General features: G+C 41.5%; 4 protein-coding genes across 7 annotated transcripts; 2 read left to right on the top strand and 2 right to left on the bottom strand.

Moving 5' to 3' along the window:
* Positions 1-11,173: 11,173 nt before the first annotated feature.
* Positions 11,174-48,792, bottom strand: PPA2 (inorganic pyrophosphatase 2). The gene is made up of 12 exons (XM_054161246.1): positions 48,327-48,792; positions 45,740-45,804; positions 44,005-44,049; positions 34,331-34,384; positions 32,159-32,278; positions 29,825-29,911; positions 28,487-28,613; positions 21,371-21,498; positions 18,814-18,899; positions 17,106-17,175; positions 12,324-12,363; positions 11,174-11,370 (listed from the first exon to the last, which is right to left on the bottom strand). The coding sequence occupies exons 1-12, from the start codon at positions 48,790-48,792 to the stop codon at positions 11,342-11,344; spliced, it is 1,317 nt and encodes a 438-aa protein (XP_054017221.1). The 3' UTR covers positions 11,174-11,341.
* An 11,517-nt stretch (positions 48,793-60,309) lies between these two features.
* Positions 60,310-101,174, top strand: ARHGEF38 (Rho guanine nucleotide exchange factor 38). The gene is made up of 14 exons (XM_009902253.2): positions 60,310-60,658; positions 71,717-71,907; positions 74,353-74,476; positions 79,447-79,594; positions 82,502-82,519; positions 86,942-87,141; positions 88,178-88,311; positions 90,007-90,111; positions 91,090-91,212; positions 94,783-95,103; positions 96,694-96,834; positions 98,802-99,000; positions 99,166-99,425; positions 100,571-101,174. Exons 1-14 carry the CDS (start codon positions 60,463-60,465, stop codon positions 100,754-100,756), a joined length of 2,346 nt encoding a protein of 781 aa, XP_009900555.2. The 5' UTR covers positions 60,310-60,462; the 3' UTR covers positions 100,757-101,174.
* Positions 96,680-123,197, bottom strand: INTS12 (integrator complex subunit 12). 3 transcript variants are annotated; one of them, XM_054161579.1, is made up of 8 exons: positions 123,098-123,197; positions 118,523-118,687; positions 116,392-116,541; positions 115,647-115,834; positions 111,636-111,795; positions 110,073-110,225; positions 107,319-107,711; positions 96,680-96,750 (listed from the first exon to the last, which is right to left on the bottom strand). In XM_054161579.1, exons 2-8 carry the CDS (start codon positions 118,676-118,678, stop codon positions 96,703-96,705), a joined length of 1,248 nt encoding a protein of 415 aa, XP_054017554.1. In that variant the 5' UTR covers positions 118,679-118,687; positions 123,098-123,197; the 3' UTR covers positions 96,680-96,702. The 3 variants fall into 3 exon arrangements, with proteins under 3 accessions (XP_054017554.1, XP_054017558.1, XP_009900544.2); XM_054161583.1 differs by lacking the exon at positions 96,680-96,750 and adding an exon at positions 104,611-104,670; XM_009902242.2 differs by lacking the exon at positions 96,680-96,750 and having other exon boundaries at positions 107,092-107,711.
* Positions 123,198-132,113: 8,916 nt separating this feature from the next.
* GSTCD (glutathione S-transferase C-terminal domain containing) lies at positions 132,114-194,352 on the top strand. 2 transcript variants are annotated; one of them, XM_054180663.1, is made up of 11 exons: positions 132,114-132,535; positions 134,053-134,514; positions 139,080-139,334; positions 141,666-141,759; positions 172,352-172,467; positions 172,678-172,722; positions 173,128-173,256; positions 180,152-180,285; positions 183,491-183,521; positions 187,886-187,955; positions 193,652-194,352. In XM_054180663.1, exons 1-11 carry the CDS (start codon positions 132,128-132,130, stop codon positions 193,786-193,788), a joined length of 1,881 nt encoding a protein of 626 aa, XP_054036638.1. In that variant the 5' UTR covers positions 132,114-132,127; the 3' UTR covers positions 193,789-194,352. The 2 variants fall into 2 exon arrangements, with proteins under 2 accessions (XP_054036638.1, XP_054016867.1); XM_054160892.1 differs by lacking the exon at positions 187,886-187,955.
* The last annotated feature ends 18,296 nt before the right edge of the window (positions 194,353-212,648 follow it).

A 212,648-nucleotide genomic window follows, 5' to 3' on the forward strand; every position in this document is an offset into this window, starting at 1 on the left:
TGGTGAAGAACTTCCTCCTCACATCCAGCCTGAATCTCCCTACCTCCAGCTTCATTCCATTCCCCCTAGTCCTATCGCTACCTGATATCCTGAGAAGTCCCTCCCCAGCCTTCTTGTAGGCCCCCTTCAGATACTGGAAGGCCACAATTAGGTCACCTCGGAGCCTTCTCTTCTCCAGACTGAACAGCCCCAACTCCTTCAGTCTCTCCCATCCCCTCTCTCATGCCTCTCCCATCCTTTCCTGATGCATTTTCTGAAGCCAAAGGATAACATCAACAGAAACAAATTAGCCACCTCTACCCTTTTTTCCCTCTTCTACCTTATCTTTACACATAGTGTTGGACCAAGCTTTGGAAATGCACATAGTGGTTCTGATTCAGCAGTTGTGCTAACAATCAGGTACGTAACACCACTCCTGGCTTGCTGCACCTTACTGGTAACAACCTTTTGGAAGCAGCATTCCCTTATGGCATTATAGTTTCAAAACAGGCTGAGAGCAATTCACTGGCTTCCCTTTATCTACATCAGCCTTCCCCAAGCCATGGTAAGCACATCAGGCACCATCAGCAAAGCTCGTTCAAAGAGATATGTGCTAAAACCAAACCTGCCCACAGCTGTTTCTCTGGAGGAAATGGGGACAGTAAATACTGCCCATGCAGCTCAGACCTGCCACTACATCTCTTTGTATGAAAAAGGTCAACGCTGAAAGTGGAAATTGGCAATCTTTGAGCATTTACTCATCTGCACAAGAATCTTGTGCTACTCTGACCTCTAAGCCTAGGTTTTCACAGAATCAGGCTCTCTGACAAAGGTATTTCTCCATATTTTCACATGTCCCAGCATGAAGCAAAGCCTGAGACCTTCCTAGGCCACATAACAGGAGATTCCAGCAGTCTCTCAGTCTTCCACTTTCCTCACTTGTCCTTCTGAAGTAACCAATGAACTACTTTGTAAGGCTGTGGATAGTGTGACCATGCAGCTGTGCTCAGTCATCTGACTGCCATGTGGCACTAATTCAGAAGCTGATCTGCACATTTCTCCTCATTTTGCCTTCTCTCTTCATTCACCCCTGCATGTGCCCCAGAGATTCAAGTGACATTCTTCCTCTCAGAGTATTGAAACATTTGCTATAGACTCACTTTAACATCAAGAAAGTAAACTTCAGGACATTCAACCAATGTCTTTCATCAGAGGGAGTGAAGGAAAAAAGCCATGACAGTAACTCCCATCTCCATGTACACCTCCATAGGAAGCAGCATGCTTCCAGGAAAGCAGCCCTCAGAGCTGACACACTGCACCACTTCCCCTTTCCTGTCCCAGCGCCGGCAGTGAGGGGCAGAAGCTCTGTGGTTATCCTCTTGGCCCCTTCTGCCAGGCAAGGAAGGGTGAGGGAGGGGAAGGCATAAGGCAGAGAAAGCAGCAGCGTAGCTACCCCTGCTGATGGCTGGCAGAAGTGCTGGGCACTGGGCATTACAGGGCAGCCCGAGGGGCAGATGGCCCTGCCCCACCCCTTGTGGGTCTCGGCCAAGCTCAAGGGCAGCCTAGGGAAGCTGCAGCCATTCCTCACCGCTCAAGATCAAGCCGTGTATGAAGGAAGGTGTTTAACCAAGAGTCACCCGAAGGTCACTAAATGACTCAGTCTGCAATAAAACTTTAACACCCTGATGCTGTAAATCTGCCACTTGCCGTGACCACTAAATCACTTCGAAATCAACATCTGCAACGTGTCTTCAGTTCCACGAAGCGTGACTGCACTTCAAAATTTGGGATCTGGAATGTGACAGTTTCCCAACTAGCTCAAGAGGAAAGATTAACTCAGGTTTAAGCTCACTGCTTTTTCTTTGGATAGTATTTTCATTGTAACTTCATCTTTACGCAGCCCCCTCCCCCAAAACATTGTTTTCTTAAGGTTTGAGCTTCTTTTCATTTGCCTGCACCACTGAACTATGCTTGCCAAACAACTTCCACATGTGATAACCTTAATAAATAAAAGAAGTCTATTCTAACTCATTACAAGGAATAGGACAAAGTCAGTGAATGCAAGGAAAAGAAAACACACTTAAATTGGGAAAACCATGATAAATGTATGCCCAGGTGTTTCATCAAACATAGAAGAACTCCTTCCATTCCTCCTGACATTCCTAACTACTGTTGTTCTTCTCGGGTCAGTGCCTGCATGGTACAGGAGCTTTTCCTGAGAAGACACTGTAACTGGGAAGGTAAAAAAAGATGGCTTGGGAGCCTGATGGCTTTCACAAGTGAAACAATCAAATGCTCCCCCTAAGCTCATCCTTCACAAGTTATTTGGGCCTAAAATAACTGGGGAAGTTGAGGCTACCATTTGTATAACCCCTTTCGAAGCATTGTCACAACTCATATTTTCACAATGAGAAGCAATCTATTGTGGTCAAAGTGTGTGTCACAGGGTTTTCCTGAGTGATCCAGAAAAGGTTATGGGCACCAAGAAACAAAGAATAGAGGGGTGTCCTGCTCACAAATATAAAATCAGAACAGCAGCACACAAGATGGGGAAAAAAGACCTCTCAAAAAAATCCACTTCTCTCATCTCCACAGTCTTAAAACCCAAATCTCTCTTTTTCAATACATTTCACCTCTGCAGTGTGAGATACATATTCCTTGAGCAACCACACAACTTCAGTTCCAAACAGAGTCTCCTACAAACCTGTGCTCTCCAAAAATGAGTGCACAAGCCCTCCCTTTGCCTCAACACCCAGAACTGCCAGCCTCAGAAAGATCAGCTCAGCAAGGAGAAAAGTTTCTACAGCAACACTGCTGCCTAATCCCACACGGCAGATGAATTTCTCCTGTGTAAATTTCTCAGCTTCATTCTCCACTTTGTGCTCCTTCTGCTGCCTTCTTGTCTCAATGAAAAGGCAGAACTCCTCTGAGGGCAGCCATATTGCATACAAAATGCACATGGGATACCAAAGGTCCACCTTCTGCATAAATAACTGGTGGCTGGATCATACTATGATGCTGACTACCAGTCAGCCCTCTCCAAGATCATCTGGAATGGGCCTAACTAGAATTAAAAACTTTGGAAGGTGAAAAGTCAGGGGGAAGGGGGGGAAATAGCCTTGTATTTGCTAGCAAACAAACCATAAAAGTGCCATTGAACTTCTCCTTTCTGTGCTCCTCAGATGGTTCTCCTTTTCAGATGGAAAGGGGAACTGTAACAACAAAGACTTGTCTCATCCTCTTTCCAAACTGGGATGACAAACATCCAGGGTTTGAGGTTGTTGTCAGGGGGCTGGGTTTAGTTTTTTTGGAGGCTCTATGCTTATTCAAATTCTGAGCTTCATGGCCACACCATCCTACCACTAGCTGTGACTTCACTAGGCAACAACCTGTTTGTTAACAAAGTGCAGAGATTTTTGTTCCTGCATTGCAGTCCCAGCTCTGACACCATCTCGGAACAGACCATATTCCCTTGCTGCAGCAGAGCAGAAGAGATGTCCATTGCTAACCACGCATGCCATGCCTTGCTCAGTCACCACTTCCTCAGATCTGATGACTTGTTTAGTCTGCTTATGCTTCTGTTGGCCATTTGTACCAAAATGCCTTGGTTCAGTTACACAGTCAAAACAGTGTACTAAGTCTTTGCAAGCCTGATCCAAGAGGTGAAAATCTCATGAGACATTTACTACAGTTAGATATTAGAGTATCAACCACCTTCTCAGGACAGTCTACTCAACTGCCTCAGTCTTAACTGTAACACCTCTCTTCCAGAACTACTGCTTCACATAACATAGCATTGTCAAAAGAAAGCCTGTAACATGTTCTAGTCCTCCCTGATAAGGGAGAGCATGGGGAAAAAAACTGGATATACTTACCCTCTCATCCCTCCCTCTCAAGGGTTTCAGGTTCATCCAGAAGGCCTCTTGGAACCCCCTCTGTCCTGCTGCACTAGGACTTAAGACAGTAATTAGAGCACAGCTCCCAACAAGGGCAAATCTGCCTCAGCCTGTTTGGAAAATTAAAGAGCAGGGGGGATAAAGCAAGAGATCACTCAATTGATTATCACAGCTGGGTTTTGCTGATAATGTAGTCATCCAGTTAAAGTTGCAATTGAGTTTAACATGGCTCCGGGTCTTTTCGTGTAAATATTCTGCTGCTGGCAGTAAGCATGCTAACATCTGTGCATGTGGTCAAAACACCACACTTTTACTGAAACAAACAGCATCAGCTCAAATAAAAAGTCAAATACACAAACCTCCTACATCAGAATGTCTTATTAATAGAAAGCTACTAATGAATACAGCTAAGTATGAGACTGTATGAACAGCTCGATTTTAATGGCTACAGTTCCATCACACAAATAACTTCAGTCACTGCCAAAGGAACTGCCTCTAGCTAACACTTTCACCTATGTGGTAAGATTAGAAGTAATAAAGATGAGACCTTAGCAGGTGTCCATTCAATGCAGAAGTTTCTTCATGTAATAAAGGATTTTAACCTCCTACCCCTGGCACTAAGTATGAGCTGACAGTTCTCTGTCAACGCCGCATGTTTTACAGTGATGCAGTGTAAGTCAGTAACCTCAAATGGCAGCTCAAAGGGTTTGTGAAGACAATTCAAGTGACTCCACCTTAACTCCCAGAAGGCACTAAACTCTTCACAGTTTGGTTCCACACTACAGAAATACATGTTGATTAGTATCATTCATAGAAGCTCTGGGATTCAGCTGACAAAAGGACACAATTGACAGGTTGTAGTCCAGGGAACAGTATTTCCTCAAAAGTAAACAAAGTGTGACTCATCTTATGTCCCTTGTGAACACTAGGCTTCCTTTTCTGGGCCTCAGCAACATGTGCTATGTAGACCAGCAAGACCTTAAGATACAGCAGGGTGGATTTAAGGCCTGGATATGCCACATTTTTACTGTTTAGGATATGCTAAATTCATCACACAAGCTTTAGTCCTGCTTCCATTACTGTTTCAGGTTACAAGCAGCCTCCATGGCTCCATATAATATGTAACTGTCAAACAATCACACCATGATACCACATTAGAGGTGGAGGAGTCAGGAAAGCCTCTGCAGAGTTCACCTACTTCATGTATCAGCTACTGTCTCAAACTAACCCACTGCTCCTCAAGTTCTCTCAACAGCAGAAGAAGAGGAGCATTTAATTCTTCTCCCATCTCTTACCTGTTTTTTTCTCCTCTGAGTGCAGCTCTCTGAGGTGCTATATATACTTGGATGTACCTACTACAATGCTGCTCTCTGGTCAGGATTACAAGAAGTTCTAACAAATGCAGACAATGGTTATGGCAGCAAAATGAGTTTTCATTATTATTATGGAAAACAGCATCTTTAAAATCAGAAAAAAATAAGTTTTCTCAGCTGATACACTGCTGATACTCTGCATCATTCCATAGGTCAGAAGACTTCACTGTCACATTGTTTCAAAACAAAGAATTTTAAGCCAAGCATTTTAAACCAGGAAAATTTACAGTTTGGAGATTCAGAAAGCAAAACCTGGTTATTAAGAGACAAGACCTGGGAATTACCCAGCTCCCTCTAGTCACCATTCAACTAATCATCATGCAGAAACCATTTTTGCTACATTTATTTTAACAAATCTATCTTTAGGAAAGGATTAGGATTTTAAGTTAAAAAGATTCTGAAGTTTTAGGAGCTGGCATGCATATGTTCATTAACTGCCACTTTGCTTGGTCCCTTCCTGGCAAAGGGCACTCTTCCCCCACCCTGCCTTTTCTCTCTTCTCTGAAAACACAACTTTTGTTTTCACATGAGATCACCAGACCATGCAGCCAGCGAAAAATATCCCATGCTGTGCCACTTGCATACGTTAGACTTTCAGGCCAACCATAAGCATATGGGTATGATTCAGAGCAGCTATACAGTGCATGTGACAAAGAGCTTGCACGTCACAGAAACATCATTATCATATTTTCAAGAATTGTGTCAGTTTCTCCAAGAAGTGTGAACTGCAGAGAGACATCTAAGGCTAATTTACATTTCAGTCAGAGCTCCCATAGAACCATTCCAGCTCAAGATAGAGAGCTTAAGTGAATCAGAGAGGTACTGTTACAAAGATTATCACCACTGGGGAACACCACCTTCACATGATTTGTAGATGACACACATGTTCTGGTAACACTTAGGTCCTCAGAAACATGAATCTCAAATCTCTTCTTGTATTAGGACAGGCAATGCCGTTTTCTTTCCCCCATTTGGGATCCCCTCATTCTTCAGTTTTCCCAGTCTGCTTAACAAGCAACAAGCTACAACCTTCTTTCAATACACACTTCACAATGACCCTGGCTCAGCTGCCCTGCTCTTAGCCTGACTCCTTTTCTCTTGCAGAAAGATTTCCCTTCCACACACATAGACCTATAGAAACTTTCTTGGGCAGGATTCCAAGACTCCTCCTGCCTGAACATTCAGAAGCATTGTGCTAGCAAACTATAGGGCCAGAAGGACATCCGCTAGGAATGAGGCTTCCTTGATGTTTTAAGTTTATAAGCAACTAATACCCACAACAGCACTGTAACATAAGCAGATACTGTCCCTATTTATAGGCATAAAAAGGGAGAGAGGGAGGTCTACGTGGTTGGTCACATCAGAAAACTGTCCAAGGAGTAGGAATTCTGAAATTCTTGAATCCCAAAGCAGCACATAACAAGAATAAATAACCCAGTTAAAGCAAGGCAGTAATGAAACAAGAAGGAAATTGCAGTGAACAACTCTCAGGGGGAATTTTGCCCTCACCTGACTGTCCCTTCCCTCATCCCAGCTCTCCAGGAAGGGCAAGCTGCCAAACGCTGCTCAGCTAGACAGGATTTTTTACCACATAGCAGGTCTTCTAAATAGCAGGAACTAGCAGGGTATTTTCACTTTGAATCTAAACTAACTTTATTCCTATGATACAGTAACAATGCTGAGAACTCCCAAGCAGACAGGAGTTACACTTTGGAATTGGCTTTTCTGCACCCCAGAAACAACACACACAGGCCATTAAGGGACTTTCATGAGTTGCTCAAGAATTGAGCTTAGGTGCCTGCACAATTCACCAGGCTGAACGTGACAGTTTACACCTTGAACTTTCACCACCATTGACTTTTCATTCTTAAGATAATTAGGTTACCAGACAACCTTTGGGCAGATCAATCTGACTAGCAAAGCCTGCATCTTCAGTCAGCTCCTTCACGTCAGTATAGCTAACCTTCTGCCAGTAAGCAAAGCTGAATAGATCCTGTGTTCTCCTTGTCACTGGAAGGCGTTCCCCTCTCAGTGTTGAGGAACTGTCAGGTCTCTGACTGACAGAAATCTGCCTACTCACAGAACAAACTTTCCCGCCCCTTTTACAGGTAGCATAAAGGTTACATGGTCTGCCCAGGCTCACAAGGTACACTATGGAAAAGCAGAATTTAAAGTTATTTCTTTGTATTCCCACCCCGGGATTTTGATACATGCTTACTCTTTAGCACACTTAAAAATACACAGAGCAGACAAACCAGTTTCATAGCATTCCAACACCTGTGTCCTGTTACATGCATAATGCTGCTAACAGCTACGAAGTGACTTCTAAGCAAGAAGCTTACAGGACCACGAAGTGACTTACTGGCACTGAACACTGCACACAAAACCAGATCTTCATGCCTGGGAAAAACTTGGTGTTTTTTGGTCTACCCTCTAGACCTCATCCATAGATTCAAGGAGACAACACTGGATACATCCAGCCTCCTGTTGCACAGAGCAGTAAGCTGTGAGAAACCAAAGACCACATGTGGGTAAGTCAGTCAACGCCACTGAGCACCCAGGTCACCTGTACACAATGTAAAATGCCTCCAGAAAGCCAACTCCACAATAAACACAATGGCTGCTTTTCATTGTTTTCCCCATTTCAGGAGACCAAAGATTAAAAACTATTTCCAGGCACTGAGGGGATGAAATTCCCACTTCTGTGTGGTAGGCAGATGTTCTCCTTCCTTGGTAAATACATCTTCTTGATCTCTCCAGTCACATGAAATCAGTGGTGTTATGTATTGCTGCAGTATCTAGGCAAAACTGTTCTCAGGAATTTCTGTGACTCTTTGCCCAAACCTCCCAGATTTGTCTTCCATCCTTTCTGTTCTCTTCCAGCTAACTTTTCAACTCTTTGTTCTCAAAATCCGAGATCTCTTGTCCTCATAGGTAAACTCCAGCTTATCAAACCAGGTAAGAAATCACCTTAAGATTCACAGAAAGAAAAACACTAAAAAACATGTGTACCCTACTGACTTAATACTGGATTGGCCTTTTATCTGGACTAAAACTGAACTACAATTCAGAAAGACATTCAATCCCAGTAAAAGCCAAGAGAAGCATGAAATAATACTTTGGTTAGTTCAGGGCTGCTTCATGCCATAGCTCTCAAGCGCTAACAAAAACGCCAATCACAGACTAGTTATGGTAAAGCTCTCTTTGCATAATATCCATCAACAGTTCTCCAAAACACACTTCAGAATCATTGTCTGTTCTTCTGGGGATTTTCAGAGGATGTACATTGCTGGTGACAGCACGAAAACAGGGTTCTAACAGTGACAACAGTATACTGTTTTCACCATTACTTTATGAACATTATTTCCACACAACTAAAACCTCATTTTCGACTGGGGGAACTGAAGTGTGGATTCCACGCCAGCAAATGGTACTATTTTGAACAGCAGATGATTTACACATGTAAAAAATCTTCACTATCACAACAGTGAGAGGAGAAAAACACCAAACCAACCAACCAGCACCTCTCCTTTCTCTCCAAAATAGAAAGTTCAGATGCAAAGTCATCCTTGAAATAAATATATGTATAAGTGTATTATACATTCAACACAGAAACTACACTTTAATTTCCTAAGAAAAGGAAAAAGAGTTTTATTTCCCCTTGGAGACATCTTTCCAGGAAGTACTGCTATCAGACACAAACAGTTTTAAAAGTTCTTTTGACAAAAGCAGTTGGTGCCATAGTCTAGTCATGAGGTCTGTGGAGACAGGTTGGATTCGATGATCCTCAAGGTCTCTTCCAACCTTAGTTATACTGTGATACTGTGAAGTAAATACTGCTACACTAAGCTTCCCACTATAACTGTGATAACAAAATCAGATTTAAATACAAACAATGTGGGCATAAAAATGCAAACAAGACCCAACATGCAAATAAAGCCAGAAGAAAATTAAAGAATGCATTTACTGCACAGACTTGTTTTTTCTTAAGGGGATCTGAAAAAATAAAGTCTAGTTTCTCTGTCCTACCCCCTAATCCTCTTAGGAGCAGTCATTCTCTATGCAGTTATTTCCTTACACACCTCATTTCTGGAATCCACATTAGTGGCATTCAGCACATTTGAGCGGCAAGGCTGCACACCACAGTGCATCTTTTTATCCCACTCGGGAAAAACCTTCAGAAAATGTACATGAACACCTGTTGAAAGCAGGCTGAAACTTAAAGTGTCACCCGTTTATACACTTTGATGTAAGAACTATTCCACATTTTCGAATTTATCACTGTATTAGGCATTTCCAACCACTTCAATTTTCAGCTTTCCCAAACACTGTATGATTTTCTGACCCAGAAATTTGTTCCTCCTTCTGAACTCCTAACCACATGCCATTGACACAGTTATAAATTATTTGAAATAAAATTGAAGTAACTTCTGCCCAACTCTTGACAGTTCAGCATGGCTAGGTTTGCAATCAATACTTGATTTTCATATGCACAAGGCTCTTCATTCTATGCCTCAAAAAACCCAAACCACGTAAATCCAAAAAGGACAGCAGTGACCACTGCATAGGGAAGAGAATTTGATTTCACACAGCACCCTTTATTGTCCAGCTGTACCTAAGCACTTTACAGAACAGCAAGCCTCCTAGATGTGCCAGCACACAGGCTAATAAAGCAGCTGCTCTGCACTCTCCAAGCACTTACCTCTAATCAGAGTAATCTCATACTGAGGGGCTGGCTGCACATGAACCCAAGACACTAGGGAGACACTTAATCTACTTTTAACAACAGACCAGCATATCTTTAGGTATAGTGCTGCTTGTACTTAGAATGCTAAAGGATAAAATAAAGCATGAATGTGTGTTTCATGTAACATATCTCTTGACTAAAAACTGGAGTGACTGGTGCTTATACACCAGACAATATTCTAGGAGTAAATCTCTACATCAGGAGAATAATCTCCTAAAAATCAAACAAGCATTGCCACAGGTGACAGCTTTCTTACCTGCAACACACTCTTTATCAGAGAGTTAGTTCTCTATGGCATGCCACAGCATAACTTCTTCGTTTCTTTATCTTCCACTTCCATCATGTGTCAGAAACATTAACCTTTTGATTCAGTTGTCATTCAAAGCAGACTATGCTCACCTTTGGTCTCAGTAACAAGCTGGATACATCTGTCTGTCTATATTATCATTTCCTCCCTTTCCACTTAACAGCTGGCTTTTTTTGATTTCGTTTTTAATGAACACTCTGGGTACAGACAGACCAGATATTACCCTGCAGTAGAAAAAAGGCAGGTATTTTTACTATGAAAACACAAAGCTCAGTTCTATGCATTTTATTAACCTTGTCTCACTTCATGAGGAACTATCTAAAGCCTCCAGGCATAAACAAGTCTAAAAATGGAAGTTTTCTATAAGGAAAGTCCTTCCTGTGTGATGAAACACACAAGTTATCCAAACAGGATGGAGCACAGAGAGCACACATGCATCCTTCAGTTGTACAGCATTAGCCCTTCCTAGCTGAATTACTCTTTAGAGTGATTTAGAGCTTTTGTTTTTTCTAAGCAAACGTGCTCTGCTCATAACTTTGGGAAGCAAAGACAATTGGGCACAAAAGCGAATACAACTGTGGGAACAAGTCACATACTAAAGACGACAGTAAACTTCTAAGCTTATTACATAAAGGATTACAGTCAGGGTGTCCAGACAAGTCCTAAGACACAAATTAACAGTCCTCTAAGCATCTGATGATTGCATTATTCAAAAATCTGAAGAACAAGGTTGAAGACACCTTATCTCCCATCTCATTTGTTGCCATACTTTGTGAGTGGACAGGAGCAATTCTGAAGTTCTGAAATTCAGAAACAAACAAGCAAGCCAGTCCTCCACTTCCCTCTGCTCCACCCTTCACAAAGGAAGACACAAAAAGGAAACACTCATTTTACAATGTCAGTGTTTATTTACATGAGAGAAGGCTTACACAAGCTGAAAAGTTGTTTCAACAGGAATCCAACAATTAGTGCTTCTGCCTGTCTTCAAAAAAAGGATGAATTTAAGATTTGATGATGCAGCTTCATAACACTGTGGCCATCACTTCGGAAAAAAGTACCAGGAATCAACTACAAGAAACAAACAAAACACATCAAGAACCACATTAGTTCTACACAACTAGCCAGACACAAACACTTGAAAAAGCAACAACCTCCTCTCTCATAACCATGCTCCTGGATGAACTCTATCCCCAGCCTGTGTAAAGCACAACCTCAAAGAGTATCTTTTCAGTTTGGCTGAACCAGTCCTGCACCAAGTTACAACAGCAAAGTGACCATCCCTGGAATACATCAAAGATCAGGGAGATTATGTTCAGTTGTCTGTCAGAGGTGAGACACCATACTTCAGTAAATAAATGCTATTTATTGGCATACCAAATAAGGGCAAAAGGAATGCAACTTGACATGGGCTACACAGATGTTACTTTGCAAACTGTCTGCAACTCAACTCACAACAAAGTTTCTCTCGGTGTTTCTGTCACCTCCTCCATCTCAAAAAGCATGTATGTCTCCTCCACAGGAAAAAAACCTCTCCTTTTTTTCAAGTAGCTAAGGAAAATGTAGGATCCATGATTATTTATTGATGAAAACCAAACATTCTGTTAACAGTCTTAATGGTGAAAGAGAATTTTTTTCTTCACTGACATTTGAAACTTAAGCACAGTTATGTCACTTGTAGGGAAATGGTTGTTTACTTGATTAGTGATCTGTTGTGAAGAATGAGAAAAACTAAGGCAAAGCAACCTTTCTTCTTTAAAAAGGATACATTTGCCTTCCACAATCAGTGACAGAAAAATTTAGTCTTCTCATCTTTTTTTCTGAACTACACTTTGACTCACACTCACCAGCAATCTCCCACGAACCATTCATGAATTTCTGCCCGTGTTGTACTTACTGACAAGCATTATAAGGATTGTCATTCTCATGTGCACAAACCCACCTTTTTTCAACACTATAGTTCTTATGTCAATTTTTGACCAGAACAATTTCAAGAAATCACATGGCATTTGGCAAAAGCATACCTTCTGGGGGAAGGGAATCTCCAGTCGCAGGCACTGGTGCCTAGAAAAGCCACAACAAACAGAAACCAATACATCAGTGTTTAGCTGAAGTTTCACAGGTAGCACCCAAGCTCAAAGATATTTACTGCTGGGCTCAAGACATGTTAATAAATAGAACATTCTGTTGCCCCTACACAGCAATGTTCTACCTCACAGATTTTCTCTTCCCCGTGCCGCCACCCCCCCGCCCCAAATACTGCACACATTTCTTGCTTGCTCATAGATGACAAAAGAAACACACTAGTAATGAGTGAGATTAACACCTTACCTAAGGTGAAGTGAATTTTCCTATGTTTTGTCTTTGAGGATAACAGGATTTGCTGTAAAATCCCCTTCCCAAATCCATTACTATTCCTCTCAGCATGAAAGTATACACGTGATTATATACATAGAATAAACCAGGTTGGAAGAGACCTTCAAGATCATCGCGTCCAACCCATCAACCAATCCAACACCACCTAAACAATTAACCCACGGCACCAAGCACCCCATCAAGTCTTCTCCTGAAAACATCCAATGACGGCGACTCCACCACCTCCCCAGGCAGCCCATTCCAATGGGCAATCACTCTCTCTGTATAGAACTTTTTCCTAACATCCAACCTAAACCTCCCCTGGCGCAGCCTGAGACTGTGTCCTCTTGTTCTGGTACTGGCTGCCTGGGAGAAGAGACCAACATCCATCTGTCTACAACCTCCCTTCAGGTAGTTGTAGAGAGTAATAAGGTCACCCCTGAGTCTCCTCTTCTCCAGGCTAAGCAACCCCAGCTCCCTCAGCCTCTCCTCATAGGGCTTGTGTTCCAAAATCCTCACCAACTTTGTTGCTCTTCTCTGGACTCATTCCAGCAAGTCAACATCCTTCCTAAACTGAGGGGCCCAGAACTGGACACAGGACTCGAGGTGTGGCCTAACCAGTGCAGTGTACAGGGGCAGAATGACCTCCCTGCTCCTGCTGGCCACACTGTTCCTGATGCAGGCCAGGATGCCATTGGCCCTCTTGGCTGCCTGGGCATACTGCAGGCTCATGTTCAGCCTACCGTCAACCAACACCCCCAGGTCCCTCTCAGCCTGACTGCTCTCTAGCCACTCTGACCCCAGCCTGTAGCTCTGCATGGGGTTGTTGTGGCCAATGTGCAGGACCCAGCACTTAGATGATATCCACACACAGCCACAATTTTCAAACAAATGTGCAGTTAAGCTATTTTACAACTACATTTTGATGCAGTAGGATTCAGTTCTGTAGAAAGTGACAAATAGTTTTAAAATGTAGCTTTCTAAGTTCAGGTCCATTCCAAAGCCAGATACACCACTATGCAGTGGCATGCCTTGTCTTACTAATTCAAGGTTAAAAAATCCCCCAAACAACCAAGAGACCAAACCAAAACCCAACCATTCAAAACAAATGAGAGCAAAAACCTTACCAAACTTTTGTTTCACAACCAAACAGAAAAATCTTGCTTTGGTTAAGTTCCAAAGGGAAATACCCTCTCAGAAAACATGGAGGGAGAAGGGCAGCTAACAGACTTCCCTGCTTAAGTCTGATTTATTCAAAACACATTAGCAAAGACATAGATTACTGGAGGTTTTCTAAATTATCAAGAAAGGCCAAAATTTTTCCCCTGCAGGACACTGTTCTGCAGTTTATCAAAAAGTGACTTCATCTCTCGAAGTTCATTTTCTCATATTATTAGGGAAGAATTATGTGGCCAGTCTGCAAAACACTGCTCTACTAACTATATATAGATTGTCTTGGAGATTTTCCAACTTGCAAAGTCCTCAGCAGCTTCTTCACAGAGCAAGCGAGCAAAGGAGCAAGCAGTTCTCAGGATTAATGTCAAACAAAGGCTTGGCTGTCCTGGTCAGTTTTACAGATGGCAACACTTAAAAGCCTGAAAAAAGAAGTACATCTTAGCACTAACACACTTGGCTACATAGCTCTATTCCTCCTATGTTGAATTTTCAATATACACTAAAGAGTGGAGCTGAGAAAGAGATGAAAACATTTTCAGAGGCTAGAGAACACTAGAAATTCTCACCACCTAGTGTTAAAATTCAGCTGGGTTTGCAGTTGCAAGGGGCTGGTTCAGATGTTTAGTATGTGTTCCTATAGGAAAGAATTATCTTGTTTCTTTGGGACTGACTAGGTATGTCAACTTCACCAGATGTAGAATCATTCCTAGTTTGCCACCACAGATGACAGTACACAGGGCCAACCATCTGGAAACTAACTTGGAGTGAAAATTTCCCAATACAGACAAGCCATTCTAGTCCCTAATGAAAAGACAAATAATAAATAAATCCTACTGAAATCAACAGCAGTTACCTTGAAACCTACTCAATCAAAATCTATATGAGATTCTGATTACTGCACGATTTAGTAAGAACTTGTTTGTCTTCCATTTGGTTCTTAGAGATAGTTCCCTTGCTTATCAGAAAAGAAAAAAAGAAAAATTTAGAAGAATACTGAGTGCTGCCTCTGGGGTTTTGTGTGGTTTGGGTTTTTTTGCTGAGTTTTGGGGCTGTTTTTGTTTTGACACCTCAACATACCTGACTGATTACAATTAGTACCCACTCCAGAATTCTGTAATTGGAGCCTGACTCAGGAAACAGAATTGTAGGGAGCCAGCTCTCCTGCCCAAGTAGCTCAGAAATTTTGCAGTAGCTGAAAGATGTTTCCCACTGTACTTGCATACAAAAAACTCTACCTCAGCTTTCATTCTTCAGTTGTTATTCAAAAGTTAATAGATTAACATTCATTAGAAGAACATTTATCTGCCTTTAGTTAAAAAACAAAGCAAACAAAAAAAGCCAAACAAAAAACCCCAAACAAAACTCCCAGACAGACACAGGCAGCTTTCATTTAAAATTACTAGAGCAATTAAAATTCTGCAGCCAGCACCCACGTACTTTCACTTCAGTTTGAAAGAGATGAACGCCTGACAACCAAAGTGGGCAGTGCAATATACTAGACAAAAAGATATCTGCTTAAAATGTGCAAGTCAACCTCCTTGATTATATTGAGAGTTTGACTCTCCACCATTCGTATTTCAAGAGCATTTTACTCTGCCTAGTTTTCTTAGACTGGAAATCACGTGCAGTATGAGCAGTATTTAAAAGAGCACTGCCTTTTCTTCCCTGTCTGAAAAATACCAAGAGACAGTACCCTACAAAGGCACATTAAAATACTTAGACTGAACTGAAACAGAACAATGGAAAGTATGTGATGACAACTTCACAACACTAGTATCATTTAAAAGAAAATAATGTGAGGCACGGAAAAGCCAGGAAATGATAACAATTGATAAGGAAGGAAGCAGCTTATAGCAAAAGACATCCTAGTTTGATACAAGATACCTAATTTGTGAGCTGGTTTTACTAGCCTTCCCCCAGAAAATAAAAAACAAACATGAAAAAGAGACAAATTAACAGATACTGCTGATTTTAACAGCACATGCTGTTAAAATCCACACATGCTTCAAAGCACAAAATGCAAGACAAAAGATCTTTGCAGGTTTAGTACCGTGCAAATACCTCTGAATTTGAAATTTTAGTTGCATTTAATCACTCACTAGAAGTTACTGTAAATCACAAAGTACAGGGGAAGGAAATTTTTGCATACAGCTGTGACTGACATTCCTAAAACCACATTTGAAATCCAAAATGATTTTTCATCTAAAGCTTACAGTCTCATTAATCAACGTTCACAAATGCAACCACAAAGGTACTTTTAAAGACATGCTGAAAGCAAGAGATCTGAATAGGAAAAGCAGTGAGGTTTGGCACTTCTTAAGGACTTTTCTTTTCAACTGGCAGGCAGTCTTATTTGCTTGTCCTGGGTGGTGTTTTTGTCACAACACATTCTTACTAGAAATGCTGTTGGAATGTTAAGTGCACAGACAGTGAATGCTGCCTCCTCTGACACCTGAATTTGCACAAGTACTGTGACTACTGTGTGCAAAATACCTGCCACACTTACATGGTCATCAGCACAGGCTCAGTCAAAGCAGATGTAAAAAAATAAACAACCCAGGCAATACTCAAAGGTACTTCCATGTAATTTCTGCTAACTTTGCTTAATTTTTGGCATCCAAACTAGTGGATTTTAAATGGAAGAAATTCTCCTCCACCAGCATTTGCACATGAAAGCATCAGACCTGCAGGACATTTTTCTTGCCTGAACAGGAAATCCACATGTTTTAATTTTATGTTAATTTTCTGAATATGACAGGCACTCTTTAAGGAACACTGAAAAAAAGCATCCCCTCTACTACAGCAATGTATTTAATTATGCAAGTAGACAAACAAAGGATCCCTTTAGTGATTAGGGACTCCAGTCAGCTAGTCAATGAGTTCTAACACTGGGTGGTAACTCATGGCAACAGGGGAGACAGAGAAGACAGCAGGCTAGATACAAATAGCAGTCCATCTTGCTATTCAGGATCAGATGAAACAGCACTGCAGAGGGAGAAAAAGGAAAACAAAACAAAAAAAACCCCACCAGAACAGTAATGAACCTGCCAGAAAGCACAATTGGACCGGTGCAATGAAAGGTTTGTATTGTAAAGCTTACATTTCCCCCACAGCCTTTGTATTTTTTCCTTTTACTTTATGCCTTGAATTTTTCAGGACCATTTCAGTTACTTTTTCTTGTTTGTTTCAGTTTTCAGCTCTGAATATTTTCCTATTAATCATTCTTAAAAACACAAGGGTGGGGGCAAAAAACCCAAAGTAAGTATTATCCTTACCGACTGCACGATTGCTCGGGCATCCTCCTCACTGCAACAAAACGGGCTGCCACTCACCAGAACATTTGTGCTAAAATAGAAAAACAAACAAAAAACCATTTTAAAAGCGTTTTATTTATCAGTAGGAAAAAGAAATACCTTCACATAAAGAGCTCAGAAATGTGTATCTGCAAGAAATGAGTAAGCCAAAACCACAAAGCAGCCAGTAAAGCTAGAAGGGAGCAGGTGTGAGGATGGCTATATTTTGTTTCTTTGGGGTTTAGAGCCTTTTTAGATAATATATTCTATACTAATGCAAGCCATGCTCATACTTGGTGCTTCTGGCAGTTCACTTGGCTACAATTCAGAGGATCACACTTAAGAAACAAAATCTCCTGAAAGTCAGCAGAGATAAACTGGTACTTCTTGGGGAGTTCAAGAACACCTACGTGGCTAGCACAGATGGTGTCTCTTGTGCCTTAAAGGGCCACCTTTGATTTGTAGTAACCTGCCTGCAGCATCTAACAAGGAGGAGGAAAAACAGGTAAAAATTCTGTTCCTACACAAAGCAGCAGACCCCTGTACTGCTTCCAGAGAGCAGACAAACTCTGTGACCAAAAACTTAGCAGAAATGTTTCCACACTAATGTACATCCTTTCACACCAAAAGTGACTTTGGTTTTTAAGGTCCTGCACAGTAAACAGCAAAAGGTTCAATTCCTCAAAGCAGAACTGAAATCTTCAGTATTTTTTCCATCAACCTGAAGCTCAAAGTGCATCTAAAATTATCAAGGCCAAACATTGAATATTCTTGCCAGGCTGAAGTAGAACTACCAACCTGTCCAACTGCTAAGGTGTTCAAGACAAGACAGAATGTCCATCTTCAAGACAGAATGTCACGTATTCCAATAAATTAGAAGTTGACAGTGACTGAAAGCACAGCTTCCCCCACAGCCTTTAGCCTCAGGTTTAGCTAGCAGCAACATACAGCCTTTGGAAAGCACAAAGCAAAGGTATCTGCCTGCTCTTCAGGGCCTCTGGTGCAAGAACTGCCAATGTAAACCAGTCCAGAGAACTTAATATAAGTCCAGTTTAATTTAGACCAGGACAAAGGCTAGTAAAGAACAATAACTTGGTTCGCTCATTCCAGAGAGCAACTAAAAACTGGGGAAAGCTAAGCTCCAACAGAATTTTGCAACAGAGTAATACAGCACTGAAGGATGGAATAACAGTGACATTTACATGGAATAGAATGGACCAGACCAGGTTGGAAGAGACCTTCAAGGTCATCGTGTCCAACCTATCAACTAATCCAACACCACCTAATCAACTAAACCATGGCACCAAGCACCCCATCAAGTCTCCTCCTGAACAGCTCCAATGACGGTGACTCCACCACCTCCCCAGGCAGCCCATTCCAATGGGCAATCACTCTCTCTGTCATCACTCTCCCAAAATGATCCTGAACAGACACTCTGGGCCCATTTCTCCAAAGCTGAACGAATCTAGGTCACTTTTATATGCTCAATGTATTTTTGGAACCATTTGTCAGTAAATCATCATCATAAATCTCCAATTAGACATTCATAGTCTCTTAGCAACTAATCATCAAAGCCATGACTATTCTTGGCATCTCAAAGTAAAAAAATTTTAGGTAGTTCATGCACAGCTGCCACATGTTGCATGCCATTAGTACATCATGACACAAAGAGGAAAAGATGCATACTTACCATTTAATATCACCTCCATCAGCTTTTTTGTGAATTAAAGCTTTCCAGTATTCATGGGTGGATTTAATAATTTCAACAGCAAAATCCTAGTTCACATCAATGAAAAAAAAAGTTTTATGAATTAGTAATAAAAAAAATAAAAAAAAATAAACCAAGCCACAGAACTAGAGTACTAAAACATACTGCTTCATGTGTTATTTTAAGGGGCCTCCTTTGAGGCCTCATTAAATTTCTGGAAAATGTAACACTTGTTTTTACAAAAAAAGAAACAGACTTCACTATCTATCAAATACGCTGCCAACGTGTTCAGGACTTTCCCCTCACTTCACAGCCAGAAAATGCACATAAAAATACAGTATCAGCACTAGATGCTAAGCAGACACCTACAGCTGTAGGGACCTGCACCATGTCCTACATTGACAGCTGCCTAAACATGAGCCAGCAGTGTGCCCAGGTGGCCAAGAGGGCCAATGGCATCCTGGCCTGCATTAGGAATAGTGTGGCCAGCAGGAGCAGGGAAGTCATTGTGCCCTTGTACTCTGCACTGGTTAGGCCACACCTTGAGTGCTGTGTCCAGTTCTGGGCCCCTCAGTTAAGGAAGGACATTGAGACACTTGAACGTGTCCAGAAAAGGGCAACGAGGCTGGGGAGAGGCCTTGAGCACAAGCCCCATGAGGAGAGGCTGAGGGAGCTGGGATTGTTTAGCCTGGAGAAGAGGAGGCTCAGGGGTGACCTCATTGCCCTCTACAACTACCTGAAAGGTGTTTGTAGCCAGGAAAGGGTTGGTCTCTTCTCCCAGGCAACCAGCACTAGAACAAGGGGACACAGTCTCAAGCTGTGCCAGGGGAGGTTTAGACTCGAGGTGAGGAGAAAGTTCTTCACTGAGCGAGTCGTTCGTCATTGGAATGGGCTGCCCAGGGAGGTGGTGGAGTCACCATCCCTGGAGGTGTTCAAGAGGGGATTGGATGTGGCACTTGGTGCCATGGTCTAGTCATGAGGTCTGTGGTGACAGGTTGGACTCAATGATCCTCGAGGTCTCTTCCAACCTTAGTGATACTGTGATATACTGTGATACTGTAAATGGGACAGAATGTGTGAGCTCTGGCTCTTCTGTTCTATTACTGGGGCAGCTCAGCATCAGAGCTGAGGTTTCCCCTCCAGTGGCAAAAGTTGCACTTACTTTATTAATTGCCCAATCATATATTTAAGCATTTGCAATAACATTAAGATGTCAGCTGGTTAATTGTTTGTTTGTTGAAAAGAAAAGTAGTATTGAGGGCAGGACAGGGACAAAGAAGCTTCAAAACAGTAACATAAAACAAGCCCTCAGTGTCCAGATGATGATATCTAGACTGGCTTTCAAAAAGCTGCCAACAGAACATTCACATTTCCTAACAGGGAGTGACGTGGCCAAATGCCACTGGAACATTATGAACTTCACCAGAGCTGCTGGAGCACAGCCATGTTTGCTTCACCACATCCTGGGTCTCTAAAAATGCTTAAGAATTACTCAAATGCTCCAAACCAGCTACCTTGGGCACACTTCATGCCTCAAGTCTCAACTCCAGTGGCCTGACACTGTTAAACTGTTGCTGCAGAGCAACACTCAGCTTTACAGGGCAGGAAAATCTGAGAGCAGTTCCTGGGAGGACAGGGGAGAGATCAGGTTATCAAGCCTTGCAGCAATGCATTTGATTGGTTTAAAAGTCAGCTTCAGTGCAGAGGGGAGCAGGGCATCTCTTTAACAAGACAAAACATGTCAAGTTGCCTATGGTGCTTAGAAGGCATTTTAGAACTTTGATACCACACTGCAAGGCTGAACTAACTGACATATGGACATCGCTCATTAGGGACCTGTGATTCTTCACTAAAAAAAGCCCACAGAGTGTGCAAAGGATTTTCACTCAAATCACACCCAATTTCCTCTGGAAAAAGGCAGGTATTTTCTTCAGCAAGGTCCACTCTCCTTTCACATACTGCCCATTTTTACTGCAAGTAGTTCAAAAAGCCATTCTTCCCCCCCTCCCCCCTTAAAAAAAAAAGGAACAAGATTTTTTCAGCCTTAAAGTCAAAACCAGTTCAAATGCTTTTATATAGAATTACCAGAAAAGAGTAGGTCTTCAGCAAATACCAAGTATCAGAAAAGCTGCAACCCCTTGTCTGTTTAAAATGCAGAGTCTTAAAAAACTACATAGTCAGGAAAATTATTATTGATCAGGATTGAAAAAAGAATACCTGAAAAGACTCTCTGGGTTTCACCCTCCCTCTGCCAGGGAGAGTGAAAACGCTGTGAGAAAACCATACAAACACACAGATGAATGTCTAAGTCTTGTCAGGATTAGGACTGCAGACTTCCTTTAATAACCAAAGCATTTCCCTGAATAAAATGGAAGGCAGCAAACACTATTTATTCTTAGTCTAATAAATTGTACTTACAGGTCTCTCATGAAAATTATTTTTGTTAAAGCTCCCCCCATGTACAATTAAAAAAATGTAGGATGTATTAAAAGGGGCCACATGACAAAACAAGGCATCTTTGATTTTGGATTATCTTCACCTTGTCTTTAAATTCTCCACTGAAAGCAAAGTGATTCTCTGGTTTACCATCAGGGATTTTATATAATTGGAACCAGTCAAGCGTAGCCTCAAGGTAACCAGGTTTGTGCTTCTTGACATCAGCAATATCTGTAGGTTAAAAAGGGAAAGGAAAACAAACAAACAAAGTGGACTGGTCATTTTTACTCACAGTTTTTGTAACTTTTGGTGTTTTTAAGTGTCATAAGAGATCTGCAAGCAGTTTGATTTCACTGCGCACTTTCAATATTGGGGAAACTTCACTTTATTACATTAGCTGCTTATAGTTGGTATCTTATGATTTCACAACCACACTAAACAGGTACACCACTTGGCTCCTGCCCTTTCATTAATTAAGGCCCAAAAGGACCATATTTGTGACAGAAGAAGAAAACTCGTTATTTGTAGGCTTTCATCTCAGTAGGCAAAGCTTCCCATACTGAATAATCTCAGTATTGCAAATTTTTTTCCCCAGCAACTGCAGAGACTACAGGAATTTATTTTTTTTAATGGAAGAATAGCCAGTAAGCCCAATTTCAACACAGGGATTTTTAAACCAGCACCTCAAATCAAAATACAAACTTTACTTCTCAGAAGTTATATTAAAGGCATCCCTTTGCTCACATTACTTCTAAATGGAGCCCATTAGACACTAGACAGACACATGCCAGGAGCACTAAACACTAACTCCACTGATAACCCCGTGATATGTACACACACTCACAATGAAGAGCCAACTCTACCTTTACTTCTGTAATTCTGCCATGCAACGACTCAACAGGACATGGAGGAATGTATGCCATTTGCAGGGCACCCTTGGGAACACTGCCACAGTGGGTACAGAAAGATTTAAACAGTCACACCGTAATTCTGCCCAAGGGCTGTACTGCTACAGCAAAGACACAGACCATGAGCTTAAAAGCTTACTTCTGCTCTGCATGTCAAACTTCACTGGATTGTCCCCATGAGACTACCATCACTCCTGTCACTTGCAGTGAGGTGGTCCCTATCATCCCATCCCCTTGGCAAATTAACTCTCTGGAAATATGTTCACATGGTAAAGCCTTCAATACAATTTTAACTGATTCTGATACAATGAAAGGTTTTGTCTTTTCTGAAAGTCAAATACTTTTTGCAGCTGGTGTAATCCTCCTCTTCCCATCTATTTCCCTCCTACAGTCACTTCTGGTGGAAACAGGAACTGACTTTTTATTGTTGTGGTCTTCCATCTATTTCATAACTTCACACTGCCCAGGCTACCTCCCATAGTGTTAGTCTCCTCCTCAAGCATTTTGCAAGTCACTTGCTTATTTCTCATGTCCTGACTCTCTCTCACTCTCTCTCCACACTGCTTGGCTACTTCATTCTCTTCTCCCACAGATATGCCCCACTCATTGACATATCCTGGCTGGCAATGATCCCAGATGGATTTTCAGAGTTGCTGAGTCTGTGGAATTGACATCTAGTCATGTGCTTTCCATCCTAAAGTGTCTTCTTAAAAGTTAGTCTGAGAACGTGGACAAAGTCTTGTGCTACAAATTATTCAATTCCCTGTAGACCACCAAGTGAGCTGGCATGTGGACTGAACTGTAAAATGAAACCTATGTGAGAAGAGGTTGAGTGTTCACAAGCATCTGGTAGACACCACTCCCAAAGTCCACTGGATCACACGCTACCCAAAGAACAAAATAAAGCTCTGAAGAATCCTATGTACATTTTTTCTTCTGCATACACTTAATAGGGCTACATGTTTAGGGACTTGGAGTAAAACACAGTTTGAACTTGGCCACTGGCCATCTGACTACAGAAGATTAGGGAGTTTCACTGGCACAATCCCAGAACAAAGCGAGGGCACATAAGGCCGTGCTAGAGGCATGTCTCCTAGCTGGAGGGCATGTTTAACAGCGCAAGAACACTTACACTGGAATGGGTGAATGAGATCAAGAGAAATTATTCAGAAAAGGGCAGGGTCTTGGTTGGAGGAAGGCTTCATCATTTGGACACTAATAAAACTGCAGCTCCCATTCAAATGGGTTTCTGGCCTCCAGTCTATCATGCTGTTCTCTCCAGGCAAGGGAATGGCCTTCCTCCCATCCTGAGGCCCTAGTCATGTGCTCCCTCGTGCGAGGCTTGAGCTCACAATTTCTAGTGCCTGTTGAAAAGAGAGTGGCTTCTCAAGCATGTAAAACAATTTCCTTGGCTCCTAGCAGTGGATGAACTCCATATTTGTGTCTCCAGACACAATACTTTTTTTCTGGTTCCTGGTCCAAACCTACCTCCTAATTCCGTACGTCAAATCCTCCTCCTTGCCTATTACTCCCATGACACCTGCTTACCAAAAGTGCTTTACTCTCTACTAACTTGGCCCTTCCTCACCTGCTGCTCCTTATTTATAGGCTTTGGTTATATTTCTTTAGATGATTCAAATACTAGACTAGGCTATGGGGCGGGTTTTCATTACCTCCTTAAGATAGGCATGACCATCTCCATGGACAGAATCATCTCTCTGAATTTCACACTCTGGAAAATAATTTGCCTAGGCAAAAAGACTACACAGAATAAGGCTACACCTTTGTACAGCCCCTGAAATATCAGCAGCTGTATATTTGGGTTTTGGAGACTTAAGGGGGATACAGTGCTTGTTTTTGTTTCCCTAGTTGCTTGCAAGTTACTGTCCGTCATGCCCACCCTCCCCTCACTATTCTTTATTATGAAGGACAGCCACTGAACACCCCACAAGCATAGATGTTTTTTCTGCAGTTGACATTGTTAGATGTTTTTTTCTTTCCCTGACTGCTTACCTTCCCTTAGAGCTACACACTCACACTGATGTGAAAAGAGGCTGAGCAAGTACAGAAGTAGTAACCCAGTATCTGGCCTAACGTGGTTTTATCTCTGCAAGCACAGCCTGCTCAGAGTGACAGAGCAGAAAGGTCAGGTTCTTGCAGGTGCATTGTCAAGACGTAGGCACTGGGTTCTAGGTGGTCATTTCTTTATACTGCCTACATACAACCACAGGCCCCACTCTTCTAGACACCAAAGTTAAAAATAAATGGCTAATGACATTATGGGTTGCAGTTTAGTCTCAATAAGGAAAATCTCTATAGATGTTGGCACAGACAACTGCTGCTAGCTCTCTGTGAAGGGAGTGAGCCAATGCAAATGCAGATCCCCATTCTATCTGGCTTCACAAAAAAAGAGCAACAAAAGCACTTGCACAAAACTACCATTTTTAGTACAACAGATGCTGCTTCTTGCAAAGAAAGCTGAAACAACATGCTTGCAGCAAGCTTTTTAAACAAGGTCTGTGGGAAGAGAGGACATATGTTTTTAATAACATCTTATAAACATTTACAGGAAGCAGCAGCTCACTCCATATAAAGGCCTATTTTGTGCAGCATGGTGTGAGGGGGTAGGAGGGGAGACTCAGAACAGATAATTAATTTTTTCTCATACTGAATGCTTACAAAAATCCACAATAAAGGTTTTCAGGGCCTCTGCTGCTTCTCTGCATATAAATACACTCATATGTAAGGGTCTATAACAATACATGATGGCACAAAGTATGCAAAATACTTGGTTATTGCCATTTAGGTTTTGATCACTTAACTTGTAAAGTCAGTCCTGATCTGTATGCTGGAAAAGCAGCAGGGCAGCACAGCACAATTAACTATCCCGCTGCCAGCAAACAGTAGCACAACAAAGCCAGCAGACATCAACTCCTGTTGAGCTTTCCAAGTGAGCAATAGCAAAAAATGGCTGCTAAGATTCCAGGCCATCAAAATGCCATCCAGCAAAAATGATTTGTCCAATTTGCTCAGGGAAGGTAAGGTGACCTTTGGAGAGTCAGACTTTTCATAAGCTGCTTCAAACAGACCTCTTGCTTCAACTGCCAGCTATTTTCAAAAACCTCTGCTCCAACATGAAGATGCCATACAGACCAAATTACTGCATGAAAACACCTGAGTCCAACCTAGCAAAGCACATCAGGTAAGTATGTGAACTCCAATATATTCAATAAAATCCAAATGATGACATAAACAAGCAGTCTCCCCACTCCAAGAATTTGCTGCTTCTCCGGACTAATGTTTTACAACAAACAAACAAAAAAAAACCCCGAAGAAATCAACCAACCAACCAAAAGCAATGACAACAACAAAAAATACAAACAGCCAAGCCCTAGCACACCATCAAGATTTAGTGTTTCAGTGTGCCAGGAGCTTTCAGGCCCTTTCCCAGACTTGTTTGGTCTGCTCATGGCTATCTGCCTAGCAACTGTCTGAGCAGAAAGACGGCAGATTGGTTTTCAGGTAGCCACAAGGACAAATCATCCTAACACAGATAAAGCTCAAGAAGTCCAGTTTTAGTCTAAAAGAAACTTTCTTATACAGATACCTGCCTCTAACTTGCACCTTGTATTTGATGTGAGGCTGTCCCCATGCCCACCAGCATTAACTGCTATAATTTCCAACAAATTACCTTTCAAACTCAGTCCAAAAAGGCACTAAAATCCTGCTATTCTCACTGATGAGACAGTTCCCACTTGAATAGGTGCTAAGCATTGCTTATGGTCCCCGGGTATTGTCACTATAAACTAAGAGTTCCTCATTGCTACGTGTGAAAGAGAGAGTTCTAGGCAGGGTTTCCAATTTAAACCAGTATTTATCAATAAATGCCTGCAGGACAGAGTACAGTGGAGTGCTATGAATAAACAATGAGAACTGCTCAGAACTTGGGACTGCTCAGTTTTAAGTTCTGTGAAGTCTCAGAAAAATCAATTGCACTTATGAGAACGATCACAATCCCAGAAGGAGAATATACAGAGTACCTGGGGTGTGCTTAAAGCAGCAAGAGGAGTTAACACACTGTGAGGGCTCAGGATGGGGTTTGCAAGTAATCACCACTCTGGTGTCTCAGAATTATCTTTTCCAAATGTTCACTGGGGGCTGTGCACATACTGAGCTGAAAGCAAATGTGATGATTCTCAGTCCAATTTGAAATCATACAAAAATGACTGGACAGACTTAGAAGGCAACACTTAGCCTCATCTTTCCCTAGGAGGCCACCACGATAACACAGCAGCACGTCAATTACTAAGGGAGATACCAGTTTATCTGTAGCTGCTATCCCTTTATGCTGAAATAATTAACATCTTTGGGAAGGGGGTAAAACAGATATAAAAGGACTTATTTTACTGCCTACTTCAACAGATTTGTTTTCAGACTAAAAAGGACTGCTGTTAAAACACTGCAAGCCAGTCATGTTTTGTGAAAGCAGATGAGGGCTTCTTTTTTCCTTCCCCTCCTGCCTCCCCTCCCTCCCCCCCCCTTTCTTTTGTAAATCCTGGACAGCAGCTCCAATCTCAAAGGGAAATAGCATTGAACAGGATAAATATTTCTGCACTTCTCTGATCCTCAGAAAGACAGTTTTCTTCATGAATTTTTGCACCCATTTTATGATTAGAAAGGATGAACAACAGGAATCAGCTACGGGCACTGCTTTGTTCATCCCATCCCTTTCTCCACCCTTGGTTTTTTCCTTCGAACTAGACTAAAACTTTAGTCCCCTCACAAACAAAAGCTGTAACAACTGACACAAATCAGTCATTACCTGAAAAACAAACAAATAGAAGGCTTTCATATTGAACTACTTAACCTAGTAGTAAATTGAGTTCTAACCCCACTTGGTGGGCTCCTTTTAAATTCTCATATCCACTTTTCTCATGAAACCCTCTCAAAGATTGCCATGGAAAAAAGGTGAGAGTTAAACAGCACAGTGCTGAGAAATAAAGTGCTTCTTGTTTGTCTGTTAACCACTGACAGACCACATTTCATTGCACATTAAAAAGTGGTGTGAACCGATTCTAACATTAACATCAAACTCTTGCTATTTTCTTAAGATGTACTTCTTAACCTCTAACTGCCAAAGAGGTTAAAGTCATAAATACAATATAATAATTCACCTGCTCAATAATTTTAATCAGTGTCAACGCAAGAGTTTCCTTTTCCTCATTTTCTCTTCTTCCTCTCCTTTCCCACAAGCCAAGAATTCTCCATGTGAAAGCACCCTGCAAGAGCCAGTCCAGTGATACACTTACTTTAGATTCAAAACCCAGGAAACCTCAATGGGTGAAAACTTAATTCCTTAATAAGCTACTGGGTAGGCCTATTCTTACAGAAAGTCCACTTTGTGCCTGGGTGCTCCCTATCAGCAAAGGGCAGGCTCTGACTCTACAGATCTGATGCTATACATGGGTTTTGGCCTCATAACAATCACTATCTTTTAGGCAAACTTCCTCCTTGAATTCTCATTATTCTAAATAACCCTGCATTTGAGGAAGTGAATGCCCATTTAACCAGAAAAAAAGCTGCACTTAGCCTGTGCTGTAATAACCTAACTCCTTGCAGTTTTAACACATCTGTATCATCTTCTCATTGAACAGTCTGTAAGCAGAACTGCACCTTGTGCTGTTCCAGATAGACACATTTGCTATGTGAATTCCATTTGGATACCAGAAGCAAGGTGACAAGGAGAACAAGCCTGGACAGGGTATTTCCCCCTTCACAGTTAATCACCGTTAAAAGCCGACATTAGGCTGAGCTGCATTAGCAGTTTAGTTTGCAAATTTTCAAGCTAAAAGGCAAAATCTAGCTCATTTTAGTCCAGAAATCCTGGAAGTAACCCAGCTCCAAGTGACAAAACCACTGGAAACATATAGCCCTTTTCAGAATGGAACAAAATGCTTGCAAATATAAAAGCAATTAACAGGGAAAACAGTGGAGAGCTACATCATCTGAGCAGGTTAATGTGCACAATTACATAGGAGAGAAGCCTGTAAGTTTAAGAGGTCACTTTCTGAAGCAGTTGTGTTTCAAAAGTCAAAGCTTTCAGCATGACAGGTCCTCTTGAAAATCCAAGAGAACTGTTCAAAAGCTTAGTGTCAAAGCCCACATGCACTCCCTTGAAGGAAGCACCTGAATTAAACAATAAAACAAAGTCTTGCCTTTCTGCTGTCTGCCCTGAGTGGCCTAAACTCGGGTATCATTCTGCTGTGCAAGTAGCTGACATAGCTTGCATTATAGAAGATAAAAATACTTGCCATGGATTTTCTGAGCATCTGGATCATCCACACCAATAGCAATTATCTTCCAATCTGTCTCTCCTTCATCAACAAGAGCTAAAACACCCAAGACCTTCACCTGAACAATCTCACCAGAAGAACGAACCTGAAATAGAAGATAACTTCACAAAGATCTGGAAAACACCACAGAACATTTCCCTTTTATTTTACAGACAAAATACCTCAACATTTTTTGACCAGCAGCTAACAGAATTGCAAGGCAAACCTACAAATCCAGCAAACACCCACTTAATGTTACCAGCCTTTTTCACTGCTATTCATCAACCCTCAATTCTCCAGTCAGCATTTAAGCAGATGACCAGCTAGAGAATTTCTCCTTGTCTTCTACCCCACTTACTCCCACCACCTCCTTAATCTTCACACCAACCTGCAAGTTAAAGCTATCTCATACAAATTTTTTCACTCATTCCTGCCTTTTCACTTTCTCTCACCTCTCAAGTCTTAATTATCTCTTGCTACTCCCTCCTCTAGAGTCCAATACAAACATGTAAACACACACCTCATCCCCAGAAATACCAGCACAACTCTTTTTTGCATTTTCTTGGGAAACTTCTCCCTACCAGTTAATATTCCCTTTAAAACTTCCTGGATTCCTTAAAATTCAGCTTTAGATTCTGCTCCTCAAATGAAGCTACCTTGCCCCTTGACCACAATATCCCGAAACAGCACTCTCCCAAATTCATTCATTTCAGAACTCCATCTTTGACACCACAGATGACTGCTCCATTCTCTGCTGCCTCCAGTTATGTAGAATTTTCTTTCAATGACCTGAGGCTTTCCCTTTACCTACTAATGGCATTTCCTGCACCTTATTGCATCGTAACTCTTCAGCAGCTTCCTGTCTCCTCCAAAGAGGGATTTACTTCTGTTTGCACCCACAATAAAACTCAAACCTACCCCTTTTGTGAGTCTGGCCTTGTAATTTTATGTGCATGATGCTGCCCTATCTCCTAGCAATTCCTTGCTCCAGTATTGCTAAAAGGGGAAAAAGAAAAATCTTTTCCTTTTCCCAAAAATCTTAACTCCCTCCTCCATCACCTGAAACTCCCTGTCCAGCCATACAACTCCAGCATGACAATCTCTTATTTTCCCTTTTATCCAGCATACAGATTATACCAAATTATACTTTTTCTCTCCTTTTTAACTACCCACCATTTCCTCACCTATTCCCTCCTCCATTCCTCTATTAATACTTTGGTCAGCCCTTGTTTTCCATCTGCCCCTCTCTTCCAAAAGTCATTAACAAATTGTTAAAATTAATATTGATAAATTAAATTAATCATCATGAAGACAAACCTTTGAACCTATTTCACAAACATCAATGGGATCATTATCCCCACAACATCCTGTAAAGATATCTCTATGGTTTGGATCTTCCCAGGTCTGTCAAAGGAAAAGAGAATTATCAGTTACCAGCTGATCTGCAATTGCATTTCATCTAAACTACTATGATTAATAAAAACATCAGCTTTCTGACCACAGGCTTGATCAATGGGAAAAGAAAAAACAAACAGCCAATGAACTGACAATGAGTAACTCGTCCACAGGACAAGTTAATATGGAAATTGCTGAGGTCATACTAACAAAAACGTTAACTGCCTCTGTGACTCAACACATGCTCAACACTTCACCAAACTGCAATGATTAAGGCATCAGAGTGACCCTAAATACATGAGGCTTTGGTTACAAGTGGCTGTGAGAGCAAGCTAGGACATCCTGAAATTCTATTGTTATACTCTTTGAATACAATGGCACTAACGTAAGTTCCTTTCAAAAACATCTAGGCTTTGATCTAACCAAGCTCATAGATGTGGATATGTCAGCACCCAACAAGCTTTTTAAAGATTTAGGTATGAAATATTTCTGAGTATTTTGAGATGTGTACATTCTCAACAACAGCCAACACCTTAAGACCAACAAGCTTCTCCAGGAGGCAAGTTCAAATCCCTGCTCTGAGCTCTGTACAAGCAAGGAATCATAGGCAAGTCACACTGACTGACTTACTAGACTAGCACTTGTTTACTTACTGGCAACTGATTGTGAAATTGAGAAGTTTCCCTGGTCAGAATTTTGAGGCAAATGAAGTTGTTTTGAAAAGGTTAGAAAACTTTTTCCTCCCTGCCCAAGGAACTATACTGTTTGCTCCTGCTGTCCATGGTAAGCCTCTACCTCAAACCTGTTCTTGAGAATTCAAGTGATACTGAAAGGCAAACCAACAAAAAGCAAAAGCTCAGGTGTTTAGGTAGCAGAATCATCACCAAAAAAAATTGCTCAAGTGAAGTCAAGAGAAAATTCCAACTCAAAACTTCCAAAGTACTACTTCCCTGCCCAACTGCACCCTTCCACCTACAGGTCAGGGGGAAAGCTTGCTAAGAATGTCAAGCTGGACAGTATGGCAACTTCTACACTAATGATAGACTTACTGTCACTTTGTAGCTGCTGTTTTATGACATGGAGTAGAGAAGAACAAAGACCTATCTTTAATCCCTATACTAGGGTTGAACTTCTGGCAACTGCTGATCCTGATGGAAAGTCCTCTTGTGGTAACGAAGACACTGAACTGGATTTTGTTTGTTACCACTGCTAGTGGAAATCTGCAGTATCATCTAGACTTACATGATGAAAACTTTAACAATCCAACTGGTAATTTAAAGTTACTACAGAAAATAAAAATTACTATTATCTCCAGCCCTCTCTGACTCACAAGTTAATAAGGAGAGCTTAACGTTTCTCCTAGGTAAAGCATCATCGTCCAAAATTATATACTTTGTGTAGAAAAATAGTCAAATGTTTAATTTTGGCATTGTACTAAGGCACACGGGAATTTCAAAACATTAGAAGGAACTGCAGGCTCCCAACCATAACAACTTGGAAACTTTGTCTACTGAAACTGCTGGCTGGCTAAGAACTTCACTGCTATACTCCAGCACCTGCCTGGTATTCTCTTCTTAAGGGATTGATAACTTTCATTGTTTATGCAGTGTAAAGACAAGAAGTGATATCATGTTCTTCAGTACTAATTTAAGTCCAACATGTTATTCACAAAAATGAAAAAAAGCTTAAACCTCTTCATTATGCTCAAAATCCCAGCCATTAGTTAGGCTTTCTCAAGGCTCAAAGTTTTGAATGTGTCATGATCAGTACAAGATTCATAGTTCAGAGAAAAGCTAACTAAGGCAGTTGAGGTTTAATCTAAAAAGAACAGCGCCGCTGTTCCTTTTTGCTAAAGATATTACGAAATCTCAATTAAAATGCATGCTGCAATATGTGAAAATCCTAAAGAAGTAGTTTTCTAATGCTTTGTTTAATCAGAAAAGGGCTACTCAACAAAGCTCCTAAATAGCAGACTATGACAGTTCCTAGTTCTGTCACTGCAACGCAGAGATGCAGACTAAATATTTGCGATTTCTTGATCATTTAACTCCTTCCTGAAACACAGAACATATTCATACCCACACTCCAAATTTATGAACACAATAAAATGCAAATATGAAAAAAAATCCTAATTTTCAAATGTATCAAAGAGAAACATCCCTCTTGGAGCTGATTTACATTCAGACAGTACCCAAGATTTACAAGGCAATTCACAGAGAAGACAGAAAACTTTCAGCACTGTAACAAAAATGTTACCTGTGGGAGGGCACCATAATTCCATATATAACCCTTGTGAGGAAAGATATTTGCCACATATCGAAGCTTGCCTTTCTTTGTGTCTTGTTTAATGGGATTCAAGGGTTCCTCAGTGGCAATCTAAGCAAGTCATGAAAAAGAGAGAGGGAGGGAGAATGGTAAAATGGAAAACAACTCAGTGTCCAACCAAAGATTCATGTTGCTGTTTAAGTAGTATTAAAAGCACGATGGCCTCACTCTAAATCTCAAGGGTCATGTTTAAAAAAGAGCTTACTAAGGTTTTAAATAATGTTATGAAGCATGCAAAAATCTAGAGAAGTCATTAATTTATATGGAGACTGTCATGGCTATGCATAAATACTGAAAGGAACTTAGAAGCACTTTTGCTTTAGAGTACAAGTTCAACAGACATACAAATGCTGGCACAAGATCTTCTGACAACAGGAGCTTTGACAGAAACATGTAAAGTGTTCCATCTTCTCACCCTCTGTTCATTTCTCTCCTGTTGCATACATCCCTTCTCTCCATCACCTCTCAGCATAGAATTGCTATTTAGTGAGCAAAAGCTCTCCATAGTCACCGAAAGCCAACTTCATGCAGACTTGAAGTTAAGGTAGCATCAGAAGGCAGCATTCTTATTGTCAAAGAAGCACTTACAGAAGGACAGAACTAATTAAAACCGAACAGTTTACAAGTGTCATCACCACAACCATCCTTTTGACACTCCACACCATAATCCAATCCACATTAGCTTGGCTCTTGCTTACAAACACTCATGTGAAGGGCATCGCATTTGCTGCAGGCCCAAGTGGTTAGACTGGCTCAGATGGCACACTGCTTTCATGCATGACCACCACAGCCCTTAGCCCATACCCATTTTACAGCACCCTTGTCATTTACCTAAAGCACCACCAAAGACATTCCAAATGAATTCAACTCTTTTGAATCACATCAAACTGCCCACAGCATGAATTTATTCCACAAGTAAACCTGCCAAGTACCACATATTTTTGTTTTCATAATTGATTATACCTGCTTCTGGTCATAGCCTAACAGAGAATACCTCAAATATGCCACCTGGGACTTGGACAGAAGCAGAACTCAGCAATGCTTTTCTTGATCTACATCAGGACAAAGAAGAGTAACTGACAACATCAGACATAAGTCTCATGAAAAACACCTTCAGTAAAATCAAGGGAAGAACAACAGGAATACAACAAACTGGTATGCAGGAGGTCTGGCACCAGCAATATAATAGTGGGGAATATTAGTCCCAAAGCAAGATTTGATTTCCTACAGTCTCCATTCCATATGACAGAATCTCAACACAGAGATGCAGACAAGACCTGGTATTAGCACGTCACCACAGTCTGGGCTGAAGGACTGTCACAACACAATGGCAACTGTCACGGTAAACTGAGTTTACATGATTTTTCCCACATCAGGGAAAGGAGAAAGCCAAATTCTGAAAGAACAGGCCAGGAAGGTTTTTTGGTGGTGTTTCATAATCAAAATACTTAACAGCTCAACCACAAATTTTCTTGTAAGCATCTGGGAAGCATCCCTATAATTAATACAAATGTTTAGGAAGATAGGACATATCCTGGTGAGATCTGTTGCTTCATGAACACTACAGATGAAGTTGTATACTGTAATAGTAAATGAACAAGCCACTGGGCTCCACTTTTAAAATACCTCCCTGCAGGAATAGGTACCTTCAATCACTGAGGTGCCCAAGTATTTCGTTTGGTGACAAGGAAATGCTTTTTCATTTGCAACTCCATTGGTCTTATTTGGCCTAGCACACTATACTGGGGAAATGACAGGAATCAAATCCTTCAAGTGGAATGCTCTGTGAGCAGCAAGAATAAGACTAATTGTTGGACAGTGTTTTGCAAACCAGTTCAAGGACTCTGTTGCAGGTGTGCTACATTCTGCAGTCAAAGGCTGTCAAGAAGCAGCACTCACCTGAGAAAGGAAAAACCAAATCAGAACCTCAAAATAGTTTATAATCACAAGGGAAGTATCTGTATGCACCGCTTCTGATTACTTTTCAATAGACAAAATTTTGTATGTCAAGAGTAATCCATACTCTGGTTAAACTACTTGAAGCCACTGCATTGTTATAACCTTCATAAGTATCTATATAATCAAAGCATTTTTCTTAATTACCTCCATTTTTGCATTTGTCCAACGAGGCACCTCTACAATCATATTAAACAGGACCTAAGCCAAAGAACAAATGACAGAAGTGAAAATAAAGCCCACTTGGCAATTAGTATTTTATGGGAAGACAAATTCATTCCTCTGTATTCCTGCATTAATCACATCTCTCTGTTCCAGCTGCTTTTACATTAAGTACAGCTCATTTGGTTACACACAATGACATGGTTCTTCCTTTCCCCACCCCACCCCTTTGAGAATATGAACAACAATTAGTGCAGATACACATGGCATTTTATTCCCATACCAGTACTACCATTCACAAAATGTTCAGAAAGTCCACGGAATGGTTTGCCATAAGGCAGTGGTTTACTAGTCAAAGAGGGCTGGATGTTTCTATAGGACAAAGATGGCTTTCCCCAAGCACTGGAAAGGACAAGGATTTGGGGTTTTCCCCTGAAGATTTTTTCCAAGCCCTCCTCTTCTTCAGCAACATTCATTTTTTCAAAACCTATACAAACACAGTAACTACTAACATTTCTGATTCTCTGTCAGATCTGGCTGAAATGAGGCAAAATGAATCCAAGAGTAATGACTGGGGAAGGATATGGGCATAGACATTTCACTTTTGTGTTTGCCTTCTTCCTAAGGGAAATTAAGTGAAAGTTGTTTCAAGAAGAATAGGGAAGAATAAACCTGTAAACCCATGTTTTTAGAAGAAGAGTAAGTAGTCTATACCCTTCTTACTGAAGAGGCTAAAGTGATGTTTTCTAAAGAGAAAAACAACTCTGTGTCACTGCGGTAAGGTTTCCTCTGAAGCTGAGTTAGGTACTACCAAGAAGTAGAGTACATCACAACAGGTAACTAGAGCAAACTGTCCAACAATGTCTGTAATCTATTTTCTTGTAGGTTACTAAAATAACCCCTAAATACCACAGTCAAAGAAAATTCTCACTGATGTTAAAATCAACAGTTCAAGGAGGATAAAATGTATTATTGAAGAAGTTTATAAGAAAGGAAAAAAAAGTGTAATCAACTGAAGTCTTGCACTGATTTTTATCTACACTGCACTTAAGGCCCCAGCAGACTCTTAAGGTATTTGTATTTTTGCTCCTTGTGTCCTGCAGCTGCAACAAACAAAATTAGCAGGGTCAACACCAGAGTTTAATTCCACTAATCCTAATGGTCGTATGATCTTCTCCTGCCAAACAAACCTGAAATTTGGAAAGCAAGGAAAAGCCAAGGGAAATCCCAGCTGCCATTCAGCACTTCTCCCACAGGATCACAACCTATGCACAATTCTGACAACAAATTCTAAGTTTGAATTAAATTTGCCAGATGTTAGTATTGCACCCATACTGCATGTCAGATAGAATGAATTTTCCTAATCAGGCCTTGAACAAATAAAACAAGACAAAAAAGGGGAAAAAAGGAGAAAGGTGATTCAGGTCAGTTTCGCAAAGTACAGCTTATGTATACATGAAAAGCTGAAATAGGGAAGTTATGGGAAAGAGAGCTCAAAGATGTCAACACTAAGGAGGCAGAGAGAACAAAGCAACATACATGTAGCAGCAGGTAAAGGAAGGGCTGGAAGAGAGCCAAATATAGTCTGCACATCCACCTGGGAAACACTTGAAAAAAAAGAAATGCACAGCATGAAAGCCAGTGCTGACAAGAAACTCTTAGGAAACTGCCAAGCAGGTCAATGAATTGTTCTGACTGGTAGCTACAAGTAGAAAATGTACAGAGTACTCCTGGAATTATATATGATGTCTTTCCTCTCCACCACAGTCCTGTGGTTTTGTTCTTTAGATGCCATTGTGTGTCTTCCTGACCATGGCTTCGGCAGTCTGTAAATCCCGGTTTTCAGCCTTCACTGATCAAGAGTTACTCCGGGTCTTCACCAAAACAATTCTTGGAGCTGGACAACTGGACTGAAATGAATACAATACTCTTCTAAAAACCAAAAACCCATCACTTAGATTTAACTCAGCTTTAAGACCAGGCCTTCATAATTTGCAGTATCAATCAAATGTGAATTGTCAAGAGTCTCACATGTGAAAGCCTGACAGATTAATTTGTATGCAGAAAAATCCCCCGAAGTACTCTCTCTAATGCTAAGCTGCCACAAGCATTTATGAGCAATTAATAACTTCATGCAGTGCTTACATTTAAAAATAAAAAGTTTTATTTATAGGGCAATCACACTTTCAGAGTGATGAGACAGGAATGGAGAGGAGAGCACACGCTACTAGATTGACAGCTAGAAAGGAGTATACTCTGGTTTTTCAGGAGGTTTTCTTCCTCTTTCCTATCATGTTTCTCTCTTTGCCTGAATAACCCACAGGAATTTTTCAATCACTCTTGTCTTCCCAGACTAAGTATCTATTCTTTCCAATTACTTGAATGTTCCGTTCCCCCCACCCCGCCCCGTCTCTTGCTGCAAAACCGTCCCTGCCTCAGCTGCAAACAGAAATGCAAGTGTCAGACACCACCTGTGTTCACAGATTACCATCTGCATATGCCATTCAGTGATTAGTTTTGGATGGTGAATGCATGTGCTAATGGGTATTTTTATCTTTACTTTCAATGGGCATAACAAAAAAAAATTCTACCTCACCACAGCCCAAATTGAGCAGTTCTATGCCCTCAAGCAATGGTGAGACTGTTTCAACAGCCTATTTGACACATCTTCCAGCAACAGAAAAAGGGTAGCTCACAAAATGAAAACCATTGCTTTGAAAAGTTTACCATTTAACTGCTGCCTTAGCATAACAGCAGTCAGCTGTCTGACTAGGAGACTGCTGCCTGCCACAGTCCAGATTTAATCCAACTCTGCAAGTGTCTAATGTAGAAGGGACTCCACCTCTTGACAGCAGACTGTACAACAGGTCAGATGGACTAGTTCCTTACAGACTAGCCTCATGCCAACTGCCAGCTGATGTTTCTTCGGAAAGACAGACTCCTGGAGCATGCAAGGAAAGAGAAGGAAACCGTTTCCTAGATTCAGAATAGAAGGACAGAACCCATCTGCTAGTGGAAGTGACCTGACAGAGCCCAAAGGGACTTTCAACCCAGGGTATTACATAGCTTGCTTGGGTTAAAGAGAATAGTACAGACACTTGTACTTATGCTCCATGATACCTTGAAGAGGTGATGGAAATTAGAAAACTAAAAACAATCATCCATTTGCTCAACACAGAAGCCAAGAGTGTATTTTCTAAGTCCTAACACTGCACATGAAAACCAGCAGAAAGATGACATCAGAAGGAACCCCCAGCATGTCTACATGATATCCTTTATTTCCTAACGACTACACACTAAGTACACTACATAGGAATTCATGTAGGGTATGCTTGCTTTGTCAGGGTGTTATCTTTAACAAGGCATTCCATTTCAGCTGAACACCATTTGTAATGTATCACAATATCTTTTTTGCAGTGACAAGCAAAAATGTCACTTTCACACAGAAAAGGAACAGGTTTGGAGTTTTTGACAGAATAGAATAGAATAGACCAGACCAGACCAAACCAGGCTGGAAGAGACCTTCGAGATCATCACATCCAACCTATCATCCAACACCACCTAATCAACTAAACCATGCAACGAAGCACCTTATCAAGTCTCCTCCTAAACACCTCCAATGAAAGTGACTCCACCACCTCTCTGGGCAGCCCATTCTAATGGGCAATCACTCTCTCTGTGTAGAACTTCTTAGAAAGATAAAAAGATACAAGTATACTTAAACATATTCATAGAGCAAGTATTAAGAAAAGCAAGAAAAATACAGACTGTTGTACCCAGGTAAACTGTGAGTCAGCATTCTCTCCACTAAAACTGATGGCCAAAAATAACTGCTAGCTCTGGCTCTGAAGATTCTTACAAACAAACCATTAAGTGTATTTCTGACACTATCTTTACAGTCTGCCCCTTCTGGACTCCAATACACCGTTCCCAGAAACAGTTCTTCCTTATCTAACTTTCCCTTTCTTGTTCAATTATTTCCTCTCCCAGTTTTCCAAAGTCCCTTAGTTGGTGCATTTGAAGTGAGGGGTTTAACAGGTATGGTTTTGCCCAAGGGCTGAAATATTTAATGCTGAGCTCCAAAAGCTCAGCTCATTTGAAGAAGTAGAGCAACCTATGCAGACCAAGGAAAGTGACAAAATGAGAGGAACAGAAACCCAATAGAATTTCATAAAATGACAAACATTGCCACTTTTCAAGGCCTGACTGCCATTCACTATCACCTTTGCATGACAGAGAGAAGAGATATGCCAAAGCTTACAATTACTTTAGTCATCTTTATAGTAGAGTGCCTAAGTCAAAAAACCCCAAAACAAACAACAACAAAAGAAAACAAAAAATACCAGAAACCCACTCCTGAATGCATTAGAGGCAACATTTGGGGGCTACTGACCCATCCTTATTGAGAAGCTCTGAGCTCACAAGACAGAGGGAAGAAAAAGCAGCTATGATTTCCATTTCTTTTCTGTTCATTTGCAGTTATGCAGGGATTCTCATCAGCCATCACCTGAACATGGCAGCATGCATTTGAGAATTAAAGAGAATGAAAATTATGAGCTTCAGTCCATCAGCAGTATGAACAAATGCTGATGTTTAAAAGGTAAAAAGAGGAGGAGGGGGAAAAATAAGAAGGAAAAAAAAAAGGAGAAAGAAAATAAGGACTGTCATGAAATAAACCCAGAAATAAGTGGAGAAGCTTGCTTAGAAAATGAGCACCCATATTATGAACATTCCCAGTGTAACACTAGCTACATGGTACTTGCCAAAGAAAACAATAAACCAAATGCCAACATCTGGAGATCCAACATACTGTATCTAAATGAGAAGTCAATGGGACTTTCCCAATACAAATGAACATGCAAGAAGAAATGCAATGCCCAGCATAAATGCAAAGTACTGACTGCCTCTTCAGAGTATAATTCCCTAATGTTACAGTGAAAAGGAAATCACAAACACACTGTAAATTTTGCCCACAGTATCTTAAAAGTGGTGTCAGGCATAGCCTCTGATAAGCTAGTTACTGGACACATTCACCTGCAAAATTACTCAGTGTACAGCCATGACCTGAATAAACATGAAACACTGGCTTTGTCCAGTTTAAGGAATCATTTATTTTATGCCAGATCAAACCACTACTGCAGCTTACTCTGCAAAGCAACTGTGTGTCAGTAGATTTTAACTGGACTGATGAATGAAGATTTTTTTTACTTAGTTTTATTAAATTGTAACAACACAAAGCGAGGCTTGCAACTATTGGACACGTCTATAGAAAAAGGCTAGGCAAGCTCAAGCATCAGGATGAAACCTTCATTGATAATCTAAAATTTGGAACACACAAAACAGACATGCTGTGGCCCAGGTCATGTCTACTGCAAACACATCTAACATGAGCAAAGAGGTCACTGAAGCTGCAGTTAAGACAGAAGAGAAAGTCAGTACAAAGTCTGCACCTCTGGGAAATTATGACAACTCTTCCCTTCCTATGCAACATACCAATTTTATAGTAAGACAACTCTGACACCAGTTTTAAACACTGTCCCAAGCATGAAGCCTTATATCAAATCATCTGTGTCAGACCACTTTCACGATCCCTTATACCTCACCTAACCAGCTAAATTGATCAGAAGTTTTTGCCTGGGAGAAGCAATTAAACTGAAGTCCACAAGGGCATTCCAGCACCACACAACCTACAGAATGCAATAAACCAAAAGCTGTCTCCTTCTTTTCTTTCTACTTGTTTTGGTTTGTTTTTAAACACTCTTGTGGGTGTCTGCAAGTCAGAGGACTACACAGGCTTGGACAGATTCCTTACCAAGGCAAACATTTTAAATAGTATTTTGTATTCAGGAACACTGGAGTCTTCTGAGTGAGATGACATGTGAGTACTTCACCAAAGACACGCAATGACAAGTAGATTAGAAACCCTTCCACCACAGCAGAGAAGTAATGGGTCACATTTGCCTAGAAAAGAAAATGATGACCTCTTCAAACCTTCTTCCTGCTAGATATAGAAGACCATACTCAACAATCAGTTTTGACTGTAACCTTAGTGGGAACTATCTTTGAGACAGAGATGTGAAACTTTTGCTACCTTTCACAGAGATTTCCTTGGGCAGGAATGGATTTCAAGTGGAACGCTTAAGACAAAGCAGTGGTTCAGACTGCAAGCTCGTACTTTTGTGCCTGAAAGATAATATGATTTTCTTTCAGCCTAGTTTCATCCTCAAAATAACTTCTCTCTAGTCTTCAAACAGCTGAAAAACATCTGTGAAAGCATTGGGATCATTTATCAAGAGTGGTTGCAAGGCAAAATTTCATTGAGATTCAGGAAGGTCCAAAATGTTGTAAGAAATGACTGCACTACTAAGAACAGCTCTTACAGAAACAGCAGTGTTGTCCTTAGAACTACAAGATGAGGCTGCAAAACAGAGACCTGTACAACGTGCAATCCCCTATTCCATGAATGTCAAAAACTGGAACTCCTCTTTACCTGTATCATGAATGCCAAGAACAATTTAAAGTACATTAGACAGACTGAAGAGACTCGATAGAATTACCTTCATTTTCCATGACTAAACTGCCATCTGATGAGCACACACTCTTAAGAGGGCTTGCCCTTGTTGAAAGTAACAAGTGCATGCCACCATAAAGCACAAGTTTTAAAGATGCCACTGTGTTTCCAGGCCAAATTCAGTGCAAGAATCATCTTAACACAAGGTATCAGTAGTAGCCTTTAAGCCCCTGGACTAGAGTATAGAATCATAAAATCAGTAAGGTTGAAAAAGACCTCAAAGATCATCAAGTCCAACCTGTCACCCAACACCTCATGACTACTGGACCATGGCATGAAGTGCCACATCCAATCCCCTCTTGAACACCTCCAAGGACAATGACTCCACCACCTCCTTGGGCAGCACATTCCAATGCCTAACAATTCTCTCTGTGAAGAACCTTCTCCTCACCTCGAGTCTAAACTTCCCCTGGCACAGCTTGAGACTGTGTCCTCTAATGAGTACAGTGCTTCAAAGGTCTTCAGAAACCAGGACATGGCATTAAATTTCTCATTTTCCCTTTATCCCCTGATTTAAGATATGCTTTCCCTATATACAAGCTCACAGGGTTCCATTTCTCAGCAGGCCAAGGTGAAGAGTGCAGCTGAAGAGCCCAGTTGCTTTCCTGAAGACAAAGATCCCCTCTATTTTCTCTCTTCCCCCTAACTCCCAAAGAAGACGATAAGAAATGGTCTCCTACATTTGCATCCCCACATTTCACCCTCTAAGTAAAGACTAAGCACTTCTGGGATGCCTGCATACTTGTTTGCCTACTTGCATCAGAAGCCCACAAAGACTGGAATGTACATTTGTAGAATCATTCCAGTTGGAAAAGACCTTTAAGATTATCTGTAGTTAGGACATTTCTTTCACATCAGATGGGTAGTTACAGTTTTGCATTATGACTGGCCAAACAGATACCAGAAAATAAAGACTGTGATGCACACCCAAACTTCATGGCTTTAGAGTGTAATTTGTTTCATTTTTTATTTTCACTTTGTTCTGCTACATTTTAGGTACTTCCTTTGCCAGGGAAAGCACTGCTAAAAAAAGGGCTCTGTTTTGCAAAAGACACTTGCATAAGCAAATCTGGTTTTAAAGAAAAAGGCTGAGTAGACCTTCCATATTTTTTCCTTCTGATAGAATAGAATAGAATAGAATAGAACAGAACAGAACAGGTTGGAAAAGACCTTTGAGATCATCGAGTCCAACCGATCACCCAACAGCATCTAATCACCTAAACCATGGCACCAAGCACCCCATTCAGTCTCTTCCTAAACACCTTCAGTGATGGTGACCCCATCACCTCCCTGGGCAGCCCATTCCAATGGCCAATCACTCTTTCTGTAAAGAGCTTCTTCCTAACATCCAGCCTAAACCTCCTCTGGTGCAGCTTGAGACTGTGTCCTCTTGTCCTGGTGCTGGTTGCCTGGGAGAAGAGACCAACCCCCTCCTGACTACAATCTCCCTTCAGGTAGCTGCAGACAGCAATAAAGTCCCCTCTGAGCCTCCCCTTCTCCAGGCTAAGCAACCCCAGCTCCCTCAGCCTCTCCTCATAGGGCTTGTGTTCCAACCCCCTCTCCAGCTTTGTTGCCCTTCTCTGGACACCTTCCAGCAACTCAACATCTTTCCTAAACTGAGGGGCCCAGAACTGGACACAGGACTCAAGGTGTGGCCTAACCAGTGCTGAGTACAGGGGCACAATGACCTCCCTGCTCCTGGTGGCCACACTGTTCCTGATCCAGGCCAGGATGCCACTGACCTTCTTGGACACCTGGGCACACTGCTGCCTCATGTTCAGCCTACTATCAACCAGTACCCCCAGGTCCCTTTCTGCCTGGCCACTCTCCAGCCACTCTGACCCCAGCCTGTAGTACTGCATCGGGTTCTTGTGGCCAATGTGTAGAAACCGACACTTAGATGTGTTAAATCTCATGCCCTTGGACTCCGCCCATCTGTCCAGCCTGTCAAGGTCCCTTTGCAGAGCTCTCCTACCCTCTAACAGATCAACACCTGACCCCATCTTGGTGTCATCTGCAAACTTACTGTTGATGGACTCAATACCCTCATCTAGATCATCAATGTGATATTAAAGAGCATGAGGCCCAGCACTGATCCCTAGGGGCACCACTAGTGACCGTCTGCCAGCTGGATGTGGCACCATTCACCACCACTCTCTAAGCATGGCCCTCCAGCCAGTTCCTAACCCAGTGCAGAGTGCTGCTGTCCAAGCCATGGGCTGACAGCTTGGCCAGGAGTTTGCTATGGGGAACGGTGTCAAAGGCCTTGCTGAGGCCCAGGTAGACTACATCCACAGGCCTCCCCACATCCACCAGGCGGGTCACCTGATCATAGAAGGAGATCAGGTTGGTCAGGCAGGACCTGCCCTTCCTAAATCCATGCTGGCTGGGCCTGATCCCTTGGCCATCCTCTAAGTGCTGTGTGATTGCACTCAAGATGACCTGCTCCATAATCTTGTCTGGCACTGAGGTTAGGCTGACAGGTCTGTAATTCCCTGGCTCATCCAACCAGCCCTGCTTGTGGATGGGGACTACGTTGGCCAGCTTCCAGTCACCAAAAGCTTAACTTCAGTGCTGGTTAATGCAGAACCACTAGCAGATGTGATTTTTCTCTCTTTGGGCTTCACAGATGAGTACAGAAAAACAACACATCCTCAGTTCTATAAAGCAGATACTAAATCTAGTTTCTGCCCTAAGATATGTGGGGATTCTGAAGTTTTGTGTACACAGCAAAGATTACCCACAAACAGAGCATAATGAATATTTCATTAACAAAGGTTCTATTGCAAATGTTTCTGAATGCAATAGTAAAAAATGTAACAGATCTACTCCACAATAGTCATAATGAACCTTTCAAAAAGTGGCATAAAAGTGTTTGCCTTTGAGAACATCTCGATGAATAAAAGAATGCTGACATTTCTGGCCCATTCGAAGATGAGAATATTAAATCCCTTTAAGCCTCCTCCTCCTGCTAAGACGTGCATTTGAAGAGATGTCAACTATATTCTGTGAGAGCAAGTTCACTTTGCAGAATATCAGTGCTGGAAAGGCAAAAGGGGAAATAGTTTTTAAAAAGGCTTAGATGTACCTCAGTTCCAGTAGTCTTTGACCTCTTTGCTGGAATTTCTTTTTCCTGTCAGGAAAGAGTGAAGTAAAGAAGTGTATAAACAACATTAGAGAGCAATACTGGATTCAAATAATCACAGACAACAGTCATTTTTTTATGCAATTGAAACTTCTTTTGTCAGTGCAAAGGCCTAAACTGTAACTTTTTAGGCTACATATTCAGTTCTGTTTCATTGTGAAATTATAACCTACCAGACGTTAAGAGAGGACGATAAAAATGTACAAGGACACATCCACTTTCTCCCAACTAATAAAAAATTTAAGCAGCAATTTAAGTCTCTCAACTGATTAAAAACACTGTCATCCTCCATTCAGTTCAAAAAGATAAAAAACAAAATAAGTAAACAAAACCAGTATATTAAATAAGGCTGCCGATATCCCTCATAAAATAAAGTCCTCAAAGCTTAGACCACAGTAGGAAAAGTATATAATAGACAATTCCTTATGTCCTCCTCTAATAGAGGCTCATTTTCTTGCTCCCTGGTCAGGCCCCTATACTGTGTTCCTTCCTTGCTCACATACCAAAATGAAGGCCTCTCCACACTGATCAGACACTGCTGTACTGCAATTTAATCTATGGAAAACAATATCATAGACTATAATCTACCCTGACAAGCCTTAAACTCTAGATGCAGGAACAGCAAGGCCCCCAGGGAATGTGTACTGAAATGCCTATTGCTTTTACAGCAGTAGCACCCACTGAACAGACCATCTTAGTAAGGGCTCTCTGAATGAGATTCACCTCTTCCATTGACCAGCACGCTCAGGGTCCACTGATCAGAAAGCTCTCATGCACATTTTTAATCTCTCACTTTAAATAATTCAGGAGATTAGTTCTTTAGTTCAGAAGTCTCAATCTGAACACATTAGAACTGATGACTTTTCTCGCTATTCCTATCATCCATACAGACCCACCAATGAATCAAGCAAATGGCCAAAATCCTGCCAACTTGTTTGTGTAACAAGCATACCTAAGTCTAAACCAAAGACTGGCAGTTCCCACCAGTGGCACACAAACCAGGCATTTCATTATTGCCATAATGAAACTCCAGGGAGTGTGGCTAACAAGATGTGAAAGTGCTCAGCTGCACCTCACGCCTTGTAATTCTCCAGAGCTGTGATTACCACTTCTCTCTTGGGCATTATCATTATTGTTGGCTCCCAATTATGATGTTCCTTTGGGGAATTAAAGGAATACACCCTAAGTTATGTAAGCACGTGTTGTACATCTCCCACTGCAACGGAATGTACACTGGAATTGCTGATGTGAAAAAAAAAAAGCCAACTGAAAAAGAGTAATAGTAGAAAATTAATTGAAGTGCATAGAAATCCTCATCAAAGAGGAGAATTAACACAAGATATAGTGAGGATTCCCCTGCTCTCAATCACTAGGAGACTTAGACAACTGTGTTTGTCTACACAGTCATTGTTATGTTTCACTGCAAGTTGCTGCACTCAGCAGAGAAATTTGGTGGAGTTTTTTGTGTCCATATTAACAAGGAACCAGCCTAGGCTAAAGCTGTTGTTTCTGGCAGTACATATTTAATTGCTGTAATGTTAATGGCTAAAAAAAACAAACAACAAAAAATGCTTTTTTAAAAAAAAAAAACAAACAAAAAAACCAATACATTTTTACCCAAAGAATACCAACAAAATTGTCATCATTTTGAAATAATTTTCAAGGCATAAACATATACCTCCTTAGATGCAGCAAAGAGTGGAATGTCGTGGAATGGCGAAATGTATTTACCATCTGCATTCTCTGAAAAAGAAACCCAAAAAGTAGCATTACAAATCCAAAGCTATGCCATAAAATGCCAGTGTTGCTAACTGTTGTGCATTACAGAACTGTATGATATGCCACAGTTATGCAGCAGTTAAAACTTTTTCTGAAGGTTAATTTCAAGGACTTAAAAACGCAACATACATTCCAGACAAGGAATCTGACTGCGTGACAATGAATCGTTAGAATAAAACCTCTTGCTTTAGTATTCAATACTATTCTTCTGACTACAGAATCACAGAATCAGCCAGGTTGGAAAAGACCTTCAAGATCATCGAGTTCAACCTATTACCCAATACCTTCTAATCAACTTAACCATTGCACTGAGTGCCTCATCCAGTCTTTACACACTTCCAGGGCTGGTGACTTCATCACCTACCCATGCAGCCTATTCCAATGGCAAATCACTCCGTGAAGAATTTCTTCCTAAAATACAGACTAAACCTCCCATAGCACAGCTTAAGACTGTGCCCTCGAGTTCTGTCACTGGTTGCCTGGGAGAAGAGAAAATCCCCCACCTGGCTACAACCTTCCTTCAGGTAGCTGCAGACAGCAATAAGGTCTCCCCTGAGCCTCTTCTTCTCCAGGCTAAACAATCCCAGGTCCCTCAGCCACTCCTCATAGGGCTTGTGCTCCAAAACCCTTACCAGCCTTGCTGCCCTTCTCTGAACACATTCCAGCATCTCAACATCTTTCCTAAACTGAGTTGCCCAGAACTGGACACAGAACTCAAGGTGTGGCCTAACTAGTTCTGAGTACAGGGGAAGAATGACTTCCCTGCTCCTGCTGGCCACACTATTCGCTATTCCTGATACAGGCCAGGATGCCACTGGCTCTCTTGGCCACCTGGGCACTCTGCTGGCTCATGTTCAGCCAGCCGCTGATCAGGACCCCCAGGTCCCTTTCTGCCTGGCTGCTCTCCAGCCACCCTGTTCCCAGCCTATAGCGCTGCATGGGGTTGTTGTGGTAACGCAAGCTATGTAAAAATGACAGAATCCTTTCATCCTCTCTTCTCACTGGAAGAGCCATTAATGGAAAAGCAAAAAAACAGGGGGGGAGGGGGAAGAAAAAAAAAAACTAAGGAAACCTCATTTCCATGAGTGATCCATGAATTAAGCCCTCGTAGCTTCAATATATCTCCAATAAACTGAGTTTCATGATCACAAAGAGAAAATTCCCCAAATTCTGACCAAAAGAGTAAATGAGGGGTGGAACAATTGCTCAGGGCCTTGACACGCAATGTCAGCCTCCAAAATACCAGAGATTAACATTAACTTAATGGGGGCCCAATCTGCACCTCAGCCTTGCTCACACTGTCTAAAGGAACAAAATTCACTGGAGCAGTTGCTGAATCTTTTCAAGCTACTCAAACTTGTCAACATACTGCAAGTCCAAAACAGAAGTATCAGCAATAGACAGTGCTAACATAAATCCCAAGGAATTGCTCCTCTGCTAGCACTCTTATTCACAGAAAAAGGATAAAAGCAGACAACGGACTTCATTTAGCTTTGGACTGCACTTTGACCACATCAGCAAAGAGAAGTAAAGGTTTGTTGCTTTTGCAACTCCAGGAAGCTTCGCAGACGCTCCTCTCAAATAAAACAAAGTTTAGTAGTATGCTGCTCATTTCCATTAACTAAAATGACTTTCTCTAGATGAGCTCTTTTCACTGGCATCCCTCTGGGGACTGAGCACAAGAGAGTTCTGGCCGGGTACTGCTGGCAGGGCACTGTTGGTGCATGACGCCTCCACTTCTCGTCACACTAGAGCACGTTACAATTAACTTCTTGTAAGTTAACAGACCAAACATGCACAAAAGTAGGGCCACAGAGTCGGTACGCGGACAAGACAACGCTGTTACTAAAATGTTTAAGTCTAAAACTGCACAACAGGAGCTTTCACTGGGTTTTGACAAGCCCCCTTGAGCCCTGCCCTTACCCTCCTCGGTACCACTCACTGCTGCTGGCCCCACAGGCGCTCTGGAGCTGAAGTCCTGTTTTGGATGCCAGCCTTCCCTCCCCGTGACGTTTTCTGAGGAGCATGGCATGGTCACAGAGGCAGACCATGCTCCCACTGGGCTGTCACACCTCAGAGATGAGGGGAGGCAAAGCTCCGACAGCTAACGCTGTCCACTAGGTCCCCGTGCGCCCCATGGCCTTTGCGCCCAGAGCGCCGCCAACACCGCAGCACGGCAGCGCTTCGCCCGCGGCCTCACAGCACCTCTTCACGCCGCAAGGGCCTTCGCGGGGCCGGGCACAGGCACGGCTGGGCCGCGCACGCCAGCAGCCAGGACCGAGCCTGCACCCCCTGCAAAAGCGTATCTGTCCGGAGAGCCTCTCGCTCTCCACAGAAGCTGCAGCCCGTAGAGTTGGGGGGGGGGGGGAGGGGAGAGAAGGCTCAGCGCAAATCCAAATCGGCAGTAAGCGGGGAGCCACCGCCATTTCTCCCCACAGTGCACGCCGCGAGGAAGGGGTTTCTCGACCCCGGGGGCTGCTACTTACTAAAGTAGAGGCGGTAATCAGGAGAGTTGGGCCGCCCCCGCTGCTCCGTGCCGTAGCGGGCCATGGCGCCGAAGCAGCGGCGCAGCGGCCGCCCCCAACCTGGCGCCGCCAGCAGCCGCACCAGCCCCGGCGGCGCGCGCATGATGGCGGTCGCCGCCTTCCCTCCCCTTCCTGCGCGGCCGCCGGGCCTGCGCCGCTCAGCGCCGCTCAGCTCCGCGCCAGGTGCCAGCTCCCTGCCCCGGGCGCGCGACCTCACCGGTGGGAAGGGAGAACCGCCGCCCCGCGCCACTGGAGGGAGGGAACTATCGTTCGTCCCCAGAGGCCCAAAATGGCGGCGTAGACCCTCACGGGGTTTAACCGCCTGTGTGTGGAGGAAACTTTTCCTGTAGCGGTAGCTATTACAGGGCCCGGGCAGTGCCCTGCTTTCCTGGTGGCTGCTTCCTCCTGCTAAGGCCAGGGTCAGCATCTCAGAGCAAGAGAGACGCTGTAGAGGAGGCTGCACTGGCCCAGCCTCAAGAGGCAGCTCCACCTGAGTTCACAACAGCCCAAAAAAATCACTTTAGGTGGTGGGTGTCCTCCAGTAGGAGCCGGGGCAGGTGGTATCCCAGGTGCACGCACACCAAGATGTTTCCAGGCCACCATCACTGCCAAAAGTGTGAATGTAGTTAGGAGTGACACTAGAAGGGTTGTTCTCCTTACCAGAGGCCTGCATCGCTGTGAAGCCCTTACTCTACTGCTCCTTGGGGAGGGAAATGTTCAATTCTTCCTGACATAAGCAGTTTCATGTCACCCAAGCTAGCTTGTGCCTCACCACTTACAGCTGGGCTGTGTGCATGGATTCCCAATGGTAGATGCATTTTTATATTGAAGCCTGCTGACAGTTCAATTAGATTCTCATCTGTATTCAGGTTGGTTTTGAAGTTTATTACCCCTACATATGATCTGATTCCTTTGAATTCTCTTTTCATTGATCGTTGTGGAGGGTTTCAAATCAATTTCATCTGTCAATATGGGTAGTAGGTCTTGGAGTAGTGAACTCCTCTGAAATGTGTTAGTTGCTGCTCTGGATCTTGGAGGGAGCTGTATTCTACTGTGTGGATGTTCCATGACAGTGAAGGCTCTGGGTAAAATAAAAGCTATTGCCTCCTCTGATTTGTACCACTGCTTGCTAAATTTGCCCCCAAATTTATCTCCAGGAGGGCAAAGAGGTTATTTTGCAGGCCCACGACACACCTCCACTGAAGCTGCAAAACAGTTGTTGGTGTTTCACCAGGAGCTTTCTTCACTGAATTCATCAAACATGAGGTTTTCAGGAGTAGCCTCCTCAACTGAACATGTGGGGTGAAATTCTTCATGCAGTCTCTGTTTGAAGTTACTCCATTGTTTAAGTTTGCCAAGGGGGCATGTCACCTGACTTTCATGTGAAATAACTATTTTTTTTTTAAGTAGAGACTTTCCCACATATATAAAAAGAGTATCTTGCACTTTCTTTGAGTTGTCCTGCTGCTGAAACAGGGAAGGTTAAAACCTAACATCTACCCTTGGCCTAGCTGTCTACCTCAGTGTAGTTCTGAGGAATCTGGATTTCATTTATGGAAGGTCAGAACCTTTGAAAATCACTTGCTGAGCACTCACACAGTATTTTTACTCTTGCAAAGCTGGCAGTTGGATGTAAGGTTACTCCAGGAGGAGTTAAGTATATATTTGTTTCCTTATACAAGCTGGGAAGTGAAGTATACAGCTGTGGCCCAGAGTCTCTGTAAGATGCACAAAGTCTGAGCACAGAGTTCTCTGTTGCCTGGTGTTGTCAGCATGCTCTTATCTAAAGCTTTCTCATCCATAATGGGAAATCAGCTGTGAAACACTTGGAATTTATGAGATATAAAGGAGTTTCTGTGCAGGCACCTTTTAGGTGCATAAAGAGATGCCATTGTGTTATCTAGCAAAGGTAAATCATGCAGCAGAAAAACACACAGAAACGCTGTTACTGGTGCCAGAACAGAGAACATGATGTTTCAGTACTCTAAGGTATCCAAAATTCTCTTAGCACTGCAGAAATAATAATAAAGCTTTAAGTATATTTGGCTGCATATCTCAGCATTGTGAGTTATATTGACCTCAATTTGCCTTGGGAGGAGGACCTCAATCCATTCTACTCCTAACAGTTTGGTACCAGTATCAGATGCCAAGAGCCTGGAGAGAGATCACAGGTCAACAGGAGAGAACCTCAAGGGCAGCTCAAAGTGTGTGCACTCACTCCAGATGGTAAGTCAGCTTCACTGGGGGCCAACTTAAATGCCTCTGTGCAAATACATGTAGCATGGGGAATAAGCAAGAGGACTTAGAGCTGTGCACAAGCCTGCAGGGCTGCGATCCAATTGGCATTACAGTGATGTGGAGGGGTGGCTCCTCTGACTAGGATAGGAAGGGCAGACAGGAGAGATGAGGAAGGGATGTTGCTCTCTGTGTCAATGGCCAGCTGGAGTTGGTGGAGCTCTGCCTTGGTGTGAATGAGGAGCTGATCGAGATTTATGGGTTAGGACTAAAGGGAGGGTGACATTATAGTGGGAGTCTGCTACAGGCCATGTGACCTTTCAGACCTTCACAGACAGACAGGAGCAGCCTCATATTCACAAGCCCTAGCCCTCATGAGGTACTTCAGCCACCCCCAATATTTGTTGGATGGACAATACAGCATGGCATAAGCAGTCTAGTAGGTTCCTGGCATGCATTGATGACAACTTCCTTCTCCAAGTCAAAAGAGGAGTCAACAAGGAGAGAAGCTATGCTGGACCTTGTTCTTACCAACAAGGAGGGGCTGCTGGGAAATGTGAAGCTCAAGGGCAGCCTTGATTGCAGTGACCATGATTTTATTGATGATCTGGATGAGGGGATTGAGTCAGTCATCAGTAAATTTTCAGATGACACCAAGTTTGAAGCAGGTGTTGATCTGTTAGAGGGTAGGAGGGCTCTGCAGAGGGACCTTGACAGGCTGGACAGATGGGCAGAGTCCAGCATTCAACAAGTCCAAGTGCCAGGTGCTGCACTTTGGTCACAAGAACCCCATGCAGCACTACAGGCTGGGGTCAGAGTGGCTGAAGAGCAGCCATACAGAAAGGGACCTTGGGGGTGCTGATTGACAGCTGGCTGAACATAAGCCAGCAGTGTGCCCAGGTGGCCAAGAAAGCCAATGGCATCCTGGCCTGCATCAGGAACAGTGTGGCCAGCAGGAACAGGGAGGTCAGTCTGCCTCTATACTCAGCACTGGTTAGGCCACACCTTGAGTCCTGTGTCCAGTTCTGGGCCTCTCAGTTTAGGAAAGATGTTGAGTTGCTGGAAGGTGTCCAGAGAAGGGCAGCGAGGCTGGGGAGAGGCCTTGAGCACAAGCCCTACGAGGAGAGGCTGAGGGAGCTGGGATTTCTTAGCCTGGAGAAGAGGAGGCTCAGGGGAGCCCTTATTGCTCTCTACAACTACCTGAAGGGAGGTTATAGCCAGGAGGGGGTTGGTCTCTTCTCCCAGGCAATCAGCACCAGAACAAGAGGACACAGTCTCAAGCTGCATCAGGGGAAGTTTAGGCTCGAGGTGAGGAGAAAGTTCTTCACTGAAAGTTGTGAGCTGTTGGAATGGGCTGCCTAGGGAGGTGGTGGAGTCATCATCCCTGGAGGTGTTCAAGAGGGGACTGGATGTGGCACTTGGTATCATGGTTTAGTAGTCATGAGGTCTTGGTAGTCATGAGGTTGGACTTGATGATCTTTAAGGTCTTCTCCAACCTTATTAATTCTATGATTCTATGAAATGGTGGTGTTCAAGATGCTTAAAGCAGTGAGGAAGGTGCAGAGCAAGCTCACTACCTTGGGCTTCAGGAAAGCAGACTTTGTCCTTTTGAATGTCCTGCTTGGTAGAGGACCCAAGGATAAAGTCCTGGAGGGAAGGCGGGGCCCAAGAAAGCTGGTTATTGTTCAAGGATCACCTCCTCCAAGATCAGGAGTGATGCATTCCAACAAAGTCAGGCAAAACTGCAAGGAAGCTTGCATGGATGAATACCGACCTCCTGGACATACTCAAACACAAAAAGGAAGCCTATGGAGGGTGGAAGCAGGGACACCACCCTCCCAACCCCCCCCGGGTAGCCTGGCAGCAATACAGAGAAATTGTCTGAGCAGCCCAAGGGATCCGGTTAGGAAAGCCAAAGCCCTGATAGAAGTAAATCTGTCTGGGGACATCAAAGGCAACCAGAAAAGCTTCTGTAGGTACATCAGGAAGACTAAGGAAAATGCAGGCCCTCTCCAAAAGCAAATGGGAGGCCTGGTTACCTGGAGAAGGTTAAGATACTCAGTGACTTTTTTGCCTCGGTCTTCTATCGCTACCAGACTGAAGGAGGTGATTTTCCCCCTTTCCTTGGCTTTCAATGAAACTCAAAAACTGCATCCAGCTCTGAAGTCCTCAGCACAAGAAAGACATGGACCTACTTGAGCAGCTCCAGAGGACAGCCACAAAAACAATCAGGGGGTTGCAGCTCCTGCTGGTGAGGACAGGCCGAGAGATTTGGGAGTCCTTCACCCTGGAGGAAGGCTCCAGGGAGATGTATTAGTAACCTTCCAGTGCTTAAAAGGAGCCTATAGGAAGATGCAGAGGGACTTTTTATGAGGGACTGTAGTGACAAGATGGGGAATAACAGTTTTAAACTGAAGGAATCAGATATTAGAAAGAAATTCATTACTGTGAGGATGGTGGGACACTGGGACAGGTTGGATGAGGCTCTGGGCAACCTGATCCCTGCTGATGACAGGGGGATTTGAACTAGATGATCTTTAAGGTCCCTTCTTATCCAAACCATTTGATGATTCTATGATTTGATGATACTCCCCAGAATATGGCAGAAGTATACACAGAACTCCTCAAGTCAGATTTGGGTAAGACCAGCTTTCTGGTTACAATAAATTTATCTAATGTTCTTGAATTTTTGAAAGAAATTAATGTTTTGGTTGTGGTATCTACCTTAGGCAAAGTCCCAGAATTGCCAAGGCTTTTATTACCAAGGTGCTATTTCATCTCTTTTTACTCCCATTCATTTTACATCTATCTCCTTCAAGTATCATTCCAACTGGACCAGCAAAAGGCATGTATAGGACTGATCCCATTTATTGACCTTGAAACAGCTCCCACTGAAAGACAATGAAAATATTGATATTTATTTTAATGGAATTAGAACGAGGTCCTTAAGTCTTAAGTAGGACTTACATGGTACTTAGGTTTTATGCTTGCCCTCTGCACAGGGGTGAATCTCATTCCAGCAGAATGCCACTGGAGTAGAGCAAAAACTGAGCAGCAGTATAATCACCTAAGCCTGAAGGACACCCTTAAAGTTTATACTTGGCAGTGTACATTTAGAGTTATTTTTTATATATTTACACACACACACATATATAAAATGAATGTTTTGCCCTTGAAATTGCTGTGCAAATTAAATGCAGAAAGCACTATCTGTATTACAACTAAAAAAAGAAAACTGTTTCCTTTCCTCCTGAATGAAAATCATGTTAATCTTTTCAGCTAATAAGGCTTTGAAGAATTCCATTAATACCACTATGTGCTATTTCAGTGTGTTTACTCTTGACTGGTGATCACATCATTATCATTAAATTTTGCTGTAGTAGGACTTCTATCTCCATGGCTTATAAAACCATCAATCAAGGAATCAATTCTTGCCAGCTTTCTATGCTGCTGCTACCCAACTGCGAAAGGCCAGCAGTCATGGACGGGTGTCCTCCCCATCCTGCCACCTCGGTGGAACAGGTCCCTGCCAGTAGTTGCTTGCCATTGCTCACTCATTCATCTGTCACTATCTCACCAGTGCACTGATGGATCAGCTCATACCACAGCTCCTTAGTTCAGATCAAGCCAAGCAAGGCTCTCTGCAGCAGTTTAGGAACATGGGCTAAGTTAGCCAAGCTGCTTTTCAGCCAAAGCAGCTTAAGGAGCATGAAAACTCCTGCAGATCTTGGCACTGACAATCTGCAGCAGAAGGAGAACGAGTTGTTGGAGCCACTAACCAGGGATACAGCTGGATTTGGGAGAGTGTGTCTATGTGCATCCTGCTCACACATGTATTTGCTTTTTATGGTCTGATATAATGCATATATATCAGTTATAAATTTAGATATACAGATACAGATATATACTTGAGAGCAGCAAAAGACTACCTCATGGAACTAAAAGGAACAAATTATGTATATTAGTAACTAGTATTAGGTTTATCAGGTTATAATACTTTCCACCCCAATGTGAGTAAAGACAGAAGCTTCTATCTCAAAGAAACTAAGTACTTTGGGTCAGACTGTGAACCCTTTTTTGTAGTGGTGAACTCTCATCAGTAACTCTATTACTTTAAAAAGACTGATCTTTTGTATTTATGAAAAATTCATTGTCAGTCATAATATTCCTACTGTGTACAGGAGGATCTCAAGTTTATAACCTGTTTTTCTGTTGTTTTTTGTTTGTTGGTTGGTTGGTTTTGGGGTTTTTGTTGGTTTGTTGGGGTTTTTTTCCCCCTGAATAGAACAGTTAGTTATGTTTTTAACTATGCTTTTCATTAGGCTCCTCATAACATCTGTGAGGATTGGCTTGCCAGGTTAATTTCTCTGTACCTCTGCCTAGAAAGTGATTTGCCTGTCCAGAGGGTAGGACACTGTGGCTGAGTCAAGGTTAGTAGGATATACACATTTCTTCCCTCCTGGGCATCTGTATGGGGTTCATTTAGACCCATGAACCAAAGATTTTCAGCCTACCATAACTCCCACCAAAACTTATTTACAAGTATGAACTGAGACTGTTGTGGTGGTTGGTCTTTTAAGACTCTTACCTTTGTTACTCCAAGGCAACTTCCCCATCACAGAACAGAAACCACTAAATAATCTTTCCTGTTCATTCTTTCATTTGTTCTTTCATATGCATGCACATATGCAAAAAGAGAGGGGGAAAAACAGGTTCCAATTCAAAAGTAAAAATACAGTCTGGAAATATGAAGTTTTAAGGTGAAGCTTCAAAACTGTAATCATTCAAAATAGGAACCTAAAAGGAAAATGTTGCCATAATATTCTTTTTTGGTCTCCTTTCCCTGCTTGATTTTTGAATTGACAGACATAAAGTTCTCAAAGAATCCCACAGAAAAGAAGTTCATCTTTGATAATTTCTACACCCCCCTATTTTACTTCTAAACATAATAATGAAGATTCATCATCTTCTTGTTTTATCTGTTCGTCACTGGCTGTCTTGCCTTTCCTCATTAGCTTTGATATTACACTGCCATCTACTTGATCAACAGAGTCAGGTTATTTTCCTTGGAAAATAACTGTGGCTGTAACCCCGAAAAAATCAAAAGGCTGCTGGGTTTCTCAGCACGTTCCCCTCTCCTCCACACCCCCTAGCCCTTTCAAAGCAGCACTGCCCTTAGATGTGCAGCCTGTTTCACAGCCTGACACAAAGCTATGGCTGGACAGTGATGGATACACTGGTGTTACAAGGAGAACTCACGCACTGCTGACCCTTCTCGCAGCACCTCCTCTCCTCTCTGGTAGGTGTTTCATTTGAGAGACAGGTCCCTCTCTGTAGGAAGAAACCGGGTCAGCCTTTTGTATGTGTAAACTGGCACATAGGCTTTGTTTGGAGTAAGGAAGCGCCACAGTTGGAGGAGATGGATTGCATTGCCTGATAGGTTGAGTCATCCCTTCTTAAAAATATCTACAGCCTAGCCTGAGCCCTGGCAGGCATATGCTTTACTAATTTCTCCTACAAATATTTAGACAAGAAACACTATAAACAGGGCTAAAAGGAATTGTTGCTGTGTACTTACTTCTAAAGACCTGTTTCTCTGCAGGAATCACCAGTCTGGCAAGATCAGCAGCAGGAGCGAAGGTGACGCTGCCACACTAAATAACTTTTCACCTACAAGACAGGCTTTTTTCTCTTTTTGTACTATTGAAAGGTGTTTGAAGTTTTTCTTCCTATGCATATTTCAAAGTAATTTTGATGCATTCATTGCAAAAAATCAATGTGTAGACTCCAGTTTTACCTGTTCTTAAGCCTTCCCTTTTTATTGCTTTTATCCTCACCTGTCACTCTGTTCTTATGTTACCAGTATAGCTGCATACAGGTGGAGTGTGCTCAAAGTCCTTGGTGGGCCTTACACATGATTGCTCTTATCAAAGCCTCAACTTTTTGTCCCTCTGAAGACATCTTTGCTATGACTCATGCATACAGGCAGAGTGACAAGAGATAGAGGCTTGCTTTTATATGCACCCAGGCTTACTTGTCTGGAAACAAGGAGCTATAGAGACACCTGTGCTCTTTGCTGCCGTGCTCCACCTGAGAGGAAGGAAGGAAGGACAGCTTTCTGCAGCAGTACCATGGTATCTTTCTGCTTCTCTGAGGCATGTCAAGAGTAGTTGCCTTCCCTGGGCAAAATTTGTGCTGGCTGGTGAGGTCACTCTGCATATGGGGAATCTCTTTTTGCTTGGTGACTGTGCTGGGCATCGCAGTGAGCAGACTTGAAAATGGCAGTCTGGCGTCATTGCTGCAGGGCTCCAGCAGTGGTCTGTGCCTCCTCAAAGGGAACATGCACAGTAGGCGACCCATAGCGACATTTTTCATCTGTGCCCCGGGATACTAAGTTATAAAGAAATCTTCTGTAACAGCTGTGAGGTATTACAAGAAAACAAATAAGTATTTGCTTGCTTAATGGCCCTAAGTCTTGATGGTGCTCCGGGATCATTTATAGCTCAGGACCAAGATAAAGGTTAGCATTGACTGTACAACAATAAGCTCTTAACACGTGTCTCATACAGTTGCTTGGGAACACAATGCCAATATTTTCCATGTTCTGCTGTTCTCTTCAGAACAGCACCTGTTCTGTCTCTTAAGCAGGGTGGCTTCTGTGCAAATGACTCCTATGTGAGTGCTCACATCAATAGGATTCGGTTTGCTTTGTAGGGTGAAATGAGCATAACATTGAGCGGTTAAAAGAGATTTTCACATTAATTGTAAAAAGAGCAAATTATTACCTCTTGTCTTACAGATTAATGGCTTTGATATTGCTTGACCATCAGCTGTTACCAGGGCCAGAAGGGAACAGGAATAATCTGGGAATTAAGAGAGGGTTTCTTGTACTATTATGAGTGGCAGCTGAAGTCAAGTACTTCACATGCAGTTCTGACCATGCTTTTTGTGGCATTTTGGTCCAGTCTGGATAAAGCACAGCGAACAGTAATCAGGGTTTACAGGGGTATCTTGCTCAAAGATGCAGGATTGATTTGTCATATTTCTCCCACTGACTGCACTGGCACAGTGCACTAGTATAAAACAATCATTGGGTTTAACGTGAAGATGTGTCTCTCAGCTCCCTCCCTCCAGAGAGGACAGGGGAGCCACTGGTCCTGAATGAATGCCCCTGGAAGACGTGCAATTTTCAGCCTTTTCTATGCTGAATGGCACAGAAGGGAGACTTTGAGGTTGTGAAAGTACTACATTCCCAAACTGCAAACTAGCTCTGGGCTCCTGGCTGCCTCAGAAATAGTGTTGTCAGCTGACGCCAGATAAACCAGTGCAAGCACAAAGGCAAGCACAAACCACAGACAGCTCTCCATGCCACCATTCCCTTGCTGAACGGATACATACCTTTTCATACCTTCTGAGTGAGCTGAGGAGGAAGAGGAAGACAACTTTTGCATGTGGGTAGATTGCTGTTGTAACAAACACCTGAGCAAACTTCATGCTATCCTACCTTGGCTGTAACTCTGCATATGTGGTAGAGTCTACAAAGTCAAGAATTTTACAGAGGTTATTCTTCCACTTCTACTCAGCCAAAATATATTTCCCAATTCTCCCCTGAGCCATCTTAATTTAGATAAATATAACGAAATATCATATACATGATGTGACCTCTGTCTTCTGGAAAGCACATCTTAAAATCCTGGCTGGGGAAAATACCTTCTGTGGGCAATGCCGGCTTAAGCAATCCTCAGCCTTACCTGTACCTGCTTACATCATCCCCTGCTTCATGCTGCCACAACTGTTGGGTAGCTGACTAGTGAACTGAACAGGAGCACAAATCCAGAGGGAAAATAGGGATGGGGAAAGGGGGGATGGGGGAAGTAACTTTACAGCCCGATCAGTTTCTCCATCTCGTTTCAAATGCGGATGCTTACACCCTCCAGCAATAGTGGGAACCAAATTAGCCAGGGAAGGGGGCCAGTGAGGGTGGTGGCTGTTTAAACCAGTTTTACCACCCTCGCTGAATGCCAAGCCATTGCTTTGGGCAGAAAAAAACAAACAACCCTCAGGAAGTCCCCAGTGTAAGAAAATGGGGTGGCTGATCTCCCTCAACTCCCACCTTAATCTGTTTACTTGTCGCTGGGGCTTTGATGCTTGTCACAAGGGTGTCACTGGGCGGGACCTGCTTGCGCCTCTGCTGTTACCACTGCTCTGCCTTTCAAGGAACTTTTGTCGTCTGACTGTAAAACAAGAGGTTTCTTAGGGAGTATCAAAGAGGAGATGAGACGTAACACATGAATTGCCTACGTAATATGCGAGTTCTCTGTGTGAGCACAAAGTCTTCCCAGTATTCCCCTCCCTGCTTTATTCTTCTGCCAGGCGGTGCTAGGTCTGGACACTTTGTGCAGCACTGGCACAGCGCTCCAATTTGACGTCGTAAATTGCTTAACAGTTTCATAATCTTTTTCCTTTCACTGCTGGGAAGAAATAAAGGGCTTTGATCGGCAGGTTGCATCACAGGACCAGCTTCTTAAAGAAAAACAGAAGTTGAAAATGAAGTTATGCTACTACATTGCATGCTTGTTTGTTTTTTTACTATAGTTTTTTACTACTCCGTTCCTACAGGGATACAGTGTGGCAATGCTAAAGCAATATGCTCTGCCAGCATATGTCAGAGGAACACTAGTTGTGTGCCCCAGCAGATGCTGTGGCAATGCATGTGCGTGAGGCTGACACCGATTAGGCTGCACCACGGGGCTCCCACCAGGCGTTTCCTAGGGCAGCAAGGGCGGATATCACAGCAGCAGCAGTGATTGCTACTGATGGCTGTTGGGGCTCTTCCCAGGAGAAGTCCGGTCCAAGCTTATATGCCAGCAGCTCCTGCTGTTTTACATGAGCTTGATTAGGCCAGTGCTATGGAGGATCACTAGACAGTGCATGTGTGCCAGGGGCCGCTGCTAACAGACAGGATAATAAGATCTCTTCCAGGGGCTGATCCAGAGGTATTATGAGCAGCTGTTTTGGTGTCCACTTCCCCGGCCATTAGAGCATGGTGATTTGTTATGACAGCCTCCACAGGTTCTTGGCAGGTTTTTGTGTCATTTCTGTGTGCGGTGTAAAGCAGCACACAGCCTGGTTTGAGACAAATATCGGCTCCACATTAATTCTGCCCTCCCTGAGGAGTTTTGTCTCTTCCTCAGCCTTTTTCTTCATTGTCCTGGGGGACTGATCTCCCTTCAGACCTGCAGATCAGGAGTGTCCAGCCTGAAGGCTACACCTCTTAGTGGGGTTGGGAGCCTGGCAGATGCAATGTGATATGCGAGGAGTTGGGGTCCTGACAAAGATGCCGGGTGGGCACTAGCCCTGGGGGAGGCCTGAAGGAGTATGGGGCAAAAGGGGTGGCTGGCCTCCCCTTTCCGTCTGCCCCAGCAGTTCGAGGGAAGGTGGCTGGCGGGAGTGTGGATGTTCCCTGTGGCACTCCGGGCCAGTGCACGGCAGGGGTGGCCCGGACAAAGCTGTATGTGTGTGTGCCAGCACAGCCCCCGGCAGGGTGAGGAGTATGCCCTGCAGCAGGATAAGGGGACGTGAAGGGCTGCGGTTTAGGGTTGGCTCTGACACAGGCCCCGCCAGGCCTGCTTGCACGTAAGTCAGGTGAATGCAAACACTGCCTGGGGCGTCAGCTTCCCGGGGGTGGAGCCGCTCCGGCACAGGTGGCAGGGCTGAGCCTGGGGCCCTGCGCAGCCTGGGGAGCCCGAGGAGCCCCCTGCTCCAAAACCAAGCCCGAAGCTACCAGCCTTACCTGGGCAGCGAGTTCATCTCCCTAAGAATCGAGCTATTGCCCCCCTGCTCTCACCAAGTAAGGCTGGCCATGGCAAGCATGGACTGTCCAGGGAAGGAGGGCGTGGGGGGCAGGAAGAGGAATTTGGCCCTGCTGAGGAACAAGCTGTACATGGGGGAGCGGAGGAAGACTGAGCCTGTGGTGGAAAGCACCGCCGGGTCGGGGGACCACAGCACCTTGAGGAGGAGTCAATCCGACAGGACAGAGTACAGCCAGAAATTGCAAGGTACTGTGGAAGCTTGCTTGGTGCTCTGCTACTAGGGATGCTCTGGGCTGGGGTGGTGTCTCAATGCTCTCCAAGCTGCACGCTCGAGATAAAGAAGGGAATGGTGGTCTGTGCCCCCATGCACTGACAGATGAGTGTGCAACTGCCCTCTCTCAACATTATCTGCCACTTCCAGGGTGTGAAATGTTTCCCCTAAATTTCTAAGTAGTCATGTAGGCAGGATGCAAAATGCCATTGAAGGCTTTGGTATGTCCCTGCAAAATGTATATATGTCCAGGATTTTCCTCATCTGTCACGAGAATGCATTTGCAAGGCAAATAGTAATGTGAAAATATGATGGCTCCATCCTGTCTTTGGCTGTTGTATCAAGTGGAGTATATGCTAAGTAATTAGAAACATCAAGGGCATTTATTTTCCTTTCATTTAAAAACACCAGAATCTATAATGCATTTATCTGTTGCTCAGATTGTACAAGCCTGAACTGAAGTATGTCCAAATACATGTTTTGATGGAGATGCTGATTGAAATTATACCATTATGGAGAGGGTTTCTTTTCAAATAACCAAACTGCATCCAGACCAGAAATTGGCAACATATGTCTCTATTGGGCCTGCCAATAAAAAATTAAATGCAATTCCACAAATAGAGGAAAAGAATGAAGAATGTCTATGGCTATTTCTGGGAGTGCTCTGGAACACAAACTGATAAATTTCTGTGGGCTTCCAGGGACTTGAACAACAAGGTCACATCACAAATGCAGGGTTTGAGTATTATTATAATATAAGACTGTACTACTAATAGTGATATAACTACCTGCTGACAGCCACTCTTGTGACAATAATCCTTTATGAGGAAATAAAATAGGAAGATACTTTGGGTTGCTGTATTACAGCTTTGATGCACTTAATTAGGAAGTAGCATTCCTTAAGAAAGACAATAAAGCAGAAAATAAAACAATAAACCTGAAAATAATAGGATTTCTCTAGGGGCTGCATATGTTGAGAACCACAGAGCAGTTCATTGATTATGCTGTTCCTTCCTCGTGATAGCTAATCAATGAGAAGATGAAAAAATTTCAGTTGTCAGGCAGGTGCTGCAGGGATGTGGTGGAGTTATTTCAGAGTACAAGTATGGATCACTATGTATGGGCAGGTGAGCTCCTGGCACACATCCCACCAGAACAGCAGATTTTTACTTGTGAAGAGGGTTGCTGAGGTGAGGTCAAGGTTATCAGAACAGTATCCAGCAAAAAGTGGGAGGTCTTTCTGTCTTGTGTAAGGTGTATTCATGCAAGTAACGTCTGGAGCAAAGGAGGTGGGGAAGCCTAGGTAGTCACAGCAGAGCATGAGGTTATGTTTATGGCAGCAGTCCAAGGTGATAGTAAATCCGGCTTTACAGCTCCTGCCACCAGCTGAGACTGCTGTGACCACCTATTGCAAAGCACCAGTTTAGTATCAACTCACTCTGCTTGCTCATGGTTGTGCAGAAAAGGTGATGGGTTAGCAAGGTACCTGCAAACTTTATACTAGGAGTTTCCTGTCCTCAGAGTGAAAATACAAAGTCAGTAGAAATTCCTATTGAGTGTATTTACAGATGCAATAGAAAGAAAAGTGGTTGTGTGCCAAGGCCTGATCTGGATCAAATTTTGTTGAGCTGGATGTGCTTGAATCTGAAAATGATCATGGATCCCAGACCTAATGTGCTACCTGCCAGTGCTGATGATGTGCTATGATTGTACACCTTCGTGTTCTCCATTTTTCTCCCTAGTGTGTGGACGTGGAGCAGCTTACTCCAGCATGGGGGAAGTGGTTTTGCTGGCACAAAGGTTTTAACTTCTCTGTTTTCATTAGAGAGCCCAACAACTGTGTTGGTGACACAAATAGTCTGTTGTGTATCATCTGGTCATGACTCTCTGATCACCCTTTGCAAAAAGATCCAAATGGTAGCAATTTGCACTTGATTCCTGTATGAACTGGAGGAAAAGCTCTGTGTTTAGTTGCTTCTCCTTTCAATAGTCCCCTGTTAATATGTTTTCTACGCACAGTCTTCAGAGCTGGGGTAGGTATTAGCACAGATAAGGATGTGTAAGACGGTGAGATGCAACAGGAGCTAACCCTGAAGAGGGGAATCTCTTGTGAGTGGGACAGATCAGAGGCTGCAGGAGCCCTATCTCTATGTTTGTTGCAGGCCAACAAGGCAGAGCATGGGACCAAGGTGTCTTTACAATTCAGTGCCTATGTCAGTATTGTAACAAAGTGAAACACGGCTATGATAGCTCTCAAGGGCCCTTCCAGCCCTCTGCACACTTTAAATGGTTCCCTGAGTAGAAATGTGTTGTTGCCCATCATCATCCCTGAGTAGAAAGCTGTTCCTTGAGTAGAAAGTTGTTGTCCCCCATCAGCCATTTCTAGCAGCTTTTAAGTATAGACTCAAAGTGCAGCTTTAGTGAGCTAGAAATGTAGGACCCCAGATAAAAGCCTGTAAACAACAACAACAAAAATCCCCAAACCAAAAAATCCTCCCTCAAACGAGTGAACAAGCAATCAAACATAAAAACTCCTGATCATTCATTTTTCTCCCCTTGGATTTCTCTTAAAATTTTGCTGGTTTATACAGAACCCAAAACGAGTGAGGAAGGGAGCCTGCCGACCAGGTCTCCTGGGTAACCAAGGTGGTTTACTTGGTAAGTCTACAAACATGAGCACAATAGCATTGTCAAAGGTGCAAACTTCTGTAAATGTTTTTCACTTTAAAATTAAGGATTCATTAAAAACACAATAAAGCATTTTTTGGTGGTTAATTATTATACTAGATGCATCTATTCAATGCCTTATCTGGTGTGAATAGCCATGCAACACCTTCTGGCTTTACTCTTTTCAAAAAGGAAATAAGATGCAAAGTAACCATTATATTCTCAGAGAGCTTGGCAAGCATTGGTGCATCTATTTCAGCTCATCCTGTGAGATAACAAAGCACCTGTAGCCCCATTTTAGATAGGGGAAAATTACGGAATGGTAGGGGTTTGAAGGCACCTCTGAAGGTCATCTAGATCAATTCCCCCCCCCATAGAGCAGGTAAATACAATAAGGTGATTGCTACCAATGGCAGGTTCATGATACTGACACCAGAATTGAGTAATGAAGAATGCAAGCTCAGGGTCTTAAGGCTTGATTTTTCAGGTGACAGTATAACCATACAGTTACCAAGAGCTCAGGTTGGATGAGTCCAGAAATACTATGATCAAGCATTATTTTTCTCCCACAGTTTTACATCAACTGGACAGAAGTGTTACTTTTCTAAAGAGGAAAGAATGGAGTTAAAGAAGATATACTCACTAATGTTTGTAGTGGATGCAGAAGTGATATCAAGGGCCATTATAAGAGCTAAGACACAGCTCCTGTGGTATTTTTATACAGAGCTACGCTCTACATTCACTAGAAAATCCTGCACATAGGACCTTCCAAGAGTAATGAAGAATTTGATGCTATCCTTAAGCAATGGCACAAAATGATACTTACAGCTCTGTTTCCAAATGTAATATAGCTGTTTAGGGGGTAGGAGTTGGTCTCTTCTGTACAGTGAAAAGTCATCAGTAGCACCTGTAAAAGTAAGCATATGAAATACACATGTATTGAATTCATGTTTGGACCAGTTTTGAATTAACTTAAAGATGCCATTCCATGAGTACCTATGTATCTTGGCAAGAGGAGTTTGCTTGATGTACTTATTGGCATGTAAATGTTTGCAAGATCAGGGTAGGTTAAGATACAATATATCATGGGGATAGAGGCAATCAACTGAAAAGGGCAGACCATGAAAAAGAATTAAAAACATAGTTCAATGTCTTTTAGGTTTTTATACAGATTGTTGGCTTTTGTTAATAATACACCAAACTTGTGCTTGAGGTGAAAAATGAGTTACAGAAAAGGGTGGGTTTCCTGAAGGAATCACATTTGCAGTGTTCAGCAAGACAACACATGCTTTGAAAATACTCCTTGCTTTCCAAATCTATTACATATTATCTCACACCTTTAGCTGTGAGTGGGTCAGCTGCACTTTTAAATGATTTGCACATGCTTCAATTTAAAATACATCAGTGACATAATAGATACAGTGACTCAAATCACGCAGCTACCACAATATATTGCCTCAGAGCTCGTATCTGAACCCCAAATTGTATGTTTTCCCTGTGTCTAATGTAGTAATGAGAAATAACCAACACCAGAAACAACACAGAAACCTTCCAGATTATACAAATTCCTGGAAGATTGCTCTCTGTCCCTATACAAAAGCCCAGTCAGAAGCAACTCATCTCCCTTCACTCCATCACAAGCAGGGCACCTTCCTCCATCCCATCCTCCTGCCTGCCTGCAGAGCACACTGCTTCTTCCTGCATGGGCTCCTGCCAGGAGTAAAGATCCTCGGCGCCTCTCCCCAGTTCCTTATTTGCTTTGCACTGCACTTACTGATTAACTTTCCATGGACTACAATGCCGACAACATCCTACTCCATTGCAAAATGTATTGATCTTTGGAGCGGCCGCTTTGCTTAAGTGCGGCAAGGAGTGAGAGTCCACATTATTTCCTTAGTGCAGGAGATGACTTGGTAAAAATAGCCCCTCTCTGTCCTGTGATGAGGAATTACATTCTAGCAAATACTATTTTTTTTCTCTCGTTCAAATTTAAGCGTGGAGGATCTGATTCTGTTAACTTGCACTGCAATAATGGCTGGAGTTACTCCCTGAACTTATTGCAGTGGCAGCCAGGCTGGGAAACGAGCTCATCATTTCAGAGCAGAATCCATTTTGTGCTGCTGTGTTTGCACAGCACTTGGCACAATCAAGTCCTGCCTTGCGGACTCTTAGAATCTACTGCAGCATAACTAGTCACAGGAACTGGTGTAAAGGAGTGAAGACTAGGACCCAAGGAGGGTTACAGACCCTCCTCTGAGCTTATTAGCAAATGCTTCATTAATGGGATACTTTTCACTGTGGGCCACATAGCTCACAGTTCTTACAGCTAATCTGTGCCAAATCTTGAGGCACATGTCCCAGGAGAAGTGGTTTAAATGCAGCTCTCCCTTAGTTCTTACTTTATTAACATATTAGCTCCATGGCACGGGAGCGGTGTATTTATACCGGTATATGACACAAGAGAAAGGCTTATTTGTGAGCATTGGTGCTAACAATAAGGGCATTCTTCTGTCACCTGATGATAAGCTTTCTTCCTTTCCCCTGTGGTCACATGGGATCTCTCTGTAGTCCTGTCAGCACACGTATAATTAAAGCGGTCTGCTGTCAAGAAATTGAAGAAAGGACTTGCTCGTTGAATGTAAATATTTTCTGTACCTTATGGAACAGAGGAATGATCAAAGATCGAGTGACCTAATTGCAAGGAAATCTCTGATGCAGATTTTATGAGTGAACCTGCTGCCCAGGAAGATTGGTACAAGGTCATTCTGGTCCTGCGGTGTTCTCCTGTGCTCAGAAAAGAGGCTTTTTGCATGTGCAGCTCGCAGGCTGTGTGCAACAAACCTGCTCCTGAACTGTGCTGCTGTGATGTGTGCCTGAAAGTAAAAGAAAAAAGGCATTTTCCACAGCCCTCTCCCAATCTTTTTCTATTTCAGTGCCCAGTCTGGAGTTCAGCAGATCCAATTTGCACCACATTTGCACCATACTGTTGCACTGCAATGATTCTGGTGCAAAACTGTAATGACATCCCTATGAAGTGGTCCCTCACAAGGGGAGAGGGAGTGAAATTCCTTGTGTGTTGGTTCATGTGATGCACTTCTGTATGCAGCAGGAGACTCCATCTCTTCCTATTGCTCCCTCACCCATTTCAGGATCCCTCACTTCTAACAATCCCAGTGTCCTTGTGTCCCACAGCTTTGCTGGGCACTTGCACTGGAAGCAGACATGTAATGGGCAGAACTGGGGCTGTGGTGGAGGGAAGATATAAGGCGGGAGAGGAAAGCTGCCACAGCAGCAGTCTCTGAACTTGGCTGCCTGTGTTTCATTCCCAAATCCAGCTCATAAAAGCTGGTGTACATTCCTGTGTGTAATAGCTAGGTTATCTGAGAGCACAGACTATCTGAGGGCTTGATTTCACAGTGGAGTAATTTTATCCAGGGTGGTGTGAGACTCAGGTTTCACACATGAAAACACAGTAATGCTGCAATTTGTTTTTTTATACCTTGAAAACTTCTGCCTTCACTGCTCCCTTGTGCCAGACAAAATCCCCGTACCCGAGTTCCTTTGGCATCCTCCAAATGAAAAGGCTTTTGACTCACTTCATGCACCGACAGCACTGTACTTGTTGCTATATTCTGTGCTGGTACCTTCACTTCCAGACGGAAAGCCTTGGATAGGGAGAAACCCCTAAGACCATCCCGTCCCCTAAGGCAACCATACTATCCAACCCAAGCATCTTACCTGGAAGGATGGATAGAGCAGACCTCTCAGACTTGCTCGTTCCACTATCCAAGAAGGAAAGCCAAGGAAATTTGCATGTGCTGGATCTTGCAAACCTGCTATGGCTGCTCCTCTGCTCATTTGCTGTGGATTCCTCAGTATCTCCCATGAGCCTAGAAGAGAGCTGTTGTGTTTCCACATTTCAAGTTCTGTTCCTCCATGCTCTCACTGCATTGCTGGATGTCTCCATCTGGGGGATATTTTTAAACTTCCCACTTGCTTTCGTAAGACGTGTGGCTGCTTCCTCTGTCATCACAGAGCAACACTCTTGTTTTGTGCAATGAAAGCTGTGTAGTTCAATATGCAGCTGGAAAAACAAAGTCATCACCTTCCTCTCCAAAGCACAGTCCTCCAGAAAGGTGACTCCTGTAGATAACTGACATCACAAAGCAACAACTGCACACATTACCTCCTACTGTACATTTTTATGCCTACTGTAAACTGCTCATAAGATACAGTTGTCTAACAAACCATTTGACAGTTTTCCTTTTTTCCAGACCTGGCAGCTCTGAGGACAAGTGAGCCACATTCTTGCAGTAAGAGTTAATCCTCAGCAGTGTCTCTTCCTGCTAATCCTCTCTCTTGAATGAATAGAATAGAATAGAATAGAATAGAATAGAATAGACCAGACCAGGTTGGAAGAGACCTTCAAGATCATTGTGTCCAACCTATCATCCAACACCACCTAATCAACTAAACCATGCAAGCAAGCATCCTGTCAAGTCTCCTCCTGAACACCTCCAGTGATGGTGACTCCACCACCTCCCCAGGCAGCCCATTCCAATGGGCAATCACTCTCTCTGTGTAAAACTTCCTCCTAACCTCCAGCCTAAACCTCCCCTGGTGCAGCCTGAGACTGTGTCCTCTTGTTCTGGTGCTGGTTGCCTGGGAGAAGAGACCAACCTCTGCCTGTCTACAACCTCCCTTCAGGTAGTTGTAGAGAGCAATCAGGTCACCCCTGAGTCTCCTCTTCTCCAGGCTAAGCAATCCCAGCTCCCTCAGCCTCTCCTCGTAGGGCTTGTGTTCCAAGCCCCTCACCAACTTCGTTGCCCTTTTCTGGACACGCTCCAGCAAGTCAACATCCTTCCTAAACTGAGGGGCCCAGAACTGGACACAGGACTCAAGGTGTGGCCTAACCTGTGCAGTGTACAGGGGCAGAATGACCTCCCTGCTCCTGCTGGCCATACTGTTCCTGATGCTGGCATGCATTACCAGGGAGAAACAAGTCTGCTTATATTCCTGAGATGCACTTGCTGTTTGTGCATTCATTAAAATTTCACTTACTCCACAAGGATTTCAACAAGCTACTGATGTTCTCAAACTGGTCAAAAGCGATCAGCCAAACATGAAATCACAGAGTTTGGCTGTAATCATCACTTCAGAATCTTGCTGTTGCATTCTATAGAGACAGACAAGCCTGAAATGAAAAAAAAAAAAAAGTGAAGGTATTGAGTGAAAATGGAAAATTATATTGCTTTTAACAAAAGCATACATTTATTTAAAAGAATGATTTCTATAAGGAAACAGAATCTATCTGGTATTTCTCATGGTTATTTCTTCCTGTTGAGAACAGTTTTTCTTTCTTGGCATTATTATCTATCATGCAATAAGGATAATAGATGAGCCCTGACATAATTCAAGAATCAAATTTGATCAGGGTGATCTAATGACATAAACTGAAAGAACAGCCTCTTGAGGGACTGCAGCTTCGAGCCTGAAGTGGGATACAGTGGCTTTATTTTGCTCATATAATGCTCTCCCCTGCCACCAGTATAAAAGATTAGAAAGTTCTTTTTGCACAGCATCTTGTGTTTACCTTCAAATTCCATCTGATATCATAGCAGTGCTGTATCTGAGACAAAATGACACTTTGAGATCTTCCAGTATGCTTGGTGCTCTCTGCACTTTCTCAGGTGCTGCCCTGAACTCTCACATACAGTCACACATATATGCAAATATTTTCACACCCAGCCTCAAGAAAAATGCTGATTTTGGTGCAGAACTGGAATGGAAACGGATTGTTCACGTGTTTCTGGTGAATTTGTAAGTGGTTAAATACTGTAAATTTTTAAAGGAAAAAGTAACTTCCATGTTATCAAAATGGTCTCATTCTGCAGCCCTAGCAGAAAATTGCTCAGAGGGAGCTGTGGAGTAATAGTAAAACAGGCCAGAGTCTGTTTTGTGCAGTTGAGGAGAAAGAGTGATAGAGGCTTTGGTTGGCAGCCTTGGTGGATGAACTGTGCGGCAGTGTGAGCTCCTGTGCAGGCCATGTGCTCATGCCAGCACGGAATCACTAGTGCAAGATCTGGCTTTTAATTCTTTTGATACACCCAGCCTTATAGAAAGGAGACATCCCCACGTTTCCTTTTTGTTGTCCATATACAAACCTGTGGACAAAATGTTCATGCCTATATTATACACAGATTTCTAAGCCAAAACCCAAAGTAGACAGTACATCTAAATACAAAAAAAAAAGTCTGAAAAAACAGCCTTCCTCCCCTGGTTTGTTTGGGTTCCTTGTCATCACTGTTTAAAACTGGGAGTGCAGAGGTAGAGGTGCAATCCCCAAAGCAGCTCTGTAAAGCAGTAACTGTGGTCACACCAGTCTTTACTAGAAAACCTGATGGGAGCAGCATTGATAACAGAAGTACCCTTTATGAATGTCAGTGGCCAGCATAATTGTAGAAGGACTTGGGGATGACAATACATTGGGCTTGCAGTATTTGGCATTTCTCAGCAGAAGACAGCTCAAAGCCATCTCTCATGAAAGCTGGTTGGTGATACCACAACTCCAGCTCCAGGTTATCATCCATGGCCTTGACCGGTGTTGTAGGGGTGAGCTGCACACCCACTTGAGCGCTCATGACCTCACCCTTGACAATCAGTTCAGAGAACTGCCAGATATTCAGTATTGGCTCTCAGCAAACAAAGCATCAGAGGCTGCTTGTTATTGCCTCATTATTAGATCTGCTCTGTACAGAAGCTGACACAGAGGTGCAGCAGCCTGATCCTCAGCAGAGATTCATGTCCTTTGCCACTGAGCAATAAAAGCCTCTGCTGTCAAAGCATGACCTGAGTAATGCAGAGATGAGTATGGTAATGCTAAGTCCTCTTTGTTGGTATTCTGCACCATCTTGTGGCTAGCAAGAAAACACCAGAAAAGCCTCTGAAATCTTTCACTGTTATTTGTGTGTGTGGATTTTTTTCTAATGAAAAATACAGACTTTCAGATAAAAATTGGTGCACTTTGTACAGCTGACATGAATGTTTGCAGGTTGGCTTATCAACCAACAAAAGGGACAAGCATCATTACAAATAAATAGGTTTTGTGCAGGCCTTGTAGCATACATAAATTACCTAACTGTAGAAGACTCATATTTCACAGAATCAGAGAATTGCTTTGGTTGGAATAGGTCTCTAAGATCATTGAGTTCAACTGTCCATGCATCTGGAACAAATCAGATATCCTAGGTCCTAAGTACAGAAAAATAGTTAAGAATGTCCTGAACCCAAGTGATCTCTGTTGTTCCATGAAATGTTTGCTACTGATCAGTAAAGGCTTTCCCATTTTCTCCTGTAATTCCTTTGCCTCTTTGAAAGAAATAGTTTTACACAGAATTACAGGTTTCATTGTCATCATTAGAATAGAATAGAATAGAATAGAATTAACCAGGTTGGAAAAGATCATTGAGTCCAACCTATCATCCAACACCATCTAATCAACTAAACCATGGCACCAAGCACCCCATCCAGTCTCTTCCTAAACACCTCCAGTGATGGTGACTCCACCACCTCCCTGGGCAGCACATTCCAATGGCCACTCTTTCTGTGAAGAACTTCTTCCTAACATCCAGCCTAAACCTCCTCTGGTGCAGCTTGAGACTCTGTCTTCCTCTTCTGGTGCTGGTGGCCTGGGAGAAGAGACCAACCCCCGCCTGGCTACAACCTCCCTTCACGTAGTTGTAGAGAGCAATAAGGTCTCCCCTGACCTTCCTCTTCTCCAGGCTAAGCAACCCCAGCTCCCTCAGCCTCTTCTCATAGGGCTTGTGCTCCAAAGCCCTCACCAGCTTTGTTGGCCTTCTCTGGACATCTTCCAGCAACTCAACTAGTGACACTGTCTTCATTTGAAAGTTTGTCTTCCAGTACCTGCAGCCCCCATGAGCAGACTCAACATTACAGAGGTTATTCTAGTAAAGATTATTTATAGTGAACACAGTCTGTTTCTTCACAGGAGCATATTTTCTCCAGTCCTCCAAATCATAATAGATGTCAGACCAAGATTGTATTTTCAAATAATAGAAGGCCATCAGCTATCCTTCCTGTGCTCCATCAAAGCCAGGGAAACCACTGATGGGTTATCCTCTTACTGCCAATTGGACAGTTTCCTTCACTGAACCCATGCCCACTTTTAGAGATGGGACAACCCATCTGATCTGAGGGTTGCCATTTCTTATGCTTCTTTTCTGCTCCCCAGGGTGGTTTGGGATTTTTGAACAGGGACCAGTTAGGTTTCCCTGTGGTTGTGCAGTGCAAATTGGGTGAGCATGTGGGACTGCAATACTCCTCACATATCTCCCTCTTTTAAACAGAAAAAATGGCCCCACAGCTGGGGTCCTCAACCCCTGCCACATCACTGCAGGAGGATGAAGAACAGGTCAACAGACGCATGATGGCCAAGAGGGTGAAAATCATTGCAGAACTCATGCAGACAGAGAAAGATTATATCAGCGACCTGGATCTCTGCATCAAGGAAGTGATTCAGCCTCTGAGAAACAAGCAGGTGAGTGCTGGGGGTGGAGGATGAGGCAGTGACGTCAAGATCTCCGCTCACCCGCATTCTGCTTGCAAACAGTCTTAATGCAAGCACAAGTGTCAGCATGAGAGTGATGTGGTGCTGGGAGTGGGTCTGTAGCTAGCTTTGTGGGAAGGCATGTCCCAGGGCTGTAGCAAGGAGAGTGGGAAGTCACTTCTGGCACTTGCATGAAGCCTGAAAGGTGCACACCCAGAGAACAGCTTGGATGCTCTATCCCATCCTGTGTAGCTGCCACCTCTCCTCTGTAATTACAAACCCTGGAACATGCCCTGGCTGGCCGTTACTGGCAGCTCCACAAGCAGTAAACCCCAATACACCCAAATATTTTCCATGATAACAACTTGGAATGGCATGAACTTCCCCACTGTGGTTCAATTCAGTTGTTCCATTTCAGACAGCTCTGGTGGAGTTTCTCCACCATTCCTGACAGCCCAGTGAGCGTTTCAGAAATTAGCATTTTACACAGAAAAGGTGCATTTAAAAAGGAAGGCTCATAAACCATCTTTCAGGCAAATGATCTCATTAGGCCCATGTTACCCATCTTCTTTTTCAGCTAAGACTTCAAAGAGCACCTTTCCCTCAGCATTATTTCAATTTGTAGAAAAATTGTGCAGCCCAAGGCTGAGAATAGAACAGGTTGTCCAGAGAAAGATTGGTATTTGTGGGGCCTGCAACCTGGCATTCACAGAGGCTGCACAAATGTTATCTGCTGCTAATACAGAATAGAAACAATTTTAACCCAAGTATTCTGTATGTAGAGCTTTTTTGAAACTAATGACAAAATACAGGTTCAGAGGGCAAAGTGTCTTCAGACAGCACTGGCACTGCTTCAGGAAACGCTGTGGCCAGCTAAAGCCTGTGCAGTTTAAGCTCCTGCAGGACCTCTTTTCTTTCTCAAAACTCTGTCTGAGTTTGTTCCAACACATTTGCAGAAGAGCTGGCATCTACTGGCATAATTTAAGGAGTTCTTGACTTAGTCCTCCTCATTTGTTCATTACTTAGATGTAATCTCCACTCGACTCTCTCCACAGCCTGGCCAGCACTGAGCAAGGGTATTCCTTCTTTGAACTTGCTCAGCTTTTTGCCAAGCATGCTGTATTCCTTTGCTCCTTTCCAGACAGCTAGAAACATACCTTTTGATTCTGTCCTTTGTCACTCTATTAACACATGTCAGTGTTCATGCACAGCACAGTCCCAAATACCATGTAGGCACTGTATTGGATGGGAGGTCAGAAGTCCTGTGCTAGATGTACACAGGAAGAGTAATTTAGAGATTATAATGATGGCATTTCTGAAAGGCTGTCAGGAATCTTACATGGTTTTAAGGCTAGTTCTTGGACAAACTACCATATTGAAGGTTTGTAATGTGTTTAGATGAGGACAGCATTTGGAAAATTGACCTACCAATGAATCTTTTTTCTTACTTCCAAATGGATAGCACATTATTTTAGCTCCTACAATTCTTATAAAGAAATTAACAGCATTAGTACTGAAAGTGTATTTCTGATTCTATTACAATAGCATGCAATTTGATCCTCCTGGCATGTGGTGAGCTGCTATGTAAGTCAGCAATTCCCTTTCTAATGGAGAGATGCTGTTCTGAGGGTATCAGTATGGATGCCAAAATCAGTCTTGCCATTGTTCTCCGTGTTGGTACACTGCCACTGGCTATCTCCAGTTGTCCCCAAATATTAACTCTTAATTTGCTGTGCAAGCACATAAATAACTACTGCTTGAGAATTACGTGTTCTGGAACTTTTCTACTTGCTCTATAGTAAGCGGAGACACAGAACCAAATTTTCTGTGGTGTAAACTGTGCCCAGGCTCTGTAGGAAGCTCCTTAGGATATATTAATACCCAAAATTGTAAATGTGTTTGTTTCAGTGGAAATGATATGATCTTGATTGTGGTTTTGGATTTATAAGACAACTAACTTAAAATGGTACCACCACCTGGAATTGTTTGTACCTCATAGCTGGCACCAAAGGGCCAAGATATCCGTTTATGTAGTGGCCTCTCTTAGCAATTGTAATCAGGGAATCCAACCCACTGTCAACTATTCTTCTCCCCAGTGGGAAAGTAAACAAGTATTTTTACATCAGCTAAAGATCCTCTCTTTATTCAGATGATAATATTTATTTCCTTCCTAGGTAGAGACTTTCAACTAGAAATAGTTCAAAATAAGGTTGAAAGGACTTGATAACATGCCCTTTGTTAACTGCCTCAACCATATTATACTAATCTGGAAACTGTGTGTCTTTGAAGTCCCAAGGAGGATGTTTATATGAGATTTTGCAGAAGTGGTACTTCCTGAAGTGCTGAACACTTGGGGCATAGCAAGAGAAGGTCTGCAATACTCAGTGTCCTTCTTTATCCTTCATCAGTAGCTGCTTAATATTTGTATTCCATTAGATTGCTCGCTTTGACGTGGATGGCTTGTTTAGCAACATTGAATTGGTCCATCAAGTATCAGCCAAACTGCTGTCATTGTTGGAAGAAGCCACGACAGATGTGGAGCCACCCATGCAAATAATCGGTATGTTTACTGTCCTCTTGAGTTCTACAAAGCTATGTGAGAGAATAAACATAACACTCTCCTGTTCTCTGCCCTCATCAGACTTAACTAGTACCACTCCCAGAGGCTAATGTGCTACAAGCTGTCCATAATGACCCGGGAAAAATGACATGTGAAACCTGTCCAGTTGCTCTACTGTGCTCCTGTGATCATGGTGCTCTTTTTCCATCCATCTGGATGTGGAGGGGGAGGAAGGAAGGAGAGAGTGAGTTTAGCAAGAGAAAACTACAGTACTGTTATGCCACATATTGATAGTATCCTTTTTATCCATTTTGATATTGCCTGCCTAACTCTGCTCACACCTACACCACATTGCATACTCTTAATGGTGCCATCCAAGAAAAGCATTAACAATAACTGGAGTAAGCAGGTAACACACACACCACTCCCCCCTAAACATTGTGAACCTGTATCTACTGGTGATACCATTCGTGTAAGAGGTTGGTTAAGTTTTCTAAATGAGTCACACAAAATTACAGAATCACAGAATGTTAGGGGTTGGAATGGACCTCTAGAGATCAATCCAACCTCCTGACAAAGTAAGATCACCTAGGGCAGGCAGCACAGGAATGTATCCAGGAGGGTTTTGAAAGTCTCCAGAGAAGGAGACTCCATAACCTCTCTGGGCAGCCTGTTCCAGTGATCTGTCACCCTCACCATAAAGAAGTGTCTCCTAATGTTGAGGTGGGACCTCCTGTGTTCTAGCTTGTACCTGTTGTTCCTTGTCCTATCACTGGGCACCACTGAAAAGTGATTTGCACCTTCATCTTGACACCCACCATTCAGATATTTATAGATGTTAATAAGATGCCCCTTCTGCTTCCTCTTCTCAAGACTAAACAGCCCCAGGTCTCTCAGTCTTTCTTCATAGGAGACATGCTCAAACCCCACAATCATCCTCTTAGCTCTCCATTGGGCTCTGTCCAGCAGATCCCTGTCTATCTTGAATTGGGAAGTCCAAAACTGGACACAGTATTCCAGGTGTGGTCTCACCAGGGCAGAAAACCTGCCTAGACCTGCTGAACATGGTTGATATGCAAGAAAGCTGTGACAGATAATAAGTTTGTGGCAATGTGGGCAGGAATGTCTGCAGGGATCATGGGTATTTCCAGCTAATAGATTTGCCCTGGATGCATCACAACAGTCAGAGGTTCTGCAGGCCAGGCCATGAATGTTAAGGCTGTGATCTATTCGCTTGATGTATTTGCACAGCTGGAGAGATTTAATAAGTTACCACTCCTCAGCTCTCCTGTAACTGCTTTTTCAGTGCAGAGGCAGTAGGTGGTCTACCTGAAAGGATCAGGTGAGAATTCTTAATTTGCTACCATGCAAAGTCAGCCAGTTCAGTTTAAAAAACTTCCAGCCGTGGTACAGAGGTCAGAGGGGTTCTTTCTTCTCTAAACTGACTGTATCCCACACATTATAGAAAGGACTCCATGCAAATAATGGGGTAAAAAAAATCTTGGCTGCCCTTTGATTAGGAAACATGACATTAAAACATATGAGGCTTGGGAGAAGTATTAATCCTAGCACGTTTCAATCTGTTTTGCCAAGGCAACAGCTTAACGTAGCTGGATGCAACTGTGTCGCTTGGCCATATTTCAGTAAAAGTGCATCATGATGAGTCATATTCTTAATAAGCAATGTTCTATTCTAGCAGGAAGTGCCTTGCTCACAGCCAAGAGAATCATTCTTTTCCTTCCCTGCCGTATCCAGAAGACAGACAATTTTGTCCATCTATTCGGGTGTGTTTCTCCAGCATCAAAGAACCATGGAAATGTGGGTCACCGAGTTGGCTACCTTAGGTCAGGGATGTGAGATGTTCCTTCAAAGTCAGGGAGAATACTTGCATCACTGTAAGCAATAAGTTAGTAAGTTTGTCATCCTCTGAAAGTACATCAAGGTGATGGTTTTGTTTTCAGAATCTTTAGTACCAGAACAAGAGGACACAGTCTCAGGCTACGCCAGGGGAGGTTCAGGCTGGATGGGAGGAAGAAGTTCTATACAGAGAGAGTGATTGCCCATTGGAATGGGCTGCCTGGGGAGGTGGTGGAGTCACCATCATTGGAGGTTTTCAGGAGAAGACTTGATGGGGTGCTTGGTGCCGTGGGTTAGTTGTTTAGGTGTTGTTGGATTGGTTGATGGGTTGGACGCGATGATCTTGAAGGTCTCTTCCAACCTGGTTTATTCTATGTATTCTATGTTTAATCAGTGTAAAGCCAGCCTACACAAAAAGCAGGCTGAGAATGTTTAACACACCCATCATATTCTACCATGTTTATGATATTTAAACATCTTGAGTTGAAATATCTTACTTTGGAAAGCAACCTAATCATGGAGAGGTTGAAAAGACTTGCTCATCTAGTGGTTTGAAACCAAAACAATGTGGCTGCTCATCTTCATGTCTTATTTTAGTCCACGTTCTCCACGCTTTTTGCTGTGTCCACATTGACAAGTAGTAATGTCTGACAGGAACAGACTTCAAAAATTAAACAGTTGCTGCTAAGGACTTGCTAGCCATACTACACATTTCAAGAGGTCTTACTTCAGATTGGCTGTAGCCTGTTCCTGTGGATTGACAGATGGTTGGACTGCATAAGATGTGCCCTTGCAGTGCATCTTCTGGTAATTACCATCCTAAAAGTGATCAAGTTTGTGTGTGTGTGGCTGCTTCACCATAAAGCATAGGAGAAGGGGACTACTGAGAGATTGTCTTCAAAAGCCTTCTCCTAGCCTGAGCTATTCTGGGTGCTGTCTATGAAGGAATATGAAGATTCAGCCTTACCCTGGCTTTACCTATTAGACCTCTTCTCCCTCTTCCCCTGCTGAACATACAGAAAGCACCACTGAAAGATACAGGGAGAAACTTTCTGTTGTTCAAGCCTTCCTTCTAGGACTTTCTCTTTGAGACTGATGACCACCACAATCAAGGAGAGGCATGGGGCAGATCTGCATTTGTCAGTGCGCAAATGACTCTCTCTTTCTAAAGCTGTGCACAAATACACTGTGGGTTTGGTCCATAAAACAAGCTTCCACACTGATATACCTGAAGCTCATCTGATTTAGTCTGTATGGCTCAGAAACAAGAAGGATTTTAGACTTATGAAATCTGTCTGCTTTTAAAAGGCCCTCTGTGAAATCAGCACATAATTTTTCTCATCATTGAGCATCAGTGAAAGTATCTGTCATTGTGACACAATGCATCAGTTAACAGATCTTGCTCATCTCTTTCATTCTGGAGAATGGAATGATAATATTCAGCCTCTAGTATATTCTGAAATGAGCTGTATGTCTATTTTTGTACTGAAAACACAACCTCAGTTGAGGCCTTAGCATGGTAAGGGCCTTGCTTAAGCACCTGGAGCTCTGCTGAAAGTTAGTGAAAACTGAGAACCAGGTGTCATGGGAGGATCAAGAGAAAGCTTGTTAAGGTTTTCCCTGACATGGTTGGCTAATGAAGGCCTGTACAGAGAGTTGATGGAAAAGTCCAGATGCAGTGTGTGTTCATAGCCATTGGCATTAGCATTAAGCACAAGACAGTGAAGACAGACAACTAAAGAGCATGTAACTACAGGATGCTGGTGCTTTGCTGATTTGCCTTACAGTAACTAACATAAACTCACGTGGTCTTAGCTCCATCATTGTTGTTCCCATATTTGCACTTTAAAACATTAGACAGCCCAGTTAACCTTCACTGCTAGGGGAAAAAACCCAGAGCTTTGTTACTGTGGAAACTGAATCATTTTTCACTTAAGATGGAGCAGTTCCGTGCAATGTGTTATGAAACAGCCCACTCCGGTCAGGATGAAACATGCAGGATGCCTGACTGCTTTGGCACTTGCTCTGTGAATGAATGGAGTGCTCTCAATTAACGTAGTGTTTGGCTTCTAACTTTAATAATCATTGCTATAACTTGAGGGGAATGTTTATAAAACATTGGACTGGTTGCCACACAGATGTAATCTTCAGCAAATGCCCAACACAGGAGTTTTCACCATTGCTGTTGTTTATTATGTGCATTTCCAAGGATGCTGATTGGGGTGCTGCTATGTAAGAGTGTGAGAACAGGCTGAGTATCTCAGCAGAAGAGATGAAACAAGCCTTCTCTGCTTGGATAATATTTCTTAGGCAGAAAGGGACCACAGGAGTTTTAGGCTGAGAGAATTAGGCATCAGAATTAAAAGGGAAATGGGTGCAGGACTACTTCAACGCCTCTAAAATTCCCAACTGTTCTTTGAGGCAAAATGGTGGTTCTGAGGACTGGAAATGGAACTACTTTCCCCCCTTCAGTTGTGTATAAACCAAGATACTAGATAAAAATGGCTGTGATCCACATGCTTTTACTCAAGTAGCAGAGGAATGGAAGTTATTCCTTTGTCATGTGAAGAAAAATCTCTGTTCTAGGCCGTAACAGCTGCCATTTCAGGATTTTGCAAAACAGATAAAAGTGAAATGGCTAATGGGAAATAGAGTCATTATTCCTGTTATAACCTATTTAACTTCATATTCTGTTGGGAAAAAAAAAAGTCAAAAGAAAAATTAACAGGCTTACATTCTTCCCTCCTGCCAGCCCACGACACAAAAACAATCCTCCCTGAACAGTTCAGCTCTCCTGTGTGGTTTCTGCTGAAGGGGCATTAAGCTGGGGCAGTGAATTAGGGGGTGAAGTGGTGCGAGGTGTAGAGATTTCATGCCTTTTCCTGAGGGAATTTTTGTGCATTAACACTGATATAATGGTGCCTGGCTATGACAAAGATGAGCAGCTGAGAAATACATGTAATAAATAATGCACATAAACACGCAAGATCGTTTCTAAGGGAAGTAAAGTGGGAGCCAGCCTTTTTAGCTCACGGCTAATGTGGTGGAATAATAAAAACTCCTTCTGAGATGCTGTTGTCTGGCTTGACACGCTTTGTTTTTCTCCTTAACAGGGGAAGTGTTCCTGCAGATTAAAGGCCCACTGGAAGACACATATAAAATCTACTGCTATCGCCACGACGATGCACACACCATGCTGGAATCCTATGAAAAGGATGAAGAACTGAAGCAGCATTTAAGACACTGTGTACAGTCCTTAAAGTAAGATCTTTTCAAACGATGATTTCCGTCCATAGTCCGTTGCCTGGCAGGGAACATTTTAAATGGATGTAGATGAAAGGTCCCCTGTAAATCAGGAGTTTTATGAGGCTTGCTGGGAGCTCTGGCTTATGGTGCTTTCATGAAAAGATGACAAGCCAGGAGCCATGATTAGATTTCTTTCTCTCTCTCTAAGATGGCCAAAAATAGCTCAAGAAAGGTTGCTCTTCCCTTAGCTTCAGTGCCCCATACTGGCAAAAAATGCTGCATCATATCATGGGCTATTGCAAACACCTTGCCCAGCTCCCAAGAGACTCACTGCCCTCTCTTCAGCAACTTAGTGCTTGAATTACAATAGCCTGTAATGGAGATACTCACATGCACCGGTGTTTGGCTCCTGTCACAAGGGTCCAGAGATCTGCAGTGACTCCGTGTTGCTGGACCCCTCACTATGGGGGTATTTAAGAACCACTGGTACTGGAGCAAGCTGCCAGGTCCCACCAATGGAAGGTGTTTTGTGCCATTGGCTTCAGTGCCATTCCTCAGGGAAATGTATTGAGAACTGGGAATTATACAGAATAATGGATCCATCTTTCCGCCAGTTCAGCTTCCTCCTGCAGCCAGTCACAGAAACTAGTTCATCCATTCCATGGAGAATGTTTCTCTTCTCACCTAGAAATGTCCTTGCCCCCTCACTTTCCCCAGGGCATCACACAGAGCTGTCAAGAGACACCGTAGCCTTCAGGTCAGAGGTCTCGGTCCAGCTCCAGGAAAGGCCCATACCAGATTCTTGTTAGGGAGATGTACAGCTATCACAGATAATGGAGTGCACAGCAGCAACAGATCTTCAGATATTCCAACAACACCCCCAGTTAGTGATTAGTCTGCAGTCTGTGTTGAGACTTAAGAGATGGGAATTCTATCAAGGTGAAAGAGTGGTGAAGGAAAATATTAACAACGTTAAAAGAGAGATACTCACTTTGAAGAGAGGTTATGTTGAAAATAAGGCTTATTTTGTGCAACATGTCCAGTTACTTAATACATAACACAGTACATGTGTAGGGTACTTAGGTTTTAGCTACCCTGGAAGTTGAAAGAAAAAGACTCAGGTTTTTGGGCTAAAGGATGGCCAGCTATCTCCCCTAAGGTTTTCTTTTTTTAGTTGCTGATGCCTACAATATTCTTTTCTGGCTAATTAGGAGAAGCTGACACCGTTGTTCATTCATCCCTGCTGATGAAGCAAGGGAACACGGAAGGAAATAAAGGATAGCATCCATGTACATGCTGGGGTGGATGCTGCCACTTGAATTCCAGAGCCAGCAAGAGGAGCTCCTGTTCCAACATCACAGCTGTGATCTGTGTAGAGAAAGGATATTTTGTGCTGAGCAGTGGTAGCCTTTGCTAGCAGGAAGTGACAAAGCCTTCCACACAATGAAGCCTTGTTTTGTCTTGTTCTTTCCTGATCAGCCTTTAAACAAGAACTGGTGAGAAAAGCACTGGTGTGTGTATACTATGTTGTGTTTTCCCAGTGCCTAAAGCGTGCAGCCAATTCAAATATTAAGACTTGAAAGTTCACACTCAAATGTAGAGTTGTGGTCACCTAAACCTGTTAACTACCAAGAAGAAAATTATGCAGCATTTTTACCAAAGAAGTTATAGGCTGTTTTCCATTGTGAGACATAATAAATATGGGGGCTGGTGACATCTACTCTTCAAGAATGTTTACTTCTTAAACATTTTTTTCCCCCCTTGGAAATAATATCATTCCATTAAAACAGAAATGTAAATGGTGTAGTGTTACTCAGCTGAGTAATACTTGCCAAGTGAAATACAACTTCTGTATCAGGAGCAATTTGAGAGTGGCACTCTGCACATCTGTACAGACAAATCAAATTTCATTAGCCATGGTGAAATTCCTGTTCTGTCTGTTGAGTGAAGAGGAGAAATTCCATCCCAAAATGTAGGTGTCTGCCTTGGAGAGATGTGCAAATCCAAATTCTGTAGAGTCCTGTATTTCAGCAGTGATTATGCAAACTGAGGATGTTGTTTACTGGCTTAGCCAAAGAAATGCAGCTGGTAAAAATGAAAGGATGCTGGCAACTACCTGCTCTGCTTTCAGCCTGAAGTAGCTTGGTCAACTATTACAGGGACAGAGGGATGTCATAAGCATGCAAAGTGCTGACAGAGCAGAAGTAATGAAAGCTTCCAGATGCTCAGTTAGGCATTGGTGGGCAAGGAGATAAAGGTGCAGGCAGTCAAAAAGCACTGGCTAATGATGTGATCTCAGGAAAGCCTAATGCCCAGATGGAGTGACATTTTGGATCCCTTGCATTTCAGTGAACTGAAACCATAAGGAAAATACTCTCTGTGCTTGTTTCTGTTTCCAAACTACAATTGTGTGCCCCTGCTGCTTTCAGTATATCTTTCAACACTACCCTATTTTGAAGATGTTTCAGTTGATGAATTTAACAGCTTCATTGATCCTACATCCTAAAAGGCTAAAATGTACTCTTATTCAGAAAGAGACAGGAATGCAGGTAAAGTGTAAAAAGTTCATGTTTAATTTTACTTTCTGTATTAAGAATTTCATGTTACTGTTGTCAGCCCAGAGACCCAAACTTCCTTCTTTAATTGTGTTAGAACAAGCCTGGGTCTTGTAGCCAAATCCAGCTTTCTGACAATCCTTTCCTGTTTGAGGCTGTCCTTTCAAAAAGATATAGGGCCAGATTCACATGTACCCTCTGGCTGTTTTGTGCAGTTCTGCTGACACATAGCAGCTATAAACTTCAGTTAACTGGCCAGTTACAGCTGCTCTGTGTCACTGAAGTGTATCTGAGAATCTGGCCTCTGCTCTGTATAAATCCTTTTAGGAGGAATCTAATGTATGTTTTGTTTTCTTCTCTTTTGCAGAAAGATATATGAGGAGGAGTAAGTATTATGCCTTTCTTACATGTAAAATCATCATTAAAATATCTTTAATTTATCTTCAGGATGCTTAAAACTGGAAATGTAAAATCATCATTAAAATATCTTTAATTTATCTTCAGGATGCTTAAAACTGGAAATGTTAAGAACACAAGCCTTCTGTGTCACTATTACCCATAGATTTTTTCCAGGATATAGGTGATAAAGACTCAATCCTATTTCTCTAAGCCTGTGTAGTTTTCTAATTACCACTGTCCTAGCTTTGCAGTATCTTTCAAAACTTGTGGTTTATGAAGCTGCTTAATTTGGTTATCAATTCCTTCAGAGCCCTTTATTATCACCTCACTGTCTTATAAATGTATTTGGAGAGCTCTGATGTCTGCCAGAGTGCTTGTCAACAACATAGTGTCAGTCACTGAAATCCAGACACTCTGAAATCATTTTGCATAGGACTCTGTACACCTTTACATGTTAGGTTCACAGGCAAAGCTATTTCTAAGGTGACGACTCCTTTGGGAGCCCTGTATAAGAAATCCAGCTTAGAATCTTCCTTCTGACAGTGACTGGAAGAAAATCAGAAAAGAACAAACTTGTTTCAGCACTTGGCCACACTACTCACCAATAACTTGTGGTGAATGGACTTCTGTGCTAGATATGACATCTTTGAAAAGCTGTAAAGGAGAGTTTATCTCAGCTGCAGTTTCTGGACATCCAGCAGGTTTGGGTTATTGAAATGCAGCATCTCCTGAAACTACCTGCCGGGAGAGGTCAGAGGAAGTTGAACTGAAGAAAATGAGTACAACCCCTGACAGAAATGTTAAGAGAGAAAAGAAGACCAATTGTGCTCTATATTGGTAGGAGAGGAAGATCTGTAAAGTCAGAGAATTTGTTAATCAGCCAGTCAATTGCACAACGTAAATAAGAGCAGTGTAAAACATGCTTTGAAGGATTTGCATGTTGAAATTCTACAGTTGGGGGTTTCAGGCTTTAATCTATGAAAGGAAATAGTTTTTCTGCATAATATTCTGATAAGGGACATTCTTGTCTACTTCTGCCTCCCAGGGAGTGGGGCTCCAAGAGGAATGAAATATCCAGAGAGTCACACTAAGATCATGTGAGACAGCAGTACATATAGAAATAGCACAAGCCTGGCTGCTCTGCTTTGCATAAGCCCGATCAGCTTTCTCCTTCAGTTTCCAGTGGAGGATACAGCTCTTTTTCTGGGTTTAAACTGGCTTTTATAAAGCTGTGTGGAGTGTGGTGACGCAAGTTTAGCTGCCAGACCCTCCCCAGGCTTGGCTTCCTCTCAAGGTACTATGGTGTTTACACTCCTCACTGACCAGCAGAACACTTCAGAAATGCTATCACCTGCAACTCAGCAGTCTCAGCAGCCCCTGAGCAACACCACTCCCAAAAATCTGGTTAACCTTGAACTGGAAAATACAGAGTTAACTCACCCCAAATGGTTCCTGATGTTGCTGCTCCCAGATTGCTTTTCATTCAAGCATGATCAAGAAAACAATTACATAAATACCAGACACTGCTGCCCTTTGCTAGCAGCTTGATAGGTGAAATTCTGCTTGGCTTAACAACTGTGCAGCCTCAGTGAATTCCCTGGGTTTGCATGAGAGTCTTATGGCACAGTGAGTTATTTGCCCTACACGTCTTGTACTAAAATGAACTCACGCACAGTAAACCGTGAAGCCTGAGCCCTGAAGTCGCACTGCAGCCTACAATGCCTGCACACCATTTCTAAACTACCAAGCTGAGTAAGACACTGGCCTCAGCCCTGCTGTACTGTGCTGATAGATGTGTGCCACTGGACCTCGTTGCTGGGTAATGAGAGCAAATGGAACTAAATCCTGAATCACCTATCTTTGCATAGCTCACCACCATGTGTTCTTAAAACAGGCAGGAATCTTTCTGCATTTGTGACTGTTCTGTGGGGGGAGGGAGGCCGGGTATGCCGCGAAGCTCGCTGTAGTCAGCCAGCTGCATGCACTGCAGAGCTATGGAAATCATTTGCGATGAGATTAGTGCAGCTACATCTGACCCAGAATACTTGCTAAATTCACAATAACACTGAGGTGGGGGGCAAGGCTGAAGCAGCATCACAAATGAATTAGCAACTTAATTTTCTGCATAATGGATGTCACAAGCTGTTACTCCTCTCTTTTGGTTGCAGCAAGGCCGTGTCCTGCCCAGCGGCCGGGTGTGTCCTTACAGGGCGCGTTGCAAATGGGACTCGTCCAGGGAGAGTGGCTATCATCAGCTAATCTTGCTGGGGAGAATGGGATGAGTTGAACTTTGTGGCATTTAGTGCCCCAGGGAGTCATTATCTTATAACAAACCTACTATCTCTCAAACCATATTGCAAGACTGTGTCATGCAGATAGGCGAACAGAGGCTGTTTATCACTTGGGCAGCTGTCCAAAGTGCAACTACATAAAGAGAAGACACTTGAAGATTTTTTTCCATTCATGAGGCAGCTTTTATAGATTTGCATTCATGGGGCTTTTCAGAGAAAACAATAACAATTTAAGATTCTTTTTTTTTTTCCCCATTATTGCTGCCAGCAGCTGAAAGGAGGGAAAACAGCTCTCTATACTTAATGTTGGATACAGGGGAAATGAGAGGGATTGAAATGATGAGAAGGTTTGAGGACATCAAGAAGCCTTAAAAGGCATCTACTGTTAATTTTTTTTTTTCCACACAGAACTTTTTTACAGATAATGCCTGTGTGAGAGAGATGGTTTAAATATGCAGATGTCTCTTCTCAAAGGCATTCAAATTGTTAGTTAATTAGTCAGCAGTAGGGATTGGCTCTTGTACTTTTTATACATCTAAAAGTGGGAATGAAAGCTTTTTTTTTCTCCTTTTACTCTTGCTGCAGCACAAAACAATAGATGTCAGCCTGCAAAACCAAGTGGCTGTTCCCTGGTTTTTGTACTTTCCTTCTACATTGTGTTATTCCATCGTTCCACGCTCAGAAATCCTTTGCCTAGCATTAACTCATGCATAGTTAATGTCAAACAACCCTTTCCCCTCCAAAGCAGCCTTTTTGGGCTTGGAAATGGAAAGCTTGCACTACCTTAGTGCTCTTCATGCTCTTATCAACAGCTCACACAAAGCGGAGGTCTGTGAGTCACAGGTAGTTCATGCCAGCAGTGGTGCTAGAGCATTGCCTGGTTTGTTCAGGAGCATGGTGTAAAGAGGAGAGGCCATTGACGTGTCTGCCCTGCTGCTGGAGCCTCAGCAGTGGCTGGCCTTGTCCACCTTGCATTACCTACAATGAGAAGACCTCATGTTTCTCCCAGCCACATGGAAGGCAATGAAGGCACATATGGCTCAGTCCTGCCTTTCCCTGTTTCCTCCCAGGCTGCTATGATGGCCTGCAAACTGCACAGCCTCTTTCCCTTTTTCATTCTAAAAAGTGTGAGCAAAGGCTTTTGTCCAGCATGGGGCTGGATCATGAATTCAGTTGGATGGTTATTTCCACTGCATGGGGTGCAGAGAGCTTGGGTGGCCTTCATGCCTTGAGCCACTTGAGTGCCTGGGGAAGCTGCTCTGCTGCCTCTGCCACATCAGTGAGAATGGAGCCTGGAGCTACAGAGCATCTCTGTGCACTGCTGGAAGTTGCAGCTTTCCCACCCTCATCCTTTTCCCACTCTATGCAGCTGTCTGCATTACCTTTGTGGAAGGTGACTTCCAGCAGGTTGGATCAAGTCTGGGTGAACATTTTGTATGTTCAGCATTTTGCCAGACCAGATCTGGTACCCTCAGAGGCTCAGGCATCATTAGAAAAACTTACTGGCATCCAGCAAAGAAGAACCACAAGTAAAAGACAGTGAAACTTAAGGGTCACTGTGGTGAATTGAGAGATGTTGTGAGAAGGGATGCAGCTTGAATGGGCATGCAGCAGGGAGAAGTAGCAATTTGAAGCCTGAGGGGCCACAGCAGGATGTAATAGCCCTGCTCATGTGCATTTATCAAACTTCCTGTTATTTGTTCTGCCACCTACTCTCCCTTCTTGGGTGTTGTGGTGTGTAAGTTGTACCAGATGCACCCCCAGACTGAGCGGGATAGTTTCAGGGGAAATGTCTAAGCAATAGTCTGGTATGTTGCTGCAAATACAGAAAGCTCAGTCCTGGTGTGCATTTCTCACTGAGGGGGTGAGAGGAGGGTTTCATTTACAATGGCTTCTGTTCCCTGACAGATGTATTTTACTTCTTGACTTGAGTGGTAATTTCACTTCTATGACTCAGTGCAAAGCACAGCTCTGGTTTTGGTATTTTCTGTTGTGGAAAGCCCAAGGGAAGGACGTTAAAGGCAGCAGCTTCAATGCTTAGACCAAAATAATAAGTTTTTGTCTTCAAGGTGTTTCTCCTTATGAGATGGATTTATTTTTTTATACATAAATTATAGAGGAAAGCCAAATCTAATGGACATGGGATCCCTGATGATCAAACCAGTCCAACGGGTGATGAAATATCCCTTGTTACTCTGTGAACTCTTGAATTCAACTCCTGCTTCTCACCCTGACCACAAGGTGCTACAAGATGCCCTTTTTGCTATGAAAAACATTAATGTGAACATCAATGAACTTAAAAGAAGGAAAGATTTAGGTAAGAAAAAGGCACAGTAAGTTCTTCTATCTTTGTAGGTTTGGGCTGGCAATTACAAGAGAGGTTTCAACTCCAGTCACATCACTTAAGCAGATTTGGTTTAAGTTGTGTAGTACACTGGATTTCAAGAAGGTAACAGATGCCTTAATGTCACTTGTCCTCAGCCAGCTGTGCTATCTCCAGAAAGATGAAAATGATCACAGGATGTTAGGGGTTGGAAGGCACCTCTGGAGATCTTTGAGTCTGACCCCCTTGCCAGAACAAGACCATATAATGTAATGCAGGTTGCACAGGAATGCATCTGGATGGGTCTTGAAAGTCACCAGAGGAGAGTCGATAACCTCTCTGGGAAGCCTGTTCCAGTGCTCTGTGACCCTTACAGTAAAGAAGTTCTTCCTCATGTTGAGGTGGAACTTCCTATGCTGTAGTCTACATCCACTGCCCCTTGTCCTGTCACAGGGCACAAGTGAGAAGAGCTGTCCCCTTCCTTCCTGACACCCAGCCCTCAGATATTTATATACATTTATTAGATTCCCTCTCAGTCTTCTCCTCTCCAGACCAAAAAGCCCCAGGTCTCTCAGCCTTTCCTCATAAGGCAGTGCTCCAGTCCCTTTACCTTCCTTGTAGCCCTCCAATAGACTCTTTTAAGTAGATACCTGTCCCTCCTGAACTGGAGATCCTAGAACTGGATGCAATATTCTAGGTGGGGCCTCACTAGGACAGAGTAGAGGGGGGAGGAGAACCTCCCTCAATCTGATGAATGATGAAAGAAGTCATGTTCTATCCCTTTTCATTGTCCATAATGCAGTTGTGAACATTGATAATAATTAAGATGCAGTAATAGCAGTATTTCTTACAGACTTGCCTAACTCGACTCTTCTGGCACTGGTAACAGGGTTTTCATCATCCCAGGCGTTTTCACACAAGATTATAGCAAGTGACATCAAAGTGTCTACTCTCAAATATTTGTGTGTCCAGTCCTGTGAAAAGCCCTGCGAACACAGATTGTTAGTGTCATGATATTCTCTGTCTGCAGTGCTGAAGTATAAGAGGAATGATGATGATGAAACCCTTAAAGAAAAGTTTTCCCGGCTGAATATCCACTCCATTAGCAAGAAATCCAAGAGGGTCACCAGCCATCTGAAAATACTGACAAGGGGAGAGCCTCAGGTACTGACTCATCCAACTGCAGATTTGCATTGACAGCTTCAGTTCTACTTTTGCACTGGGCATTTTTAAAAACATGCTGGAAGTGAGGTTTGTGGTGTTGCTTTTTTTCCTGCATCATTTATTAAGTCATTTTCTGACTGTTTGAGAAGACAGGAAAGATCTTTGTGAAGGAAATAGAAAACAACTTAATGTGCTCTCCACCTTTTTCTTTTTTATCTAAGAGTTCCTCCAGTTTCTGATCTTCATCAGAGAGGAAGTGACTGATAGTTTTGTGACACTCAGCCTGAGATGCTTTGCAGATAGAGTGACAATAGTTATTGTTGGTGCTGAGAACGTCTTCAGTTCGTCTCGCTCCACAGGTTCTGAACCCACCGAGGAAGATGAGCAATACTTTTGATTAGGAAAGGCCATGGGGTTTTGCCTCTAGTTGTACAAGGACCTAAAGCCATCAAAACTATTAGAGGCAAAGACCTCTATGATAAATCCAATGGGGAGTGTTGGGGGGCCAAAAGCAAGACAGTTCTTCATAATTTTGAGGCTGCAATTCAAACCCTAGCAGGATAAACATTTCCAGGAAAGCTTAAATCTAAACTTCAAAGAAAATCAATTACAACTGACCTTGAAAATGGCACCCAGTGCACCTCACTGCATGACATGGTTGATTATACAAAGCCACTTGCCTTTCTAGATGTGACTTTACTTTTTTTCCTGGTTTGTTTTTTTTTTATCAGTGATTTCCTCCTTTCTTTGATGCACACTACCCACATTTATTTTGTCTGCTCGCTTATTTGTACCATGGAAATTTTTGTATTCAGAATGGGTGACCAGCATGGCTATAAAATCAGAGAAAACCAGGGAATTGCATTTGATTAACAGAAGATGTGCTTTTTCTTTCTTTCTTTCTTTTTTTCTTTTCTTTCTGTATAAGCTTCTGCTTTATGTTTACTTGGGTTTGTTTTTTTAAGTATGCTTAAAGCATTTGAGATGAATTTTAGAATCAGGATACATCTGTTACAGATTTAACCTTCTCCTGCTTAATTAGACTAATAAAGTTGCCAATTCACATCTCTAAAACACACCATGGTACCCTTACAGCAAGACCACTGAAAATGAGACTTGAGATTTCTCAGATTCCTCGTGTAAAAAAGTAGACAGAAATAGATCTATTTTCAGATGGGGTTGGTTGGGTTTGGGTTTGGGTTTGGGGTTTTTTTTCAGCTAGCATAAAAAAGAAGTAGAAGCCTATTTCCAGCTGCTGAGGTTTCTAGCTGAGGAGCTGGCATTGCTCTAGAGGTAACAGCTCCATCTACAGCCTGCCTAGGGAAAATCTTCCTCATCAACCGTGTAAGCACCCAGGCAAGTAAAGCCAGGAGAGGAAAACACCCTACAATTTCCACTGTTGTTTCCTCAAGTACAGCAACGCTATACAGAAAAGGAGAAGTTTTATTGGCATGCATAGGTGTGCTTGTAGTAAAGCATCTCCCTGCTTCCACGAGGATTAAAAATTAAGTTCTCTGTCATGTTGCCTTTTACCTTTGCCTTTTCTTGGATTTCAGCTGGGGTTTGAAAGAATTAGAGGCAAATCTGTTCTGTTTTCAAAGGGAGGAGTTCAGGGAAGGCATCGGATTTCTTCAGCAGCACTCTGGATGTTTCTCTTTTGGGCTGCCAAAATAACAGTGCAAACATCTGTTTTAGGTGAAAGATCAAACTTTTAATAAGGAAGAAAGGTTGTTTCGAAGTTTAGAGAAGGCTGTGAAACTGTGTGTGAAGAACATTTCACTCTCCTCACAACATCTACAGGTGGGTACAGGCTGTTCTGAAATCTGTGGCTGAAAACCATAACGAGTTTAATGTGCAGTTCTGCCACTGGTTAGCAACACTAAAGAAGGTGCTGTCTGGTGGCACAGTTACCACTTCCAGTCACTGCTGTGAAGCTGTCATGTGGGTCATGCACTTCTGCTGCAGTGGAATGCCAGTTGCTTTTCAAAAAAACCAAAAAAAGATGATTTAATTTACAGTCACATTAAATAAAGTGTCCAAAAAATACATCTTTTGGGTGTGTGGACTCCTTCCTTCATCCCGTTGCTGGGTTGTGCTGAGGGCTAGCATTAGCACAGAGTGCTCAAGTGCTGTAAATGTCTTTGCTTTAATCCCCCTCTCCAAAGATGTGGTTTGTAACTTAGCAAGTCTTCCCTCTAATGGGCCACTTGCCAACTCTGTACATGGCATGAGGCCCTTCATAGTGTAAGTTTGACCAAACTGGACACAAAGTTTGTCTGGAAGGTAGGTAAGATCAATAGCCAGATGGCCAGAGCTGCTTGTAAACATTTGGTTTAGCAACCAGTAGAAGGTCAGTGGGCTAAGCTGACAAGGGCTCTTGCCTGGAATGGTGTTGAAAGTTCCTTATCCAAATGGATTCACATTTCCTTAAGATTAAAATTCAGAGTAATTGAAAAATACCACTGTAGTCCTACTAGTACTCCAAAAGTGGCATTAGTGTACATGGGTGTTGAGTTGGCTTCTTGCTGAGGAGTAGCTAACTTCCACTGGGACATTCATGAGGTTGGGGCACAATTTTTTCAGCTGGACATTAACAGCTTGATTCCTCAATAGTTTATGTTGGGAATAGATAGTAAACCATCCCAGAATGGCTGGAAATTGCACAGAGATAGAAAAGATTTGATTCCTTCAGTTTCATTGCAGTGTCTGCACGAGCGAACGCAGTATATTAAACCAGATCATAATACAGTTTTGTCTTCCTGCTATCTTCTCATTTAGGACTCTATACATCTGGCTGCACAGAACATAGCTAGACTCCAGGAAATCTTGGAGGACAAAGATGACCAAGTCAACGACTGTTTGAAAAAATGGAACAACACTGCAAATCTCTGTGAGGACCTTGTAAGTTTATGCAGCGTCCAGTGGTACATAGCTACCTTTATGTGTGAGAAAACAGGAGTATGTGAGGAAGACTAGGACAGAAAGAGCAAAAAAATCAGGAATCCACTGGGAAAGATGAGTGTGGTTTTTTGTTGTTTGGGGGGTTTTGGGGTTTTTTTATTTGGTTTCTGTAAGAAGATGAAATGATGTGTAAGCACACTGTGATTGCCCTGCAACACCTAAAGAAAACTTCTCAAGCTAAATTCTGGGCTTTGAATTAAACTGTGCTAAACTTGCTAAACTGGGCTTCAGGCAAGAGCAGCTGATCTTTGCTTTGCTATTGTTACTACCAACACCTGTAGTTGCAGAGCGAGTTTCATGATCTGTGTTGCGCCAGTGAACTACTAGCTCCTGGAATCACAGATCTGTGAAAATCTCAGCTTTATTACCTTCCCAAGTAAGTTACTATCCTCCATATAGGGAAACCATGACAAATCTGAATATAGCCCAAGCAATTGAAAAATAATGTAATAGCTTTTCAACTCGTCTCTTGCTTTCAGGGTTCAAATGAGCTCTAATGCCCGGCTCTCTTAAGATAGACTAAAATGTCTCTTCAAAATACTGCAGGCTGCTTCTTCAGACAGCTGCACAAGCTGGAAAAGTTCAGAGGTAGAAATGTTCTTATATATATTTTCCTAGATTTGTTCTGACTAAAATAAAGCCATTCAATCCTTCCCAAAACACTGAAAACACAATCTGCCCAGAAACAGAAGGATCTTTGACACAGACCACATCCTCCCAGATAATAACAGGGAAGAAAGATGTTTGATTTCCTTTCCTTTGAAGTCCTCACATTTGAAAAGAATCTCCAAGATTAATGTCAATAATTAGCAGGATATTTTCAATGTATTTACAATGAATGAGTGCATCAAGCGCAGAAGAGTACCCCTCTATCACTGCAGTGCTGAGTGTGCCCAGTATGGAAGAAGCCTCCAGTTGCAGAAACATCAAAGAAAAGCATAAGCAATTCCACAAGAATTACAACAGAAAACTTCTTTTCAGAAGAAAATAAATCTGTAACTCCTGTTGGTTTATGACCCTACTGTGCTGAAGAACAATGTAATTAAAACCAAAAAAGATAATCTTAAACTTAGTTGTTCTATCTGTGGATATTGTTATTAACCACAGTGATCTCTACTGATTATCTATTTATTTCTGTGTCTTGGATTTACAAGGTTACAAGGATTCTCTCTCCTGTGTGTCAGGGTTTTCTAAAAACACCTGTATTCTGACGTTGCCTGATGAGTGGATGTTATATATAAGATATAAGGGAGACCTTAGAGCAGCCTTCCAGTCCCTGAAAGCGGCCTACAAGAAAGCCAGGAAGGGACTTTTTACAAGGTCTTGTTGTGATAGGACAAGAAGGAATGGATTGAAGCTTCAGGAGGGCAGATTTAGACCAGAGATTAGAAAGAAATTCTTTGCAGTGAGGGTGGTGAGACACTGGAACAGGTTGCTCAGAGAGGTCATGGATGCCTGCTCCCTGGAGGTGTTCAAGGCCAGGTTGAATGAGGCCTCGAGCAGCCTGGTCTAGTGGAAGGTGTCACTGCCCATGGCAGGGTGGTTGGAACTTCTTCAAGGTCCTTTATAATCCAAACCATTCTATAAATCTATGAATCTCTATTCTCACTGGACAACCCATAGTGTTCTTTGCATGATATCCTGAAATGGCATTTCAATGGAGATGTCAGCAATGAGCTCAGGTTTTTCTCCTATGTGCATATGTCAATAATGAATATCTTCTTCTCTCATTCTACTTTAGAGCAGAAATCCATAATAGCCTCTTCCAGAAATCTGATCCAACAGTTTGGGTATTTTTTTTTTCCCTTAATGCATCAACATGACTTGATGGGGTGCTTGGTGTCATGGGTTAGTTGTTTAGATGGGTTGGATTGGTTGATGGGTTGGACGCGATGATCTTGAAGGTCTCTTCCAACCTGGTTTATTCTGTTCTCTTCTCTTCTATTCTATTCTATTCTAACAATTGGTTGACAGGTTTTAAGGTGGAAATAAAATAGAAACTAGGTATGGAGGGTAGAGGAACAGCTGCTCCTTTAGTCTCACATTCAGCCCAACAACTTAATTCACGTAGATCATCCAGGAGCTTTAATATGATGATGAGTTTCTCTCACTACAACCTTGTGCTGTATTTGAACAAGTGATTTACAAAAAAAAAATTTTTATTTCATGCAATATTAATCCCTTGAGAAAATTAGAGACTAATGAAAAATTCTGAATAAGTCTTTGGGTTTTTTACCAGGTGTCTAATTTTGTTGATTACTAGAGATAAAACCAACAAGCATAACATAATTTAATCAAATCAAGTGATTGTATGTGTTTGCTTAAACAGGAATTGAGTTACAGCTGTTTCCAGGGAAAAAAAAAAAAGGGGGGGGAAGAAAAAAGCTTTGATGGTGTTCAAGGCTATGAGACTGCCATTTAACTAGACCTCATTGCCTCTAGACTGCATATTGGCATGGGCCTTTCATTTATCGAAATTCCAGTTCTATTGGATCAGCTCACCCTTCCTTGCCCAGTTTCCTCACAGCAGTATCACACTAAGGGCATTACTGCAGGCTGCATGCTCCAAGGGACCATTACCCTTAGCAGACACGTTAAGCTACAGGGCTGTTGCCTCTCCTTTGCCTTTGACAGCAACACCAAGTGCCGGGTGCTGCACTTTGGCCATGGCAACCCCAAGCAGAGCTACAGGCTGGGGTCGGAGTGGCTGGAGAGCTGCCAAACAGAGAGGGACCTGGGGGTACTGATTGACAGCTGCCTAAACATGAGCCAGCAGTGTGCCTAGGTGGCCAAGAAGGCCAATGGCATCCTGGCCTGCATTAGGAATAGTGTGGCCAGCAGGAGCAGGGAAGTCATTGTGCCCTTGTACTCTGCATTGGTTAGGCCGCACCTTGAGTACTGCGTCCAGTTCTGGGCCCCTCAGTTTAAGAAGGACATTGAGACACTTGAATGTGTCCAGAGAAGGGCAACAAGGCTGGGGAGAGGCCTTGAGCACAAGCCCTATGAGGAGAGGCTGAGGGAGCTGGGATTGTTTACCCTGGAGAAGAGGAGGCTCAGGGGTGACCTCATTGCCCTCTACAACTACCTGAAGATGGTTGTAGCCAGGAAGGGGTTGGTCTCTTCTCCTAGGCAACCAGCACCAGAACAAGGGGACACAGTCTCAAGCTGCGCCAGGGGATGTTTAGGCTGGAGGTGAGGAGAAAGTTCTTCACCGAGAGAGTCATTCGTCATGGGAATGGGCTGCCCAGGGAGGTGGTGGAGTCACCATCTCTGGAGGTGTTCGAGGGGAGATTGGATGTGGCACTTGGTGCCATGGTCTAGTTGTGAGGTCTGTTGTGACAGGTTGGACTCAATGATCTTTGAGGTCTCTTCCAACCTTAGTGATACTGTGATACCTTGTGAAGAGTAACTAACAGACTGCTCGATCAGCTGCCATCAGGCTTAACTGTTAGTGGGTCTGAAGGACTGTATGAATAAAGTAGTAAGCAGGTCTGTTTTATACCCTTCCAGATGGCTCAGCTGGACAAGCTTGTTTTGACTCCTCTCTCGGCACTACAAGCCTTGTTTTCAGGCCCACAGAAGCTCATCCAGAAGCGCTATGACAAGTTGTTGGACTACAACAGCTACCTTCAGAAGTCAACAGGTGAAGAGCTGGAGCTGGCAAAGAAAGACTATGAGGCTCTAAATGCACCATTAGTGGAAGAACTTCAGGTCTTCAACAGAGCAGCCAAAACAATTGTGTTGAACTGCCTGCATTGCTTCATGACCCTCCTCAGGAAGATTATATCTGCAGCACTTCAGTCAAATTCTGCTGTGGTAGTGCCTGTTCCAGTGAGTACATTAGAAACAGGCGTAGCTCTGCCTTTTGTTTCTTTGGTTTTTTTCTTTCTGTGGGATTTGGATTTAGGACACATACCTACAAGCTACACTGATTTCATTTGTCCTGCGAAATACAGTCAGGTTTGGGTTTTTCTTTTTCCTTACAAGCTCAGCAAAGGTTAAGTGTTGAGCTTAAGTTTTGTCTGGCCTCGGCTTCTCCTTGAGAATTATTCTAATGCAGTTGTTCCAGCTGCTACAGTGATAGTAGTGGGGCAAGAACAGTACAGTAAGGCAAAACCAGAGCAGCTGCTAGCATCTCTGCCTTTGTTTCTTAGCATCTACCCTGCGTAGCCCAAAAAACACAGGAAGAGAAATTCTAAGAACGTGGGTGAGCACTCCTGTGGCTGCTAGGCCTGAAGAGTCACAGGTAACAGCAGAAGAGATGCAGGTTAGGATTTCTATGAAAAGCAAGTTGATTTTAAACCCAAAAATGCTGCAGAAGCTCCTGCAGACATCTCTAGGGAGTGAGGAATACCTTTGTCTGTGTTGGCATTGACAGAAGGTTCAAATCATTTCACTTACGTAGGCAGAAGTACCGAAGTTGCCTGTCTGAACTACACAGAAAGGCATCAGCACCTCCAGCCCACTCTACTATTTCCAGGCACTGTGATCATTGCTTGAAGTTGAGAAAATATTCTTAATTTGTGTAAAAATCCTAGTGTTTCAGTTTTGTTGTACTTGTGCCTAGAGGGCTTGATCCCCTTGAGAAAGACAGCTGCAGCAGTGCTTTCCACACATCCCAATCCACTCACCTGAACTGGACCAAAACTCTAGATAGGAAACACATTGTAGTGAGGCGGTTCTGGAGTATTCCTTTCCACCAAGGCTTACACGCAGCATTTTATAGTCAGGGCCAGCTGAAAAATTAAGAAAGCAAGGTCAGGAGCTGTGCTGTTTAATGGGAAAATGAATGCTTTTCCCACAGGAAGAAATTGCATCCCTGTAATTCAACCATTTCATGTTTTAAAAGCTGTTGTACTGAGCATTGTTTTCTGGGAGGCTCTGCCTACAAAATTACCTTATTTATCTTTTTTTCTGTTTACATCAGTAAATGCATTTGTGGCTAGGCACAGACCAAAAGCACTTATCCAGTGCCACAGACAGAGCTTCAGCCTACCCAGTGATTTTTAATCTGGTGGCATCACCCAGTTGCACAAACACACAGCTGTAAATTACTCCAAACCTTACAGCACGTTGGCCACTCTTGACAGCTGCTGAGATGCACATTTGCATCTGAAAGCAGGTGGCTCAGTAGCATTAGTGCAAGGCTGCTCATTTTCATCACTGCTTAGAGTATTTTTTAACGATTTAACTGAAATTAGTGTGTCTTTTAAATCTAACAGCAGTCATTAGAAGCTTCCTTTAAACAAGGACCTTTCTTTTCTTTTCATCTCCTACCTAGCACACTCTGGGCTTTGCAGAAAATCACAGTAACTTCTCAGATTTCCTGATTCCTAGCATTCAGCCCTTTAAACCAAATCTGCTCTCTCAAATCTCCCTGCCATTTTGTTCATGAAATCTAACCCACCTTTGTGTGTGCAGCTGTCTTCCTCAAGCATCTGTGAAGTGCAGAACCAGTTGATGGAAGAGGTTCACAAGCTGAATTTTGTAAAAGAGAACAGCAGTGCAACCTTTATTGAGAGAAAATTGAGCTTGGAAAAAAAGAAACCTGTCCCTTCTCTGGTGAGTACCATACATCCCAATTGTGCATGAAGCATCCTCTTCTGATCACTTTTGGAACAAATCCATTTTTATGATATCTAGATGGTCTGTTCATCGGGACTCTGATTCAGGTTGTTGCAATGAAGTTGCTCCATTGAACAGTGACTTAAGATTTTTCACTGTTTTCATCTTTTCATCACATTTTTCACTGTTATTATCACAGTATAACTAAGGTTGGAAGAGACCTCAAGGATCATCGAGTCCAACCTGTCTCCACAGACCTCATGACTAGACCATGGCACCAAGTGCCACGTCCAATCTCCCCTCGAACACCTCCAGGGATGGTGACTCCACCACCTCCCTGGGCAGCCCATTCCAATGGCGAACGACTCGCTCAGTGAAGAACTTTCTCCTCACCTCGAGTCTAAACTTCCCCTGGCACAGCTTGAGACTGTGTCCCCTTGTTCTGGTGCTGGTTGCCTGGGAGAAGAGACCAACCCCTTCCCGGCTACAACCACCTTTCAGGTAGTTGTAGAGGGCAATGAGGTCACCCCTGAGCCTCCTCTTCTCCAGGCTAAACAATCCCAGCTCCCTCAGCCTCTCCTCACAGGGCTTGTGCTCAAGGCCTCTCCCCAGCCTTGTTGCCCTTCTCTGGACACATTCAAGTGTCTCAACGTCCTTCTTAAACTGAGGGGCCCAGAACTGGACACAGTACTCAAGGTGTGGCCTAACCAATGCAGAGTACAGGGACACAATGACTTCCCTGCTCCTGCTGGCCACACTATTCCTAATGCAGGCCAGGATGCCATTGGCCTTCTTGGCCACCTGGGCACACTGCTGGCTCATGTTTAGGCAGCTGTCAATCAGTACCCCCAGGTCCCTCTCTGTTTGGGAGCTCTCCAGCCACTATCTTGAAAATCAACTTGAAACTCTGAAGTCTTTAAGGCCATGTTCAGTCTAAGGTTGTATATGTAAACTTTGATTACTTCTTTAGTTAAATACTGTATCAGTGTGTCTTAGCCTTCTAATTCAGAATGTTTTTCTCCCTCATCCTCAGCTCTGGTTATGTGTACTGGTGTTTACACACACGTGCACACACATACAGCCCCCACAGAAGAAGATTCAGAAAATCCACCAGACACTGAGGAAGCTGTAGGATTCCTTTTAGTATCAGTAAGGCACACATGCTCCTGTTTCTGTGTTTTGTTAGGATCACACTGATGTGCAGCATCCCTGCCCTCTAACCGCACTCTGAGTGAATATGCTTGCAGCAGTTAATAGCACCTTGCCCTCATTTGGTGAAGTAAAGGCACACAAAAAGCAGACCATTTGGGTACCACCGATTCTTTCATCTAATGTCTTATCATGAAAGTTGTTATGTGACCTTAGCACACCTCAGATGAGTTTTGGATTACGCTGTTTTTGAGATATTACATAAGGACTCAAAGATCATTGCCACAGAAAAACAATAGAATAGAATAGAATAGAACAAACCAGGTTGGAAGAGACCTTCAAGATCATCATATCCAACCTATCATCCAACACCACCTAATCAACTAAACCATGCAACCAAGCATCCTGTCAAGCCTCGCCCTGAACACCCCCAGCGACTGCGACCCCACCACCTCCTCAGGCAGCCCATTCCAATGGGCAATCACAATGGGCAATTAAGCAAGTGACAGTCCACATGCAGAATGCTGGCTCCTAGAGCACAGAAGACAGACTAAGAGGTCTTTAATTAATGAAATTCCTGCATTTCTTTAAAATGTGCCCTTTATTGCTCACCTATTAATACAGCAGTTGGACCGGTCCTTGCTGCATAGGAAAAGGAGATTTGGTTACATACAGCTGTGTAAGTAACTCCTTGAACTGCATGTGAAAATGTGAGAGCAGCTGCCACGTGCAGCATACACTGGGCTTTATGAATCCATGCTGCTCTAGAAATGGCTTCAGCATTATTCCCAGTGAACAAAGTTTTTGCTTTTCAGCTTGAACCCCCACGTCAAACCGAAGATCACAGGTCCAAGCTGCTGTCTACCTACAGCACAGAGCTGCTATACCAAGCTAAGCGCAAGTGCAATGCTACGCAGGAATTTGATATTGATTTATATGAAGGCGAACTGGTGGCTGTTGTGGAGCAAAAGGACCCCTTTGGAAGTACAAGCAGATGGCTTGTTGACACAGGAAGTAAGTTCACTGCACAAACATCCCAATAACAGCCTCCCTTTGGGATGTTGATTTATTTTCATTCTGGCCCCATATGCTTGGCTCTGTCATACCGTCACCCGCATAAAACAGTTGGTTGTGAAATGGTTTTAACAGTATTTTCTCTGTTTTTATTCTGGTGTCTAGTCCTTAAAGGCTACGTGTATTCCTCCTTCCTGAGGCCTTACAATCCAGCCAAAGCACAGAAGGATGTAACAGAAAATAGCTTTGGTGATGATGATTTTGATAACATCAGCCTCTTTGTCTCTTCACGGCCCTCTGCTGACAGCAGCTCAAGAAGTCCAGGGCACAAGAGGACTGACAGCAGCTCATCTCTTGACTTCTGTGAAAATCCCACAGTTAGTGGCACAAGCACTGATGCTTTTCAGGATATGGATGATCTCCAGGTATGTACGATACACACTATGCCTCTTTTCTTGTTCCTATTTCAAATCTAGAATTACACCACTTATAATTTTAATGGTTTCCTTTTAGACTGCAAAAGACTGGCACTAATATGTCAGTATGACACAGGAATTCATTATCCTTGGTTCTTTGCCTTTCTTAAATAGCTATGAGGCAAAGATAATCAGTTGAACTGAATCTCAGCTACGAGGTACAAAAAGAGAATCAGTTAAACTGATTCTCAGCCCTGTCTCGCAGAAAGCACACCACTGCTTTACCCCACCCCACACAGAATCCATCAAGGTTCTCCTGTGGAGCAGGAACCAGCAAAATAGCTGAGTTTGGGGGATTTTCCCACTTACTGTTGACAAGAAAGCTGTGGCAATGCTGATCAGCAAGGCACAGAAGTGATCTGTGTGCCACATTTGAATACAGCTTTAATAAGGTGATTCTCCCTGAGGAAACCTTGCTGGAAAATTCTCCATCCAACCCAAAGCTGCTTCACATGACAGAAACAGGCACTTGGTGTGAGCTGGTAACTTTACCAGTAAGGCAATGAGAAGAGGATGCTCAGGGGAGACCTTATTGCTCTCTACAACTCCCTGAAAGGAAGTTGTAGACAGGTGGCCGTTGGTCTCTTCTCCCAAGCAACCAGTAGCAGAACAGGAGGACACAGTCTCAAGCTGTGCCAGGGGAAGTTTAGGCTTGAGGTAAGGAGAAAGTTCTTCACAGAAAGAGTAATTTGCCATTGGAATGGGCTGCTCAAGGAGGTGGTAGAGTCCCCATCCCTGGAGGTGTTCCAAAAAAGATTGGATGTGGCACTTGGAACCATGGTTTAGTTGTCAGGAGGTGTTAGGTATTGGGTAATAGGTTGGACTTGATGATCTCTGAGGTCTTTTCCAACCTGGTTGATTTAGTGATTCTGTATCAGAGCCTGCTTTGTTCCTCCTCATATGGAATTCCCCAGATCCTTCAGTTTTACTTTTCATTGTGGGCTCTGTTCATTGCAGTCTGTCTAGAGATTGTAGACCAAGTAGTTACTACATACTTTCTGTATAGAGAACTCAAACTAATAACACAATGACAGGGTAAGATGTGGCTGCATTTCTAAATTCAGATTTTGGGTTTTGTGGCTTTCCTTTTACAGACCTTCTATGCTGTTTATGCATTTCAAGCAAGAAATGATCAGGAACTCAGTCTCCAGGAGTACCAGAGGGTTAGGATACTTCGGTTTTCTGACCTGAGTGGCAATAAAGAATGGTGGCTAGCAGAAGCGAAAGGTCAGAAAGGATATGTACCATCTAATTATCTCGGGAAGATGACATACGCCTAGGAACAGAAAGGCCCATTGAGCCAGTTCCTCTGAAGCAGACAAAATAATCAGCTATTGTGGTTTGCAGCCAGCCAGGCAACTCACAAGTGATTGACAGAAGCCATGGTATCTGGTACAGCGCACAGATGATACCGAGAACCTCTATCCTGCAAAGGCCATCACCTTGTCAAGACCTGAGAGAGGAAACATTTAACAGGAAGACTGATTCTGATTAACAGCCTGAAGAGCTTGCTTTTCTATTACCCCATAATTTTCTCTTCTGTCAAAGTGTCCTACATCTAGTCAACCTACAAGTACAAATCACAACTAAAATGATGTTTCTCTTCCATGATATTTAGCAAATAATATTCAAGATGAAGAGAATTAGCCTTGAAAAGGGACAAATTCAGCCTTCAGGGATGCTGTAGTTCAGGCTGAAGTGTGATCTCAATGAACATAAACACGCCTTAAAACTTGAGCTTTTTGGTCATCTAATTTCACCTTCTGTCACTTTTGTGATGAACCTTCTTTCTCAGTGGAGATTACTGAGGTGGGAAAAGAAAAAGGGGTTCTTCTTGTTTTTTAGGAAACATTTCAACTTAAAACATACCAAAGGCAGTGGCACCAGTGGTTGGTCCCAGGGAAGAAGGCATGTTTAGTTAGATATGGAAACTGGGGGAAGGAAAGACAAGGCACAAGAAACAGGTTACTGTGAAATCAAAAAGGTTATGATTTTCAAAAGTATTACACAACTACTTCATAGGATAGGAATCAGCAGCAATATGAACCTGTCCCAGGTTTGAAGTCTGGGTCTCCTCACTAACTGCTTCATAGTGCAAGATCTGTGTAGTCAAACAAAACCTTTGTTACTAGAATTGTGAAATTTATTTTCTTTTTCAATCATTATTTTACTTTTTAGGACATTAAGCAGTGCCTTTCAATGAATATTTACGAGCTGATTACTTAGGTTAGACACAGGGATCATAATGTCTAGTGAATAAGCTAGGATTTAAGATGCATCAAAATTTCCAGGGGGGTGGAATAAAAAGTAATTCTGAATATGGCTGCTGTTAGACTGAGCAGTGAAGAATGTATCCATGAACTGCTTCACTGCACAATTCAAAGTCAAAAGCCCTGTGTTTTGCCAAACTCTGTTCAGAACAGTTGAGGGTTAACACAGCTCATATTGCATCTTCAATGAGCACAGAAAACTACAAATCCCAAGGAAGGATCTGAATGTCAAGTAGTACTTCTTTAGGTTCACTGACTACTAGGTCCTCCAGTGGTGAGTACCTCCTTGTGTTGAGCACTGCGAAATGAAACAAAGAAGTGACTGCGCCTGCAGCAGACAGAGTAATTGAAGGTAAACGACTCTGAGATATTGTCCGTAAAATCGCTTATTACTGACAAAATGACAGGGCTGTTAAAATTAAGGGGGGGTTGAGGGGTGTGTATGGCTGATCAAGGGTATACAGGAATTGTTCTAAAGCCTTTATGTAAGCTTCTACTTCCTGCAGTTGAAGTGTGGGGCGTGAAGATGAAGTGATTCAAAACCCTTATTGAGATGTAATAGGATGACAAAAGTTAGGAGAGTTGATGCAAACAATAGTTTGTGGTACACTAATGAACCTATTCTCATCTTCCTTTGTGTCCCAAATGTTCATATTATTTTCCTGTAAGTGTAAAGAAAGTTCTCAGTTTTGCTTTGAAGATGAATGTAGTGGATCAGAGATGAGAACCACACGATAGAGAAACTTTCCAAGTTCTCGGAGACAGACGTCCAGAAGCTGGTACATGAAGCTCTGTGAACTACTGCAGTCCAACTGAGCGGTGATAATGGAGAACATGTTCTGCCTGTGTATCACCTCATGCACTTAAATCTTGCTGTTACCATAGCAAGCCAAAAAAACCCCAAGGGGTTCTCATTCATTTTATTAATGGATGCAGAAGTTTTTATAGGACTTTTTACTTTAACTAAATGAAGAAAATAAAGCTTTGGAGAGGGAGTAGCAGCTCAGAAGACTCTCCCCTACTAAAAGCCTGCACTGCTTTGGTGCTTGTTTTAAGATTATAGGGAAGAAGATGCACTTAAGATGACTTTTCAGTATCTCTTACAATTCAGAATATTTTATCTAGAGATGACCTATATTTTGCAATAGTTGAAACAGTTTTAGAAATGGCTGAATGGTACTTAGCAGACTGAATGCAGTCATGTAAGCACAATGATGAAGTGTTGTTTATTTTAGAGAGTGAAATTAATGAAGGGCAAGAGTCAGGGAAAAAAAAAAGATTCCCAAAAACTCAGCTTGAGACATAGGGAGAGCTTCTATTTTGAGTGTTGGGTACATTCCCTATGAAAAATCAGGCTCTGTGAAGGTGTCTCAAAGTGTACTCAGATGCTACTCTCCAAACTATTCACTAGGTATCCTGAAGTAACAAGGAATGAAGGATCAAATACACTGGAGCTGGCCACCTCAGTGTCACTGAACTTCTGTAAGACTTGAAGACACCTAGGAGGTCATACAAAACCCCAGTGTATGGTTAGGACCCATAATAACTTTCATATTGTGGGATAATTTATATGACTTTATTATAGGCTCATAACTGGGGATATAGAAATGGTAATAAAGTGCTGTATACCCAGGTAGGTTGGTTGACCTTATTGCAGAAACTCAAAAGTTTTAGCTGTTAGCACCTGGTAATTCAGATGCAGTGCAAACTTTTATTTTTCTTTAAAACAGATTAATACAAACTACAACTGCAAATAATTAAGAGAGTCTTTTTGAATCCAAAGCCTTCCTACATTAAGGAGATCTACAACAACTCATGCTAGCTCAGACATGCTTTGGTTAAGGCAGCGCTTTAAATACTTGAAACTGAGCTACATTAGGGCTCCAGAAATCCCTAAGAATACTGAATGTTTTTGCAGCTCTTTAATGTAGAGAAAGTTACAGCATTCTATGAGCTTCCTTTTTGTGATTAATTACAAAATGATTTACTTTTGATTGAAGCAGGGACAAGCTGCAGTTTAATGGACTGATCTTGCATTTATTCAAGTGTGCATTTTACTTACTTGAACCCTTGTGACAGCAGGCAGGTACAAATACTTCCAAGACCAGGTTTCTCCATTCAGGGAATATTTTTAAGGGTTGCCATTGATAACCTGGAACCTAGAAAAACGTCCAAGCCTCAGAACAGTGTGGAGTCTCTGGCTGTGACCTCTGGCTTCTGCCAGATAGCGTGCTTCCCTATCTTGCCTGTGCTTGGACAGTGCTTGTGAACTTTGAAGACTCACCTTTCAAATGCCAACAGATTGAAGAATTAGCCCTTCTTATTTTGCCTCTTAGAAAGCTTCACTGAGTAATTGCATCCTTCAAACACTACCGTGTACTTTGGCTGTCATTTTAAAATAGCTTACCAAAACGCAGATACATGAAGCAGACCTAACACCTGCAATAGGAAATAACCATGACAATCACTGTGCCTGTAGATTACTGATAATTCCTCTTACAATATCGTTTGTTCAGAAATGGTGGGGAAAAAAAAAAAGTCTTTTAAATTATTGCAATAATAAAAATCTACTTTTGCAAAGATGTTTCTTCTTTTTTTCCCTTCAACTTTTTTTCAAGAAGCAAAGAGCTTTATGTGCTATCCAAGATCTGCCTTCTGTTGTGAATGACAGAAAGCATCACTGCAGAATTAGTAGAGCAAACAGTTGCTTCAGATAAAGTGCTGCATTCTTAGTATGAATCCCACTTTATCGATGTATCAGACACGCTATAAAAACACTGAGAACATTTCAAATGACACTTCCAAGTTTCCAAATGTCAGCTTACTTCTGCTCTTTTCTAGCTGCTCCTGAGGTCATGACCATTATTACTGCTGTGTCCAGTCAGAGGTCTGTCAGGAGTTGTTACAGATAAAAGCTTGTGTTACTAAAACAAAGTAGAGAACTTTGTGTTAGATCTTTCCTCTTACGACCCAGATATCACTAGTATCCCCTAGTGTGGCCACCTCTAGAACTGTAGTAACCTGTAATTTCACTTTACTAAGGGTATCAGAATCACATTTAAGTGGAAGCAAAATATTCCTATACCAGTTTAGAAAATGGATAAGGGAAGTCAAGGAGCTATTTTTATAGCAAGTTGCAGAGCAATTTGGCTTGGGGATAGGAAAAAACACCCAAACCCATAGTACTATTTTCCAGGTTGGTTTTTTTTCTAAATATGAGGTATGCTTCTCAAAATTCAAGGGCCTTCCTCCTTCCTGCCTTGTACTAGATTCCCCAACCTGACATGCAAATCCAGTCAAACAATCCTGTAGAACAGGCTCCCCTCCTGAAAACACAATTGTTATTTCCACCCTAACTTCGAAGCAGAAAGCACTGCCTTTCTTACATAGTCATGCTAAACACTTCATTTAAAAGACCAGGTCTATGCTACAAATCCTTCCTGAAATAATGCTTGCAAGAATCACAATCCTAACTGACATTTTTATACCAACAGGAGACAGCTTTAAAATTCATTTAGGAAGCTGGGAAAGTTCCAGTGGAATAGTCATGACAATACAAATTACAGCTCTATTTCAGATACTGCAAACACAGTGATGTCAGCAAATACAGCTAGACTTGGCCTTATTGGAGGGAAGAGAAAGATGTGCCTAAATGGTACTGCATCAGTTAGTCTAAATGAATAGGAGATAACCTACAGTCAGTCCATGCCAGTTACAGATGTTAAAATGTCAGGATACACTTGAATGTCTCAGGGGTAGTTTAAGTGGCACTAGTGATCACAATTTATAAACAAAGGTCAATCTTCCTGCCTTTGTTCACCCCCGATATGGTACTTGAACTCTTGAAAGCAGAACTAGATGTGTACTCAGAGGCAAGACAGGCAGCTAGCACCTGGAACCTTCCTGCAGGGATAGGTTTTACTAGAGTCAACAGTTAAACTAGAAGGTTAAGGACACCTGGCAAAGGATGTCAAACACAACAAGGGCTTCTTCAAGTACATGGGTAGCAAAAGGAAGACTAGGGAAAACATCGGCTTGCTGCTAAATGAGGTGGGTGCCCTGGTGGTGGTGAATACAGAGAAGAGGGAGTTACTGAATGCCTCCTTTGCTTCAGTCTTCATTGCTAAAAACAGCCCTCAGGAATCCCAGTCCCTGGAGTTAAGAGAAGGCCTGATGAAAGACAGGCTCCCTTGGTCAAGCAGGATTAGTTTCGAGATCATAGGCAAGTTGAACATCCAGAAATCCATGGGCCCCAACGGGATGCTCCCACGAGTGCTGAGGGAGCTGGCTGATGTTATTGCTAAGCCACTCTTCATCATCCTTGAAAGGTCATAGAGAACAGGAGAGGTGCCTGAGGACTAGAGGAAAGCCAGTGTTACTCCAGTCTTGAAGAAGGGCAAGAAGGGTCCAGGAAATTACAGGACAGCCAACCTCACCATCAGCATGAATCACCATGGATTCACAAAGATGAAATCACACTTGACTAATCCAATAGACTTCTATAATGGCATGACTGGCTGTGTAGATGAGGGCAGTGGGTGCTGCCTACCTCAACTTCAGCAAGTCTTTTGACAGTCTCCCCACACCATCCTCAAAGGTAAGCTTAAGGAATGGTGAGATGAGTGGACAATTTGGTGGATTGAGAACTGGATGAACAAAAGAGCTCAGAAGGTTGTGATCAGGGGTGCAGAGACTAATTGGAGGTCTGTACCCAGAGGTGTTCCCCAGGGGCAATTTATCTTCTGCCAATGCTCTTTTGTTCTCCCTCAGAGAATGACAACAAATTATCCATTCTCACTGCATAAAACCAAAATAGGCCACCCCAAATCCTCACTTTTAAATAGAGTGTGTTGTTTAACTGTCAACTTTCCTAACTGTTTAAAAGAACAGCTTTTTTTTTTAACCTAGGGAACTGTATAAATTGTTACCTCTGCACGATATAGACAACTCTGAAGAGCTGAAGCGTTTTAAGGATTGGAAAATTGGGTAAAAGAAAAGCATCAATGATTTCCCAGGTTCATAATATTTTTATTAATAACATTTAAGAATGACAGTTTCAGTAACTCCAATTTATTAAGTGTCCACATAAATTGGTTGGGTTTGATATACTCCAAAATACCCAACTTCTACAATTTCAAGTTTCGGTCCTTAGAGCTAAAATTCAGAAGCATGTAATAGTGAATTCCTCCAACATATTCAATTGATAGATTTCCAAAGTCTGAAAGAATGCTAAGATTATCAAAGGTTGACCTCTGTAACACAGGTTTTGGGCTGCCCTGATTTAATGGCTGCTTTAGCCCAGTGACTGGGGGACTTTCTTTTTCTTAAAGAACAATGTTGCTGTTTCACAGAACACAACCGACAAAATTAGCAAGCAGCCATGCTATTTCTTGAGCTTCTTTTGAGCAGCCTTCTTCTTGACCATTTGTAACCTTTTCATGGCATTGAGCTGAGATTCCTGAGAAGTTGGACCTTTTAGGGAAGCTGACTGATTACCAGTATCTGATGTGGTTTTGCTTGCGCTGCCCCCACTGCTACCCACAGTCCCACTGTTGCCATTCCCACTGCTCACCTGGCTGCTGGTGCTTGGGGCAGCGCTGCTGGGACTAGGAAGCCCAACTTTGCTGACATTGTCACTGCTCACTGAACGGCTGAGAGTAGTCTTCCCCAGTGTCAGAGGTGGAGGAGGCTTCAGCTGAACAGGGTTTGTGCTGTTGTTGGCAGAAGCTATTTTTGATCCTAGTCCTGTTTTGGAAGTTGCCAGCCCTGACAAACCCACAGGTTTCTGGTTATTTGAAGAAGCTGCAGGTTTCCCACCGGTATTCTGTGCTGCTGATCCCAGTTTGGCAGTTGATGGATTGGCAGAGGAGGTTTTGGCTGCAAAAGCAGCCCATCCTGTAAGGCCACTGGTTGCTGAAGAGGAAACACTTGTACTGGCTGAGTTCCCCGAAATGGCTGCTGAAGTCTACAACAAATAAAGCATTCTTATTATAGTAATCTGTTTGTGTAACATGGCAAAGCAGAAATAGACTGAACCCCTGTTTCAGGGCTTTCCCCAGCAACACCCAGTGGACAGTATTTTATCACTAGTCACTACAGCTAAAAATGTGAACAAGAAAATGTTAACAAGAAAGGACACCAGGTGCAGCTAACTTTGAGTTTCCTGGCCACAGAAAAGCAGTATTACCTTTTCTTCCATTTTTCTACACAGCTAGCAGGCTACCACATGGCATTGTAAATGTGGAAAGATGGTTAACTACAAATAGCTCAAATTTATGAAGTATAAAAAAGGGTGGCAAGCCAACACCTTTTTTTTTGTTCACTGTAGTTACCTGCTGCCACTTTTTAAACACGAGGACAGGTGCTCAGCCAAAAATCAGACACTAAGCATGTAAGTACTGCATTTCATTGCAGTCGCTTGGCCAAAGTAGCAGTGTCTAAACTTCTTCCCTTTCCTTCCCTCCCTCTTGGTTCTTAGCTTGGTTAGCTATGAACCTCTTGGTTCATAGATATGATTTTGAAAACAAAAAGAAGAGGGGGAAAAAAAAAAAAGAAGAAAAAGAAAAAAGGTCACTCTTCTGCTTTCCTGTAGTCTTCCCATTTGAGCACAAGCCTCCTGCAAACCAAGTTCTCTCTGCCTGCAAAGTGCTATATACGTTAGCAGCAGTTCCCAGACCTTAACCCTATTCTATCCTGTTTGCAGATGGGGTTAATACACACACTGAATCATTAAACCAGATCTACACCCAAAGGCAGAACAGAAATTGAGTCTCTATTCAAGTAATATCCCTTCTATAATATACCTGGGCAGTTTCTAAACAGTACAGATGATTGACGAAATTGAACCTCACTCTTACAACCTGTTTAGGCACATAAATAACTGCTGAGGTGAAAAAAGCTATTCCTAAGTGTAAAAGCTTGAGCAATAGCCATCATTATTATTCATGATGGTTTGCATCCAGGCAGAGCAATGGCAAACATAACTTTGAGCGCACAGATAATTGCTTTGCTTCTGAGTTAAGATGTGTTTTCCAAGATAAGGGTCATGTTTTGTTAGCCTACTATGTTATTTACTACACTGCTTCTGGTTTACCACCTTTGACCAACTTGTGACAATATTTATAAATACCTTTGAGAAACAGAAAGGCAAGCAAGGTGTATAAGCAGCAGCCTCATAAACTAGATCTCATGAAATCAGCTAAAGTTTCCCTACTATACAATCAGAGCTATGTAGAACTGTCTAGGCTGCAAAAGATGCTCACAATCATGGAGTGCAACTATTAACCCAGCACAGCCAAGTCCACTATTACCTCAAGGAAAAACCTTCTCTCAAAATATGCATGTTACTTAACCACAGTGCACAAGTCCTATCTTTTATACAATTCCTAGAATTACAGAATGGTTTGGGTTGGAAAAGACCTTAAAGATCATCTGCTTCCAACCCCCTTGTCACAGGCAGGGACACCTTCCACTAGATCAGGTTGCTCAAAGCCCCATCCAACTTGGCCTGATGCCTTCCAGAGTGAGGGCATCCATAACTTCTCTGAACAACCTGTTCCAGTCTGCCATCATTGTCACAGTAAAGAACTTCTTAATAATACCTAATCTGAATCTACTCTTTCAGTTTAAAACTGTTACCCCATACCCTATCATTCTATTCCCTGATAAAAGTCCCTCACTCCTCATCTTTCCTGTAGGCCCCATTTAAGTACTGAAAGGTCACTATAAGGTCTTCCTGGAGCCATCTCTTCTCCAGGCAAAATAATCCCAGCTCTCTCAGTCTGTCTCTATAGGACAGGTGCTTCAGCCCTCTGATCATCTTCATGGTTCTCCTGTGGACCTGTTCAAGAAGGTCTATGTCCTTCTTACACTGAGGGCCCCTGAGCTGAACACACTTGCAGGTGGGGGTCTCATGAGAACAGAGGAGGACTACCTCTCTTGACCTGCTGGTCATGCTTCTTTTGATGCAGCCCATGATGCAACTGGCTTTACAGGCTGCAAATAACATTTATGAGGATTTATACTTGTACAGAATGTAACTGAAAAATATCTATAAAGTAAATTCTGTTCTCTCCCTTGCAACATAAAAACAATGGCCAAGAATTGGATGGTTTAAAGACTTACATTGTAATCGATTCCCCCAGCCCCTCTGCTAACCTTTTAGTGGTTACTGCAAAATCACTAAGCTATGGCAGTCCTCAATACACATAGCAGAGCTGCCTGTTCCATTTGTGGCTCTTTTGAGAAAAGACTGCTCTACATGAAAAATGGAAATCTATGCAGAAAAAGGTAAACTCTTCCCCTGGAAAAACCTGAGCTGCATTACCTTGACTTCTGTTCTCTTGAATGCTAGAAAAGTTGGTGGGGTCTCAGGTTTTAACTTAATTTCCGGCTTCTTGACCAATGGATCCTTCACAGCTGGTACAACTGAAACCACTGCAGGAGCTGTTTTTTGAGGTGGTTTTTGTGTTTTCTGAGCCTGTAGATGTGGAAGGGGAAAAAAAAAATGCAAATTAGTTATGAGTCACATATTATTTATCATTTTGACCATTAAAAAAGAAGCATGAGCAAACAGTTTGCAAATCAAGCCTTTATCATTTCAAGCTGTATGCTGCCTAACAAAAAAGGTATTGGGGGATGTGGAGACAGTGCTGAGTATGGTACTGGGGACAAGGTCCAGCCAAAAAGCACACTGAATAGGATTTGCTATGTCAGCTTAGAAAGAGCTGAAGTGTTGCCACTTGGGGAACAGGAAAGCACCAGGCCTTCACAGAAATACAGCAAGGACAGGTGAACTTGAGGTAGAGAGGACGCAATCCAGCAGTACTGGGCTGCAGGCCGCAAGAGTTCACGATCATCTGCAAACTGCATGTAGTGTTTCTTCTCCATAATTGAAAGACATGTAACTGGTGAGTCTTGGATTTGTAAAACCTAGGAAGTGGCAGGTAAAATGGTAGAATTTGTGCTAAAACAAAACCAGGAAAGGGCACATTGAAGGCAAATGCTGAATGCCTGCAATGGCTGTCCTAGGCAGTAACTGATGTCAGCCAAACACTTCCGAGTTCCAGAGGCCCAGTGATCATCAGAATAATCACGTATTTCAATCAGTGGTGATAACTCCTAGGCCAGGACCTTACATTGCCTTCTTTTCTTGTATCTCAGTAAAGCCATTTCAACAGATAACTATGTGCTAAGTTACAGAACAGTTCAAAAACATCACGTATTTTCTCCTGTATAAAAGGCTTTGAACCAGAGTCCTGAATAGTAATGGTTAATGTTCAATGCACCCTGAGATGCTTTGTAACTCTGATGTTTGTTTCTTTTAATAAGATGAGTGGGATCAGGAATGATTAGTCTGGTTTAGTCAAGAAATTAACACGCAAATCAATCAAAATAAAGAGATTTCTGCCCCCACCCCGGGAATGTGCTACCCTCTGCTGATTGTGAAGCCTGAGAACACTCAGCACTTAAGATCTGTACTGAAATTTGCAGTCTTGTTTTATAGGAAAAAAGCCATTCATGTCCAATCTCCATTCATGAGAAGAAAACTAAAACTGTAGGGTTATTTGGTACTAAAAACGGGGTATCACCTGAAATAAGTGACTGATGCTTACCAGGAAGGAAAATAAACCTATTTCCCTCTTCTTCACTCACCTTCTGCTTTTTGAAAAGCTTTGTTTAAGCAGCACATTTTAAAATACTATTTGACATGCCACATTGGAAAAAAAACAACAAATGAATGCAGTAGCAAGGGAAGCACTGCTGAGAAAAATGGTTCTCCAACATGCTTCCAGAGATTTCTGCAACCCACAAAACACTCTCATGCATTAGCAATAGCCTGCTGTATTCAAGCAGTGCTCATACAAGACAAAAAAAATCTGACTCCTACCATTCTCTTCATCTGCCTGGTACAGCGGGCACAATACCACACAAGCCGAGGATCATTCACTTCCTTGTCTGTCACCTGAGGTTTATGGCAATCCTGGTGGTAGAGATTATGGCACTCCTGACACTCCACTAGCTGATTCCCAGAAATAACTGTCATTTGCCTGCAGAGCAAATAGTTAAGAACAGATCATGGGAGAAGGTATTTAAAGGATTACCTAATTGTTGCAAATTTTGCAAGGCTCGAGATAAAAAGTAGGAAAATTTTTTGCTTCCACATGTATTTTCTACCTATAGCACATGAAATCCATTCCTTTTCCTTCTGTACAAGCTCTCCCTGACAAATACTTCAGATTTTTTTTTTCCTCAAGGCAATTTATGTTAAAAAAAAATAAAAGATCTAAAACTTCTGTGCTATTAAACATATGTATATGTCACTTGATTTCCCTGTTTGACTTTTGTATTAGAAAAGCAAGTCTTACCTGATGTGCTTCACCTGGGCATTTTATGTTATGGGTATCTCAGCATGTAGGACTTCACCATTATGTTAGCATATGAGGACCTAGTCTACATTTGGATAATTTTGCTGTAAGCTGCAGAGCAATACAGTTCAAGAACAAATAACTTCTGAGTGACAAGAGTGAACCCTGCTACAAGATTTCAAAGCATCATCATCCAAGCTGTATACAACTTTGAAGATGCTTTACCAGCTATCGTTTGGTGCCATGGTCTGGTCATGAGGTCTGTGGTGACAGGTTGGACTCTGTGATCTTTGAGGTCTCTTCCAACCTCAGTGATACTGTGTTTTGGTCCCTACTACACAAAGACATTTGGAATCTGAGATAATACCAGAATCACTGAAAGGTGGAATCGGAAGGATTAACTGTGCAGGCCTGCCTTGAAGCAAAAATGTAAGCTGGCGATGAGGACTTAATATTGTGTGGGCCTCTGGTGAAAGTAATCATGCTGTATAAATGACAAATTAGTGATATACACATGACTGGGAGGATGTCTGTGAATTAGCCAAATACCATTTTCCTAATGATTTCTTCTTTCAGATGACAAATCAGGCTATTTAATTGCTAAGCTGCTTTTGCTCATATCCCCAAGAAGCAGGTACCTAGGTAACCATGGAAACTCTATTTGTAGATGGGTGGGGAAAGGTAATACCTTATTTCTTTATATAACAGGAAAATGAAGTCTGAAGGTATTGTCCATAAGGATATCAGAGCATTTTCTAAGAAATATTTTTCTTTTAAATTGGATATTTACAAACAGAGGGAGAAAGCTTTCTAAAATTCCAGGGCCCATTATTTTAGAGGCAGGACTTTCAAAAAGCTGCTTTGTTTGCTTGCTATTCCTAAATAAACTGGGTCAGAACAAAGCAGTGATGGCTGAACTCCATGTTTCAAGAGGGAGGATTCACCCTATTTCAAAATTACAAAAACCCCCAATCCCAGACTGATTAAAAAAACATGAACTCTTCATGCTTAGAAACAAGTTAAAGCAGTTATTTTTAAATTATATGACTGAAAAACAAAGCTGGTGATTTTTCACCTGCAGAAAACAGATTTCAAAGTACTCCAAAAAAATACAGGTTGTTCTTTCAAAGCTAGGCTTTTAATTCTGTTTTGTTTTGCAAGAGAGTTCACTATCATCTGCAAACTGCATGTAGTGTTTCTTCCCCATGACTGAAAGACATGTAACCAGTGGGTCTTGGTTTTGTAAGACCTGCAGTTATTTTAATACTCTCTCTCTTTATGTCTAATTTGCTATAAAGGAACAAGAAGAAAAACACCACAGGCATCAATGCTCAATACTCCTAATCACTACAAAATACTTTTGACACCTGGCAAATCTTAAAAGAAACATTTAATGTCTCTGGTTTGGGTTTTACATCTATAAAAGAGGAATAGTTAATACTCAGTTTGTGAATCCACAGCTGGGTTCTTGTTAGTTTGTCTTCTTAAGCAATAAAAACATAAACCCTTTGGCCATAAATCCCTTCCACTCTGCAAGTGGATATAAAGTTTTCATTCACAATTGATTTGAGGTATTAAAAGATGTCATTTTATAAACACTGTTCATATTTGAGTTACTTTACAGAGTGCTTTGACACTTTATATGTACTGGCATATCCGTGTTTTGGCTCAAGATAGCTACCCCAAAAAGGGTCCCATCTTGAAAGATGAGCAGCAGATGATGGAATTCTGTCTAACCAATGGCTTGGATTCAGAAAGTCTGAAGCATGAGTACTCTAAAAAAACATCCTATCCAGTGTGAGCTGGAGACTGAGAAGCACAGGGCCATCAGCTCCAGCAGGTTTTATGTAAAACGAAAACAAATCCGGAGCATTGGTCAACTTGCCATCCTAACTCTAACAGGCTACTTCTTTCCCTGCTGTTCTTTTTCCTCCCTCTGGCATTGGCTTAATGACAGCTATTTCAGTTAGCAGGGAGAGATGCATCTTTTGCAGGAGCACTATGACTTTAGGACCATGATTAGCTTCAGCAGCCAGGTGGAACACTGGTTGTGGAACAGCCAAGGGAGCCACATATCTGGCCTTGCTTTTCAAAGCTAAGTCTTGGCCATGTTGGACACAGGCATTTCTCCTTGTGCCTGTATGTGGTTTCTGTTATTGCTGTTTGTTTGCTTTCCTGGGAAGATGCAGAATTTCCAATTCACAGCAGCCCAAGATTGTCTAAACAAAAAAAAAAAGCCACTTTTATTTATTATCTCCTGCAAATAATGCCATACTAGTTTCAGTAGTTTTTTAACATACTGTTGAAAAAGGCTTTGCCCCTTTAGAGACAGCAAAGAATAGGATTTGCAGGAAGAAAGGTAAAACCTCAATAAATATTTTGTACTTCAAATGTTTCACCTGTTCTTCTTTCTTTCAATGTCTATAATAAGAAATTAAACATTTGAGCTAACACAGGGGAATGATGTGAGACAAAATCTCATCAGTCCACAATGGACTAACAGTATAATTAGATATAATGATAAGAATTTGTCCTCCATGGACTGAAGGCACCTCCTTATCAGCACAAGAATGATGACCATGGAAATAACTGAAGGAAGTTTCCCAACTGAGCTAAAACTCATACTGCTCCTAAAACCTTCCAAGAGAAAAAAACCTAGAGAAAAAACCCTCCTCTCTGTCCTGGCTCTATACTCCTGCACCCACACATATGCCAGCGAAAGCATTTACACTCACTAAACTGACTGAAACCTAAACCTACTGAAAAACACAAATGGGAGCTGATCAAGAAGCTGATTCAGATCACAAACTTGTGTGGGCAGTACAACCCCCAAAACAAGACAGGGAAGGATGTACAACTGGAATAGTCAAACTATGTCTTTTGGCAGCAGTGGGCACTTATAGTGATACAAATCACCTGTAAAAGCAAATCCCAGTTCAAGTGATTTGATGCCAGGGTGGGTATTTTAAAGCACAACTTTTATGTCTGTTAACACTAAATGTATTGTTAGTGGAATGTTACCAAGATCTAATTTTAGAGTTCTTACTGAAAAGTAAAAAATAACAATAAATATATCTCATGTCAAGAGTTTAACGGAACAGCAATGTCTACATGTTAAATTAATGTCAAATGGTTATGAAACTAGGAGCAACACATGCAGAAGCCATCATAATGCCACTTGAAAATGTTTTCAGAAGAGAACTGATTTTCAAAGAAATACTTATCATTAGCCATTAATATTTTAACTTGTTTTCTGATAATGAAAAGTCTGTATTTGTCATGGTACGTTTTGCAACATATCTACTTTCATTATTATCCAATTGCCCTTTCCTGAAGGAGAACAGTTGGTTTTCTCATTACACAGTCCATTTTCAAGAGACCATTCACATTCACGAAGGATGCTTAAATGTATTATTAACCTGGGGTATGTGCTTAAGTGATTTCCAGAATAAAAACTACAGGAAGCATTAACTCCATAGAAGACTCAAAAAGAAAGGTGACCACACAATTGCAGCAAAGCCACGTTGACTTACCTGCAAACAACGCAGGCTAATCCCATTTCCATAGCAAAGTCATCAGCACTGGTTTCCTCAAAGCTGGATAAATCAGGCATGGATAAATCCTTGCTTGTCTGAACCGTAATAGGAGAGGAACGAGCCTCTTGCTTCTCTACTCTGGCCTTCTTTGTTGTATCAGCTCCTTCAGCAGCATCCCCTTTCATCTATTATATACACACAGACACAGAGAATGTGAAAATGCAGAAAGCTAATGGATATTATTAAAATGAGAAAATGACTGGAGAAAATGATGGAGGTTAGCAGTGTTAGAAGGTGCACTTTGCATACACACAACATTTTTTCTTTAGATACAATTTTTCTCCAAAATACTTATGAACTAGAAGTTCAAGTCCACTTTTTGTACTTCATCTCAAAATCCTTGAAAAAGCTTTGGAAATCCCACATTTCAGCTTATCACATTTGAATAACTTCTTACTTTGAGGATATTTAACACACTCACATTATGGTTTGGGTTGAAAGTAACCTTTAAAGGTCATCTAGTCCAACTCCCCTGCAGTGAGCAGGGAAAACAGTTGCAGAATAATTACAACAAGATTTTTCTTGAATTGCTTAAATGGCAACAGGATTGGATAATGCAGCTCACAGGCTGTGCACAATCTGATGAGTTGACTTACAGAGGTGAAACCCAAGAACTTTGACCTAAAAACATCATCAAGTTTTTTAACCCAAATTATTTCATTAGAGAACAAAAAAGACTTACTTTATCAGACCTCTTTTCTGTTTCTTTTTTCACCTTTTCTGATGCAGTGGGCTTGCCATTGTTGTTGCCAGAAGGCAAACTTGAGGAAGCTTTAGGCTCTTGTTTACTGGAAATTGGTTTGGTAACAGACACTTTTGGTTGCTCTACTTCCTGAAATAAAAGAAACAAAAATTTAAGACAATCCCCACTTGATTTATTAACTTTAGTTACTTCCTAGTGTGAATTAGTTATACAACTAATAGGCAAATAACATATCCTACACCACTGATCCTCTATATATACACATGCACACACTTTTTTTGGTTGAAGAATTTATTTTCACATTGTCAAGTTAATGTGTTCAAGCTGCAGTCAATTATCAAAACCTCCCCTTATCACTCACCTACCAGAGGAAAAGGTGCTCCTTTTCCAAAGTCAGATCCTCTTTGAAACATTGATTAAAAAAGAAAACTTTTCTGCTTTTAAAATTCAAAGAGATAATGAAGACAAATTTTCAGATGGATCTGAGAACAAAATTCAGTGCAAGCTGAAAACATAAGTTGACATGTGATGTCACCAAACATCAATAAATCGTTCTCTCATGGAGAAAAATATTGACCTCCACTTAATCTCAGCCCATATTCACCTAGCAAATTAATACATTTAGATCAACAGAAATCAATAGTTCTTGTTAATGATGTATTAGTATCAGCAATAGAAAATAAGCAAGTTAGTCTGGAAATGAGTGATTAATTACCCCAATACGCATCCCAGCTTGCTAAGGGAATAATCCTCTGCTGTACAATGCAGAAAATCCTGAGCCCTGAGCTGCGCCCTCTTCCCACAAGTTTGTTGACTTTCTATTGCATCCACTCAGAAACTGATTTCCTCATCTACCTGACTCTGGTAATCCTATGCTCACTCTGTTCTTGGATTTCATGGTCAACCACAAATTAAGCCTGCAGCCTGAGAATGCAAGGAAAGGAAATCTTCTACTTTTTTCCATTTCTGAGCTTTGCAGTCCAGCTGATACCAGAGACACACTGGAAAGAGGAGAACAAAAAATTTCTTCCTCTGGGGTAAGCCTCAGTTTCACCCAAGGGCAGTTGACTACCAATCAAGCTGTTACTTGCTTGGCTTCCCAAGCCTCTTTGCACTACTCTTCAGCTTCGTGCTTCCTCTTTACACCACAAACTAACACTTCTTTGAGGTTTGACTGAGAGTGCACCTGAGACTTTTGAGATTTGTCTTATAGGGAACTGCAGTGTATGTTTCAGGGAGTTAACCATTTGAATAGAAAGAAGTTAAGAGCACACAGTACAAGCATGACATATGCTGCAGCTGTAGTAGTGCCTTGTAGTTACTCAGAAACACATACACGCAGAAATGAAATAACACTAATGTACCATCATACAGATCATCAATAGAACATACCAGACCAACTTCTAAGTATCCTGGAGGAGAACACTACCTCATTATCCATAAGGCAATATGCAGCAATATGAGGACATCCCCACTTACATATGCTAATCTCAGATTCAAATAATCCCTCCAGTAGGTGCCCAGTGATTTTCAGCAGATGAAAAACCAAGACTGTCCATTGGGTGGCAATGGTTTCAGCCTGCAAACCACTGAAACATTTGGTGCTTTTCAATCTCATATGACTTCATCAACAGAATTACAAGAAAAGAGATCCAGCTTTGTCAATAAATAGCTTCTTTTGTACAATATTTATCTGTGGCAAAAATAATCTGCATTTCAAAGATCTTTTACCTGTGACTATAACTGGAGAAATACACGATGTTGGGCTAACCTTAGACAGCATGTATGACATCTTACAAACAAAAATGCCAAAACCAGCATAAAAGTAAATACAGGAAGTACCATTACAAAGTCAAAACACTTGCAATAGTGTTGGGCAGCTCTTTTACAGGTCTTGGTATACCAAGAAGGTAAAGAGATTCCCCCCCATTAACTTCAATTGTTGTACAGATTACGTTGCATAAAAGAGCAATATTGAATATGATCATTCTATTAATTACTTTTCCCTCAATTTGATTCTCTTTTCACTTTTCAGCTATAAAAGACAAAGCAGGAATAGCAGGAGCTTCAAGAAGGCATGTAAATGACCAATGTTCTCTAATATCAATACCTTCTGAGATGGACGGTAGCTCGAGTCAGTTCCTCTGGCCAAAGACTCATCCAGAAGTGCTTTCAGCTTTTCAGCAGAGTCCTTACTCTTCGAATGCAAGAAGCCCAGGGCTTTCAGAAAAATGGGGTCAAGCTCCAAGTTCACTGTAGCAGCCATAGTGGAGTCCTTGGAGGAAGGGGACAAGAAAAAAAGGTATCAATGACAACTTTATTCGTATTGAGCATAAGTCAAACAGCATGTGGCCAATTATCACACAGAATATTTTTCTGTGTAAAATGAAATTGTATTAAATCACAGCAATGATGATACATGAATTAATTATCACCATTAGAAGACAATTGATTGTGAAACCTGGAGCTACAGAACTTAAATTTGGCTTGACATCTGAAATGGTATCCAATTTGTTCTTTCTCATAATCTGATGTGCAAAAACTACACTCACCATACTTATATGAAAGAAACAAATGTTCCATACTCTTGACATTGCATACATACAGATCATTGAAAAACTATGCAAAATAACTGTACACTTCAAGGAAAGCAATCACAACCCTTCTCCTTAACATCATCTGCACACACAGAAATTTCTGTTTAAGACCAGCAACAAAAAAAATTATCTTACTTGTAGAAAAATTAACTTTTGAAACTTCTGAAGAGAACAGCTCATCACAACATGCAATATGAGATATAAACCAAATAACATTATTTCATACATATACAAACAGAATTTATTGTCCATTTTTAAATTTAGTGGAGACAGTGAGAAAATTTATAACTCAGACTGCAGTTTATCCAAGTTCTCTTGTGACAGCCTAGGTTTTTGTGTCAAGTAATGGCTATCCAGGGTTCCAAGGTGCCACAGGTTCAATGTAAATGGAATAAAGTGAGGGGAAAAAATAGGATGAATAAAAAATAAAATAAAATTGATGTTTACTTCATAGCAATACATTCCTGCACTCTAGAGCCTTCTATTGATTTCTTTAACAAAAGCTGTAACAGTATTTACATCAAAAATTTTCCCTGCAAAGACAGATAGCTCTGTGACTTCATCAGTAATTGACAATTAACAATTTAATGAAAAATAAACCCAAAAAAACCAGGAAGCAAAGCTTCCTCCTCTTTTCCAAAAATCTATGAGAAGTGCTGTGGTTAATAATCTTGTCGAGTCTCTTGAAACACATTGAGACACTTTTTTTCATACAGTAATCTAGAAGACATTCTTGAAAAGGTTTTCATCAGCTCTGCTCAAATGCACTGCCTAGACAGCTTTTTCAGCTGGAGCTTCCAAGGTTCTGTCTGATGAATTCCCTTTTGATATTCAAGGCAGTGAACTTTTACCTCTCTGGCCAAAACACCAGCAGTGGCAGCCTGCTCCCTCAAAACTTGCCTAGAAGTCTCCAGGAACCTTTATCTCATGCTGAGCTTTCACAAGACACCAGAGAATCACTTTACTGAGATCATCAAGGAGTTTGACACACAGCAGACTTCATAGGGATTTTATCAATGGACCCAGCAGAGAGTTAACAATCCTCTTCAAGAGCTTCTCTCTCTTCCTACTTGTCAAATAGCTACTTGTCAAATAATTTTCTGGTGGTCACAGAACTTCTGCAAGTAAGTACTACACACCAGTTACTCTGCTTTGACTGATCATGCAGAGACTGCAGTGCAAGCCCCATCCAGACAATTCAATCTCTCTCTGATGTTTACAGAAAGTGAATTCAATGCATGTGGAAAGCATACACCCTCTTTTTTAATGCATCTACCTCATGCATTTTCAGGCTGCTCCTGAGGTCTGTAGGTAGACTAATTCTCCCATTTATTTTTTTAATGTGAATATGTCTTCCAAGTTTCAGTGCCATAATATAATCTTAAATTAGTGCTCTGCTGAACTCTCTGTTGAATGAAAGCACTGGAACTAAAACACCAACTTTGGAAATTTGGAATAATTCCCTGTTAAAGAAAATCTTCGAAGTTCTTTTCCGAGGCTTTCTAGGAGTACAAACTTGTGTATATAATGAACAGGTAGCCTCAACAGTCATTAGCAGCCAGTTCAGGATGCCTGTAGTATTTAGAGATCCCATGTAAGCACATCAGCTGCAGTTTTGTCTTTGTGAAGGTAACACTTCCCAGATTTATTTCTAACTCTGGCTTTTAAAAGATCTCTATTGTAAAAGAACTGTTAAAATCCAAATTTCTGCATTTATTCCTTTATTAGCACATGAAACTGCAGCAATTCTTTCTCTATTCTCATTAGTAAATCATAATGTCACTGGCAGGTACAGCTAACATATCACAGTAAACTTCTCATGAGAAAGCAGGGAACTAGGCTTATTAAACAGATGAAGTATGATCAGTTCAGGCATTTATTTTCAAATGTTTTAAATCTGTGAATTAAAAAAAGGTAACTACATTTAATGGAAAGATAAACACATCAATACCTGCCTTAAAAACAGCATCAGCTGAAAAAAGTAAATTGATAAGCATGCTCTCCTTACTGGCAACTGGCCTGATCCAAAAAGGCAAATTACTGCTTTTTGTAGTGGCCTTTTTCAGATGTTTATAGATCAGAACAGTAGTTTGATACTTATAAACCTAAGCTGCAACTACATGAATTCATAGCTTCATTCATAAACTGCTCCTCTGGTGGTGAATTCACTATGTGACAACTTGACAGCCTTAGAGCAAGAACAGCAGCATTTTAAGGATGATGTCATAGGTTTTCCTACAAAAGAGCATTCCTTGACTTCCTTGGTGAAGCCAAATCTTTGTACAGAAAATAATTCTAAAGTTGTTTAGGAAAAAGAAATAGGAAATGAGAGAGTCTGATCCTATCTTTTGTGTAGCAGTTTGCTAACACAACCGTAAGATTAGAAGGCTGTGTTACAGCCTCGAACACAGAGCAGAGCTGGTTTTGCACAAAGCAGTAACCGAAAGGAACAAGCAGACGATTTGTGGAGCAGGGACAGGAACTCAAGAGCACCTTTTTGCAACTAATCATTAACCCATTAGCCTCACTCTAAAAGCACCTTCCTCATCTTAGGTCTCTGTTTGACACCTCTTCACTACTGAGAACTGACTTGTGACAGACAGACAAAAACAAGGTAACAAAACTCTCAAAAGTATCCAAGATAGGATTAACAAATACTACAAGGTACAATCATATGATCCAGAGAATACTTTGGGTTGGAAGGGATCTTTAAAAGTCATCCAGTCCAACAATCATGGAATAACCTCCTAATATAGACTATTTGAAGTGGTTTAATTCCATGGGGAGGAAGGAAAGTCAATTAGCAAGTTGTTATTCTTAAAAATCCAAGAATTCTTTGAGCCTGCTGCCCTTAAAATACTTGTCCCACCCAGCAGCACCACCGTATTTTCCTTGTAAATCCTCTTCCTGCTAAACAGTACCACATTACACTGACATCACCTGGTAGCCTCAATTCTAGCTTAGCTTTGGCTTTCCTAACACCATCCCCACTTTCCTGGGTGTTATTTCTACACTCCTCTTTTGCAACTGGAGCTCTGTTTTAAGTTCCCACTACATCTGCCTTACCTTTCTACAGAACGTTTTTGTCCTCATGCACAGATGTGCTGCCACAAAAATCAGTTTTATGAAAACATTTATTCAAGCAAATGCAACAATCATAATTATGGAATAGAGATCTGTTAATCTCTACCATCACCAAGCTTCAATATCCTGCAAAAATGGACCCACAGATGTTCTTTAAACAGATGACACTGATCACTGGCTTAGGTCACCAGCAAATTTCATATATTGCTACTACTGTTGTCTTTCCCTAATTCAATGTGTACCAAACATTACTAGGTTTATAAATTCCCTGGATATCATCCTCTTGGCAATTTCTCGGTTGAAGAACCAAACTTTAGTTAAACGTGAACTCCTAAATTAGTCAGAGGAAAGCCACAACCTGATCCTTTGCAACATACTTACTGCCAATGTCTCCCTGCCATTTCCTTAAAGAATATGAAAAGGGCATCTCATCTGAAAGTCTTTTAAAATAAAATCCTTTAGAGAATAAACCGCCACCAGCTAGAGCCTATACCGTGGTTTAAAGTTATAAGCCCTGTCTTACGCAGACATCTTCCCTATTTACTCGGTCTGTTTATTCCCAATTGCTGTGCTCACCCGCGGGCCAGTTGCCGCCTTCCTTACGGAACCGCGCGGCTGCCAGCTCCTGTGGCCAAAAAGGAACTGAACCTCTGCGCTTCATTCCAGCGCTAACAGCCGAGTCCGCCTGCACCCAACTGGAACGCGAAATCCCAGCTTAGCCCGGCCGAGAGTGCCCCAAGGTGAGACCCGCCGGACACGCTGCCCTAAGTGCCGCAGAGCAGTGCCAAAGGCTCCACTCTGACAGAGCCCAAAACGGCGCTAGCGACCCTCTCCCACCCGTTACCGTCCTGATTTCCTCAAGGCCACAGCACTGGGCGTGCCCGTGTGCCCAGGAGGAGCCTGTCCCTCCAGAGGGTCGCCGGCACCCACAGGGCCAAGGCGGCCACCGCCCCGCCCTGCTCAGGCCCTATCCGCACCACAAGGAGATTCAACTCTCGCCTCACCCTGGGACAGGGGACAAAGACCGCCGAGCGTGTGCGTATCTGTGGGCTTTCTTCTGCTTCCTCCCAGAATGTCTCTTCCCAGGGCCCGGCTCTGCCCCAACAGAGCCACTCTCTAACCGGAGGAGAAAAAAAGGAGAACGCGCGAAGGGATGTGGGCAGCTTCCCCTCGCCCCTTAGAGCCGAGTCCGCTGCCGCGAAGGTTCCCCCACACAACCAGCACTCTGAGACAGCAGTTCCATGCTGTGGGCGGGACGAAGTGTGCGGACTTGAGCGGGGCCTGGCGCAGGAAGGGGCAGGGTCGGGAGCAGACCAGCGGAAGCGAGGCGAGGCGAGGCGGGCAGTCGCTGCGGGAGGGGTGGGTAAGCGGTAGTTGGCGCTCGTTTTGCGCGCGTGGAGACGGGTGCTGCTGGAGGGGACAGGGTCTCTGCGGCGGTTACCGCGCGGTGACGGCAGCTGCATCTCCCTAAGAGCAGCCGGCGGGTGTGCGGCGGCTCAGGGGTTAACCCAAGGGGCCCTCCGCGGGCGAGGCGCCCTCCGCGCAGCCCTGGGCAGTCCCAGCTTTCCGCTCCTTTCCCGCCCTATTTGCTAGCCGGGGTGGCTACTTCTGCCTCGCTTTGCCTACAGGTATCTGTGACGGAGGCTTGGCTGGAAGCTTCTTGCTGAGGTGCTCCTCGATGAGGACCAGTAATAGTCGAGAGCAGGAAAGATTCAGCTTTCGTGTCGTTTATCTGACACTCGGTGTTTTACGGCTAAGTTATTTTGGATAAGAAAATGTGGCAGCGGTCGCCACTGGGTCTGACTTTCCTGGGCTGAAAAACTGCTGAGAGAAGCTTGGAGTGAAGGCCTCAACAGAGTAGATCTTCAAAAGCATTTAAAATCAGTCGTAATTTGTTTCTGCAGTAACTTGAGTTTTAGTGTGCTGTCTTTCTAAAGTTTGGCTTCTCTTCTTCATAGCCTGGGTCTTACTTTTTTTTGAGCCATTGACAACTTTGACTTCGTTGATAAACCTGCCTGGTAGCCTGGCTTGAAGCACTTGATGAAAAGCCGGTATGCTTCTCTTTCCGTTCATTTGAGGCTTCAGTGGTGGCTCTAAACTCAATCAGTAAATTCATCATCCAGGTACAAATGTCATTCCAGCCTCCAAAGCTACCTGCCTTAAAGCACAAATATTAGTGTGCAACCAAGCTCAGTATTTCCTGGAGGAAACCCATGTTTGTAAATTACTTGGGTTAAACCTTTCTCCAATGTTAGTATGTTCCACAAAAGTTCTGCTTTACCATGTAGTAATCAACAAATACATGAGGTCTTTGCCAGGAACTAAAAGAAGAAGGATGCTTATATCCTTATTTTTAATCCTCTAAATTCTTCTGGGGAACGCTTGTTCTTTTACAGCAACATTTTTTGTGAAACTAATGTAACTGTTGTTTAGTGTATGTTGAAAGGGAAAAGAAAATGGTAACAAATAGTTCAGTTAGTGAAAAGTATACTTAGTGTTTATTATTATTTCTAAATAGCCAAAGTGATTTTTTTTTTTTAAATATATCCCAAAGATAAACAGTATTATTTAAGTTATATTGCAAATCGTGTGGTGTTTGTTACTTCTCCCTTTGCCTCTTTCAGCAGTGGCTACTGTAAATAAGGCCAGTACAGAATAAAACCCCCACCTCTTCCCCCAGAATTTAGTCTGATTTGAGGGGAGAAAAATGTTCTGGGGAAAATACTGTGTGTCATGTAACGTCTTGTAGGTTTTGGTGGCTCTGTGCTCGTGTTTTGTTTCATTATGCATGTCTGTGGCTACTTTTGAAGCTGCCAGGGGATTCATGACTGTATCCTGTTTAATGGAAGGGTAGTAGTTATATGAAAATACTTCAGTGAGAATGGGCAACCAGGTAGGCTGTTAAGCCTTTCAAAGGAAAGGGTGTTCATAAATCCACAAAGAAGATGTACCTTGCAGAGCCAAGATAGTGCAGGGAAACAACTACCTCAGAAACAAACAAACTATACAGGAAACAAGACTATAAATATCTGTGCTTTGAGACAAGATGGCAGGAGGAATTCTCTTACAATACTGCAGTTGCTATGTTTTGGCAAAAAAGCCCCAAACCTTTAAGCTTTTGATACTTTTAAGGGAGACAGAAAGAAAAGTCATTTGCTCACTGAGAATCTTGTATGTTGCCAGCTGTGTGACCAGCAGGTTGAGGGAGGTGATTCTGCCCCTGTACTCGGGGGAGATCTCACCTGGAGTACTGTGTCCAGATTTCTGGGGCCCCCAACCTCAGTAGGACATGGACCTGTGGGAGTGGGTCCAAAAGGTGGCCATGAAGATGATCAGAGGGCTGGAGCACTTCTCATGTGATGTCAAGATGAAAGCATTTAGTCTGTTCAGCCTTGAGAAGAGCCTTTGGAGAGACCTTAGAGCTGTATCTGAAGGGGATCCACATGAAGTCTGGGCAAAGACTGTTTAGAAGGGATTGTAGTGATAGAACAAGGGGCAATGGTTTTAAACGAGCAGGGGAGATTTAGGTTGGACATAAGGAAGAAGTTGTTTACAATGAGAATAGTAAAATACTGAAACAAATTGCATAGGGATGTGGTTGAGGCCCTGTCCCTGGAGACAGTCAAGATCAGACTTGACGTGGCCCTGGGCAGCCTGATCTAGATGGAGGTGTCCCTGTTGACAGCAGGGGGGGTTGGACAAGATGACTTTTTAGGGTCCCTTCCAACTTGATGTAATCTGTGGATCTGTAACAATTAGTTTAGAAACAATTTATAGCCAATCTAGCTGTAAAAAAGGAACTTCCAAGTATAAACCCTTGGAATTCTGAAAAATGTCTTCTACTGCTTCCCTCTTAAGGGTGTTCACTTGGTGGCTGATTTTAACATGAGCACTTAGTCACCTAACTGTTGTTCACCAACAGAAATATCACTTATAAGCTTACCTGTTCTTGTCTGAGGATCTGAATTTATATATTCAATTGGGTGAAATAAAGTGAAGAATTAAAGGTGAGTTGAAGCAGATTAACAAGTGCATCTTAACCTTCATTACATCAATAGTTAAAAGCCTTAAGTATACTTAGTTGGATATTTAAGACTGCATTAGTTTATTAGTTTAAGCATAATTTAATATTTGGGCTTCCTTGGAATTTAGATGCAAGTATTTGGGCAAGTGTAAGGGAGACATATCCCTGGACCTACACTGGACATAGCAAAGGTGGGGAGAAACAGCTAGAAGAGATGGTGGAAGCCCCATTCTTGAAGTTTTTTAAGACTAGGCTGGATGTGGCTCTGGGCAACCTGGGTATCCCTGCCCATGGGAGGGAGGTTGGAACTAGATGATTCTTGAGGTCCCTTCCAACCCTAAGAGTTCTATGATACTGGAGAGACCATCAACCCTCTTCCTACCTAACCAGGGGGCCACCAGGCCCCCCAGTCTTTGTCCCCAACCATGTCATGCAGTGTGCACCATGGGGACTCACCAGTGATAAGAAGGGGATCCCTCAGCCCAGATGGGCTCAGCCTGGGGCTTCTGCTTTTCCTGTGGGGGGATTAAAAGGGGAGTGGGCAGGGAGGGTCAAGTGGCCATACCTGGGGTGGGAGGAGACTCCAACAAAGCTCAGGTGCTCTGGAATTTGAGGGGAAAAGGAGGGGAAATGGGGCAGGTGAGGGACTTCTAGGGTGTCAGGTAATTACAGGACTAGGGGAGAATGGGGGAAGAAAAACAGAAATGGGTAGATTCAGATTGGATGTTAGGAAGAAATTCTTTAACCATGAAGTTGGTGAGACATTAGAATGGTTTGCCCAGGGAGGTGGTAGAAGCCCCATCTCTGGAGGTTTTTAAGGCCAGGCTGGATGTGTCTCTGAGCAACCTGATCTAGTGTGAGGTGTCCCTGTCCATGGCAGGGGGGTTGGAACTAGATGACCCTTGAGGTCCCTTCCAACCCTGACAATTCTGTGAAGATGGAAACAGGAACAGTGCAACATTTCTTTTGTTTTCCTAATGAGTGAAGTTCATCTTCTCACCCCTTGAGGTTAGCAGCAGAAATGAAAAACTCTTACTGTCCTGAATGGACACCAATTAAGAATGGAATTTCTTCCACTCCACACAGTAAGTTTAATAACAAATCTAAATTGACCATTTCAGTAGCAGAACAGGGAGCATGTTTCTGAGAAAACAATTTCAGTGTTGTAGCACTGCAAATTTGAGAAGAGAAAGGGATTTTGGTAGGAACAGAGTAGTACAGTATATGATAAGAGTTTAGGACTGTATTGGTAACCAAGAGGATTGTATAGTGCAAAGACCTTCAGGTCAGGTACCAGGAGTACTTGCACTTTTTTGGCTCTATATGGGGAGACTCTGACTGAAACACCTGCCTTATCTTAGCCCTTTTTCTGCCCCCCCTCCTTGATACAAGAATCTGTTTCTTTTTTTTTTTTCTCATGAGTACTTTAAAAACAAACACAAAAATGTGCAGCTAATGCATGTTTTATGAATGAGCACTATGTGCATAAAATCTAGCTAAGGGAGAATCTAGCCATTGGAATACTTACTGAAAATAACTAACTGCCTATTCAGCTAGAAGAAAATGTAGAAATTACTTTTTTTTTTTTTTTTTTAAAAGATGTCAGAAAATTCAGCAGCAGGTACTGCAGCTTCACTAAGAGCCCTGAAATTCTGGTTAATGAGTGATGAAAACTCTGGGTTTATTTGGGGGTTAACACAGCTACCTTTGAGCAGCTAAACTGCAAATTGTACTAAGCATTATGTTTAACTCTGTAGACCTGTTTGCTGGTTCTTTGTGCTTCCTGGGGCTGAAATGTACAGTTCCATGGAGGGTTACTGGAGATCTGTTTGCCACTGAGTGCAGTGACTTGTGCTGCCCTGGGTAGTAACTGAGAACCTCTCTCATAGGCTATCTAAGTGAGAGCGCCCGGCCCCTCCGCTGCCCACTGCTGGCTGCTCCCTGCCCCTGAGTGCTGCTGGCAGGGCTGTGACAGGGCAAGGTTCAAACCAGAATGGCCAAATGGATAACCTAGGCCCTGTCCCATGGTCCCTGGCTGCAGTGTCTGTGACTGTGATTGAGGAAGCTGTGGTTTGAACCTTCAGCCTGAGTCTCAAACTGCGCCAGGGGAAGTTTAGGCTCAAGGTGAGGAGAAAGCTCTTCACAGAGAGAGTTGTTAGCCATTGGAATGTGCTGCCCAAGGAGGTGGTGGAGTCACCGTCCCTGGAGGTGTTCAAGAGGGGATTGGATGTGGCACTTGGTGCCTTGGTTTAGTAGTCATGAGGTCTTGGGTGACAGGTTGGACTTGATGATCTTTTGAGGTCTTTTCCAACCTTATTGATTCTATGATTCTAAGCTTATTTTGAGTACTAACCAAGCCTATGTTAGGTGGCTTTACCTGAGGAAGGAGAATATAAGGAAGAACCAAATTGGAGTCTGAACTGACTGTGGAGAAGTCCTGGAACTACAGGATACTATACTGATCCAGTGTACCAAGACCAGTTAACAATACCTAGGTCTGAGCCACTGTCAAAACAAGTAATTTACAGAGTTCTGTGTCACCTGCAGTTGCTGCAGCTCCATGCTGAATGACATTAATTTGCTGCTCTGGCTGAGAGGGAAGAAAAGTCTTGGACCTTCCATCTTCACTTCCCCAGAATAATTTGTTCTCAATCAATTCTGCAGACTGTTCTGATTGTTTAGAATGAGCGCAGCACTGCTGTGTAGGTATATTGTGACTGTCACTGTTCTTTCTGTCTTTGTAGAGGTGCATTTAGGTTCAGAAAAATAATTCAGTCTCATTGGCATAGCTCACCATGTTGCAGATGAGTAGTGGTAAATTGCTGTGTATCTTTGCAAAAACTTGTTTTGCAGAATTGATTAATCACTCTCAAGACCAGCTGTCTCCTGGAGGTTCTCTTCGAGGCATTTAGAAGAACAGACCTTTCCTGAATGTGCCTTTGCTTCAGTGCAAAATCCAGAATCCTAAAATGCTTCAGAGAAGTGACTCAAAGTTAAAATACTGTGGATTAAATGAAGTGTTCTACATGCATACTCCCATTTTCTGGCTCTTGTTTAAGAGGATGGAGTGGGTAGCTCTGGGTAACATCTACCTCTTCTGCCTCAGCAAGATCCTCATCTTCGTTTACCTGGTTTGCTTGACTTGCATATGTGATAGCTGTAGACCTGAAGCTAAGAGGAGTTGAATTTGGCCAGACAAATTTCAAGGTCACAGGTGGACTAACTGGATAATGTCAGTTGTGGCATTTACTAGGTTGAATACAGAGCAGACCAGTAACCAACAAGTACAATTCTTTGCGATCAGTTATTGTCTCTAGGACTGACTGATAGTTGCTATCTATTACTCATTGCTGCTGGATAGAAGTAATTTTGTTCAGTGTATTGGAGGACAATTGACATTGTTAATGTCCACCCTTTCATCTACCAGTTTTCAGAGAAGGACATTTAATCAGTAGCATGACTAAGTACCTCTGTTTAGGCATCTTTTAAGTATTTAATTTTTGTTTTTAGTCTAAAGGTATTGTGCTCTGTGGGGAAACAGAGCTTCAGAGCTGCAGCTCTGGATGAAAATGGTCAAGGACCAGTGTACTTATGAAGAATTCCTGTGTGGTGAAAAGGTTAATGTTTCTCTTGTGCAGCCCTGAGTGATGGATTTGGAAAAAATTGTAAGAAAGTTGGAAACTACAGAATAATGTAGTTTGGAAATAGAAAGCTCTTTAGAATTTACCAGGATATTTAGTAGCTGCATACATCATGATGGCCAAAAATGACCAAAAAATCTACTCATCTCCAGTAAGGTGAATCAGAAGAAAAAACCTCAGTGGTGAAGTGATTTGTAAGGTGAATGTGTCTGTGTGTCTGAAGTGGCCAGGGAAAGACAGGGTTGTATGCTCTACAGGTTCCCATGCAAAATAAAAACAGCCAAATGTATGTGAGGCTACTATTTAATATTGAAGGAAGTGCTGTAGTTGAGGATATACTGTGTCCAGTTCTGGGCCCCTCAGTTTAGGAAAGATGTTGACTTGCTGGAATGTGTCCAGAGAAGGGCAACAAAGTTGGTGAGGGGTTTGGAACACAAGCCCTATGAGGAGAGGCTGAGGGAGCTGGGGTTGCTTAGCCTGGAGAAGAGGAGACTCAGGGGTGACCTTATTGCTCTCTACAACTACCTGAAGGGAGGTTGTAGACAGGCAGATATTGGTCTCTTCTCCCAGGCAGCCAGCACCAGAATAAGAGGACACAGTCTCAGGCTGCACCAGGGGAGGTTTAGGCTGGATGTTAGGAAGACGTTCTATACAGAGAGAGTGATTGCCCATTGGAATGTGCTGCCCAGGGAGGTGGTGGAGTCACCATCATTGGAGGTGTTCAGGAGGAGACTTGATGGGGTGCTTGGTGCCATGGTTTAGTTGTTTAGGTGGGTTGGATTGGTTGATGGCTTGGACATGATGATCTTGAAGGTCTCTTCCAACCTGGTCTGGGCTATTCTGGGCTATTCTATGCTATTCTAATTGTGAGTTTAGCAGGTGAGACTAACTGTTCTTGACTCAGCTTCTCAATGATATCTTTACTATAGAATTTCTTCCACAAATTTATACTTATGAATATTGATTTTTGTCTCAACTTACATGCTGTCAAGATTCATCCAAATAAAATAGCTTTTAGGGAAGTAGGTATTTCATTATTTATTGTACTGTTCTTTGTGTGGCAGGTGTATTAACTGCAGAAAAACAGCTATGGTGAGCCACTGTTGTTCTGAGACCAAGCCACATAATGGTTTAAAAATACTATAACAATCATTATTATATTGTTAATATCAAGTGGACTTGGTTTTATTCTTCCTCTGCCTCTTTTTGGACAATTGATTTGGTCCAGTGATAGTTTTATAGAAAATAGGAAATTTGATGTACAGCTCTACATGAAAAAAAGCCCAAACCCAAATCCAATGATGTAGACAAATAAACCCTTTTTTCCTTTCTTTTAAAATAGTTACATCATACTCATGTAACTGTACAGACACCTTATTAATCTAGACAGTTATTTGAAAGACTGATGCTGTTTCACTTGTGCTTCATATAGAGAGATTTTGGCCTTTCTTAAGAGCATTCTGATTTCTTTCTCTTGCTATAATAAAGCTTTCTCCTATAATGGTTGTTTTAAGAGTGCCATCTAGTGTCCTCAGCTTCTCAGTAGGAGTTGTGAATTACAAGTTAATGAACAACTTACTGAGTGATCAAGCAGAAAAAAATATTTCATCATTGTTTTATATTAGATTGTTAGGGAATAGTTTAATTGGAAAGAAATGTAATTTTCAACCAAGCATGGGGAAAATCAATTTAAGTTTTTAATATAATGAGAAGACTGATTTCAGTTGTGTTACTGTTGTATTTAACAGTTTTAAGCAGTTATGTGTTTGAGATATTAGTGTGGTATTCTTGAAAGCTTTTTTTTTTCATTCTTCTGTATCCTCCTGACCTTCAATTAGTATCTTGCCAGGCTCTAGACTAGTTTTTAATACATAAGTCTGTGGCTTATATACCCTATATATTGCTTTCTGACAGTTACAGAAAGACATATGTGTGCATTAGGAAGCTGACTGATGTAGCTATGTACTCAGGAACTTTTTTCTGTGGCATATGGTTAATGTTGTGGGAGATTATCCATGGGGGGGAAAAAGCCTTTCTATAAGATGCTTGCATACTAAAAAAAAAATTAAAATGAAAAAAAAAAGTTAATGTTTTATTTAATGTCAGAAATACATTAACATGTTTAAAAGAAGTTAACAATTGCATGAATCATTTCCCTATCAATGCTTTGGATGTGAAGAGACAGTGTATATATGGAACCGGCAGTCCATTTATTCAGGCAGGATGTCTTTAATAGTGAACTCACATTAAAAGCAGTTTTAGCAAATGGTGAAGGGACCACTGTTTCAAACCATTTTTTTGGTTCTAAATTCTGTATTTAATGGATGTTGTGTTCTGATTTGTATTTCAGGAACTTCGGCTCGGGGAAGATGAAAGATAGCTTTGCTGAAGAGCATTTGTATTTGGATTTTTCTCATCAGTACAGAGATGGCATCTTTCCTCTTCATACATCTATTTCACTGTTTTTGCTATCCTACTGTGACTGCAAATTATTCAAAGTTTTCTTAGTGCCAACTGGTGAAGATGTGGATGATCAGTCTGTGATGAATGTCCTTGGTGATCTTGAGGTCCATTTCATCTCCAGATATCAGCTTCCAGCAGTTGTGCAGAGCTGCTGTTTACCTGCTGTTGTTGTGAAAGATGGCAAGTTCTGCCGAGCTGGGCTTTCTGTTGTCTTAAGGCATATAATACAGAAAACATATGAGGCAGATCCATCTAAAACAGATGTTGTGGAACTCTTAGGCTTTAAGAAGACCTGCTTAAAAGCCTGTGCTGAAGTGAGTGAATCTCTTTGTCTTAGATACCTTTATAGGGTGGGGTTTTCTAAGTGTTAAATACTCTGAAGTAGACTCTCAATATTGATGTAAACTAAGTTCTTCTGGAAAGAAACTTTATTTACTTAGAAAATGAAATTTCATCATTGGAGAAATGTTTCTATTTTGGCATAAATATAAAAAAAACCCTAAATTTAAGGACCCTACTTTTTAACAGCACAAAAATATTAGGATTCTAAAAATAGGTAAGAAATACCCAATTAATAAGTGTTGATTTTAAGAACACCGTATACTGTTAGCCTTCATCACTTCAAAGGTGCACTGCTTGCTTAGGTTTAGTTTATGCTCAGCAGGATAAGCTGGATGTCCAGGGTCTTTCCAGCGGAGCTGCTACTGGCCAGATAGCCAGTCCCTCATCTGTACCATAACAGGGGTTTAGTCCATCCTTGGTGCAGGGTGTTTTATTGGGTTTCATGTTTATTCCTGTTGGCCCTTTCTCTAGCCTGTGCAGGCTCCTGTGAGTGGCAGCTCTTTATTGGAGTTTGACTGCCCTGCTCAAATCACCGTCATCCTTGATGTTGACTGTATTCCATCTCCATCTCCAGGTCATTGGTTAAGGTACTTAAATAGAACAGGCCTCAGCATAGCCCTCTAAAGAGCTCCCTTTGCTGCCCTCTGGGTTGATATTTAAGCCTGTTTGTTGCACAGTGGTTTATTCATCTGGCAGCTCATCCATCTCCAGACTTACTCTCCTCACTCCTCTCAGGAGTCTGAACCCCACTCTCTCATGATCACTGCATCCATGGTTGCTATTTATTGCTATGCCTCTAACCCAGTCCATCCCTCTTGGTGAATAACTGATCTGAGGAAGCATATCCTTGTGTTAGTCCATTTAGCACTAGCATAAACAAATTCTGTGACATACTACATAAACCTCTGGTTCTAATCACTTCTTGGAACTACTTGATTCAGTATTTCAGATGTCTGCAAAGTGAGCAAACTGAGTAAGAAAAGACAACCTTTTACAGAACAAGAGGACAAGAATATAAGAATCAAGTAACTTTTTCAGGTGGTGTTTGGTTAGACTTAATTTTTCTTTTTATATTGATTGCTAAGAAAAAATTACTAACATGAGGCATTTCTATATAATAAATACACTCAAAAACTGCTTGGTGTCATGTGGTTTTATTACCAGCACTTGGTAAAGATGGCACATACATATATATATGTGTGTGTGTGTATGTATAGCTAACAGCATTGCTTTTCATGAGTTATGCAGCCACCCTAATCTTATGAAAATAATAGGGAATAAAAATATGCTATACTGGATAACTGCTCATTCTGTTCCATATAGAAGATTTAGCTTCCTGAGTCTGCTGTTGCAAAAGTAACACAAAATGTGAGTTTCTGAGATTATCAGGGCATATATTCAAAACTTTGCTTAAAGTGGGCAAAAAATGGTATCCTGGATTTTGTTTTTCCTTCTGTATAAACATTAATTACACAAATTTGTCTGACAGGTTAGCCAGTGGACCAGACTTTGTGAGATCAGCATACCTCTGGCTGTTGAAGGCTTTTTGAAGGCATCTCCTGAGCAATGTCTTACTATTCCTCCTGATATTTTACAACTTGAAAAGAAGCTTGGAGAACCTGTCCGAGTACATAATGATGACAAAATTCGAAGGCAGAAACTTCAACAACAGAAGGCAGGTGCCAAGTCTACAATGTCTGCCGTTGGTAAAGAAGCAACAGAGGAAGGAAAAGCAGTGGAAATGCAGGAACATCCACTCCCAAGTTTGGAACTGAGCATAGCTTTCTCCAAGCTACTTGTGCAGGAAAGATCAGATGTAGGCAACAGGGAGGCCTCTCACATCAGGAGAACAAAAACCTCTGACCTTCCACCTTTGGACCACATTTTTGCAGAAGGGCTTTATTTTACCTTGGCAGATGTAGTGCTTTTGCCTTGCATCCATCAGTTCTTGGTAAGACAACAAACTCTGCAAATATTAAGTAGCATGTATGTATTTTTTTTCCTAAGAACTGGAAAACTGTAAAATGTGTTCATTTGAAATGTGTCATGGCATTTGCAATACGAACTGAACCTTAAACAGAGGATTTGTCTTTGGTTTTGTACAAAAAAAAAAAGGGAGATAGGCAAAATCACTGGAACAGGCTGCCCAGAGAGTTTGTGGAGCCTCCTGTCTGGCCAGCCCCAGGTGATGCTGCGTTGCCAGGGAAGTTGGACCTGATGATCTCTGGAAGTCCCCTCCAACCCCTAACATTCTGTGATTGTGTGATCACTCTTAAACGTATAGCATATCAATACTTAGTAAACAGTATTCAAACTGCTAAAATACTCTGCTGAAATAATTTGTCAGCAAGTTGCCTAGAAAATTCCACTATGAAAATACTTACAATGGACACTTAAAGTGCATTCTAGTGTGAGTAAAGCAGAAATAGGTAAGCATGAATGGATTTTCTTGCTTGAATTTAGTGTGCTAGATTCATATGTGACTCGATGGGTATTTACTAAATGAGACCAGTTTATCTGTGAGGAAGTTCTTGTGATTTGGAATTTTGATTCCATCATAAATTGCAAATTTAAAAAGGAGGGAGGGTTGAGAAGGGTATAATAATCTTAAAATACTGGAAGGGATGTCTCTCACGAGAGATTTGTATTGTAATATGGGTAGGAAAAAGTAGGTAAGCATGAACCAATTTTAACTTTGGCTTCAGTGTACTGGAGGGCAAAGCAAAATGAATTCCTACTCAGTTTGTTATGTTTGTACTATCTGGCTATTATCTGAATTGGAACTCTTCTCAGCAAAGACTTACAAATTTATGTGACTTTATCCTGACGTGGATAGATAAGCCTAAAAGAGAACAAGTACCTTCTCAAAAATGAACAATGCCTTGTAGGGAGGTGGAAAGGTTCAGGAACTATGGTGGCTTTCTAGAGATGCAAACTACGGATGTTCATCATTGGCTTGCTGTGCTCCTACTAGAGCTGAAGAGGTACTCTGGAATTGACTAGGGAAACACTCACTGGCTAGGAAAAGCTCATTTGTTCATGCTACTGGTATGTAATTTCTTGAGATTCATTTAAAAATACTATTTTCTTCTTGTTTTGTCCACCAGTATTTTTAAAATGCAGTGTGCTGTGACTTCTGCTTCAGTTTTCTCCACATAATAGGTTAATTAGTGTTAATCTCTGCTGTTTCCTTCTAGTTCCTAGGAATGATTGATTTGCCTGGGAGGAAACCCAGCTTTTTATCAAGCCCTCCAACAAAATAAACCGGTTCCATTGCACATCTCTAAAGAAAGAAGGGTGCCTAGGAGACAGCATAACAACTACTTATCAGCAACCCTTTTATTCTTCTGCAGAGTTTTGTTTTTACAAAACTTAGTTTGTGTTCTTCAAGCAAGGTCTGGTCACTGTGACCCCATTCAGAAATAGGGTTGTGTCTAGGCAGCCAACTTCCTTGGGGTGCGCTTCATCCCCTGAAACTTTAGTGATGTGTGGTTTTGTCATTTATAGGACTGCTGCTATTAAACTCTTCTCCAGTGTTAATGGGAGGTCCTTTGTAGGAGAAGGGTTGTTTTCAGATAGCTTTGGAACAGCTATGTTTTGCCCTTGATTTAGGAGTGCACACCTTATCCGTAACTGAGAGAAAGGGCAAATCTTCCCCTACATTTCCCCTTTTCTTTCTTCAGTTAGGGAAGGTTATGTTTAATCTTTGACTTAGAAAAGAATGTAAACATCTTGTAACTGAGAGAGAGACTTGGCAGAATTTGGTTGGATGTGTTGAAAAGTTTTTGTTATTTTAACCTATTGTATGCTTCAATTGCATGCGTGCCAGTAGAAAATAACCAATTCAGATGTGACACACATGCTTCCTAAAAGAGTATAGAACCTTGCTGTGTAATGTAATAAATGTCTTTGCCTGGTAACATCTTGGCCTGGAAGCTGTGCTTGTAGTGCCTTTGGGTGATCAAACACCACTGCCATATTACTACAGTCTTTTGTTCACTGCAGTGAAAGGAGCTGCTCCCTGTGAAAGGTTAGGTTGCTGGAAGCTGTTTGAGTGAAGTTTATAACTGGAAAGTTGTTGTTATCCTTTCAGTCTTGTGACACTGGGACCACTTAATTTATTTTTCCAGTAGACATGTTACCTGTAAGGTCCAATAGCATACTGAGAGAAAGTTCACACTTTCCTTTAGGGGAGCTGAACGGTTTTCTTTTGGGTTGTGCGTTTGGAAACGCCAGGAGCGTGCTCCATTCAAAGATGCCTTTGCTGCCTCTTCTCCTCTGCAGTCAACCTAGCATGTTCCCAATGCTGGGCAAACACCAATGAGTGGTTTTCAGTTGTCTTAATTCTTGTCTTTTTCTTCACATCAAGAGATTTTCACAGCACTATGAGGAAAACCACTCTGGTAGCAAAGTAGTATGGACACTCTATAGTGGGTATATACAGCATTTCCTTCTGAGGGTAGGGCTATTTTGTGTCTTGTGGTACATTTGGAGACACAGCTGAGATTGCTGTATCTATTTGCTTTTCCTATGTGACCCTTAAGGCCTGGTGGTTTGCAACTTACAGACCATATACTGTATGATCTGTTAGCTTGTACCAAGGATTTTCCTAAAAAATGGCTTTCAGTTTCCTTTTTAAACCTAAATTATAAAAGCTCTGGGATTATGTTGCCCTCTTTTTGTTCTCTGATGGATGATCATTTTCTCTATCTTGATCCCTACAGTTATCAGTAAAATGGAGTAAGTTGGGTCTGAAAGCTTCTTGCAGGCAGTGGGTTGAAACCATTCTTCATAGATGGAAGCACCAGAATTTAATTCTGTAATAAAACATTATTTACCAGTTACAACTGGACTTTCTGGGATGTGTTTGCAAAAAATCATTACAGTTCCACTTCCACTTTGCTTTAAGGGTGTGAATAATAATGAAGTCTTCAGTGGGTATGTCTGGGAAGTATACAGTACACACAAGGGGACCTGACTAACTGATTGTAATTGTAATTACCAAAAGTAAGCTAAGGAAGCTGAGTTGTATTTCATTACCTTATTCCATTTCTGTAATCTTTCTGAAGTTTGCTTTCTTAGGCTTTCTATTAGTTGAAACTGTTCAAAATTAATAGAATAAGAAGCTCTGGTCTCCATCTGGGAGAAGCCAGTAGTCATGTTTAAAATTGCAATTTAGAACACTTGCTATCAAGTGTAACACTGCCTCCTAGAATTGCTTTCCAAAATAACTTCCTTCTTTAACTAAATTAATGTATTTATGCTTGTGTTACTAGTAGGATGTTGAATTAGATACTGAAATCACACAGTTATCCTCCTTTTGCAATTACTCATGACTTGTGATTATGCTAAGGAGCATTACAACCATAGCATGCAAGAAAGCTGCTTGAAATTTTGTCATTTCAAGTGTTCTTTATCAGTTTCTGCTTCCAGGATAGGTATGTGCAGGAGCACCATTTTTGCATGGCCATTTCTGCCTTCTCCTGCAATCACGATCTTTAATTTTCTGCTTAAAGCAGGCACAGCATCACAGAATAGTTGAGGTTGGAGGGCACATCTGGAGATCAGCTTGTCTAATCCCTCTACTCAGAGCAGGGTTACCTGGAGCTGGTTACCTGGGGTTGTGTCCAGTCAGATTTTTGAGTGTCTCTAAGAATGGTGACTTCGCCACCTCCCCTGTAAGAGGCTGATCTTCACTGCTCTAAAACATTTGGTTACCTGGACAATAGTTAGTTAAGACCAAATGCATCCTTTATAAAATTAGCTGGTCTTCATCTAAAAATGTGATTTGGATATCTTTTTTTGGTAATACTTGCACTGTATTCTTACTTAATGTCTTTTGTTTTTTTCTTTCTTTTCTACACTTACAATTCTAATTTCTATTGAAGGCCACTTCATCTCGTCATCATATAATTCTAAACAAAAAGAGGTTTGGATTTGGTGTAGGTAAAAGTCACAGAGATGGTGCAAAGACTTCACTACAGCTCAGGGACCTCACATGCCTCTGGCTTGCAGTTGCCAGCAAAACCCGGCTGTCAGTGGCTGAGCTTTAAAGGGGTGCAGGGTGTCTGTGAGGAAGAGCAGCATTCAGGTACTGTGATGTCTTGCCTCGAGCTCAGTATTTGTTGCAAGTTATTTATTTTTTTCCCCCTTTTTTTCTGTGATTAGGAACAAAAAGAAATCATTCCCTTGTTATGAAGCAGCAGATAATCAAGAATATTATGTAAATTGTGTTTTCCTATTACTGACTGAAATCATGATTAAAATTGGTTGGTGTAAACTTGGCATTCTGTTAAGCAAGTGGGAATTTCAGATAAAATCTGAATGACCAGCTGGCAATTCCACCTGCAGGCCCTCATGAGCTCTTAGCTAGCTAGTTTTTTGTATTTCCCATGCTTTGAGTAAGCATGCTTGGCATGGAACCAAGCTCACTTCATGAGCTTATGCCTTTTTGAGGCTTGTAGGAAGAAATTTATGGTAAGAAGTAACCTTTCCATTTATTTTTTTTTTCCCTAGGCTTCCAGCAGAAAACAAGGCAAAAATCTGGTGAATTTGCCCCTGATATCCAGTTGGTATCAAAGAGTTCAGGAAGTACCTGGAGTAAAAAGAGCTGCTGCCAAGTGCAATATGGAGCTTCTCCAGCTTCCAGAGGTGATGTCTGCTCCAGAGGAACAGCCACAAGACTATTGTTCAGTTTCTGATGAATTGGAAGAGGAGAACCAAGACAGTCACTTTATAGGTGGTCCAAGGCCAACTATGACTAAGTTAATGGTAATGTAAGCTTTTAAATGAGGTGTTTTTAATAGTAATAATCTGCTTGATTTGGAATAGGTAAAATTCCAAATTCCCTAGAAGTGCAGAAGCTAAGTCTGACAGCCTTGAACAGTCTTTTGCCAGTGTTCCATCTGATATTATAGTCAGGGTTGGAAGGGACCACAAGGATCATCTAGTTCCAACCCCCCTGCCATGGGCAGGGACACCCCACACTAGATCAGGCTGGCCAGAGCCTCATCCAGCCTGGTCTTAAACGCCTCCAGGGACAGGACCTCATCCACCTCCCTGGACAACCCATTCCAGGGCTTCACTGCTCTCATGATGAAGAACTTCCTCCTCACGTCCAGCCTGAATCTCCCCACCTCCAGCTTCATTCCGTTCCCCCTAGTCCTATCACTTCCTGATATCCTGAGAAGTCCCTCCCCAGCCTTCTTGTAGGCCCCCTTCAGATACTGGAAGGCCACAATTAGGTCACCTCAGAGCCTTCTCTTCTCCAGACTGAACGTCCCCAACTCTTTCAGTCTGTCCTCATAGGAGAGGTGCTCCAGCCCTCTGATCATCCTCGTGGCCCTTCTCTGGGCACGTTCCAGCACGTCCATATCCCTCTTGTAATAGGCATTGACGCAGGTGTGATTTTACTATCATCATGTTGGACCAGTTCAGGAATTGAGCAAAGGTAGGACTGCTGGAAAGTTCTGAATAATCAAAGTCACTTTTTGTTTGAATCTCAATATTGTATTCCTGTTACAATTGTGTGGTGGTTATTAATATTTAATAGGCAGAAAGCATAATAAAAATATTAATGACTTTATTAATAAAAAAATCCTGCAGAAAATATTAGTAAAATCCATTTAGTGGTTCAAAATACTCTGTTGTGGAACAGATACCTCACCAGCAGGAACATGTAGCAATTCAAACAATATCAGTAAAAATCCAGCAACAACAAATGGTAATTTAAACTGTAAAGACAAAAAGAGAAGGATATCGGCAGCCGGCCAGCTTTGCCCACAAAGGGGCAGGGGGGAAACTCTAGAACTCTCTAGGGCAACAGACCTGTTAACAGATGCTTGTAAAAACCAAATTTCTCAATTACTCACTGCAAATCACTTTAGTCCAGTACGTTCAGTTGTAACGTTTATAATCCACAGACCGTGGTACCGCGCTGCGTGCGCCGGGATTTAAACAAAACCAAAATGGCTTTGAACAGGTGAAAGCTGCAGGGATACAGTTGCACTTTCTGTTGGCTTCTTCAGCTTTGTGCTGTAGCACATACAGGCTTTATCTCCAAAAGCTTTATATCTGAAAGCTTTGTAGCAAAGAGGTTGCTGCCGAGGCTTGCAGGGCTTGTTGGCTTCACAGCTTTGCCTGCTTTGGAGAGGTTCTTCCGCTGCAATCCTCTCAGCGGTTTTTGTTGCTTCTTCCAATAAAACGAAACTGTCCTGGGGTCTCAACTCCTCTGGGGTTCGTCTCTTGGCCCGGCAAAACATGTCTGTCTGCTCCTGGGCTTTACAGCGCTTTTCAGCAAGGGGCCTTGCAGTTTTTCTGGGTAAACTGAAGCGCAGCTCGGATTCCAAGTTGCAAGGCAAGCAAGGCTTGTGACTTCTCCCAGAGCTCAGACAAGGCACTGGCTCTTTGAGCTACTATTTATAGATTTCCTGAGACAATGAGGACCAGTGACAACAAAGTTTAAAAGATAAAAACCTGATACTTTAACCTATAGAATCAGTTTACTCCAAATGTGGCCAAAGGCACACACACCTGGCCCACTTGGACCCCAGGGCATGTTCAGACAAGCCTGGGCAATGTGGGCAATCTCCTGAAAAAATCAGACCTCCTGGCTCCTGCCCCATTGTCTGATTCAGAGCATTTTTGAGGCTTCTGGCCCTTCAGGACAATTCCTCTTTAAAAAGTACTTATATAAGGGATGACAAAAAACCACTGCTTATATCTTTGGCTTCATTATTGTATACCTTCTACTTTTTGCTATTTGATTAGAGCTTTGAATTTCTGGGAACTCTAATGAATTTTGTTAAAGAAAACTCTCCATGATGTTTCATAACTCTCAATATTTATTGCCTAGATGCTGACAGTATTTCCTGAAGAACATTAACAGAACTTTCTTGAGAAAATGAGAGAAATACATAATTTGCATTCCACATAATAATGTAGAGTCAACTGCCTGGTTGGTTTCATTTTAGTTGGCAGTGTTGCACAATGTGATCTGATGCCATTATTAGAGTCAATGGGAGTATTGTTACCAACTTCAGTGGGTAAAGGATGAGGTAAAGGATGTCTTAATTTCATTTTTTTTACTCCCCATTCTTATAGGAAAATGGTATTGAAGCAAAGTTTTCTCCTCATCCATGCCCCAAGTGGACCCTAGATTGGTCCACTCTACCATCTGCAGTCAATCCTGGAGAAGGTAAGGTTTTATTTATGTATTTAACAGTGCCTTCTTCTGGTGAAGATAGTTAACTGTTTCACAGGAAAATATGTCACTTCTCAGTGTGGTTGGGAGTGCTGTAAAACTACCAAGCAGTTTTAAATCTGTTTTAAAATTCAGTCTGGGACACATGGTGAGACACCTTCCCTCAGGTCATCAACAGCTGATGACCAAACTGGAACTAAAACTTGATTCCTGAACTGTGTTTTTTTTTTTTCCCCCACTGTGTCTTGTTTTCCTAAATTTTTCTTCTTATCCAGAACAGTAAATTCTGACTGCATGATGTTAATAGAGTCAACGTGAGTGTTGTATGTGGATTGTTTCTCCCAACAGCTGATTTTGTTCTGATAAAAATAATATTCCTTAGCAAAGTTTGGTAGCTATGTGTGTGAGTCTTCCCTTTTGTGACAGTGTCTCATGCCACGTAGGGTTTGTTTGCTTTGCTGGATTGCTGGGCAGTCTGCTGCCCAGTGGCTATAGTTTTACAAGGAAAATGATTTATCACAGGGTTTGCTGTTTTAATGAGTGTCATGAATATTGAATACCTTTTCTGTTGCACAGTAGGTGTTATGTGTATCAGGAAGAAGTTAGTGGGGGGTAACCACTTTCTACAGGGAAAGAGAAAGGTTTGTGTTTTGTTGTGTAAACAAGATAACTTGGATACTGGAGTCCTTAGCCTCAGTGACATAGAACTCCTGATTTAAAGAACACAGAAATATATGTGCAACGTGAAGAAACTCTTCAATGATAATACATGAAATTCATCAGAGAATATGTTAGGAATCACTGAAGAGCTATAGCCACTTACAAATAATATGCTTCTTGTAAAATATCTAGCTATGAATACAAGCATGTATCCCATCTACAGCAGCCAGGCTATAAAAATAAGGTCAAATTTGAACTTGTTTTCCTCTGGCTTGGATCTATGTGTATTTCACAAAGCCATGACAAAAACCTCGTGTCTACCACAAACAGATTTATGGTTTTATATAAAGTGTCCATTCTTTTAACATGAACTATTTTCCTCTGGTTTTGTCCTGAGAGAAGTCTTTACTGGGAAGCTGTACATGCTGCTTCAATTTTTGATTCTTTCTTTCCTTTAGCTTGGAAGAGAAAAAAACAAAACCAAAAACTTGGTTTGTATCTGTCATCATACTTCTTCAGGCTTAGTGGATGTTTTGGATATGCTTCTTCTGTTAAAATAGCTTTGTAACCTGACTGCTGAAATGCTCAGGGTGGACTCTGTGTGTTGAATTTGGGTGTTCCAAGTTTCAATGTTTTCTGTGGAAAGTGAATGAACAGTTTTGCTTATTTCCAGTGCTCAGGGTTTTGGCTGTGAAGTTTAGTTCATCGTTTTGCCAAGGTGTCTCTTCTCTTTGAAAGAAAATTTGAAAAAGGTACCTGACATACAGGAACATATACTGAATCTGTATTTGGGCATTGTGTGCTGGATCACCATTTGACTGGTGGAAGAACCAAGTCCTGCTGCTTCCCACATGCTTGATTGCTCTCTTTGTCAACTTTGATGAATGATTCTGATGACATCAGTTTCTGAAATTGGTTTTCAGTTCAATTTTTTGGGGAAGATTTGCTAACTCCACAGGGTGCCAAGGGAGGCATTTCACCTCCTTCCAACCAAGATCACAGTGGTGCTGATGCTGTTTTCTGATTTAGGCAAAGTCCACATGGTTGTGCTTTTAGTCCTGGAGCACACAGAATCATCAGCCTTGGAAGGGACCTCAAGGATCATCTAGTTCAAACCTTCCTGACATGGGCAGGGATACTTTCCACTAGATCAGGCTGCCCAGAGCCACATCCAGCCTGGCCTTAAAAACATCCAGGGATGGGCCTTCCACCACTTCCTTGGGCAAGCTGGTGTCTTACCATCCTCATGGTGAAGAACTTCTTCCTAATCTAATTCTACCCTCCTCCTCTAGCTTGGATCCATTCCCCCTAGTCCTGTCACTACCTGATACCCTAAAAAGTCCCTCACCAGCTTTCTTGTAGGCCCCCTTCAAAGAGATTATAACTAGTAAATAATTTTTTTCTTAATGGTGTTAATAGCAATTGAGACAAAGTACTGAGTGTTTCAGTTAAAACTCACTTTGGTTTTTAGCCCTAGTAAATTTAACTTGTTGACAAATCATAATAGCATACGTGACAAACACCTTTGCTGTCTCAGCTTAGATATCTCAGAATTTGTGTTACATGTATGTGGGATTGAATTCTTCAGTCTGGGAGCACCTTGATGTCATGTCTGTTTTCTACAGAAAAGAATTACTGCTGATTGCAGTTTTAACATGTTAGTTAGATTATACATTTAAATTTGTTCTTTTTTTTTTTGGATAGGGATTATTTACTGTTGCAAAACTAAAGCTTGCAACATTCATGATCACATGATTATGTTACTTTTCATTTCCAATCATATTTCTGAAGCAGAATGAAATAGAATAGACTGTTTCAGATGTATGTCAGCATAGGCAGTGTTTTCAATTTTACCCTCACAGAGTGGTGACAGAAATTTTGGGAAGATGATCTTGTGTAAAGAAGAATGCTGAATGGGAATAGTGTGCTACAGCTGGTTAAATGTGATGTCTGGGAAAGAGGAGGTTATGTTTAATTCAATTTGTGACCAACAAAGGAATGTATCTTTTATGTGGTGTCACAGTTCATACTAAACAGCAGTAGAAAGGATTTTTTACCTTTTTGGGAGCTTCAGTCAACCCTGGAGCCATTGTTGTGTTCCTGGTCCCCTGTGTGCATGAAACTATTCCTTGTCTTCAGGTTAATTTTGTATTAACTGCAAAGGCTTCGTGGATATCAAGATCAGTTTGATTGGTTACTATTAGAGATAATTCCTTTAAGTTCACCCAAAATCCATTAAGAGTAGAGGGAGAGTATGTGGCAGTGGAGAGTGATAACCTTTGTTTGCTGCTTTATTGTTCTGATGATATATAGGGATATAAGTCTTTATTCTGTCATCTTTTCATCAAGCATTGTGTTCGGTGTGAGGTGAAAGAAGAAGAAAGGTTATATATTGTTTTACCTTTAAAACAACTTTTTCAACTGTGACATTCAAGAATGAGAAATAATGGTCTTTCGAAGTCTTGCTTCTTTTCTCCTAGGTCAAAATACTTGTTAAGTAGGAAGTGCTTAAAAGAAGAAAAGTGCTTTGTTTGTGGTATTTCATTCTGAAATTACCAGCTAGACTGACAGAGTGTGCATGTGATGGTAGTTACTTACAAACGTGGTGCTGTGAATGAATTTATGCTGTTCTTTCCAAGGTGTGAAACTGCTCACAGCATGAACATGGCAAGTAGTAAACTACATTCTGTAGTCTTGTCAGTAATGCTCTCTTTTTTTTTCTTAAATGAAGGAATTGCAGTAGGTCAGAAAAGAGCTCCTTGGATGAAATATGACTAACTGTCAGGTATTTTTTGGGTTTTTTTGGAAAGGCCTACTTTCATTAATAGGAGTACTTTAATATATGCTTGAATATAAAATTCACTGGAGGTGCCATATTCAGTTATTTATGTACATACCAAGTACAAAACGTTCACATGGGAGGGCTTGCCTGTAGTACTGAAAGAATAATGACATGAGGATGAAGCTCTTCTTACTGTGCCACATGCGTGCTTGAAATAGTGGTAAGAGCCTTGGTTTGATCTATCAACCATTGCAAAGCATGGCTTCTGACAGAGGTGTTTGGACATAACATTAATATCTTAGGTATTACCCCTATGCCAAATGGTTATCAACCATTCTCTAACTTCACTTGATCACTGATGTTTTACTGGTTGCTGTATTCTATTGTTTTTTACAACGCTGGTGGAAACCAGCATTAAATGATGTCATTCTCCTTTAACCATTTTAAAAGTTTGTGAGTTTGGATCCATATTAAAACTATTTGTACTTGCTGAAAAAGCTGGCTAACATACTAACTGTGGCATGAATGTTTTGTAAGATGCAGAGTTATTTTAAATGATTTGGAACTGTCGTCAAGATTGATTCAGTGTAGCTTGAGTTTATTCTAGAATTATTTTGTAAAGATGGGGCATACTTTGTTGGGTTTTGTTGTGAGATTTCATGTTTGTTTATTTTGATGGTTTTTGTGTGATTTTTTGGGTTAGTTTGGGGATTTTTGTTGTTTGTGGATGCTTTTTTAGTTAGTTTTGTCTTTTTCTCTCTTACAATGTTACTGTATTTGGAGCGTTTTAAACGTGAGAGATGCTTTCGGAGATAAGAATTGATGATGCTTAAGAATCAAAGGTGTCACAGGGAATCTATTATTTTATTACAAATTTTGATAAGCAAGAGAAATTAATTTTTACTTTAAATGTTCAAAGCAACAGCGTTCCTAAAATGAGATCCAGGCAGTCATTGATTCTATAAACCAAAATGGGTTAGAAGAAACACTTTAAAGTTTTCTATTTTCCTTCCAAGCCTGTCAGAACTTCTTGAAACACTTTGAAGGTGGTTGTTTTTTTTTTTTTTCAATAGTTTTGTAGCCTATTTCAGTGTCTTGAGGATCCTGAAGCAGGAACTCATCCTTCTTCAACTGATTTTTCCAAATCAGATTGCTCTTTGCCTGCACGCCACATGGGTAACAACTGAAGGGAAACTCAGCTGAAGCTGCTTCTCATTAACCTCTCCTTAAAGTTACGGTTTTGCTGTGCTTGTTTAAACAAGTTTAAAACATATTTGTGTTGTATTTTACAATTAAAGATCTAGAAAAGCTGTGATGGCAAAGGAGCCAGGTTGCCCTGTATTCTTACACTAAATATTTTAGTAAATAATTTTCAGTAACAAAGAGAAAGGAAAATGGAATTAATATAGGCAGCATTGGTATTTGAGGTGGTAAACGTAAGAAAACGGAAGCTTATGACTCTAGTTTCATTCTTATGTGGCTTATCTTAAAAAAGACAAGATTTTAGATTTCATAGGTGACTTCTTTGGATCTTTTGACTGTTCTGGGGTATAGCACTGCATAGTTGGCTTGAAGACAATTTTGATGGGAAGTTGAATGTAATTATAAATGTTTAGATACAAAATGGCCTGTGTGTAGCTGGAAATAATAAATCATGCATGCCATCAAACCAGATAACTCATCCATGGTACTAGATATGGCTCCTCCTATTTCTGTACTCCCTTTATTTTTCTTTGTGATTGTCTTGGTTACCAAGCTAAAGAAGGGAATTCATGATTTTGTATTTTTAGATGCCTGTTTGGAGACAGGAGGCAAAGCTCTTAAATGAGAAGTTAAACTAGCATGCAATAATGATTTTTAAGTACAATGTTTTGCTGAATCAGATACTTTTTGGAAACATGGAAGTTTTGTATGCCTCGTGAAAATAGTGTTTCTGCATTAGGAAGGATACAAGGTCATTAATGTGTGCTTGAAGTCTGTTGCCTTTTTTTTTTTTGAAGTGATATGATATTCTTAGCAGCCACTGAAATAGTGCAGATCTGCAGAGCAAAATCAGCAGTTGCCAATGTATCTTGCTGAAAATGATATTAGAAAGACTTTTAACAGCTGCATTTTGATTCATTTAGGACACATTCTCATTGGTGCTTGGCCTGTTCTGTAAGAAGTTATTATGGTGTGAGTGATTAATGGACTTTTCATACTGCTGGTAGTCATGCTGAAAAGTGGCACCTTTGTTTTCATGCTTTGCTTTAAGGACCAAGAGTAAATGCTCAGGGAAGTGCTTCAGCACTTAGCCCTTAATATTGAGTATCCCAAGAACTGGAGTTGAGTTTTTGATGAAACTTAATTCCTAGAGGTATGGGCTTACAATTTACAAGTCCTTGTTAAATGTGAATATATTAGGCTTCTGAGGGATTGTTTTCCAGAAGGCAGTATATAAAGTTCAGTTAATTATTTTCTATAGCCCCAACATTTTTTTTCAAAAGAAGTATTTCATCTGCTGCAGAAGTCTGATATTTCTTCTTGTAAAATGCCTCCTCTGCTTATTTGAAGATTGTTCCATAAGTTTTTGCATTAGGTTAGATTTGAATCTCAACTCCATCAATGATAAGAGTGTAGTCACTGTGGAGCTTGTGTCCTTCAGCTATTTCATGTGTCCTTTATTGGCCATACCTGAGAGTTTGGGGATTTATAATTCACATTATCACAGTATCACAGTAACTAAGGTTGGAAGAGACCCCAAGGATCATCAAGTCCAACCTGTCCCAACAGACCTCACGACTAGACCATGGCACCAAGTGCCACGTCCAATCTCCCCTTGAACACCTCCAGGGACGGCGACTCCACCACCTCCCTGGGCAGCCCATTCCAATGACGAATGACTCGCTCAGTGAAGAACTTTTTCCTCACCTCGAGTCTAAACCTCCCCTGGCACAACTTGAGGCTGTGTCCCCTGACACATAGAGCTGTGTAGCATAATCAACACAATGATTTAAAGTTGGTGGTTTTTTTTCTTTCTTTAAAGTATTTTTTTAAGTCACTTGTATTGTTTTCTCCTTATTCTAACAGAGGGACAGCTGAGTTTTAAATTGATCAGCTCAACTGTTAAGTGACCATGACTGATCTCTGTGCTTCTGCTACAAAGCCTAAGCAGTCTTTTCAATTAGAGGCTTCAGGAGACCTTCATTACTTCTCCAACAGCATTTTGGCTTTTTTACTTTCTTTAAAGCCTAATGTGGAGCTGTACAATATGTCTTTCAAGAGGAAAGTGTGAGCTGGTCTAGAGGAATCAAGTTTGTCTTGGCTGTTTCACCCGTGTGCTGGTTTGTGACTTGGAAGCTTAAAATCCTCTCAGGCCACAGGAGGGCAGCAAAATCTGTTTGGATAAGAAAGAAGAAACTAGCTGGCTGGAGCTGTACCCCTCAACTAAGAGAATGATGGTTTCCATGTGACAGGTCTCAGCTCTGTAACCTCTAAACCCGAAATGTGGAACCACCTGTTGGAAAAAAGTGATTTAAACCAGTTTTCCCCCCTTAAAATTAGAACTGGTCGTTTAACGGTTAACATACTCATTGTGTTGGAGCAGGACCTATCAGCAGTCTCTTGTGCTAGGTGCTGAATAAATACCGAGCGGAGTGATGCTTGCTGACTTGAATGTTTTCAAGTATAAGAATAAAGATAATAGCTGAGCAGGGAGTGAAGGAGAAGGAAAGTTAATCAGCTCAAAAACTTCTGCTGGTGTTTGTGTTCTTTAGTACAAAGAATATTTATAGAAGAATGAGGGAAAATTCTGGGATTCCCCCCCCCCCCCCCCGACATGACAACATGAAGATTTGTACAAGTAATTTAAAAGTATCTTTTCAAATTGATCAATAAATGCTGGCATAGTTCCAGGGCCAACGTTTTGGTAATTGAAAAAGATGGTACCATTGAAAGCTAGGTTATGGCTGGAATTCAGAGTAAAAGGAAATAACTTGTTTGATGTGGCAGAACAAAAAAGTAGGCAACTGAAAGGATGTAAAGAAGTGAATTTTAAGCAGCTAATCACTAATCTCTTTTTTGTAGCAGTACTCTGAGCATGTAAAAATATTACCTTCTTCACTAGGAGGAGAGGGCAATAATCAGAATGTGGAAGAGCTGTCTAGCCTATGCAGACATTTTCAAATCTTCTCCAGAAAGAAGCCAAAAAAAGATTCTCTCTCTTAACTGAACCTTTCACAACTTCGCTTCCTGCTATAATCTTGCATTTGAGAAAGGAATTGTAAGCAGTGGGAAATGGTGCAGAGGTTAGGATCAGAAGGGTAACTAAGTATGAGAAGGACAAAGAAAAGACTTCCAGGGAATGACTGAAACTCAGCCTGAGTGTGTCTCTTTCTCCTCTTCCTTGGTAACAAAATACTGCAGACATATTGAATGAATTTATATGGTGTTTTCACTCAAGTTTATTGACATTCACTCACATGGTATGCTGGGGAAGGTCTCTTTAAAAACATGATTGTTACAGGTTTTGGAGGGGAGAAGTTTGTTGGAAGTTGAAATACTTCACAGATGATTCACATTACCTTTTTTAAATGGTTTTGGGATAATCCATTAGATTATTTATTCATGACCGGTGTTGATGTTCAGCCTGTGTTCATAGTTCACAGTTTCTTGTTTTCCTGCATTACTGAGATTCTATTGATCTCTCCTACTTAATATTTAATAACCTTAAGGAGTTATTTTTTAGGCTACTGGTTGTTTCTGGAATTTGTGATTACCCAGATTTTCTGTCAATTCCTAAATGAAAATAAAGTGGACTCCCATTTTGTGGTCATTAAACTAGATAGTTTCCTTCAGAGCTGTAAGTAAATAAATTTTGAGCACCCTTATTTTGCAGTGTTCAGTGTTTCGTACATTAGGAGGATGAGACTGCCTCGTTGCAATGTAAAAAGCACAGCACCCCTGAGGTACTAGTGAATTTCTATAAGCTCTTTATGGATATTTGGTATGGAATTGATGAATTTGTGGCATTTTATGGGGGCAATGCAACAGGCTTGAGTGTATAAAATACGCTTTTGAAACACAGGTGTTGTGCTTAGTCTTAAAGGTAAGCCTTGTACAAGGGGCTGCATATCCCTCCTTCTTCCATCCCCCAATCTTTATCTGTTGCAGATCTGAGGTACAGATTTTGTTTCCAATCCATAAATAAATGGTGACAAAACACAAGATGAGGCAGAATTTTTCTGTCTATTGAAGTTACTTAATGGTTTCCATTTGCACTTCCAGTGTCTGTAGATTTCCATGTTAAAACCGTGAATGTATTACTTTATTCGGATACAATTCCACATGGGATAAGGTCAGGTGTTTCATTTTAGCTCTTCCTGGAAGCGAGTTCTTAGGCTGCAGTTGTGTATTTAAAGTTCTAATCAGCAATTTCAAGGAAGACAGCGTGGCTATGTTTAAAAACAACGCAAAAAACCCCAAAGCTAATAGTGGTACCAAACAACAACAAAAAGTAAAATTGTTTTGTGACAAGTGATTCGTAGTCTGAGTAATCTGATACTTTCCAAGCTTTTAATTGCATGAAGGAAAGGCCAGGCTACTGTGTTTGGTGTTGTAGTGAAGGTGGTATTAATTATTTTGTGCTTGAGTTGCATCATCTCCAGATGGTCTGGAATAGCTTCTGAAAAGCTAATTTTTGACGCATGCCTCATGTCAACTTTCTGGCATCTTACCATAGCAATATCAAAGGAAATTCACATCCTTAAAAAAAACTTCTAAAGTATGGAAGAGCAAAGGCAAGTAGAAAACTTGGCTCTTTGTAGATTTATTGGAGAATAATCCCAGAATTAAAATCAGTAAAATCTAATCTGAAGCAATAAAATGTGTCCCCTGTTGTTGTGGAACATTAACCTAAAAATCCAGAGATAAGACTCTTTTATTTCCATTTGTTCCAGGAGGTTACTTTAAAACTGTTGCAGATCTGTCAGAGACCTGATGGACAGGTTGCACCAGGGGAGGGTTAGACTCGAAGTGAGGAGAAAGTTCTTCACTGAGCGAGTCGTTCGTCATTGGAATGGGCTGCCCAGGGAGGTGGTGGAGTCACCGTCCCTGGAGGTGTTCAAGAGGAGATTGGACGTGGCACTTGGTGCCATGGTCTAGTTATGAGGTCTGTGGAGACAGGTTGGACTTGATGATCCTTGGGGTCTCTTCCAACCTTAGTTATACTGTGATACTGTGACATTGTGTTGATGTTTAAGTCACTTGTGTAAGTATAGTGAGTAGGCAAGTTGAGATAGTGTTCATTTAGTAGTTCCATCAGCACACTCTACCTGGTATTGCTTAATGTGTCTGATTGGTAAAGTGCTCTGAAATCTGCTTAAATGCATTTGAATATCCTGTTTGCAAATCTTTCCTGTATTCTTGCACTTTAGTGATGGGAAATAGGAAATAAAGCAACCACAGAGCCATGAGGATGATTAAGGGAATGGAACATCTCCTATATGAGGAGAGACTGAGGGAGCTGGAGCTCTTTAGCTTAGAGAACAGGGGACTGAGAGGTGACCTCATCAATGTTTATAAACATGTAAAGGGTGAGTCCCAAGAGAATGGAGCCAGGCTCTTCTCAGTGGTGCCCAGTGACAAGACAATGGGCAGTGGGTGGCAGTTGAGGCATAGGAAATTCCAAGGAAACATGATGAAAAATTTTTTCACTGTCAGGGTGATGGAGCACTGGAACAGGCTGTCCAGGGTGGTTGTGGAGTCTCCCTCTCTGGAGGTATTCAAAACTCACCTGGTTGTGTTCCTGTGTAATCTGGTGTAGGTGATCATGCTCTGCATGGGGATTGGACTAGATGATCTTTTGAGGTCCCTTCCAGCCCCTGAAATACTGTGATTCTGTGATCCTCCCCTCCAAAGACTGAGCTGTCTCTTAGTATAAACAATTTTGAGTGCTTCCATGAAGAAATGGTGAACCAGACAGTTCTTATCTTGGCTCTCAATTGCATTGCATGTGTTCTGCATTTACTTATCTGTTAGCAAGAGGATGCAGGAAAAAATTGTAAATGCCCTCCTAAACTGCTAATTTTTATACAAAACCCCCTTGCTGTTCTAGACTTTCTACTTGAAATTTTCAAGCTTGCACTGAAAGGTTGTAATTGGTTCTAGACTACGTATGTGGTATTCATGACTGCCTTTGGAAAGCAGCTTCCTTGCCTTGTCCTTCATCAGTTAGAGACGTTGGGAAACACCGGTTTATGTCCCAGACCTTCATGAGCCAACATTTCCTGCTGCATCCTGGATGGGTGCAAGTTCAGCTGATGCAGTTAGGAAGGTACATGGTGCTGTTACTTGTGGCATAGCAGGATTGCATTGTGCAAGAAATAAGGCAGTTTGTAGGTATAAAACCTTAAACTATGCCTTCAACTTGAATTGTGTTTTACCATGATATTTGGTATATTTTGCTTGAAATTTTATGTGTCATTCTTCTGTTTCTATATCATCAACACAAGTTACTTGTATATGTTGTCCAGACTCACAGTGCATGCTTCAGTGGTGGGGATTTGATAGGGATTTTATATTTGTAGTTCATTTTCCCCCATATAGGGGGGAAAAAATGTGATGAAATCTCTGTTCAGAAGTAGTAACTTGAAAAGTGAAACAAGGTGTCAGATATGCATAGGTAAGCTTGAGAAAGTAGACTTAGAATCATAGAATCAATAAGGTTGGAGAAGACCTCAAAGATCATCAAGTCCAACCTGTCACCCAAGGCCTCATGACTACTAAACCATGGCACCAAGTGCCACGTCCAATCCCCTCTTGACCACCTCCAGGGACGGTGACTCCACCACCTCCCTGGGCAGCACATTCCAATGGCTAACAACTCTCTCTGTGAAGAACTTTCTCCGCCCCTCCAGCCTAGACTTGCTGCACAAGATAAATTTGGTGGACTTTAATGACAAATGTGATATTAATGTGGATACATTTCTAATGTTTTTCTCATATTTAAAATCAATTTGTGCTTTCATTAGACCTTGTTAACTGTATTAAACAGACCTTACTTATAACAAGATTAGCATTACTGCTAAATATCTAAGTGTCAGGGAATTTATTAGGGGTTAAATGCCTTTAAGGGGTTTCAGTGTCTGTACTCCTCCAAATTCACTCAACATGTTTGTTTCTTTTTGATGAGTACACTTCCAAATCCTCTGGCTAGATGCTTTGGTGGATCTTTCTGTTAAAAAAAGGTATACTTGGTAGTGTGAAGAATGGAGAATTTTTATTTTCAGATGTAGAAGTTAGCAGGTTACCTGAAAGCTGTTGAAAGCTGGCTTTTCACAGGTGTCGATGTTGCTTGTTTAATGGAAGTTAATTCATTTCATTCTGAAATCAGTGAACTTTGTCTTCTTAACTGGGATGTAAAGCAGAATTGGTTTGCATTGAGAAGTCAAACTCTTTTTTTTTTTGTTATTAGCCTACTGTGAAGAGTATCCCCCAGACCTTAAAAAAGATTACTTTTACATTTAGCAAAATGGCAAAAGAGATAAGGCAACAATAGTCACACTGAAAAATATTTTAGTTACATTTATTTAGTGCTGTATTCTCTATGTTGTTCTACTATGCACTCGAAAGCATCCTCTGTTGAAGAGAGTCCTGCAATGTAATTCTGCAGTATGGTGCCGCAGAACAATCCAGTTAATAAGAGTGACTACCCGAGTCCTGCACCATGCTTGTAGTCATGGGTGGCTTTAGTGTCACTTCCTTCACTTCCAGTTTGTGCATATTTGCTTGTTTTGAGTTTTCTATTTGTAGTAGGCTTCTGTTAATTTACTGAGTTCTAAGGTCAGGGACTTTTCTGTTGTTTGTACTCCTGTAGTATTTCAGTTTCTCAACAGAAGCAGTGGTTTTCCTGCCAAATCTCATTGCAGTACAAGTCTGATCTGAATTAAAGACTGGCATGCTCCTCTGTATCTGTGATGAATTAGCGCACAGTTTGGAACTTGTGCCTAGATAATGCTATGCTAGCTGTGAAAGGACACCTGAGACCTGCTTGACCTGGCTTGAAAACCATGCTACAGAGAGAGAGAATGTTATCTAAATTAAAGCATTTCTGTACTAGTGAAATTTGGAAAAAGAAAAAAAAAAAGGGGGAGAGGTGGGCTGGACTTAGAAGTGTTATTTTGAGCCCTGAGGATGATACTGAATCAATGCTTTGCAACATGAAGACACTGCATTTTTATCTAACAGAACAGTACTCAAGCATATTTTAATAACTTTAGGCTTCCACCAGACCTAGAATCTCTTTCTTGGGCTTAATACTGGATGTACCCATAATTAAAGTCCTTATCCCAGAGGAGCTTGCTGCCTGGGGAATCTGTCCTTTGTTCTTCTTACAAGAGCCTGATTCTGCCACTTCCTCCGTATATCAAATTGTGCTTTGATTTCACTTGGTTCATTTCCAGAGTAATTTCCTAAGGAATAAAAAAATAAGGATGTAGAGCTCACCAGAGAGTTATGGGTATCTTAGATCTAATATCAAGTTGTTCTTCATTTCCAGTGTTGACCATCTGAAAGGCTGATCACCATTCCGCTCATTTCACCATCTCATTGCTGTCAGATTGGTTTCCCATAAACACTATGAAAATATTTTGAGCCCAACTCTAGACTAACATCGAAACAAGGCAATTTAGCAGTGTGACTGGTTTCAAAACAATTTGACTGAGATCACTGCATCTCTAATCACTGTAAATCAGCCAATGAAAACACCCACGGTCATGCTAAGGATTGTTGTGTTGTTTGGGGTTTTTTTTGTGTGTGCGTGTGGGTTTATTTTTTGTTGTTGGGTTTTTGTTTGGTTTGTGGTTTTGTTTGTTTTAACAAAGTGTATGCATTATGTCAAGTCTTCATTCTGTCTTTTCTCAAGCAGTTGCAGTTGTTTGTTAGACAAGTATACATGACTGTACAGATGCAATTCATATAATCACAGGGATGTACACTTTTAACATTTCTCATTACTTATGTTTTCCCAGATAGTTGTGATTGAATTTGGCCTAGGTCTGGTTAGTGAATTTTTGTAATGGAAAGAGGAGGAAGAGGTTGCAGAACAGGAGGAGATGGATTATTTTGTGTTTAGGTTTTTTAGCATATTTTGAAACTAGAAAACCACAGGAGAGCGTTCTTAATGTTCATCTTAATCTCTTTTCCTGTTTGCTTTTTAGAATCAAATTGTTTGGTTTGGTTTTTTTCCCCTTGTTTGTGCAGCCTCTGAAATACTTTCTCTGTAACTTACAAATCTCTTCTAATGAGCTGGTGGTTGTAGTGTAATTGCTCATTGGTTGTTTTCCAACCCAGGTGTTTCACAAGTTTCTTCCCAAGCAGGGAGACTTTAATTGTATCCTTGTAGATTGGAGATGTTTATATCGCTGCTGTTAAAATTTAGAGCTGACCTGTGACATGGGGCAAGAGTAAAAGCCACATAACATCTGAGCCACCAGGCTTAGCTAGCCTTGCTGAAGAGGTGCACAAGAGAAATGTGAAATAGCTGGAACCTGCACTCTGCTGCTATGTTACTATACTAGCCAATGACCCTTCTTGTTCTCCTCAGATAAAATGTAAACTTTGTATAATTTGTAATAAAGTAAGAATGAATAGGTTTTGATCATGATGGACTCTGAATATTGTGCCTGCGCTGGATTAACTGTTTGTAAAATAAGTTTTCCTCTCCCATTATTTCACCTTTAAAGTTTAAGGGAAGAAGGAGGATCCATGAAAGTGTTGACAGTCCTAGCACATTCTTTAGATGTCTTAATACAAAATGCATACCTGCTTAGTATTGGCATTTGTAGATTCATCTCTGCAATAACACATAGCCTAAGAATTTAAGTCTTGCTTGTTGAAGATTCTGTAGAATACTGATAGTAACTTCAGTGGTTTCAAAAATAATGACTTGGGATTTCCAGACCAAATTTACCTGTATTCCAGAAATTTGACAGGGTCCAGAGTGGTGTTACATTTAGGTAGTAGCAAAAACTTATCTTTAGTATGGAAGTTTATTGTGAGATAATGATTTTACAGGAGGTCATAAATATGTTTATGGATCAGTGTATATGGATATGTTTCATTCTGATTTATGATGGAAATACAAAACTCTAAGCATGTACTGTGAAAAGTCATGAAGCCAGACGTTGGAGGAGTTGGTTTTTTTTTTTACATCACTTTTAGAACAAAGGGTTCTAAGGATTCAAGGACTCTTGAACAGCTTCTGAATTTACAATTGTAGTTGATTTGGCCCTTGAACCATAAAGTAGCTGTCCATCTTTTCTGTGTGTGCTAATCCTGAAATTGTTCACATTCTTTGGTGGTTTCTGTAGCAAACTGGAAGTAAGCGAAAATAAATGTTCCTGTGCTTTACGTGTAGGAAATACGAAAGCAAGCCCCACATTTTACATGAAGGTCCTGTAATTTCAGACAGAGACTTTCCAAACAAATTTCATTTGTTAGTCACTTTAAACTCAGAATTTTCTTTTCTCTGGCACACTACTCACCAAAAAAATCTCTGAAAATGTCTGATATCCAAAGTTCTGATAACTTTTTTGTTTCATATTTTTTCCCCCCAGGTTTGCAGAAGCTTTTATTCTTGTAATAGACGGTGGGTCAGGTAGTTTTGGATGCCTTCATAAAACATTTGTGCTGGTTTTTGAGTGAGGCAGATACATTTTGAAGTAATAAATCAAGTAAATGTTTTATGCTTTCTTGATATAGCCATTGTTAATTCCATTAATTTGTTTGGTTTTTTTTGTCATTTAAAGTGTAAGCAGTAGAAGTCTTTGAGCCCTCTGTGGCTCTCTCTTTGCTAGACTCTCTCTTTGCAATTCAGATTTGTCATCCTCAAAATGAAGTTCAGATTTCTGTGATGTAACCCAGAACAAGAGGACACAGTCTCAAGCTGCACCAGGGGAAGTTTAGGCTCGAGGTGAGGAGAAAGTTCTGCACAGAGAGTTGTTAGCCATTGGAATGTGCTGCCCAGGGAGGTGGTGGAGTCACCGTCCCTGGAGGTGTTCAAGAGGGGGTTGGACATGGCACCTGGTGCCATGGTTTAGTCATGAGGTCTGTGGTGACAGGTTGGACTTGATGATCTTTGAGGTCTCTTCCAATCTTGGTGATTCTGTGAGGAATATTGACAATAGAAATATTTTTTTTTTCACACTATCACAGAAATTTGCAAATTTCATGTGGTTCCTTTTTAGTTTACCTGATCTAAAATATGACAGCCAACATATACAGGTATATAGTGATCTTTAAGAATTGTTAGTGTCCCTATATTCGCTAATGCATCTTTTTGAGCGCAGTCTACTGCTGTACCACTTCGATGAAACATTGCTATAATTTCTTCACTGTACTCTCATCTGGTTTGGGAAAGACTGGAAATGATTTCTTAATTAAAATAATCTGTCTTTCCAAAACCAACCCCCGAAAACCAGTTTGAGCTGACACAGAACAGTTCTTAATCCTATGTTCTATGCTGTTCAAAAAACCATCTGCCAAATGGATTACTTTCCATCTTATCTGCAGCACGTATTTGACATTCCTCTGCTTGTGCTTGTTACTGGATGCTTTAGCCTAGCTGATGTACGTTGGAACTATAAATTGTCTGTAACTTATTTTATATGACATTAAGTAAGATGTGATGCAGAGAATAAATCGTGGCTTCAGTCAAGCTTTCTTGACATTTTGGTGCTTAATTGCTTTGTAAACAAAGGTTAGATTGTTCTTGCTGTATGTTTGTCTGGTTTTGGTTTTTTCTCTTGTTTCATGGTTAATACATGTATTGTACATCTCTCTATGTTCTGAACTGTGACATAAAGGTTACAGCCTCAGCTGATTCTGCTGGTAGGGAGCAACTAGAACATGTGGCCGAGATTATGAATGTTGAACTCCATTTGAGACATAAGATCAGAAATTTTGTTTAAAGATTGGTCGGTAAGCTTTTGAAAGGGCAAACAGTAGGGCTGAAAATCACTGCAGCTGACTTTCTGCAGGACACTGGTTGTTTGTAGATCTAGCTTCATCTGTTTTTCTGGCAAATTCAAAACATGCAGATCTGTACAAGTAACAGATGTTTATGATTTTGTTATCAGGGACACGAGCAAGTTTTGTGCTGTAATTTTTCCTGAAGGTCCTGCAAGTAAAAGTTAATCTTTAATAATTAGGTAATTTTTTCTTACCTAATTCAAGTTGTTCATCATTTTAATAAACACCATAGGGAAATACTTGCTTAAAACCCAGTGGTTTTATGTTAGTTAAAACTGTACAAGGAAACATCTTTTTGGTTTGGGCATTTATTTAGTAAATTTAGTTTTCACAGTGACTTGTAGAGGTTATCATTCCCTATTGCAAGCAAGCATAGACTTTGTTTAAATGTAGGAGTAGTCCTCTTGAGGTTGTGTGTGAGAACGGAGCAACAAGAGCTTCAGTAGAATCACAGCTTTAATTTTATGTTGTTTGTTAAGGTAATACAATTTGGCTTTCTGTATATTGCACAGTAGCAAATCTAAGAAATACATTTTAAAGGACTCCATTTAGTGTATTCCTTCAGTTTTGTCTCACAAATATGCTGCATGGTCAAATGCTTCATAATCCACTAATTTCTCATCTGATTTAGTTTTGTTCTGTGTCAGAGAGGGACTGAGCATAGTCCTCGACTCAGTTTTATTGTTACTTTTCTGAAGTGTTTTCAACTTAATAATAATTAATTCCTTTAAAAAACCCCTCCCACAAAACTAACTCTGTATTCTTTTAGTCATTAGATCAAAACAGCTTTATGGGAAAAACAAGCCTGATGGAATGTGGTCTGTTCTTAAGGCATCTAGCAGCTGTAGCATGAGTAAAATTAGAAGCATACTACGTTATTCTAATTTTCTATAAAGCTGCAATAAAAGAGAAGAAATGGGCTTTACAACAGCCATTGATTATCAGACTACTTTGTACTTAAGGGGGGAAACTGATTGAGAGCCGTCAATTGCTTTGTCTTCCTTCCTCAGATTTTAGTGACTGGAGACTCTATTGCACTTCCCTGCCAGCACTCACTGTTGCACTGGGTACATGGTGGATGCTGTGGTTGCCATCACAGCTCAGGTTTTCTTGGATTTGGCAATTAAAAATACTCCTTAAAATCACTGGATGCTCAGTTATGGATACTCCTGTGGTCACATATAATCTTCTTTGTTGTATTGTAAGAAACACTTATCCCTTGAAAAATAACTCCTCTGCAATAGAATTTTTCTGGTGTGATGAGAGATGCTTGCTCTGGCTTTGTTTGTTTTCAGTTTGGTTTACTCAAGAAGTGGCTTAATCTAAATAAAATAATCCCATAAAATAGCCTCAAAATAATCCTGCCCTTACACCAGAAATGCCCATTTTAAGTATTATACTTGTATATAGCAGTACTGACTGATGACTCCTCTTTGTAGGTTAGGCTTTGTGCTCTGCTGTCTCTGTCTTAAGTTACTGCCGAAACAGTTTTCTGTCTTTGGCCTTGTGCAGAATTTGCTTGCAATGACAATCCCCCTTTAGCTCCCACTTCTCTGAATGCTTGTGCTGCACTAAGGGCTCAGTCATCTGCAGAACTTGTGTCTCAGAAATACCACAGTAGTATGTGCCCTGCTCTCACAGGTGGTGTCCATGCAAAGGTGAAGGGTGTCCATGTTTCTCAGTTTCTTTCAGATACTCTAAGGAGCTTCGATTTCCTTGTGAGCTGCTTTACAGGGATCTTTCATTCTCAATTTGCCATACAGTTTTAGGTCCAGAGAAATAATTCTGCCTGTCAGTACCTTCACTGTTGGTAGAGTGGGATTCAGTAGGAATCTTGCAGAGTTTTCTGTGTGGAGTTAGTGAATAAGAAAAATTAGAAAAAAAAAAATAGGAGAAGAAATAAGACAAACAATGAACCCAATTGAAGTGGCCCTGAAATAGGTGACTGTAGTGCTGTCTGAGTTTCATATCTTATTTGCTTAAGCCAAATTTGTCTGTGCACATGTGTGACAGACAAACTTTGTTCACATATACTAAACAATCCATGTAGGACAGAGCTTTTATATATCTTATATTGCTCTTGCTTGGTAGTCTTCATTAGTCCTTGCGGGGATGCTGCAAACAGTGTTAAGTTTGCATGTACTTAGCAGTTTATCATCTTTATAGCAGAAGCAGTGCTTGATTTCCCTGGTTAGAATAGTAAAGAGCAGTGCTGTAATTATCAGCTTTTTATCAATATGTGAAGTCTGTGATTTCTTGCTTGAGAAGACAAAAAGTTCAAAATTTTACATTATATATAAAGGAAGAAATTTTGCATGCTTGCTGTTTTTGAGGACCTGGCTAGATTTCATCAAGTCATAGTGGTAGCTCAAAATGGATAAAGAGGTTGTATCAGAATAATTGCAGAGGCCTCATGTAAAAAAAAAAAATCATTGCTGTGATGGTTTGCTGTGCTGTTTACTTGGTGTATTTTCCAGCTTTTGGCTCCTTTGTCGTTATACTGGCACCTAAAGGTTGTGTCAGAGACCCTTCTCTACACAATGCCCTACGAATATTTGCCTGTTGTTTAAACACCTTAGGTATATGTTCTATACTACTTTGGAACTACTTCATGTTTTTACTGTTTTACTGTGTTTAGTGGTGCATTTTTCATTAAGGCAGATCTTTGATGAACCTACTTTCTGGTGATTAGTAGGAGATTATATATATGTATTACATATATCTTAAAGTTTTTGAAGGCAGATGGCTGTTTTGAAGGCAGTTTAGATGACAGAGCTGATTAATTTCTGTCGGAAAAGAGTTCATAATGTTTCATTTCTGTTGGCTTCAGATCAATTTTTCAAATATTTATGGGAATCCAGCAAGCTGTTTGAATGACATCAGTCTGTGCTGTCTGGTTTTGCTGTCTCCCTCCATCCCCTCAACACTGCTAGCTGAGTTTTGTTCATGTATAATGAAGTAATTGAAATATACTGAGGGGATGAGGGAGAGAAATGTGCTACTGTTTTGCCTTCTGCAAAGGGAGAACATAAAGAGCAGGAAGATGCTATTGTCCATTTCCTTCTCTGAAATATTTAGTGCAGAATTTTTATGCTAGAACTGTTTATGGGTGACCTTAGTGTTTAGTTAGTTGGGCTTAAGAATGCTGATAGTTTGCACAGGGAACAGAAGTGCCATGCAAAGCCAAGCTGGAAGCGCTGCTGTTTGTCCAGCAGCCAGCTGTTCAGAGTTGCTTGCTACAGAAGGGCCAGATGAAATCGTGCCTTTGTTTCCTGATGTTCTTCATATGTAAAGCCTGGGGGACTGGAGTACAGGGCTGGGCTGGTGCCCACAGTTTCATTAAATCCTGGTTTCTGTCTCAAAGGTAGCTGAAGGGATTTTCCTGGCTATTTGCTTTCATAAACTATGTAAGAATAATATAAAAGGCCATGCTGTGAAAAGCTGCTTGAGACACAGCTAGAAGGAGCTTTTTCTTGTTAGAACTGTTGATTAGGCAACAAGTGCCAGTTGTATCTATTCATTGTCTTGGAAACAAAATTTTTGCCTTTCTTTTGGATTTCATAAGAATGAGTTAACCTGGGACAGTCTTTGCACGCTAGAGTACTTTTATTCTTCATAATGTTGGTAAGGAAAGACTCTTGCTCTTTTCTCACAGGCATGTATGTTTGTAGTGGAAAAATCTATGCACAATTAGCTTTGTTCACCAGAGTTTCTGAAATGGCCATACGTTGGACTAACTATAATGAAAATATTTTCTATCTTTAGGCAGCTTTCTGGATTGATAAATCCAAATTGTCTCTAAATTATATTTTATACTTGTTTTGAAAATCTCCTAGGAGTATATTTGTGGATAAGTGCTGTCTAACAAAAGCTGATACTTCTGTGCTGCTCCATACGTGTAGTCCTTTAGAAGCATATTAAAACAGGTTGAAATTTAATTACATTTTCCCTTTATAAACTTGATGTAAAATGTTATTGTCTGCATGTTGCATGTTTTTGATCTACTGAGAAAAATTTCTGTTCATGGCCAGATTGTTTAACTTTGCATGATCTTTCTGTCATTTGCCATTGGAATGTGCTGCCCAGGGAGGTGGTGGAGTCACCATCCCTGGAGGTGTTCAAGAGGGGATTGAGCAGCCTTGGTGCCATGGTTTAGTCATGAGGTCTGTGGTGATGGGATGGACTTGATGATAGAATAGAATAGAATAAACCAGGTTGGAAGAGACCTTCAAGATCGTGTCCAACCTATCATCCAACACCACCCAACCAACTAAACCATGGCACCAGGCACCCTATCAAGTCTCGTCCTGAACACCTCCAGTGATGGTGACTCCACCACCTCCTCGGGCAGCCCATTCCAATGGGCAATCACTCCCTCTCTGTAAAACTTTCTCCTAACCTCCAGCCTAAACCTCCCCTGGCGCAGCCTGAGACTGTGTCCTGTTGTTCTGGTACTGGTTGCCTGGGAGAAGAGACCAACCTCTGCCTGTCTACAGCCCCCCTTCAGGTAGTTGTAGACAGCAATAAGGTCACCCCTGAGTCTCCTCTTCTCCAGGCTAAGCAACCCCAGCTCCCTCAGCCTCTCCTCATAGGGCTTGTGTTCCAAACCCCTCACCAACTTCATTGCCCTTCTGTGGACTCGCTCCAGCAAGTCAACATCCTTCCTAAACTGAGGGGCCCAGAACTGGACACAGGACTCAAGGTATGGCCTAACCAGTGCAGTGTACAAGGGCAGAATGACCTCCCTGCTCCTGCTGGCCACACTGTTCCTGTCCCTCTCTGCCTGGCCGCTCTCCAGCCGCTCTGACCCCAGCCTGTAGCACTGCATGGGGTCTGAGGTCTCTTCCAACCTTGGTGATTCTGTGAAGTAGCTGTTATTTATAGTGGATGCCTGTTCCTGTGAAGTATGATCCAGATGATCACACCATTATTTCTGTTTGTTTAAAGGAAAAAAGTAGATATTTATTCCATGAATTTCAGGGGTTTGTTGTCCACTGCATTATAATTAGCTTGTGCTGGTTATAGTGAATTTGTGCTATACCTAATTTGGAAGGATTTGAATAGTTGTTTTAGATTATTGACAACAATGAAAAGGAGGAGTTTAAAGACAAGCATTCTGCAAAATGCCCTGATTCTAGTAGCTCTGAAGGTGGTGGGGATATTGAAGCCTGTTGCTTTCATAATAGGAAATGCCAGAGTTGCTTAGCAAGTGGGCTGGTGCTATGCAGTTACAGAACTCCTCAAATCTGAGAATTCCAAGGTTATCTATTGGCTCTGACCCAAACTGGATACTCAGAGCAACCTAAACATCTCAAAGAACTGCTTACCAACTGTACTTGGCTGTGGTATGCAACCTGCAAAATTGCACAGCTAGCATTCAGTAACAGGAACTTAACTATGACCAAAGTAGTGATATCTCAGCTGCTTGTGGCTTGCTCTTTTTGTGCTCATAGGATGAGAAAGCACTGGAGGGAAAAGACTTAAGGGAAGAGAAATGCTAATTGAAAATAATTTTATTTATTTATTTTAAAAAAATCTGCCATATATACTTTTATAACAAAAGAGGTTTTTATTATAGAATGCAGTTCTGGGGGGTATACAAACTTCAGTTCTGGCCATCAACATTTATAGCAGTAAACCAGTAACCTGGCAGAAAATAGATACTTGGGTTTCAGTATCAGAGATTAAAGGAGCACTTTTCCAAAGCTGGTGACTGACTTAAAAAATATATAGAAAATATCCTAGTTGGCTAGGTGTTCAAAGGAATAAATTGTGTTAATTGCCTAAATTGGGTTATGTCAATTCTTCCCCCTCAAATTTGCTAAGAGAAAATAAGTGGTCAAGCAGTTAGTATTACTGAATTAAAACCTTATGATTGAGTCATGTAATTCCTGTATTTCCTATGAACTCTTGACTGTTTTTTCAGCCCTTCTAACTAACATAAACCACATGAGTACCAGATACACTCACTTAATACAGGAAAGTTGGTTGACCAGAATAAAATTTTCATAAACTGCAGATTTACATAGAATGAAGCTACAAGTGCTGTGGTAATTGTAGTGTAGATCAGACAAGGTAGAAGCCTCTACCCTTGGCTTTTCTGTGTGAACTAGAGTTCCTTTCTTTGGAAGTCGTATCCAGCTACTGTGAAATGATGTGGTGGTTTGCATATTAAAATGAAAATGAATTATAAATTGGTCATCAAGCCCTTTTTGTAATGACTAAAATGCAGGATGAAATTTCAAGGGTGACATTCCTTTTCATCAGCTAAGTGTTTTGGGGGGATTCCTCCAGCCATTACTCTTAGTACAGTAAACAGGCATGAGGTATAAAGTGAAGTCAAAGGCACTGTTGTTTGCCCAGCAGCCAGCTGTTCAGCTGCCTTGACACAGGAGGGCTAAATGAATCATGGCTTTTCCTATTTCTGAATTATTAGTTCAGGCTCTGTCTCTTATGGATAAATAAATCAGAGAAAGGAATCCTCCAAGTTATTAATATATTGAATATTGAATTTTTTATGCTGTGCTTGTTTAGAAGTTACAATAGGCATTAATGAGAACATGTCTATCAGAAGGTGTCTTCCATTCTTTCCTTCAACTGCTTGTGATTCATTACTCCTGACTCTACAGATATGTTTAGCTCTTACCCTTAACAATCAGTTATAGATGTTCAGCATAGGGAGCTCAGAAAGGGAAATCTGCTGTGTTCCTGCCTGCGCTGTGAGGAGCCTGCCTCTCAGCTAAGAGAATTGGTCCCCTGGAGGCAAGGTCCTGCTGAACAGCTAGCTGTGAATGTAGGTGGCAAGGGCTTCTGGCCCTTGTTCTGACCTCAGCAGGAGCTGGTTCTGGTTCCTGTGGGGGAAAGAGCTCTTCTATTTCTGCAAGAGTAAGCCTCTCCTAGCCCCTGGTGAGCACTGAATTCTTCAGGAATTAGCTATTGCTGTTTCTCAGCAAGACAGTAGCTGTCAGTCAGTATATTAGGCTTGTGCAAGGTAGAGAAACAGTTTGATTCTTCTTTTCCTCGCTACGCAGTGACATCATCTTCTGAAGAACTTTTGTAGAGAGTGAGCAGCCTCACAAGCCTGCATGTTGCTGAGATTTGGTACAGTATTGCACCTAGATGACACAGCTCTCCTTTACAGTGAGAGAGCTTGCCCACATTTAGTACAGCAGCAGAGCTTGCTTTTCCCTTTCCTTTATCCTGTCCCAAAAGGTTTTATCATCTTTCACTTCTTATGGTTTGTATTGATGTGCTTTCTTTCTCACATCTTACTCAAGTGATAGATGGATTTGGGCACAGGAGATCAAGATAAAGGCATAAGGGCTGACTGCTCAGGTAGCACAAACAGAGGAGCTAAGGTGAGGGAGGACAGGAGAAGTAAATTTAAAGGAACAACGTTGCTGTAAAGCTGTTAGAAATCTGTCTGCTGTGCTGTTTGACACCTGCTCTTTGAGCAAGATGTTTGGCCCTCATATTACCTGTAACAAATCCAATCAAAGAATCATAAGGTAATTCAGGTTGGAAGGGACCCCAAGCAGTCACATAGTCCAGTGGGATCAGTTGTGAGGCCCTGTAATTATTTATGAACTCTGAACACAGTGATTTCTCTTCATGGCATCTTCACTCTAAAGAAGTGAGAGTAAGGGAGAAAGGTGAGGGGAAAAGAGAGGAGTGCAGGAGAGGCAGTGTATGAATAAATGTGAGTAAAATAAGTCAAAGAAGAGTAAATGCAATGCCTTTTTTTTCCTCACAGTTCTGTCATGACAGCGTTTGGTATCTTTCTTTCAGTCTTGTGATTGTGTACTATTGCCTGCTTTCATTTTAGAACAAAAGAACTTCCTAATCTTTGTGATTATGGAAAAGTAGCTTGAAAATAGGAATCTCAAGGGCTTCAGAATGAGAAGTATGAACATGGTCAGCTTAAAGGAGCGGTAGCTCACAATTTTGGGTTAATCTAGTATTCTAAGAAAGGTTCTGATACATGATTTTCCTGAAGATTGCTGTTGGCAACATTACAATGTGGAGAAACTTTGAAGATCATGGTTCTAGCAAGTACATGCCACTGTGGACAACACTCATTAATTGGAGTACATACAGAGATTTGATAATCTAGTATCAAAAAGTTTTAAGACAGTGTAAAGTCTAGGTTAGATGTGCACAAATAGTGTTAGATGTTTGTGTGTAATTGTTTCCTGCTGGGTATTCAGAAGATTTGTTTTGAGGATCAAAAAAACCAACAGCAGCTACACAACAAAACCAACCCAAAAACTTCTGTAAGTAGGACATAGTTACATTTAGGGGAGCCCAACATTATTATTTTTATTTATTTCCACTGGCATCTGTTGATCTTTCTTTATTTTTTTAAGGTGACATTCTTTTGCTGCTTAGAATCCTCTAATGCAAAAAATGAAGCAGGCCAAATTCCTGCTTAGGCTGTCAAAGCTTCTATAGCTGTCTGACCTTTTGAGACTATACCAAGATAGTGTATATGAGATGAACAGGGGGGTTTATGCCTGAAGTGGTAAAGCTGTTTTGCAATGCTTGCCTTAATAAAGAGCAGACTGGATAGTAAGATCAGGAGAGACTCCTATCTGGAAAAAAAAACAATAAAATAGCCTCATGGAGTTAGTTGTCTTTCCTGTCCTTTTTGTTACTGTCCTATATCTATATGTTTTAAACCATGCATTGTAGCATTCTCGCCTCCTGCTCCCTTAACTGCAGCTAAAATAACACACTACATTTGATCATAAAAGGCTTTATGTAGTAAAGACTAATGTGTACTGTGAGATTTCTTTTCTGACCTTATCTGTTAACTGAAAGTGCAGGCTCTACATTCTCCAGAGAGATAGTTAATAGGCTTTATTTGGCATGTTATGGGTGGGGTTTTTTGTTTTCACCCACCCAAATGCTAAAGGCCATTGGTTTACATGTGTGCACGGAAGTAACTTCATGAATGTAACTAGCTCTCAGGAACATTCACACAATGTTAGGGGTTGGAAGGGATCTCCAGAGATCAATGAGTCCAACCCACCTGCCAAAAGCAGGATCACCTAGGGCAGGCTCCTGTTTCTCAGAGAATGATAAAATCATGATAGATTGTCTTGAGTCACCTGTGTAGGAGAGTTAGGAAGCAGAGATTGCTCACTGTAAATGCTGCTCTACATTGCCTATGTTTCCTCTTAATGTTTTTCAGCTCACCTGCCAGCTCCTTTTGTACCTTAGGATTCTTTAAATGCCATATCCAGAATTAGGGAAAATGATACAAGTAGTAGAGCTTACCTTCTAGGTTGAGTTTTGCATAGTAATTTACAGCTGGAAATGATTTACACTTTGAGGGCTTCAGTCATGGCCATGTGCATATGAAATCTTAGAAGAATCATTGCAAGCAGTCTTTGTAAGTCTGAAACAATTCTGTTTCTATGGCCTAAAATACTGGTTTGCTGGATGAGGCGGTGTCCTAGTGTCTTGAGAAATCCAAGGAGGAAGCTGTGTGGAGACAAATGTAAATGTGAAATGCAGCACTGGGGCACGTGTGAATAAGCAGAGTGAGATTTACTTCATATGGTGCAATGTAACAGGTTGCAGAGAAATAAGTTGAGGATCCCAAAAAGAAGTAGTAGAGACAAAGGAATGGTAGACAAAGTAGAGATGGAGGATTTTTCATTTAAGACTGCACTATCAGGGCTGTTACTGATCAGAGAGGCAGTACATTTGCCATCATCTTGTGTAACTGCATCTTGTCCTGTCATTGGGCATCACTGAGCAGAGCCTGACTCCATCCTCTTGGCACTCACCCTTTACATATCTATAAGCAGAAATGAGGTTGCTAATGAAACCTTGCTTTTTGATTTGTAGTGACTCCCAGGATCTATTTGGCCAACTTTGCTCTCTATGAAAACTTGATGGCATTTTTCAGGGGGTGTACTTGGTGTATTTATAAATCTCAAGCTTTTCTGAAAAAAAAGTGTTGGAGGATAAGGACAGAGAAATTGTATAAGAAACTAAGAGCATTTGCTTGCACAGATTGTTTTTGTGCTGTCTGTGGCCTAGCAGGTGCAGTCTGTCCTTCAGCACTGTGCAGGAAAATAACTCAGAATGTTTGTGCTAATGCCTGTTGAGAGGCAGGAATTGGAAACAAAATTGTCTGCCTGGTTCCTCTCACAATTAGGAAGATTGAAGTTGAAAGTGGATATGAGAGGGTGATACAAAAGCTACCTGGGGGAAAAAAAAAAGGCATTTAGAGCAAATCCCATTAAATTAATTACAGCAGTTATTTGAGCTCAGGAAGCCTTGAACTCTGAAGGCTTTCCACCAAGGGAGCTTGCAATTTTATATCTCAATTGATATTTAAATACATTTGTTACTTGTTTCCACCAAACAGGAAGGATACCAATTTGTGAAGATGAAAGTTTTGGTTGGATGTGGGGTTTTTATTTGTTTGGTTGGGGTTTTTTTGTTTTGTTCTTTGGTTTGTTTTTAAGGTAATGCTTCTGAGAACTAACCCCTGTTAAAAATGAGTTACAGTGTAAATGAGGACGCCAAAACTCACAAGGCAAATTTTATGTTCAAACCCATTTTTGAGAACAGAATTGACTTTATCTTCACAGTGTATTTCTAAGCAAGGAATTCTTTCAGTGCTTTCACTGTCTTGAGATTAAAAGGATAAGACCCTACTGAATTCTGTCAAACAAACCCCCCTCTGTTTATTTTTTTTATCATGCTTTTGGAGAACCCATTTTTCTGGGTTTAGCTGAACATAAAATTTTTATCCAGTACTGATCAGGAGTTACATCTATTCTTGCTGTTTGTGCCTGCTGCTGCTGCCCACGAGTTCTGGACCTGCAGTATCAGTTAGATGTGTGCCTGCAGTTTCTGAGCAATACTTGAGCTAATTTTAAGCTCATAGCTGTGGTTTTAGCGACATAGGAGCCAAAGAAGTTATCTTGTAAGACTAGCTTGCCTTAAACACAGAACTGACACAGCAGTGTTAGGTCCAGTCCAAGCTGGATTGTTTAAAGCAAGCTCAGATTCACCTATCTAAGCTGCAGTCACACCTCTTACAGTTGTGTAATCATGGCCAGATGCAGATTTTAGTGGGCTCTAAGTGTAGTGTATTTGTTGGGAAGTCTGGCCTTGCTTGGCTGCTAATGTGCTTATCAGGTGAAAGAAGTCAAATGTTTCTTGCTGCAGGGGAAGGCATCTGGAAGCTGCTACTTTGTTTGAGAGCAATGATTATTTTAAGTACTTCATCAGGTAGAATTGAAATAATTAAAACAAACCTAGTAAGATCTGTTGATTGATGAAACCAGACGCAAGTAGTAGCCTGCATTATCAGGTTAAATATCCCTGTTCACTGTGTACCCTTTGCCACAGCTGTGTTTTACACATACAATATAGCAGACAAATACAAATGAGATTGCTGGATTGTTTTCATTTATTGTTCCAGCAGCCTCAGTTAGATTAAAGCTATGTGAAAGACAGCAGCTGCTTTTTAAAAGTGAAGCAATCCCTTGTGATTGCACGTGGGCAAGCATATATACATACATATACTTGTACACAGAAGATGTAACCATGTGATTCGTAGGGATAGGGGTGTGTAGGTAATAATATCACAGTTCCTGTCTGCCTAACAAATTATTTGATGTCAGAGGCTGACTGACTTTCTAGCTAAGACACTGATTTTTCACATGGTGAAATTCCTGCATCTTCCATTACCTACAATTAAAACCTCAGGTGTTGAGAACATTTGAACATTAGTTTATCAAATGGAAGCAAAAATTAGAAGCAATCTGTGGAGCAGTTGAAATAGATACTTGGCATGCAAGGAATTAGAATTTCTCCTATAATCTTTCATAAAAGGCTTTTCCTAGGGTCTATTCATGTCAAAGATGTGATTCCTTACAATATAGATTTCGTTTTACATAAGGTACATATCTCATATCCACAGTCATTCTACACATTTTTGTTTCCTGAAACTCTTCTTGATGTAAATTTCACAAAGCGTAAGGAAGTGTTTGAAATGTAGCAGAGGTTTTGTTTTTGTAGAATGCTTTATTTTATACTTACAAAGTTGGTAAGAAATGAAGAGAGCATGTTCATTCCATGTCTTAATTTTCACCAAGTAGTACACACTTTAATATAGAATAGAATAGAATAAACCAGGTTGGAAGAGACCTTCAAGATCATCGCGTCCAACCCATCATCCAGCACCATCTAATCAAGTAACCCATGGCACCAAGCACCCTATCAAGTCTCCTAAACCTCCAATGATGGTGACTCCACCACCTCCTCAGGCAGCACATTCCAATGGGCAATCACTCTGTGTAGAATTTATTCCTAACCTCGAGCTTAAACCTCCCCTGGCACAGCTTGAGACTGTGTCCTCATGTTCTGGTGCTGGTTGCCTGGGAGAAGAGACCAACCTCTGCCTGTCTACAACCTCCCTTCAGGCAGTTGTAGAGAGCAGTGAGGTCACCCCTGAGTCTCCTCCTCTCCAGGCTAAGCAACCCCAGCTCCCTCAGCCTCTCCTCACAGGACTTGTGCTCCAAACTCCTCACCAACTTTGTTGCCCTTCTCTGGACACCTGCCAGCAAGTCAACATCTTTCCTAAACTGAGGGGCCCAGAACTGGACACAGTACTTGAGGTGTGGCCTAACCAGTGCAGTATGCAGGGGCAGAATGACCTCCCTGCTCCTGCTGGCCACACTGTTCCTGATACAGGTCGGGATGTGACCATACAGTCCAGTCACCCAGGAATCCCTTTTAAAGGCTTAATTTCTCTGTTGGTTTTGGTTTTGTTTTTTTCCCAATGACTGCCTGTACAATATCTGTGCAGAATGAACTCTGCCTTACTACCTCTGCTTTCTGCTCACAGTTTTTCTTTTCTTTGTCCTGGAAGTATACAATGTAGTATCTTAAAAAGTGATTCTTCTGATTTCTCAGTCTATGTAGAGCAATGTAGTGATAATTTTACCTGATGTATTTGTTCAAGTTGGTGAGTTATTTGTAAAGGGAAATATTATTTAAAAGAAAATACACAACAGAATAAGTTTTCAGGATAGAGATTTGAACAAACTGTATAATAAATGCTAGGATTTTTTTATGATGATGATGAGACTGCTGCTGCTTTTGTAGTAACCAGGAAACTTCACTGATTTGTGGGTTTTCTTCTGAACTGTTCCTCAGTACTGGTAAAATCTATGTATTTTTAATAGATAGAGTTAATGAATTCAACCAGAGAGTGCCCATACTCAATCATACCATGGTGCTCCAAGTAGAAAACATGCTTGTCCATGAGAAAATACTAGGATTGTTTGGTACACCTAAACCTCCTTCATAAAAAATCATTCAAGAGAGTTGTTTCAGTACATTTTTTTCATGTAAAGATGAATATTTGTGCTGTCAGTATCTATGCCAAACCCTGCTCTTTGGACAAACAAGAACTGTATTACATATATATGTCAGCACTCTGTTAGCCCCACTGAGACAAAGTGCATCTTAACAAATATGTAAGTTCTGACTGAACCTAATTATATCTGAAGCAATGGTATGTTGGACTTCAAGAAAGAAAGAAATTAATAGTTTTTTTCTATTTCTGGTTGTGATACAGTTGTGATGGAAAGCCAGACAGGAGTAGTCACTTTGAGAGCTACCTCCTTGCACAGACACTCATTAAAGTAAACAGAGACTGCTTAGTATGAAAAGTGAAAATTGACAGGAGAAAGAGTACAACTTTTAAAAGCAAGTCATTTAAGGAGAGTGTAGAGATGTAATAAATAGGGATTTATTTTGTCAACCTTGCTGTAAGTGGATTCAGCTCTGTTTCTGGGCATGATTCACAGGTTTGGAATATAATCGGGCTAGAGCATATACCATTTTGATTAATTTATAGTAAGTTTATATAAGAAGTTAACAGCAAGAACTGGAATGGAATTTTTCAGATGTGCTAAAGGTGTAGAGAAGCCCTGCCAAATGTTCATGAATTTAGGTCAAAGTGGATTGAGATTCCCAAGTGTTCCAGCCAGTTTTTAGTCTTGGCCACAACTATCTTTGTCAATGCTTTGCTGTTACCCATTTAAAATGATCAGTGTTGAGAACTGGTGATGACTGCTTTGGTGTTTTCTCTGCCATCCCCAGGAAAGATGTCCAGAGACCGGGCTCTGAGGAAGCAGCAGCAGTTGAATAATTTGGTGTCAGTGGTGACAAAGCTGGCTAAGCCTGGAGATGTGATTGTGGATTTTTGCAGCGGAGGGGTAATGTATATTTGTGTTTGCATGGTACAGTTTATGTCAGCTTTTATAGTTGCAGTTCTAGGTGGTTGCTACCCAAGCCAGAAGTACAAACACTAATGTTTTAGCTGATTTCAAGGGTTCCGTGACTGGTTAGAGGATGCTTATGTCATGAGTTAGTGACTGGGGCCACTTGAGAGGTGACTCAGATTTTGTTTGGTTTTGTTTTCACAGGGTCATGTTGGAATTGTTCTTGCTCATATGATGCCATCATGCCAGGTAAATTCTGAATAAGAAGTACAGACTTTGAGCTTTTGGTCTCTGATAATCCCCTTTAAAAATGTGGCACGTAGGGAGAATAAATACCAAGACACAGCTGTCTCAGGAGAGGGCTTACATTTGAAACATGTTAATTTTTTGAATGTGTGTGGTGCTTTTCTGAGGTGGGGGGAAGTTACAGGAAAAGATAACATATTTGCAAACTGACTGATGCTGACAAGTATTAAATGCCTCTCACTGTGGTTGGCTTTCCTGCTAATCATTTTTTTTTTGAGATCTTAGGCTATGCCACAAGTAATACAGAGGGTTTCTCAACTAAATGGCAATGTTCTGTGCTTGTTGGCAGTGCTGTACTTTTATTTCTCAGTTCTCTTTTGTCTTACTTTCTCTGTGTATGCAATCTAGGTGGTGCTCATAGAAAATAAGGAGTTGTCTCTGATCCATGCTAAAGACAGAAGTGATGAACTAGGTTTAAGCAATATTTGGTTCATTCAAGCAAATATGGACTATTTTAATGGGACTTTTAATATTGGGGTAAGTGACTATAATTTTTCCACTTCAGAACTTTCATATCTGCTTAATTACTCTTAAAGCAACTAAAATATTGAAGAGAAGAAAGTTCTGTATGTCCTTAGAGGTAGGTATTTTTGATGCTATGAGAAGCACCCTTTCTACATTAATCTATATTGTTAGTTTTGTATTTATTATTTGTTTCAGGTTGGCATCACTTTTGTATTACATGAGTGAAGAGAGAGGTGTCTACTCCAATCACATACAAAAATATGAGGGCTGCCTGACCATCTTGATGAAAATATGGGGTAGATTCGTGGTTTAATCAGGTTGTTTTAAAATCAGTGGTTCATTGAAGGATGTAATAATTTGAAGATAGGAAGAGAATATTATTGTTGCTCAAATTAAGCCTGAATACAATAAAATGAGATTAGAAACATAGTTAGGTGACAGTAAAACTATATTAAGATAAAGCAAACCACTCAAGAGGGTGCAGCGTTGAAGTGAGAAGGAACTATCATGACAGAGAATGTTATACTGATGATGTACGTGTGTACTCAATGCATAACTTCAGGCAGAATGATTTCAGTTTTTTAAGACTCATGCTGAGCACTCCTGTTGTAGTCAGCAGGTGACAACCTGACACCCAGTTAACTGTAAATGAGAAGACCGAAGCACGAATCTGCTTCTACAAGAGCAAAGTGGGTGATTTGAAAACTGATTCAAAGCATCTGTGTTAGACCTTGAAAGCAAATGAGATGAATGTCCTCTTCAGAATTCTGTAGGAATTCTGCAGATTTCTGCAGGAAGAGTAAGGCATAAATAATACCTTGTAACTGCAAAAATTCCTGTCCTATTTTATGTTCTGTTAACAGAATAGGAACTTTTGCAGTAAGCCCTAAGCTTTCAGCGTGAGTCAGACTGGTCTTTAAATCATCAATCCGAGGACCTGTTTTGTCTGTAGCTGAGGATATATAAAGCTGAAGGTTTATGGCACATGAACAGTACTGTTTTAACTGTTTGGTTGGTTTATTTAATAAAGGAAATCAAATACAATGCAGAAGAAAGAGGAGAGGGTAAATTATTTTAGCCTGGTCCTTCCAAGTGTGAATCTCAAAATATCTAGCTTTATTTTCTGTGCTACATTGTTGTATACACCTCAGTGGATGAACTAGAGATCTGTTTCAAAAAATCATGATCTTATGAATAATCTGCTGAATTCTGTGTCTGAAATGTGTCACAGTTTTTCAGTGAAATGAGATGCCAGAGATTTAACACATCCAAGAGCCAGGTTCTGCACATTGGCCACAGCAACCCCATGCAGTGCTACAGGCTGGGGTCAGAGTGGCTGGAGAGCGGCCAGGCAGAGAGGGACCTGGGGTACTGGTTGATGGTAGGATGAACATGAGCCAGCAGTGTGCCCAGGTGGCCAAGAAGGCCAGTGGCTTCCTGGCCTGCATCAGGAACAGTGTGGCCAGCAGGAGCAGGGAGGCTATTGTGCCCCTGTACTCAGCACTGGTTAGGCCACACCTTGAGTCCCGTGTCCAGTTCTGGGAAAGATGTTGACTTGCTGGAACATGTCCAGAGAAGGGCAAGCTGTGCCAGGGGAGGTTTAGGCTGGATGTTAGGAAGAAGTTCTACACATAGAGAGTGATTGCCCATTGGAATGGGCTGCCCATGGAGGTAGTGGAGTCACCATCATTGGAGGTGTTCAGGAGGATACTTGATAGGGTGCTTGGTTGCATGGTTTAGTTGATTAGGTGGTGTTGGATAATAGGTTGGACACGATGATCTTGAAGGTCTCTTCCAACCTGGTCTGGTCTATTCTATTCTATGATCATTGGAGCTCCTGTCTTCATTTCTGGAGCCTATTTTTAAAGTTAATACTAACTGAAATATCTCCATGGAGTTTTAATTTTTTAAAAGTGGTATATTTGTAGAATCATAGTATCATTTTGGTTGGAAAATACCTGTAAGATCATCAAGGCCAGCTGTTAACCCAGCACTGCCAGTCTGCCACTAATCCACATCCCTCAGCACCACATCTATATGTCATTTAAATACTTTCAGGGATGGTGGCTCCATCACTTACCTGGGCAGCCAGTCCAAGACTTAACCACTCTTCCAGTGAAGAAATTTTTCCTAATATTCCATCTGAACCTCTCCTGATGCAGCTCTGGGCTGTTTCCTCTTGCCATATCACTTCTTACTTGCAGAAAAGAGCAACACCCACCTCCATCCAACCTCCTTTCAGGTAGCTGTAGAGAGCAATAAGGTCTCCACTTCTCCACTCAGCCTTTGTTTTTTTTCCTAGGCTGAACAACCCCAGTTTGTTCAGCTACTCCTCACAAAGCCTGTTCCAGACCCTTCACCAGCTTCATTGTCCTTCTTTGGACATGCTCCAGCAATTCAATGTCTTTATTGGACCCAAAACTGAACACAGTATTCGAGGTACAGGGACATGGTCACTTCCCTGGTCCTGCTGGCCACACGATTGCTGAAACAGGCCAGGGTGCTGTTGACCTTATTTGCCACTTGAGCACACTGCTAGCTCATAGTCAGTTGGCTGTTGACCAACACTTCAGGTCCTTTCCTGCCAGGCAGCTTTCTAGTCACTCTGCCCCAAGTCTGGAGCTTTGCATGGGGTTGTTGTGACCCAAAGGCTGTGCGCTTGGCCTTGTTAAATGTCATTGGCCTTAGCCCAGCCAGCTAGCCTGTCTAAATCTCTCTGCAAAGCCTCTCTACTCTCAAGCAGATCAACATTCTTGCTTAACATGGTATCATATGCAGACTTACAGACAGAGCACTCAATGCCCTCATCCAGGTCACTGATAAAGATATTAAGGGGAACAGGCCTCAACACTGAACCCTGGGGGACACCTCTAGTGACCAGCTGCCAATTGGATTTAACTTCTCTTACAACTCTTTGGGCCTAGACATTCTCCCTTTTTAAATTTTTGTGACATGAAAAGTAGTACTGGGTTGAGGGTTGGACGGGGTGATCGTTAAGGTCCCTTCCAACCAGATCTGTTCTGTGGTTCTGTATGTCAGAAAAATTCACTCTGAAATTCTTTATTTCCAGGCCTGTGATTTCATTGTCTTTGACCTGACTCTGTAATCTATTCAACTATCAAACCTGCAGCTTTCCCATTTTGGGAGCCCAGTATCAATCTCAGCTTCAGAATTAGTTTGTATCATACCATACATAATTCATTCATCAGGTTGTGCTCATTAATTCAGAATTAGCTTTCTTTTGCAGCCACATGTAAAACAAGAGCTGGCTGGTTTTCTGACCAGTAGCAGGAGTGTTGGAAGACAGATAATATGGAGTTTATCTGCCTTTGTATCATCACAGTATCAGTATCACAGTATAACTAAGGTTGGAAGAGACCCCAAGGATCATCGAGTCCAACCTGTCTCCACAGACCTCATAACTAGACCATGGCACCATGTGCCACGTCCAATCTCCTCTTGAACACCTCCAGGGATGGTGACTCCACCACCTCCCTGGGCAGCCCATTCCAATGACAAATGACTCTCTTGGTGAAGAACTTTCTCCTCACCTTGAGCTTAAACTTCCCCTGGCACAGCTTGAGACTGTGTCCCCTTGTTGTGGTGCTGGTTGCCTGGGAGAAGAGACCAACCCCTTCCAGGCTACATCCACCTTTCAGGTAGTTGTAGAGGGCATTGAGGTCACCCCTGATCCTTGTCTTCTCCAGGCTAAACAATCCCAGCTTCCTCAGCCTCTCCTCATAGGGCTTGTGCTCATGGTGTCATAAATGCTGGTCTGATAGAGGAATGACAACGTAATACCATAATGCATGGATACATGCAAACTTTGGCAATGCATCATTTCTAAACCTTTCTTCTGAGGCTTAAAAAGCTGTGCATTCATTGCATGACTTCATTTTCAGCAAAACATTACAATGGAAATGTGAGGGTGAACATGATGACAAGAAATTAGCTGGTTGTAATACTTGAAATATAAAGAGCTACAGAAAAATGAATGCGGCAGAATTTGTCATCTCTCTGCTTCTGGTATTAGTTTAAAACATGTTTATATGCTTTATAGCTGCTTTGACATCAAATCTCTTTTCTTACCTGTTATCTGCCAGAAGTTCAAAAGCAGGTTAAAATAAATGTGTTGGCCATTTCTCTTTTGCTCCACGTGAAGTTTTTGCCCTTGTGAATTGCTGAGGTAATGAAGATGAAGCTTCTGAAGCAGTGCCTGTGTGCCAAGCATTGTGGTGCGTTGTAGTGTTAGATGTTGTAGTGCAACCACCAACCACACAGTGGTTCCAAACATTTGTGTGCAGTGTTGATTGACGTGCCAACACCCAGAGAGTTCTTGGAGACCTTAGCTGGTTTTAGTACTTCTACAGTGCTCACAGTTAGCTAATGTGTGAGAACAAGTTGAAAAATGTAAGGTTTGGTTGGGGGGTGAGGTGTGTAATTTTGGGGTGTGTTGAGCTCTTTTCTGTTTGAGGTCATGGAAGTGATCCTAAGGTTTCATGAAACCTACTTTTCCCTTCACTTTTCTATGTGCGCTGGGCTGTTCTGAGAAGTTTTTGCACCAGGGGAGTAGTACAGGGTAATGATCTTACGCTGCAGTAGCTCTGTTGTTCTCTTCAGGGGCCATTTCATTTTCCTGTGTATAGAGATGTATGGATTTGTGAATCAAATGCATTATCTGCATTAGTCCTCACTTTTTGTTTCAGATAGTGAGCCTAATGTATAGAGCATATTGAGAAAGCCATCTTGAATTGCATGTTTATTTGCTTAACTAAATTGATCCTGAAAAGCCTAAAGAAGAAATTAATTGGTGTAAAAGTTCATATGAGCTCAGCAGAGCTACTGTTTTGATCTGTTGCTGTTTTAAGGTCTCTTTTCCAAATGTGCAAGCAAAGCACTGGTCTTTGTGTTCTGCTTGGACAGATGAGGAAGTAACATAATTTTATTCCATGACAGTCTAATAATAGCTATGATATCAAGAATCTATTTCTGATGTAAAACCAGTTTTGTAGTAGTTTTTAAATTCATATGAACAGAAAACTTTTGCATTGTGAAATTATTTTTCATATTAATGTTTTAATGTTCTGCCTGAGACAAGAACATTTGTTACCATCTGTATTCACTTACAGTCAGTTGATGATTAATGGTCTGCTTAGCTGAGCATACATCAACCAGTCTGCAAACAAAAACCTCTTTGTTTTAATTTATATCTGAGAGAAAAGATTTTTATCTTCCAATTGCTGTACCTTGAAAAATGTCTTTAAACCCTAAAATCTGAGCTTTGCAGTTTTAAACCTTTCTTGTAAGTTTGGAGTAAAGAACAACCAGAGAAAACAATGCAGTTTTAAAGATCAGCAGTGCTGCATAAAATCAAAAATGTGCCTCAAAAATGTCCTTGTTTCAGTGAAAACACAGCAATGTGTCAGCACCAAGCCTGCTCCTTGAGTTACTGAGAACATGAAGAAGGAAGAGAAGGTAATAGCTGCTTTTCAGATGGCCCATTTGGTACCACAGGTGTTGATTAGGAGAGCTGTGTGGCTTTCTTTGCGGTGTGCCCAGGCAGCCAGGAGGACCAATGGCATCCTGGCCTGCATCAGGAACAGTGTGGCCAGCAGGAGCAGGGAGGTACACTGCACTGGTTAGGCCACACCTAGAGTACTGTGTCCAGTTCTGGGCTCCTCAGTTTAGGAAGGATGTTGACTTGCTGGAACATGTCCAGAGAAGGGCAACAAAAGTTGGTGAGGGGCTTGGAACACAGAGCCCTATGAGGACAGACTGAGGGAGCTGGGGTTGCTTAGCCTGGAGAAGAGGAGACTCAGGGGTGACCTTATTGCTCTCTGCAACTACCTTAAGGGAGGTTGTAGTCAGGCAGAGGTTGGTCTCTTCTCCCAGGCAACCAGCACCAGAACAAGAGGACACAGTCTCAGTCTGTGCCAGGGGAAGTTTAAGCTCGAGGTGAGGAGGAAGTTTTACACAGAGAGAGTGATTGCCCATTGGAATGTGCTGCCCGAGGAGGTGGTGGAGTCACTGTCACTGGAGGTGTTCAGGAAGAGACTTGATGGGGTGCTTGGTTGCATGGTTTAGTTGATTAGGTGGTGTTGGATGATAGGTTGGACATGATGATCTTGAAGATTTCTTCCAACCTGGTTTATTCTATTCTATAGTGAGTACCGCAGTAACTTGTCTTCCTATAGAGACATGAAGAATTTGGGTGCAACCTGTGTGTTCCCCAAACACAGATCAATGATTGCAGGTAGCTCTTGAGATCAAGTGGTATTCTAGGTTTAGATCAAGAGCTAAGAAAAGAATAAGGAGGAGGAAAAAAAAGCAGGGCAAGTTGTACTTGACACTTTCCCCTTCTGTATTTGTTTTCCAAAGTTTTTCCTCAGTACCTTCCAACCTAATGATCGAAATGTATGTGTAAATGTAGTGCTTTAAACATGACCTTCAGGTGTATCTGTTACTTTCTCATACTGCTAAATTGAAATCCAGTTTTGAAATAGTTCATTCTTCTAAGTCTTCTTGGCTTGATGAAAATTTTTGGCTGATTACCACGGTAGTTCTTCTTTGAATATTGTTCTGGAGCTTCATTTTTAATTATTTGATACTGAAGTGCAGTGCTCCTCCCTTTTAAGTGCTTCTGGTGAGTGACCCTTCTTTCAGTGTTGGTGGGTCCCTTGTTAATGGAATAGGTCCTACATTTTCCTTAGCCTTAGATATGAAGTAGAGGAAGGAAGTACTGAGGAATTAAGGACTAGGCCTTTGGCATAATAGCTTTCATAGCAAAAACTTCCTCATACATTTAAGTAATTCAGTTAACCAAAAACCCACTGCAACAGGATTTTATGTAGAATGTTGCTGTAAAGAATTTGCTTATTTCTTTTTTTATTTGTTTTTAACACTCTAGGTGGCTCTGCATGCATGTGGTGTGGCAACAGACATGGTGATTGAACACTGTATCAAGGCACGGGCAGCCTTTGTCATCTCCCCTTGTTGTTATGGCTTCATCCAGAACACAGTGAAGTTTAAATATCCACGAAGGTAAAGCTAATAAGATAGGCCTGGAAATATCAACTTAAATACAGGAAGAAAGTACTAAAATGAGAACAGAATCACAGAATGTTCGGAATTGGAAGGGACCTCTAGAGATAGCATCCAACCCCCCTTGCCAAAGCAGGAACACCTAGGGCAGGCTGCATAGGAGCACATCCAGGTGGGTTTGGAAAGTCTTTGGAGAAGGAGACGCCACAACCTTTCCGGGCAGCCTGTTCCAGCGGTCAGCCACCCTCACCATAAAGAAGTGTCTCCTCATGTTGAGGTGGGACCTTCTGTGTTCTAGCTTGTACCTGTTGTTCCTTGTTCTATCACTGGGCACCACCAAAAAGATACTGGCACCTTCATCATGACACCCACCCTTCAGATATTTGTAGACACTGATAAGATTCCCCCCTCAGCCTTCTTTTCTCAAGACTAAACAGCCCCAGGTCTCAGTCTTTCTTCACAGGAGAGATGTTTGAGTCCCACAGTCATCCTCGTAGCCCTCCGCTGGGTATCTGTTGGACTCTCTCCAGCAGATCCCTGTCTCTCTTGAATTGGGAAGCCCAAAACTGGACACAGTATTCCAGGTATGGTCTCACCAGGGCAAACCAGACGGGGAGAAGAACCTCCCTAGACCTGCTGGACACTTTTCATGATGCACTTCAGGAGACTATTGGCCTTCTTGAACACAAGGGCACATTGCTGTCCCGTAGATAACTTGATGTCCATTAGAACTCAGAATTCATTCTTCATGGAATGGCTTTCCAGCAGGACAGCCCCTAATCTGTACTGGTACCTGGTGTTATTCCTTCCCACATGCAGGACTTTACACTGAATCAATCAGCTGAGGATCATTGCAAGTGTCTGGCTAAACTGGTTCACAGTTACAATGAGAGTGTTTCCTTCTCTTTCTCTTTGCCAGCCAATCCTGAAAAGGAAACAGATTGATAATGTTGGGTTATTTTTTCTGGATTTATCTACTCATAGTACAGAAGACTTCATACTATGGAAGAAGTAGATACAGTATGCAGGAATCAATGTGATATCCAGGCCTTTTACCTTGAAATCACAAAGTTAATAGAAAACTGCTGAAAATCACTGTAAGAAGGGTAATTGACATTTTGGTGTTGACAAAAGATGTAAGCAATCACCTTAAATAAATGGGTCTGCTTTATACCACAGTTTACTGCTTGTAAAACTCTTCTGATTTATGCCCAAGTAGACAAGCCCTCCTGTATTTCAGTTCATATTTTTAATACCTTGGGCTGTACATATTTTGTCGTCTTCAAATCTGCCATGTTGAAGATACTTAGAGATCTTAGACTTAAGAATTCTAATGCCTTCGATATAAATAAAATGTAGAAGGTAAGCATAAAGTGAAAGAAGATAAGAGGCTAACAGCTTTCTGAGGCAGAACTAGATGGGGGAGGAGAGCTGTGGGTTCTTTCATAAAGCTGAGCTTTGCATTTTGGATGTTCAAGATGAATCAGCCTCAGTTCTACTAGGAATTACAGCATTGCCTTACAGATGTGTTTCCTAAAATAAGAAACTGAAGCATGCTGTCTTAAAAGGAATCAACAAATCTAAAAACCCCCTTATGCATCCATGTCATATATTTTTTGTTTCTCTAATAATACCAAAGTGTGCTCTTACAGAAGTGCTTGGAGAGTAAATATTTAGGATTTGTCCATATGATAAACTTCACATTGAACAGCATTTTCTTAGTGTAATTCTTCTGTCTTATTGTGTCCCTTTTTTTTTCTCCTGTGACACAGTATGACAAATAAGTACTCTTAAAGAAGCAACAATAACATTTTAAGCCTTCTAAAATCAGCAGGCATGTGCCTTGATGGCACTTGAGGCTCTTCAACTTTTGACCAGTTACAGTTTCAGATTGTGAAGACTTTGAATACTCACTATGTTAGAAAACCTCCATTGCTGTAGATGCTGCAAGACTGTAAATTATGGCTTTCTATTCACTATGATTTTGAAACTTAGTATCATAAGGCAATGTAGAAAATTTTCAGCTCTGGCTTGAGCTACATTTTGGAGTTTGCTTTTCCCCCCTTTTTGGATAGAACATAAAAGATGATAGCCTGTCCACTTCCCCCTGCTGCCTGCCTACTCAGTTCTACCTACTATTGTGATGCAAACAAAATACATGTCTAGAGGTTGTGTACGTGTAATGCAAAGTATTTCTGTGACAATGTGGAAATGCCAGGAAATCTGTCACATCACCTTGTAATGATTTAAAGAGAGAGTTTTTATCAATAGTAAAATATGACTGGCTGGAAAGCAGCCCGGAGGAGAGAGACTTGGGGGTGCTGGTAGACGAGAAGCTCAACATAAGCTCTCAGTGTTGAGCACGAGAGACGAGAAGCTCAACATGAGCACTTGCAGCCCGGAAAGCCAATCAGATCCTGGGCTGCATCAAGAGAAGTGTGGCCAGCAGGTCAAGGGAGGTGATTCTTCCCCTCTACTCAGCTCTGGTGAGATCCCACCTGGAGTACTGCATCCAGTTCTGGAGCCCCTATTACAAGAGGGATATGGGATATGCTGGAAGGTGTCCAGAGAAGGGCCACAAGGATGAGCAGAGGGCTGGAGCACCTCTCCTATGAGTACAGACTGAAAGAGTTGGGGCTGTGCAGTCTGGAGAAGAGAAGGCTCTGAGGTGACCTAATTGTGGCCCTCCAGTATCTGAAGGGGGCCTACAAGAAGGCTGGGGAGGGACTTCTCAGGATCTCAGGTAGTGATAGGACTAGGGGGAATGGAATGAAGCTGGAGGTGGGGAGATTCAGGCTGGACATGAGGAGGAAGTTCTTCCCCATGCAAGTGGTGAAGCCCTGGAGGGGGTTGTCCAGGGAGGTGGTTGAGGTCCTGTCCCTGGAGGCGTTTAAGACCCGGTTGGATGAGGCCTGATCTAGTGTGGGGTGTCCCTGCCCATGGCAGGGGGGTTGGAACTAGATGATCCTTGTGGTCCCTTCCAACCCTGACTATCGATATGAAAAAAGACAATGCCAAATACACTCTTCCTGTTTTGATGAACTAGAATTGTAATGGTCTCTGGGCTTTGTTTAATGCCTTTCTGTAGGATACAGGCAATGATATTTTGTTTAACATGTGCTTGAGTATGTAATGATGCTTGTATTTTGCACCTCTGCTTTTTTACATATTAACTGAATTGGTCTTTTTAATTTTTTTTTTTCAGTCATCAGTTCAAAGAAATTTTGTCCTACAAGGTATGTAAAAGGATTGGAGGTGGAGAGGGTTATGTGCAGATTCCTGCATTCCTCCACATCAGCTGGGGAAGTATAAGTGGTTATCTGTTAATTGCAAGGTGTGGCAGTTTTAGGCTATGCCTAGAAAATTTTCCACAGATCTTGAACAGAAAGTAGTAGAATGTAAATAAATTACCATTGGATGATAAAAGGGAAAATAATGAAGCATGTTATGTGAAATGTTCCTTAGTAGTGCAGATGTCATTGTGTAGCTTTCTCTCCACCACCCTTTTTATTTTACTTTTACTTTTTTCTTCAGTAAAATCATAAAGTACATTCCTAAGATGCCTTAATGTGTGTCAGTTAATGATTGCAGGGTGCCAATTAATTGTATTTAAGATGTAAATAATTTATACTGTGGTGATGTCTGATCATTTTGTAGGTGAAATGCTTGGTTTTATAGCTATAATTCTCTGCTAAGCATTAGATTTCTCCATCTAATTTATATCTAGAAGACTGGGCATAGTGAGTAGTAGGAGATTAATACTCATCAGCAAGAATTTTATGCAGTGTTGTTTTAAAAACATTACTCAGAATTATTTCAAAAACAGTCACCCCTGGGGAGTCAAGATTTCTGTAGAGACAGTCTAGGAGAAAAGGGAGGGAAAATCAATGAGGCATGCAGAACTGACAGAATGAAGGTATATATAACAGATAACAGGGGAATGAAAAGCAGTAAGATCAGAGAGGTGGACAGCAGACAACTAGTACTGATCTGCATTTTAACTGGTTAGAGATGAGCAGGATAGATGCACTTCATGTGGAAAGAAAATGTTTCCATTTGAGAAAAGCAATGCTATACAGAAACATTCTACTAAGTTTGCATGTCAAATCCTAGAGAGGAGTTTATAATATGAAAATGAATTTTGGAGATGCTAAATCCATTGTAACAGAAATATGAGAGGGTTAGTGTGTTTCTAATATCCATGTCTTTCTGGGGTGGTAAGCACAGCAGAAATGCTTAATGTAAAAGGAAAGTGGATATTGCCCTTTCTAATCCTCAAGTAAGAAGGCATCTAAAAAATTCAGAAAATTTCCTTCCAACTTACGTAGGGAAGTTCAGTTACCTGGTTATGCACTCATCTTCATGACAGTCTGGTCTATGTACACATTACTGATTTACATGGAAATAAACTTCCATAGATCGAGATGATAAAAGTGACACAGTGGATTTGGACCTGCCATTGTATTTTCCCTTGATTCCCATTCTTTTTAACACATTTATATGTTTGTAACACATGATCATGAAGAACTCAGAGTTCAGTTCAGAAAATGGTTTTTTTTGCTAACATATTATTAAAAGTAATCTTGTTGACAGCACAGAGGGAGAAGGTGGCAATGATGAAGTTTATAGTATCATAGTATCAGTCAGGGTTGGAAGGGACCACAAGGATCATCTAGTTCCAGCCCCACTGCCATGGGCAGGGACACCCCACACTAGATCAGGCTGGCCAGAGCCTCATCCAGCCTGGTCTTAAACACCTCCAGGGACGGGGCCTCAACCATCTCCCTGGACAACCCATTCCAGGGCTTCACCACTCGCATGGTGAAGAACTTCCTCCTCACGTCCAGCCTGAATCTCCCCACCTCCAGCTTCATTCCATTCCCCCTGATATCACTACCTGATATCCTGAGAAGTCCCTCCCCAGCCTTTTTGTAGGCCCCCTTCAGATACTGGAGGGCCATAATTAGGTCACCTTGGAGCCTTCTCTTCTCCAGACTGCACAGCCACAACTCCTTCAGGCTGTCCTCATAGGAGAGGTGCTCCAGCCCTCTGCTCATCCTCGTGGCCCTTCTCTGGACACTTTCCAGCACCTCCATATCCCTCTTGTAATAGGGGCTCCAGAACTGGATGCAGTACTCCAGGTGGGGTCTCACCAGTGCTGAGCAGAGGAGGAGAATCACCTCCCTTGACCTGCTGGCCACACTTCTCTTGATGCAGCCCAGGATCTGATTAGCTTTCCGGGCTGCAAGTACACATTGAGAGCTCCTCTTGAGCTTCTTGTCCACCAGCACCCCCAAGTCTCTCTCCTCAGGGCTGCTTTCCAGCCAGTCACTGCCCAGCCTGGATTTGTGCCTGGGATTGCCTCAACCCAGATGCAGGACCCTGCACTTGGTCTTGTTGAACCTCCTGAGGTTGGCTTTTGCCCACCTCTCCAGCCTGTCAAGGTCCCTCTGGATGGCATCCCTTCCTTCCAGCATGTCTGCTGCACCACACAGCTTGGTGTCATCAGCAAACTTGCTGAGGGTGCAGTCAGTGCCACTGTCCATGGCACCCACAAAGATGTTGAACAAGACAGATCCCGGGGCTGATCCCTGAGGGACTCCGCTTGTCCCTGGCCTCCGCTGGGACGTGGACCCATTGACAGCCACTCTTTGGGTGCAGCCATCAAGCCAGTTCTTTATCCATCTAGTGGTCCACCCATCAAACCCATGTGTCAGCAGTTTGGAGACCAGGATGTGGTGTGGGACAGTGTCAAAGGCTTTGCTCAGGTCCAGTTAAATGACATCAGTTGCTCGCCCCTCATCTATTAAGTTAAGTTAAGGATGCCTAGATTAGGATGGGGTGTACAATCTCATTAAAAAGATCTGTGATTTTTATAAATTGGTTTTTTTACTCTCTTAATCCATGGAGGTTTAAATTCCAGGGTCTGTCAAAACTGGAGAAGTTCTAGCATTTTTATTAGTAGTGTGGTAGAGGGTCACTGGGGCCAAGGACAATGCTGAAAAATACAGCTGCTCTTAATAATGTAAGGGGCTGTACAAAAGGTCTAGGCTGGTTGGTGCCTCAAATAATCCTAGTTATAAATAACCTTTGTTATACAGCTAGCTATATGTGTTTTTATATTTCATATTAATAAATTGTTACAGGTTATTGGCTGGTAGCCAAAGCTGCCATGTGTTAGCCAGACATTGTGTGTGTCAACCCCCCCCCCCCATCCAGTTCCCATTTTAAATTCATTTATCTTATCTTTCATTTTAGTGAGATCTAAAAAGACATCTAGGAGTCTGGTGATTCTGAAACTTTCCTGATGAGAACATTATGCTGTAATTCATTAGTTTATAACTGCAAAGAATAAGGTCGTGATAGCTGCAGATTTCTACTATGATACATTTTGAGACTCTTTATTTGTCAAGACACTCTCCCTGTAGGAGAATTGGAAAGTAAAACTGAGTAACTTTGCACAAAGAGCTTTGGAAACTCCACAGGCACTGAGGATGTGGGTGTTCTAGTGAGCAAGTCAGCTGTTTATGCACACACACGTTTCAGACAGTTTATAATTACTGATTTCATTATTTTAGGAATGTTTTTCCTCATTACTGCCAACAGGGAATGTGACAGTTTAATTACTATATCATGGGCAGATGATGCAGTCATAACTTAGGCTCTAGTTTAACTTTTTGGATCATCTCTGTAGCTTCGAAGTTGAGACTTTAGCCAGTCCAGATTTTCAGGGTAAGTGTCAAGGCTTACCTTGGCTCCGGTGTAGTTGGGTGAGCTGAGAACCTGACATTGCAAAAAGCCAGTTTGTGTTAGGTGCCTCCAGGTTGGTGAGGGTTTCTGTGTTAGTGTGGATCTTTTCCCTTTTCTTTCAGGATCAATTTTAATTTCAGTATTTTCTGATTGATCCTGAATGGATTTGGCAGAGCAGAGGAAGTCTGACCCACAAAGTGATTGTTCTGGGATTCAAAAACCACTGCTTGGGAGAAATGTGCAGTCATTCACAGTATAACTAAGGTTGGAAGAGACCCCAAGGATCATCGAGTCCAACCTGTCTCCACAGACCTCATGACTAGACCACGGCACCAAGTGCCATGTCCAATCTCCTCTTGAACACCTCCAGGGACGGTGACTCCACCACCTCCCTGGGCACCTAGTTGAAAATTTTGGGTGGGCTGCTAAAGGATGTAGAGGTGCTGCCCTTTGTGCTGAAAGAAGGCTGTGTTGCTCATCAATAACTGAAGACAAAATTGGTCTTCAGGATGTATCTGAAGAATGTTACCTTGTATGCGTTGCTTCCAATTCAGCTGCTGCAAAGAACTAGAGAAAAATTAGCAAGAGACAAACACTTGTGAGTAGAAATTTGGTCATGATGACAAACACTTGATTTACACACAAATTTACAAGCCAAAGCAATGTCAAAATTAGGATTTGCACACAGGTGATTTTTCTACTATATCCTCTTCAACACGATAGTGTACTTGATACTGGTAAAAATGTTGATACTTGAAAACATTGAATTAGAATTTTCTTACATTTTTAGGAAGAGAGAAATGGTGCTGGGCAAAATGTTGTAATTTCCTTTGTTTGTTTTTTTTCCTAGGAGCACATGATCCTTTGCAGATTTGCAGATCAGACAGCTGTTCAGCTTCCACCTGAACGCAGGCTCATTGGTAGGAGTATCTACACCTGTTGTGTAAACTATCTCAGTAATGAATTCCCCTTGCTATGTAAAGGAAGTAGTAGTATGAACAGGGCATTAAGTTGCTGTCTTCATGTAACACTTGAAAAATTGAGTTTCTTCACATTTCACCTCTTGCTGTTCTGAACTATGGTATAGAAACTGTCCCAGAATTATCAATATGAGAGAGAGAATTTACATTTCACTGATTTTTTTGTTTGTTTGTTTGCTTGTTTTTTGTTGCTTCATCTGTTTTCTTCCCACCTTTCTCTACAAAGAATGAGGTCTTTGTAAAGTACACTAAATTCCTGTTGCTGGTTTAGCTTCCATTAAAACACAGACTATTCATAGAAGTGATTTTTGGTGTGCACCCTCTGTCCTGCTTGTCACTGATGCTAACTCTTGTAGAAGGACAAACATCTAATGCCACACCTGGAAACAGTAAGTAGCAGAGGCTGAGCTAGCTTTGGTACAGTCAGGCTTAAGAGCATCCAAGGCTATTTGCCCCCTCACCCCATTATTAAGATTATCATAATTTTAGGGAAAAAAAAACCAAAACAACATTAACAGGCAAACCAACCAGAAGGTTTGGAGGGATTTTTGAAGTTTTGGGTTCTTTTTAAGAGTGAAAAATCTTTATAGTCTGAAGACTGCCAAGAACACAGTTTGGCTTTACCCCTTACCTGGGGTACCAGCCTTCTCATTGCCACATAGCTACAGCAGTGCATGACTCAGTTTTTGCCTTTTGGTAAACAGTTGTGTTTCAGGTTTGCATTTTATTGCCATTCTGAGTAAAAGCAGCTGCCTTCTGGTTGGTTATTTCTGTGCAATTAACAGCAGAAGTAAGTTGATCCCTGAGGTTTTAGTTTGATGATCAGATGTCAATGACTTCTGGGAAAAAGAAATGCAAGAAGCTATCATTAAGATAGCAGGAATTTCATTACTCTATGCAGAACACTTCAAGTATTTGGAATAAGCAATGTGCAATATTCTAGCATTCTTTGACTAACAAAAGGGTATAATGTGCTCCTGTGTTCTGATGGAAGCTATAAATTAGTTTCCAGGTCAGAAAAGATAGAAGGGGCTGGGAACTCTCAGGGTATAACTGTGTGTTCTTGGCTTGCAAGGAACACTCAGGAAGTATGTTAAAGCAGTAGTAGCTAATACATATATTTTTCAAAAGCTTTATCTGAAAAATTCAAAGTGCTTCCTATACTCACTGAACAAAAAGAACATTCTGAAATAACTATCTATTTTGTGATGAATTTGTTGGCTCTTTTGCAATTCTCACAGTATTTGAAAACAAACAAACCAACCCACCCGTGTTTAAAAGGGTCAGTGTTCAGTTACCAGTGTAGCTCTCCACAGTGTCTCCTGTTTTGTGCCAGGTGAATTGAAAATGGAAAGGAACCAAAGAAAATGTTTTTGAAAGATTGTAACTTCTGTCTGTTTTCTCTCTCAAACAGCAATGTTTTTCCCCAAATTTAACTTTCATGTGCTTTGCTCTGATGAAAATCCAAATATAAATCTTCTTCCTCTCCTTTGCCCTACATGATTGTTAATGAATAGAATAGAATACACCAGGTTGGAAGAGACCTTCAACATCATTGTGTCCAACCTATCATCCAACACCACCTAATCAACTAAACCATGCAACCAAGCACCCTATCAAGTCTCCTCCTGAACACCTTCAGTGATGGTGACTCCACCACCTCCTCGGGCAGCGCATTCCCATGGGCAGTCACTCTCTATGTGTAAAACTTCCTCCTAACCTCCAGCCTAAAACTCCCCTGGTGCAGCCTGAGACTGTGTCCTCTTGTTCTGGTGCTGGTTGCCTGGGTGCTGGGTTACCTCTGCCTGTCTACAACCTCCCTTCGGGTAGTTGTAGAGAGCAATAAGGTCACCCCTGAGTCTCCTCCTCTTCAGGCTAAGCAGCCCCAGCTCCCTCAGTCTGTCCTCATAGGGCTTGTGTTCCAAGCCCCTCACCAACTTTGTTGCCCTTCTCTGGACACATCCTTCCTAAACTGAGTGGCTTATAGAATAGAAGAGAATAGAATAAACCAGGTTGGAAGAGACCTTCAAGATCATCGCCTCCAACCCCTCAACCAATCTAACCCACCTAAACAAGTAAACCATGGCACCAAGCACCCCATCAAGTCTCCTCCTGAACACCTCCCATGATGGTGACTCCACCACAGAATGTTACTTGTTTCTTTTAAGTTCCATGAAATAATTATGTGTTTCAGTGAAGATCATTCCCATTTCAGTGTTCTCTTTCAGCTTTGAAATGTGTTTATGAGAATCCTGTTGGGATACTTTTAAGTTTTGCTTGCAAATGATTGAAGACTGAATCAAACCAGTGTTGCAGCCAGTGTGAGATTTTGTTTGTTTGGTGTTACTTAATTTTGTGCAGGGTGTGATCAGGGCTTGAGAAAACTCTGAACTTCAAAAAAAAAAATCTCCACCTCTTCAGTAATATTTTTCTTTAATTTCTTTTCTAGTGTAAGTGGTGGCAAAACACCTTGTTCTGTATTTTAGCAATTATCATTGAATTTATATAACCAGTAAAATGAGAAGGCATTTTGTTTCATTGCCTATGGGCCCCTGAAGTGCTGAAGCATTCTGTCTGTGACTGTCATGGCTGAAACACCTCATTTGTCCCAGGACTTATCACCAGTTTGTGCACTGTTTGTGAACATGGAAATACCCAGTTGAACCCAGTGCTGCTACATGCAGCAGTTCACTCTTAAACAAAGTTCTGTTTCCCATTTTTACCTGACATGTGTGTTCTATCCACTGCATGCAGCAGTGGGACCTGAATGCAGACATACTGAATAGTTTTGTGGACGTTGCTACAGCCCACCTGATGTATTCTCTCTGATCACGGAACTGCTCCATATTTTTTCACAGTTCTGCTGTGAGCACCTGGGGAACCAGGCCCTGATTATGACAATCCCAACTGGTCCTCATTGTGCACACTTTGAATACTAATGATGCTGCAGTCAGTGGCAGGAGTGTGTACAAGCCATTTTGTTCAGCCAGCCATGGAAGGTGATGTTGTTTGAAATGACAAATATAGGAGAATAGTGCCTCAAGAAGTAAATTATGGGGATCTATCCTGGTTGTGGTTATAGAAACTGATGATTTCTCCCTGCAACATATAAAGTGGAAAGTTCTTTTTCAGGCCTAACCTTCTTATTGTATCTCTAAATTGTCTTCTACCCAGTTACCACACTTCTCAAATTCCAAGCCACAAACAGATCAGTCCAAATTTCATAATGCTGGTGAAAGCAAAGTAGTGAATTTCTTTTCTAACTAAGGGATTAGGCTGAAGAGGAGAAGGTATTTCTGCCTGCTGGCTTACTGGGGAAAGACAGAGTAGATTGGACTGAGTACTATATTAATGTATGATGTGCATTATTAGCTGTTCTGCAATCACAGATACTGGGGGGCATGTTTGTCCTACCCACCCAAAACTTCCAGAGGTACCTAACAGATGCATAGCAGGGCTTGTAATGTTACAGGTGAAGACTGCAGAGTCTTGCATCTGGGAAGGAACAACACTATGTGCCAGTGTAGGTTGAGGACTGTCCTGCTGGAGAGCAGTGCAGAGGAGAGTGACCTGGGGGTCAGGGTGGACAGAAGAAAGATGGTGGGCCAGCAGTGTGCCCTGTGGCCAAGAAGGCCAATGGTATCCTGGGGTGTATAGAAGGAGTATAGTTACTAGGTCAAGAGAGGTTCTCACCCCTCAGTTCAAGATGGACTTCAGGGAACTGCTTGAAAGAGACCAACACAGGGCCACAAAGATGATTAAGGAAGTGAAACATATCCCTTCTGAGGAAAGGCTAAGGGAGCTGGGGCTCTTTGGCTTGGCAAAGAGAAGACTGAGAGGTGACCTCATTAATGTTTATAAATATGTGAAGGCCAAGTGTGAGGAGGGCAGAGCCAGGCTCTACTTAGTGATGTCCAATGATAGGACAAGGGACAATGGTTTCAAGCTGGAACACAGGAGGTTCCACATGATGATAAGGAAAAATTTCACTATGAAGGTGACAGAACACTGGAACAGGCTGCCCAGAGAGGTTGTGGAGTTCCTTTCTTTGGAGACATTCAGAACCTGCCTGGACATGTGCCAGTGTGACCTGCTGGGTGATCCTGCTCTGCCAGGAGGGTTGGACTTGATAATCTTTCAACGTCCCTTCCAGCCCCTAATGTTCTGTGATTCTATGAGGCTCTCAAATTCTGAATGTATTTAGGGGTAAGAGGTAAGCAGTTCCAGAGGGTGGTTTGGAATGCCAGTCTTGTATCCTGATGGTAAATAGAATGCATACTACTGACTCCTCCATTCACCTCAGACCCCAGATATATTTAACTGTGTGGTTCTGTCCGGAACAGGAAAAGAGGCAGGGTCACAGTATCACACAGTATCACAGTAACTAAGGTTGGAAGAGACCCCAAGGATCATCAAGTCCAACCTGTTCCAACAGACCTCACAACTAGATCATAGCACCAAGCGCCACGTCCAATCTCCCCTTGAACACCTCCAGGGACGGCGACTCCACCACCTCCCTGGGCAGCCCATTCCAATGACGAATGACTCGCTCAGTGAAGAACTTTTTCCTCACCTCGAGTCTAAACCTCCCCTGACACAACTTGAGACTGTGTCCCCTTGTTCTGGTGCTGGTTGCCTGGGAGAAGAGACCAACCCCCACCTGGCTACAACCACCCTTCAGGTAGTTGTAGAGGGCAATGAGGTCGCCTCTGATCCTTCTCTTCTCCAGGCTAAACAATCCCAGCTCCCTCAGCCTCTCCTCATAGGGCTTGTGCTCAAGGCCTCATTGGCTTCAAGACTGAAGCAGGGCTATTCATTGTTAGTGACTTGAATCTATGTGACTATTAGTGATAAAACACTTCAGAGAAGTGCTAAATCTTTCTTGCAAGAGAGTTTCAAATTGCTGAAAATATCATCTGATAAATCAGTTTTATATTCCAGAAGATAATAATCAATGATAATGAGTACCTATGTAATGAAAAATGACCCCATAATCTTGGCATGGTAATACACACATCTTAGCAGAAAAAACCCTTTAATTTCTTTCCCCTTTTTCTTTCTGCAGGTAAATCTGAGCTAAGATTAGTTTTCATTTGTAATTTAGTATACCTGTTTGTAAGCAGCTGCATTTGTATGTTTCAATGATGTTGTATTACTGGTATGTTAGTGTTTTAACTGATACTCAATAATAGATTTTCAGATTTTAGATTGCAGTACAGGAGGAAAAGAATTATGGTAGTAAAGGGAGTAGAAGCTTGGCAATTCAGAGAGCTAAGGGGTAAACTGGGCATTATTTTTATCTCTGCATTTTTTACATGAATGCATGGATTTTTCTCTTAAGTTTTGAGAATATTTAAAACTAGGTGTGTCTACTATCCTTCTCCATCTATATAAAGAGGTAATAATCCTTCTTGAGGTCTTTGCTGAATGAGGGTTGCAAGTCACAAATATGACTTACAGCTATTAATGACCGTCTAGTTGAAATAAAGTAGATTAAGATAGCTTCAGTAGGTTTGGGACTTATTTTTCAGATGACTTACTGATGTGTTTTCCTAACACTGAATGGTGGAATGCACATTTCTGATAATGTTTCTGCATTTTTAGAGTTTCCATGTTCTCCTTTGCTCTCATTTTAGGAAAGCAGTGCATGGGGATTGTGGATCTGGATCGTGCGTGGGCTGCAGAAGAGCATAACTACTCTGTCCAAGTTGTATCTATGGAGCCAGAGAGTTGTTCTCCAAAGAACAATATGTTTGTGGGCATCGCTGCTTAGAGTGTGAAGCTTGCACGTGATTTGAAGTTGAACATAAATCTTAAGTGCATAATGACATCCAGGAGATAGAAGCATAGCTGGGAAGCAGACATCGCACATCTTGAACCCATTGGGTTCAGAAAAGGAAGCAGCACACGAGGTCTCAGAAAATGAACTGCATGCAGACCATCACAAATCGTCTTTGTGCTATTAAGCAACTTTTGGTTCTTTTACTGAGAAGTTTCTGGATCTAATGACCCTTCACAGAATCACAGCCATCTGTAAAGGTTTAGGAAAAAAAAGCTAGCCTCATTGAAGGGAAGGTGATTTCCTTTTCAGTGAAGCTGTCTTGGCTGCTTCAAAATTGCATTCGTGGTCAAAACTTCCTTCGTGTTCATAAGCAGAGCAGTGACCAGCTAATAATGCAGATCACTAGAGGAACAGAAAAGGTCAGATTTGGGGTGTCAGTGAAGAAGACTGTGCAACAGCTGATGGCTTGACTTTGCTGAAGAATCCCCTGCTGCTGTAAGGTTATTTTTAATAAAAGTTCCTAAGAACAACTTGGGCATCATTCTAATACAAAAAAAAAAATTAAAATAATCTATTTCAATTTACCAATCCTTTAAAAATGATCTTTAAATACTGCACAAGGATTCTGTAACCAGGCATTTAGTTAAAGGAAACAAACTCCTGATTATCCATTAACCAGATAATGGCAGCTAGTGGTGATGTCAGTGAATGAATACTTTGCTGTGATACCTCTGATACTTGAAGCATATTGCTTCCTGTTCTTAAGAAACTTGCTATCAGAAGACTTTTTTAAGGACAGTCTATCTGTTTATATACATAATCTTCTTTGGTGTATTACTCAGTTTTAAATTTGAACCAAGTTGTAGTTGTGGAACCATTTGCAAAGATCAACCACAGTCGTGTCACTGTAAAGAAGAAAATAAGCCTGCTTCCATGCTCTGATTCACAGGCAGTTTTCTGCCCTAATTTAAAATAGCTCCTAATGAATTTTTTTTACTGCATATTTATGGGTTTGATATCTTTCTGAATTCTACTGTGGATTAAACTAAATCTATTTGAAGTTTGGCTAGTGTGAACACCCCGTCAGTGCATGCAGCACGCAATTACAAACAATGGTAGAGCAGTAGAAATACAAACAATAGATAGTGGAGGGGAAAAAAGCATCCTGAAGTTCTTTATCCTTCATGGAACCTTCCCTTCTAAAAGATCCAAATCCCCCTTTTGTTTGTTTGTTTTTTTTCCAACATGAAGACTGAAGAAAACTGCACACTTGCATGGAAGTGCGAAGGTGAACAAGTAGGTATGAAGTCATACCTTTAGCGTGAGTTATTCAGTGGCTAATGACCTTTTATAGCCACAAGAGTAATTGGGGGTTAGCAAAACATATGGCAAATATAAAACCTGTAGCAATACCAATTACCTCTAGGATTTTTTCCTTGTATTTGCCCAAAGAGTGCTCTGTTTTTAACACAGCAGTGTGTCAAGTCTGAACGTTATTTATATTAAATTCTTTTACTTAGAACTCTAGAGTCTGTGTCTGGAGTGAGAAAATGTCTCTTCATTGCCTTTTTGTGCTGAAGGGAGAATCCATCAAGGCAAAACACCTGATGCAAGCTTTGGCTCTGTTTACAGTAAGGATTTTCACAATACTCTATTTCAGGCAATGGGTACCAGTGAATTGTGGTGACGCTGAATATTTGGCATGGTCTGACATTATGCAGTAATAAATAGCTTTCGGTAGAGGAAAAATCTGTGCTGTTACATGCTTCAAAATTTCTATCATATCTGTCTCAATAGTCTTGGATCTACAAGAGAAGGAGAAGGAATGAATTTGGGATGTGACAGGGACCATGTGTGCAACTGGAAAAGGTGGGGTTTTTTAAGGGTCAAAACCAGTATTTCTTGGAAGCAGAGGTGGAGAAGGAGCCTTATTTGGACAAATATCCAAGAGACTAAGTATGTAGCACAGTCAAGAAAAATAGCTAAAGTCACACAGGAATCCAAATACTGATCCCTGTTTGGTTTGAGGATTTCTTTCCATTTTTTTAAAGTACCTGGTTTTATGTTAATGACACAGTTTCTCCCAGGTGTTGCTTGTTTGTGATTTATGCTGTTTCATATCTACCACCCCACACAGAACTATGCTTCACAGGAAGAAAAGGTTTATGAAAGCAAGGCCAAACCCCTCAAAACTACTGCTGTGTTCATATGCATGAAGACATTTTTCTTGGATGAGCCTAACTGTAGAAAGTAAGTTTTTGACAGATTTACACCCCCAATGACCCCCCAACCCAGGATCAGGGCTACTTTGATGGCATCTCATAATATCCATCATCTTGATGGTTTACAGGATAGTGAGACTGCGTCTTGCTTGTAATACCAATTTGTGACCTTGTCACTATTGACATCAGTGGGCTCTGTTTTCTGTTCTCAGGAGAACAGAATCTTCCTTATATCTAAGGATGGAATTACCTTACTATGGAATAATGAAACCTGAGGTAAACTGGTATTTTGTTTATTGAAAACTGGAGAGAAGCAGATGAAAAAAGCCTAAAAAGGAGAAGATATTTTCAACAGTTGAAAATAGCTGATTTACCACAGATTAAATTACTGCTGTCTGCCATATGCTTCCCTCTAGAAATGTGAGCTTCATTACATTAATTTTTAGGTATGTTAATTTGTTACATGTTTCAATATACATAAATGGTGTGGAGGTAATAAAGCCTAGAATTTCCTAAATGGGGTTACTGGAAGTTGTGGTCCTTGTAAGTGAACCACTGTTGTTACTCTCTTTGCAGTTTGTTAAGCAAGATGCTAGCTTGACATTCAAGATGCAAACCTAAATTCTGTTTGTGTTTCTTATGTGTCTGGCCCCAGTGGGACCAGCTGTAGGGTGAACAAAGTGCTGTCCTAACATAGTCATAATTTACTATTGTCTTGTTATCCTTATAGCCAGTAATGCTGGAAGAAGCAAGTGTATAATAGGAAACAGATGACCAAACTGAACTGAGCAATTCTGTGTGTTGAAGTCATCTCTGTGTGTGTCTATTCTGGTTTTTTTCTTTCAGTTTTGTCTGTGTTAATTACCTACTTCCTCACTCCTATTTCTAGAGGTGTTAATATTGGGGTTTTTAGGCAGGGGTAGTAATAAACAAAGGACATTCCTAGTAGGCACCTTGTGCCTCCTAATCTCTCTGTGGCTTGAGCTTAACCAAACACCACCACCACCCCCCCCCCCCAGTTGAGGTGCTAGTATTACTCTGCTAAATCAATCTGCTGGGGTTTTTTATTGTTATTTTCTAAGATTAAAATCACATGTGTTTTCAAATTTACCCATTCTTAAAGCCAGGCATAAAATTATTTGTTCATAGGGCTGCCATAAATTTTAGGCTGATGGATTACGTTTGTGATTATCACTTGACTTTCAGCTACCTGGTGGAGCTGTCATTTGATAAGGTGATGATAATAAGCAGAAATGTCTTATAGAATTACTGGCTTCTTATGACACATGCTATGCCAGGTACTCTCATGGCATAGAGCAATTAAAAGACAACCCTGTATGATCAAGAATGTGCACATTTAAGTTTTTGCTTTCAATAATCTGCAGTGAAGTGGCACACAGCTGATTTTACACCAGGTTTCTGTGGATGTCAGTTTGGCTGGGCACCATCAGCTGCAGCTATTTTCTGTCAAGATTGTGGGTTAGTAATTTACAATTTCAGTAAAAGTTGTGTGTATGTATATATACATATATAAAAGCACGTATACATGCATACATATATAATCTTTTTTCAATAAGAGTATTGAGCTGGAAAGGCCTTGCTTAAGAAAAGGTAGCTGAAGTGTTGGTTCCAGTCTTAGTGCTTGCTTAGTTGTCTGCAAAAAGCAAAGCACAATCTTCTGTTAAGCCCACTCCAATACAACTTCTGGTAGTCTCACCTGGAAGCACTTACCTGTCCTAACAAACTTGTTATTTACAATCTCAGTTCCTGTTACTTTATTTCTGCTGTGGTGGGTTTTTTGGTGTTGTGATTTTGGTGTGGGTTTTTGTTTGGTTTTTGGTTGGTTGGATTTTGGTTTGGTTTGGTGTTGTTGGGTTGGGTTTGTTTTGTTTTGTTTTTTAATTTGGTTGTTAGGGTTTTTAAAAAAAGAATTTATTTTTTAAATAAAGAAGAGAATAATATTTTATTTTCAATAAAAAAGATAAAACCTAGGCATCATACATATACCTGTCTACTATGTCCAGTGTCAAAAATATTAGAATAGAATAGACCAGGTTGGAAATCTCTCAAGATCATCACGTCCAACCCATCATCCAACACCATCTAATCAACTAAACCATGCAACCAAGCACCCCATCCAGTCTCCTCCTAAACACCTCTAGTGATGGTGACTCCACCGCCTCCCTGGGCAGCTCTCTATGAAGAATTTCTTCCTAACATCCAGCCTAAACCTCCCCTGGTGCAGCCTGAGTGTGTCCTCTTGTTCTGGTACTGGCTGCCTGGGAGAAGAAACCAACCCCCACCTGTCATCAACCTCCCTTCAGGTAGTTATAGAGAGCAATACGGTCTCCCCTGAGCCACCTCCTCTCCAGGCTAAGCAACCCCAGCTCCCTCAGCCTCTCCTCATACATAGGGCTTGTGTTCCAAACCCCTCACCAGCTTTGTTGCCTTTCTCACCCTATCAAGTCTCCTCCTAAACACCTCCAATGATGGCGACTCCACCACCTCCCCAGGCAGCACATTCCAATGTCTCTCTAATAAAAAAAAACAAACTCAAAACTTTCCACACTTAAACTACCTGGCTATCATCATTTCACTTCAGTAGCTTGTCCATAGCAAGTTTCACTTCCCAAACCTATCATTAAAAGAAATTTCATCTCCTGTATTAATAATACATTAAGATCATACACAAGCAATGAAACTGAAACCAAATTATTAATTTCCTTGCTGGTAGCTTCTGTTTACTCAGAAAATGAGTAATGAAGTGTCCTGCTCTGCAGCCTACTCCTCCCAAGTAAATTTAAGAAAATAACTGTATTTTCAAAATTCATCTGATAAGCCTCATGTTAGGTGTTCAAGAGGGGATTGGATGTGGCACTTAATGCCATGGTCTAGTAGTCATGAGGTCTTGGGTAACAGGTTGGACTTGATGATCTTTGAGGTCTTTTCCAACCTGGTTGATTCTATGTGTAACAAAGTATTTAGGATAGTTTTACCATAAACCATTTCTGAGTGGAAACAGAACAGTTTTTAAACTCTGTATGCATCAAGTGGTGTATTCCCTAAGTTGTAGCTCAAAATTATTTAACTCCTATTTTTTTGCATGCTTTTGTTTGTTTGGGGTTTGGTTTTGTTTTTTAAAGGTTATGGAATGTGAGTGGTACTGTTTGGGTGTAACTGTTAAGTAATCACTGATTCTAGAAATTAAATTGTTAACTAACTCTGGTTTTTCCCCTTCAGACCATATTGTACCTGTTGCTCAATAGATTTGCACAGCGTGAGCTGTGATGGTGCTCTTGAAGCAGGTTTGATAAATGATAGAGTTTAACTGGTACTGAAAAGGAGAACTAATTTTAGTGCAAACCTTTTATTTTTTTGTTCAAAAAATAATTCTAGTATCATTGAGGAATATGAACGTGATGTGTGGATTTAAATGCACCTGTATTGCTTTGGTGGTTTTACTGTCACATTCCTTGTGATAAAGTTGTCATTCCTTGAGTGAAAGATTTCCCTTGAGCTTTAAGAATTAGAAGGGCACTTACTCAGTGTTGAAATGAGGGTTGAAATCATGGCTGCTCTGAAGTTGCAGGTTCTCCATGATACTGAGGAAAACAGGTTTTCACCCACTGACTTTCAAATACACGAGACAGTGCTTTGAGTCCATTGTTGTGGGCATTTGAAAAGTTTTAAGGGGCTTCTATTACAAAAACATCTAAGTTAGCTTCAGATGTAAATACTGATCTTTTTTGGGGGTGTTAAATTAGTGTGCTATTATAATTCCAATTCTTCTTGCTTTTTCTTCTTGCAGTGGTAATTTTCCAACCCAGATCATTCCTTTGGGTGTGTTGGAACAGCATTCCATGCATGTCTTTAATTGTTAATAGATTTTTCTCAGCATTAAAGTGTCAGTGTGAAATAACATGCCAGTGTATTTAATGTGCCATTTATTCTAACAAGTCATTGTTGTAATCTTTAACATCTTTATTAGTAGTTGATTGGTTTTGCTGCATTGTTATACAGTTTCATTTAACATCATTAGAATTTGGTGGTTTGTGGAAGGAATGTATTTTCAAATGTATGAAGATAGAGTAAGTTGTTGTACTTCAAACTATTCCTGATACAAAGGTGTCATAACTCAAACCCCTTCAATTAGAGCAATGTGATTCTAAGTTATACTCAAGAAATGGCAGTTGTCCAGTCACATGGGCATGAGGCAGAGGGAAAATCACTGCTGTATGAAAGTAATAAAGAGGTAAAGGCATAGGTAGGGTAAACAATGCAGCAGTGAATTCATCTGGGCCATGGAATTGAAAACTCAAGTTAGCTTTCCTTTATCTCTAACATCAATGCCCAACTTTGGATTTGTTTTCCTATTTTAGTTTTTCCCCTGTGTATTTCAGTAATGCAATTCTTCCCTAGATAGCAGCAGTTCAAGGGCCTTGACGTGACTCCATTTACAGATGCATCATTTTGGAATGACTAGGGATTGATATGCCAGAACAGATACTCCTCAAATGATGTTTCAGGTAAGAAAAAGGAGAGATAATTTTAACAATTTTAGAATGTCTGTGGGGAGGTGATGCCTGGTTCTTATGGAGGCTACAAAATTACCTGGAAATCATAGATGTATCAGGTTGGAGGGCTTCCAAGAGGTCTAGCTCTCTTGATTTTCCCAGGGATGGAAGTGAGAGTGGCCTGCATATAGTTCCCTGCATTGTCCTTGCAGTAAGACTTACCTTTCTGAAATTGTTGGGAACCTATCTAGGTATCACAGCCTTGCAAAGAGAATAAAGATGGGCCTCGTGATGATGCCAGCCAGCTTTCTCAGTACCCTTTAGATGTGTCCTATTTACTCTTACAGACTTGCATGAATTACAGGACAGAAGCCATGTCAGGGAAACAGGTTGTGGTGGTGGGAAACATTTACACAGAGGAAATTGGTAGGATTTCTTGCCTAAAAGGTACTCACAAACATGCCTAAAATTAGCTTTTAATTTATTTGTTAAACCCCCTCAACCTATGTAGTAACTACTCCACCGAGGATCATCTAACTTACATCAGGCATTTTAGCCAAATATTTTCATGACAGCCAGGGTACTTTTGGTGCAGGCATGTGGAGAGGAGCAGTGGGGTGTAAATGTGGAGATGGAAGGGTGAGTTGAATGGAGAATGGTTATTTGAGATGCTCCAGCTGTAGAACTCACTCCCTCTAGCAAGTTTGTTTCCCTAGCTGCCATATGTTTGTAGCTTTTTGGTCTGGTATTTCCTGGTCTGTGGACCATTTCTGGGTTATCTGTGGCTGTTTGAAATGAGAGATGTAAGAGCTGCGTATGCAGGGTTTCTTTGTGACAAGCTGACCTGCTATTTGTTTGCATTCAGTCTATATGAAAACCCTATTAAAACACAAGCATAAGATGAAGAAAGTCATGTAGGTAATTTTAAGACCTTGTATACAAGGAAGCTGATTTGCAAAGGAAATACAGAAACAGTGGTTTGGGATAATGTAACCCACTTAGTATAAAACTCTGGGAGTGCCAGTAAGTTTGCAGACTTAAAGGTGAGTAATTGTGTTTGTAAAGTGTGTGTTTCTGTGTGGCATCTGTATTTACCTAGTGGAATTCTTCTTGACAAACTTGTCACTGAGACAGGCTTTAAAACAGGGTTTAAGTAGGGGTTTTAAAAATAAGGGTAATGAAGTTATCTGTAGTTAAAATAGACGATAGGAAAAGATCACAAGGGATGGAGGCCTCATGTTTTAGAACTTGGACCAAGGACTTTGAGCCAGCTGCTGTTCATTAAAAACATTGTGGCTTCTTTCTTGGAGGCCTCCAGTCTCGACCACTACTGGCAACATTTTGACTCGCTGTTGCAAATCCCAGGCGCCTTTTAATTGAGTTCTGCGGTGGCTAATTTCTCAGAATCAACTCTGATTCAGTTTTATTCTTCAGCTAATCAAAGGCTGCTGAACTGCACAGCTTCTGGTTATTATGGTTTTTGTCCAGCTAACATGACTTTTCATGGACTTCCTCATAAACTAGATTTCTTTTGTGAGTAGATACCCATTTTCATACACCTGCTGTGTTACAGCTCCCGAGCGATAATACGTGTATATTGCTGTGGTTCAGTATAAGCTTGGATGAGGACATAATGGGCTGGTAATAACTCCTGGTGTATTTTATTGACATTTCTTAAACAAAATCACATCAGCTATAGACTGTGCACGTTGCCTAAAAGGCCAGTAGTTACAGTAGGGGGGTGTGATTTTTGCACATTGCTTTTGCATGCTCTTAGTTAATTTTCTACAAAAAGGTAATGTTTGGCACCCATGAAGGTTGTTTTTATTCATCTGGCATGTTCCTGTTCAAATACCTATTTAGTGTGGTCACCAATTATAGAAATAGTTAAACAATACTGTAAATGGACATGCTGCTTTGGTGGAATGATTGCTGACATTGAATGCTTCTCATGAGTAATTTGACTGCAAGCATCTCTCTTACTTTGGAAAAAGAAGAGGGGAAAAAAGCTCTGGCAAAAAGGTTTTCTCCCAGTTTTCATATTTGCACTGCTTTTATAGGGGGATATAATTAGAATTTCAGGATAAATTACAGAAGGCATTGGATGAAAATCAGGACTAAAACATTCCATTCCTCTCCCTTGCCTTTGACCATTACACACAAACATTTGTTTATAAATAGATACCTCAACCACGTCAGAGTAATGTTTCATGGTCAAAACAGGGTTCTGGAAAAGAAAATCCTTTTAAAAAGTGATTTAAGGTAATTATGCAATTTGAAACCTTCAGTTAGTTTATGAATCCTTCTTACAACTGGATTACTTTTATATGCTCAATAGTAAATACCAAAAAAACCTCTAAAGCAAAACAAATTCCAGCTGAATAATCATTAGGGAGAGAATTTGCAACTGCAGTTGATTTTAGCTCTTGCTGATTTTGTGTTTGCAGGATATCTGCATACTATTGGTGACACTGTTGCTCCTGGTACAAGAAGAAATACCATTGACATGTGTACTGTCAACATGACAGATTAATTTGATGTTAGCACTGAATCCACTTGAAAGAAGCGGGCGCATTTCAGTTCTGAGGATAACACGGCACCATTCTCTGTCTACTGTCCTTAGTCAGAATTTGCTGCTGCATGTAAAGATCACTAGAAAAGAGAGTTTCCAAGTTTTTCAGGATAGTCTATCCTCTGCATGTAATCTTGAAGAGTGTTAAGTGTCTTTCTGAAGGTCACTTGTTAAGCATGAAAATGCCCACAATTTTTGTCACTTAATACCTACCTACATCTGCAGAGAAAGCCAACATGGTGCCAAAAGCAGTAAGACAGTTTTGAAAACATTGAGAGAGGGTGAAAAATGCCCTTCTTTATGCAGTAATTTTCTGATTTGAACCAAGAAGATCAAAGCCCAAGTCAACATCTGTGAAGCCAAACAAGAAGGAATGGCTAAAAGCAGTAAATGCCAGGAGTGATCTTTGGGTTGCTTACAATGTAGAGACACCCACCTTGAGTACTGTGTCCAGTTCTGGGCCCCTCAATTTAAGAAGGACATTAAGACTCTTGGATGTGTCCAGAGAAGGGCAATGAGGCTGGAAAGAGGCCTCGAGCATAAGCCCTACAAGGAGAGGCTAAGAGAGCTGGGATTGTTTAGCCTGGAGAAGAGGAGGGTCAGGGGAGACCTTCTTGCTCTCTACAACTACCTGAAGGGAGGTTGTAGCCAGGTGGGGTTTGGTCTCTTCTCTCAGACAACCAGTGGCAGAACAAGAGGACAGAGTCTCAAGCTGTGCCAGGGGAAGTTTAGGCTTGAGGTGAGAAGAAAGTTCTTCACAGAAAGAGTTGTTAGCCACTGGAATGTGCTGCCCAGGGAGGTGGTGGAGTCACTGTCCCTGGAGGTGTTCAAAAAGGGATTGGACGTGGCACTTGAAGCCATGGTTTAGTAGTCGTGAGGTGTTGGGTGACAGGTTGGACTTGATGACCTTTGAGGTCTTCTCCAACCTTATTGATTGTATGATTCTACAGGAGTGCACACCTAACTTTTTTCTTCATGTCAGTAATGTTATTCATGAACTAAAGTTCAGTACAGCTAGATTTGGGTTCAGATGTTTCTTGGTTTGAATAACAAAGTCATAATCTTCAGGGACCAAGAACCAGAGATAAGCATCTTTAATGTCATCTATGGCAGAAACAAAACTAATCCTTTAAGTGGACTTCCTTTGATTGCTTCCTGATTTAACATACTTAGAATGTATTCCTTTTTCCTTATATGATCATTGTCTTCAGTTCCAGAGTATGAGACAAGCTTGACAGTTTGATTTTCTGATGGGCAGCTGACATGCTTTAACTACACTCGAGGGAAAATGACACCTCATTTATCTGGATAGTCCCCTGCTGTCTTTGAGAGCTGACAGTTTGTCACTTCAAAGGTGCAGCTATTAAACTGTTCATATTATTGCAAAATGTTTTAGAGTGGTTCAGGTTATTGTTCTTGAAAGAAGGTAGAGCTTTTTATAGGCACTTTCCTGTTTGTCTTCTCAGTTCTTTTCAGTACTTCCCTACTTGACCAAGCATAGTTATCACTCACAGTTATTTATGTATTAGAACTAAAGACTAGAATAAAATGTACTTTTTGACATGTAAAAGAGTCAACTTTTATCCCTTTGTCTTAGTTTCATCTTCTGTCTGTCCATAGAACTGTTCATTAATCCTGTCTTCAGTTCCATGATCTGTGGATTCTGCTGTTTAAAGCACTACAAGGCCCTTGAAAAAGTGGACTGCTTTTCATTTGTCTTAGAGCATTCTGATACGGTCTGCAAACCAGTCTTTTAAATTGCTGACAGATTTGCTCCAGTGCCCTCCTCTAGGTTTCCCCTTTCATGCTAGTTGTTATCATTTGTTTTATATTCCTAAATTTTTCTCACTTCTGCGAAGTATCCTCATTACTGATGGAAAAAGCTTCTAGCCTGGTGCTCCAAATCCATCTCAGCCAGAACTCTTGTTTTTTCTCTGTCTTACAAAGGGCACAGTTCAGGAGAATGATCATTTATTGCAGCAGTGCAGGCATTTTACACAGAATCCCACATTTCATATCTCAAAAGATATCCACAAAAACCCTCAGAAGTCTCACTTTTGAATATACAGCTTCAAGACCATAGTACAAAGTTACACAGAATCCCACATTTCATATCTCAAAAGATATCCACAAAAACCCTCAGAAGTCTCACTTTTGAATATACAGCTTCAAGACCATAGTACAAAGTAAACTGAATGTTGCTGCATTGCTTTAGAAGACTACAGAATCATCAGTCTACCAAACTCAGTAGATAACCCTGAAACTACTTAATTTCCTTTCATACTGAGCACTTAAACCCATCTTAAATCTCTTCCGTCCTCTTGCCTCTTGCAATATATTCTGAAGATGTGACTTCCATGCATGTTGTAGTCTCTCATCCTACTTAATGAAAACCAAAACCAAAATCTGTAATGCTGAAAGGTATTAGAAGGCTCTCAAGCAACTATCTGTGGAATAGTCATCGTACTACTCATGTGCTTTATTTAAGTATTGCCACACTGTACTTCTCAGATCTGTTGTGGTTTTGACTTAAAACATACAAAAACTCTTTTTGGAAGAAATTGTTGTCTTCACAGAGGTCAGTACTGGGTCTGGTTCTGTTTAACATCTTCATTAATGTTCTGGATGATGGGGCACAGTGTTTGCTGCTGACACAGAAGTGGGAGGAGGGGCTGATATGTCAGAGGGTCACACTGCCATCCAGAGGGACCTCGAGACAGGCTGAAGCAGTGAGCTGACAAGAACCTCAAGCAGTTCAACAAAGGAAGGTGCAGAGTTCTGTGCCTGAAGAGGAACAATCCTGTACAGAGATGCTTGCAGCTGCCTGTCTGAAAAGCAGCTTTGCATCAAAGTCTGGGGATTCTGGTGGTCACCAAGCTGAATGTGAGGCAGCAATGTCCTCTTGCTGTAAGGGCAGCTAACGATATTCTGGACTGCATTTAGAGGAGTGATGCAGCAGATCAAGAGAGAGGTGATTCTTCCCCTCTATTCAACACAGGTAAGGCCATATCTGGGAGTGCCATGCTCTGGGCTCCTCAGTACAAGAGAGATACAAAACTACTGGAGATAGTCCAGCAACAGACTCACTAAGACTTACTTCTGTGAAGAAAGGCTGAGACAGCTGGGACTGATAGCCTGGAGAAGATAAGGCTGAAGGGGGATTTTCATCACTGCAGAGTGGTATCTTCAAGGAAGATGTAAAGAAGATGGAGCCAGGCACTTTTCAGTGGTGTCCAGGGAGAAAAGGTAATGGATACAAACAAGAGGTTCCTTCTGAACATCAGGAAACACTTTTTCACATGAGAGTTACTGAGTACTGGCATGAATTGCCTAGCGAGCTGGTGGTGTCTCCATCCTTGGAGCTTTTCAGAAGCTGCCTAGACATGGTCCTGTGCAGCCAGCTGTAGGTGACCCTCCTTGAGGAGGAGGGTTGGACAAGATGACCTACAGAAATACCACTGGCACTTTCCAGGATACCGCTGGCACTTTTGGCCACAAGGGCACATTGTTGTTCCATGCAGAACTTGCTGTCCACCAGCACTCCAAGGTCTTTCTCCATGGAGCTGCTTTCCAGCAGGGCAGCCCCTAACCTGTACTGGTGCATGTTGTTATTCCTCCCCAGATGTAGGACCCTGCACTTGTCCTTATTATACCTCATGAGGTTTGCCTTCACCCAGCTCTCCATCCTGTCCAGATCTTGTTGGATGGCTGCACAGCCTGACAGGTGTCAGCTAACCCCCCAGCTTTGTGTCATCAGCGAACTTGTTAAGGGTACTCTCAATCCTCTTATCCAGGTTGTTGGTAAAGATACTGAACAAAACTGGACCCAATACTGATCCCTGGGGAACACCACTGGTCACAGGTCTCCAAGTTGACACTGTCTCACTGATCACAACCCTCTGAACTCTGTTGCCACGCCAGTTTTCAATCCACCTCACAGACCAGCTGTCTATGCCACATGTCCCGAGCTTTTCTATTGAGTATGTTATGAGAGACAGTACCAAAAGCTTTGCTGAAGTCAAGATATATGTCATCCACTGCTTTTCCCTCATCTACCCATTTGGTCATGATTTCATAGAAGGCTATCAGTCAGACAGGATCTTCCCTTGGTAAATCCATGTTGGCTACTCCTGATAACCACCTTGTTTTCCATGTGGTTAGAGATAGAATGGACTAGACTAGAATAGAATTGACCAGATTGGAAAAGACCTTCAAGATCATCAAGTCCAACCTATCACCCAACATCATCTTATCAACTAAACCATGGCACCAAGTGCCTCATCCAGTCTCCTCTTAAACATCTCCAGTGACAGTGACTCCACCAACTCCCTGGGAAATTATGACCTCCAGGATGAGCTGTTCCATCATCTTTCCAGGGATGGAGGTGAGGATGACTGGTCTGTAGTTCTTTCACAGATTGCAGTTACATAAAGTTGAACAGAAGAGCTTGGTCAGCTACTCTCCCTCTGAGCATCTGTAGTAGGGTTTCCTGCCTGCTAGACCCTCTTGGTATCTAAAAATGTGTTAATTTTTTTCTGTTAGGACAAAACAAGATGGGAATATAAAGAATTCAATGAATTGGACAAGCTCACTTTCCCTTTGACAACAGCAATTTGCACTCATTTATATAAGTAGCCCTTTGTCAATGTATCAGTAGCCAATACCAAAGGCTCCATCTCATTGAACAGGTATAGCTCAGGCAAACAAAGTTAAAGCACCTGAAACCAAACCCAACTGGGAACATCAGGACCCTGAGTGATTTATATATTTTGAGCTGATTAATTCCATCTTTGCCAGAATTTAAATAGCAATTCAGGTTCATTTGGGGGGGGGGGGGGGAGACAAAATCTTTAGGATCAGGTTCTGTCAGGAAATTCATTGTCCTAACTTGTAATTTATATAGGTAGTCTGGGCAGCACACCTGTATTAATGCATGGACCTCCAACCTTTTTTTTTTCTTTCATTTTTTTTCCCCCCTGGTATTGTCAATGACTCAAGGCAAGGGGAAAATCAAAATTACACAGACTGTGTGATAGTCAAGGCTGAAATTTTAGGCTACTGTAAATCATTTCCTTCTGGTTCTGTGTCTCTCTCTGTGTATTTCTTGCTGTAAGGACTGCATTTCATGAGCAGAAACAATTGAATCCATGCGGCACCAGATTGTTTGCTGCTTTTGTCCTTAAGACAAGCCCAGTAAATTTTCTGGCTGAATTTATGGCCATTGCTTATACGTGAAAATTCTTACATAGCCCAGGAAGTCCTAGGCTTGCAGTCTGGGCTCATGAAAAACTTACATAAAGTCATTATTTCAGGTAATATATAAAACAGTTGGCCTGCTTGCTTCAGATCAGTTTACATTAAAGCTGTGGTGAAGAACATGCCTTCATGGAGATCTCTTCTGTTAATGTTACCTTTTTTTGGTTAAAGTCGTAGCAGAAAGTGTGAGTTTGTTTGGTTCCACATACTTGTGGGGGTTTTATTCTTAACAGCTTTTTAATAGTTTTCCTCTGTATGATGTGTGTGATTCTCCTGGTTTGTTTTCTTTATATTTTCTTTCATCTGTAGATGGTAATCTGGCGATTTGGGGTTTGCTTTGGTTTCTTTACATAATCTCTCATCAGCCTTTGGTATTGTTGATCAAAGGGTTTCATGCACTTCCTGCCCATGAAACAGACAGCACACTGCTGATTTCTGAGTGTTGCCAAGTGTGTGCATTTTCTTGCCATATAAATAGTTTTTCTTTGGTAATTTCTACTCAGGTTAAATGTCTTGCTGGTGCCTCAGTTCTGGTCCCTTCACTTTGACTACTAAGTGCATGTGCATGCAGCCCATGGACATGAACTTCAATTAGGTGACAATGTATTAGTGATGCATGAAACAGGGTGGGGTGTTTGTGTGTGTGGGGTTGTTGGTTTGTTTTTTTTGTGAGGAAAGGATTGGACATTGGCTGCAAAGTGTAAAACTGTAGTATGATCTGCAAATGTGCTGTAAACCTAGAAGAGTTGTACTGAACTCAGCACATTATTGAATGTAGGACCTTACAAAAATGACATACAGAAGCTAACTCCTTGGGAAACAGCCCTGTCTCCTTTTCACCAAACCTTGCTCGTTTGTTGTGGAGCTTGCCCAAAAGCTGACTAGAGTGAATAGTGAGAACTAACTGGCTGCAACAACCTGGAGCAAATAACAGTGATGCTGTGTTGTTGGAAGCATTCTCTTCAGTGCTGGCAATCTGATTGCATCAAGTAGTTTGCCAATCATTTATTCATTGGCTTCCTAAAACATTTTTCTTCCCTTTCTCAAACAGCATCAGAGGCCATATGTATGTTTTTCTGCTCAATCTATGAAGGCATTCACACTTGTTTCACTCAAATGCAGAACTCATCCCAGTTCCACCCATTGCCTGCCTGCAAGCAGGTATCAGTGCAGTGTCCTATCTGGTCCTGCTCACCAGGACCAGCTCGTTTTTCTGACAGTTGCATCTCTTTTATTGCTGCCATCACAGAGGTGCAGGATGTGTAAAGCTGGGATTAGTGCAGGCAGTTTGGCACCCAGTTTTTGGTGGTGACTGTGCTCTCCCTCACCATCCTTGCTGAAGATGTCTTTCACATCAGTTGCAAAGTTTTCTGCATTCAGTAATTGTGTTGCAAGTGAGGCCAGGGAGACTTACTCCCTAAAGAACAGGATAACATTAAATCTGGAGGATTATCCTTCTGATCCCCTAGGCAAAATACATTTGGTACAAAAATTGATAACGTGGACAGTTAGAAATCTATTTTAAAAACATATGCAGAAGGAATACTGAACTTCACTGGACTTTGAGTGGTATATTGTAGTTTATTTACAGAGGAAAAGAAATTCTTTACAGTGTAATGAAATGCAGGAAACTTCAACACAAGTAGCATTCAGTTTTTAAAGGATTGAGTATGTGTGTGAAAATAAAAAGCAAATTGCTTTGGAAGACCTGATGCAAAAAAAAAAAGCATTTGAAAGCTTTTGAAATGGTGTTTCCAAAGCACAGTGTTTATCTGTACCAAAAGTATCTAATGCTACAGTGTCTGATAGTTTTGATAGCTTTCTTACCCTTTCATATTGGTTTACCAAGAGGGAGGTGGAGTGCCAGCACTGATTTAGCTGATTGAATTGCTGACTTTTCTTGATACCTCACAGTTTTCTCATTATCATGGGACTGACAGAGATTGTTACCTAGTGTGCTCAACATGCTAGTTACTTAGGAAATACCACTTTCAAATATACCATACAACCAAGCTGGTGAAAAGCAGAATTCCCTAGCCCCTGAGGAAAAGTAATGACACTGAAAGTTTCATAGGCAGTTTGGACTTGGATTAGTTTCTGCTGGTCCATTTTGCAAAAAGTATACATGCTACATTAGCACCACAAATACAGAATGGGGTTGTGCATGCCAACTACAAATCAAGGGGGGTTTGTACACATCATAGCGTGATTTAGTGACTCAGAGTAGTGAGGTATTTATGGCTAACTTCATTAGCCTCAATGAGGGTGAAATACTTAGGAGGGATCAAGGATGGATTTGTGGTGTAAGTATGAAATTGCAAAGCAGGAGATCTCTTTCTGGTCTCAGGACAGATTGATTTATGGGAAAATCATTGTATGTTCCTTATTTTCTGCTTATGTAAATGGGAAAGTTACAAAAAGTATTGCTTGATTCTAATGAGCAGAGGGCTTTGTTACTATTTTTAATGTGTTTAAAGAAAAGGAGGAGGAAGCTAGTATTAACAAAAAAGGGACTTGAAAGAAATTATTAATGTAATGCATGCCTCAAAGCAAAGTTACCTGGCAGAGAATTGCCCTGCAAGCAGTATCTTTTAGTGATGTGATTATATTCATAGGTAACTGTAACAAGGAGGATACATTTTGGAGTTGTTTCTCTGACTTTTGTTATACCTCACATATTCTGTGACCTGCCATATCTGTCAGCCTAATACACCTATTACTTGTATCTTTTCAGCTTTGTTTTCTTACTATTCCCTGTTCAGTTCATGCATTCCAGGGAGCATTCCAGAAACTGGTTTTATTCTGTTGGTTTTTTCCCCGTCAGGAATGGTTATAGACATGAAGACTGTACTGGAAACCTATGTTTAGCCCTGCAACTGAAGATTTAAACTCTGAGGCCACTGGGCACAGTCAGCCCTAAATGAAGTATTGTTTGGCAGGAACAGTTCCCACATATACATGAAAGGTTCATTTCATTAGGGAAAACTGTAAGTAAGCTTCATTAGAACCGCGTTTCCTGGTTTTACATGCTTTTTTAGTTGATGCTACTTGTATTACCAGTTACACATGTTGCTCATTGTGTTGGTTCTTTAATGGAATTAATACTGCATTGTGTTTTGTTTGGAAAGATGTGAATACTGTGCTGAGCAGCGTACCGAACACCTTCCTCTGCGTGTTGTCTAACAGTGTTGTGCCAGACCTCACTTTGTCATGCTTGCCATCCCAGAAGCAGCAGTTGTCATCACCATCTTTACTCCCCCTGCAGCAGATTTAGCAAGCCCCACTCTCTGGAGTGTTTCTTCACACTCTGCTACCTTACCACCAACATTCAGTTTTGTGTGTAGCCAGGTGTGCCTTTATAAATATTTAGAGTGTAGAATTCATTCCTAGGGCTCTATTCCCTGGGAAATTCTAGGTAATTCAGAACCTTCTGGGCTTTCTAGTGGCACAGGTAACTGCAAGGCTCTTCCTCTGCTCTCAACACAGAATATCTTAGCAAGTTTAGGGTCTTGATTTTCATTGAAGGATCTCAGTGTGAGCTCAATATATCCATGAGACTGAAAATCTGAAATGAAGAGTCTGAGATTCACTGGCAGAAGGTACATCAAGATCTTGGTGGAGCAGAGAAGAGTGAAATAAGTATGGTGGGGAAGGGTCACTATGTTTGAATAAAATAAACACCTTTTCAGGCAAAATTTACCTTTCTGTATGAAATAGCTGTATTTTGACTTTTTCATATGCAAGGTTATATAGCATTGCTGTTCAAAATACTATGTCTTCCTCTGTGTTTCTGCCTCGTTGTTGCTAATTTACAGCTAAAAAACCTTACACTTTAGACTCAACCAACTATCTTATCAGTATCTTTGAGAAAGCTTTATTGAACACTTCTGTCTTGTCCATGCTCTACTTCTTCCTGTGCTTGATAGCTGGGTGTGGTGCTCGTCATCTGAGTGCTTGATGCACAGCTGCTGGACTTTATGCTAATGTCTTACCACAAGGTCAGCCCACCTTATGGCTTCAACATTTGCTTCTAGTAATAATTCCAAAAACATCTCCATCTTCTATATATGACCTTGATGCACACCCACACAGCAGTGTGGTGTAGAAGACAGCTTTATACACCTATAACTTGTCAATAGATTTGGTTCTTTGCCAGCTCACTAAGTAATTCTTCTAGTGTCCTGGACTAGAGAAACCACCTCATTAAGAAAACTCAACTGGCACTGATAAAGCATGGGCAAAAGAAATGAATTATAAATGACTAGATGTTCAGCCCCACTGATAGGT

The sequence above is a fragment of the Dryobates pubescens genome, chromosome 1 (genome assembly GCF_014839835.1).
Source record: "Dryobates pubescens isolate bDryPub1 chromosome 1, bDryPub1.pri, whole genome shotgun sequence".
Lineage (NCBI taxonomy): Eukaryota > Metazoa > Chordata > Aves > Piciformes > Picidae > Dryobates > Dryobates pubescens.

Coding starts and splice junctions, on each gene's coding strand:
- PPA2 (XM_054161246.1), bottom strand. CDS start 48,792: ATGCTGACCCTGGCCTTAGCAGGAGGAAGCAGCCACCAGGAAAGCAGG. Junction 28,614..29,824: donor TTTGTGAAATAGGTTCAAAG/GTTTGTCTTCAT, acceptor CTTCTATTTCAG/GTTCGTTCTTCTGGTGAGAT. Junction 21,499..28,486: donor AGATGCTCAGAAAATCCATG/GCAAGTATTTTT, acceptor TTTAACCTACAG/ATATTGCTGATGTCAAGAAG.
- ARHGEF38 (XM_009902253.2), top strand. CDS start 60,463: ATGGCAAGCATGGACTGTCCAGGGAAGGAGGGCGTGGGGGGCAGGAAG. Junction 95,104..96,693: donor CTGTGGTAGTGCCTGTTCCA/GTGAGTACATTA, acceptor TTGTGTGTGCAG/CTGTCTTCCTCAAGCATCTG. Junction 99,001..99,165: donor ATGGCTTGTTGACACAGGAA/GTAAGTTCACTG, acceptor TCTGGTGTCTAG/TCCTTAAAGGCTACGTGTAT.
- INTS12 (XM_009902242.2), bottom strand. CDS start 118,678: ATGGCTGCTACAGTGAACTTGGAGCTTGACCCCATTTTTCTGAAAGCC. Junction 116,542..118,522: donor GCTACCGTCCATCTCAGAAG/GTATTGATATTA, acceptor CTTTTATTTCAG/GAAGTAGAGCAACCAAAAGT. Junction 107,712..110,072: donor TCAAGAGAACAGAAGTCAAG/GTAATGCAGCTC, acceptor TATTTGTTGTAG/ACTTCAGCAGCCATTTCGGG.
- GSTCD (XM_054180663.1), top strand. CDS start 132,128: ATGAAAGATAGCTTTGCTGAAGAGCATTTGTATTTGGATTTTTCTCAT. Junction 172,723..173,127: donor ATATGATGCCATCATGCCAG/GTAAATTCTGAA, acceptor TATGCAATCTAG/GTGGTGCTCATAGAAAATAA. Junction 187,956..193,651: donor ACCTGAACGCAGGCTCATTG/GTAGGAGTATCT, acceptor CTCTCATTTTAG/GAAAGCAGTGCATGGGGATT.